We start from the raw sequence: 224,259 nt of genomic DNA on the forward strand, positions 1-224,259 counted from the left end.
GGGTTTTGTACCTGTCTGCTGCTGCCCGGGCCACCCGACTCCAGTATTTCAGAGGATAACGAGCATTGGCATTAATTTAATCCTCACGACCTCCTGATGAGGCACTGGCAAAGAGACATAGGGGAAAAGTTGGGACACACAGAGGTGATGTCTTAACTAAAGCAGCAGCACAGTTCCCCACTCCTGGAGCAGGTGGGAGTGCAGTCCCAAATCCAGTCTCCAACCCTAGCCTCTTCTCTTCCTTTGTCCAAACAAACCTGGTCTCTAAGGCTCTCTTTCTGCCTTCATCTTTCCTTCCTGCCTTGGAAAATCCGTACCTCCCCCGGAGCAGCCGTCCTTTCCCCACCCCCATGAAAACAAGGCCCACCAAAATGTGACCTTGTTGATTAACACTCGGCCAGCTGCACGCTCAGGAAGTGGAAGCGTGAAGACAAAAGCCGCATGAGACAAGAAAACAGAAATAGATAAAATCCCCAGCAGCTAGCTGACGCGCAGAGATCAGAAAGGCAGAGGATGAAAGGGCAGGAAATGGGTTTCCAGTTGCGGGGCAGCAGGTACCAAAGGTAACGAGTCCTCGGAAAGGAAAAAATTCAGCACTGAGCTGCAGCAGGTCATGGACCTGCGTGCCCATGTGCTTTACAGCAGCCACATGACAAAGCTGTCACACAGCACAGCTTTGGCCTAAACGGTCCAAAGGTTTATGACATAATTTTCTCCTTTTCTCCTTTTCATAGAAGGATCCAGCAAAATAAAGTGATTTGGCCAAAATCATTCAAAATAAAAACCTATCATAGAGTTTGACAGTGTCCTAAGACATCCAGACCCTTTGGTGTCCTAGCTCCACCGCTGTCGCAGATCCAAATGCTGATTTGAATCCAGTCTCAGCCACCTGTGACCAAGCATTCCAGGGGGGAATCTAGTTCTTAACTTCTTGTAACCAGGAATCTCAACACAGACACTCAAAGACCTAATCTGGTCCTGATCTGGGAGGCCACAAAGTTGCTTTACCAGCCTGGAAGCAAACAAAACCCACCACCATCCTTTATCCCCAGGCTCACCTCTCGCAGCTGCATTCACATGTCACCCACACGCTGTGTCTGCTGCAACAAACGCAGGTCATCCCCAGTCAGGTACGTCCCTAGGGTTTGGTTTTTTTTTTTGCCACGTGAGAGCACCTGGCAGAGGGGAGCTGGAAGTCCTCGCTTCCTGCGTTCCGGGAGGCCAGCGGTTCCTGTGTCAACAGCTGCTGAGCCAGCGATAGCACGGACACCTGTCACGGAGGGCCCGAGCACGTGCCTCGCACTGCTGCTTTGCTCCGGATGTAAGCTGTAAGCTCATTTATATTCTGAGATCGGGCCGAAAGAAGGACTAACACCACAAGGCTGCTGGGATGGATCAAGGAGACTCACCTCAACTCCCCACTACGTCCTGCTCTATAAAGGTCCTTCCACTTCCCAGAAGATGAGACACTGGATTAATACTGGTGTAAAAGAAAGCCAGGCAGTACAGTAATAACCCTGTTTGATTATCCAAGTGACTTGGAAAGGTAAAAGTGCTCCGGGGCTCATTACCACTCCTGAGTACTTACACAGCTTGCCAGGCAGGCTGAAATCAGACCCTCACCGACACGAGACTAAGACCAGTAGGTAAGCCAGTAGGTTTATAGGTAGGTTAGATACGTACATGCCAGCTGTAGTGTCTCCAGTACAACTAAAATGGTTAGAACCTGGATAAAATCTTCTGGTTCTCTCCTGTGGGCTTTCTGGAAGAATTCGTATCCCTTACTCAGGCCATTGGATCAGTCTGTGGTAACGGCCTGCTGCTGCTTTTCTCTCTAATCACCTTTATCAAAAGAAAACATGAAAAAAGCCCTGGTGTAGCTGTGGTAACTGGACAGAGAGCATGTAGAGAGCATCTGCACTGACACAGTCAGCACAGGCACCAAGCAAAGGATTACTGCCATGAGCTAGAAGGAGCTTTTTGATTGCTGTTAAATAACTGAACTGCAGCCAGGCTCCTCCATGTGGCTGTCTTTGTAGTGCAAGCTCAGGCACAGCGTTCAAGCGATCTGAGCATTTATAGGCCTACAGTAAATCATGCAATTATGTTGGATTAAAATTATAAAAGAAAAGATGTGCGAAAAGCCACCTGGGATACGTTTCACAGCCTGCATGTCGCTTCTGATATCCCCCTGCCCAGGCCTGGAGCACCACGGAGGTAAATCCATCAGGACGAAGCATTCTCTCTTTGTCTCCCTCCCCCTTGCATTAACCACCGTTCCATGTGGTCATTTTCCTTCCTGCTGAGACCTGACTGCAGCTTCCTTTGAGGCCCCCCATCCCAGCTCTGAATCAGCCGGAGCGGCCTCTGCTGCGCGAGGCAGGTCCCTCCCTTCCCCGCCACGCTGGGCTCTTATCTCTGCTGTGGAACCGGAAAGCGGAGCCGAGCCCCCCGCACGGCAACTCCGATGACACAGCCTTTGCCGTGGCGTTCAGCTAAGGACAATAACTCCCTGGGCAGCGCTGCTGAATGCCTCTAGGCCTTGCTACAAGCACTGATATTTGCATGCCAAGATCTCTCGGTGCTGTACCAGAGCCCTCAGAGGCCGCGGCAGCAGCATTTCTTCAAGAAGTTGCTGTGAGGGCCTGAACTCGGGGACCAAAGTGACAAACACGTGCCTGTAAAGGCTTCAGTGTGCCAGTCAGCTCTGCAGGGAGCTGCAGATGAGGACCTCACACGTTGGCAAGGATCCGTGCAAGGATCCGTGCACTGAAGCCTGTTGAAGGTCGGCACTGAGGGTCAGAGGCTGAGCTGCAGGTGAGGAATGGCTTCTCTGTGGCGGCCAAGGACGCTCCAAGCTCCTCAGCAGACATCTCGCTCTACGGCACTGCTAAGACAAGGGCTTGGTAGCACGGCCTGAGCTTGCACAGCACCTGCTTGAGAGAATGGATTCGCCAGTTCTATGAAAATACCAGACAAAATAGCCAAAGAGGAGCCAAGAATGCAAGTGACATACACAAGAGGGGAGGAAACAACTCTGTAAACACCTTGTTCCTGCTTTCTCCTCCAGCGCTGTGCGTGAACTCCCCATGGTCACTCAGGCCTCAAAATAAACCAGGCCCTTTTAAATAGATGCTGGCAACAGAGCTTTCTTTAGAAAATGCAGGTGTGGAATGTGACCTTCTCTCCATCCTACACCAGACCCACATGACCCCCAATCAGCTGGGCTGCTAGCAAGCAGGCTGCTGCGGCTGGCCAACAGAGCTGTTACTTTGAGTAACTGCTGTCAGAAGAATGGCAGCTTTGTGGACTTGGCTACAAAGGTGAAGAAGGAAGTTGCTCTGACTTAACACAGGAACACATTAACACACTCAAAATGGACTACCGATAACAATGTTCAGAACTCTGTTGGATATAACGCTAAATTAGGCATCTCTGAGCAGAAAATCAGGCTTTTACTTCTCTGATGAATCAGAGGTAATTGCTCCACATGCCTAGAGCACAGTGACTCATTACAAAAAGCGAATAAACCAGACCTAGCAATCCATGTTGTCATGATGTACTTGACATTATCAAGTAACTACTCATGCGAGGCGAAGTTGTGTATGATCTTAGCAGAAAAGGCCAGTGCATCATCCTCACATTATTCACGTGTTGACACTAAAATTTCAAGTACCACTCAAGATGAGAGATGTTCTTTGAGGACATATCATAGGAACGATAAAATAGGGTGGAAAGAAAACTGTTCTGTCAGGAGAGGTGTGCAGCTACCAAAACACTGAGCAACCCTCCGGAATTGTGCCAGATAAGCATGCCACGGCAGCTAGTGAAGTGAGACAGAAATACAAAGGGCAAAGCTGCTGCACAGAAGTGAAAGCAGAGATCATTACCAGAAATGACTGGGAAAAATCAGGAGAGGTGAGGAACGTGCTTTTCACCATTGGATCCTGGGGGATAAGGCCTGCTTAAAGCACTGAGTTTAGAGGCTTCAGCTTGCAGTAAAGCTCTGTTGAACATTCGCTCGCTGCAGAGGCACTGCATGACTTCGGCTCTGGCTGACGAGCAGCACTTAATGAGGTTCTGCAACAAACTGCATTAATGAAATCTCATGGCACACATTTGCACAGTACCTGCCAAAAACAATTATGCCTTCCCAGCACTGTTTGCCCTTCTCTCTTCCTTCAGGAGCAAAATGAATCTTCAAATGAACAGCCTTTAAAGAAACAATACTCACCAAAACACAGGAGATGTTGCCCACAACACCAGCTTCATGTGCGTCAACCATTCCTCTGCATTTCATATCATTTGCAGTCTTAATTAGGATGCGCTCCGTCCCATCAGCCGGGTGATTAATGAACATGTTAAACAGCATTGGCCCCCTACAGCCATGGTCAAAGCGAAGGCCTTAGACTCAGCCCTCTCTATTGAGACTTGTCAGAGGAAAACTTCCCTCCAGCTCCCACTCCTGGGGATGTATTTTACTCTGTGCTGTAGCCTGACAAATCACTTCTGCTGTGTATGCAACAGAAGTTTGCAAGAGAAATGGCACCTCCACAAAACAGCTATAGACATGTGGCTAAACAAATTACTGACTTAGGGCACACAGAGTAAATGCAATAAACCATGAAAGACACAAGCTGTTTACTACCCAGTAACGCATAAAGAGTTAGTTAATTTTTGTACGAAAATAAAGAACACCGGGAAGGGCACAAAGATTAAAGCAGGCTGGAAAATATGTGGGTTTGTTTTGATGGAAACTTTACGGCTTGCTCCAGTGCAGGATCAGGTGTGGAAATGACTTCATTGCAATTATAAAGTTACATTAAGAGCCTAAGTAACAATCAAGACAAGAATCTGCATTCCTCGTTTTATTAGACAAAAATGCCAATCTGGTTTCAATTATTTAGTAGCTTGATACAACTTCAGCCCACTGGCCACACTGATAAGATCAGACAGCAAATAAATAGAGAACGGTGAATGGAAATAATAGGAATCACGGTTCCATCCCTGTTTTTCAGGATACATTTCAGGGTATTTCCTGTACATTCCAGCACATTTTACAGTATGAATCAAAAGCAGAATAACCACCCGTTCCAGTGTTTAACTGAAAGATACACACATCTCTGCAACAGTGCAACGGGCCAAGGTTTGCCTCCTTAGCACAGAGCCTGCGTGTCAGTGCAACAAAGCAGTTTTCGCACAGTTTTAACCTTGGCTAACATCTAGTTCTTAATTGTTTAATGAATATCAATAACTCAAACGAAAGACACTAGCAAGGCCAAAGGAATACTTAACCCTTTAATGCTAACAAAGACGGGCATGCGAGTGCAAGAAGTGCAAGATGAAATAAAACAGAGTAGACAGGCTATTGGTGTTGACATTAGGGTTCCTAAAGAGCTGAGTCAATGGAAGTGGCAGGCAAAGTGAAAACTGTTAGAGCAGGCTGTGAACAGAGAAAACTCTGCTCCCACCGAACAGGAATAAACTGAAGGGCTTTGCCCTCTTTCACAATGAAGTTCTCAGAGGAAGAAAAGAGAAATTTACACTACAGAAACTGATTCAGTGAAAAAAGGGATTTGTATGAGCAGACAATACTGATTTAGTTTCTTATTTAAAGTCGTGTTTCCTTGCTCTGACACAGCTGCACAACACAGCCTGGGGGTCTTACCAAAAAAAAAAAGTCACAGAAAAGATGGAAAGAAAAGTTTTTAGCACCACTGAGATCAGAGCAACATATTGTAAAGCAACATAGCTAGAACTCCTGAAGCTCAGTATTTCAAGCTACTTTCAGAAATCAGTGCATGCATGGGAGAAATGAACAGTATCAAGTCAACACTGTTAATGCTGGTTCAGAGAATCACCTGGGGAAGAAGCCTACCCCATCAGCAGTGCAACAAACTTGGTGCAACTCTACCCAGTTACATCAAACCTACACCCCTTCGTGTACCTTTTGCACGAGCTTCTGACAGACGTCATTTGTGAAAATCAATTAACTGTAAAAGTGGAGTTTGTCAAAAGCACTCACAGGAAGATTAGCTTCTTATAACGATGTACAAGTGACTGCAAATTATAGCTTACATTTTTAAGTGACTACCTATTTCAGAGGCTTAAAGATTATAGAAAGTGCTGAAAAATTTAATACCATCAGATTAATGGCTGCATGTAAGATCAGGGAGGCACAGAAGTCTGGGTTTTGTTGTGTTTTATCCATGTTCTTACGGCTTTACAGCAAACCGTACATTTGGCTAAAGCATCGACCTGCAGGTTTTCCATCTGTGTGCCAACCACAATATGTAAAATCACATTCCTGACATTGCTTGATACGCAACACACAACTGCTGCTTACGGCCCAGACCTCTGTCATCCCAGAGTCCACCTCCGGAGCTGCTCCTCTCAGGCTTTTGTCTCACAGCTCATGGGAGTTTGCGTGAGGCTCCGGAAGCTTGTCAATATCACAGTTCTTAATCAGCTGAAAGAGAAACTCGACCTGTTTCTCGTAATTCTCAACCGAGATTCTCTCATTCAACCCATGGATCCTGGTAGAAAGAGAAGAATGTTTTTCATTGCAGTGTGCATTTGTGACCCACCTGCATACATCCAGCATCCTACTTGCCTGTTTCACTTCGTAAATAAATGCACAGCATAAAAATGCAGCTATATACGACAAATACTGCAACTGCTGTGTCTGTTCCTCAGGCTAACCCAAATAACTTACTGATTTTAAGACTCAGAGCACAAAATCTAAGCTAGGGGTATACATGGAAAAAGAATAAACCATTATTTCAAGTCTCTGTCCAGCTCTTGGCCCTTTATGTCACAGTCCTGTACAGCTACCAAAGCACTCCAGTAACATCTGCACCTCAATAAAACGAGGACTCCATTACATAGTAAATAAACAAAGCCTTGCATGTTGGTGTTCTTTCTCTCTTTATCCCAGGTAACTTAATTTCTAACTTTAAAGAGCAAACGAATTCACAGCGCCATGTGTCCAAACATAGGGATAAATCTCTTACACTACATAAAGGATCCAGCCAGCCTCACTGCATCGCCACGCTACTCAGTGGGACACCTGAGTGAGGCCTTGTTCACATTTGAAGTAAAGAAGAGTGAGGGCTAACACTCTCCCAGTGTAATTATCATCCCCTTTTTGTGCAGCACCCAAGCGTGCAGGAAACGAGCGGCCTTACAGAAGGCGTGGCAACAACAACAGATGCCAAGGTATACAAGGCTGGGTTTCCTTCTGCCTAATGCCTATCGATTTTCTCTTTCACTAGTCCCCACCCCTAACAGCTGCCCACATGCAGAAATAATACAGTACCTGGGAAGATCATCTGACTGCAAGATCAGTGGGTTAAATCGATAAATGGCGTTTGTGACGTTAGTGAAATGCCTGCTGTCTGTGTTTCCGATACACGTGCCTGGAAAACAAACCCCAGGTTTACTGGGCATGAGAGCAGCAACTCGATGACACACACTTTTCCCAGGAGAAAGGAAAGGCATCTGATAACTGTTCTATTTGACCCCTAGATACACCAAAAATGGTTTATCGGGACACCCTGGAAGAAAAACGTTCTCTCCTTTACGAACAGGAGGAGCTGAGCATGTGATTTGTTCACGCTAAGAGCAGCTATGATACTCAGCCTCCACAGATTTTAAGCTTCAAACTGCAGCCCAACAAACAGTACAGAAATAGGAAAGAGCCGCGAGCAAGGGAAGGGGCTGGGATCATAAGGAATAATACAGGAAAGCAGGAATGGCTTTGCCAGCTAAGAAAACAATAAAAGAAGAGCTAAAGAAAGACGACCTCCTACTTTCCCTCACAATTCCTTTCTTCTCTAAAGAGATTCCTTTGTATCTGCAGAGAGTTACATTCAAGGCTCATTGTTTCTGTCAGTTTCCTGTTTGCTTTTTTACTTCCACTACTAAAAAACGACATAAAACACTAAAACATAAAGAGCAAACCGAGTAAAGGAGGAAAAAACAACTGTTTCCAGCAGTTAACAGCTGGGGTGGAGAAATACACAGAAAATGGAAACAAGGAGATACTGGGGGGTGGGGGCAGAGAAAAGCAGGGCGGAAGCTGGAGAGGAAACAATAATCATCAGGTGCTTGCTGTTACCTGGGACTACACTGTCAACATTTGGGAAAGTATCCAGAATGGTTCTTTGAAAAACATGGACTCCAAACGTCTGGTCATCCCACGGACTGACGGGAAGCGGGTCAAAGGCCTCTACTACATCAATCTTCACTCTGTCATCAGCAATGGTGTTTCTAACTATCTCTAGCACCTAGGGCAGACCACAGAGATTAACGATAATAAGCAAAAGAAATGAGGGAGCACCCCTTCTAAATATCAGCATAAGTTCCACCTTGCAGAAAATGTTTATAAACTGCCAACTTTGGCTGCAAACACAGATGCATAATTAGAACTGAAACTGTGTGCCAGCCTCTCTTCTTTTTCAGTGGATGGCTGATACTTAATCTAATACTTTTGGTCCAGTGCAATCAGACGCACGTCAGTCTCAAGGTGCTCCTAATCAATCAGTCTCAAGGTGCTCCTGAACTGCTTCAGCCCCCCTGTTCTCACAGATCACAAGCCTTCAGTTTAGATGTATTCCATAATCACAACTGTGCTCTTTGGCACAAGAAAATGTCTGAAATCTACTCAGTGTAACTGCAAGGCACGATTCCAAGTGTGGTCTGCCTCCTGCTCTGCGCCATAGTCAGAAGACACGTGCAATCTATAGAGCATTTCTAAGAAGGCTGTTCTGAGTAAAGTCTATTGCACTTGTAAACAAAAAGTAAGTTATCCTAGATGAGAGGAAAAACCTAAGTAATTGTGCAGGCAGTAGGTACCTCAGTGGCCTTCTCTGCAGAATGGATCCGGAAGTTCGCAGTTGCTTTTGCAGAAGATGGGATGACATTTGGCTAGGCAAAAAAAAAAAAAAGAACAAAACTTAAAAGAAAATTAAAAACAGATTAAAATGCCAACTGCAAACTGAGAAACTGCTCAAACCACTCCAGGCCCCATAGATCAATGCACCACTCTGTTGCCACTAACATAAATGTGACATCTTCCTGTACTCGATATTCAAATACTGCACATCTCATTTATAATGCAGATAACTACAAAAAGAAATATTCCTTGATTCAACAAAAATGAAGTTAGCTGTTATACAGAAGCCTTCCTCTTGAGATGAGACACCTCCCTTCAGAAACCTTATACTGAGAAATTTTAGGATTTTTTTTTTGAAACAATATTTTAGTTTATTGTCCCATTACTTCTCCCCAAACATGAGACACGTAAGACATTTAAGTATGTTACTAAAGACACCTAACTCTTCTTTTCGACAGAAGAATATTTATCCTTTTATCAAATAGTAAAGGTATGATCGTTAAAATAAATAAATAACCCACAGAATCACAGAATAGTCTAGGTTGGAAGAGACCTCCAAGATCACCGAGTCCAACCTCTGACCTAACACTAACAGTCCTCCACTAAACCATATCCCTAGGCTCTACATCTAAACGTCTTTTAAAGACCTCCAGGGATGGTGACTCAACCACTTCCCTGGGCAGCCTATTCCAGTGACTAACAACCCGCTCAGTAAAGAAGTTCTTCCTAATATCAAACCTCCCCTGGCGCAACTTTAGCCCACTCCCCCTCGTCCTGTCACCAGGCACGTGGGAGAACAGACCAACCGCCACCTCGCTACAGCCTCCCTTCAGGTACCCGTAACCCAGGGTGTTACTTCTCTCCCAGCCGCTTAGTGTCACTGTTCAGCCACTGTACCAATGCTTTGAGTAACAGATTTATTCAGGGACACATCCAATAGCCTGTTTATTTTCCAGGGTTATAGTATTTTTGGACAGCTACACCTCTTTACCAGGGCAAGATCTGGCTCTATCAGCCAGAACTTGTTTTCTCTCAGTCCAAGGTGCACGCTAACCCTGCTCAAATGATGGTAAGCCTGACCTGTGCTCACAAAAGCAAGACCCCTTCTAGGCTAGGGAAGTGTTTACGACTGTGACAGTTTCAGCTACTGCCAACAATACTTGGTTTACAATTTAGGATGGACAAAAGCCATATAACCTTAATACTGGTTTACAGAGGTCTCTCTGTGACAGATGTCAGATACTTCAGAAACTACAAAAAAATAATAATAATAATATGAAGCTACCTTGATTCCCGCGTTAAACATCGTGACTGCTGTAGTAGTTCGAATCAAGGCATTGGTGGAAGGTTTCCAGGCAAGAACTCTTACAAAAAGAAAAGAACCATTTTTCAAAGACATTTAATTTCTACACAACATAAGCACCACAGCTACACAGGCAATAAGTTGAATTAAGGCCTACTCTCAATTACCCAATTGGTTATTAACTGCAAAGCACTATCTTTGTCTAAACCATGTGATGATATAACTGTTTTCCTGGGAAGACCAGAAATAGCTGCTGGTCTTTCATCTTTTAAGGGTGAGACTATGGGAATATTCAGCAAGGATACATTTTCTTACCTGCTGACAATAGGTGAGAACAGCCATAGATTGCTCATGACGATATTGAGAGGAAAATTGAACTAAATGGAAGAAACAGAAACTTACTGACTTCTGGTTTTGGTTTCCAAGAAGACAACACAACCATTTTGCTATGGCTGAAACAAAGCCAACGGGAACAATTCTCTTTACGGCATGTCTGCTCCTTTCCAAGAATTACATAACTATGCTCTAAGTTCATATGGGTTACTCTTCACTTATTAATAGGAAAATCTGGGAACGAAATTATAGCTCTTTCCTCACCTCTGATGCAAGGTGCTCCATAGTCATGAGTTCTGGCCCATGGCCAAACAGATTGCGCATAGGATTTTGCTCCAGTCTACGGCAAAGCACATCGACATTTGAAATGTAAAAAACCTTTGGCTGTTACTGCTCCAGAAGGCTGAGGGGAGTTTGATTTCTGAAACGCATCCATGTACTTGAGATGTAACCACACATTCCTCTCCTGGCAAGTACATCTGCGAGTACAGCTCCACTATACATTTCTGAGCATTCCAGTCACACGTAAAGATTTTCTTTCATGATCAGCTGAAAAAATGTAAAGGCCTGACTCTTATAAAGAATACATGGAAATCTAGAAAAAAATGACACCGAATTCTATTCTATCTGTACACACAAGACTTTTCTGAAATATATATTTACTAGCCAGTTTGGTATCTACAGAGACACGTAATGAAAAGATTTAGTCAGCTTCAGGATGCAACATTCTGACATTACATCATATTCATTGGCTTGGATAATTACCAGCTAGAGGCAGGAGGTATATGCAAGAATAAATTCCAGAGAAATTCTGCAACCCAAACAAAGGGATCTGCACAGTTACAGAGTAAATTAGGACAGACATCACGATGTAGCAATGGCCTTAGTTTTAAAGGCTTGAGAGATACTAGGCGCAGCTGAAGTGAAAAGGTACTCCAGACATTTGGCAGTTGTCCCTTTGCCTGGGATTGCATTTCTGCTCTTCAAAGTGAGCCACAAACTTCGGTTTCAAATATACCAGGGGAATTTGTAAAATACTCTAAACACAAACATTACAAAAGCAAGTCAAATATCAGTGCCTTAGGAGCCTACTTGACTGTCTTTGCTGTTAGATGACAGGGAAGCTCTCACCTGGACATTGCTGCCGCAAGAATGCCAATACTTGTCTCCTTAGGAGGAAACGATGAATGTCCTGGCTCTTTATCCACAGTGAAGTTCAGTGTTATTGAACCCTTTTCTGTGATAGCAATTCTGATCAATGATAGATAAACACATGGTTAATGCAACTCCAAATACACATGCACAGACTACAGGTGAAAGCAAACCAGTCTGCAGATTTTTTAGTGTCATATGAAACACTGTAGAAGCAGCCACAAATTCTTAACAGTCTTTAAACATTTGGAGGTCTGATGTCTTGGCTTCTTCTCCAGCAAACAGACTCTACAGCATGTAATTAACACGCTTGCACCAGCTAAGTAGAACATGCTGCTTTTGTCAGCACAGCTGTGGTGGACAGCAAGCAAACTGGAGGTCCTTTGACTGCTGTAGTTCAGGCAATGCCAACACTACCACATGCCTTGAAAACATGTTTTGGTGACATTAGCGAGGTCACTTCTCACAAATTAATTCTTCAAAATGGATCGCTTTCATCATCGTGAATGTTCTCTTTTACTTACAGAGCTACTGGCTTCTTCACTCCTGCAATGATGCCTTCTAGGATAGCACTCCCCTCATCCAGTAAGAAGGAGAGTTTCACTCCCCTGGCTTCCAACAGAGCTGCAATCTTCATTGCTCCCTTCCGACCAAACACCTGCGAGAATCCAGTCAGGGGAAATGGCCAGGTTAAACCACACCACTGGAAAGAATACTGGAAAACATCTTGCTGTTGACAGTGACCAGTGCTACAATGCAAAGAATGCAGGAAAACTCCTAATGAGCAGTTCCAGAGCAATCTGTCAATAAAAGATTCTTACTAGCAAACGTCACTGGTGATTGCCAGCGGCCTAGTAGCAGATGGATTTCTATCCACACTGAGGAACTCTCTCACTCACTAGTTGTTTCATGTTGCTTTGAATCCTATTTGCTCTTGGACACAATGGTATCCCACAGCTATAAACTCCACAGATTTCTTAGAGATACTTGTAATTTTAAAGAGATACTTATTTTAATTATTGACAGTTTTTGGTCTTTATATCACAAAAATTAATAAATGAAGCATCCTCGTCTGTCTCTTCGTATCATTTCCTAGCAGGTACACCCACAACAAAAACTGAGTATTTTTCCTAGCTCTTCCTGATCGTTTAGAACAACCAAGTAAACCTTGGGCCACCTTGCCATGACTTATATACATTCCAAAACGCAGCTCCTGCTCACCTTCCATGCCTGCAATAGAAAAGAGCTTGAAATAACACTCCGCTGTGTTCTTTGCTCATTACCAAATCCTCCATCAATGTCACTTAAAGCCAAACAATCAATATATAACTACAAGCATGTGCCTGACAGTATCTACCCACGTAACAAAGAAAACCAGGAAGGACTTTACAGGTGAACAAGGTTTAAAAAATAAGCCTTGTTATGTACATGACCAATGCAAACAAGCAGTTATTTAGATAAAATGAAAGAAAATACCTCTTCATCATGTCCAATGCCAACATAGAAAGATCTGCGGGGTCTGTAGTTTCTTCTCAGCAAAAACTCTAGAGCTTGCAGAATACCCTGCAGAACAACAAACAAAAAAGCCAACAACCACGGAGTATTTTACTATTCTCTGGTGTCAGTAGGAGAATAAATGTAAAAGAATGTAACATAACAGAAAAGAAATATGATGCATTCCCAGCCCTTAAGGAGACTTTGTCCTGTTCACAATTGAGCGTTTATTTCCACAACTCCTACTGGTAATATTCATATTCTCAAATAACGCTTAAGACAGCGTGCTACACAGTGTCAGCGTGCATACACAACATACAGCACGGGCTTTGTGTTGTGTTGAAGTCAGTGGCAAACTGCACAGGAAGCATGACAGCGTTATAACTACCCAGGGAGCTCACTGTTCCTTTAAGCTGTCTGTCCTACTCAGCCTCGCTCCGACCTGAGCTACGTTCACTTTAATGAGCAGCATGTTTCTTACAACAAGTACCAACACAGAAACAGAAGAATGAGAAACTTACCCTGAAGAATAAGAAATTAAATCTACCGTTTGCTGATTTTTTCTATTTCATCAGTTTTTTTCAACTCAACCTACAGTTATTTTTTTACATTTTAGCAGGGTGTATACATATACTTTATCTTGCCAGCAACCATTTTGCCTTTTTCATTGAAATTGTTGATTTTTATTGTCAGTTTGCAGGGTTACTTGTGCAGTTCACAGTGGAAGGGAGTATCAAAACAAAATTTTAAGTTGTAAGGCCTTGAAATTGATAATTAAACAACTTGAAGGAACCCTAGGAGTATGGCATCATAACAAGCAGCCACAGCATCTGTGACACTCGTTTGCAGAACATCTGATTTAATTCTGTTTTATTCAATAACAAAAGACCACTCCATCTCTAAAAAAAAGTGGGAGAAAATGATAAATTCCTAAGCCCTGCAGTTAACAGCCTGCACTTAAAGAAGGGCAAGAGAGACAGTGTGGTAAATCTCAGGAAAACAGATTCCTCCCATCTGCTTTTTCAGACTTTTTCTCCCTCTGAAATGACATTACCACGATGACGTACTATGGCAGAGTTTTTGTTATCCAGCGTTCCTCGTCCATAGATGAAACCTTCATGCTCTGCAGCTGAGAAAGGAGGGAAATCCCAGCCCTCGGGGGGAGCAGGCACAACATCCATGTGCGCGAGCAGCATGTAAGGCAGCATTTCAGGGTTAGAACCCTGCACAGTAAAGAGATGGCTGTATTCCCCAACAATTTCATGTTGAATGAACTTTGAAGAAAACACAGCTGGGAAGACTGTTAAGAAAAATAAATAAATAAAAACACATGAAAAGGAAAAATTAGCAATAATTTCCAATTTTATCACCATATAGTCCATATAGTAGTTATCCATTTAGCCTCAATGACCACAACAAATTTGTTTCAGGAAGCAGACACACAGCTTCGCTTTCACACCTCTAACTATCTAAGCTCATATTTAAGACTCTCCTGAGCAAAACCAGGAACTGTTGTTCACCAGTGCTGCACCTGTTTTGCAGCAATGATGAGACTGAAAAAAATAGGCTGAAACAGGGGTAGCCTTCCTCTTATTTATTTATTTTTAACGGCAAACCCATTTAACCATCTCAAGGACCAAGAAACAACACTGAAAAAGACGTCTGAACCTTCTCTGTTCTAGCTTTAGCCACTGCTGCACCCAACTACACTGCTGCAGAGGTGACCTATGCCATTTTGCCAGTCCTTTCCAAAATAAAAATCTGCTCCCCTATATTCAAGAACCTCACATATTCTCTTTGATTTCATCACTAAAACAAAGAATTTTGTTGCTAAGAAAGTTTAGTACCTTCCCGAATGTACCTCCCAAACTCTGCCATGGCCGTTGCATTTAAGTCGTCTGGAGACACAGAAACAGTTGGGATTTTAACAGCACCTTCAAGGAAATACAAAACAGAAATCATTTGATGCCGAAATCAGTCAAGCAATACTTGAATTGCATTTCAAAAGGAAAAGCAATATTTACATTCCGGAGCATTTCTGAGGCTTTAAAGATTAGTTCATAGTGTAGTAAGGGTTACCACTATCAAAAAGACTGATATCCTTCAGCTGAGCTGTGGGCATGCTCCACACCGCTATTTCCCTTCAGTTCCAGCCAAGGTACTTGCAGAGATACTTTATCCGCTAAAGTGAAAAATGCTTTAGTTTTTCATCCCAGAGGGCTGAATGATATTATTAGGAATGCTACTGTCCAGGAGCAGCTGTATTTTGTACGGGGAGGTGATCCCTCAGTCATAAATTACCCTGGCAGCTAAAGAAGTAGGTTAGCTGGGAGGTGAAGATTCATTTTGTGTAGTAAGTCAGGTGGTGATGTCGAGATTGTTACAGCACCTGCTTTTACGTGGCTCTGACCCCTTGTGATATATAAACAGAAAAATCTTCTGGTGCTCCCACTAGCCTGCTCCCTCATTTAACCAGGGTCAGACAAGGCTGCTCTCCAGCATCAAGTCACTATCCTACAAAGGGCAGCTCTAACTTTGTTCCAATCACAGCTGCCTTTCGTAAGAGTATCTGTGAAGGGTGGTTACGGATTCTTTTCAAGGCGGCGTTACTCAAGAAGCAGAACAAAAATAATATCCCTCTTGTACTCTTGTGTTTTCTGATTTAAAAAAAAAAAAACAACGTAAACAGAATTTGCTAGGCAATAGATCTTCCAAACCAATAACACACCAGGTTGACAGGGCCCAACCCCTACTTGAGCAACCAACAACTATCCCCTTCAGGCCAGATTGCGGCTTTCTGCAGGCTGGCCAGCTAAATATCCTCAAACTCTTCTGCAGAAGGCAGCGAGGTGGGGAGCACAGACACACCGTGATGTTACGGACAGGCTGTGTGCCGGGAAGGGGTGTGCAAGATTTGAACCATAAATAAATAAATAAATAATACAGGCTATAATTAAAAAGTAAAAGAGAGACTGATTATTCCAGCAGACAAGGAGATGTCCAGCAACCGCCACCACGGGGTGCCTGGAGCAGGCACGAGGGGGAAGTGTGAGATACAAGGTTGTGTTTTTGCAATAGAAAGTGTTTTTTGCAGTGCAAATTTCCGCTAACCTTGCAGGTTCGAAAGTGATTGTGCAGGCATGGCAGTGGCAGGGCAGGGGGGAGGATGTTAAGCAGACAAGGGAAGGTCCCGCTGTGAGAATAAGGTGGAGAGCTAAGAGAAACAGGACAAGCAGTGCGGAATCAGTAAAAACAAAAATCACAGGCCCTCTAGTCAGGAGAAAAGGAAAAAAAAAAAAAAAAAGGTAAAGGCAAAGTTAACTGTTGGTCAAATAGAATTGTACACATATAGTATAGGAATAAGTGTCGAGTAGGTTGTGAACCTGCAGTACTGAGCCAATGAGGCACCAGGGGAGGAATCAAGCGTCAGGAATAGAAGCTTATGATCTACTTTTGCTTTTTATTCGCCACTACAATCGCGAATAAAACAGCTCCACAAAGACCCCGCCTGAGAAAACTGCTGAGGCACCTCTCACAGAAGCACTGCAGGAAACCACCACGGTGACAGAAAGCTGACGTTAGGAGAAGGGCCAGCAGACAGCCCGAGCACGGGCACTGCTTCCCCCCGGCCCCGGGCCGAGCTCGGGACACCGTGGAGCGGCAGCATCGCCACCCCCTGCCCCGGGGCCGGGCCGCGGGGGGCAGCCGGGAGCCGCCGGGGCCCCCTCACCTCGCAGCGCCTCCTTCAGCTCCAGCCGCTCGCCCGCGCTGAAGGCGGCGGGGCCGCTGCCTCCACGCCGCGCCCACAGCCGGGGGAGCGCCGGGGAGGGCCGGAGGTGGGCGCGGAGCAGAACGGCGGCCGCCAGCACCAGCACGGCCCCACACAGCCCCAGCCCCACGGCCCACGCCGCCGCCCGCCGCCTCCTTCGCCCGTCGCCGCCGCCTGCCATCACCGGCGGACTCCGGCCCTGCCACCGCCCGCCTCGCTGAGGGGAGGATGGGCGTGGCCGCGGGCCAATCGGCACGCTCCGGCCCCAGAGGGTGGCCAATGGAAGGGGTTGTCCCGCCCCAAGCTTGCCGCGAGGTGGCTTGGGAGTTGTAGTTTTGCGCCGCGGGGTGTGTGGCATGGCGGCGGGTGGCTGGGGGTGTCTCAGTATTTCTCCCCTCAGTGAAAACTGGTATTTTTTGTGGTGAGGGGATGTTTCGGAGCCGTGGGCAAGGGTGTCTGCCGCCCGCGGGGTGCTGAGAGCACGCAGCAACTAACAATGGGAGGTGACCCCTCATCCAGCCTTGGGCAGTGCCAGGATGCTGCTCCTAAAAAGACAGAATTTTGGGGAAGAAAGGGGTGATTTGAGGAGTAACCCTCACCGAGGCACAGGCCCATTCCTGACAGAGTTTCAAGCCACCTGCTTTCAAAACTCCCGCAACCAGCTCCAGCAACGTGGCCCTGGATTGAGCAATTGTTGTCTGCAGAAGTTCTTCCCTGCCGTTCAGACTCAGCTCGTTGCAGCAACGTCAACACATTACTTCTCACCTGGTTTCACCAAGGAAATTTGTTCCACCCTTCTGTACAATGGCCTTGTACCCAATGTAAAGATTTATTTCATCTTTCCATGGCATAAGGATTCCTGAAGGATTAAATGCCAGCTGGGAGCTGCCACGGAAAGCCAGTGCTGAAATAGCAGAAGAAGCGATTGTTCACACATTCTTTATTATCAAAAAAAGAACAAAACCAATATTAAATTAAATAAATTACAAACATTTTGAGCTGGTTATACATCATGCATTTATCAGGTAAGGCTTCAGAGCCGTTACACATAAACATAACTGTTATTTTAAGAGCAGTACAGGGACACTGGAAATTAAAATTTTCTACCCCAGCATAAATTTGAGCTTCCCTAGTTCTCTTGTCCAGGCACCTGGAAATGAAGACTTGGACCTGGCTATGTTGTGTCTCCAGGAATATCATCTGTCCTCTGATGTTACATTTATTGCCAGAATTGGCTCATGGCTACAGAAACGAGGTATCATTCCTCCCAGGCCATCAGGATTGCAAAGCCTGTAGTCAGTGCTGCTACTTGCAAGCCATCTCTCTTGACATTCCACCCATTACACTTGCAGGAACTTCAGAAAATACAATTTGTTTTTATACATGGTCTGTTGCTCTGAGGCTTTCTGGGTTAGGTCTGGCAGGCCCTGAGAAATCGGTCTCCTATTACTAACCCTGAACGAGGAACAGGAAATTGGAATTTTTCCTCATTTATAGCAATGCTACCTCAGAGATACAGAAATATTGATTACTTACTGTAGAATAACTTCTTCCATTGCATCAATTTCTTTGTTGCCTTTTTTAAATGAGCAGACAAAAGAAGCGCTCAGGCAGTAGCAAAAAGACCATAAGTAGTCACCCTCAGAGATAGTTTAAGATAATTCAGCTCTTGATTTTAACTCGTACAACAAAACACAGTTCTGGAAAAATCAGTGCTGTCTCAGATCAAAATAAGTACTATTAGTAGGCGGGTTTTTCTTTTGGGAAACCAACTTTCTTTGGTTTTATTACTCTCCTGCACCACATAATCAGAAACTGAGGTAGAGAAATGGTGACTTAGTTAATGAGGTGTTACATAAAACTAAACTGGCAGGGTCCTGATGCTATTACCTGTAATGGTTGTCTAGCTATGATGGTTCATGAAGCTCTATTTTCCTTTAAAATGGGATGTCTGGGAGCTGTAGGGAAGCTCCACTTTCTCTCCCCAGAAAGCTTTTCAGCAATGTGTTAATGAATCAGCTCAATAATGTATACCTACTTCAAAATTGTACATTAAAGCTTGTTAAAAATTTTAATATCTTTGAGTAATAAAATAGAAATAACCTTTAAAAATATAATTTACTTTCATTATTAAGGCCACTCTTTATTTTTTTTTGCATCCATGGAAATATAACAGACTGACCAGTTTTACTTCCATTTACTTCGGTTTTGCTTGTTGACTCTTGCATTTTATCCCAGTGCTGGAAATACTTTGCAGGAGGATTTGAAATTTGAACAGAAGAAGTTATTTTCATTGCAATTGAAGACATACTCGTACGTGTCTTTGTCTTCAATTTTTCATAACCTTATTTTCATAAAAGCCACATTTGAGGTTGAAATGCACTGAGGAAGGGTTTCTTTAACCCTTGGCTTCTGCTTATTTTTTTCAGGCTTTATATTGTTATAATTACTGTCACAGCACCAGCACTGGGTAAGAAGGGAAGGCATCAGGAAGGGGAATTAAAATAGCACTTGTTACTAGCATCACTCAAATATAAAAGAATGTCAGAAATGATTAAGATCTCATCTGTCTGTCTCTGGGTTAGTGAGTCAGGCTTGTTTGCCTGAGAGGTAGATGGTCCTGGTAGCATCAGTCTGTGATGAATTTTAATGAAAATTGTCAAACATGCAGTAGAGAATTGTTGTGGAGATATCACACGTGAAAAACTGTTTTCTCTTGCTGCCCGAGTGACCATTTGAGAACTTGTCCTCAGAAGCCCTCTGTAGCACAGGGTGTCACTTGGGCTGTTTCCTAGTTGCCGGCATAAAAAGCACTGACGTTTCAGTTTTACTGCTCTGGATCTAGGACAGCATGAGAAGTGTGCAGAAGGGGCATCCTCCCTGTCCCTGAATTTCCTACTTGTGATCAAAATGATTTGGGAAAAAGCGTATCTCCTGAAACACTCGTCCATGTGGTGGACTGAATTGTTTAGTTACTGCAGTCTATAAGGAGATGGAAAGAGAGACCGAACACCCTTGGAATTAATGCTTTCATGACATTCACATTCTAAGAACCATATGTGAAGCCCTGCTCACTCAGATGCTTTTTTAAGCAGAAAGATGCTTTAAAAACTTCAGAGGGAATTTGAACTGAGCCCTGGGTTTTTTGAATGTGTGCCCAACCTACTGGGCAGGCAGGCACACATCGCACACAGTAGCAAGGAATTCTTACGTCCAATTACAAACTATTCCTACTATTAAGAAAAAAAGTAATCCAGAAAGTAGAACGGAGATAATATACCAAAGTCTTCAGGGTGTGAGAAGTACAGCAGTGGTTTGGGGCAGTGGTTCTGGGATGCTGAGTCTCACAGGGAGCAGAGCAGGGGCATCGCGGGGGCACAGGGAAGGCAGAGGGAGTGCTTCCGAAGCTCAGGGGAACACAAAGGTTTGCACCCGTGGTGGGACACCCCGACGACCAGTGCACATTGTAAAACAACATTACCTGACAAAGCTGCACTTGGCAAGATTTGCTTTTGCTCATGATTCAGAATGGTGAAAGGATCGTAATCATTGCTTAATTTTGCTTCATCGGGAAGACAAAGAGGAAGGCAAAGAAAGAAGGGGGATGCCCAAATTATGTAATGCCTGTGTGGGCCAAAGAGTGCGGTTGTGTGAGAAAGGAGAGCACTTGGCAAAAACAACTAATCATCCCATTATCAAGGCACCTGCCATCAAGTGAACTCGCTTCTCTTCTGCGATCAGGGGGACAGCGTTCCCTGAGTTCCTGCTCCCATAGTGTCCCGTTGCCCACTCCGCTTCTCTGAGCACCAGCAGCAGAGCAGGGGGGAGGAATTTACCAGTTCAAGAGGTGTGATGGCCTCTTGCTTTGCAAGCTTATTGTATCCCTGGGTGGGAGCACAGCTCTTCGTGAAGGGGTGGGAGCAAGGAGGCTGTCCGGGGGGTATGAGGCACTCCGAGGCTCACAGCGCTGTCTGGGTCTCTGAGCGGAACATGCTTCCAAACATCTCCTAAAGGGCACACAAGGCACGCTGCGTTAGGGCTGGAGCCACAGCAGGGCACGAACCCAGCAAACGATTCAGTTGCACAGAGAAACGCCCGCAGGAGCTCCTGCCATTCCCTGCCCTCCTCCGGGGGAGGCTGGTGTGGGGAGGCCGCTTGCTCCCTGCTGGTCAAGGTGGCATGGGGAAGGTCGGCACTGGAGGTGTCTCCTCCCAGGGACCTGCCTTTAGTGAGTACAGCCACTTTTGCTTTAGCAATGTCAGTGCTGAAAGCTTGACTGGTGACCCTTTTTATTGGCCTGAGCTAAACTCAGTTCTCCAAGTTCTCCCCAGTGCATGCAGGCCATGGGACAGACTGTGTCTGAGCTGTGTGGCCTGGAATTAAAGGACTCCCCTGAGGGCCTAGCCTAGTTGTTTGTTCACCAAAGCTCGTGACAACGCTGCTCATGACAGGGATTTTCAATTATTTTTGAAACTAGATTTTCAAAGTATTACTATTGCCAGCAATTTGCCTGGCAGTGCTGCAGGGGATGTCCCATCTGATCCATCCCAGCCACCACTTCTGGCTTCCACCTTATGTCCACAACGGAAGAAGGGACCCCTGGCGCTGGGACTAACCTCCTCCAAGTTCTTGAACTCTGAGCTGCTTTCATCCACAGACTCGTCATAGATGGAGAGCTCTGTCTGGTTCGGCCTCTGTGCAGGAAACAATCAAAATCTCAAATTGGCAGAGTGCAGGGACAAAAGAAATGGAAGAAATGACTAAGCCAGGCTTAGAACCATCACATGTGCCCAGAGGGAAATGCCCAGGCAGAAGGGGCACAGGGAGAATCCCGTTTCTACCCCTTATCTCCTCTGACTGAGCTGGTGCTTACCTATCACTCCGCGGAGATATGAGATACCTTAACTTACTCTGACGAGATAACTGACTAACACTGCCCTGGTTCCAGCTCCAGTTATCGTGCAATAAACTAATCCGTGTTTGGGGAAATAACCTGTCTGACCCTGTGTTGTCAGCATGTGCCACATTCCTTGGCCTTTTCTCCTCCCTCCGCAGGAAGCACTCCTGGATGCTGGGGCTGTTCAAGGTGCACGTGCTTTGCCTCCATTTCCGAAGGCCACATTCTGCCCTTGGTGGAGCTGCATGCTGCAGCCAATGCCAAACAGAGGGCATAGACCTGGCACAGCTCTTTTGGCTTCTACAGGCTGGGACAACGTTTATCTCCCAGCTTGGGCTTTGCAGAAAACATTTACACTTCCAAGTTTCCATTGAAAGCAACTCAGTCAGCAGGGGCTTGGGTCATTTGTGAGAATTAGGATATGAAACGTTGTTGCATTTAAACCTTCGCCACTTGAGATAAACAAGAAACTTGACTATGTGCAATAACGTGTTGTTATTCTTCCTTTGTGCTGGCATGGTGCACGGACCTGATAGTACAGTTCTGTGAGACAGAGAAAGAGCAAACCAGGAGCAAATGTTACCTCTTCTAAGATGGGCGGGTGGACGACTTCTTTGATATTTGCCAGTGCAAACAAAACAGCATCGTGGATTGTCAAAAAGATGTGTTTTTGGTCCAGGCCTCCTTCTTCAAAGACTCCACCTGTGCTGATGTCGTTGTACACCTGGGCTGAAGAAAGGAAGGGTACGTGAACCAGGACAAAACAAAAGAAGGAAGCCTTTGTAAAAGATCTTGGCTGATGATGGTCCTCTGAGCTAAAGCAATGCCAGGATGCAAAGGGAAGAAAGATTTGCAGCAGAAATTATTCTGTTTCTAGTCTTTTTCTATATACTAAATATAGAGGTTTTCCTGTCGTATCACTTCCCAAATGAAAGAACCTATTTCAGAGAACAGCATTTCTCCTTCCTTTCTTCTGTTCTTCCACCTGTTCTTGTTTGGTCCAACAAGGGGATGACAGGTAGTACACTTTGCATAAAGAAAAAAAAACACAAAAGAACAAAATGGGGGAAGGTCACACAGAAATGTGCTCTTCATGGATTCTTACCATGCACGTTGGCCAGGAACACTTTAATCCCAATCTTCTGGTAACTGGAACACAGCTAGAAGAGATGGAAGGGGAGAGAGAGGATTAATAACACTGCAGCTCCAGCTTTGTGTTTATACATAAAGTCTTATCCAAGGCTTTACACGTGTCCTGGGAATGCTGAAGGAGAAACTCACACAAACCTTCTATTGAGGAGGGTAAACACCTTTATCTGCACTGCACAAGGGAGTGGAAGGTACCTGGGTGGTAAGCAGCTTGTCTGTGTTCGCAGCAGAGGACTAACCTTGCCCAGTGCTTTTGTGCCCATGAGGTCAACAAAGCACACCCCGCTCATGTCCAGGATGATGGTGTGGAAGCTGACATAGGGCGGTGCCGTGGCCATAGGGTCAACATCTGCTGTGGGCATGATGCTGAAGGTGCTTCCTTGCAGGCTGGTGGTGCTGCCCAGCTCTCCGGAGCTGTGCACCTGCCCGGCGCCATTGGCAGGCGGGCGGAACGTGACATAAGAGATGCTGGCACCGTTGGCAGTCGTCTGGTTGTTGTTGGTATCTGTTGGAGAGGTGCTTTCAAAGTCTTTCTGGAGCTCTTGCAAAGACAAGGTCTACAGGAAAGCAGAAGCGCATGGTCAGGGAGGATTGCAGCTCTTTGTGTACCAGTGCTGCAAGAAATGCATTTTCTTACACCAAAATACACATGGGAACTTTGCAGATGCTGAGTACAGCTATCAGCACAGGCTGAGATCCAGATACTGAATACACCTGAAGCATTCAGTGGCATGAAGTGTTTTCATCTGGGATAACTCCAGCCTGGTGCTCGACTCAGTGTCCCTTGGGCTTGGAGTGCACCAAGTTAGTTTGAAATGATTCCTGTTCACAAGCTTCAGGATTGCTCAGCAGTGTAAACCCAATGAAGCTGGGATGACTCGGAAATGTGTTCCACAAGGGAAGGGTTCTGAAGCTGGCATAGGTGTATGCTTAGAGAAACAGGTATATCCTTAGACAAACAGGGCAAGCCCGGTTTCCAGTAAATTGTTCACCCTGTTCTCATTCTAGCTATCTCTACAGCTTTCCTGCTCCCAGCCATTTCCAATTCTCCTGCACCTTCAGGTTTGGTGGTTGGGAGGAATGGAGCTGTGGGTGGGAAGGTAAGGATACAGGTGCAAAACCTATGTCAAGAGGAGCTGTTTGATGTGGAGCTGGAGAGCTTGTTCAGCAACATGGAAACCCAAGCGGAGTTACCTTGTTCTGCCTCAGTAAGAATTTTGGCAGCTTTGTTGGTGGCTGCTCTGTCCCCTTCTCCTGCCGCTTCACATATTTCTTCCTGGCTAAGTACACTTTACCTGGATCCACCCCGGTCTGTGGAAAAGAGAGAGTTTTCTTTGAAAAAGCCTGCTCAGCCCTGGAGGCAGGGAGTCTTCCCTGCGCTGTCCCAGCCCCCGGCACGTGGCACAGTTTGGCAGCAGCAGCTCTACACCGGCACGAGGCGATCGTGGTGGCAACCACACAGCAACTGCCCCCGTGGCACAGGGTGCCAGCACGTGCAGGGGGAGGACTCATGCAGCAAGGAGACTCTGCTTTGGCAGAACTCGGAGGAGGAGACATGCCAAGACTCAGGCATAGCCTCTAAAATGAGATCTAAAATCAGAAGATCAGAGAGAAGAGGGCGGAAGAATAGAGCATGGATGTGACAATGCTTCATGATGATCCTCAGCTCAATTATCTCAGCCTGGCAAAGCAGGAGAGAGCAATGGCTATTTGGGATAAGCTGCAAGCAAAAATCTTTCAGGGCATTACTCACCTTGGCTATAATCTTCTCTCGGAATATCTCTGAGTTGGCAAAATACAGTGGCGAGCAGTAGGTCACGATCTTAATCCCGTTAAGCTCATGTACCTGCAACAGAGATGAGAGCTCAAACCTGGCCTGGCCGGGCATGCATGGGGTGCTGGGTGCGTGGGGGTCTGGGCAGCAGGTAACTGGGAGGGCGAGCTGGGGAACAACTCTCCTACAGCCCCCAAACCAGCAGCAAAGAGCCTCGCTGAGGCAAAAACATGGACATGGGCTTCCTGATCGTGTTGGTACCAGAGGCAAAGAAACACATTTTCTTTGAGGATATTTTAGCTTCTGCTTACCTTGTTGTAGGCTTTCGGGTTCTTGTAGATGTCCGTGGAGGTTACTTGGCCCAGGGCAGAACCATTCCGGCTGGGAGAAAAATCCGACCAGAATTAGAGTAGAAGTTGCAGAGGAAGAAAACTGCTTCACTTCATACCCCCCACCAGGATCTGAAATTCTGCTTTATGAAAATACTCAGATTTCAGCCCTGTGGAGGCTACTTGGTTGCTGGCAGAACAGAGCCAGCCCCTGGGACAGCCTCATTCCCCAGGTGAAGCTCCTGGCATGGGGCTGCAGGGCTTCAGCTGGACCCCACAGTTGGCTGCAGGCCTCGCTTCTGGTCCACCCTGGGGCTGGCTGCACCTGAGATCCCAGTCTGGGAGTGTTAATAAAGGGCTTTTATGCATAAAAAATAGTGTGGCTCTGCACAGATATGGGGCTCTTTCTTCTTATAGACAGGATTTTCTGCTGGGAACTATGCAGGTAGCTTTTCTTGCTGAGGTAAATGCCGTCCGACGCCCCCCTGCCTTGGGATGTGCACATCGCTACCCGTGCGCAGGAGTGGGAATGCAGGCAGTAAATTAGCGCCTGCCATTCCTGTTTGCACATTCCAGGGGCCAGGGAGGACACCTGCACTCCCCCAGGCTCCCGCTGCACGTTCCTTCAAAACACGGGCCAGAGGTCGCTTATAAAAATAACCCATCGCTTATTCGGCGTCTAGGTGTTCCTTCCTTTAGGTTTTTGGAGGGCAATACTTACAACTGGGTATGGAAAACCACAACCAACACGGAAAATCCCACGCCCACAGCGACTCCGTAGGGCAGGCTCAGGAAGAAAGCGGACAGGAAGCTCACCAGCCAGACCAGCTGCAGAGAGAGAAGGGCATGGCACGTCCTGCTGGGCCACGGGCTGCAGCACAGCGATGGACGGAGAACGGCTCGTGCCGATATTCAGGACCCAAAGAACCACTCAGATGAGGATCAGATGAATGGGCCCTGAATTCTGCAATTATTCTAATTGTGCAGCTTATTGCATGCTTCGGTGTGAAGCCTCGTTGCTGGGAAGCTTGCCAGAAGCCCCAGTTTTTCAGCTGTAATAGCAGCCGGTGCAATTCTTCATAGCTGCATGACCTCCCGTCACTCATTGGGTTCAAAAAGCATCAAGAAAAGGCTCCTGCAGATCAGACCATCTGCTGCTCTGTAGCTGCTCCCACCCCCTGGAAGGCTCCTGCTGTCAGTCAGAGCATTTCAGAAGGAATGAGCATCTACGTGAAACCATCGGTGCGCCTGCTATAAATGACCTGAACACAGAGCAGATTTGATGACAAAGTATGACAGAGCATACCAAAACCTGCTCCACCTCTCAGCTCAGAGCTCTGTCATTTGTCATTTTTATCTATTAGCACTTGAGCATCTCCCTCCACATGAAATTAGTCCTGCCTGAGTGTATAAACATGCCTTCTGAGAATTATTATCAGGGGATTATAAACCCATTCTCAAGACTATTAACAGCTAACTTTGACCTCGGTCAAATCAGGGTAATTTTGATGACTTCAGCATCTTAATATCAGATTAAGGATGATGCATATAAATGTGAGTAAGGGCTTCTTTCCATCCAAACTTGGCACTGGACAGTGCCTGCGGAGCGGTCCCCACTGTTCGTGCTGAAACACAACTTGAGGTAATGGACACCAATCTCCTGACATCACCCAGAAGCGGTGTCCTCAGTTTGGGACGAGAAGGACGCTGAATCTAGTTCAAATACCAGGCAGATTAAGGTCAGGGGAATGCAGTTCACTCCAATGGCATTTGCCTGGTCCCTGCGCTCTCTACACCTACAGGCAGCTCGTGGTCGCTGCTAGCAAAACCTCCAGCAGTGGGTCCTGGGCACGCCGTGCATCGATGTGCAGCCTTATTGCAAGCTCTGGTGAAGGGCTGTGACTTCCCTGCCTGTGCATAGGGTGCCAGAGCTTCTCTGGAGGAGCCTCCCCGGGGCTTTGCCTGGCTGACACACATCCAGCCTCCTCGCCAGGCATCAGCAAAACCCCTGGTGTTTGACTTGCCAAGCACAGCTCCTGGCAGAGGGCTGGGCACACGATCCTGCCCCAAAACATCTTCCCATCAGCGACTTTCTCTCTGCCGGGCCTGCTCTGCAGTAACGGTGCCAGCGGGGCCCTCGTGCATCCAGCAGGGCCATCGAGCATCCCCGCTCCAGCCCGGCTGCGGCACCTCCTCAGCACCCACCGAATTGCGGCAGCTCGTGTCCTGTGCCAGAGCGTGCCTTCACACCACAGTCACACAGCTCGGCCAGGACTGCTAGCCCATCTCTCCTCCAGCAGCTGATTGAACAGTGTTTTGGGAAAGCTCTTGATGAGTCAGGTCAGCCCCTTTGGACTCCTGATTCCTCCGATAAGGCGGGGTGTCGGGACCTGACAGGATATTGGCTCAGTGTCCACACACACCACTCAGCCGTGGGAGCCCTGTTCAAACACTGTCTTTTTATGTCAGACATTTCCAAATTCCGTTCTCACTCCCCCACACCCCCCGCCTGGGTTTATACATCAACCAGTGCCTGGAGTCCTTATCGCAGCGAAGGGCTCTCCTCGCCCTGGAGGGCTATTGTGTGAGTTTTTAAGTCATGACTCCTAGATATTGAGCAGGGCCGGTTTGGCTAGTTCTGGGCAAACAGGCTCCTGCACTTGATTGGCATTTAAACAGAGCAGGTAATAGTTCAGGCCTCCATGATATGTGCGCCGAGCAGCTCGGCCAGGCGAGGCAGAGTGAGGGGCTGGGGGCACCGGCGCGAAGCCCACCTCCCCCGGCTGGGACCAGGGGTCCCCTGCCCGGCCCTGGGCACTCACACAGTCCAGCTTGCTCTTCTTCCACAGGTAGAAGGGATCGGCCAGCTGCTTGAGGGAGTTCTTCAGGTTCACGGCGATGAGGGCTCCCAGGACAGACTGCGGAGGAGAGGGCACGGTGTCAGCAGTGCGGCCGCCCCACGTTTCGGAGCAGCTTTCCCAGCCATGCAGCACCTCCCGCCCTCGTCCCAGTTGCCACAAGGGAATAGGAAAGGGTGAAGCTCACAGAGATCATGTTTAGAGCATAACGGTTTAGAAGACCTCTGTTTCCTGCAGACAGGACCCCGGCCCACAGAAAACCCCACTGTGCAGAGGTTTGTGTCGTGGGTTTTCTAAGCAAGGCTGAGCTCAGCAGGCTGGGGATGTGATGCTGTGGCCGCGCTGTTTGCACATTTGTTTGTTACCTTTGGAAGGGGTTCAAGGTAGATCCCCAGAGCCAGCATAGTCACCATCACCACCATTGCCACAAAGAAACTTGCCACCTGCAAAAAAAAAAAGAGAGAAAGCACGTCAATAAATCCAGGGTCCTCCAAAACCCCCTCTTGGTCCTTGCTCTCCCGCTGCTTCAGCCAGCACCGGGGCTGGGCACTGCAGCACTGGTTGTGAGCAGGTGTTTGCCTCTGAGAAATAGGCTAGGATTTCACAGATCTGGGAAAGCCCAAGCTTCCCTCACCTGGTAGCTCTGCTCAGTCAGGGAGCCAGACTGGGAATGCAAACTGACAGCCCTACATCTGTGACCAGTCCAACAAACCACTCAGGCAAAACGTGAGGCTGGTAGGAGCACGTTTTGCCTCTGATAACCCCGTGAAGCACTCATACAGGGAGCTTCTCCAGACCTGCAGCAGCGATGTCAGGCCAGCAGCTTGCACCTCTGCCAGGGTTTGTGTTCAAAGCAGGTCATGCAGGGAAGAGAGGAGGGGGAAGAACCAACCTGTGATTTCCCTCCTGCCCCATCCACAGCGAGGGTGACGGAGAGCGCGCAGCAGATGACGTGGATTTTGAAGAAGGATCCGAAGAAGTTGCTGCAGCCCAGGGCCAGCATTTCCTGCGGAGATGGGGGAACACAGTGAAGGTGGCCGAGCTGCCAGGCAGGAGACGATGAACCCGGGCTGGGGTGTGCATGGCAGAAGCTCCCAAGGGGCCCTGCTGGCAGCGCTCTGCCCCCAGGGAGAGGACTGGCTCTCTGCGGAGAGTCCCAGACCCTCTCCTTCCAGGAAGAGCTGGGATGGTGCTGCTATGGCAGGGAAACCTGGAAGCACCATGCCGTATGAACACTTGTCATCTGTTGACATGCTAAGGGCAGGGCTTCATGGCTGTTTCTGAAAGCTACCACCGTGCCAGTGATGACAGGAGAGGATTATTTAACGTCCTGTCTGTCGCAGTATCCGGGTGACACACCAGGAATCCAGGTCTTTCTCTGCTCAGAAAGCAGTACATGTGCCTCGCTGTGCCCCAACATGCTGCAAAAATGCCATCAGGGCCAGCATTCGAGGCTGAAGCCTGAGCTCTGGAGAGAAAACAGAGCAGAGAGCTGAACCTACATCTTCCTACCCTTTGGCAGCCTCTCTCCCACCTGTAGGAAATGGATCCACCACGTCCTTTCGCCCCCTGCCTGGCAAGCCGCCACGTGCACGGGAGCAGCACGTAGGTTTTTACGCAGAGTGCATCTGCAAGCTTCCCGCTCACGCGGGGAGGTCTTTGTTTCATGCCTGAGAGCCAGGGGAACATTCCTCACCCTCATCCCTCCAGAGCAAGCATTACCTGGTTGGGGTCCACGTCATAGCCGTGCTTGGCTGCCAGGGTCCTCCCCATGGCCAGGTTGATCACGTAGCCCACGATGGCGAGCGAGAAGGCTGTGCCGATCATGTCCTTCCACTTGCTCACAATGGGCAGGGTTGGGGCTGGGAACCTGCACGCAGAGCGGAGGCGAGAGGTGGTTGGGACACCAGTGTTGGAGGCAGGTGCAGGGGGTAAGCGTGCGGGTTCAGAACTGGTGTCTAAACACGTCTGAACGTGGCTGGGGTCAGTGGATGGGGGCATTGTGTAACAGGGCCCAGCAGCGCTGCCTGGCAGTCCTGGAAGGGGACTGCCATGCAGCAGGGAGGTGTTTTCCAGGCTGCAGAATGAGGAGGAGGAAGGGAAATTATTTGGTTGGTGAGTCAGAAGTGCACATGCACTTACCCCATGCTGATCTTCCCAACTACTGGCATGTTGTACTTCTCGGGCATCTTAAAGCTGCCAGAGATTGCAGTCGCAACAATTACCTGAACATACAGAGAATAAACAAGCGGTAAGCAGAAAGAGCATGAACTCTCTCAGAAGCACTACACTTACTGTGTTCCTAGGGCTGACACTAGAAAATCAGCACCAAATTCAGGCTGGGACAGGAGGGAACATCCCCAGAAAGGGTTATGTTCCTCATCCTTGGCACCACCAGGATGCAGGTACAGTCTAAGAGGGATGAGCCGGGTGTCGGAGGCATCCTCCACAAAGGTGGCCCAGTTTGTGACCCCAAGCCATGTGGGGGTCACAGCGTACTGAGCAGGCAGGTGCTGTGCAGGGGTGGCTTTTGTGTCCCAAGGGTGGCTCTGGTGTCCCAGGGATGCCTCTGGTGTCCCGGGGCTGAGAGGGGATGGGAACCCCCTGGAGGTCTGAGGGACAGCTCACGCCTCACTTACGATGATGATCTCCATGGGGATGGGCATCCGGATCTTTTTCATGTACTTGAGGTTGAGCTCCTTGACAATGATCAGGAGCACAGCACTGACCAAGGCATAGATCAGGGAGGCCACGTTGGTTTTGGGCAGGCCTTTACAAATATCAATGAACGTCTAAAGGGGAGAGAAGAGAAGCAGGTGTCACGGGGAACCTGAGAGCACAGTGGAGAATGCTCGTTACTTAATCACCTGAAAACACCCTGAGATGTGAGGGCGTGAGGGAAGTGCTAGAAATCCTGCTACTGGGAAATCAGCAGCCAGCTCGGGCTCTGTGCGGTTTGGTTAAATGCAGCTCTAGCTGCGTGCACAGAGGATGCATCTAGGGAAGATGCAGAAAAGCCCAGGAATGGAAAAACCTACCCACAGAAGAAGTCTCTGTTGCTATCAACTGGGCAAACCTTCTGCTGTAAAGCAGCATGGTCCATATTCTGCCCAAACCCCAGGCCCACTTCGTTATCTCTGCTTACACCCTAACAGGCAGGAGCTCAGCTACGACTGCACGTGAGATGCGGGGCAGCAGCGTCGTGTGCAGACAGCCGGGGTCCCCCACCCTCCACCCTCTCCTCCTCTCCCATCCCAGTTTCCCCAGCAGAGGTGGCTGTGGTGCCTGCGGTGTGGTGGTCACGGGGGGAGGAGGTGCAGGGAAGGCCCCTGCCCAGAGCACCCACTTACATAGACGATAGCTAAGGGCCCGGTGTAAGATGGGACCGTCAAGCCGAAGACGTACTTGAGCACGGAGATGAGGATCTGCAGCCCTGCTGCTGTCATGAAGCCCCTGATGAAAGACTCTGAGAGGTAGATAGCAACAAAGCCAAACTGCACGAATCCCAGGCACAGCTAGGGTAGGACAGACAAGGAGTTATTAGACACGTGCCAGCCCGAAAGCACAAGGTGCAGAGCCTGCAGGGCATCCCTGCTGCACCGCCGGGCTGCGCGGGGGGGTGGGGAGGGAGAATTGCTGCAGGACAGTAGGGATGTTGTAGGGATGTTGTCCCTGGCTGTGGCCCTGCCCCAGAGATGGCCAGCCTTTGGATATTCTGCTGGGAGAGTTCACACCGAGACCACAGGTGGGGCAGGATCCCCCCAGGCATCACCCCTGGTGGAGGGGGCCACATCCAGCTCCTGCGCCCACCCCTCGCCTCTGCTCCGGATGAGTCCCTGCGGGTCAGCGTTGGCCAGGGGACACAGCAGGGGTGGTGCAGAGCCCTTACTTGTATGATGGCTGTCAGGCAGGCTAGCGTGGCAGAGATCTCCAGTCTGGCCGCTTCCAGGGCTGTGGTGTTGACGCTGGTCTCATTGTGGGTGAAGTACTGGTAGTCCGACTCCGGAGCCAGCTCGTTGCAGACGTTGCCAACAATAATGCTGATGACTGCAAAAGTACCTTCAGCACAACACAGTGAGGTCAGGGCTTTGCTATGGAGCGTCCTGCCCTGGAAAGCACTCAGACATGTCAGGCTGTCCAGAGCAAGTCATCCAGCCTGTCACCGCAGCACGGGAACCATGAGCCCCGAGGACTGACCCTGCCCGAACATCTCTATTCCAGGGCACACCCACTGTTCCCATCCCATCCGCTGCCCCGTGCAAATAATTGCTCTGCAGCCTCTTACCTGGGACCATCTGATGGATACCGCCAAGGAAGAGGTATGTGAGTAGGGGGAAGAAGGAGGAGTAGAGCCCGTTGACGGGAGGCAGGTTGGCCAGCAGCGCGAAAGCCATCCCTGGGGAGCACAAGGGAAGGGGCAGGTGAGCCAGGTCTGGGCAGGCTGAGGATGCTCACAGCCCCAGAGCTGTGCATCAGCTCCAGGAAGGTGCTGTGACCAGCTCAGGTGCTGCTTTCCAGGCAGAGCATGGGACAGAGAGGGCAAGGGAGGCCTCCACAGAGACATACAGGGACAAGCAGGTGGGAGGCTGAGCTTGGGTTTGTACGTGCCAGCAGTAAAGTAGGTAACCCCCACAAACTGGGGGGTCCATTCCTGCCTGCAATGTGCTATTGTCTCCTGGAGACCCGGAAAGTTGTTGCTGCTCACCTTGTGGCACTTGAATCGTCCCCGCACTGAGCCCACCGAGGACATCAGGCAAAACGTAGTCCTTAATTTTATACTTGGGAAGCCACGTGAGTATTGGGAAAAGGCTGAAGAGGAAGAGCTTCAATCTGGAAGCTGAACATCTAGAGGAGACAAAAAAAAAATGCAAAGTAAAAAAAGAAGCAAGCAATCAGGGAGATGAGCAAGGAAGGAAGGAGGCAAGGAAGGATCTTCCTGGGAATATCTCAACACTTCTCCCACACCAAAGCCCAAGCCACAAGTTTGGGGCACAGCCTTTCCCTGCAAGTACAAGGCTCTTGCAGCTAATTGCTGCCCATGCCACGGAGGATTATCGTGGGGCCACTCCTGACTCACTGGGAAGTCCCCGGTGCTGCCACAGCTCTGAAGGATTTGGCTGCCCAGTTTCTGGAGGCTTTGTTTCCAGTACTCAGGGGTAGAGGAGCTGTGAGCTGAAACAGCTCAGAGATTCTCAGGGCAGCTGCACAGAGCCAAAGATGAAATTTTGCATGTGCTTGGTCAAAAAAAACCCAAGTGTGTCTGAGGAGGAAGATTGCTTCTGAGCCAATGCATGCAGCTTCTCACATCCCTGCCTGCCGACCTGCAGCTCTCCTCTTCCCTGTTCCTCTGCCTTCGTTTTCCAGGGAGTGGAGCTAGATATCCAGGGCAGCTATCAGCAGGATTATCCATCTTTCTTTAAGGAAAGCCAGTACTATTTTTAATCAGAAAGCTGATAAAAGGAAATCCCAGCTGAAAAGATTCAAGAAATAGTCCACACACCCATACCTACATTGCAATTTATACTTTTTTTTCATTATAAATAAAATTTGGAGAAGAGAAGCACAAATCCCCAATGCACGCGGTGCAAAGCGTTCCGCTTCTTTGCCTTACAGCGTAACAGCTGGGGCAGTGAAAAGAGCAACCAGTTTCACTTGCTGCGGCACGATTTGCATTTCTCCTGTGTCTTTCATCCATCAAAGCCCTGCAGACCATGGAGAAGGCTTCCCAGGATAAAAATGGGAACTATGTCCCCAGGTCCAAATTATATCCTATTTCCAGACCCAATCTGGTTTAGTTTTGCCCCAGGAGTAGCTATAGGATTCTACGTTACCTGAAAAGGTTTCTCAACTTTTCCCCAACAGGGTAACTTCTGCTTTTCTTCTCAAACTCTTCATCAAAGAGGCTGACCGAATATGCAGGACGTTCGACGACATAGCGGGGTCTGGTGTGGCTCATCTCTGGATCATTTAATTTTTTTTTTTTTTTTTCCCAGAAAAAAAAAAAAGGAAAAAAGAAAAAAGCAAAGGCAAGAATGTGAGTGGAGCTGGCCCCACCTGCAGAATAACAGACCGGACACCTCCAGCGTCTGGGAGCCCTCCCCGAACATCTCCACCCTAAATAGTTTCCCCGTGGCGCAGAGGCAGGCCCTGGGAGTGGCTTCCCAGCACCGGGGGCTGCTGCTCCTCGGCCCCGCGAGCCCTCACCGGCTGTTTCGGGGTGATGCTAATGAGCGATGCCGCGTGGAGGGGACTGCAGTGCCCTGGATTGTCTGGCAGATGAGCATGGGTGTTAATCCCAGCCCTGCCAGTGACTGCCTTTTTGCCTCGGGCAAGTCACTTGACCTTTCCCGTGCCTCAGTTTCCCCATCCACCAGCAGGCTGTGCCACGCAGGGCAGCCCTGACGCAGTTTTGTGCCAGCAGATACTGGCACTGAGATTAAAGGCAGTTTCCACCCGAGGTGTTCCTGTTTCATTACCCACTGCATTCATTTGCATCCAGCAGCCTTCCCAACTTCTCGCTTGCCATGAAAGGCTGTGGACTAGTGCTGGATCTATTCTAGGAAGTGATGCGGACGAAGATAACCGTTGCTAATCCATTTCAGTGATGATGATGCCAAAGCATCCTGATGGACTGGTCCTGTGCAGTATCTGGGTCTTGCCAAAGAAGTTGAGGAACTTTGGAGAGCCCTCATTTTACCATGACCAGCAACTCCTGGGAAGTGGGAGAATTATTGCAAACCGGAGAGTCTGGGGGTGGAGGGAGGAAGTGGTCAGGCACAGAAGAAGGGTATTGGTAATTATTTGTGGCATGGCATGCGTCTAAGTGGGTCATTGCCCAACACAGGAGCAGAAGAGGGGGTGGAAAAAGCTGGTGATTCAGGCAGGAGAGTGTATCAAGAAATGACATCCAGGTTTCTGAGAGCGTGAACGGGCTGGATCCTTCCCTCTCCTTTTGACACAGCAAGTGCCACCGAGGTCAGGGCACATCCAGGATGGGCGAGCCTTCATCAGCAGCACCAGCACCCTGCTCAGCTCCCTCCGAGGGGCTGGGGGTGTGAGCAGCACAGAGCTGAGCAGCCCTGCAGTGCAGGGCCGGCGGGGAAGCATGATGCACGCAGCCGAAACTTCTTTCGGGGGGAATTTAGGTCAGCAGAATCATTATGGTAATGGGAGCTGATGTTAGGGAAGGGAGGTCATCACCCCCACTGCTGCCGCAGGTGCCTTTGTGATCACAGGGGCACCGAGTGCACTTTGCTGTGAAACAGCTCCAACAATGGTGCGCTTGTGAGCGCAGGCTCTGATCCACGCGGCGCTGATTCGGGAGGGTCCCCAGGGCTTCCAGTCTGGGGCTGGCTTCGAAGGCCCGGCGAGGTGCCAGGCGAGGCCGTGCTCCCCTCCTCCTGCATTAGCAGGAGCTCGGTCCAGTGCCCTCTGCAGGCACACACCCGCTGGCATCCCTGCATCTGCTTCCCGGCCAGGGATGCCCTCACAGAGAGATCACAGCTTTTACCCTTTGGAGGATGGGTGCAGGCTGAGAATAACAGCGTCCGAGGCTCTTTTCCACTCCCTACATTGATTCCAGAAGCCCATCTGCATTTCCCATCTCAGGCTGCACCAGTCCTGTCCCAGCCTTGCTGTCTCAGCCCCCTTGCTCTGTTCCAGGTTTCCATTTTTCCCTCGTGAATATTTTCTAGCCCTGGTCCAGGCCCTGCAGCAGGCTTCTAAGGGTGACAAAACCCAGCAGAGTTTCTGGTGCATGAGGTCCTTCAGCTTTATTTCTGGGCTCCATCACTCGCCGAGCAGCCTGCCTGCCATCAGACAGACTGAACCAGCCAATTGTATCACCGCTCTTTAATGAATTTCTCCTGCTGAGCGAAAGTGCTGGCAATCAGGAAAAATAACAAACAAGGCAAGAATAGAGGGGAAAATACCCCCATGATTAAATTCCATCTTAAACAAACAGGCTGATGATGTCAGCGTCTCGGACAGAGTCAAGTTCTTGACTTGGCTTATCAATGGCCTTGCCCTAGATCAAACAGCAGGTTAAACCTTTGAGATTTCGGAATTAAAGAGAATGAGCCATGTGACTGCTCCCTGAACAAAAGGCAGAACCAGCTGTCCCGGTGTTGATGGGGTAAGACCACAGCAAGCTGCGAGTCTGGGCTAAGTCCTGCAAGCGATGCAGCGAGTGGGAAGGAAAGCAGAGGGCTGCGCTTTGGTCCTTGAGGGAGCAGCCCTCCCAAGAGCTCTGTTCCAGAACGGGCAAGGAAATTAGGGATGGGATGGGTCCCAGAGCAGAGCTCCAAGAGCTGAGCCCCCGTTCCAAGCTGCGATTTCAGGAAACGCAGTCCTCCGTGTGTCAGCGGGGTGGGTGATGCTCAGACGTGAAATCTGGCCTCACTGATAAACCTGCTGAGCCTGGCGTCTTGGAGAAACACCGACAGCGTGACTGCGGTGTGATACTTGGTGTGAGCAGCAGATGAAGGCAGAACCACTTCGCTCCAAGTGTACAATGTGAGTGACAGATGTTGTCCCAGGTCACAGCTGAAGTCCCATCAGGTCACGGTTGCCTGATCCCTGCCCTGCCAGTCTCAAATCGCCCCGCGATTGCCTAGCATGGATTTATTATTATTATTATTATTATTATTATTATTTCCCCAGGGTTCATCTTGCAAGCTTACTGAGCTTTTATCTTCTCTGCCTGGGCTGGCGATAGCTGTGTTTGGGAAAAGTCACATTGAGGTTTCTGGTGAGCGTTGATAGGACCCATTGGCGTAACGCTGCTTTCCTGGGCTGGCACAGGCCCAGCAAAGGGACTTCAGGCCGGGGAGTGGGAATCAAAATTTGGTGGGAAAGCAGTCTGAGCTGGAGCTGTGTTCACAGCTTTGTGAACAACATAAGGACCCAAACTCATCCCAGTGTAAGAGATGGACATTCAGGGAATGCCTCCTGGTGTTTTAGGGAGAAAGATTCAGTATTCTGGAAACAGCATTTCCTCCTTTGCCTGTCCCCTCTCTGTCCCCGTTCTCCTTGCACACGCACACCCAGATCTCCTCACTGCCTGCTCAGCTGGTGGAGTTCAGAGCTCTGCCCCTTCCAAATCCTGGGTGAATCTTCATTGCAAACGTCTCTCTTCCAGCTCCATTGCCCAAGAACAGGTTACAAAAAGCTGCTCTGCCCTGCCAGGAGGCAAGGCCTGCCTGCAGAAGCCAAGCACAGGTGCAAGGCTTTGGTTGCAACACCAGGACAAGGTCTTGACTCCGGCTGCTCTGGATCATGCTCCCAGCACAGTGCACGCCACAGCCCCCGGCCTCCTGCTTGTAGCTCTGGATGCAGGTGCCCCGGGAGCCCTGGGGCTACACGGTGAAAGGGCGCACATCTCACAGGGACAGAAAGGATGTGTCACCTCCTCCCCTGAATCCCTGGGATGCCTGCTGGCTGAGGCAGGGCGTGGGGAAGGACAGGGCGGCTGCGGTGCTGGGTGCTGCAGTGTTGGATGCTGCGGTGTTGGATGCTACGGTGCTGGGTGCTGCAGTGCTCTCCAGGCTGAGCTCTGCCTCACCCTCCCTTTCCCACCCCCTTCCTTCTCACACCTTCTTCCTTCCACCCTTCTGATGTGGAGCTGGGCTCGCCAAGCATGCAGGCAGGAGGAGCAGGAGGTTTCTGCCGTCAGGCAGCTCAGGTGTTGCAGAAGGACGTGGTGTAATTCACCCCACTCTCAGCACCGATCAGCCCCACAGCTCTGCTCCCACATCCTTCACTCTCTCCAGCCTCCTGGCGTCAGGGACAGGCCAGGACAGTCCTGCCGATGGACCTCGCTGGGAGCTTGTCACCAGGGCAGTGCCTTCAGCAGGGCTGTCTGGCCGGGCAGAGCTTTTGCAGTTAAAATCGCTTTGATCTGACTTGGCTTTAGCTCTGAACTGCCCCGGGCTCATCTGCAACTGAACTGATGTGGGAAGAAAGCACCTCACAGCGGTAAAGCCAGAGCAATAGCCTGCTATTGGTGTAACTATAGTGGTAGAAATGTCTCACCTGGTGACACAGCTCGTCTGGGAGGGGAGCAGGCAGATGCAGGCAGCCAGAGGTGGTGTCACAGGGGCTGAGTCGCCAGCAGCATGCAGGGACTTGCGGTGGGTATGGGCTTGTAGCCTTTTCTTAACCCCCCTTTAGAAACAGAAGAGGCAGATGCTAGGGGAACGTGTAGTTCAGTGATGAGAGATCCTACCCCAAAGAGGGCTTGTAGCCTTGGCAATGGCAAAATGCCAGAGTCCGCAAAGTTCAGTGAAGACTTTGTAAAGAAGCTTTCCACGCGGAGCGTGCAGGTAGCGTCGTGATGGCCAGGGGAATAAAACTCAGGGAGAGGGAGAGAGAGAGAGAAGGGGCTGGCCCTGTCCGACTGTGCTGGGGCAGGGACGGAGCCGAACATGCTGGGAAGGAAGGAGGAGGCAGCTTCACTCCCCCCCAGCTCCCACCTCCCCGTCCCGCATTCGCCCCACGCTGCAGCCCCAGCTCTCACGTCCCCCTCCACGCCTGCACTTTTGCCACGGAGCAGCCAGGCATTCGACCAATGTTTTCTTTTTGTTTAGCTTAAATATTTGGAGTACTCGGGAGGTGATTTCCATGAGGCAGATGGCCCTCTTCTTGTTTCGAGCGACCCAGCCCAGCGCAGGCAGCGGGCAGGGGAGCGCTGTGCTCTTGTTCTGCCGGCGCTGGGCCGGTGCCAATGTTTGATGTACCACTTCACATGAGTTTCTAACCAAACTAGCTCTGCACTTGGTAACCAGAATAATAAGATCTGCAGACATCTGCCAGCTACTGAAGGTGAAGCCAAAGTGTTTGGCTCAAAGGGAGTTTATTAAGGAAAACGCCGAGATCCAGCAGGCTGGCTTCTGCTCTTTTTAACGCCACTGTGAACGCAGAAAAATGCTGTGGGCACTGCGATCTGATCCATGCTGGCACCAGGCTAAACGAGCCCAGCTTTGGCCCACTCTTTCTGTGATTTGTTTGCTCTCAGCCCCTCCTTAGCCCTCCACGGCTTCTGCAGTTATGCCCAGCCAATGGAGGCTGGGGGCAGGCAGCAGCTGGGGGCACAAAAAGCCCCCACACCCAGCCCATCCATGGGCAGAGCCTCTGCTGGAAAAGCAACAGCAGCGAGGTGATTTGGAGCAAAGGAAAGGTGCTGGGTGATGGCTCTGGAGGCTCAGAGCATCTCCCATCTACAGCCCCAGCTCTGCCCAGCCCCACAGCAGGGACATCTTCTGTCCTACACTTCACTGCTAGGATGTAATCAAGGGTGCCAGGATGAAGATCGACTTTTGGGATGCATCTTCATCATTTTGGGCTTCATCAGAGTCCTCCAGAAGCTGCCGGCTTCCCAGCACTGCCCAGGTCTGTGGTCCCGGAGGTGTCACCTTGCTGAGGGCAGCACCAGGGTGCTGGGTGGCAACTCCTTGGCAGGTGGAGCGTGGTGCCTGACCTTAACGGCATCTGTGTCCGTCCCCTGGGAAGTGGTGTGCTTCCTCCCTATCCCCTTGCTGCTCCCTCTGCATATGGAGCCCTTGGGATGATGAGGAGGAAAGGTTTGCTGGTGGAATTAGAAGAAGCAGAAGGGAAACTTCAGCGTTCCTCCGCGCCGTGAGTGTCTGCGCACCACATGCCTCTGACACAGACCTTGCCCTCGGCCTTTGAAGAGCAGGTGGGCAATACAAATCCCAAGGAATTAAAAAGTTTGCAGACTGCAGCATTCTTGCACTGCCTGCGAACACTTATCCAGGATGCCTGCTGAGAGTTCTCGCATGCACACGCTCCCCGCCCCTGCGGCTTCGCTCTCGGAGAGGAAAAACAACTCGTGGGTCACCCAGTCCATCCTCCCCCAGGGGTGCAGGGTGGGAGAGAGTTTCTCTGCTAGAAATCTCTGATCCAGGACAGAAATTCTGGGTACAGCCAGCACCAGATGTCACTCCAAGGACCTCTCCCCAAGGGAGAGGACAGGTCCCAGCTTCTATTATCAGCTTGCTCGCAAATAAGGTGTGGACGTTTTGTCAGGGCAGAGTGAAAGCATCCTAGCTTTGTGAGCAGCAGTTTGCAGCCAAGAGGCAGGCTTACAGGGATATTTTCTCATCTGTATCTGAGGGAGCCTGCCCAAACTGGACCTCAACACCCCATGCAATGGTGCTGGGAGGAGCTGGGGGCCCTACACCCCACCTGGCAGGTCTCAGCCTGGGAGCTCTCCTCATTCCCAGCTTTAAAATCCCTCTGGATCTGCCTGCGTGCCCACTGCCATGCATCCATGTGCCAGGTTCCCTGGGCAGCACAGCCCTCCCGCCCAGGTGAGGTTCCTGTGCACAGCGGGTGCTCCTCTCCCCCTGCCTGTGTGCACGGAGCTCCACATCTTCTTGCTACACCTCTATGTGCAAAGTCTAACCCGTGCTGTGACATCCTCGGGGCAGGGACCACGTTACGCAGTCCTATGGACAGAAAGTTCTGCTGATAACCAGGCTCATGAAAACAAGGGGCTCATCAGTACCGATGCCCCTGTAGCAGGCAAATTCCCCCACAGATCTCAGCAGGAGGCAGCCAGGATAAGATGTCAGGATTTATTCTAGCAATAATTAATTCACATATTTGGCTCTTCCAGCCTCTCTTCATAAATCAAGCTCCTGGATCGTTGGTGTTGCTAATTCCTGAGTAAATCTGCTGCCGTAAATCCCCTTTGCAAAAGAAGGGAGAAAAAAAGAGAAAGGGGGAAAAAAAAAAAAAAAAAAAAAAGTACCAGTTCTCCAAATACTGAAACTCACACCCAGTGGCTGTGCAACCAGAGTGTAAATCCCCCACGCCCACCCAGACAAAGAGCACGATTGTTGGCGCTGGGTTACCTGCGCCTCGCCGGGCGAAGAAAGGGCCGATCCTGCGAGGGAGCCGCGGAGGTGGCAGCGGAGGCTGCAGAGCGGAGCTGCCGCCAGCCAAGCAGAGGTCTGTGCTCAAATAAGCCCGTGAGTCATTTATAAATCACCTCAGTCAAGGGGACCGAGGGCTGTGCTTGGCGCCTGATTGGCCTCTCGGAGGTAATTGCCAGCAAGTACACCCGGGCTAAGCCCAGGAGATAGCCGGGGAGATAAGGAGAGATCTGAAGAGGGACGAGGGCTTTTTTGGATGTCCCCCCTCACCCCACCCCTACCCACTCGGTCCTGGGCCGTTTGATCACCTCCGCAGGTCCCCGGTGCTCTGGGCTCCCTGTGACAATAGCTCATATTCACCGGCACCCCGGGCCCCCTCCCTCGCCCCGTCCGCACGCGGCGCGGGAGAAGATGCTTTTTGTTGGGTGGCGTCCCCCGGCCTTCGTGCTCCGAAAAGGACAATGGCCTGCATTGTGCCAGGGCCCGGACCCCGGAGCTGGAGCTTTGAAGGCAGGATTGGCAGGGGACAGCAGTTTCTTTCTACTTTCCAGGTTCAAAGGGATGAGTGGAGTGGGCTGGGGTGGGATGCGGTGGGTGAGGGCAAAGGGCTTGTCCCCTCCTGGCACTGTGTCCCCGGCCCGCGCTGGCACCGCCATGTGGAGCCGTGCCCGGCCCCACGGTCCCCTCTCCTCCCAACGTGCTCATGCGCACAGGAGCCGTCCAGGACATGATGGTGAGGAAATGGCTGGGCAGAGGGGCATCACCAGAAGAACAGCAAGGTAACACTTGCTGCAGGAGGATTTCATCTCCTGCGCTCCCGTTGTCTGCCAGGCACGGTGAGGAAGGGCGAGGGCAGCGGTGTAGCTGTTGCTCACTCCCGGAGGCTGTCGGAGCAAATAGCTCTGGTTCCTTGCACACGAGCTAGGCATCCGCATTTCCTGCCACGAAACCTCATCTTATGGGAATCAATCGCCATATCCCGAGCATGCCAAAGCAACACCCTGCCGCAGGGTGCCGCAAACGGGGCCTGATTCATTGCCGCCTAACAGGCAGGGGTAATAATTGCCAAGCACTTCTCCTGTAAATATCATTAATAACTCATATCAACTGCTTTTTAAAAGGGCAGCCTGATATGCCAGGAGCCCTTTGAAACAGAACCGTGTGACATGGCAGGCACACGGCCAGGCCACCGCTGCACTCGGTGGTCCCCGCTGCCGGGCCAGCCCAGGGCACAGCACCTGAGGGTCCCAGCCGGGGGTCCCGCAGGCACCACACATACAGGGAGAGGAAACGGAGTTTCTGCTGCAGAGGCATTGCTGGCATCACAACACTGCCTGTACGAGCAACCAGTGCTACAGCGGACTTGTCTCATGTCATCGAGGTGGGCACTTTTCCTAGCAGGTACCTGAGAGATTTCTTTTAACTCATGTTCCTAAAAATCAGCATCCCAGTGCGGGGCTGAAGTGGCTGGGGACACAGGGGTAAATGGCTTGTCTGAGGTCACAATGTGAGCTTGGAATTGGACCCCAGAGACCCGAATTTAAGTGTCCACTGATCACAGCCACCTGCCTTTGGAAAGAACAAGCGGCCAAGCAGAGGCCATGCAGCCAGCTTGTGCATCCAGAGCTCCAGCAAGGCTGGCGTGTTTGTGTCCTTATCAAGGCGGGTGTCAGGGAGACAGATCTCATCTCAGGGACCAGCCCAGCTCAGCTTTAAGAACAACGTCAGCTTCATTTAAATCCAGCTGGCAAGGAAAGTGAAACCCCAAAGCCCGTGCAGGGAATCACTGCAGGAGAGACCAGGAGCAGCTCCGGGGCAGGAGCTCCTGGGCTGCTCTAGGCGCCTGGACGCACGTTGTGTAGGACCCAGCACGGTCAGCAGTGGGGATGCGAGGTCCAAGGAAATGTCTGGGGATCCTCAGCAGGCAGACAGTAAAATGCACTTACACTGGGATGCAGAAACAAAGCAGGCAAAGGGCCCCAATGGCACAGTGCTTTGGGGCTGGAGCTGTGAAGCCCCCCCAGCCATGGTTTTTGCTCACCAAGAACTGAGCAGTCCTGGGTGAGGAGACGAGATGCGTGAGACCTTCAGGTTTGCTCTGTCCCCCTCCAACCCACAGCCTCACGCCCGTTTCTGCATGGCAGCGAGCTCAAAGAGAGGTCTGGCGGCTCCCCTTCGCCAGAGCCACCATTCCAAAGTCCCGGTGGGTGTGATCAGGGAGCCGCAAGGCCTTGCACTCCCAGGAGACCAGCCCCGTACAGCCACCGATGGTCCTTTGGCATTTCTTGCAACGGGAGGTGCAGTCCCAGAGTCCTGGGCAAACTCCAGTTTCGTGTAACAATAAATAAATCTCCGATTCGGCCCCTCTCCGCTCCAGCCACACTCGTGCCGCCTCGGCTGCTCTGCCGGAATGCGGCCCCCAGCAGCCTGACCAGGGCCATGTGCGGGGTGCGGGCGAGAATTGGGGAGCAGCGGGGCTGCCACAAAGCGGGGAAGCACCGGAGGGTGTGAAGGCACCGTGGGGTCTTCCCCGAACCCAGCACGGAGCCCTGGGCGCACAACCTGCTGAGCTGCTTATCTCTGGGCCTGATAAGAACATACCAAGCACCAGGATGTGTGGATTTATTTGCAGATGATTAATATTAGCAGATATATTGCATTTAATGAGGGTAATAATTCAGTGATAATTTACTGCTAAGAATGATGGGAAAGCTCCCCTGGAGCCCCGAGTCAGTAGGAGAAAGGCGCCACGGCCCCGGCGCAGGGGGGGGCTCATTCCTGGGGCTGCTGCTGGTGGTGGGACCCTAGGGCAGCCCCCCACCCATCCCTCCCTCCATCCCACCCCCCATCCCTCCGACCTGCTCCCAGGGTTTATTTTTGCTTTCACACAGCCTAGCTAAGGGAACCGGGCCTGTGCAGGGGATGGAGATGCTGCAGGTGGAGCAGGGCAGCCGCTGCGGTCAGCGGGGAGAAGGTGGGGGTTCTCCTGGACCGGGAGGTGCAGAAGGGCTGAAACCTGGCTTCAACTCTGTGCTGGGGACACCTGAATCAGGCAGGGGCAATCCTGCCTCCCCATCTGTCTGACCCTTTAGGAGCTTTTGAAGTCACTGATGTACTTCATCCAGGGAAAAAAACAAACAAACAAACAAACAAACAAAAAAAAAACAGCAGATCTGGGCTGCCAAATTCCTACAAAGGTCAGCAAGGAGTAGAGAAGAAAAAGCTGGGCAAGCTGGAGAACCAGCACCAGGCGTTGTGGTTCCTGCTGCTCAGAACACCAAAGGACGGGTATAAAACGGAGATCTCCAGGTGAAAGAGAAGGCTGCAGGAATGTCTGCAGCGAGGAGCGGGCCAGCCCGGCTGGTCCCGGAGCGGGGCGGTGCGTGGGGCCGGCCGGCTGGGTGCCGCGGGCACACCGTGTCCTCAGCGGTGTCGGAGCGGGCTGCGGCGCCCTGCGGTGCAGCGTTCCGGGCCGTTAGGAAGACGGATGGCTGTTACTGGGATTTTTCATGCTTATCTTTTCCACTGCTGTGGTTATTCTGGTGGCACAGGAGGGCAGAGGCACGGATCCCTGGTTTGCCCCGTGGTGCCGGTGGCCTGCGGTGCTGGCGTGGTGAGTTGTGTCACCCATGGGGCCGGGTGTCACCGCAGGGAGCTGGCTGCAGCAGTGACATCCCAGGGCTGGTTGTCACCATTCCCTGCCGGGCCAGGAATGCAGCGCTGGGGCCTGGCCACGCTTTCTGGTGGAGTTTCCTCGTACGCAGACTTGGCTGAGCCACCCGGCGGCAGCCGCTGGCTCCATGGTGCCAGGCGATGGAGACGTGGGTCTCGCTTGAAAGGCGGCTGCCAGCTTCCAGCCTGTCCCAGGGCTCCCCTTCCCGAAGGCTCAAAGGCTTTATCTGGGGAAGAATGAGGAACACAATGTCCTAGAGGGAGAGAGCAGGATTATTTAGAGCATTTACAGCACCAAAATAAAGAAGGGAATGCAGCGTGGTGCTGGGACACTCGGCGCTGCTTCCGTGGCTCAGCACCACGTAGGATGTTTCGTGCGGTTTATTTCGTGATGTGAACTGTGAGCTGGGGAGAGGCAGAACAGCTTTCTGGTTATCTGGTTATCTACCGTGTCCCATGCACTCGTGGCCTTTACAACCGGCCTCAGCCCTGCATGAACATCTCCAAAGGCAAGGGAAGGAGTGGCCTCCTGATGAGACAATGTCCCCTCTATCGAATCAAGCCCTATCACATGAGCCCTATCACACACAGATGGTGCTGACACCTGTCTTCGAGGCTGGCCTTCTCATGGGACAACCCAGGGCTGGAGCAGCAGGGCAGGCACGGTGTGATCCACACGAGTGCATCCCCAGACTGAAGGTTGGCAGAAAAAGACTTGCTGGCTTGAGGAGCAGAGCACATCCTGCTGGTCGGGGTGAAACCAGTGGGCTCTGCTCTCCCTTGGGAGCTGAGCAGGGGCCTCCCGAGCAAGACTCACCCCATGGAAGGGTCTGGAGATGGCCAGCGGGCAGCACGGCGCTGCACAGAGGCTGGAAGCCACGGTCTCCTGACAGCCCCTGTCCAGCTCTGCCTCAAGTGACCTTGAGCAAGGGCTGTTATCTTATTTGTAAAATAGGCGCAAGATAGCCACTGCCTCCGAGGGAACGCAAACGCGCTCGGCAAGGTCTGCGGGGCGCGAACGTGAGCAGCGCTCAGCAGAAGCGCCGGGAGCGGGGAACAGCCCCGACCCACACCTTCCCTCAAAAATGCATTGCATTTCAGCCACCCCGCGGGCAGTGGGGCTGGGGGGGTTCAGGTGCGGCAGGGTCGGCCCTCGTGGGTGCTTGTGCTGAGGAATTTGGGCTCGGGGCTGGCTCCAGGCTCTGCCTCCCCCGGCTCCCATCGCTGCGCCCCTCTCCCTGCTTGAGGCTCTTTGAATTAGGAGAGCCATCAGGCTTTTTGCACAAACGATTGGATTCCAGCGAAGGGAGGCTTTCCAAACTGAAAAAGAGGAATTTTCCCCCCTAAACATGGAGGGGCAGGGGGGTAGCAGCCCAGCTTCTCCCTCCGTCCCGCAGGCACACTGTGGTGCAAGGCAGTGCAAAGCCTCGGCCACAGCTGGGAGCAGCAGGGGGGATTTGGGGGCGTGCGGGCTGCAGCTGGAAAACCAAGGTGGCTGCAGCAGGGCAGGAGCCACCACGTTTGTACTGCCTGCTACGTGGCCTTGGGCCACTCATTAAGGCCAAAATGCTCAAATCTAAGTGATGGGAGATAAGCAGCGAAATAAAACCTCTTTGTTAAGGGCTCTGAGGTCAATATCTTCAAAAGTACTCAGGTGTTTAACATGAAGAGAGCCGTGATGGAGGTCCTGTCACCCCTGGTTAGGCAGACCAGGATCCCTTCAGCCCTCAGATTAAGGAGCTGGCAGCACACTTTGCCTTTTTCCAAGGCTGCAGACAGGATGTGGCCGTGCCGCAGCCCATGGCCTGGCTCCAGCGGCAGGAGGCCAGGAGCGAGCTGGGGCTGCCGGCCTGCCTCGAGGAGCCAGCAGGCAGCGTGTGCTTAAAGCAGACCAAAACCAAAGCATTTCAGGCCAGAGCGATGCTTTGCCTGCGTGAAATCCACCCTGACAGCCACGGCAGGGGCTTGGTGATGGACGCTTGCAGTCTGGTCTGGTTGCAGCCCTGGGGACGCCGGTGGCCACGTGCTGGCTGCGCTTGGCCACACCTGGCCCGAGGGTGCCCAGCCAGGACGGCGAGAGGAAGCATTTTGTACATCCCCTGTGGTCAGCGTGGGTGGGTTAAATCAAAAGGCGGCAGGTCAGCATCGGTCACATCTGCCCGTGCTCTGCGGAGCTGCTCGGTCATGCAGGACAGAGACTGGTGGCAAGCCAAAGACGAGGGAATTTGGAAGCAGCGAGCACCTCATGTGGCAGCAGAGACACCCCTGCGTGTATATGGATGGATGGATGGATGGATGCGTATGTACATAGCTCATGCCTGGAGCTGCTGCTGCTCCAGGCAACCACAGCACTGAAGCTCCTTAGCAAAGACAGCGACCACCCCGTGCAAAGGGCCCCATTCACCCCGTGGGGGACACGTGGAGCTGGGGACAGGACGCTCCCCGGGGCACGGCAGCCAGCTCACCCTGCAGCCCTGCAACCCCGCAACCCCACGCAGCCCCATGCTGACACACAGCGCATGTGGACACTCGCTGCAGCTGGGACAGAGGAGTGAAAGCCATTGTGGGGGTCCCCTGGGGTGGGTTTGTAAGGGAAGCATCGACGTTTGCTGTAAGTAGATGGGAGATGGAGCAGAGGACCAGAGTATGGCACCCGAGTGTGTTTCAAGCAGGGGCTAATCACAAATCCCTGGCCGTGGTGGGGAGGGCAGCACCGTGCAGGGAAACAAATGCCACTGTCCCGGCGTGCCCAAGGGGCTGCTGCCAGCGGCATGAGAGGGCAGAGGTAAGGCTCTGCCTGGTGCCATCGCTTCAGTTTTCATATCTGAAGCTCTTGAAAGGTTGCCCGTAACTTTGAACCGTGTTTGCTTTTAAAACCAATTGAAACATCTTCAAGTGGCTGAAACTGCTGCGCTGCCGGTGCCTGCTCTCAACCCCAGCTCCGGGCTAACGGGGCTTCTCTTTTGGAACAGGAAAAGTTGTATTTTTAATGAACTTTGCAAGGTTTCCAGCTACTTCCCTGAACCTTTACTCAAACTGTCACGTGTTCAGTAGGAGAACTGAGCTCCCTGCAGCGGCTGGGCCAGTGCCTCGGGGCCGTGCCGGGGCAGCCGCTCGCTGCCGGCCGCGGCGCAGGGACAGGGACAGGGACAGGGACAGGGACAGGCTCCGGCTGGATCCCTGTGCCCGGGACCAGCCCCAGCCCAGCCAGACCGGTAAGCGCGGGGTGGCGCGGAGCTCTCTGTGCCTTCAGAGCACATCGGTGGGAGAGCTGCTGGGGGCAAGCAGCAAAAACTGCAGCTGTGAGTCAGAGACTTAGGGTGGGTGTCAGGACACTGCACAGAGCCCAGCATCAGGACCAGAAAATTTCTGACCCAAGTCAACGTGGGGCTGCAGTGGATGGAGGGTGAGACTTCGGTTTGGTTTGGTTTCTCCACTGCCTCCATGGGCAAGGCATTTCGGTGGGGTGAGCTGCTACCACTGACCGTGCAGGAACTCACTGAGTCACACAAGGCAAATATTTTTCCCTTTGATTTTCACCCTGAGAAAAAATAAAAAAAATAAAAAAAATCTCGAGCTGACCTTGTCAATCCTACGCGTTACCAACCTCCCCCCTCCTTTATCACGTTTCGGCTAGAGGATAGTGTTACCAGCTTAGCACCTCTGGTGGCTCCTGCCAGCATCCTGCCTGGCGCGGTGCCACCCCCTGTAGTCTCTGGGTCTTCCTGGAGGGAGGGAGCCTTCCTGGGCACCCCGACCCTCCTGGGGCACCCTGACCATCCCGGGGCACCCCAACCATCCCAGGGCATCCCGACCATCCCAGGGCACCCTGACCATCCCAGGGCACCCTGACCTTCCTGGGGCACCCTGACCATCCCGGGGCACCCCGACCATCCCAGGGCACCCCAACCCATGCAGGTCAGTGCCGGCACAGGATCAGGGTGTCTGTGGGCAGCTCCGTTGCAGTGCTGCACATCTGCGAGGTGCCTGAGCCGCCCCCGGCGCTGGGAGGCAGCTGCTTGCCCCGACCACCCGGCAGACAGCTTGGGAATGACCCCGCGGCCAGGTCCGGGTGGCTCTGGCTGGCTCAGGGAGGATGGTGATGTGCGTCTCGGGGAATTGGTTCCTGCAGCTACGGACCACACACAAGTGCTTGGAGCCTGCTGTTCTCCATCCCCCTCAGTTTCAGCCCGTCATTCCTGAAATGGCCCCGCTCTCCCTGCTTCTCTGCCTCCAAAACCGCGCTGAATCATGTCCATCCATCTCAAGCTTCACCTGCAAGGTGCCCAGCGCCCGCAGCTGGGGCCTGAACAAGGGTCATGGGGTGAGCTGTACCCACGAAGGGAGGTCTGATCCTGCTCGACTGGGTGCTGTGACACACTCCTGGCCGTGTTATCCTGGACCCCAGGCCAAGCCTGGTTCCAACAATGCCCGTGGCAGCCTGGGGCACGCAGCGGTGCCTGCTCGCCCCTGGGCAAGTGGCTGCGTTTGACCTGCTCAGCACCAGGCATCCAGGTCACCACTCACTGGGATAAAAATGATCGAGCTCCCATCCGCCTCCGACATCGTGAGCCACCGGAGAAAGGGTAAAATCAGGTATCACTGCTGATGTGGGTGGTGATTAACGCTGCCATACAAACAGCCTGGCTGGTGCACAGCCCAGGGCTGGGGGCTGCACCCATGGGTGCTGCTGGGTGCTGGGGGGCTCTGAGCAAACTGCAGAGCCCGGCCGGGGGTTAGCAGCGCAGCCTGCTGCTGTGGGACGGTGCCTTTGTCCGCCTGCCTTGGTCGTAAAGGGGAAAAGGAGTGCAGAGCTCAGGGAGGAAATAGTTAATGCCCCTCTCCTCTGAATATTAAGGGACAAATCCTCTCCCCGGCTTGGTGCCCGAATAAACAGGCTGAGAGCATTGCGTAAAGGGTGGGGGGGATGGGAACACCTCTAACGTGCCTTGCTGGAGACCAGCACGGAGCTGCCCCCCCTGTGCCCCCAGCCGCCCCGCGCCCAGCCCTCGCTCAGGTTTCACCTTGCCCAGCTGCCTCCTGCGCGCAGCGGGTGCTGTCACCAGCTGGTGGCACGGCTGGTGCCGGGGGTCCCTGGGTGGGGGACAGCCCAGGGGGGCTGGTGCAAAGGGAGAGGTGCTGGGCACAGCTCTGGGGGAGCTCTGCGGGGTGCCCGGGTCAGGTCTGGAGGATGCTCGAGGCCCTGGCACCCTCCCCAGGAGGCACAAAGAAGGGTCCCTGCTGGGGAAGGTGGCACGGGGAAGGTGGCACGGGGCAGCTGCGACCACCTGGCCAGCTCCTGTCCCAGCCGTGCCTTGGTGCCGCTGCTCGAAGGTGCTGGAGCAGGAGCTGGGTGCTGCACAAAGAGGGTGCTGGGTGCAGCTCCCTGCGGGCTCCCTCTGCTGACAGCCGCCCCAGCACGGGCAGCCCCAGGCACCTTCCCACATTCTGCCTGAAATTTGCACTGGAAAAAAAAAAATCCAGCCCCCCAAATTATCCTCCTCCCAGCTCCTGGTGCCACACTTTGCAGCCTCAGAGCTCTCCTGCAAGGATAAGACGACCCCTGGGGCAGCATGAGAGCAGGGCTGAGCACCCAGAGCCCATCCTCGCGCTGCCAAAGCACAGGATCAGTTTGCAGCACATACATAGAAATAAAAATGTATTTTTATTTTTTATATATATAAATAAGGAATTACAAAAAAGCCTTACAAAATGCTTTACAGAGGATCCTCACCAGTGAGGCGGGAGGAGGGAGGTATTTAAGAGGATATGTGCATGGGAGCCAGGGAAACTGAGGCACGGAAAGATAACGGCCACACTGGCTGACCCCGGGAGGGGACCTGGTGGTCTCAGACCCGTGCCGTGACCACAGGCCCCACTCCTCCCCCTATATACACTGTGAGCAGGATGCAGGGGGTGCACACAGGGAGGACTGCAGTCCCCCTGTGGCAGAGGAGATGCTCTCAATAATGTCCCAGGAGCACCGCCCAGCTCCCAGCACCGTCACCACAAGGGGACCTCCTGCTCGGGTGCCAGGTGGCCGTGGGTGGCGGGGGACGGAGGTCTCCAGGGGCCACCTCGACTCAGCAGCCGCAGACCTGGGAGAACAGCTCCGGAGACGTGGCCAGCAGCAGGACCTGGGGTGCACTGGAGGTGGCCGTCCCGTGCCCTGTCCTGCAGAGCCCCGCAGCTGGTTGGTGCAGCCGGGGGGCACGGACCCCCCCAGGCAGGCTCCAGCCATGGGCACTGCTCCCCACAGCGTGTGGGGCGCTCGGCCACGCGTGCGGGCGCAGGAGAGCTCAGAGCACGGCTCCACTGCAGGGCTCAGCAGCATCTCGCCTTGGGCTTGTCATCAGGAGTGAGTTTGATGGAGTCGGTTAAATAACTCTCAAAAATCCCTTTATACTGAAAAAAAAAAAAAAAAACAAAGGAGAGAAGGGATGAGTGGAGCTAGCTTGGGGTCAGCCTGAGTGCACGTGGGGTAACGGGACCAAAGGAGGGGACAGCACAGGTTCGCTCCGCTTGGTGCTGAAGGCTCAGACCCAAGACAGGGCCATCCTGCCCAGCCCAGCAGCGAGGCCATCCCGCTCGCTTGGCTTGGGGACACGAAGGTCCCCGTGGGACGGCCGCTAGAGGACAGTGCTGGCGTGCTGTGAGGCACCGCACGCCCCGCTCTGTCCTGACAACCCGCAATCCTTGCTCCTTTCAGAGCTGCTTTACCGCTATTTTAGAAAATCACCCCCCATGCATTTGTGTTCCTGGGGCTATCCTAAACCTTATGAATAGACGTTCTGTGTTGGAGGACGGGCTGTGAGGGGCGGTTGGAGCCGTCTGAGTGGCCGGGTCCTGCTGCCACCCACATCCCCGCGGGACGCGTGTCCCCACCAGAGCGGCTCGGAGCGGGGCGATGCTCACCGTGGTTAAGGCTTGCTTGGCGAGGGTCTCGAAAGCTTGCGCGACGTTGATGTTGTTCTTGGCACTGACTTCAAAATAAGGGATGTCTTTTTCCTTGCACCAGGCTGAGGCAAGCTCCTTGGATACCTAGGAAGGATGGAGTCACGTCAGAGCCATGACGCACATGAGCCATGGGGGCACTACGGTGTCCCCATCCTTGCGCTGTGCTCACCTCTCCACCTTACCTGCCGATCGCAGAGGTCTATTTTATTCCCCAGCACGACCATGGGGAAGTCGTGGTCCCTCGGGATCACCTTCTCCAGGAAGTCATCTCTCCAGTTGTCCAGGGACTCAAAGGACTCCCTGTCCGTCACGTCGAAGGCCAGGACGCAGCCATCAGAGCCTTTGTAGAAGGTCGACACCATGGACCGGAATCGCTCCTGTCCCCCCGTGTCCCAGATCTGGGGCAGAGAAGGGCATGGGTACACCAGCAGGCATCGGGGGACACCGGGAGGTGCTGGCACACAGGGCTATCAGGGGGGCAGGGCGCCTCACCTGCATTTTCAGGGGGGTGTTGTCCACCGCGATCACCTTGGTCAGGATGCTGGCGCCCAGCGTGGTGCGGTAGTCCTCGTAGAACGTCTTGTGCACGTACTGGTGCAGCAGGGAGGTTTTGCCCACGCTGGGGGGACGGAAGGGACACGGGTGAGGGTTTTGCACGGTGAAGTCAGGCTCAAGGAGTCAGTGGCTACCAGCATGGGGGCTGCGCACCCAGGGGATCCCGGGCTGGGGCATGCAGGGGGCTTCCTCCTCCCAGCACCATCCACAAAGGGATGGGACCTCGGGCACTGCCAGCTGCAGGGTGGGTATGGGGGGGTCCAGGTAAGGTGAGCCCCCTCTGCTCCCCTCCATCCCAGCCCAAGGCTTTCAGCAACCTGCAGCCCGAGGGCTGAGGGTTAGGGTCCTGCAGGTCCTGTCGGCCTCTGGGCAGCGTGGGGCTGGGCACGCGATGTTCAGGAGGATTTTGCATCGTTTTGAAGCATAGAGGGACTCAGCAACCTCAGGGCCAGCCCCTTACCCCAGAGCTCCTATGATAATTATCTTCAGATCCACCTTCTTGTTGGCATCCATGGACGGGCCCTGAGGGATGAGAGGGGTCACCGTGGAGAGGCAACAGGGGGCTGCGGGGATGGGAGCCCGGAGAGCCCCAGCGAGGTCTGGGAGCAGCCGCTGGCCTCTGCAGACTCCCTGCACCCCCCAGCACCCCCCTGTGCGACCCAAACCATGTCAGGGTGCTGTGCTCTGGGTACTGTGCTCATGGTGCTGGGCACAGAACCCCCCCCGTGCCAGCCTGGCCCACGTCACCGCCCGGGGACCGGCTCCCCGGGAGCTGCAGCACGCCCGGACACGCTGCAGCAGGGCACGAGCTCATTTCCATGGAAAGCTGCTGTGGGAAACTTCCCCGGCTCTGCTGCCTCCCTCAGAAGTGCAGCCCCTCCCAGGAAACCTGACAAACGGAGGGGGGGGATGCGGTCCTGGGGAGAATTATGAAGGGAAACTCTGGCCATAAATCCTTGTGTGGGTGCCCCAAGCATTTTGGGAGCACCCCAAGAGACCCCCCCGGCCTGCTCGGGGGGGTCCGGCTGCTCAGGAGCCTGGGGGGGGGGGGATATGGCTCCACAGGGAGGGTCCGGGTTAACAAACACTGCCCAAGGCAAAGCCCACGCCAGGGGTTTGTGCCCTTTTTTTTTCTTTTTTTCCTCAGCATCCACAGGAAGGGCCTGAACCCTGCGCTGGGGCTTTGCTTTTGATTTCTGCACATTTCCACCCAAGCAGGGAGCACGGCTCCATGCTCACCGGCTCCTGAGCCCCCCAGCCCCCCAGGACCCCCTCCCCAGGGGGGGCAAAGCCCACCGCAGCCCCCCGCAGCCCCATTTGCATAGCGGCACCAGGCCCTGCCCTGCCAGGAAGCAGCTGGAACCGCTCACCCACCGGCAGCCAAATCCCTGCATTTTTCCCCGATGCGCTGTCGGGCTCCGCGCTGCTCCCCACGCACGGGGTGCGGACGGCAAGTTGCCCCCCCGGGGGTGCACATCGCCCAGCCGGACCCCCGCTCTCCCACCCACCCTCCGGCACCCCATCCTCATTCCTCGCTGATCCCCGGCACGCACAACCCTCCCTTCTTTTTACCAGCCTTCCCAGGGGCTGGGCTCTCCCATCCTGGCTCTCGGCCCAAGGCATCGCTCCCGGGGGGGCCGCGGGGCCGCACACCCACCTGCTGGGGCATCGCCCGCTGGGGTGGCCAAGGCGCTGGGCTCTGCTCGCCGCCGCCCAGGCTGGGAAAAGGCGAAAGGAGAGGATCCAGGAAGCAGCGGCGGCCCCGGAGCTGGTTCCTCCTGCCTGCTGGAAGGCGGCTACGGGCCCCCGCCGTGACATCAGCACCAAGGGGCCGGGAGCCGCCCGGGAGCTGCGGGGCGGGCACGGTGCTGGCTGCTGGAGCCAGCTCTTGGTCCTTCTGCTGGGTGAGCAGCTCCCTGCAGCATCGCCCCCGGCACGGGAGCCAGCATGGACTTTGCTCAGACACCGCCGATAGCACGGGCTGGGCCATGCGGAGGGGCTGGGGTTCGTGGGGGTGGGAGAGGGGTGGGGGTCCCATGCTGGTCTGGCCCCCCTTACAGGGAGGCTGCATCTCCTTTCACAGGGAAGCAGAGAGGGGCAGGGTTTGGAGCAGGAGGGGGCTCAGCCCTGTTCACCGTGCTGTGTCCCTGCAGCCTGCCGGGCACTTGGTGGCTCTCAGGCAGCACCCACGGGTGCTGCTGCCACCCCACGCACACCCCAGAAGAAGGGGACAGCAGCAGGGACCCAATCTGGTGTCAGCCCCTGGACCAGGACCTGTGTGCACGTCACAAGCAAGATTTTGGGGGCTCCTTGCTCAGTCAGAGCTGCCACCAAGGGAGCATCCAAGCATCTCTGCGAGTACTGAGACATCTCCCCACGAGCATCATGCTGGTGGCTGCGACTCCTCAGCATGGGACGTGTCCTATGGGGACATCAGGAGAAACCCCACCATGCCGCAGCTGCAGAGCCCTGCTCGGCGGCTGGGAGGGATGCAGGCGTGCAAGGGCAGGTCCTGAGCACTTGCCAAGTGTGCAACAGGATTCAGGGCTTCTCCACCCTCCTGCGTGAACCCTCCTGGCTCCCTCACCATGAACAGCAGCCACCGGCTCCTGCATTTCTGCCGCCTGACCTCATGTTTTGGCTCTGTTTGCTAGCTGTCTCACGCGGTCAGGGTAAATTCGGGAGGTGTCTCCTGGTCGGGGCTCTGCAGTGATTCACGCTCAGCAGGGCAGAAGCTTCCCACGCGCAGCCTCACAGGGTCTCCATCAGAGGACAGCCCCTAACCTGCTGTCCCCTCTAGCTGCAGGTGCTGCAGATCCCTTATGGCATCTACGAGAAGATCGCTGTGCTCAGCAGGACAAGTCCTCCTCCTCCTCCCCAGGTATAATTCTGGGACCTGTCTGGCCAGAAACTCTGCTTTTCCCCCATGGGGTAGACATGGAGAGGAGCGAGGAGGAGGTGGGAGAAGCAGCTGAGCCAGCCTGTGGGCACTTCTCACTGCTGGTGGATAAAAGGCTGACGTTCCCCTAGAGCAGCTCTCTCCCACCTTCTCCTAATCCCTGTTTTCAGCCTCATTGTTCTGCTTCACCTTTGTCCTTGCAGCAGGGCCTGCAGCGGCCGTTGCCCCAGATCCCTCTGTGTTCCCCTCGCCACGTGCCCGCCCAGCCCAGACTCCCCCGCTGGATGATCCGAGCCCTCCGTGCCGCTGGAGATGGGTTTGGGGTGTGTGGCCCCAGCTGATGCCCTCCTCCACTTCTGCTTTTGGGCAGGAGGGGCAAAATCGGTTGGGGGGCCCAGCCCAGACTCGGTGGCGGCTCCACCTTTTGTTTGATTTCCCATTAAAAAGGGATTTTCCCCAGCTCCTGCTCTCCCCACCGCTCCCCAGAGTGCAACGGGCCCCGCAGCAGAGGTGGTGGCGAACGCCCCGGCAGCTTCCCCAGCTGCTCAGCAGCTCCTGCAGCCAGAGCTGCAGTCCTTCCCTGCTTGCTTCACCCACGGTCAGCAATTCTGAGGGAAAAGCGTGGTTTGTGTGCCCTGTGACGAGGAGGAAAGGCTTGCAGCTAGGAAACGATGAGGCACGGGCTGGGGACTGCTGCATTCAGAGAAAGGGCGCATGTGGGCAAGGAGAGGACAGGTCATCTGCTGATGCCAGCAGAGGCTGGTGAGAGTGAGGGAAGGGGAAGAAACAAGAGGCACCCAAGTGCCCAAGCTGTTCGCTAGAGGCTGTGCAGCCACCCAGCTCTCCAGGGACAGCCCAGTAGCTCCTTACCGGGACGGTCAGTCTTTGCTGGAGCAACATCCCCTGAGCATCGGCCGTGCGTTGGCAGCAGGGCTGGGGAGGACCCCTGTCCACCTCCCCGAAACCCACTGAGAAGACGTGGGATCCTCTGGGATCCCAGGAGCAAATGGCACCGGGGAGGTCCTCCTGATGGAGCCCTGGCTGTGCCACCTTCCAGCCAGCGTTTGGGGACACGGGGCAGTCCCTCGTCATGCTGGGGGACACGGAGGCTCCCCCGCTGCCTACGGCTGTGCCGATGGGCAGGTGTCCACTGGTGCTCGGCACACCTCGGTGTGCTAAGAGTTAAGCTGTTGGGACCTGCAGGAGAGGAGACCTTTGTCCAGCTGCCCCTGCACCTTATCTGTGCGGCACCTGGTTAAAGCACAGCTAAAGGTGAAGTCAATACAGGAAACGGTTACAGAAACCGCACACTGGTCAGTGGCACAATCAATGCTTCTGAGCAAGGCAGATATTTCCTTTAATGACAAGTGACAAGCCTAAGCCACAGTGTTTACAGCCAGGCCTGAGTTTTGCAGCACTTTCAGAGCCAGCCCTGAACTCTGCTCTGCTCCGGGAGCTCTGCAGGGGGACCCCAGGCGCCTCGGCCCCGCTCTGAGCTCAGCCTCCGCCTCTGCGAGGAAAACGGAGAGCGAAGGCGTGGATAAAAATAACCCCTCGCCTCGCTTCCCTTTCTCACTGCCTTCCATGCGTGCCTTGGGATGCATCATGCATGAGCCATTGTGGCTCACGCATCCACCACGTCTCTTGCACCATCAGCAAGTCACATGCGCCGCGGTGACTCCCGGGGGGGAGCAGCCCCCCACAGCCCCCCATGGCTCCCTGCAGCCCTCCACCATCCCCCACAGCCCCTGGCAGCCCCTGGCAGCCCCCCACAGCCCCCCGCAGCCCCCAGCCCCACAGCCCATGCTGCCGGCTGCAGAGTGCCGGCAGTTTTTCTCCCTGCTCTGGCTTCTGTGCTCACAAACCACGTGCCTTTGCGAGCACCCCGGGGGACTGAAGGAAAATTCAGTGGAAATCACCTGTTGTTCAGGGAGTTCTGCGGCACAGAAAGAGCCCCAGGGTCTCTACAGGCTCATAATTATCTCCTGGTTCATTGGCATGGGCTCAGCCTGCTGAAGCCAGGCATGTTCTCCACGAACTCTGTGCACCCACCCGGCTGCTCCCCCAGCCCCTGCCCTGCCCGCAGCCATGGGCTGTGCAGAGCCACCTCCGGGGGCTTTCTGCTCTGCCTGGGCAAATTTCTCACTTCTGCCCCTGCAGAAACCCCAGCTGCAGACCACAAAGTCCAATCTTCCAGACCAAAGGCTTGTGGTGGGACAGCAGCACCTCCTGCACCACCAAGGATCGCCCCAGAGCCAGCATGGCTGTGGGTGCCCCGAGGCTGCAGCTCTCCGGGGAGGAGGGCAGGGGCTGGAGGGGTTTGGCACCCCTGTGATGGGGCTGGCACCAGCACCACTGGCTGGGGTCTGCAGGCTCACTGCTGCACGACTTGCACCACGAGAACAACATGGTTTTTTTTGTTGTTGTTTTTTAATTCAAGCATTTATTGACCCGTGTTTAAAAAAGGAGAATCCGCAAGCAGATTTCGCAGAGCTGCTCAAGACGTCTTTGTATTCGTTATGAAACCGCTCCCTGGCACGGACTGTACTTCTGAGCACTCTGCAGCCGAGGTCCCGGGGTGTCTCCATCCCGGGGTGTCATCCATCCCGGGCTCCCTGCCTGGCCCGAGGCCGTGGCTGTGGCCGCAGCCCAGTGGTGGCTCCGCTTCGCTCCCGTCCCGCGGGGTGCGGCGGCCCTAAGGGGCGGCGGGCGCCAAGCCCACCCTGTTATTCCCACGGTCGAAGACGGAGTAAAACTGTCGGATGAAAACATCACCCAAAATCCAGAGGGGGCCGGCAGGAGGGGTGACGTCCATGCCCTGGAAGCCGCTGGTGCAGAAGGCCATGCCGTTGCTGTACTCCTGTGGGGAGGAGAAGCTGCAGAGCTGAGGCTGGCCCCGAGCCCACCCGATTTGGGGCAGGAACGGGGATTTCTGATCCCGGCACCTGGTGCGTAGGAGCTGGGGGTGGACGTGGGGACGTACCATGAGGGTGTAGGCTCGGGAGGTGAGCGTGTAGGGGAGCCCGTTGATGGTGAAGGTCACGTCGGGCATCACGTTCAGGTTGCTGCAATCCACGGCGTACTGCCAAGCAGCGGGGGCGGCTCTGACCCCACAGCAGGGACAGACACTGCCCTCGAGCCCCGCGACAGCGAGCTGCTGGCACTGGAAGCCAGCACCATCACATGTCCCCTCCCCAGCAGCTGGTACCCTGATGTTATCGCGGGGAAAGCATTGCTCTTGGCAGCAGCAGCGAGCGCTGGAAGCTCTGTGGGGACTGCAGGCATCTCCTCGGGGCTGCCCCAGCCCCGCAGCCTGCACGCCTGCACGAGCAGTGCCAGCTCCCAGGTGTCCCTTGTACTACTTCACCCGTCAGTGCTCCTCAGCGGGGGTCTCTCGCAGAGGGACAGCCATCCCCTGGGCATTGCCCCCTGCCCAACCCACCCTAGCCCTCACCTCTCCATCCACAGCCGTGGCACCGATGTACTTCTGCAGTTTCTTTATGTCCTTGGTAGGGCCTGTGAGGAGCGACGTCCCGGTGTCCACGATGGCCTGGCAGCCGTCCTTGCAGAAAGCCACGGTGCCACCCACCTGCACACTGCAGGAGAAGGCAGGAGAGGTGAGGAGCTCCGTGCAGGACCTGTGCCCTGCCCCGAGAGCCTTTCCAAGCCCTCCTGGCCCCCAGCCCCACTCACTTGTCCAGCTCGATCTGCCAGTAGCCCTGCTGCGTGACCGGCACCCAGTTCAGGGTCCCCAAGAAGCGGGAGGGATCAAAGCCCCCGAAGAGCAGCTCTCCACCCAGGGAGGAGTCCGGGTTCCTGGGGGCAGGAGCAGATGTGAGGGATTTCTTCTTTTTTACTTCCCACATTGCATTTTATACAAACGGATTTATACCTGCTTGCTTCCCACAAAAGCTCAGGGTTATTAGCTTCACTCCTGTAAGGTCTGAGCCCTGCAGCATGCTTAAAAAACCTTCCTTACTATCTCATTGCAGCATCCTTAGCAGCCCCTCCTGCTCCCTAAAAGCGGTCCCCGAGCCACAGCCCTGCCCCGCAGCAACGCCGTGCCCTTACGAGCTCATGTAGACCGAGAACATGGGCAGCTCCACCAGGTTTTGGGCCATCATGTTGTCGAAGACGGGGGTGACCCCGTCCACAGCCAGCGACGGGTAGGCCAGACCCAGGATCCCGTCGAACTCGGCATCCAGGAAGGTTTTGCCCGGCTCGCTGACGCTCTCTGCGAACTGCTGGTTCGTCACGGTCAGGCCCTCCACCTGCGGGAAGGACGAGGCTCGCTGCCGGCTCCCCGGCCCCTGGGGAGTCCCGGGCAAATTACCCAGAGCGGGAGAAACTGAGCGTGACTCACGGTGACTTGGTCAGACCCGATGACCCCCGTCAAACTGCCGGTCCCGTACTGGATGGAGAAGGGGATGCCCATGGGCTCGTACGTGCTCGAGCGCGACGGCTGGAACCTGGAGTGCTCGGCTGGGGGAGGATGGGGCCGTGAGCAGCGTCACCGTGCCACGGCCCCGGGGCAAACCCCAACGCCTGCTTCTTGGGTCCTGCCGCGGGAAAGAGCGGCTCACGAGGAATGTGGATGTGCTGGGGTTGGTTTGGGGAGGGATAAGAGCAAGCTGCCCAGATGGTGGGACCCAATGATCACCACTCCTGTTCCCATCCCACAGACAGCGGCGATTCTCCCAGCCCATCACCGTGGGCACTGCTGCTCCTGGCTTTTTTTCCCCAACCCCCGTATGGCTGTGCTGGGAGCAGGGCACACAGAAGGGATGGCTCCGAGTCGTGCCCCACACCATGCGCCCCAGCTGGGCTCAGCTCGTCCCTGGCAGCCCGAACAAGTGTGGTGCTTGTCACCCACCCGACCCTCGGGCAGCCAGCCCAGAGCTGTGCCATGGCCTGTGTGCCCGCCTTGTTCCTGCACCCAGCTCCTTGCTGACCGTCTGCATTATGCGCTATAATCTCGCCTTGTTTGCTTAAGGGCTCTCCCACAAGAAAGGCCTAAAGAGCACGGCCGATATCTCCCACGGGCTGATGGTACCGGGTCCTGGTGGTGTGATCGCCGCCTGCGCTGGCGAGCAAACAAACCCACGCTGCTCCCGTCCCAGCTGCCTCTCCCCTCCGGCTGCAGCTCCAAACCGAACACAAACGCAGCACCTCTTTTATCCGAGAGTGCCCGGGGGGCTCAGCACAGCCAGGGCCTTCAGGCTTGGTGCGGAGGTGGCCCCGGTGGTGGTCCCTGTGCCCTTGGTGCTGGCCAGACCCCATGGCCTCAGTGAGGCCACTGTGGAGGGGACACCCGGGGTCGCACCGCTGCTGGCAGGTTTGGGGAGCCCCTACTCACTGCAGGCTTTGCTGGTGCAGTAGATGGACGGCACCCAGAGGTTGGAGGAGCCCGTGTCGAAAACCACCGTGAAGTTCTGGGGAGGGGTCCCGATGGAAATCTGCCCGAAGTACTCCATCTAGCAAAGGTAGAGCAGAGACTGAAGGTGGCTGTTGGTGCTGCAAGAGGTCCTGGCAGAGGGGGGCTGTGCCGGGATGCGTGCACAGGACGGATTGGGTTTGGTGCGTGGGATGGCCGGCACCGGGGCAGTGTTTATCTGCCACAGCTGCATCAGGTGAAATAAGGGAGTCAAATATTTTAGGAACAACAAGGCAAGCTGAGAACAAAGGCAGGACAGTGGGTGTGGGTGTGAGTCTCTTCCTGCGGGGTCGGCTGCAGGGCCAGGCCCCAGGAAGACCCTCACCATGGGGACACAAACAGCAGCCAGGGCTCTGGGGGCAGAAACCTCGCTCTGCTGGGGAGTGGGAAGAGCCTGGGGGACCCCCTGTGCCCCTTCCCATGGGTCCCCTGTGGTGAGGCCTTCTTGGATGTGTGCCATGTGTGTTAACCTGGGAGGGAATCTGATCCCCCCAGCCTTGGGAACGGAGCGGGCAGGGAGGGGGCTGGCAGCGCTGCGATGAACGTGTCCCCCTGCCTGTGCTCAGTATCATGGCTGCAGGAGCAAACACCCGGCCAGGAGCAGGCAGACACCAGCCCTGGCACGCTGGTGCAGTCCCCAGGCTTGCTCTGATAGTAGGCGTGGATTTTACGGGATGAATTTGGGTGTTCGGGATGGTTCGTGCAGCACAACGTGCTTTGGGTGTTGGTGGGGCAGCCCTCGGTGCCGCCACCGGCACTGCACTTACGTCCAGGTAGTTGATGAGGGGCTCGTTGGCCTCTGTGAAGGCAGAGCAGTCCTCGCTGTACTGTACCATGTCGAGCTTTTGGGCTTTCCAGAACTGGGAGAGCTGCCCGCGGTCCCGCAGCGTCTTCCGCAGGGAGCGGTGCCGTGTCAGGGTCACCCTTGGGGAGCAAGAGTCCTCGTCACTGGGGATGTCCCCAGGACATGGGCACGGGGCTGGATGTGGGCTGCTGATGCCTTGCTGTCCCCGCATCCACCCCGAGCATCCCAGTGCCATCAGGACGCAGGTCCCCAGCTGCTTCCCTGCCTCTCCCATGGCAGAGGGGGAGTGGAGCACGGTTCATTCACGTTGGTGTTTGCTGCTCCGGCTCCTTGTGCTGCCCCCAACCTGCCCCCGCCCTGCAGCCCTCCTGTGGGTCACCCCCGGGGATGGAGGTGCCCACAGAGGGGCTGATGGCAGCAGCACTGCAAAACCCCAGGTGCCTGCAAGAGGGTGGCTCAGCCCTGCCCGTGAGCCCTTGCCCTGCTAAGTGATGGTGATGAAGCCCCTCCACGAGCACCCCAGTGCCTTGGGGTCCCCCCTTACCTCTTCAAGCCACTGCCCAGGGCGAGGCAGAGTGCGGCGAGGAAGAAGAGGCGCTTCATGGTGGCGGCGGCAGTGCTGGCCTCGGCGGGGCTCTGCGGGTGCGGGCTGCACAGCGGCGTGGCTCTTATACCAACAGGTACACCCTCGCCCCGCGGTATCAGCGATAACACCCCTCTCAATGTCAACACCGGGCTTTTGCTTTAGAAATGAATCACTGGGCACGTTCCGGTCAAGGCAGAGAGAGCGCGCCGGGTGCCAGTTTGTTTTGGAGGGCGAGGGGCTGGCGGTGGCCCACGGGGCTGCGGGACACCTCGGGTGATGGGGTGGCCAAGGGGGGCAGAGGGGACCCCGCTGGGACCCCACGGGCAAACCAAGAGGTTTTTCCTCTCCATCCCAAATCCCCACCTGGGTGAGGATCGGAGCTGCCGCGGGACTGGCGGTGGTGCAGGAACGTGGCCAGAGCGCTGCAGGAAAGGGATGTGCTGGTGGCACCCGGCAGCTGCTGAACTAACCTTAAAAGGCAAAGGGCTAATTAGCCTTGATGAGCTGCTCAGGAATCTGCGCCTTTGCTGTTCACACAGAGCCCTTGTCATCAAAGCCCGGTCCTTGGAAGGAGCTGCTCTGTTAGAGACAGTTACATGTTGCCTTACCGCCCCTAATGGGCTCTTCCTCAGTGGCTGGTTTCTGTTTAACACCGGATAGCCGTCTCATTAAGCCTCTGCGAATGCAAATAAAGAAGGCTAATGAACAAACAGAGCCTTCAGATACCAGGGAGGCGAGCGGGGGAGGCGAGGACTTTCTTGGTGCCGCAATCTCCCCGGCAGGCGGCTGGAGGCTGACGATGATGCTTTGTGCTCCTCGGGGTGGTTTTCCGTGTTAGTGGCACGGCAATAACGATGGTGGATGCCGCAAGGAGAGGTGCTTTACTCAGTAAGTAGTGTTTGTGTACTTAACACTGCTCCTACCCTTAATCAATTTTCCTTTTGTCCTGGTTAGTCCATCTTATTGAATTAATGTCCTCGCCCTGGGAAAGCGACTGGCACTGGGGGGTCCATCAGCCTGGTGAGGCCACCTGAAATGCCTGGCACGCAGTCTAATGGGGTGAAATGTCCCCAAAAGAGCCAAATCACTGTCTCCCCTGGCTGGGATCTCACCCTGCTCCTGCTGTGGGTGTCCCATAGCCGCTGTTGGGCTCCTCCACCCCACGGCCTCGTGGGGAGCTTGGGCTTAAAACATCCCCTCAGAGGCACGCAGGAGCAGGGTTCATGGGTGATGGGGCTGTCCTCCCTAGCACTGGGCTGGATTTCTAAGTCACCTGCAAATTTCCTGTGTCCCTACACCCAGACTCGCCACTGCAGTGTTTCTACCAAGTAGCTTCTACACAAAGTCACTATCCCCTTCACACTCGAGATACAGTTTAGAGTAGCAGCCTCCCTTCTGCTAATAATATATTCATAAAAAGGGATTAAAAAACCTTCCCAAAAGGAAAACAACTGTACCAAATGCCAGATCAGCTGAAAGCCATCTGCAGCTGAGGCGAGATGGCAGCAATTCGATTGCTACAGACATGGCTTATAAACTGAAAATCCCGCAATAAAATCTAGCCCGAAGGGTCCTCGGGTTTCAGAGATAAGTGTGGGTATGAGCGGTAGTGCAGACACGCTGAATACTTCAAGTGAAATAGTTTATTAACTGGAAAAGATCCCCAGCTGGATCAAAATAATCTGCAAACTCATGACAGTAGATTCAGCATTAAAATATGAAAATGAAGGAAATGAAGAGGCCAAACCTTTCAGTTAGAAATGTTTGAAGTTAAACCCATCTACTTCTACTTTTATTTAGCCCTTTTGAAATCCACACTCTTAATATTAAAAATTTTATTTCAAGTTGAAGAAAATGTATTATTTTTTTCTTTCTTTTGGAAGTCAGAGCAAGACTCTGCCATATCTGTGGGCAAAAAGGCCTGGCTTTGTATATGCCTCCAATGGTTTCTCTGCCCGGCCATCCCCACGGGCTGGGAGCCCATGGGTGCTCCCGTGGGATGAGGGATGAGGCTGGGACCTCTGGATCGTGTTGCCAGAAAAACAGCAGAGCAAGTGCTTGTGTTCGGTAGAAATGGAACAAAATGTAGCTGCTGGCTATGGGAGCACCCTGGGTCTCACAAGTAATACCTGGCCCTATAGTCCTACAGTGCTTCCAGGCAGAGGCTCTCGCAAAAAGCCCTGTAGCCCATCCAGCTTTATGTGCTCGCCTTCAGATATGTCACAAATAATCTCTGCACCTTAGGTGGGAAACATGATTCCCATCAGCTCAGCACATGGCACTTTACTCATTTTAAGAAAACTGCTCTTAGGCTAAAAATAGGTTATCTGTGTTCTTTTTTTATATATTTCCTTTAGTTTAGCCACTTCCACTATTAGCTGCGACTGATTCAAATCTCACCCAAGCATCATTTTCTGAAAAGCCTTTTTCCTCTGATTATCAAATACATCTTCTACCTGTTAATCTGCTTGTGTATCAAAGAGCACTTGAAAGGGTGAAATGCTGTAATAGCAGACTCTCTAAAAAAAAAATAGAAACAAGCAAACTTCAGTTAAGTATTTACCCACGCAGCTGTGGATGAAGCAGCAGCCCCATGGCTGATGGGGTGAATCCCAGTGGTGCCAGGCAGCCCAGTGCACCTGGTGATTCCTAAGAGCCCAGCTCATCCTCCACATCCTTGCTTGTAAAAAGTTGGGGGGCTCACAGACATTGCTGGAGCCACCCTCCATCCCCTCCTTCCATCTCATTACAGACCAACGTAATGGTTGCTGCTGCCAGAAATGCATGGCCCTTACCTTCAGTTCCTCTTTTCCTCCAGCAAATCCCTTCCTCCATCCCCTTCTCACACCCCAGCAGGCACAAAACCACAGCAGGTGCTGGGCCCCGCGTCCCTTCTGATTTAAAATGTTTTGCCCATAGAAGGCTGCCAGGTGGAAGCACATGGAGAGCTTTTTGTGCCAGCTGCACAGCTGGGGGCTGAGTCCCTCTGGGGACCAGGGCATCACCAGCTCGGGGGCTGCAACATCCCCAGCCTGGGGGCAGAGGGGGCTGCCCAACAGCAGAGAAACACCCCAAAATATTTAAATGAGCCTGCTCACATGTGGGAAGCGTCATGGAACCCAGTGTGGGCTCCTTTCTGCCATCACCATTAGGGTAAAGCGAGACCGCATCCGGCGCCCAAGCCAGTGAGCGCTTCTGCACGGCGCTGCCGGCGGCTGGGAGACCCCTGCCAAAAATGCTCCCCAAACGCCCCTGAAGTCTGCTCCATCCAGAGCTGTGGAGGACAAAGGCAAGGAAGGCTCTGCTCCCAGGTAAAACATCGTTGGCGCCGGGGGAAGCTCTCAGAGCTGGGCTCAGTGGGGTGGTGCCCCAGCATTGCCAGCCCGAGCTTCTGCGTTAAACCTGGGCACCAAGGCTCGTCCTGAATGGGTTTGAAGTCATTTGAGGCATTCCCATGAGCTCGCCTTACCTTTAGGTTGAGCATAGATGTCTTGAATTCACTACTCAGTCGCCAGCCGAGTATGAGCGCTCTAAGAGCTTTGATTGCAATAGGGCATCTTAATTAAGATAGGGTTAAAATCCTGGGGGCTGGCAGGAGGGAGGCTCACAGCCACCCGATACACCAAAAAAGTACATGTGCTGCCAGCAACTCACTAGCTGTTATCTTCAAAATAGGTATTTCAGTGCACGTGTGTGTGTGTAATCTCCTCCATCTCACTGCACCCCATCGCAGCAAAGACGCTGCCTGCGACTGGTATTTGGATTTGGGTCCTGTTTTGCAATTTCCTTTTGAACAGCTCACTTTTGAGATTGTTATCTGCTGCTGCAGCATCTCCTGCACCACAGTAGGAAATGAGCCACTCAAAAATGACAGCTGCTCGAGAAGGATATTTGAGGACAGATCAGTTCAATAAGGGAGGGGGAAAAATCCAGCAAGAAATGGACTTTTAGCTTGGCGGTTGCCAAAGTGTTTGGGTAAGTGGAATTTCACAGGGGGCTGGCGAGGCTTTCTGAAAACGTCCTGATGCGTTACCCTTGAAATATATCTTAAGGGAAAGCAGAATCTGGTCCATAGGGTGCACAGTGCCTTTGCTTTAGCAATCAATCAATCTATCAGTCTGTCAATCCTGTCCTTAAGGCTCGTCTGCTGTAAGAGCCAGCACCAAACTCGCACCTTCTTTCAGTTATTTTTTTTTCCATCGTGGCACGTATTTTTTTTATTTTTTATTTTATTTTTAGATGATAGCTATCAAATATTTAGATCATAGTTATCAAATATTTTTATGGATTAGAAACAACAACAACAACAACAAACAAGCCATGAGGAGGAATCGCACACACAGTAGCATACTTGTGCAGCGGGAACCTTGGCACATGTATTTTATGTGAGCGCTGTCTGCGGCGTCAGACCCCGATTTCAAACGGCGACTCCGATCTCAGCTGGTGGGGAGCAGCGTGGAGCTCCGTGGGGCGATGTGGGTTGCCAGCAGGCCTGGATATGGTGTCTCAGCACCCACCTGGACCCATGGCCCACCTGCCTCTCTCTGCCCCACAGGAACCTTGGGCGCTGCACTGACGTCCAGGACGCCTCGCAGCGAGGATGGCCAATTGCGAATGGTGAGTACGGAGACAAATGCAGCCTTTTGCAGCCCTGCAGCGAGGTAAATGCTCTAGAACTGGAGGATAACCGCTGCTACAGGGCACCCTTCTGCTAAATTCTCAGCCCTAGCCCGTGTCTGGTCCGTGTGTGCAGGAGCGGCCGTGCACACCGGGATGCTCCGGCCCTGGGGCTGGTGATGCTGTGCCTGGTTCCTGCCTCTGCTGGGGCAGGTCGGTGCTCTCCGCAGGGCCGTGCCGGGCAGAAACGCAGCCCTGAGGCTCGGCGATGACTTGCGATTTCAGCTGAGTGCGTGGTGGAAGCCATGTTTGTGGCTCTGGGTTTCCAGAAAGCACCGTGTGTCCCTCTGTGAGACGTGGGGTTTTCAAAAGCCCTTCTCAAGGTGGGCACCCAAAAATGAATTGCAAGGACCGCTGGTCATTTCTGAAAATGAAGCCCCAGCCTTTTGGGCACATCTCCTTAAAAACAAAAAGCAAACCCAAAAACTGTACCAGCAAACCTTGGTCTGAAGCATGTTTTGAAGCCATGTCAGCCAAACTGTTCCTGACAAATTTAAAATAATTTAGATATTCCTTTAATTTAGGCAAAATATTTTTCTCTTGTTCAGGTGGGTGCCTGTTGCCACCTCGGCTGTAGCCCTGGTCCTATATGCTCTACTCTTACTGCTACTTTACATCATGCTCAGCAGGAAAATAGGTAACTTACTGCCTCATTGCCTTTACTTCTTGCGTCCCTCTTTCCTCCTTGCAATCCTTCAGCTCAGAAAGTGGAAGGGATTTGCCCAAAGCCTTGACACCCCATTTCTAAAGCACACCTGGCTCTGGTTCTTGCTCTCACTCCCACTAGATCCAGTTCCCAGCCTTGGCACTGATATGGGGCTGATCAAGTTATGGCAGGGCTGAGCAACCGTGCCCAGCTTATGCAGCCCAGAACGCCATGCCGTTCCAAAGACATTTTCTTTTATTGCTCTGGTTAGTTATGTGGTGGGAAAACAGCATCAGATTCAATTTGCAAATTCCTAGTCCAGATGGAGCTATGATTTCCAGCAGGAAAACCTTTCTCGCAGAAATGCTGCCCACATTATGCATAATGTGCTCTCTGCCTGGCCCCGTGGGTCAAACCCGTTTTGACCTTGTGTGGGAAGAGTCCTTGATGCAGTGATTTAACTCCAGTGTTCCATCGCAGGAGACCAGGGGAAGCACTCCATCAGCACAGTAATTGAATTGACAGATATTTGCCCATGCCAATACAAAATAATAATTACTGCCGTGCCAGGGCTCGCGGCGCGCTGGCTTTGCTCCAGGGCAGCCCTGGCACCAAGAACAGGGGGGGACGGGGAGAGAATTGGAGAGAGAAAGCACCCATAAGGGGACCAGGGATGGGGGGGACACAGCGGGCACGGGTCTGGAGCACAGAGCTGACCATCCCCTCGTCACAGACAGCCGCTCCTGCAGCAAGGAGGCGAGCAGCCGTCCTGCAGCACAGCCCCAGCAGCCGCCGACTTCTTCGGCCGGAGGGGAAGGGGCGCAACAACCGGCCTATGCAGGTGAGGGGGGGTCTGCGGCGTGGCAGCAGGTCGCCCCGCGTCCATCCAGGGCTGCCCAGCTCAGCAATTCGGGGTGCTGGTGCAGAGGATGGAGCCGGGAGCATGGGGCAGGCACAGCAGCTGCTCAGTTTGGGTTGTCTCCTGCTGCCTCCGGGCTTTCCCTGCATCATTCCCTGGGGATCCAGGGCTGTCCCCGGGCTCGCTGGTGGCATCGCGGGGCAGTGGTGGGAGCCAGCCGTGGGCTGGGGACTGGACGAGTGCCCCCGCTGACAGCAGGAAGCCCCGAGGCGGCAGGAAGGAAGCCTTTTTGCCGCTCACCTGCCGTTCTCTAATTTTTCCCCCCTTGAACCTCCATTAACTGCGGAGGTGGTGACGTGCCCTGTTCGGACGGAAGCAGCGAGACGTCTTCAGAGACCTCGGAGGAGTCGATGAGCAGCCCCTCCGGCCCACAGGTACCGAGCCCCGCACCATGGGCAGGGCATTTTTACCAAAAACATCCACAACCGCCCCATGTCCAGGGGCTCCTGGCCCTGCTCGAGACCGCCCGAGCAGCGAAAGGAGGGCAAATGCATTAAAATAACCGATGGCACCAATGCGGTGGCTGTCACTTGCCCTGCGCAGTGCTCAGAGGGAAATGTCCCCACGGGCAGGGGGGGGCTGGGGCACAGACAGGGCTAAGGCACCTCGGGGATGGGGGGGCAGTGTCTGACCTGGGGGCTGTGCCTGCTTCCCCAGGGCCCTCGGTCGCCTGAAAACCTCAATTACACGTCCCTGCTCTTCTCGGGGAAGGGCCACGGGCCAGGCTCCACCAGGGACTACGAGAACATGAAGACGGGCGCGGACTACGTCAACGTGGACCCAAAGAAGAAGAAAGTGGATTTCTGGGCCTGCTCCAGCCCTGTCGCCTCCAAATCCATCGAGTACACGGAGGTGAAGCTGTGACTCCCGGGACACCCATGGGGGCCGTGGGGGTGCTGTCAGGGTCCCACTGCCTCTGCCCCTCGGTGCCTGCAGCCCCCGGCAGCCAGGGATTTCCCTTCCCACCACCCTGATCAGACCTGGCACGGGCTGAAGCCTGCTGGTTTTTATCCCTTGTGATGCTGCAGCCCACCGAGAGATTTGCTCGGTGCTGTACGTGTCGGCACCACCGCCCCCCAGGGCTGCGGATGTGGGATGGTGCGGGGCTGCCCCACTCCCTGCCGCAGGGAAATGTTCCCTCCCCAGGCCAAAACGTGCCCTGCACTTGTACTTGAAGGCCGGTTTTCTCATCTCCTGAAAGCAAATGAATTCCTGCTCCCCCTTGGGATGTTCAGGGAGGAAAACACATTTATTTCCAGAACATCCATCTGAACTGACCAGCATCTCCTCTGAATCATGCTTCCTTTGCTGATTGCCGTCATAAAATCCTTTTAAATACACTTCCTTCACCGGCTTCACCCTTCCTGCCCAAGCTCCGATCCCTCCTCCTCTGCTGCACCCCATTTTCCTTCGATGTTGAGAACCTCTCCGAGCCTCCGTCCCATGGAGCCGAGTGCAGGGCGGTGCTGGTGTCGCCTCTCCCAGCTGGAAGCCATGAGCATCAGCACAGCGGGCTGGGCTGGGGGCTCCCGGGGTTTTAAATCCCCTCTCCTAGGGCAGAGGCTGGTTGCTGCTCCCTTGGGGCTGTGAGAGGTGCAGGACTGGCCTCACAGGCAAGTCAAATCCCTCTGCCCTGCAGGAACTGTGAGATGAGTGCTTGGTGCTGGTGGTGTTGGGCTCTGGGGTCAGGCACTTCTGTCTGAATGGCCTTGCTGTGCAGAACCAGCCCAGCTCAGAGGATGCGTGGAGAAAGAGGTTCAGATCCCACCCCGTTTCTGGGAAGTGCTGCTGAAGCCCAGCAGAAATGGGTTTATGGAGTCAGGGGTGAGGTCAAAGCCAACCAGTGGGAGCTGCTAGAAAAACTGATACACGTGCTTTATGATTTTGAAATCTGAACACATTTTCTCTATAGCTTACTCTTATTTTTGTAGGTTTAGTGATGACGGAGGGAATGAGGCATCTTTCTTGCAGGGAATTTGGTACCCTGCCCTTGGGGCACCTGTACATCCCCCAGGAGAGCTGCTGAGCCCCAGAGGGAGAGGATGCTCTGTCCAGCCTTGCTCATGCTTTGCTTTTAAACAAAATTTTCTGGGGAGACCCGCAGCAGGCAGGGAGAGGGGCTGGGGCTGTAAGGTCGTGTGGCTCTTCCCAGCCACCCTTCTCTGCCCCCAGCACTGCTGGCGTGCTCTGAGGCTGTCCCCGAGCCCTGGGTGGTTTTGGCACTCTGATCCTGGCTAAACAAGAGAAAAGCAGCAGCAGCGATTTGAGAGCAGCTCTTTAATGAGATGCAGCAGATGTTTAACAGCACAGAGCAGCCCCGCACAATGGCTGGTGATACAGGAAGGATGAACCTGAGGGGAGGGAGCCTGGATCCGCCTGGGCGAGCTGGAGGAGGGCCAGGGCTCCTCCGAGCAGCTCCTAGCGGTGTGCGTGCTGCATCTGGGGCACTTGCACCTGGGTGCAGTGCTGCAGGGGTCAGTGCAATGCAGTGTCTGTGCGTGCTGCAGCCCTGGGGATGCATGCAGGGAGTGGGGAAGCTGTTTGTGTCGGCTGCTCCCCCAGCAAAGCCCTGAGGATGGGAGATGGGCAGGGAGCTCCCAGGCAGCCACAGCTGCATTGCCTTCTGCTGTGCTCAGGCTGCTTTGCTGGCATCTGCTAAGCCCCCAGAGCTCAGGTCTCTCCTAAAAGCTGCGCTGATTCAGCATCCCCCAGGATGCCTGGGCTGGGCAGCAGGAGGCTTCGCGGTGCACAAGGAAGCTGAAGGCTGCTCTGGGGCTCTTGGGGCTCTGTCCGTCCCCTGAGGCACACAGCAGATGCAGCGCATGCAGTAGCGAGCCCACAAGGACGAGAGGTCAGTGATGCTTTCTGGGTTAAGCACACACCTTCCAGCAACACGAACAGCCTAAAGGGTGCCCGACTCGGTCACTGCTTCCTCCTCGGGCAGGTCGAGGTCCCTGGAGCTGCCCCCACGCAGGGGGAGGCTGCCGTGTTGGCTGGGGCTCAGGACGGTGGTTTTCCTGCTGCAGAGGCTCCCGTTGGAGACCTGCCTGCGCACCCGGGACGTGGGGCTGCACCAGCAGGAGAGGCAGCGCCCCACGTCCCGCAGCAGGTGCCTGCTGAAGAACATGTAAATCCAGGGGTTGCAGCAGCTGCTGAGGCTGGCCAGCAGCATGGTGATGGTGAAGGCCACATTGGTGGACTCTGGGAAGGCAAGGGAAAAAGTTCAAACGTCCACCCAAGGGGACATGGTGCGGGCAGGGAGCTCATTGGGCCATGCACGGGACTTTAGGGTCTCTTCCTGGCTCAGATACGTGTCCCTTGTCCCATCCCCAGCCTGCCTACCGGCATCTCTTTGCTCTACCTGGCTGAGCATTGCAGGCAGATGAGCAAGATTGGGATGTGCCAGAGCACATCCTGGGGGCGGGTGCTGGGAATGGCACCCAGCAGCTCCCGGACCTGCTGCTTTCCCTCAGCCCTAGTTGGCCAGAGCATCTCCTGGGGACCTTTTGATCTGGGATAATGCTCCCAGAAAATAATAATAATACAAAAGGTCAACTTATGAAATCAAAATCCACTTTTCAACCCCCTTGCAGCTGGCTGAGCAAAAGCCTTATGGGCCCTGGATGCTACAGGCAGAAGAGCGGCTCCGGCAGCACAGCTGCTCCTGGAGGGAGTCCCACCAGAGGGTGGGAGCAGCAGGCTCAATTAAATCTTCTCTGCCGTCACATGCCAAGCAGCACAGCAGCTCCTGGAGCAAATTCCCACAGGAGGGCAGAGACACGTATGGTTAAGACGTTCGCAGAACACCTTCACGTGTTGCTACAGCTGCTGGTCAGAAGCCATTGCTTTCCAGCAGATTTTCTGGTAAGAAGCAGTGTTCTGGCTCTGCAAGCTGTTTGCTACAAATGCTATCAGGGAGCAAATTGGAAGCTTTCCTTGTAATTTTTATTACAAAAAAAAAAATAAGTCGGATTCTTGCTAAAAGCACAAAGGGCGTGCTCTGCACCTGGGCTGCCCAGACCCCCGGCCCCCCCCCCCCCACACACACTACTCACCATCGTCAGGAGCATCCTCGTCCCACACTGACCACATCTGCATGCTGAAGAAGGGTGCCCAGCAGGCGATGTAGGCCACCACGATGACAAAAGTCATCTTCACCGTGCGGATCTTGGCCCGGGAGATGGTGCGCACGCTGCTCACGCGTGAGGGCTGCCCGCCGGGGCACTGCCCGCACTTCTCAGAGGAGCAGGGAGCTGGGGGGGCTGCTGTGGGCCCCCCAGTGCTGGGGGCACAGCTCTGGGTCTTGCCCTTGAGGTTCTTGCAGATCTCGTAGCAGATGAGGCTGTAGCAGACGGTGAGGATGCCGACGGGCAGGATGAAGATGCACAGTGTGGTCCAGGTGATGTAGGCTCGGGCGCCCCATGGGTACCTGAAGTCCGCCCAGCAGTCCAGCACCCCTGAGCCCTGTCGGACCTCCCGTAAGGAGAAGATGAAGACCTGGGGCAGGCTGAGCAGGCAGCTGAGCAGCCATGTGGCCCCTATCATGGCATAGGCCTGGCGGCTGGGCTGCTGCAGGGTGCGCAGCGGGTGGCACACGGCCACGTAGCGGTCCAGGGTCATGGCGATGAGCATGTAGGTGGAGGCGAACATGCTCAGCACCTGCAGGTACTTGACAGCCCTGCAGAGCGGGTCTGGCCCCAGGAAGCGGTACGTCACCTCCCAGATCATCTGTGGCAGCACCTGGAAGAGCGCGACGCCCAGGTCGGTCAGCCCCAGGTGCAGGATGAAGAGGTGCATGCGGCTCATCTTCCTCCTCAGGCGGTACATCGCCAGCAGCACCCCCGCGTTGCCCACGGTTGCCACCACCAGGATGGTGGCCAGCACCCCGACCTCTGCCTTGGCCAGCTCCTCGTCCCGGCTGTGCAGCAGGGTCACATTGGGGTCCCCCGCCAGGGCCTGGGGGCTCTGCACCCCCTTGTCGTGCCCGGCCCGGCCACGGTGGGAGCTGTTCCATCCCCAGCCCGGCTCCATCCCCACGGGAGGAGCGAAGAGGAGGCTGTGACTGACAGGGTGAATGCTCAGACGCTCGGCTCTGGCAGCTCCTTAACCCCTCCCTGCATCCCTGGGGGCTGCACTCCCCCTGAGCCCTGCTGCACCAGCTCCCGTGGCCGCAGGGGCTGGATGTGGCTCCTCCGGCAGTCCCCTGCCACGGGTGCAGGTTGTCACCTTCTGGGCTGGTTGTCACCCTGTGCTGAGTGGTTGCAGGTCCCCTCTTTGCTGGGTTGCTCTGAGGTTTTCCTATTAAGCAAAGGGGTGCAGGAGCCCGGCTCAGCCTCCGATCCCTCTCTCGGCTGCACTACACGTTCCCAAATCCCTGTTTCTCCCTGGATTGCTCATCTCTCCATTCACCTCTTTCCCTTGTGCTGGTAACAAAGAGAAATCCTCTTTGTGGCTTCTTTTTTAGTGCAGTAAAAGTAATAGAAAATGCATCCCTTTGGCCTTTTCATTCCAGGCGTGGTGAGGAAGGCAGGTGAGCAGTGTCCAAGCGTCCCCAGGGAGCGCAGCAGCCGTGTGCCAGCGGCAGCTGCCGCTGAGCGCTGCCCGTGGTGGGTTTTATAGCCGGGAGCTCCCCGCCCTGGCTGAGAGCTGCAGCCCCAGGCTCTGCTGGGGACCTTCCCCTGCTCCTGTTCTCCCCCTTCCATGCATCAGCAAAGTCCATGGACACACCGGCACCGTGTCCTGAAGCTGCCTCCTTCTGCCCCCTTCTTTGGGCTGCGTAGGCAGGGGATGCAGAATGTCCCTGGGACAGGATAAAAGCTCGAGTCTGCCTGCCTAGTCCTTGCGTAAATGCTGCTGTTTTACTCCATCCAACAGAAGCCACCCCAAACATAGGGAGCAGGGCCCCACTTGACTGCAGAGCACTTCGCTTTGTGCTGTGAATATTTATCCCATGTGTCATACGGACAGAGCACGGGAAAAAAAATCATAAAAGGAGAAGCTGGGGGGGAGAAGTGAGATACAAAGGGCAGGGCAGTTGCAGACTTTGTGCAAAGTGTTGGGTGTAGTTTGAAGCAGTGGAAAGGCAACGGGAGGCTGAGAAACACGACAGCCTCATTTGAAAGACAAATTCACCATAAATTGCATGGTTAAAAATACAGATGGGTCAATAGCTGAAATGCACACGGGTCTTGTCTGCATCAGCTGGGGCCAAGCACAGCACGGGAGACCTGCCCTCCTGCCTCTTCTCCCGATCTTTCCTTCCCACTTCTTCAAGCCTTTGGTGTGTCTTCCCACACAGTGTCTGATTGCAAATTATTTCCATTGCACTCATATATAAACAGACATGTATACATGCACAATTTCACTTTTCTCTTGCAGTATTAGGGCTTTGGTTTTCCCCTACTGGCTATTAATTTATGCCAGTAAGAAGTAAAGGCATGCATCTATTTCCAGTGTTTTTGCCTTTCTTCACTGGGGAAAGACAGCAGCAAACAAAAGAAAAGCCCTGGGACAGGTTTCTTCCTAGCAGTTATCTGCTTGACACCGACTTTGCTGCTCGCAGAGCCTGCTCTGGCTCACTGGGTGTGATATTACAATTAAGTTGCCTGTGAGAGGCTATTATTTGCTGAATAAAGATTTGCAGATCACCTCTAATAACCATAAATGAGCACAGTTTGTGCCTAATTAAAAGACATTCATCCTTATAAGAGACCCTGTGGATATAAACTACCCACCGCAGGAGAGGGCCTCTCTGAGGTGCTGCAGTGATAGGAAGGCAGTTCAGGAATAATGCAATTTTCTATAGTTGTGATCAGACAGCTGATTTTCTGGAAGATTAATAGAGGGCAATGAAAAAAAAAAACACAAGCCCACAGAGCAATAAGAAGCGGAGATGAAGGCAGAGATGGAAGGGCAGGTTCTGCAGAGAGAATGGAGCATTAAAAGCATTTTAGGACAGCCTCGGCCCTCCCTGCCACCAGTTTAATTTGGGAGCAATTCCCTTCGAGTTCGATCTTCTACTCCAGATTTCCCTAAGTTTAGCACGGAGAACACTTCTGCAAAGATGCTTACAGAAAAGGGAAGCTAATTCACGGAAGAAAAAATCTTTCATCCTTGGAAGATAGAAATCCCTTTTCTTCAGAGAAAGATTATCACAGCAAGGCTCTGTCTTGAGCAGATGGATTAAAAAATAAACCCATTTGCTTTCATGGGTTTCCTGCACATTTCTGAACACGCTGCTAGTATTTCCAGGCTGTTGCAGCCAAACCAGAGCTGTTTCTCCTTCGAGGGGTAGCAGTGGAGTGATGCAACGTGGTTCCTCTTACACCAGAGCCGTGAGCCCAGGGCTGCCCCATGCCTCCGGGGCCTCCAAGACCTGGCCGTGCTCCTGCTGCCTCCAGCTCTTCAGCCACTGCATGCATTGGTTGTGGTGAGCTCGGAATAGCCCCAAGCCACCTGTAAGAGCCGAACAGCCCAGAATCACCCACCCAGCACGTTGCTGTCCTGCTCGTGCTGTGGGGGCAACATCCCAGCTGTGCCCCAGTGCGACCAGCCCCAGATGAAGCCTGTTTGGGTCGCTCCCAAAGCTGCTGGGAGCAGCAATTGGAGGTGTTGTGGTGTCAGTGCCGCTTTTGGCCGGTGATGGCTCTTTTTGGGTGATAAAGGGTTGTGTCCCTGCAAAGGGAGGGAGCCTGCATGGTGTTGGGGTGACCCTGCTGCTCGGCGCGCTGCTGCAGGGTGCCTGGAGCCAGGAGGGCTGAGAGCTGCAGCCACAGCGTCTGCATTTCCTCCTTCCTCCTGGGTGTGACACCGAGATATGGGACTGTGTAAGTCAATTCCTAAGCTCTTAGCGTTTGGTTTGTCAAGGTAACACCAAATTACATGGCTCATTTTTGGCAGCTGGTAGCATCAATGCGCCATGAAGCACAGCACGTAGCGCACCACTTCTGTTCCCAGCCTGCGGCCGCTTCTGCAAGGCCCAGGGATGGAGGATTTACAATAGCTAAGTTGTTTGGCTGGTTACTTTGTCTGTGAGTAGCTAATTAATAGGGAAAATAAATAAATAAATAAAATTTGTTGGCTTGGGTTTAAGTACTGATCTGGCTCACTTTTCTAAACAAATCTTTTATTTGTGGTACGCGATGGTGTTAAACTTGTATTGCTGACAGCACAAAGCATACTCGGTCTGTCTTCCGTCTTTAGCATTTAATCACTTACGTGCCTTTTATCGTTCAGGTCAGGAAAAGCAAGATCGGGTCATTTCACGCTGGTCTAACTGCTATAAAATTCATGGTGTTGCAACTGCGTACAGCAGTTTGGGATCATCTTGGAAAGGCTGTCTGGGGCCAGGAAGGAGAGCCAGGGGCTCCTGGTGTCTGATGCTGCTTCTAACGCCAGCTACCTGTCAAAATTAGGCCACAAATGATTTCCTTCCACCTCCTGAAAACATAAGCTGCGGCGGGCTTCCTGTTCTTAAAGACCTGAGGACTTTGAAAAACCCAGCTCAGTCTTCCCATTGACCTAACTCCATATAGGACTGTCCCTTGTTTTTCTCAGGCTCGGGAAGCTGGAAACTGCAAACATGATACAATTTAATTTTTGTTGCTTGCAGTGCTTGTCAGCAGCTTTCAGCAAAGTGACCGCATGGTGCCTTTCTTATCAAACAAGTGCCCGGGCAGTGGGTGTGACTGCACCGTTACCAAGTGCTGAAGAATTGGGCACGGCCCAGCCCGTGCTGGTGCGATGGGAGATGCCCCAAACCCTTAATTGGCCCTAAATGGACACCTGGCTCAGAGCTTACACTGTGACTACCATTACCCTCCAGAGGAAAAAATCTCTTCGGTATAATTGGGCGACATTATCTGTCACACAGCTCCCAGATCTGGAGACAGGAGCTTCTATAATTTTAAGGTAATTATAAGCCAGATGTGTCAGTCTCCTCTTCCCCCCGGGCCCCCCCCCCCCCCCCTCCTCCTCATCCGGTTTTTTTTTTCCTTTTAATTAAAACCTGTGATCCTGCTTAATATTAGAGAGCATGACAGGGTGCATAAATAAATATGCTAAACGCATGGCAAATACCCCAAAGAGAAACCTTGCAGGGACACTGCAAGGCAGAATGAGCTGTTTGGATTATAAAGGAATATCCATGTGATATATATATTTTTTTTTAATTAAAAAACAAACAAACAAAAAGAGTATGGCATTAAGGAACAAAACTTTAAATTGTCAGTGCTTAAAAACATTGTCTTGAATATAAACTTGGAGGGTTGAGCTACTGCCCCTGGAGGAAACACTGTCCAGCACTGCCGTGACCTGGATTTGGTGCCTCCTGGGACTGGGTATGGATGGGTCTGGCACCTGAAGGAGGAGCTGGAGTCAGGCTTGGCCCCATTTTTGGGGTGAGGGGAAGGCTTCGAGCTCCCAGGACAGGTGGTGATGCTGGTGGTAGTGGTAGGAGGGAAGGATGGGAGCTCTGGAAGGGCAAAACCATGCTGCTTTCAGCTGAAATCAATTTCTTACCTTTCGTTGGCACCAAAGCAAAGGCTGAGGGGAGATGCTGAAATGCCTCACAGGCTTGTGAATAGCACCAGGGGATTTCTGCTGGATAAAATAAATCCAGCCCTGGGGGGTTATTGCAGCTGATAACTCTATTACAGTTTACTTTTTCCTGGTTGTTTTGCCGTGTCTTTTAATTTGACCCGTATGTGTGGAAAAAGGCTGCTTAAGTAGAGGCAACTGCCAGAGGAAAAATTGAAGCTACGGGCATCTTCAAGACAGCAAATTACTTGTTTATCATCTTTGCATTCTCCCTGTTGGTTCCCTTGTAGAGCCAGGGATGTTAAAAGGCTTTGGTAGCTGTGAAATGCTTCAATTTCCTTCCCCGCTCCCTCATCTCCTTTTGCTGTTATCATCATTAGCATTTAAAAAACAGACACAGCCAGCGAGTTTACAACCTTAAAATCAATAATAGAAAAATAAAATAAAATTACATTTCAAGGCTGGAAACAAATGGCTTGTTCTTGTCCTCCTGAGGCTGCTATAGGGAAAATCTGTGCCTGGCCAGCTCTGGATGGACACAGAGGGACAGCTGGCAGTGCCAGGACAGTCACTGTGTTGGAAGTCCCACCTGGGCCAGGGGACAGGGACTTTCTTCAGGTCCTGAATTTTGCCTTATCGGTGGATGTTTGATCTGTGCATGTGCTTTTCAGACCCTACAGCCTGTAAAGATAAGATATGTTATTTTAAATAGAAACCTTGTGGCATGGATAATGTTGGGCTCCAGTCCTGATCTGGCTGCGTGGGGATGGGTCCGTGTGGGTCCTGCAGGCAGCTTGTGGCAGGGCTGAAATTGGGGCTGCAAGGGGGTGCAGGAGGCATCCTGTGCTCTGGCATGGGAGGAGAACAGCTCCTCTTGTCCTCCTCCCTCACCTCTCGCAGACAAAGAAGAGCAGAGGCTTTAAGATGTGCTTAATTCAATGAAAGGAGAAGTGACCAAGGACCTTTCCATGACCTCCAATCTGCTTTGTCTACTTGTTCAAATTCTTGCCTGATGAAAGTACAGCAGTTATTCTGAACCCATTGCCTTCCAGGTAAGAGAGGCATCAATCAGGATGATGAAAGGAGAGGAGCAGCTGTTTCTGTTTCAGGTCAATATATTAGAAGATGATGAATAATAGGAAGGATGTCTGCGGTGATCTGCACTCCCCCTGCCAAAGCAAAGTTCAAGGCTCCGTGATTAAAGGTTGTTCTTCCCTATTTGATAGTCAGGCCCAGGTTATGCCAACACGTTGGGGAAATTTGTTTGGGATTATGCAGCTACCCCTGTGAGACCACTTCTTGTTAAGGTGACCAGTCCTGAGGTCAGCTTTTTTCATTCAATTAAAATGGGCAATACTGGGTGTACTTACCTACAATCACTTCATGTTATTACCCAAATGCTCTTGGATTGCCCAGGTATGGGACTTTAGGGTGCTGAGAGAGAAGCTCATGGTGAGGACTTGGCCACTAGAACTGCTGCTGGGCACACTGCATCTCTTCAGCTGTTTGAGCAGTGTGCTCTCCTTTCCTTGCTGTCTTTTTGTGTGTGTGACATGGAGAATAGGACAAAATAAGCCCAATTAAAGTGCACTGCTGTAGTTGCACTCATAGTTTTGCTCAGCATGCTTAAAAGATCAGAAGAGCCAGTGGAATTTCTACTTCCAGCCTGCATGAAATGTCTTTTTTTTTTTTTTTTTTTTTTTTCTTTTTTTTTTTCCCTCCCTCTCCCATCTTAGTGTGTGAAAATCTCCTAGGAAACATAGCCCTAATGGTCTGCCTCCTCCCCTCACTACAGTTCCTGCAAATGAAGCAGAAAGCTGTGCTCTAAATATACTGTCTGGTTCTCCTAATTAAATGGCTGTGGGCAGAGGATGCTTGTGGTGTTGATGGAGTTACAGCATGGGAGCGCTGGCTTTGTTTGGCAGCTTCTTGCTGCAGGTCTGGGTTCCTGAGCATCTGCATTTTGTTATCGTGCTTTGGGTGTCCCCCCTGTCCCAGGACCTGCTGGGCTGGAGACCCAGGCATGAAGGCAAAACAAAAAAGCAAAGCAGACATTGAGATCTCTGGGGCACAGGGGAGCAGCCTTTCCTGGCATGAGCAGGGGGATTCAGCTTTGGCGTGACATCTGTGGTGGGCTTGGGAGCTGTGACTCCCCACTGGGGGGTCCTTCCTCCAGCTGGCCCCACCTGCCCGAGGCTGGGGGCTGCTGGCACCACTGCCACATCTCGTTTAGAAGTGGGCAGCAGCTAACGAGGGCTCACACAAGCGTTGGGAGTCCTTCCCTTTGCCAGCACACAGCCAGCACCTCCTTGTCCTTTGGCTAGAACAAGAGCAGCTAATCCTGAACCGCTCCCTGCTCTCGGTCCCCTGGCAGGCAGAGCAGCAGGACGGGAGCCTCGGGCAGGCAGTTAATGCTGCTTAATCCTCTCCCACCGTGGGGTGTGTGAGGAGAAGGTGACAAAGTACAGCGGCTGCACAGAACGTACCGCCTGCCTGCGAGATGGCCGGGTCACAGCGGGCAGCCGAGGGCAGATACCCGCAGCAGCCTCAGGATGCTGAGAGGGAGGTTGTTGCCGTGGGAATTTAGGGTTATGCCCACTGATGGTGGCATTGTAGCTGGGTATGTTTGTGACCTGACTTGGGTGTGCACCCCCGTGTTCAGGGCATTATCCAAGTCAATGGGAAAGCAGACTTCAGTTCCCAGGGATCTATGGTGAACACTTGAATACTCTTCTGCATCTCTCTGGTTTTCATTTATTTATTTTTTTTAACCTCAATTTCAACCTCTGATTCCTTTTCGGCTCTCGTGAAGAACAGGCAGAAATTGCTATTTTCAGTCTACAAAGTAGGAAATTTGTCCATCTATTTCTGAAGAACTTTTTGTAGTGCAGGACTCCTCTGGAGAGGCAGCAGCAGCTATAGAAGGGTTTGTGGCTTTGATGGTAAAGCCAACAGCCCAGAGCCCTTATAAAAACAACTTACTGGGCAATCACTGTGAAGTGAAACGAGGTACTCAAGCAACATGGATTAGAAATGATTGTGCCCCCTCCTCAGAAAGTGATTCTAGGAAGCCCCTGACTTGGTGCCTCTAAGTACCCGATAGTGGCATGCTAAGCTAGAGGCCACGTGAGCAACAGAACTCGTATTTTTCAGGCAGATCCCAGAACTGAGGGAATATCTCAGCTGAAGGTTGGATTAGTCTGCGGCAGTCTGGTCTGCATGTCTCTGAAGAACACCATTTAACATTACCAGGCAATCTCTTTGTCGCTGACTCTTCCCTGCATGTACAGTGCTAATTGCCAAGGCATCTCCTAAAAGCTATTTTCATATGCATTTGCACAACAGATTTGAAAGGCCATGAGGATGTACTTAGCGCTGCTGTAAATGGGAAATGTTGCCCCATGTCTCACAATAATGACATTCTGGAACCTGCCAAATGCATAGTTTTATCACTTATAATTCAAATGATCTGTGGACCAGTATTCCTGGCTGTAATGGATTATCACTTCATCATGCAAGCAAATCACAGCCTGTAGTGAGAGCCTGCTGGTGGGGAAACCACGGACTGAAATCGATGGATTTCTTCATTGGCCTCTACGTTATCTCCCTGTCTCACTGAGCTGCTGTCGTCTAGAAAATGCACCAAATTAACATGCAGGTCAAGCATCAAGGGGCGATTTTTCTTTAAGGCTTCTGTATGGGCACGAGAATATGGATATTGCTGTAGCAGCAACCAAAGTTGTGTCTGGTCTGTTCCCCCTTCAGGGGAGCTCACACGCCAGAGCTTTCCCCGTCACCTGCAGACGTGTGTGAATGCGGGGAATCAAAGGACGGGACGAAGGTGGCAAGGACAGATGTCTCATTTTTCAGGCTTCGGTTGCCTGAGGTTTTACAGGGTTTTGTTTGACAAAACAAAACCGAGAGGTAGCATGCTCTGATCATGGTCCTGGTGTTTCCAAATTACACAGGGGTTTGTGTGCATGGTTCTGCCCAGGGCTTTTCAAAGCCCTGCATTTGCTCACATTTTGCAGATAGCCTTAACCTGGTTATTTCTAAGGACCTTTTACCTTGCTGTCAAGCACTGAAGAGAGCTCTCTGCTGAGCGTGGCAGGAGTTTGGGGCTGGCATGATCTAGGTCTGTAACCCAGAGAACCGTTGGCTTTCCCTGCACATCATTCATCTCCATTCATCAGGTTCCAGCCCGAAGGCTTAGCAAAGCATCTCGCCTGTCACACAGAGGTGAGAGCAAGCACAGCCTCAGGGCGGGGGGTGGATTTACAGCTACCTGCTGGATTCAGGTGAAATGTGAAAATTGCTGCTAAACCCCTTGTGTAGAGCCAAACAAGGCAGGGGGACTTGGACCTGCCCCACTGGACTGCTAGATTCAGTGGTGAGACTTGGAAATAATTAAATGAGTTTCTAAGTCCTAAAGGTAATTGGGAAAGCTTTATTCTAGAAGGAAACCAGAGATACAGGGGGAAAGGTACTGCTCCCTGATGTGACCTGTGCCTACTGCCTGAGCAAGGGATTAGCCAGACATTTTTTTTCTCCATTGGGTGATTTGTGCGTAACAAAATGTCCGGCTCCTCACCGCAGCCAGCCTGGGGTCTCTGCCCCACCGAACCCCACACTTGGCTGACAGCCTCGCGGGGAACCTGGCCTCAGGCATCCCGCTGGGTGCCTCGGCTGCCCCGGACAGAGAGCGGTGCAGCAGTTTGGGAGGGGATTTATAATGCTGGGTGACTTCTGTGGCAATAACCGGTAACTGGACTACGTCTTGGTCTTGCAAGTGTGTGCTTCTGTGGAAGTGTGGAGCAGGCGCTCTGCGAGCACCGAGCAGCCTTTTGCTCTGCTCGGGGATAATTCTCCTGCTGCTGAACAATGCGCTGCAGGGAGCCACCAGGGCTCTTCTCATCCGCCCCACTTGAAAGACCTCGCTCAGGGTACAAGGGAACGAGGTATTGCTTGGGAAGTTACAAAGGTCCCCAGAGCCCTGGGCAACCCCATTCAGCTAGTATCTCAACTTCTGACAACCAATATCCACTGTCCTGCCCCAAAACTAATTAATTTTATACATGAGTGAATTTAACACCATCATTTAGCTCTGTCTGCTAGAGGAGACTTTGAAGTACAAACTGATTATGCGGGGAACAAGCTGGGAGCTGGTTAATAAGTTCCAACAAAGTGTATACTTCTGGGAGGCCGTGTTAGATTAAACGTAGGATTTTATTGTTGTTTTGTCTTGGACTTCAGCGTAAAGACAAGGCGGGGGCAGCGTTTGTCACCGCAGAGAAAAACCCAGTGACAGCACTGGGAAATGTTTAAAAGCTACAAAAGTGTTAATGATCAGAACCCAACTCTGCCTCCTCTGAAATTCTCATTCCTCACCTCATTTGTTTAGCTTTGCTTCACTTCAGGCAGACCGGTTGTTAACGGGGGAAAACAAAGCGAGCGAGCTCCACAGTCCTGCGTGTTGTGAATGCCACTTCTTAAATCCCAACACCCATCACTACCGCTGCTAAAGGCCTTCCCTCTGGATGACACCTCAGTAGCTGTTTTCTTTTGTTTCAGCAGTCTCGAGTGGGTGAGGAGGTATTTAATTGGATTTAAATGGCACTTCATTACCTACTAGTCACTTGATAATGCTTCTGAGGGAAAACAGCAGGAAGTATGCACTGAAATTCTGCACAGGTTCCCTGAGAACGGGGTTGCCAGAGGGCAGCCAAGTCCCAGTGATTGTATTCTCCTGGGATGACCTTGGTCTGGCCAGGGGTAATGGCAGTTATGGGATTTGAAGCTGGTTGTGGCTGTGGAAAATCTGCCCCTCACCAAAAGGCAAAGCACAGCTGCAAAAAGGTTTGTACAGTCAAATAAAGACTAACCAGAGGAAAATGTCAGCAAAGGCATTAAATGAACCATTTCTGAGACTCTACTGACTTTATTCTTCCCCTCATTTCTTACTTTGCTAATGGAGAAAGACATCAGAAAAAGAAATTTAAAGATGCAAACCATGAATTAGACTGCCTGCCTGGTTTTCTTGAAAGCTCTGCTCTCCCCTCCATCCTGGCGTTGTCAGATATTGGATCTGTGTTTTGTGCAGAAGTGCCATTGAAGCATGCTTGCCCGATCAGTCCATGTCTCTGCTTCACCATCATAGTAAAAGCAGTGGTTAATGGCAAAAAAACACCCGCTTGAAAGCGGTCGTTACAGCATCTTATCCAGGGCTTGGCTGCCTTCACGGGGCAAGGGAATGGAAGTAAATGAATGGAAACTGATCTACTGCCATTCATTTGTCAGTGGGATGAGCAAAGATTTCAAGCCAAGATCTGTTTTCCAGCATAATGCAGTGTAGAAGGTGGCAGAGCAAGAAAATCCAACAGATGAGGAGCTTAAAGCAGCTCACGTCTGGCAGATCAGAAAACCTTTCCTGCGCGGCTGCTGGATGTCGATGTGCAGGGGCAGAGCACGAGGCTGTGCAGCAGCTGGACGGGACGTCCTGTCCTTCCCTTCGGTCTGCTGCTGGCTGCAGGCTCGCCGCCTGTCCTCTGCTTTACTGCGAGCCAGCGTTATCAGATGTGACTCAGGGAGGGTGCTTTGGGAAGCAGGCAGTGCTGGCGGCGTGTCGCAAGGGCCACAGCCTGTCCTTTCCAGTGTGGCACTGTCCTCTAGTGGAAAAGGGGGCTGCCTGGCTCTTTGCTGTGCTGTCCATGCAGATGCAGCTCCAGGGCACGTTTTGGAGGCTGATCATGGAAATGAGGCACGGTGTGGCTCCAGGAGGCCACCAAGCAGGCACGGTGTGGCCCCAAGCTCTGCGCTGCAGTGCCGTGGCAGATACTTGGGAGGGCTCGGGGGCTGCTGCGGCCCCCAGAAAGGTGAGAGAGGGATTTTTTTTTTTTTTTCCTGTTGTCTCCATTAGGATAAAAGAGATGCTGAGCAGTCGTCCTTCCTTCTGTACCCCACTGCCAATTATTGGATTTTAACTGAAAAATTTGTAGGTTTTTTTCCCCACGCTGGGCTGGGCACCGGCAGAGGGCGCCAGGCACCGTGCGCGGGGCCAGGGGGTGCTGGGGGGGCCCTGGGGATGCCCGGTGGGGCCAGGGGGTGTCCCGGGGGTGTCCCGGGGGTGTCCCGGGGGTGCTGGAGGCCGGGGGGTCGGGAGGTGCCGTGCTGCTGGTGGGTGTCTCTGTGATGGAGCCATGCAAACGCCAGGCGTGCCAAAAGCATGCCAGAACCGTGCCAGAAACATGCCAAAAGTGTGCGGGACGTGAAATTGGGCCGAAGCTGGCTAATCATCCTGCTGCCAGGCAGGGAAAAGCCTTTCCAGCTCCGGTGCTGCCCTGGAGCCTCCTCTGGTTTCTGTTACATGGGAATTACCCCGTGGCCTGCTGCTCCCTGTACAGACGTGGCTGCACCCGGTGCTGGATTTGGGGAATTATTTTTGCAGCCTCAGAAAGCACCAGGATCAGGGGAGGGCCTGCGGTGTAACTTTCTCCCCTATTAGCCCCACGTCTTGCAGGGACAAGGTCAGAGCCTGGTGGTGCTGCGGTTCAAGTAGCCGTGCCATTTGTTCTCATCTTTATTTGCGTGTGTGTGAGTACAGTGGTTGTGCTCCGGTACGCTCCGAAATGAGGGGCTGTGGCAGCCAGGGGAGCGGGTACCACGTCTGCACCACGGAGGAGGTCAGTGAGCTGCCAGCCTGTGGCCAGACCAGGTGCAAGCTGCTTTTTAAAGAAGATCTACGTTGCTAAAGTCATTTCATAATGTCTAAGGGGAAGGGTGGCCACTTCTTCCTCTTTTGTGGCCACAGGTAAAGCTGTACGCAGAGCAGATGCTGGCGTTGTTCTCACCTCGATCCCCTGACACTTTTGCCAGAGACGTTTTCTCGCAGTCTGTGGGTCAGTTGTCAGATTGCGTGCCCGCCAAAGTATGTCTGTTGCCACTGGAGGTCAGGGTTTGGGGATGAATGAGACTTGCCAACCAGAGCTGCTGCGGTTTCTTTTGCACTTGTCAATCCCAGACCAAATCCCTTGCAAATGAGACGGAGGTCTGTGCCCCGGGAATGCCTGCCATGACATTCTTTTGGTTACACATAAGCAGCTAGGCATTTTGGAACTGGTTGGGAAATTTTCACCATTTTTCAAAGGGAGATTTGGTTGAGATTGTTTTGTTTTTGCACATATGAAATGTCTGGATTTTTTTGCTTGTGTCTGGCAGCAGAGTTACAGCTAGAGAATATTCATACTGTTATCTTGCTGACTTTTCTCAAGCTGTTTTTATTCCTATCATTTTCTATTTCTATATTGGTGCTTTTTTATTTTTATTTTTATTTTTTCTCCTTTTCAGAATAAGACAAGAATAATCTCTTGCACTTTTGCATGCTTCAAACTGTGAGAAGAGTGGATTGGGTTGTTTCTGTGGCTGATTGGGCACACAATACACAGACATTGTCCTACCTGTGCGTTAGCTGTGCCTACATAATGTCAGCCTGATTTTTGTCTTTTTACCTTTCTTTGAAGCTTCTGATGCAGCTCGTGGCTCCAGGAGGTCTCGGCAATGAGGAACAGTAACGTAAGCAACATTTCTTTTGAGCTTAACAGCAGCATTTCTTACCCCTGCCGCATGCCTCAAGAGTGACTCCAGGCTTGGCCATGCATCTTGCAAAACTGATTTGGCATTCTTAGGAGAGCTGATGTTTTTGGCTAGTTGGAGCTTCTGATAAACGTTGTTGGCACATCTGATTTATTGTCTGACTCTGTTCCCAAGGAGACCACATATGTAGCAGTCTGAGATAAGCAGCTTATAACCTAAAGGTGGATGCCTTAAAATACCAGTGTCCCTTTCTCTGTTTCCATTGATAGTGAGCTCCTGCGTTTTCCCTGCTACCTCTATTTCACTCTATTAGCAGAGAATTAAATACTTAGTGCTTTGCTGAGGAACCTCTCGGCCTTAAGATTTGGATGAAGTTATAAATTCAGTTGGATTTGCCATAATCTCTCTGAATGCAGATTTGTTGAGCATAATGCCAGTGTCTCTTACCGTGCTGAGACCCGGAGCTGGAAGACCCCCGGCTCACCACGGAGCATCCACGTACGTGCATTTGCAGGACTAACACCCCCCCATGCTCCCACCCCTGCTTACTTGTGTGGGTCAGCCTCATGCTGTAGGGACCATGTTGGTTAGATGGAAGAGCAGCTGTCCTGCTCTGGTTGTAGGACTTTACCAGCCGGGGAAGACATTTGATGTGTGGGGCACAATTTATGCTTGCGGTGATCTTAGCAGGATGCTTTTCCAGTAGTAACTTCAGCAGCTTTTTAAGCGATGTGGCCTCAGCAATAGGAGACTGTCACCTTGGGTGTGCATCAGCACCGGGGAGCACGGTACCGTTGGGTGTCTGCAGGGGCTGACAAAGGGGTATCTGGGGGGCAACAGACTAGCAGCAATTTACATCAGCAAAACTATAATGGCAGGGAAAAAAATAATAAAAAAAAACGGTTTGGCAAACATAAAACACATGCTGTTTAACATGAAAAAAATAATGTTTTATTTTTTTAAACGGGAAGAGGAAGGAATCAGATTATCTGCTTTACAAAGGAGTTTGGAAGATATTGGGGGAGGCGGAGGTGTTCCTGTCTGGCTCACAAAAATATCCAAAAACTGTTCCTAGAGCTTTGGAAGCAAAGGATTGTTGTCTGGCATGATACTGGGATATTCACGATACTGGGATATTCACGATACTGGGATATTCCCAGACTGCAGGAACAAAGTTGGCTTTCTCCTGGCGAGCTGGCCAAGGCAGAGGGCCCTATCTGAGCTGGAGGGACCTGCAGTCTGCTCCGGCACAGCAACAGACCCACCTTTGGAGTGGCCCAGATGTGCTCCCTTGCTGAGGTTGGCCAGCCATCACTTGCTACCAGCCTCCCCTTCTTTTGGGCGAGAGGAAGGGTGAGCCTTGTCAGCTCCACACATGCACCTTTTTCCCCTGAGCGCATTCCAGCTGGTTCAGCACCTGGGGTCAGTTTGTGAAGGTGTGCGCAGGCCTTGCAGGCTTCTGATAGATAGATGCACCAGGCTGAGCCTGTACTTTACACTTTCCCTCCCACTGCCTTTGTTACACCCTTTTGGAGGTTGCATCTTGCAAACAGCAACCTCTCTTCTGGGAGCAAAAGAGACGAGGGTGTACTCGGTGTCAGCCTGGTGTCAGCAAAATGAAGATAAGTTTCCTCTTTTTTTTTTTTTTTTTTTTTCTCCAAGCACTGCATCAGCAGTGTGTATGAGGGTAGCAACCAAGTAAAACAGTAATTTTTTGCCTAAATATCTCCCTTTCCACCAGCCCCTTTGCAGTGACCGCTGACCTGATGACTCAGTGAACAGGGAAACTAAAGCTTAAGAAACAAGTCCCTGGCTCCGTGCTGTGGCACCAGAGCCTGTGCTGGTGCTGAGTGTCTGCTCTTCAAAGCGCGCATCTTCCAGCCAAGAAATACTTGGTTCGTGTCTCTTGTCCCTAGGCCATTTGCAATCCAAGCTGGTTTCAGGGAGTAAATCAGGCCAGCGTGAAATTCTGTGGGGGAGAGGTGAGGGGAACGACAAAGAGGGAACGAGTTCTTTTTCTAGCAGAGAAATTTTCAGACCATAATTAACGTGTCTTCTGCATGCGTGTATGTGCTTGCACACACCCAAACATAGCTGTCTTTGATCTCTGCAGGGAGGCTCAGGAGAATAGAGACTGTAAGATCAAACTTATTAGGGATGGAGCCTGGGGATAACTGCCCTGCTCTCCCTTGGGCTTTGGAAAATGTCAGGCGTGGATTCACCTGGTAGCTCTTGCTAGCTCTTCTAGCACAGGAGGAGACGTGACAGATCTAAATAAGTAGCAAGGCACCGAGAGGGGAAAGTGATGCTGCTTCTCCTGTCAGGTCTGGCAGCGTACACTACGATTAGTGCCAAAATCATCTGTGCCCACGTTTTGAACCCCCTGGCAGGAGCTGGAAGAGGCTCAAGTGATCCAGGCTGAGTGGCAGGTTGTTATCAAAGTGCCTGCCACTGTCCAAAAGCTTCTTGTTGTTAAGTCCTGTGATTTTTGTGGCTGGATTACAGCAAGTGCCCTCAGCTCGCTGGGAATCTTCCGTCGGAGTGGCCCAGAGGTAAGGAGCGATTCAGAGGCATGTGAATGTCACTGGCACGTCTGTACCAAATCAGTGGGCACCTAGTAGTTATGGTGAAAGGTTTCTTACAGCAGCCAGGATCTTTTTTTTTTTTTTTTTTTTTTTTTTTTTTTTTAAAGTAGTGTTTGAATAGTGATTCCACATAACGACTGGAGTTAAAAAATGGGCACGTTCTGCTGAGTTTATACCTCCTGACACTTGTGAATGCTGCCTTCTAGTAGCAGGTGAGGGGAAAAAATTATCTTAGTCGTCACTTCTAAGCTACACAATTATTTAGATTTGGGGTAAACTTCACAGAGTAAAATTCACTTCCAACCTGTGTTCCAATAAAGATTTACAAGAGCAGAGCAACGTTGTGGAAAGTCTTGTGATGGACCCTTGCACAAGAACAAATTGCTTCATTTTTTCCAAACATTTTCGGCATTAATATCTGAGTGAATGCTGGGCTGAATCTGTAGTAGCTTTCACAATCATCCCTCAAATGTGACCCCGTATTATTCCATCTGTCTTTTTAACCAAATAATTCTCTGCTGGTGTAGGCCTCACTGGCCACTTTGTGAGGAAACTATTTGGTATTTTGGTGGGCTAAAACTATCTACTCCTTTCTCTATTTCCACTTATGCAGTGATGAAGCAAGAGAGTAAGTGAATCAGTCAAAGGAAGTGGCTTCAAAGTCATTTAAAAAATGTGTAAGGACCTAGATTTTGTGTCTAGCAGTGTGACACACGGTTTTGCTTACATGGTCTCTTAGTCCTGCTTTGGGCACAGATCCTATCGACGCTGGTCTTCACGTGTTTTGGGATTTCTAGCTTCACACGTGCATTAATTCAGGCCGAAGTCCTCTTGTCATGTTCACGCTGAAGACTGGCACTCTTCAAACTCGATGCAGCTTGCTTCGTGCTGGAGCACTGACTGCATGCCACCCTGCGCCTCCCCCATTGTCTGTTGAAAAAGCTGTCTGGGTGTGCTCCGTGAGCTTCACATAGACCACAGGCCAGACTCTGTCAGTCTCAGAGCTAAATGGGTATTTATATTTATTTAAAGTAAGACAAATAATTTTTGATAAAGGAGCAGCTACTGGGAAAAGTTCCCAAAGGTGCAGACAGATTGTGTGTGAGCTTCATATTCCTGGTTTTTTTCTATGTCCTTTGGTCCCCAAACCCCTCTGCTTATCTGGGCAGTCTGTTGCCGGAGCGTGACATCAACTCTGGGAGGCAGACAGATAAGAAGAGGCAAAATCATATGACTTTATTTATTTTAAATTCTTTTTAGTTTGCCTTGTATATAGAACTGTCAGATGTGCCCAGTAGACACAAGGCCTGTTTCCCTTTTGGTTTTATTTTCCCAAATTACTTAGGAAGACGGTCCCCAAACACCTGTATTTCTGGCATTGTCTCCTCTGTTAGTGGAAATTTCCTATCCCAAAACAGGCCATATGCTGGAGTGGGATGAACTAATAAGCTTCTGCTGTAGCACAGCAGGGAAGAATCCTAGTGTGGCTGCAGTTACTTTGGGGCGATACTGGGTTATTTTTAATTAGCACTTTTCTCCAGGAAATAAGCGTAGTCAGAGAAATGCAAAAGATCAAGCCTTTTTTATCAATCTTGCTTTATAACGGCTTGCACAAATTTCTACATACGTTGACATGCAGATGGCAGTGCATAAGAGTGCTATGGTGCTAATTTCCCTTGTGTGGCATTACCCAGAGACATCAAGCTGTCAGCATTCAGATGACATAAGAAGTGAAGCACCAGAGATTTTGTTTGGCTTATATTTGACCGGCTTTGTTCCCTGTTATTTTTTCCCCCTCACTTGTGTCCAAAATGTGAGGCGTGCTTTCTAATGAGAAATCAATAGAGTGCAGACTCACTTTGTTAAGCTTGTGTCACGCATGCAAGATGACAAGACACACTGCAGAAAGCAAAGCAGCTAAAATGTCCCCCTGGCTAATAGCTGCTCGGAAAATACTGATGCTTTTTCAAAGCATAGCACGGTTGATATTTCCTGATGAGAGGAAATTTTGGGTGGTACATCAGCAACTTGGAATTAATTTCACAGGAGATGTCTGAGGCAGGCATCCTGCTTTTCTCTCTTGTCATTCTTGCATACTGCATAATTGGAGAGCACATCTCTTAGGTCTATGAATTCTGAATCTATACAGGTTTGGAATAACCTGTTTTGCATGTATGCTTTTGATGGGTATTTGGCTATAGGGTATATCCTCGTGTGATAGAGCAAGAGAGAAACCTAATAATGCAGTAGAACTCCAAAAAATGCTTGCATAGAGGCAGCTTCTCGCGTGACATATGAGATGATTGAGGACGTGCTGGAAGAGCTGAATATATTCATAAACTTGCAAATGCACGTTGGAATAGGAAGAACTGATCCATAGCTGCCGGAACAGGCCCAGCTCAGGTCTCTGTTGTAGTCTCAGAACAAAGGAGGCTTCTCTTCAGATCTACACAGTTCAGGCTTTACCTCTGATCCCCTCTGACAGAGCCAGTTGTGCCGTGCCCATACCATCCTGTGGCTATTCTGTTTACAGTGTACGTTCTTGGAGACTACAGTCACCGTGCTCGTTCAGGTTCTTGCCCAACAGGTACCCACAGCTGTTATACTATACTAGCCTGTAGACACTCCCTTAATCCAAATAATAGTACACAAAGCTTGTTTACTTGGGATATGCACTGTTCCTTGGGGTATGCTTTCAGAAACCACACAGGCTGCAAACGTAATAAACTATGTAACAATGACCTCTCACGACAAAGTAATTAGGTGATTTATAACAATTGACCATTTTAACTGACTTAAAAGAGAGCGCCAGCTCTTGTATGCCAGGGAAAGGAGCTGGATGACTTTGTTATTTCTGCCTCTTCCTGTAGGTCTCTTCCTCAGATTCAAACCCTGAGACTTTTGGTCCCAGTCCTAGGAGAGGTGACCCATCTGTCATCTGGCTTGAAGTGGATGAACTGCATTCCAGGCTAAGAAGAGAGCGCCTTTCAAGTTGAGCCTCCCTCAATAATCAACGTATCGGTTTGTACTGATAGAGATCACATACTGAATTTCATTACAGAGTGATGCTTACCGTGGTCCTTGCAGCATGCTGTCTACTTGGCAGCTGCTTTGCATCCTGGAGTTGGCTGCAGTTCAATGGTAAAGGAATTCTTAACTGTTTGTCATTGTAAAGCACTTTGGATTGAATGATGTTACATAAATGTAAGATTATGATTAGGCATTAATCTGCACCGAAATAATGAAGAATATTTAAATGTGCTTTTTCTTTCAGTAAGTCTTATTTAATATGAAGGGAAATCAATTTATCACTGTCTTGCTATGACTTTCTCCTACCCCTCTAGCTAGAATTGCAAATTGTGAATTGCAGAGAAGAAAATGGTTGGCTGTCAATGGCAGCACAGCTGCAAATGGCCCCGTGATCCAAACTGAAGCTATCTATCCTCAGCGACTTTTGGAGTTCTACTTTCATATGTTTTCATCCAAACAAGTCAGTGACCCTGAACCTACACAACCATATTACACAACATCTCATAGCTGCAGAGCTGCTGTGCACGGCCTGGTACATCGTGTGACAGATGAGAGCCCTGTGGCAGAGGTAATGCTTCGGGCATTAAGGCTGACTGCATTGATTTCAACCGAGCTGTTAGTGCCAGAAGTATCTGAAGGTCTTACGGTAGCTCTTTGAGTTTAAAATTTAAGAGACTTTGCCTGCATTTAATCTCTTCTGAATAAAACCATATCTGATTAGAGCTCCTCAAGTTCTTCCAGTTACTTGCTGTGTGTACCTTAACAAGCAGAAGAGAAAGGCCTTAGGACTGGGTTCTTGTTTGTCAGCTTTGCGCTCTGCTTTTGACTCCATTGGCTGCGCAGCAGAGATCACGTAAACTTTCATTGTAAAACCCTCAGCAAGGACAACAGCTACCCAGCTTTCCTGTGTTACTGACCATGGATCCAGCGAGAAGCCGAACCCTGCTGATCCATTCATTCTGGAAGTTACCTGCCTTAATGTTCAGCATGATTATACCACGTACCTCACAACCATATCCTTCCAAGTGATTCATGAGATTCCAGGGCTTTGCTGTAACATACATATCTCGTATGTCAACGGGTACAGGGAAAGCAAAAGACTGGCAAAGCAGAGACCTGAGTTGTTTTATTTCAAAGCTTTGGCTGGGTTGAAGTATTTGGGAAGGTATCTATAAGCACCGATCTAGTTTTGTGTCAGTGGTATCTATCAACCTGGAAAGTATTTTCCTAGACAGGGTAAGTCTTGGAACCTTAACCCAAAATATTAGGGCCCTGTGAATGTGGAGTAGTGGCTACACCACAAACTGCTTAGTCAGTTCTTTTCTAGATTTCACACAGAAAGCAGCTCTAGATATGAGTGGTTTGTTTGCCAACATTCATAAAAGGTAGAGCAATAGACGATGTTTGTTTACTTTGCATCTAATACACACAACTTCTTTATCCTCAAAAAAAGGCTGGAACTTCAGCACTGGCTCATTTTTTATTTCAGGCTGATGTCTGGTTGTGAAGAACTAGCTCAAACAGGCCTGTGTAATTAAAGTAGTTCACAGTAGAACTTCCAGTTCTATGTGCAAGAACAGATAGAGAGCAAATTGAGAATTAATGACTTGTTGTGAAGAAATTACAGTCCTCTACTACTCCATGGGTAAAGGGTGAGAACTGCTCTCCAGTCAACCCTGCCATTGACACAGAATTGACTCATTGGCGAAAGGTGAGGTTTTTGGAATGTTGAAAGTGGTGAGCCTGCAACAAAGAATTCTATTATGGGATTTTTTTAAAAAGCTATTATATTCCTTATACAAGAATAAACAGTATCAGATGTATTTTCAGGTCATGAATTGTTGGAAAAATCTTCATGTTTAGTGTCACCTTGCCAGCTTACTACTGTAGTTACGTGATCTAATTCATGCAGCATAGAAAAAAAATCATGCAGCATAGAAAGCCATCAAGAAGTGGGATGTTTGGTTATTACACAAGTTAACTAACCAAACACCCTTTATAACCAAACACCCTTTAGACTGAGAAGCTGACAAGCTTCTCAACCAAGAGAAGGGGATTTTCTTGGTCTCTGAAACAAAACCGTAGTAGGAAGGACTCAATAATTCAACTTAATTCTGATACAAGATACTGTTCCATTGTTTTCATTATCTAACTGATATCATTATATATCCATATTACAGCCCATAGAAAAGTACATAGTCCAAACCTTTTATTTAATGAGCAAACATAATACAGGATATCCAAACAAGACATATCTATACATAGGCGCACGCACACACACATATATACACAAATATACATTTAAACAATGCAGAAGAGGTAGCATCATTAGGAAATATGTACCGTACAGTAAAAATACTAGGACAAGTCAGATCTGTCTTCATTGCACCTCTTTAAAGTATCAGGAGAGGTTATAGAATGATTTATTCAGCATCAATCCAAATTTGAAAGTGTTGCCAGTTCTCTTATGTGACTGTAACTTGAATTTTCCAAAGGTGATCCTTCAGGTGACTAGCTGGAGGGGACAGTATTTAGTTCATAAATACTATGACTGTAACAACTCCAGTAATGAACTTTAAATCCATTACTGCTTAGAGGAATGAGATTGTTTCTATGCTTCAGAATGTAAGGCTAAGCACAAACACTGAATATTTAATTTGATTTTTTTTTCATTCTAGAAAGAGACATGATCAGATGAGTAAATTCTGTTTTAGAAGAATGCCTATCCTGTCAAGTGAAAAAATAACACACAAATCTGGCTAGATTTTATTGCTGATCTTAACTACCCTAGCAGTTAATTGTCTCAAAGTTACAGTAGACATTAACAAACTTCAGTATTTCGACTTTATTGGAGGGAAGGGGAGAGAAAAAGAATGGAACTTGATCTCTGCAGAAACATGATCCTAAAAGTACTGAAAGATGAAGACCAGAAGACTCAGTAAGACAGCTCCCCAGTCCACATTCAGGAGCATCCTAACATGCCGCAGATGCCTAGAGAACAAGCTGCTAAAAGCAAGAGACCAGGATAATAGAGCCAAAGCTGTAACACTTTAAGACACTTGTTTAGTGACGCTGTATACTCAGAATGAAAACTCTGGGCAATGAATGGTCTGTGTGACTACTTAAGCAATGTTGCTTCAGAGCATCATCCATCAACAAAACTGACTATTTTTCAAGATTTTAAAGCTCTGCTTACAGCATGTGAAAGACTTTGCTCCATGAATACTGTTTTAGTAAAGAAGAAAAATACAGTTAAGAAGGCACGTCAACTGTTGAAACTTAAGTGTAAGAACAAACCAGACCTAGACCTCAGCAAGTGCACCTGCCATCTGCATCTCTAATATCTGACATTCAGATCTGTTCAAGGCACATCTCCAGTCAGAATGATACACACAAGGCAGATGCAAGAGTTTAAGGAACACTACAGTGACAGAAGATATCTTACAGAATTCTTTTCCAGATTTCATAGTTCCCTCTATTGTTTAAGCTGTGAGGGGCCAGCAGAAGAGTCCAAAACAAACAGCAATGGAACGTATGTAGGGAAGATACTGCAGTATATTGTAGACAAATGCTATCTGATACACTCCTCCTCAGAGATGCATGATGTATCTTCATCTGTGTTTTCCTCCAAATCTGGCAAGTTGCCCCAGAGCAATACATTCACACCTGGTGGGAAGGAGGTAAGACAAGAGGAAGAAAAAAAAATATATTTTTGGATGGTGTCCTTATTTTTAAGTTGCTCAACTGTCTATTTTCAGTACAAGTAAGTACCCTTATAGCAAAAACTGGTAAGTCACATTCACGTTAAATACATGAAGATTATTTCCTGTTATTCTTCCAAAGTGATCTTGTAAGTGTTGTTGTTTACAGCATGGCTCAAAGAGTAAGTCCCTGTGTACTGATGTATTCATATTGCTAATTCACATAGCTATTGATAATCCCCTCATGGCAGATTTATTTTTAAATGCATTGATCTGAAACACAGGTGACACTGGAAGGTTTAGACAACAGGTTATTCTCGTGTGCGAGGAGGTGAAGTGATTTGTCAGAATGCTATACGCTTCTGAGGACTCAAGGCAAATTATGCTAGACACTTGGCATCCAAAGAAGATCTAGCTGAAGCACAGAGCTAGCATGAGCTGTAATTTCAGCTTGAGCTAATGGGGACTCAGTTATAGAGGGTCAAAGTGACAACATGACTCACCCCAAAAGAGTGCCCATCGGACAGCTGCCTGATAGCACAGTAAAGCTATACGTACAGCTATAAATAGCAGCTGGTGGCTGTGTTGTTTATAGTAGTTATAATATTGCTCCAGAAAATCCTGACTTTCACCCGCAAGAAGGGTAGGTTAAGTTTTCTGATGAAAATTAATTTCTACTAGAAATTTTAACTTACGAAGTAGCAACAACTACCTCCCCCAAAGTAGTTTGCTAGATTAGCAACACAGCAACACTTGCCGTATGCCTCCATATGTTATACGCTCTCCATATGCTTCAACTATATTGAGATGCCTCATTAGAAAGAGGATTTGGAATTCAGGATTTCAGGGAAGAGAAGGAAACATGTGTGTTCCTTACCAGAAGAGTCTAGTCTGTTGATGCCAAAGACTGCTTGGCTATGAAACATCCAGAAGTGGCCATTATTACAGGACAGCAGGCAAGGTTTGCAGGGAGAAATCACATGATAACCAACAACGTTACCGCTAGAAAGACAAGTGAAATAACAAGCAACATAAATGCCTGATGGAAAGATTGATGTTGTTTTTTTCTAGCTCAAATTAACATTAAATAGCCAGGGTACAAGACCATTATGTGATGCTCCTATTTTGATAAAGTTAAGGGAACGTAACTAAACAAGCATCTTAACTGTTTAGAAAACATCTGTCAGGAGTTACAGAATATCTAAGCTTTAGATCTTTGGCACAGAGAACTATTTAGTAACCTGAATTGTGCAATCCAGATTAGTTTACATAACAATGGTATTATATCACTAATGGTGGCGTGTCTTTAGTTTGAAGGCCAGTGATTCCACTGGAATCAAATCCATCATGAACATACAGCCCATCTGCAAAGCAGCACCGTGCATGAGAGTGTGTCAGGAACAGGGAGAGACTAAGAATAATATCTTAGAGAGAGAGACTAAAACTAATATCCTTAAGTCCAAGAATTATGGCAGCTTTATCTGTTCTCCTAGGTCAAAACCTAGAATGACATTTTTCTCCCTTCTCAGTCATGCACTCCTGTGAGATACTTCAACTTCTCTACTTTTGTCATAAAATTTAAAGTGCTGTGTTCCTATCATAACCTGCCCTCCCCCTTTAAATCCAAACAAGGGGAAAGTCTCAGTGAAGAAGCTGAAAGGATACTCTCAAACAACGCTACATGAAATGCATTACCGGAGATGTTTTTAGTCTTAAATATCATGCATTAGTAAAGAGGATAAAAGAACTCCAAGAACTTTAGTGACAGCATCTTCCATCTGCTAGCGACAACGAGATCTGCCAAGAGGATGTTCTATTAATTAGAATATGAGTAAGTACTTCTTACTGTGGCCTTATTCACACAATTATCTCAGTGTTGAAGCAGACATTTAATCAGGCAGGTGGCATGCAAGCTTTCCCATATACTCAGACTGACAAGGTTGTCACATTTCCACTTGGGACTTGCACAGAAATAGACTGGCAGCCAGGCCCAGAAGTAGTGGGCTGAGTTTCTATCAGGCAGCATTAAATCTCAAATAAAGTACGCAATCTGTTCATTCATCCCTTAACTTTCTCACTGCAGTAGGCTACAGCGAGAAGGCTGACCAGCATTGCAGCAGTGCATGCATGCTTGAGAAGGTGCCAGTGTCACCGGGTGACATTCTTACCACTTTAAACACGCGATGTTCTTCAGCTTGCATTTGCAGATTTCAGTAAAATAGCAGCTGCCAATGAAGTCAACAGTACTGGGTGGGAAGAGAGTACAAATATTAAAGTTTAGATGTATCTCTGATTACAACTGTAAGGTTCTGACTGCACAGGCATGAAGTTGCAGCAAAGGGGTGTTAGTGTTGTGCTTTCCCAGAGCACCCAGTGCACTTTACCTGTCAGTTAGCAGCTGTGCTCATGTGGGAACAAGAAAGCGCCCCGAGACGTTACATTAACGCGTCACAAGTCACCTCAACGTAAACCAGAAAGTGCTGGTTCTCTTGAAACTCACTGACACCTACACGCTGGGGCCCTGCCGCTCTCACCGTGACTCCACCAGCCAGAGATCTGATTACAGATGTCACCCTGGCTCCTGGCGGGTCTCACCTAAGCCTCCCGCCCGGAACCTCAAAGGCTGGGACATTTAAAAGCGAGCCTCTGATTTCTTATCTCCTCTTTAACCCCACTCCCTCATCAGCATGCTGCTTTGCAACCTCATTTCCTTGGCATTCAAATGCTGTGATGGGAACGCAGCAGGCAGCCCGCCGGCAGCACGGGGGCAGCGCCGGGGCCGGGCGGTTCCACGGGGGCCAGGAGAGTCCCGATCTTCCTGCTCCTCCTCCTCATCTTTCTCCTCTTCTTCCTCAGCTGCCCTCTCCTCCTCTTCTTCTCCTTCCCCCAGCTTTCTCTTCTTCTTCCTCCCCCCCTTCCTCTTCTTCTATCCCCCTCCTCCTCCTCTTTCTGCCCCACCTCCCCTTCTTCCTCATCCTCTTCTTCCTCCACCCCCTTCCCCCTCTCTTCTTCCTCCTTCTCTTCTTCCTCCAGCCCCCTTCTCCTCCTCTTCCTCCTCCATCTCCATCCTCTTCCCCTTCTTCCATCCTCCTCTTCTTCCTCTCCCTCCATCCTCATCCCCCTCTTCTTTCTGCCCTTCCTCCCCTTCTTCCTCATCCTCCTCTTCCTCCCCCTCCACCCTCCCCCCGCCGGACCCTCACAGCCCCTCCCGGCTCCCCCCTCCCCGCTGACGGTGCCGAGGGGCGGCAGCGGCGGGGCCTCCCCCGGGACTCACCCTGCGGGGGGGATGTCTGTGGAGTACAGGTCGGGGGCGGCGCCGGGGGCTGCCAGCAGCGCGGCCCGCATGCCGCGGGAGCTCAGCACGTGGCGGCAGAAGCGGCAGCACAGCACGGCCACGCAGCGCTCCGCGAAGGCGCCGCCAGGCCCCGACATGGCGGCGTGACGGGGTGGGGAGGGGGGCGCCGGGCCCGGCCCGGTAACGGCCGCGCTCGTGCCTCCCGTTTGAATCCCCAGCCCCGGCCGGCCGTTGGGCGCCGCACGCCCCGCCCCCTGCGCTGATTGGCGGAGCAGCGGGAAAGCTCCGCCCCCTCACCCGTCGCTGTTGGATGAGCCTGGTGGCACCGCCCTCGCCGCTTCTTTATTGGCGGAGAGGCGCGCCCTGCTTTGCTCCCATTGGTTCTTCCATCCGTCTTTCCGCGCGCCTCGCCCCGCCCCTCCGCAGTCCTCGGGGCGGAGACCGCCGCGCTCCTCCATGCCCCGCCCACCCCCCCGTGAGGGGACGGAGCTACCACTACCCACCGGGGGGCGGGGCGGGCGGGGAGGCGGCTCCTTCCCATTGGACGCCACTCCTGTCGCTCGTACCCATCCCCGCGCGGCGATTGGGCGCCGGGACGGAGGGGCGGGGCGGGGCGGTGGGCTGGCGATCAACGGCGGCGGGGGGGGGGCGAAGGGGGGGGGGGGAACCGGGCGGCAGCGGCCGGAGGACGCCGGGCAGGCGGGAGGCGGCTCCGCGGCGCCCAGGTAACCGGCCCCGGGCGAGCCCCTCCCGGTCCCCGAGCCCCCTCCCGATCCCCGGTGGTCCTCGGTAGAGCCCCCCGGTCCTCTCCTGGCCGCAGCCTCCCCGCCGTGCGCCCCCCAGGCGGGGCTCGGGGCGTCGCGGAGGAGCCCCGGCCTCCGTTCGCCTTACTCCCGGAGCCCCCGGGGCTTCCTTTCCCCGCCGGCCGCATTGTTCGTGCCGGGCGGGACGCGGGGCCGCCGGGTGCGGCGCTTCTCGGGTCGTGTCCCGCGGGGGGTGGAGGGGGTGGCTCGGAGCTTCCCTCCCTCCCTCCCTTCCCGTCCTCCGCAGCCCCAACGGGGAAAAACGGAAAAAAAAGGGGGAGAAAAAGGAAAAAGTTGAGCCCTGCCTCCCCTTGCCTGCAGGCTGGAGGATGGGGAGGACGGGATTTGGGGGATGGGGGGACGGGGATGGGGGTGGGGGTGGGGGGCAGGGATGGGGACCGGGGGGACACGGGGATGGGAACGGGGGGATATGGGGTTAGGGATGGGGAGGACAAGGATGGGGGGGACAGGAATATGGGGACAGGGATGGTGATAAGGGGATGGGCGGATTAGGAACGTGGGCATGGCCCCTGCTTCCCCCCACCGCCCCTTCTTCCCTGTGGGGGGGGTCCCCTTTTTTTTTCCTTTTTTTTTGGGGGGGGGGGGGCCGGGTCGTTTTGGGGGTGGCTGCGGGTCCCTAACGTCGCCGTTTGTCGCCCCCCTGCAGGCGGACAGACCCCAGGACGACGGCCGCTGCGTTCTCCCCCTGCCCCAGCGCCCGGCCGGGCTTTGGTTCTCAGCGTCCGCAAGGCGAGAAAAAGCAGAAAAAGGAGAACCCCCCCCCAAAACCCCACCCCGGATCGCTCCGGCCCCGCCATGCGAGCCTCGAGCCCCGCTCCGCCGCCGCGCTGCTAACGCCGGGGGAGCCCCCGGGGGCTGCGGGAGCGCGGATGCTGCTGCGGGGGGCTGCGGTGCGAGCGGCCGCCCCTGGTGCCCGCTGCCGCCTGCCTCTGCCCCCCCACAACGCCCCACTCCCCATGGACTGAGCTTTGTTTTTTTTTTCCTTTTTTTTTTTTTTGGGGGGGGGGGGGAGCCTGGGGGAGAGGGTAAGAGGAAAAGCGAGGCGCTGCGCGGCTCGCCTGCTGCTGGATCCGCTCCTCGGGCGAGCCTTTTTGGGGGAGAAAACATGACGTCGCCAGCCAAATTCAAAAAGGATAAGGAGATCATAGCTGAGTACGACACCCAAGTCAAAGGTAAGGCATCGCTTTCTTTCCTTCTGCTTCCTTGCCGCAGCCGTGGCTGGCGGCTGCGGAGTTTGGGTGGGGAAGGGGGAAACGGGCTGCAGATCGCCTGGAATCCGCAGGGCTTTCTCATAATGCAGCGCCCTGGTGGGTTTGCAGTGTGCTTTTTCGTGGCCCCCACAGGGTAGGTTCCACCCGTGGCGGTGCTATTTTAAGGTATCTCGTTGTTTTTACCGAGTGCAGCGGGTCTCTGAGTGCTGAGAGATCCATGTTTTTCTGCCTGGTGTTCGAAAATAGGGATTTGCGTTGGGAATATGACAGCCGGTTAATTACTTTTTAATCCTCCGATCGTAGGAATCTTTTTAAAATCCGTGCGGTGTCAGAAGAGCATATTGCGGTCGGCAGTAATTGGGACCTTGCTTAGGGTCCCTGTAAAGCTATTTGTGCTAGAAAGTTCCATTATTCGGGATTTTGCTCTTGGTGAGTCCCTCATTGCTGCCTGCTTTTTCATTCTGTGCTCTTGAGTAGAACTCCTCAAGGTTGCAGTGTGGGTATGCACACGTACATTTGCATACATATAGAACTGGATGAAGCGAACACGTCAATGTTATTCCAGGATCGTCACAGGGAAGGGAAGAAAATGTCAGAAGCACGTTTGCAGTGATCATGCAAGTCTTCTGCAGGATTCAGCTGGCTGGGCTTCAGGCTATCATGTGCTCTGGGTTGAAAAAAAAATGGAGAAATGTCTACTTAGCTTCTTATTTTTTGCAAAGTTTTCAATGTAACACTTATTAAAAATAATTATTGCTCATGTATGGCTTGATGTATTGCTGCTAGGAAGTTATGAGGTTTAATGATTTATCTAATTGGTTAAAACTTGCTTGGTATGCTTGTAGCATGCAAGAAAGATGGCCTTCGGGCAGGGTTGATTGAGTTAAATCGATGCGATTTAAAAAAATGTGATTTAAATCTGAGTAGGAAACGTAGATTAAAACTGACAATTAAAATATTATTTTGCCGTTATGTACTTGGCTATTTTTCATGCTGAGGGGTGCTCACTGGTTGCAAATCATTAAAACATCTTGTTCTACAAGATGCATGTCCTACGCTGACCTTAGTGCTGTGTATCTAGAAGTTTTGACATCCTTTTTTTTTTTTTTTTTAATAAAAAGGCAGGTATATATGAGCAAATATAAAGCTGGATAGGGGCTCGTTTTGATTTTTTTTCAATTCTTGAATTCTTAAAGTCAGAAATGGAGAAGAATGGGTTTCTTTTTTACTAGTTTAGTTTCTGTTCCTGTTTTCTCGGCCATTGTTGATGGAAATGGGAATTGAAGCCAGTGTAAAATTAGAGGCTTATATGTTCTTTCATTGTTTACCCCATCTAAATATGCGTGATAGACTGTAGCCACAATATTTGGATTTAAACCAAAGAAACGCTGATTGTAACTGGTGTAATGGACACAATAATGCCAAACGAGGCTTGAGTATTAGTAGGGCTTATCTTATCTCTTGCTTTTTGATGTGTTATAAAAGAAAAACCATCTTTCCTCTTCCAAAAAGAGACCAGTGGGATGCGTACAATGGAGTCGGGCCTTCCTCCCAAGCAGAGACCGCTGCTGCCCACCTCTGAATGTACTCAGCAGAGCTCTGTCAGTTCGGTCTGTAAACGTGGTCCCAAAAACGAGGCGTTTGGCTTTTTGACTTACCAAACCTTCCTGTCTTAACTGAGATGAGGTGAAGACGAGCAGGGCCATGCTGGTTGGTGGTGTGCCCCTCGCGCTCCCTCGATGCCCACCAGCGGCGAGGGGCTGCCTGATGGCGAGCCTGGTGGTGCTTTGAGGCCATGGACAGGGCCAGCAGTGGTGCTGGGCCCTCTCCTGCCCTTCCCATGAGAGGGAGGTGTAGAGTGCTGACCAGCTCGAATCCACGCCCGAAGGTAGGGCTCAAACTTGGTGCGTTGCCTCGTTTGCTTCTGAGTGCAGCGGGGAGCTCCTCTTCTCTGCGGGGCTCCAACACTGGGCAGTGGGCATCTTCAGCACTCGTCCTCTGGGAGTAGGGCTGGGGGAGACTTCATGGTTACAAGCTCTTAGGCTTCGTGAAGCTTGCTGTATGTCTCATAGGTGCTTCGGTTCCAAGTCAGGTACCCATTTGGCAGTAGCAGAGTGGGAAGGCCTCTTGAGCATGTCCTTCAACAGGCGTGCTGGTCTCCACTGAGGTGGTTCGAAACACGCTCAAGTGTGGTGCTGCCTAATCATTAAACACGGCCCTTACGCAAAAACTTTGGTGTCCCAATCCAGTTCTTAACCTAGGTGCAGGAAGAGGCTAGAAGTGGTGCTAACTCTGATTTTGGGTTATTTGGTGTCTTCTCTCTTTGTGTTGCACAGTGATGCCATGGAGCAGTCACCGTGGGAGTGAGATGAATCGGGTGCTGGCATGCTCCATACGCTGTAAGGTGTCATCTGTTTCTCTCAGATGAGAAAATTCTCTGGTATTTTTTACTGGCATTTAGAAACTTGCCACGTTCTTTGCTACGCGCCGCTCCGGGCTGTGTGTTGGAAGCTGTGCTTACAGGCATCGTTTAAAACCATTAATCCACTAGCATACTCAAGCACTTCACGTTATTACTAATACAATGATTGAGCTTTGTTTAAAAATTTAATAGCCTTAAGTTAATCAAGACCACTTAAAGAGTAGTACTGCATCGTGGTTAATGGATCATTTACACAAAACTTTGTTTTTCTGCTGCTGAATTAACTTGGCATCTTTTCTTCTAAAAGGTGCATGGGGGGGACATGGTGTTGGCAAGTGAGACTTTCTGCTCTCTCTTGGCCTTGACCCATGGGTATTTGTTGTCTTCTTCCAGCAGCCAGTTCCCTGGTTTTTGGGATGAAGCTAGCTCTTCATTGTTTGTGCATGCAGCTGGTGAGGGTGGGGAGATCAATGGTAGGTTGAGATGAATTTCTGAAGATGGAGGATTGCTTCTTACGCATAAATCTTCTCGCACAGGGGTTAGTGGGCAGGAGTAGAGTGATATGTATCCTATTTCTGGAGTGGTGTGGCTCAGAAGATGTTTTGCAGTCTGTGGGTATTGGTGTGGTGTCCGTCCTAGGGGTTGGTGGCCCTGTTAGGTCCAGCCTGGAGTTGCTCTGACCGTACGGCTGCACCTCAGCTCCCTTCCTGCCTGATGACCCCTGGTCTCCTGCATCTGGAGGTTCAATTACAAACTTCTGTCTTCTGCAGGAGTCAATTAACCTGTGGAGGTGTCCAGACAGGGTGGCTTTCCTAAACAGCTGCTCTGACTTACTTCTCTTCCTCTGAGCCTCCTTTAATGGTTGCAGCAAAGCCTGGCTGCAGGACTGTGCCGCTCGCCGTTTCACGCCGGTGGGGAAGAGAGGAGAGGCTGCAGGCATGGGCGCGCTCTTCTTGAAAGACTTGCCGCAAACGCTGCTCTTTGAGGGTAAAAAACCTCTGAAATGGCTGTGTCATGCGGTAGGAATTCTCTTGACAAGATGACATGGGGTCAGCAGGGGAGGGAAGTGCTGCTTTGATATGTTTCTGTCCCATGTGCTCGCAAAGATTACGAGTTCTGTGAAGCTGGAAAGTGAGATTCTGTGGTCTCCATATGGAGCCTTTGATAGCTCAAGCTCATCCCCTTGTCTGGATTGTCTCTCCCAATTCCTTTGTGCAAGTTGCGGTAAGGCAGAGATAATTAATTTATGCTGTGCAGTGTGCTCCATGTGCGATTTGGACGCTGCCTATCTGTGCCCGACTGAGGGCTGTCGGGCTGTTTTTCGGGTTAACATATTAAATTGGAGTGTACATTTGCTGAGGAAAGAAGAGCCAGTGATTTATCTCTTAATTCTTCTTTTCTTTCTCCTCATATCCCATGAGAGCATTATATTTAATTAGTTTGTATAAAGCTCCAGTAAATAGCTTCATGGTTTGGGCTCCAGAAATTTAATACTGACATTTTTTACGCAGTGAGGGTTCGTGAGCTGCTTCTGTCCTTGAGCAGGCTCTACCAAAGGTTAAAACACATCCGCAAATCTTGCAGCACAGTTTGAGAATCGCTGGGAATATGAAAAATAGATGAGTTCGTCGCAGCAGGAGCAAGCCCGGCACAGAGGTGGCTGCGTGTTTGTCCAGCTGAGAGCATCTCAAGCTAAGGGGAGAGGCCTGGTAAGGGGAACTTCAGGCAAGCCTCCTCCTAGGTGCTACCAAATCCAGGGTACTGTAACAGCTAAAACTTCCCCCAAATTGCTGGTACATTCCAGCTAAGTCCCCTTTTCCTCTCTGGATTGAACGGCTGGTGGTATATTGGTTCTGACTGTGATCTTTTGCCTTGGGTGCTGCCCACAATCGGCCGGTGTCTCGCTTGTCTGCTCCATCTCCTGGCTGCCCTGCGTGGTGTTAGGCAGCCTTAGCTCTGAGGAGTGGTGCTGAGCTTCTTTATCAAAGGTTACAAAAGCAGCTGTGGCTGGGTCAAGCAGCTGTAATTTGGGGGATAGGAAATATGCCGCTTTTGGTGGCGGTTTCAAACAAGAAAATTGGGATTTCTCTCAACTCTTGTAAGCTTTTTTATTAATGCTTTGGGTAAATCAATTCAAACAACCAATTTCTTTTGTTATGACCTAGGAATTTCCAGTATTGTTGACATTGCATAGGTAAGGTGATTTCTGTTGTGCAGGTCTTCAGTTGAGGCTGTGGAGTTGGTTCCTGCCCACCATGGTTCTGTTTGCAGATCTTAGCGCTGTGTTTGAGTGCTACGGGTGAGCTCCTGGCCACTGCTTCGGCAACGCCTGTTTAAGACCGAGTGTAAATAGGCTTTTCAGCCATGCACCCTGGTGTGGTTTGGTGGAATACTTCTAAATTTTGAGATTGAGAGTTTGTATATATTGCACTACCATTGACATTTGAAATGTAAGACTACCTTTTAAGGTTTTTTTTTTTTTTACAGTTAATCATTACTCTGTGTAAGTGATTCCATTTGTTTGCAACAATGACTTGCTCCAAACTCTGGCTGTGAAAATGCTTCAGAATCATCTGTTTCTCTGCAGTTCTTGATAGTGCAAATCCCTCGAGTTTTGGAGCTGCTCAGATTGGGCCAACTCAGCCGCCTGCTGCCAGGAAGGGGGAAGGGGCTGTTGGGAGATTGGTTTGATGTTACAGCAATAGTTTGTGTTTCTTTGTCTCGTGTATGGCTCCTACTAATGGATTTTTAGTGAGGATTATTAACAAGGCAGCAGAGAGGTGAAAGAATTCAGTTTCTTCCTCCTTTCCTCTCCTGAATTCCCCTTGGGTCTCTTGCAGATCCACCAAGTGTTGCAAGGCGAGAGACCAGAGCTGACCATGAGACCTCCGTGCACTCATGTTTCTTCCAAAAGCAGAAGAAATTGTCAGTTTAACTCCAGGAGGGCTTTCTATAAAAAGTTTACTAGTAGTAGCCAGAGTTTTCCCAAATTTCTAACTGAAAGAGCCCCGCTACATTTTTCCTTAGCTCTAACTGGTTTCCTTTTGTGGTAAGGGTACACATGAGTATCTTTTCCTTTTTCTTTCAGTTACCTCCTGACTTCTCCTTTTTGTTTTTTTAAATGCGTACTATTTTTTTGCCCTTTTTTGGAATTTACTTGGAAGAACCTATTTGCCTGATCAACTTTCAGTTGTCTTTATGAAGAGTGAGAAGTCAAAACCTTTGAGATGAAAAGTATGTCTCCACATGCTCTTTTGAATAGCTTTTGTTGCGCCAAGCACAGTTTAGATTAATTACTTATTACTTTATGCAGTTCATTTTTGTATGACTTTTGCAGATTTCATGGTGTTTTTTTTTTTGAGATTTCTGTGCAGCTGCAGCATCATGGGAGTCCTGCTCTCTGAAGGTTGTCAACAATTTGTAGGTGATGGAGGCAAGTAAAGTTACGATTCGACATGCCAATTGACAAAAAAGTGAGGAAAATGAGAGGAAAGGGTCTTGACTTCACAGAAATTCCATAATTGGAGTCCATTCTTCATTTCCACTTTGTCTTTCTTCTTTTCTTCCAAAATGGCAATGTTATAAAAGACAAAACAGAGCTTTCTTTTTGTGAAATCTCTAGGTAGTGGGCAGTAAAACTCGAATTGAGTGTGTGAAGTCAGTATATGCATGTGCATGCAGAATAACTGCTTTGAGGAAGCTCAGCCTGAATTTTTTTTCCAAGTAGATGCTGCAAGTGGATTTTTACCCATTTTAAATGTTATTTCTTACCATCAAAATAACTATTCACTACTCTTAAACTGTAAAGCTTCTGACCCAGTCATTTTGCTTTGAACTGGTGCTGTGAATGTTGATCGGTGCTTGACCAAAAAAAATCTGAGGGGCTTGGCAATTTGAAAATAAGTAAATAAATCGTTTCCTCTGTGATTCTGGATGTAAACCTGCTGGGTGTTCTGTGCCACTCCTGTGTCATGCTTTGGTGTGGTGTGCACGCTTTTTGTATGCTGCTGTATGTTCCAAAGGATACTGCAGGAAATCCGTAGCGTAAAACACAAGCCGCAAATTAGCAAAATGCTCGCCGGGTTCTCCCCTGTCCTTCAATGGGTGTTTTCTCAAACATTTTCTCTCACGGTGTTGTTCAACGTGGTGCAAAATTTCCTGGGTCCTAAGCGCCTTCAACAAGCCACAAAATGATTTTTGCACAAATTTATTTCTGTGAAACTGGCTGAATGAGGCCGGCAGCTGATTTATCTGGTGGCACATAAGCAGCTCCCGGCTTTTTGGCTCTTGAGAAGGAGCCAAATAAACAGATTAGCTCTAAACCAAGCACTGATTTTTTTTCTTCAGTAGCGAAGAGCTGCAGCAGGGTATTTGGTCAGCCCTACTAATTCAGAAGCTTTTTTATTGTCGGACTTTCCAGGAAGAGCTTTTTGGCCTCCATTCTTTTAAATAGGGGAGGTTTTTTGGGTTTATTTCTGTACCGCTGTCATTGGACGAAGGTTTTCATGCGGGTGTAAGCCATGGAGCAATGCAATTCATAGATGGTGAGTGCTCACAAATTGAATCTACGTAAAATAATGGCAGTAGTTGCCCAGGAATTAGTCCCCAACTTTCTTTGGGTAGCTCTTTGGTCCCACTCGAATGATGTGCTCTTGTTTTTCTTGGAGGAAGGCAGGTTTTGTTTGACGGACCTGTAGCTGACAGAATTGCTGAACTGTCCTCTCTGAACAAGTGGATCAATTGTTTTCTGAGCAAAGATCCTCAGCCTCAGTCAATCAAAATATTTCCGTGTCACCGTCGTGTTTTTGTAAGGCAAACTGTGCGGAGTAATTGAATCCGGCTTTCTTGCCACGGCCCTTAATACATCGCTAGCTGAGGAGGGAGAGGACAATAAGCAGCCAAAAAACTGGCACTTACTCTACAAGCTGATTGTTTAGAAAGATGTTTTTCTATTTTCTTTGGTGTTAGCCTCTGTGCTGAAGCGATCACCCAGGACTGAGGAGGCCGCTGGTGTTTTGGGGCTGGTGCACGGTGCTGTGTGTTCGATCTGTCTGTGCCGGCTCATCCATTCCTGGAGCAGAGCAGCACATGGCTGTAAGCTTTTGTTGTAAGACGGGAAGGTTTTTTTCCCCCTGCATTTGCAGTTTGGGACTTGGTAATGATTAATGGGGCTCCTTTCTGTTGGCCATTTCTCACCCCCCCCGTTTCCCATCCGTGCTGTTGCTCCAGGTCCAGAAGCTGTCGCAGTGGCACCGCAGATAATGTGGCGAATGGTGATCTTTTAATCACCAGCCTGTTCAATTTCGTCCAGAGGGTGTCTGGATATTGCAATAATAAAATATGATGCTGTCTGCTGTGGAGGGAGGCTTAGCAGTGGGAAACCTAGAGGGGAAGAGCAGCTTGTGCTAGCCAGCCCTTCGCAAGCATCGCCCTTCCTTGGCCGAGTGAGCTGGCTGAAATGGGGTAGGGGCTGTCGTTCAGGCATTAGTTGATCCCCTGGTTTCCCTTCTCAGGAGGGATCCATGCAGGGCAGGAGGAAACCGAATTGAAGGACAATTTCAAGGAACTTTCAGGGCTGTGGTGTGTTACATGTGATTATGCCTTTATTTGGGGAATATTTAAGATGCCTACTGGGTGAGGTTTAAATACAGTGGCATAAATTAATGTTGTGTCTTTGAGGATGCTCCTGCGTGTTAGTATTTAATATGCAAAGTTAGATGGTATGGGAAATTCCACAAAATGCTTGTTTCATTAGCACTCCCAAAATAATTAAGTTTGACACAAGGACAGGGTTATGGATCAACGAAGCTCATGCCTCGTAGCATGTGCTGTTCCCTGGTGCTGTGCCCTTCTCCTTGCCCCATCCCAGTCTGCCTGGAGGTTTCTTGGTGGAAATCATGACTGCAGTGACCGAACTTCTGAAGCTGTCGATGGCATTATGAATAGCCATCCGGGAAACTACGATTAATGAACCAAAATGAAGCTTTCTAGAAAACGGATGCTCTTCCACCTTCTTGGAAAGCCTCGGTGATACCATGTGCCTATAAAGCTGGATTTGGACGTGCAGCACAAAGGAAGGGCGGAGTGAAGTTTAATAAAACGTTTGTGTGCCTTCCTTCTTAAAGGGTTTCTCTCCTAATGGCAGCATTTAACACACCCAGTGACAGGTTCATTTTATTTATTTTGTATTCAGTACATGGAAATTCCGGTCTGTGGGCCATAAAACAAAAATATCACTCCTGCATTTTTAAAATGGGAATAGCAACGCTTCCCAGCACCAGCTCTGTTACAGGTCTGCTTTGAAGAGATGTATCTGATGAATGTGAAGTGCTTTGAAAGCTCCGGATAGGAAACATGTCCATAAGCAGCCATTATTACCGTGGAAAAAAAGTCTCCCTTTTTATTAATGCGTGCATTGGATATATTAAGGAACAACAATGACAAGCCATAGCATACTAAATATTTTATGAAGTGCACCAGTACAGAGCTCTGAAGGGAGACGTGGAGGCCTTTCCCCTGTGTTCGATAACCAGTTATTCAGAAACTTAATAAATGAACGTCTCTGTGAAGTGGTTTTGGAAAGGAGCATGCTTTTGCTTTGGTCTCCTTATTGAAAATAACTCTTCCTAACTTTGTGTTCTTTCCATCTGTTGAAAAAAGAGGCTTGCTTCATCCCATTTACCCCTTAAAATCGGTAAACCGCCGATATTTCTGCCTTGCAGTGGGTTTGTTGCACCCATCCCTGCATACCAGCTCACCAGGACCAACTCCCCAGCACTGCGGAAGGATGCTGAGCCACGAACAAAAGGCTGCCAGTAAACGACTTAAAAGTCTGCAGCTGGAAAAGGGAGGGGGAACGAGTTTCTGCTCTCTACAGAGGGAGGAACAAATGCAACATTACAAAGGTCACAGGATATAGTAATGATGTTTGGATGGAAACTTAACTTGCTATGAATGAAAATGTGCTCTTGTGTTTTCCCCCTGGAGCTGAATGTCTGAAAACTCTGGATACTTCTTGTTCTGTTTCGTTTCTATTTTTTTACTCTTTTTTTTGGCTCTCATGAGCTTCCATGAGTTGTGCTATAGAAATGAGAAACATGGAGGGCAGGCAGCACACAGCTGCTGGCAGAGGCTCCAATGCCACATCTCTGTTGCTTTAACCAAAGCTGTGGTGTTGTTAGTTCCTGGCTAATCTAGTGCAACTGTCTGAAAGTCAGAGATCGCTCTGTGTGGAAATGTTGGTGGGGTTGCTTTGCAGTGGGCTTGCTGCACTGCCAGCGGCGTGGTTGTGGCTGCTGGTGCCTGGGAGCTCCAAGCATGGGCTGAGCACCACTCCTTAAGGCAAGTGTGTGTTGTATTGTCTAAATGTCAGTGGAAAAGGTTTTGACACCTCAATTGTAGAACTTTATTTTCTGCAAGAAGCGTGCTGGTTAGTTTCAATGGAGGGTTCTTGGGTTCTGTTTTTCTCTTTCCTCTCCAAACGACAAAGGTGCTGAGCGTGGAGCCGTGCCAAGGGGTTCCTGCAGCCCCCGAGCCAAGCATGGGTTGTGGCTCCTGAGCAGCATGAGGCTCTGGTGCTGAGCGCCAAGCTCCTTCTGCCTTCTCTCCCTCCGTGTGCTCTAATCCTGTCCAGATTGTCTGAGTTTTGTGAGGTTTGGTCCCTTATCAATACACGTGTTGTTGTTACCTTCCATTATGTGATTAACTTCTGCCCATAATGATGAATTGCTTTACTCAGAAGTGTAAAATCCTTTTGTAGCCTGGTTATCTAATGAAAATGCGTTTGCATTCATCGTTCTCATACTTCATAAGGAATTCATCTTTACATAGGCTTTAAATCAAATTATCTCTTCTCCCCTTTATCCATCAGAGTGAACTTAACAGCCGTAAAGAGCTTGTTGCATCCATCTTTTGATGAAATGCCTTTCATCTCCTTCTCCCCAGAAAGCTTGTCTATAAATGCCCCCTGGGTTGAGGTAGCGGGGCTACTTTCAGATTTGAAACAAGGGAATAAATCCCGGAACCGGGCTCTGTGGAAAATACCTACAGGCGGATTCCTCTTCTGCGCCTTGAAAGCAGTGACAGCTGTTGCTACCAAGGGAGAAGGTTTTTGGTTTGGTTTTGGGGGGTTGATTTCTTTCTTCTTTTGAAACATTAGAATTAACACTTCAAGTTGTTTGCTGGTTAACATATCCGAACAGCTGGTCCTTCTTGCTGTGATTCTGCGCTATTAAACTTGAAAATTCGCTTCGCTGCTACTGATGAGCTCCTAGCTGGGTCTGAGGAACACCCATGGTGAGACCATTCCGGTACTATTGTTGGTGAGGACAGAAAGCTCTGTCAGCATTTTGGGAAGGAGCTTTTGACCTGCAGACCCAACATAAGGAGTGGACAAGGACGTGGTGGTGTCCTGCTGCTGCGGGTGGCTCCAGAAAGCAGCGCCTGTAACTGGTGCAGCTCCGTAACAAACTCTTGCTGCAGGCTGGAAGAGCAGCTCTGCTTTCCTCTGTACTCTGTTGCCTTTTCCAGCTCACTAGCATCGTTTCAGTGGTTTTATGATGAGGCTTTGTGCAGGTAGTTCTCATTCATGGCACAGCCTCCACCAAACCCCAAGCAGAAGGACCCGCTGCTGTGGTTGCGATGAAAGCACTGCTCGTTTGCTGTTACCTTGAGCTTAAGGGTTCTGGATCCTGTGAAAGGTTTGTGGTTGTCCTTGCGAAGAAGCCGCATGTGTTGACTCTTCAAACACACTTATCAGCTCTGAAAGAACGATGCCTCTCCTTTCAAGGAGGAGATTACTTTGAGATCTTGCATGGAAAAGTGCAAGCAGAGGATGAAAGCTGCGTGTATGTGTAGGAAGGAGTAAGCTGATTTTATTTCTTTGAATGTGATCAGTTGTCAGCCAGCCCTACCTGGGTTGGCTGTGGTGAAGAGGCTACCTTGTGCCTACAGAGCTGCTTTGAGCCTTTGACATCCAGCTCTGTTCAGGGCTCTCTGATGTACAAGGAGAACAGGTTCCTTTTCCTTGCCTGCCTCCTTTTTTTTTGGCTTCTTGTGTGCCTCAAAGCTTATTTCGTTAACAAAACCACCCCCTCCCTAAAGCCTCACTACACATGCTTTTAGCTTGATGGCAATAATACTAAAATCTCTTGACCATTAACTTTTTAGGGGACTTGAGTGGCTTTTATCAGATATGTCAAAAGCTTTTATTTTATATCTTTCAATATACGGAACATTTACTTATTTGGGGAAGGTGAGTGTTCGTCAGTAACCCAAACAAAATGCCTGTTTTTCAATACTCTAAATACAGCTCTGTCATAAATCTGTTATACCTCACGTTTTATTTCGACATGACTTCCCAACCTCCTCCTTCACCCAACATCTCAGCTCCACGTAGGTTTCAGTCTTTGCGATGTCCCCTTGTCTATCAATGAAAATGAGGACACTCCCATATATTTCTTACTGAGAAGTGAGAATTCTTGCACCTTGGATATTAAAAAAAAAAAGCCCGAATGACAGAGGTTTTTATTTCCTTTTGAGGATTACCCTTGCAGAATTCTGATTCTGAAACTTCCTGTAGTATATTTTAAACATTATAGGTGTTATTCCTCGGTTACTTTGAAGCTAAATAAAGTAAACAATTTGTGGGTATAACTGGCTGTGTATTTATAAAATGTATATAATAATATACTTTCTTTCCTCTTTTAAATGCCATCCATTTTCCTTCTAAATGGATTTATATGTTTATGGTGATTGGAAGAACATCCAGGCTAAATTAGCCTTTTTGCTGATCTTAGAGCTTCCTGGGTGTTGTTTTCCACTTGGTCCTCCTCCAGAGTTTGCTGCTGTTAATTCAGATTTCTTTTGAAGAGTTTCGTTCTTCTTCTGGCTGTTGCATTACGGTCTCTCAGCAGCCCCAGCGCATGGCATTGTGTTCTAAGTAGGCTGAAAGTGGGTAAAAAGATTAAAGGGTAGTGAATTACTTGAAATGACCTTAAAACAGGGTCTCCAATGAGATTTATGGGATTCAGTTACAGATCTTGAAACGTGTTGAGAGAATGTCAAACCTCTTTTTTTCCTTTTTTCTTTTGGTCTGGCAGTGCAGCCTGTGGGGTTGGAAAGGACGTGCCTCTTTTCAAGAAAAGCTACTCAGGCTGAGGCTACTGTTGCCTAGTTGTCTATCTATTTTTGTCCTCTTCTGTATCTTGTTCTTTGTCTTTTCAGAGGTGGTGGTGACAAAGCCAGCACTGTGTAAGTGAGGAGGGTGTTGAATTGAGGTGCTCGCAGGTCTAGGTGGAAGGAGAGGGGGGGATACAGTTCACCACCCAACTGAAACCCTCTGGAGTAAACTACAAAGAGCAGTCAAAAGCAATTCCATGAAATTCCATGAATGAGGCGGTTTGTACCATCCTGAATTGTATTGTGGAGCTGCATTGTGTCTGGATGTCCCCTCTGTTGGCTCTATTTTTTCCCTGTCTCTGTCTTTTCTCTTTGGGAAATGGACTGGGCAACAAATAGGAAATAAACACTCCGCTGAAGTTTCCTAATGCAAATAAACAGGTTTGCTATTTTTAAATGCCATTTTTCTAAATGATTCTTCCAACGTCCTTCTTGCTCCAGTGGGAATGAGTTTGAGTGCTTGCTTTGAGCTTTATTTTTAGGAGTTAAAGGCTTATGGGAAAGTGCAGGCGGAGGTATTAGTTTGACAGTCCGAGATGTCAAATTTGTTTTAAAGCTTTAAAATCTTTAAACTGCCATAAAGATAGATGAGTTGAGAATATAACGAGATGCTCATTCCCTTGCCTCTTGTACCGGGACTGCTCTAGGGGATGCAGGGAGGTGTCAGCAGTGCTCGGTGCCGCAGCAAACCCCACAGACCCTACAAACCCTCCTGGCTCCCACGTGAAGGCTGGGCCCTTGTGCTCCCTGTCTGGGTGCTCACGCAGAGCACAGGGATGCAGGGAAAAGCTTCAGAGCTCGCTCCGCGTTCCTGTTTTGTTGTGTGAGGTATGGTGCGGGCGTTTCCCAGCTTCCGGTCTTCAGTTGCAGGTAATTAAAAATAATAATAATTAAAAAACCCTTGCTGTTTATTTTCCTGTTGATTTTTAGTTCTTGTGGACTTCAATTGTTTCACTTCTGGCTTGGTTTGGTGTCCGTGGCGTGACTGAGCGTTTGCCAAGGTCTGCGTTGGCTTGGGCTTTCTGTGATTTAATAGCTAACTTAATAGTGAATGTAAGGAATTTCATGTGTATATTACTGAGGTGGACAAAGGGAAACGGAAACATGATTTACTTCTGGTGGCAAGCCCTGGGATTCACATCAAAGGTCTGCGATCTGATCAGCGTGCCAGAATTTGCAGGGACAGCCGTGAGGAGTCCGTCTGCTGATGGAGCCCCAAACCCCCGCTCCGAGGGGGCAAGGGGCGAAGCCGACCCAGAGCAAGGCCGGCCGGGGCTGGGAGGCTGGCGAGGCTGCCACGGGGCTGGGAGGCTGGCGAGGCTGCCACGGGGCTGGGAGGCTGGCGAGGCTGCCACGGGGCTGCTCGCCTCCAAAGCTGTGTTTTTAGGAAGCTTTCTCAATGCTCCCAAATGCTGTTAATCCACCCGAACGTGTTAATGCTTTCTGTTTTCCTTGTCAGTTGGGACTAGAACAGACAAAGCTACAAAGCAATTGCGCGTGTTGAAGGAAGGGGAAGAGTGTATCGAGCTCAGAAAAATCCGCTTTGCCTTGTAGGTAATTAGGAGGGACTTAAAATTTTAGTAAGGGCCTGGCTCCTTGGTGATTTTGTTTTCGACGTGCCTTAGCTTGGTTTGAGGTTAGACCGTTCACACTGACACGTTTCATGAAATGGATATTCTCTGTAGCAGTGACAGCGGGTATGTCTATTATTACCGACGGCAAATCGGTTAGTAGTGTGGTTAGGCTAAATAAACTAACAGCGCAGACACTGCTGCTTTCGTTACCCAAGTTAATATTTTTGTATGACTACTGTTAACTTTCTGATGTGGGCTTTTCAGGTTTAATATTAGCTCTTTAGCTCAGCTGGACGCACCTTTCCTGCACGTGGGCGCTGCACACGAGTGCCCGGCTTACAAACACCTTCCCTGCTGCAGGCAGGTGGCTCGAACTCATCACCGAGCCCAGCAAATTGTTGATAGCTCGGTTGGTGTCATTTTGGTTTGAGCAGAGGTCGGTTTCAGTTCTCCGGGTGGCTGGGTTGCTCTAGGTGAGGGGAGAAGACAGTGAGCACAAGCTGCTCTTGGCTCCGGCTGAAGGAGGAATTCCGCCGTGGATTGTTGCAGACGTCTGACCAGCACCGAGGGCCTGGCTGGGCTCCTGGGGCTTAAGAAAATAACTGTTTTTATTAAAGTCTGCTATCAGTGTCAATTCTGAATCATAAAACTGAATGCTTATAGAGGTAATCTGAGCACATTGCTTTATATTGTGAATGCAGTGTCACTTCATAAATAATTACAAAGTCATGCTGAGGCGCGTGCAGTGTCCCTAGGAAATGGCTTTCGTTCCCGGTGTGCGCCTACTGGTTTTGATATGTTTTGAGTTCCTTACAAACGATAGGGTGAGGAGTTTGTGTCGTCTGGTTCTTGGAAAGCATTGGCTGACAATCACACGTGCGAGGATGGTTTTGACTGGTTCATGTAGTGCCTGTCCTTTTTTCATTATAAGAACAATGCTGAATTGAGGAGTGCGGTGGGAGTGTGGTACTTTTACAAATATTTTAGTAAAATTTCAATAGAAAGCTACAGAACTGCTGGCTTCTTGCAGGTGCAGCAGCCAGCAGTGGTTATAATTGTGATGTATCTACACCCATGGAAGCGATTTGCAGTCTCCCCTTGATAGCTTTCCGTGCCTTCACGTAGCACAGGTGCTTTAAAGCCTGCCACAGGTCGGAGGCCGTGGAGGCCGGGAGGCACGCGAGGATTTCCTCCTCTTGAGGCCGACCCCGCGTAGGTGCGGGCGGGCTGGTGGCAGTGCGGCCACTCCAGGGCTGCCTCAGCTCCGACTTCCCATGTCGGGCTGACGTTCAAAGAGAAACTTGCTTGTTTTACACTTTAAATAGCTCTCAGATGGTAACGTGGATAGCGAGCGCGCACAATACGGCGGCGGCTGCTCCATTATGTGGCCTCTGCAGTTCTATTATTAGCTGACAATAGCCGGAATGAAAAGCCATAGACACTGCATCGCCTCCGAGCCATTGTGTGCGCGATGTTTCTAGTTTGCAGAGCCAGAGGTCTTCCAGGATCTCCTTCTCCTGAGCTCCTTGCTGGAGACCTTGTGCTCTTTTTCTTTGCTGGAGACAGCGAAGGTTAGGAAGCAAAATGGCTCTTGAAGCAGACTTGCAAATTCTGCTTGCTTAGGATAATGCTTGTGACCATAATAGGCTGTATATATTTTCCCCATCGAGTGCTTGGAAGGTGACGTTCTTTGCAAAGATGAGTCAACTGTATGTTCAAAACACATCTGTGTTGATTCCTTTTTGTTAAAGTTTCTGTTTTCGAAAGGAGGCTCAAGCATGCAAATAGAAGGTTTTGATCCCGTGTGTGTGACTGCCAGGGCTCTGGGGGAAGTTGGTGTGGCTGAGTGAAGTTTGTCCCGACCTTGACTGATGGCAGAAATGAATAGGGGTTCTTGGCGTTGCGCTGACTCAGCCCATCGCTCCTTGGCAGTAACAAAGGCTGAATTTTTAAGGAGCAGGTTTTTTGACCAAACAGGTGTAACTTCTTTGCAAGAAAGCAGGTTGCTCATCTCAAATCTCTTTGGCACAGGTTACTCTGGTTATGCACTATGTGTTTTATATAAGAGAGAGCATTGGTTTCAGGGGCATGCACCATCTGAAAACTGTATGAATCAGGGAGAGTGCTTTAATATTTATATAGCAACATAAAATCTTATTTGAAGCCATAGAAAACTGCATTGTATTTTTTGCAATATGCTGTCCAAAGTGTGTTTTCCCCTTTCCCTTCCCAAGCTTTAGCACAAAGCCCAGCAGTGATACAAATTGAGCATAACTCTTCCTGGCATTAGCTAGCCCTGACAGGCAAGCTGTCCACTTTTGGGTCAATAAAATCAGTTTTTGTGTATGATGCTATATGGTTGAACATTTTGGGTCTTCTGAAAGGACACATCTGGCACCTAGTGACCGTTCCACACTGTCCCATGGCACTGAATGCAATTTTGGTGTTTGAATATAATTTTAATAGCCCTTTACCTGACTTGTCAAGAGTAAAATCTGTTTTTTCCACCATATTTGTATCCTGTTTTCTTTGTTTTGGTGTGTATTTTTTACGGTTAGTGAAGATTGATCATTGACTTTCAAAAGTATTAAATTGAACCCCAAAGAATAATAAGGTGACTACTGCTTGCTGCTGGAGATCAGGCCACGTCAGACGAGGAACAGCTTTGTCGTGAACAGTTGACGCAGTTTTCGGAAAGAGGGAACCGAAACCTCTTGAGGAAAGAATTTTTTGTTCGTTCTATTTTAAATACATTGTGAAATCAAGGAAAGTACATTCTAATGATAAACTTGAGCTTTAGATAATTGTGTATGCTGCAGCAAGAATTAATGCTTAGGGTGAAATGTGTGGTGAGCGGGAGAAGGTATCTGTCAGACTCTGATGCTAATTCCCCTTTACCTGTGGAGAAATCCCGTTACGGATCTGCCCTTCGAGAGGGCCTCGAACAGAAGTAATGTGGTTTGTGGCATGTTGCAGAGATGTTGGTTTGCTTTGAAAGCCTCCTCTGGGGGGATGGCTGCCCAGACCCCCTCCCAGGCATGGGGCAGAAGCAGTTCCTCCTGCGTTTCATTAAGCACAGGGCTGGCGGTGACAAAGCTGCCGCCACTGTCAGCGTCGGGCCCCAGCAGAAGCAGCCGCTGTCCCCGGACACGTTGGCTTCTTCCTCATCAGGCTCCTCGGTTTGAGGAAGGTGATTTGCATTGCTGAGTGCTGCTGATGCAAGCTGCGAGCGTGGAGCTGTCTGCTTCGGTTCAGTCCTCCTGTGTGTTGTCTGTGGGATGCACGAGTGCGTTGCAGTGTCACAGTGACTAAAAATGAGGCTTTTCAGGTTGGGGTGAGGTGGGTTTATCAGGCTGGCTGCAGATCGATCGGCTTGACAGCCTTCAAATGCAATCACTTGTTAGCTATGTTTTAAAAGGAGATTAAAAGCTGGGCATCCTGTTCTTGAGGAGGTTTCACACTTCTGGCATACAGTGCGAGTCACTTGTAAGTAGGAATGCTGCAACTCTTGATGCCTTGTGCTCATCCCCTGAGCGTGATGGTATTCCCGGTCCAACGCAGCCAACTTCCAGCCACGCAGTGTGCTGGCCAAGCCGAACGTCAGCAGTGTGCTGAGCACCGCTGCGGCTCAGTGCAGGGGTTTTCTGCAGCTCCCTGACCTGCCCCATCTGCAGATGCAGGGTGCGAGGCTGGGGACGGGCACTGTGCCCCACGCAGACGGGGCAGGACAAGGTGGGGGTGTCTGCCTGCTTTACTTTGTGTTGGTGCTGCCCTTACGGTGGTACTGCAGTATCACTTTTTTCCTTTAGCAGCAAAAAATACACTTTGATTTATCCTTTCTCTTTTATTTTTCATCTATGCTGCATGCGTCTGTCTTACCCTACGCTCAGACCCCTTCCCCTGAAAGCAGCATACGAAGCAAGCACTGGAATTTGTCAAACAAGCCCAGGGTTCTTAAAGTAATGAAACACTTCTTGTGAGAACAAGAGCAAGACAGAATATTTATTTTGCTTTTCACAACCTTTATTCTTCTGGAATTGCAGTAGTGTGTGCATTTGAAGAGTTTAGTTTGCTAACTTATGACTTGCTGTTGCTGGAGAGCATCCATACTTGCCCGCTTGCTGTGTACCCATTTTCTTCAGGCAAATAAGCTGACTGCAACCATTTATTTTTAAACTTAATCTTATTCCTTTCTTTTAATTACAGCATCCTCTGCAGATGTTGGAGTGTCATAAAAATGAAATGTAGAAACAAATGCAAAGCTGTCGTGGCTTAATGCAAATTTGAGGCAGTAATTAAGGCGTTGTAGGGGAGTAGTGGAAAGTTCAGCTGACTTTATCTGTGCATCCTTTGGCAAATGATGTGTGGACTTGCTAAGGGGAAGGGCAAATGTGAAATGGACTGGGAAACAGCTCTTAAATATGCAGGAGTTAACCTGTATCTATGCATCTGCTTTGGCCATTTGAAAATAACTTACATGCAGTGACAATGTCAGAATGGCGTTTTATGGGAATCTAAGTTATTTACTTGGATATGAAGGATAAAAAACTATCCTGAGTAATCAAGACTCAGCTTTGTATTTTACTTAGTAGCTGGAGCCATCCCTGATGGTGGCTGGGGAAGGTGAGGAAGAAATAAGCAGGAACATCCCGGTTTAGGTGCTTGTTCGGTTTTGGTCACATTGAGATCGCCGGTTTAACTTGGAAAAGCAGCTGGTAAGGATGGGCTGTGGTCTACCCAGAAGTGCTTCTGTATGGCAATAACTCTACAGGGGAATTGATTCTCAGTGGCAAAGGGTGACTTGATCTATTCAGTGCCTCTGTGGACATTGCTCCTAAATCCCCGGTGCATTACATACACTTGGGTTTCTTATCTGAAAATGTTGAAATGTAAAAAAGAAGGATCCTCAGTTGATGCCAAAGGGATGCAAGTTTCCTATCATCTGTCTACTTTGAAAGAGTTTCTGGCTGTCTCTAACACATTCGACACATCATTTTTGTGTAATTTTTGTCTGGCAGTTTGTTTCAAGATGTTAGGTTTCTTTAAAGCTCTTGTCTGAATGTTTTGTCCAGATGGTCTCGGTGTGAGTCACACGGTAAGGTACAGTGTCTGTCTTTGATAAGGTTACTCATTCTGTTCAGATAGCTGATGACTTTATAACAGCAAAAGAACAGATCTTTCATGTTAATGGGAAATTACCATTCAGTCTCTTGAAAATAGGAGCAGAGTGTCTGAAGCTTTCACTGCTCATTTCCCACTTCAAGTTATTCTGATGTTCCTGTGAAAGTGTTGGATTTTAAATGGTGATAACAGATCCATCTGTCCTGACTCCTCACAGTAGTATCTCTTGATAATAATGGTTCACCAGTATGATAGTCTACTTTTGTGAAGCTTCATTTTTATAAGGTTTTTCTGTTTTTTTTTTTTTGTTGTTGTTGGTGTTTTTTTTTTTCCTCTTCATCATATGCAGGAAAAGGGAAATGATGGGCTGAGTATAAATTCTATGTGCCCACTGAAATGCCTTTAGCATTGCATAGTGGGCATGTGGTGTTAGGAGCAGCCTCGGTAAGTATGGAACTTCAAATAGTAGAACACCATAAAGAATATGGATGCTATCTCCTTCCAAAATGTAATGTGTGAAATCCAGTTTATATATAAATATTTTGTTCTATTGACTTTTTAGAAAGAGAATAAATACTATCTTCCCTTTTCTGTGTTGTCTTTCTCTGCATGCCAGTCATAGCTCTGTCATTAATGATTTAAATGTGTAATGAGCAATAAAATAAAATGCCTTGCATTGATAATTCATAATTCAAGAAAATCAGTTACTGGATTTTATAAGTGAGGTGTTGTCAACATGTAAATCAAATTTGATCAAGTCTTATTGAAAGTTACACATGTGGCTTTATCAACGGAATTCTTACTGCAATGTCTATTTTCTTTCTCCATATTGTTAAAACAGCAAAGGGCTATTATTCATAGCCCTTCCTGGCATGGCTTCTTTTTAAGTATGTGTGTTTAAAAACAAACAAACAAACAAAAAACAACACTAAAATCAGAGCACCATCTCTGGCATTTTAATTGGACTGAAACAAGGGTATCCCTGGGCTGGCTGACATCCCTGGATAACAGGAGAGCCACTGGAGCACTTTATAGTGATGTTTCCTTTCTCTAATGCAGAAGTGTTATTTTCAAAGGGAAGACAGGGAGATGTCTTGAAGTAACTGGAACCTGAATTCACACTGAAATGGAGAATGACAGGCCCATAAAATAGTTGGCACTTAAAGACCTTCTAGCTATTTCTAGTATTTCAGTCCTGGGCTGTTTATTTGGTTGGTTTATTTGGGCGTGTTTTTTTAAGTCCCTGGTAAATGAACCAACATAAACATTCCTTTTAACGAGGCCTGGCAGAAGAGCTGAAGCCGAAGGCTTAGCTCCTGCCTTCCGTGTTGACTTTGGCTTATGCTGTATGGGGCTTTTTCAGCCGTTCATTTTGGCAGATTGCTGGAGCTTCAAATAGCAAGAGTAAATAAGTCACACCCAGGATCTGAACTGCAACAGTGAATGGGTTACGTGTGCTTTGGTTTCCTCCTGTCCAAATGGTTTTAATAAATCTTATTTTTTTGGTGCATTTTCTAGGGACTGAATTGTTTCTGGGGACGCGTTAAGCAAACGCAAAATGGAGCGCGTGGCTAACCAGGCCTCGAGCACAGCGCGAGCCGTGCGGAGGGCACCCAGCGTGGCACTTCCCTGGGTTGCTCCGCGGCGAGCAATGTGAAATGTGACCACATGCAGCAAGGTGTTCTGGGGCTCTGATCCAGAAACAAGGGAGGGGTTGGTTTGCTGAGCAGATTTTGGGGGATTTTGGACAGCCGAAGGCAGCACAGTGCAGTGTGAGGGAGTGGAGGCTGAACCGTGTGGCCTGGCACAGAAGCTGTTTGTGCACAGCACAGTAAACAGGAGCTGTGCCTGTGCTTGTGAGTGTGTGGAGAAGTGAGGGAGTGAAGCAAGAGTCAGAAATGCTTGGCCGAGTGGGTCTTTCCTCTCTTCCAGTGAAACCCCAGGAGGAGATGCTGGTGGTGACAGCCCCACTGCGCTGCCCCCAGCCTTGTGGGGAAGCTGACCATGTTTCACCAGGCACTGAAGGCCTTTCGTCCGCCTGGGTGTCTATGGCAGGTGCTAAAACCCCTCGGACACAGTTCAGAGAGTTAAAACCTCAGGTGTGGGGTCTGAGGCAGGCTGGGGAAGCTGTAGCAGTGCCCTCACTGCTCCGGGTAGGCGAGGAGGGGTGTCTGCTTCTGCACCACTGGGCTTTGTGCCCCCTCTGGGACACATTTGTGGTCGGCTTGGGGCTGGCTGCTGCATGGAGATGTTGGCGGGTGCTGTAGGGCTTTCAGGTTACTCGTGTGTTTCTTCTCATAGTGAGAACTTTAATTCTTTGGATAGTTTGAGGCTGAATTTTTCTGGGGACATCAAATCCTGCAGAGCTTTAACTCGTGTGCAGCTTTATTCAGAGGTTTCAAACAAATGTGTTTTCTCTGCAGTCTGCTGTCCTGTCTTTCAAATGCAGCATAAGAGCAAGATTATTTCCTTCCCTTTGCCCCCCCTTCCGTCTGTTTGATGAAAAGGATCCTTTTGACTTCTCAGGAGTGGCAGGAAGTGACACTGGACAATATTCCACTTCAGTGAGCACGTACTTGGTGCCTGCTGCATGGGATGCTTGATTGCATGAAATAGGCTGATTCTGTAATCCAGTGTTTAGGAATCCAGTGCTAGGAATCAGACCTTATTTCATGTCTTATACTCTGGCTATAATTTACTTCAAAGATATATTTAAAAGTGTGTTTTTTCTCTCTTTTTTTTTTTTTTTTTTTTTTCTTTTCACTCTGTTGCATTTCTGTGTGATCATTTTAATGAATAGCTGCAATTTGTCTGCTGAGTTGCATTTGTGTATCCTTGGAAATGCTTTTTCTGGGAAACAAGTGACTTTTGCCAAGGGGAGCAGGGGGCAGCTGAGAAGAAACAACTTTTCAGATGAAGATTTTAATTTTATTGCACAAATTTGCAAGTGTACAAATAACATAGATAGAACCGTATTCATGTTCCACAAAGTAGATGTGACATGATTTGCTTTTATTGAACTCTGAATAACTTATTAACAACAACAACAAAAAAGAGTTTTGATGCCAGTTTTCTGACAAAGGCAAACGAAGAATAAACACATCCTTATGCCTACCCTGTTCTAAGCTGCACCGATGAATTAGTGTTGCTACAGCTGACAAAGAACTGATAGAAAAACAAGGATTCACCTAATTTGTGCTTTGAGGGTTCTATCAAATATTCATTCCCTATCTTTACAAGAGGTGCTATGGAGTAAAATCTAAGTTCATTTAAAGATGGCAGTCCTTCATGTATGCTGCTGAATATTTATAACGCTAGTGGAATTATGTCCGTGTTTCCTGTGGTGGGTGACATTGAAGAAGCCTGCTTGTGCTACCTTTGCTTTCATTGAGCATTCCTGGCATAAACATCTTATGAATATGAGCAAGAACCAAGCAAGAAAGCAAGAGGGAGGCTGGAGCAAAATTTTTATGTAAACTTTCTTTTTGTGGTTTTAAATAAGGCTTATCTTCTATTATTTTAGCTGTGCTACGGATGAATTAAAAACAATGCTCCAATTTGATTTCTTATGTAACCAGTTAAGATTGATTTATCATAAATGTTCGTGCCAGTTTAAAGATACATTACTTTGATTTTATGTAATGAGTTTGGTTTAATGGCAGGTGTTAGTTACTGCACCCAGGAAAACAAGAGGCGGCTGGAATGGAAACGCACTGTCATTAGTGTCCACTGCTGCCTCGGGCAGATGACTTGGGCCTTTTTCATCCTGTTGAAGTCATCTGTGAGCCATCTGCAAGGATGCTCATTATTCACCTCTCTCGGAATGCTTACGGCTAATTAATAGATCTCAAAAGCAAGGCGCGCGGCAACAGCGTCTGCGCCGGGACCGACCGGGGAGGCAGCGAGGGCCAGCCTGGGTCTCTGGCAGGGATTTGGCTGGTGGCACTGGCTTCTCTGGCCGGCCACCGGCCTCCCCACTGTGCTGAGGCCTCCCGAGGCCGTGGCTGCCCTGGATGGTTCGTCGGCGCGGGTTCCCGGGCTGCTGGCCCGCAGCCGGCTCCGTCACCGCGCCTCTCGGCCACGGGCGCTCAGGTGGGTCTGGAGCCTCTTCTGTTCCGGGTGAAATGGTGATGGTTCTTCAAAATGTCAACTTAAACGCTGTGGAAAGATGAAAAATGCTGATGCGATTACGAAACCAAGCCCTGCCTTCTCTTGCCCCTCGCTGTCGGAGATGACTGTGGACGTTGGCAGTCTACTGGAAGGGATTTGGAAATGGAGCTTACTGTGCTGTGCTTGAGGAGTGTTTACACGTCCCTTTCTGTTCCTCTTCATTTATTTCTTGATCATTTATGCATGTTAATGTGTTAGTTACCAAAGAGGAGAGGGAGGAGAAGAAATCCTGAGGTGAAATTAAATTAGACAGCAGCATTAATCATTCTGTTTGTATGTCTAAATATATGACACAATTCACTGAAGGATTTTCCTTTCATCGAAGAGATTAAAACATGTAACTCATTAATTGCCGCTTTTGTTCTTAGCAATTTTATTGATTTGAAAAATGTGGCTTAACTTTACTTTGCATGAAATATCTGTGTGTAAAAATGTAAATACCTGGTCTTACAAATTGGGAAGGAGTAATAATTTTTCACGTTTGGTTTCTTGCCTCTGAGTATCTTTTAGCACTTCAAAATGTTACCTAACCTTTGGAGTACTCTTGAAAGGCAGAGAAGTAGAAGATTAGCATGTAAAATTATCGAAGTGTTTTGCACAAGGACCAAAGATAAAAGCGAGGATTGGGTCTGGGAAATCTGGTCTGTACCAAAGAAGCGCTTAGCGCTGCAGAGGATTTCATGAGGCTGTGTGTGTCTGTACGTCCCTTTCTCATCTATACATGTTCATGTCTGTGCATGTGAGCACAGTAGTCTAAAGCTGTATAGAGAAATAGCGAGTTTAATTTGGAATTCCTGAAGTGAATTGAGGCAGTAAGAATATATGGCAAATGCCAGAAATAATGATCACATTACACATTTCTGATGAATAATTCAATTCAGTTTAGTACTGTTCCACCATTAAAATAAAAGCCTTGCAATGTTTGACATAATGTAGCTGAAACACTTTAAAAAAAAAAAAAAAGAAAGAAAAAAGAAAAAAACACTTCTGGAAGGTGAAATGGGCAGTTGTTTCGCTTCTGTTGTAATCACCACTGGTAGATGAAATCTTAATGCTTGGTTTGAATGAAGACCTACAAAGGTCTCGTGCTGGAGCATTTCAGTGGCACCCAAATATTTTTGGACTTGTGAAAAAAGTTCTGCAACCTACGTCTGTGGGGACACGTTAGAAGGAGTAGGCGGTGATTGCTCCTGCAGCCCTGGGATGCTTCTTGGGCTTCACTTTAGATTTATAGCTTCCACCAGGTATCCCACAGTAGCTTTATAAATGGATAAAATGAGGTGGAAGCTTAATTATTTGTTAGAGCAGGAGTGTTTGGCATGGAAATTAGTTGTCCTGCTTTGACAATAAGAAGAGACGGTGCCACCGTACATGAATGATGGAGTCCTATAGGGATTCCAAATCCCCTGCTTTATGGGGGGATTTTAAGATAGAGTTGGACACTTTCAGCCATTTTTTGCTTCAGTAAGGCACAGGTTTCCAACAGCAGGCTGTAAAGCACACAGGACAGGAACGAGAGAAGAACCAGACCGGAGTCCCACAGCCCTCCTCGTGCCCAGCTGGGCAGAACCTCAGTCACCGCCTCTGCGGGACCTGTTCTTCTGTTCTCCGGCTGGATTTCCATTCTAGCATAAATAAACGTTTCTGTGTAAAGCAAGTGCCAGCCTCTCCCTTTACGCAGGAATTTAACTTCCTTTGTGCAGCCTAAAACACTGCAGCACAACATTCTTCATTCAAATGGGCTCTCTGTTTTGAAACAAGAGTACCTGGCTCCTCTCCCTCCCTCTCCACGCCCAGCCGGCTCATCGCTCACAAATGAATTAATGTAGTTTCTGAAGTGTATTCCTGTGAATTTCCCACACTTTCTGGCCGGCCTGATTAGTTCTCGCACTCTGATGCTTTCAGGGGGAAGCCCAGGATGGTTGTTGATCCTGAGCCTTCCCTGGACTCGCAGCTTTCTTGAAAATATGCTGTATATAGAGCGTGTCTTGTTTTGTTTCCCCCCTGCAGTGATTATATCAGTAGGCACTGAAATGAAATTCTGGGCTGAGAACTGATATGACCTAAGCTGTACACCACGATGCACGCACAGAAAGCACGCCTGGTTTAAATGGTTGCAAGATGCAGAATAGGGCTTGCTGAAGTAAACCTGTCAAAGCATGAAATCTGTTTTTGATGCTGGACTGAGCACTTGCCAACGTTGTCAAACACGGGATTGTAGACAAAGTTCTTACCACCCCCTTCCCATGCCCTGGGAAGATGCACAGCTTTTAGGCATTATTCTTATTGGGAACAGGGCAGGAGTGGGAGAACTTGTCTTTTGGCGCTGATGTTAGCAGTGTAGGTGTTACAAAATTCTGAGATCATCCCAGGGGTGGCGAAGTGGCATGCTATTGTATTTTGTACAACCTGGGTCGATGCACAATGCTCCCGTGATGGCTTCTGGACTGTGAGATTTTCAGATAAATCGGGCTGTCTTTGGGCTTTGAGACCATCAGCCAACTCTAATTATTTCCAGTGTCGCTCTACCCTGCCCGTGCTTATTGGAAACACATCTTGGAGGAGCAGGGTGCTTTATTGAGCAGATGAAAGGAAGGAAGCTGCCGCGTGCAGCCCCGTGCTCCAGCAGGGTTGCTGCGCTGCTACAGGGGAGCCTGTGCCCTTGGGAGCCCTCTGCCCCTAAGCCACCTTGGTGAAGATCTGAAGTCTCTGATGCAATTATTCTGGTTCCTGCTGACAACTGAGCAAAGCAGAATTTAATTGTGGCTCTGATAGATCTGCGCGAGCTGTTGATAAAAACCTCCGTCACTTTAAAAACATTTGCTCCAGCCCCAGTTCCCTCCGACATCAGACAGCAGGCTGATTTATTGCCCGGCCGTGATCGAGGGCGATTCCTCCAGTGGTGCAGGCTGGTGGCAGGGAGGGCTGAAGGCGGGGACGGGGCTTTGGGAGCCGGGAGCAGCTCAGCATCGCTTCCTCTGCGTCAGCGCCTCGTGCAACGCCCCGTGGAAATCCCCGCCACTGCCCTCTCCCTGGGCAGAACGGGTCCAGGCACTGGCTTTCAGCAGTGCCCAGCCTTGGTTTTGTGAGATGTGGGGAGTATTTTGGGTTGAAATTGTTTTTCAGCGTGCACTTTGTTTTATTCCTTGCTGCCTTTGTTCCCTTTTGCTGACTTGCTGTTTTGGGGAGCACACACCCAAGCTCCTTGCACTGTTAGCTGCCTTTTTGTGTAGTTAATGCACCAGCGTTCGAGGAAGGAATCGCTTCTTTCTGTGATAAATTCTGGGATAAAAGTTTGAGTGGTCAGTAGGAGAATCTGGTGAAAAATATCTGAGAGCACAGTGCTTCAGCAAGACTGGCTTTGCTTGGGCCAGAAAGGGAGGAGAGGGTATTTAATGTAAGGGGTTTTTGTGTGTGCTTTAAAAATGTTCACCCAATCTTTGGCCGTCTACGCAGTGTTGGATTCAGCACAGTGCAGGAGAGGAAGCTGTTCAAATAACTATTAAAAAGTTGTTTGAAGAACGTGTTATTTCAAGCTGCTTCATGGGCCCAAAGCAATTTTTGTTCCTGGAGCACGAGGGCTTGGGATGCTCGGTGCTGGAGGCTACGAGGAATTCGTCAGCGGGAATTATTTTGAGTACCGAGGACGTGAACTGGTGTGCGTGCGAGTGGTGGTTTGCTTCTGCTAATGGTCTACGTGTCAGAATGACCCTTATTTTTTATATTATAAATCCAAGCTGAAAATTAGCAATAAGGAGTAGTTTTGCTATTTGTCTCTAATATTTTATCCAGCATTCAGAAAGTATAAGCAGAGGTTTGTCCGAGGCTTCTTTTGGCTTGATGTCAGGGGGAGACCTTTAACTGAGTACACAGGATCTTAAAATAGCTGTGAAACTTCCTGCAGACAGAAGTCGTGGTAAGGCTCCTGCTCCTTGCAGTCCGCGCTTCTGTTTTGTACTCATTTGAAAAATATTAATTTTTATGTGTTTGGAATAAATGGTTGTAGGACCTGGAAACGTAACAGACCTGATGCATTCAGCCACGTTACGCTTACCGGGGTTTTTATGCACAGCAGGGGTTAGGCACAGGAAGGAGGACTTTGGTCGTGCTTGCCCGCAGGAGGAGATATCCGCGCTCTGTAGTTGAAATCAGGGCAGCAAATCCCTGCCCTGGGTAATTTAATCTGGATCCTGTTCTTAAACATCCTCCCTGCAAAGTCAACAGCGTGCACTATGTTTTGATAACAGCAGAAGAGGCTTTCACAACCATTCCAGTAGACAAAAAATCTAAATATTTAATTTGAATTCTTAATGGATTAAATGTCTTGGTAACTTGGTCAACATGTTCATTGCTTCATTTGGGGCATTTGCTTAAAAAGCTTCGTAGATCTGAAGCCTCGCGTCAGCTTGCAGTCTGTGAATTGCAGATGAGTGGTTCTTTTGTACAGGTATGGAAAACAGATACTCAGGTTTGCTGCGTTCAATGGGCTTCTAGTTGAAGAGAGTTTAAAACTATCAAAGTTCCCAGCCACCGTTGTGGTTGAGGCGTTACACGACTGGACTGAACGCAGCAAGCACCAGCTGCCTCCCTCCCTTCAGTGACTCTTTTGTCGTGCCTAGAAAATCGAGCAGACCCAAGTAATTAGTGATGCAAATGTTAGGATGTAGGTATGCAAATAACAGAGGAGTGTCCTCGGTAGTTCACTGAGACTAGAATAGCCTTACCTTTTGCTTTTTGGCATGTCTTGTACCCTCTTCTTCTCCTTCACAAACGCGAAGCTTCAAGCACTCGTCTTACACCTCAGAGCAATTTTACCACAACCTATATTAGAAGGAATTTCAGTGACTACTGCCTATAATTATGTTTATATCTATTTGACAAGAATCCCTCTACAGTTATAATGTGAATTACCCAGTGTTAATATTTCTCCAATGGGTAATGGGTATCACATTTTTGAAGGAAAATTCACCTTTTCCCAGCGCGTGCAGTTTTTGACAGGATTATGAACCTGAGCCTAAATCTCCCTCCTGGCTCTGGTCTTAAACAAAAGACTGTATTTCCTCCTCTTATCATTCTCACTTCAAAGCCGAGTTCTTAGATTACCAGTGAGACTTTTAAGTCTGTGATGATCAACAGCTCTCTGCTAGCAAAGCAGTTCTTTCCGCGACATTCTCCCTGTTACAGAATAAAGGCTTTTCTAAATCTCTAAGCCTCCTAGCCATAGCCAGGATTGCTCAGGCCATCGTTTGTCACAGTGCTACATATAATCAATTCTTTTTTTTTAAAAAAAAGTAATTGAGACCGTTTTCACAAAGCTATGAAGTTGTTCAGTTTTGGACTGCAACTTTTCTTGTGTATGGTGTAGGGAAAATGTGAACAACCCCTAGCAATGAGTAGTGTTCTGGGAATATTTCAAAATACGTACTCCAAAGCATTTTCTGAACCTTATTTGTGTATTTAGATGGTTATAACTTTTATTCAAAGGTGTGGAGTTGGTTGGGTTTTATTTTTTGAAACCAAGGGGAGGTCTGATTTCAAACTGAGCTGTGCTCTTAGCCTACACCTCTGGTTTCAGGAGACAGGAATTTAAGCAACTTGTCACAGGCGAGGCATCAGGTCTAAAATCACTGCTCCAGTCTTCTGTACAAAGTGGAGATTTTGTTCATTTTGGACTGCTTCGTCTTCCACATGCTGCTGAGGAGCCTGAGATCAGATCTGAGCTGGGGGTTTGATGCTTGGTGACTTTCAGTGCTGTGTAAGTGATGCTTCTGCATGGAGCTGCACCTGCAGGTCCCGAGCCTGCCGCCTCCCACCGTCCTGTTTGTGGCCTGGCTCTGTGCTGTGACGGTGACGTGCCTCCTGCCTGTCCTCCCTTTGCACGAAGCCGGGAGGAGGACGGGTCCTCCAGGGCTGTCCCAGGGCACCACCATGCCGAGACCAGAGCGCAGCAAGGCTGGGAGCTGTGTGGGTGAGAGGATCGCTTCTAAGCTGGGCGGGAGCTGGGGGTGGCTTGTTTGGCTTTGTTGTCATCCCACTCCTTTCCCAGGGCCATCACCTTCTAAGCAGCGGGGTGTTCAGGAGTGGGGTGGGGATGTCCTGAGAAAGCCGCCACATGGATGCTCAGAGACGTGACGAGGTCCTGCGAAGCAGCTCGGGCTTCTCGTGCCATCTCCTGGTACCCGCTGTGGTAAAGGCTCCGATTCACCAGTGAGATCTTTGGTCTTGGTTCCCCCGTTCTCCCTCGTCATCCAGAGCATGCTTATAAGAGAGAAAGAACTAATTCTACCTTCTGCAGACTCTGTAACCATTTTCATCATTTTTAAGGAGCAAAGGAACTGTTGGAAGCTGTTTCCCCGTGTATACAGCACAATAGCAGTGAAGTCTGCATTTTATTCGGTATCAAGTTAAGTTTTTTAACTCTGTTGTTGGCTGTAGCCTTAGCATTGTAAAAGTCCGAAGGAGATGTAGCGTCTGTGATGGAAACTAGCGGCGATGACCTTTGCATGAAAGTATTAGAGGAACCATTTAAGCAATAGTTCCTCTAATTTAAATCGGGGACAATTACCTTAATGATAATGCAGTATCACTTGTGTCTATCAGTACTTCCTAGGCTGTGGCGTTTAAAATGAGGAAAAATAAAAGTGAAATAGATAAAAATAGATAGAAAGAAATATTGAAAATGACAATGTTCCTAAAATACAGAAGGTAGAAGAAATTTCTTACCCTTAAAATTCATTAATAACTAGACATGCCTGTTGAATGCTGCAGGGAATGTTGGAAAGCTAATTGCAAAAAGGATTACAAAAATGAAATTTGCAATTATCTCGGATTATACAATACTCTGTCCTTCCGTGACCTAGGTGACTTTATGATCTGATGCTGGAAGTGAATAAATGGGTTTGTTTTAAGTGGATGGAAAACTTTGCTGCTGCTAGGGATGTCTTAATTATGTGCTTGTCAGGCACGTGGGCTTGCAATAGGATAGCAGGGGCTCTGCGATACAGGGCAAGGCTTACTGTGAGCATAATACCTGATGTTTAATCCCAACTCTTCTGCAGGCTTCTTGGCCTTGCATTGAACGTGCTCGTTAATTCAGCCGCGCAGCCTGAACCACTGCTCCGGGGCTCGAATGGTCGCAGCGGGTAGGATCGAGCGATCCCAAGGCCTGCGAGCTTTGGCAAAAGTGGAAGGCTTTTTGGTGGTTTAAAATGGCTGTTAACCTCACAGCCCAGGTAAATTAAAAGATGGAGAAGCAGTGAATTCAAAATCGGAGTGGTTTTTGTGACTACAGTGTGAGGGGTGACACGCGGCTTGTAGTGCCCGGCCCCGCTCTGCGCCTCGCTGCGTTCCCGGAGCGGGTCTGAAAAAAACATCTTCTGCTTGTGTAAGCAGCGGGAAAACAAGCAGGCACTGTGTACTCCAGAAAGCCCAGTAAGCCTCAGGAAATTCCTGCATTCTTGATTTTATTTTGTGGCAAGGTCCTGCGTGGTGTGTGTGAAAGATGAGCAAGGTTGCCCTTCCCCGTGCGGCTGCGATGCACCGGAGCTGAATCGCGCATTGTTCCCCGGGGAGCCCAATCAGCTGCTGCTGCTTCCCTCAAAAAAAAACCCAACAGTGAGTTTATTTATGATGGGAAAGTGCTGATATCACATTTTTTCCTAAAGGAAAAGGTTACTAGTTCTTGCTGCTCTTTAGCAGCAGAGCTGTGCGTGAAATATTGCGCCCTGAGAGCCGGGGACTTGATTTTAATACTACAGCGCCTGTGCTCTGCTGACCTGTCGGGCTTCGAGAGCTACTGGTGTCTGGGAAGCTGTGCTTTTTCTGCTGGTAGCTGGTTTCTGCGAGGGGAGAGAAGGGTCTGAAGAGGGTTGGTTGTTCTGTTTTGAGTTGGGGCTGGGTCTCCCCGGTGGTCGGGCTTTGGTCCCCTGCCCTGCAGGGCTGGGGGTGGCTGGGGGCCAGCAGCAGCCAGAGGGGTGGCGTGGCCGTGGTCGTGTGTCTGTTTGTATACGGTGTATGTTCAGCATCAAGCAGCAAGCTTTTTAAGTAAGTGCTAGCAGATCTAATGCGCGTAAGCCTTTGTTCTTTCCCCGTGCCCCTCCCAGCCCCTGTTAGTCCCGAATTACTTCTGCTAACCAGAACTGGGTGACAAACCCGCCGGGTCCTGCAGCCTTTCCCCCCGACACTCCCAAGCAGGTTCCTCACACACCACTGGGATCAAGCACCGGGGGGCCGAGGATCCCCCCCTGGCTCCAGGAGCGAGCCCGCGTCCCCGTGTCGCAGCCGCCTGCGCAGGAGGGGGAAGTGGCGCTGGCGCTTCCCTTCCCCGGGAGAAATGAATGTGCCGAAGTGGTTTTCATTAAAGAAGTATGCGGACAGCTCGGGCTTGTGTGTTCGCCCGTAGTTGTATTTCCTGGTGGAGGGACAGAAGTTTCCTATTCTCTAAAATTCTCTCCCGAGAAAGGAATCGAGGTTGGCGAGCTCTGCCCACCCGTGGCGGTTTTGACTGCTCGGCTTTGTTGTCGAGGCTTTGCCACCTGTGCTTGCTCCGTGCTGTGAGAGCTGCATGTGGCCGCACGTAGGGCGCTAAAGGAGAATGGTCTGCACGGGTTGAAGTGCTAAGGAAGATCATCTTCAGGCTTGAGAAACCCACGTTCCTGTAGATAGTTTTTGTTGGTCAGCCTGTAGGAGCCATCTTTGTATACATGAGGTAGGGGTTTTTGAGTCCCTAAAATAAAGACGCACGCTTCCTGCCTTAAAGATCCGTGACCCCCTGAAGCTGTCTGGTCCTGCAGATGTGAGCACGATTCAAGGAAAAGAGGAAAGTGCTCAGAGGTCAGCGTGGTTTTAGCTGGGCAAAGGGACGGGCATCCCGAGGACGCCAAGCTGCCTCTGTCATTACGTGTTTCAGGGATTAGCAATGGAGTCGTTGATTAAAAAGTTGTGTTTGGAAAATGATACTTCCTCATCTTCAGTTGTGGTGATGGTCAAAGCCGGGCGTGCAGTTGGGATGCATGGCCATGGACAGAGCTGTGCACCCGAGTGCCACGAGCTCCGGTTTCTTCCCTGCTGACCAAATTCTGCTTGGAGCAGCACAGCCGGGAGACGCCTTGGGCAGAGCAGCAGTAGCTCTCTAGCAATAGTGGGTGTTTCTAGCTGCTCAAAGATCTTGAGATGAAAGTGCATACCTTATTATTTTCCTGTTGAGTTTATTGCCTATTAAATAACCTCTCCTAGCTGCAACGCGGAACATTTCCATGCATTTCGGCTGTGTTTTGTTGCCCTGTTTGACCATGAGGAAATGGTTTCACTGTTGTCCCTCAATCCCAAATCAGTGAGATAAATAAGGGAACCAACAGCCTGTCCTAAATGGCCAACGTGAGAAACCTCCGTGGTTGGAAAATGTTTCCAAAACAGTTGATAAATTACTGTGCAAATACAAAAGCACTCTTCTGTAACAATTCCGTATAATGGTATTAACACTTGGATCTGTTTCTGCTCCGTGGGTCCTTTAGCCATAAATGTGTTACCTGGGGATCTTTTAAAGGCAAAATAGCCTTCCTGGCGGTAACTCCCCAGGGGGAAGTGCTGTCGCGTTGGCTCTCCAAAGGGGTGTCTGTCTGTTTTCATGGCCCGGCTTACGATGAGAGCTGCGCAGCTGGAGACTCGGTAACTAACTGAATAATCCCAAACCGGTGCCTTCGGGGAGTGCCCCAGTGCGCGCAGCATCTTGTTTCTGCATCAAGAGGAGTCTGCAAAGGAATTTGATAGAAATTCCCTGAAGTGATTTTCTGGGCTGACGTGGGGGATTGCAGCATGCGGTCCTTCTTCCAGACTGAGATTCAGTACATTTTTAGGCAGTGACCACTTCTTCTTAATGCCAAAAATGCACTTGACACTTGTAACCGATGCGCTCTTCAGCAGTAAAGCTCTGCTCCAAGATCGGCGTGCCGCAGTGCAGGTTGCTGGATGGCTTTCCTGTGACCGGTGCATCCTAGCTGCATTTGCAATCATTTTCTGTCTGTGGATATAGTTAATCGTAACCGAGCTTTGCTGACATACTACTAAAAAGGGAGCATATTTTTAATCGTGTTTTACTGGAGAATTTGAATACTGGAGAATTTTTATGGTGTTTAATGGGATTTTGTTTAATCTGTAGTGCTTTTGTTTGTTACAGAGATCCGTGCCCAATTGGTAGAGCAGCTGAAATGCCTTGACCAACAGTGTGAGCTTCGGGTCCAGTTACTGCAGGACTTGCAGGATTTCTTCCGCAAGAAGGCAGAGATTGAGATGGATTACTCAAGGAATTTGGAGAAGTTGGCTGAGAGATTCCTGGCTAAAACTAGGAGCACCAAAGACCAGCAATTCAAGTAGAGTATTTGCCTTCTGTTTTTGTCCTTTTTTTTTTCTTGCATATGTGGTTGCTGGTGTAGGAATGCAAAAAGAGAGCTGATACAGCAAATGGAGGTATTGGCACCATTGTGAATGTCAGAAGAAATGTTTCCCAAGTTCGTTATAAACACACAACCCATTTCACATTTCTGCTTAGCCTGGTCGCAAGGTTCATTTCAGTCATTCCTAGTAGGTCATGTATGTGCATAGGGGACAGAATGGTAAATATTGGTACAATCTAAAAGGAGTAATTTTCTTGGGAAGGTGGGCAAAGCTGTACACCAAATTTGATGGACAAAACCAGGATTTCCGTCAGAGTCAGTGGCTCTGTTCTGATTTTCAAGTTTTTGTGATCTGTTACGTGTTGCGATTCGCCATGGCAGCACTCTGTTTTTAATATCCTGCACATATTTAGTGTAGGATTTAAAAGAATGTCACTTTAAAACAGTAGAGAAATAAGGCCAATAATGCTTTCAAATAAAGCTGTGCCATTTGGGGAGGTGGGAAGAGGATGCCTGGATGGGACTCGATCACAATCTGAAGATACCTTCCTTGGCAATGAGTTGTCTCACCTGCTGGAAACATTATTTACAGGTAGGTCTGGCAGTATTGCTTTGGTTGTTCCCCATGTAGCTATTTGGGCTGGGGTGAGTAATGCCCATCGGATGTGGTTCCACGGAATCAGGTCTCCTGTTCTAGCACAGACTCGTGCCTGTCCTGGTGAATGGGGTTCAGGGCTGCGGGATGCTACAGGGCAGCAGCGAGCCACCAGCTTTGGGGCTTGCTGGGTTCCCTTGTTGAGTAGCAGCTGGGGAATGGTGCGAGCAGCCCTGGGGTGTGAATCAGCTCAGCTCCAGGCAGATGGGTCTGTCCTCTGGCAGGATCCATCTCATCTGCCTCCACCCAGAGCACAGCGTCCCGTTGGGGACGTGCCTTTATCTCTGCAGTGCTGTCTGGAGGGCTGTGATGTTTGGTGGGGCAGGGAAGATCAGATCTGCCTTTCAGCTAAACACCTTCTTGAGAAAACCATTGAGTAGGCACCATTTTAGTTTCCTTGCTGTACAGCTTTGATGCTGTTTACTTTAGTTCTCATTTAAAATGCACATTGTGCTAAGCTGCCTGGAAAGCATGACTCCTAAGTGCAGCTCTCTGAGAAGCGGAGCGGAGTTGTTCTGCATACCCACAGAAAGTAATTGTCTGAGATATTTGTCTCTTTCTTTACAGTGAAACCATTCTTACAACTATAAGCTGTGCATACTCTGCACAAACTTTTAGGATGGCACTAAATAATGTCTTGAACTGTGATTTTCCACCACATTATCCCTTCCAGTTTATTTTGCTGTGGTGGTTTCGTTTATATTACACGATATGAAACATCCCAGCAGAAACGCTTTTGTATTCAGTTCTTAGTGTTGGGAAAGGCGTATGACGTTTACTTCCTATTTTGAGATTGAGACTGAATTTCTAATATGGAAGCTGTTACCATCGTGGAGCAGAATGCTACATGGTGTCATGCTTCGTGTTAATTAAATATGCTGGCAGTGGTACTGAAGATTTTTTCTAATGCAGTTTCCTCACTGAACCCTGGCCCTTTGTCCTCAAATATTCTGGCTATTGGGTGCAGTCTGAATTGGACAGGTCATTTTATTATCACCATGTAAAGCTTTCAGCTGATTTTCTGAATTAGATGTTCATGCTGTCCCGGTCAAGCCCAGGGCATTGTCCAAAATGTCCTGGAACCTGTTTCTGAGCATCGTTCCGCTTTGCTTTGCATGGGACTGGCAGGGCTCGCTCTTCTGATTTTGTTTGCATTAGCAGCAGATGGCTCCTAGCAGAAAGGCGGCTCACTTGGGGAATACGTTACCCTGCAAAGTTTGAGTCCCAGTTCTCCAATATGTTCATTTGGTTCAGAGCTGGAAGGAGGGGAAGAAAACCCAGCTTTGTATGGCCGATGGGTCTGCGGGCAGAGTTTGTCACAGCAGTGGAGCAGTTGTAAAAGTGCCCCGAGCAGCTCCATCCAGCTTGCTTAGTCACTTCCTTCTGAGGGCTTCAACATTCAGAAATATGTCAAAATACATCAGTAAGGAAGCAATTCCAATGATAATTATCCATCCCAAACACTGCCCTGTCTGAGCAGCGAGGAGTAACTTGGCCGGTATCTGTTCTATAGATGCTGAAGCTGTAATCTAATCTGGAACCCCCTAAAAGACAATTTGATCAAAGCCAGCCATCAGATCTCTCCACCTAGGGATCTGGTATTATATGACTTTGAGATGTGCACAGGCTGGTGGCTACTCTGTAATTGCATGGCTGCAACCCTATAAATACACGGTAATAGCATGTTCTTTCGGTAACGTGATAATTATGTCGGAAAGTACCATATCATTCAGGGACTGCTTACCATGTCACTTGCAGTTTTTAGATCTCATAACACACTGTCAAGGAGGAAACTTGTCAGGCAGTAACCCTGTAATTTGCGTGTGCTTTCATACTCGATAGCTATTATGTAATTGCCGAGCTGCTGCGAATGCGCTCGTTTGAGGGAGTGCTGTCAGGGGCGCGAGGCTTCAGCCCGACCCTGCAAAGGGGATCCTGCAGCATGCATGGGTAAAAGCACACACGTAAAGGAAGGAGCAGTGTGAGGAGTAACAAATGCATGGCACGGGTTTTACTTTTCTTACATGTGACCGCATCACAGGGCAAGCTGCTCAGGTGGCTATTTTCCACGTCAGTTTAGAAATCTGGGTGGTTGGGTCTCAGAAGCAGGCTGCACACAGGCAGCGGTGGGCTTAAAGGGTGCTTGCACGTTGCACGGTTTGAAGCTAGTCTCACTGAAGCATCTTACCGTGATTTACAGAGGTAGGTGTATGTTTTTCTCATTTTATGTCCTCGAAGAGGGGGAACAGATTGGTTTAGCCAAGGTGACACACGAGTTGATGACAGTTGGATATGTCCCAGGTTTGACTTGCTTTTAACTACTCTACCATGGTTGTTAGACCTCGCTTCGCCTATTCCTTCTTAAAAATGGTTTTTCAATTAGAACAGACTTAAAGAGAATAAAACATTTATTTGGTAAGGCTTCTTCAGTACCCCTTGGAAAATATTCTCACACAAGATGTAAGGACTAGAGGGGAAAAATGCATATCACAGCCCGATTCCTATTGTTACAAGAGCTCGTTGGTTAAAAAATTGGCATAGTCATCGCTCCTTAGCTATCTGATGAACTGAAGGCCTCTTCCAGAGCAGTTAAATGAGAGCATCCGTGTTGGCAGACAGCATCTCCCTGCTGGACCTGGGGGTCCCTGCCAGCAGCGAGCCCCTGCCACCTGCCCCTCCAGGCTCTTCCTCAGGTCATTTTGTTCTAAAGGCACTCCTCTGAAGCATCAGTTAACGTAACAACCCCAGCAAATCCTCAGTGAGTCCTTCTGAGGGTGAAATGTAAAGAGGGTGGGGGAAGAAGATGCTATTTTAAGGCCATGTTTTAAATCAGAGTAGCAATTGTCAGCTGGAGAGCAGAGTGTCCAGGATATCCCAGCGTGAAACTCAGATGGCTTTCTGGCAGCCTTTGCCTTGAAGTCGAAGATGCAGAATAAGTCTGGCAACCTTCAGGCTGAGCGCTTGTAAACAACAGATGTTCATAACTGGAATCTTTGGGAAGAGAAGGGCAGGGAGCAGCGTGTATGTCCATGCTTCAGATTCTCATTACGGTTAACACTGCGCAGTGTCAGGACGACTTGAAGGGGAAATCAAACATCGGTTCAGATCAGCACTTTGCAGAGAAGTTCAGCTCCAGAAGTGAAATGGTTTCTTTAAAGGAGAGATTATGCAGGCTGCGAGGGAGCTATCAGCAAAAGCACTTGGATCAGGAGGACTTCATTTGCAATATTATTAGAGTTGTAATAGATAAATGCCCTCATCAGCTGTTTTGGCCTGTGATTCCTTTTGATGGAATGAAGTCTGGAACATTTATTCTGAGTCTTTCGAATAACATCATTTGGAAGATTTTTCTGAGCGTGAAGAATTATTCATTCAGTGACCTCGCTGAACTGGAGAGCACAAAACTGCAGCGAGCCCAGGGCAGGACCGTGGTGGTGTTTGTCACAGCAAGGACTGGAGCAGTGGGCTGGAAAGCCCGACGGCTTTCTAAGGAGGTGACATCTCCGCCTTTATCTCCATTGCAGTGTTTAAAATTTCACTTTGGGGCAGAGGTTGTTGGTGGCCCTGGGTTGTGAGCAGCCTTTTTGGAGTCATGCTGCTGCCGAGAGGCACTTGTCAGTAGTGCTGCGATGGAAATGTCAGGAGAAGGACAGCTTACCGATGTCTTCTACCCTGCTTGGGGACTTCTGGTGCCTCGTCTGACTGTAAAACCCTGCACACTGCTGTTTGTCCACTGCTGGAGCATGCTAGCACCCAGCGACCCCATGAAACTTGCCGAAAAAAACTCAATTGGAAGGAAGAACAGCTGGAGAAGTTTCCTTTTCACACACACGATGTTAATTTCAGCATTTCTCTCTATTTGTAATTTCTTCATTTGCCTGTGACTCATCCCTTCATCCTGCGCTCCTCGTGGAAACGCAGCATTCCCATTCCCGGTCTGTGGGCGTGGGTTTTTTCTTCTCTATCTCGTATGGGAAGAGGAGGAGGCTGTTTCTTAAGACAGATTTTGTGCTGTAGCCTTGAATGGGGTTTACCTTGCAGTACACAATTACACGTCCCTGGCTTTTGTCGCTCTGTCCTGCCTGCCTTAGAGCAGATAAATCTCTGCTTGTCTCCGAGTTCCTTGTATGAATGAGTAATTTAATTAAGACGTTTCAGATACTTGGACTCAGTCTTCCCTTCTGATCTTTTGAGATCAACTGAAGCCTTTGAAGTGGAAGCTGCGCAGGACTCGATCAAGATAACACTCGAAAAACCACAGCGCTTCATACTTTGTGGTTCCTTAAAAATCTGCGCACAACTTCCTCTTCCTGTTCCCAAACACCCCCAATTGCTGTGATCTGGTGTAATTTAGGCTAACCTAAATAAACTCTCGAGATTCGCTATCATCGCACGATCTTTAAACTATATAAATAGTGCTTGAAATAAACCTGCAGCTTGGCATTTTCCCTCTCCTCCTCTTGGAGGGGAGCTCGGAGTCGAACAGTTGCTCTGCATGTGAAATCCCCGGCGTTTTGGGAAAGTTCAGAGCCAGCTCCTGAAGTCTCGGGGTATCTCCCTGAATTCACTACGTCAGCGAGAATACCGACTCCCGACGTTCTGCAGGATCTGTGGAAATCCAGCTTGCTCTCAATTACACCCAGCCCTCACTGCTGCATTTTTTTTTTCCCTTTTTCATTCCTCCTCTGTGGCGATGTGAAACTGGAACAGAATCTATTTGCCAGCTCCTCTGAGAATTGAAATGGTTAATGAAAATCACAATTTGCTTCTCTGCCATCTGCTTGTGGTTATGATAGAAAATGGTCTGTTGTAAACAGTTGTATAACTTCTGCTCTGTGTTGTGAAAACTGTTGCCATGTTCCACCCCAGAAAATGCTGCGTTTTGGAGGTGGTTTAACAGTTAATGTATGTGCAGTCTTAAAGGCTATTTGGAAGCTCGGAAGCAAGTATCTGCCTCTTTCCTCTTCTGTTTTGTTTCTGTGCAGCTTGTCTTAAGGCCTTCCTTTGTCTTTTTTTTCACCAGGGCTGAGAAAATGGTCACTGGCCATTAAACAAGGGGAGTTTTTTCTCGCTTTCTGTTAAAACCAAGCAATAACAATAGAAAACCCGTACAAAAGCGAGGCGGACTGTTTTAACAACGTACCGAAGGGGTTAGCGAAACCAAGAGACACTAAGAAATTAAAGGAATTTAAAAGAAAAAAAACTTAAGAGAGCACAGAACTGTGGTTGCATGAGGTTGAGATTAGGGTGCGGCACTGACTGCGCAGACCTTAAGGTGACAATCCCAGTCGCAAATTAGAATCATGTGGGCTTTGGGATCGGTCTTTCCTGCAAGATGGCCTTTCATGTCTAACCACATGGAGTGTGTCAACAACCTATCTGGCGCCATTAGACACCAGCAATTTTACTCACCATACTTTTTCATGGGCTCTTGGTATTCGTGCTATGCGCTGCCCTAGAATAGCTTCGGGTGTTGCGGTGCGGCAGCTCGGACAGCTGGGAATTGTCCGGTTAACTATTGCATCTCTTCTGTTTCCCATTTTGTGCTTTGCTTTTCTTTGCAAAGCAGGGCACTCTCACCAGGCTGCTCACTTGCAAGCCTTTCTTGCCTGCTCTTACTGTGCTTAGAGCCCTTGCTCCGTGTGCTCAGGGCTCCAAACTGCTCAAGGCAAGGCTCTGTGAGTGGAAGCATCCAGGGTTGTTCAGGTGCTTTTGGTGTCATGGGCAGCAAAAATGCATAATGAGACAGAAAACATCACAGGGGATATTTGGGATCAAAGCAGCCAGCTGCTTCTGGGATGGCATTTGGCAAGAAGGGGTGCAGAGGCGAGCTGGGGGCTGCGCTGCTCTTAGGAAGTGGTGGGGCAGCAAGAGGCTGCTCGGGGATTGCAATAGGATTTCCAACAGCTACAGCAAGACCAGCTAGCCAGGAGTCACAGCTTTGTGTGCTGAAGGTCCGTTCCCAACCTTTCATACGGTAGGTGCATCACTGGCATTGGTTATGGCCCTTCCAGCTTCGAGGGTAAAAAGTCAGTGTGCAAGGTACTTGTACAGCATTGGTGCAAAGGAGCAAACCAAGCAGCTTTTAACATCTCTTCGTACTGCCCTTTATACACTTCTCTTCAAATGCTATCTTAGCTCGCTTCCCGTCTCCTGCCGGAATCTGTTCCTCTGCTGGCAGAGGTGGTGGCTCTGCGGATGGCACGCGATGGAGCTGCTCCTCGGAGGAGCTCATCCTGGGGATGCCTTTCCTCCTTCGGCACCCTTTTTGTTGGAACAAAGTCAGGTGCTGCTTCTGATCTCGCCTAAATTGAAAAAAATAAATTATAATAAAAAACCAACACAACTTAAGTGCACGTTACCGTCTGCTGTGGCAGCTTTTGCCCTGGGTGCCAGCAGGAGTCGGACCCTCCCGCTCCATGCGTGTGCCCTTTGGGGGCCGGCTGCAGCCTGGTGGGTGCTGGAAGATTCACAGCTCTCTTAGCCTGGTCTTCAATTACTAATTAGCTCTCTGGCATATTAACAAAACAAACAGTATGCTGCAAACACTGATTGCAGGAGATCTGGGGGCAAGTGCTTGATTTATAGAGCTTAACATCTGGCGGTTTCAGCCTTGTGCAGTTCTGCATTTTGCTCGTTCCATCTGGTTTTGCCTGTGTCAGCAGTATCCACAATATGGGACACTGGAGTACAAAGGCAAATATTGTCTAAATAAAATCTATGCCTTCTCACATTTTATTTTCCATGTTTTTATTCAAAACGCCAGAACCAAATGCCCAGAATCCTTCCTGTACCGTCTCCCACTACCCATATATATACACACACATACACGTGCTCACTCCAAACCTTGACAATGTCCAGACGACAAGCTGCAGTTGTTTCCTGAGCTTTTCATTGATTGATTTATTTATTTTCAAGGAAAAGAAACAAAGCATCAAGATCAGCTGTTTTGAAACTGTTCTTTCTCTAAAATTATCCATATTGCACTACAGCTCCAAACATTGATGTCACGAGAAAAGCCGTGGCAAACATTCATTGCCAGATTTTTCAGGTTTTTGCCATGTCAGACGTTTCTTCCAGCAGAGATTGCTGTCCTGTCAAGTGCAGAATATGCCATTTTTTTGAATGGAAATTGAACCTCCTTTCTTTTAAGGGGAAAGAAATCTGGTACAATGTCATACAGTAATCAAGATGAGCCTTGGCTTCCCACCAGCGGTTTGACTTCTTTAGAGATCAGCATCGCTGTACTGTAACCTGATGATGAGCAGATCTGGAGAGAATTGCACGTTACAGTCAGCGCTCCCAGACTTGCCAGCTCCAAGCTGCTGCGGGAGGACCACGTGCGCTCACTGCCAACGTCCTTGCTTTCATCTGGTAGGAAATGGTGGCTGAAGAAACAGCTCACTCCTTCCAGGAGATAAAATGATTTACCGTGTTTGTTTGGCTGATCCGAATAAGCCGAGGGTCCTCTCGTCTCCCCTTTTGCCCTTTGTGGAGCCTGTTTGCAGGGTGCAGAGGGGAATCAGCCGTAATAAGGTTGGGAAAGTTCAAAGGTGAGAGCATAAAGCTTGCTGTACGAGTGGTGCTTTCTCTTTGCTCAGGACAGATACAGCTGCTTGCGCAGAATTGGTTTTATGTGAGATATACGTTTTGTTTCCTAAGCAGATGCTGTTTAGCTAACTGGATGCTTGAAATCTTTTTGCTTGTGGTTAAGGCACAAACACCTGAGACAGCGCCGCGTGACCTATTGTCAGGCCCTGCAATTGGTGCTCAAATCCTTGGATTCTAAAGAAAAAAATAGTCTACATTTGGCATCCTGTAGCTTGCACTTGCCCCATCTGTTTGTTGGGGGATAAAAGCCTGTGGCCGTGTCTGATTGAGGGCATATTTTGTGTATGTGCAATGCCGTTTTAGAGCCTTCCTCTGCTCCCATCTCCCCATCCGATCCATGTGCACTGCAGCTTTGTTCCTGGTGTGGGTAGGTACAGAACATCATTAACGGGATCATTTTGTCTGCTTGAGATGAAGTGCCATCCGATTCTTGTTTCTGTTTTATGTCCTCTGTAGGAAGGACCAGAACGTGCTATCACCAGTGAACTGCTGGAACCTCCTGTTAAACCAAGTGAAGCGGGAGAGCAGGGACCACACGACCCTGAGCGATATCTATCTCAACAACATCATCCCGCGCTTTGTCCAGGTCAGCGAGGATTCTGGGCGCCTCTTCAAGAAGGTAACTGATGTGCTTTTTGTTTGGCTCTTCCAAAATGCAAAGTTCTAGATATTACTTCTGGCAGATGGCTTTATTGTTATCTGTACCTAACGTGTTTTTTCCTCTTTGTGGATAACTGTGCTCGACTTATCTTTGATTAACTGTTTTCTTGTCCTAGTGTTTCTTCTCCTACTTCTCCTACTTCTCCTAGGTTTTTCCTGAAGGTGATCAATTGAGATTAGTCTGAATTCAGGCAATGTTTTTCCTTTTAGCCTGCTCACAGTTTTGTGCGCACTTTGAGACTTTCTTTAAACAGAAATCTTCCAGGTTTTCAACTCTGTGATCCATAACAACCTTCCAAAGACAAATTTGTATCCAAAGTGAAGGAGAAAGTACTATTAAAAGAAAAAATAGGGAGAATTTCTACTATGCCAGACAATAAAAGGAAGTCCTTCTCTGGAAGAAGGCGAAAATGCAACTGAGGTATTTTTTGTTAGCATTTCCCCTTTTCTCTCCCCTTGATTTCCACCTGGAAAAAAAAAGAAAGGTGGGACAGTGTGGGCGGGTATTTTTCTATTCAGAGTCTGTTCTTCCAGTTGAAGAAACCAGATATGGAAGCTTTGAAACTCCCATTAAACAGTAATGCCTGGTCTCTGTAGAGATTTGTCAATGGCTGTAACATCTGCTGGTTAACATGTTAAAAACGTTGCGATTCAAACTTGGAAAGCCATTTCTCTTCCCCCACTGCCCACCCCCTTGCGATGTGTCATGATCTCGGAGAGTTCCTTCTGCAGTAGTGCTGCTTAAGGAAAGGGCTTGCAAAATGACTCCAGCTTCCTAAGGAGCGCTGCTGTGGGACTCAGCCTAAATCACACGGCCTCTGAGAGACGTGGGTGAGGAACACTCCTGATTAAAATTTCCGAGGCTGCTTTCATGTGTGTCTGTCTGCCTTTGGTGGTTGTTCTCTATTGCTGTTGCATTAAGAACTGGTCACACGAGTAGTGTGTGTGACTTCAAAAACCCTTTAGGTGCAGCCTTGACAGTACTTGGAGGCCTCGTTGGCTTTTTTCTCCGGGCTTTGACAGTCTTTTGAAATGTGTTGAGGAAGAAGCATTCAGATTTTTTAACATCTCCGTGTTGCTTTGACTGATAGATTCTACATATTGCAGTCGGATTAGACTGCTGGAAAAGGAATGATGCCTGGGACTGCACACGGAATTTCATGTCAAGGTGCACTTGAAGGAGCAGCATTGCGTTGTGTGGTACCCGGAGGACAGCGTGTGTTTGCTCTTTTACAGCAGGTGTTTGTGCGTGTCGGCAAATGATTTATGTAGGAGAATGAAAATAAGTGCAGTGTTGCGTTCCTTGTCATTGCTGTGCCTGCTTCTTGAGTTTTTAATGGATAGCAACATTTTGAAGAGTACACTGAAATGCTGCATTCTATTTTTTTTCTCCATTGCCCAAGTAGAGGAGGAACCTTCTCTTTTTCAAGTAACATCATACTAAGGCCTTTTCGACCTTTTAAAACTTTCCGGTAATTACATTACGGTTGATTAGATACTTACATGGGATTATTGAATGGCAGCTACTCTTCAATTCCACTAATCCTTCCAAAGGAGAAGTAATCTCTCCTCTGAATTTCAACAAGGGCTGTGTTTGAGCAAGGGGGCTCAGAAAATGCCTCAGCAAATGGAAATGGATACCATTCCTGTTGGGCTGGAAACTCGCATCTTAATTTTCAGCCCATTGTATAAGCACGGTCTTACCTTGGTTTGTTTTGTGTTGGCCACTAGGACAGCTAACAGGAGGGGAAAAAAAAAAAAAGGGAAAACCAAGGAATAACCAGCCACCACCACCAACCCTTGGGTTTCTTTCTCGGAGACCAAATGGGATCTCCTTATGAATTTGTGCTAGCAGGAGGCACTGGATGCTAAATCCAGCTGCTTGTCTGACGCTATGCCAGGCATACCAAACTGGCTGAAGGCCAGAACAGCTATTAGGTTACTCTTCCACTTGTGCTGTGGTTAAAAACCAAACCTGCATCCTGTCTTATCTAGAGTCGTGTAGTTGAATGAGATAGCAGCTGATAAACAGAGAAAGTTGGCACGTGTTTTGGGTCTTGAACCATAGGCTAGAAGCCAGGCTAGCCTGAATGAAAGGTATAAGCCTATTGATGAGAAACTCTAGAAGAACATTTTCCTCCTGCTCTCCCATCCTCTCTTAAGCGAACGAGCTCTGGATAGCATGGTTGAATCAGAGCGATGCTGCGTGTTGGCAAATTGAGGCAGCTTCTCAACAGACCTAGCGAGCCAGGCTGCATCAGTGCACTAAGTAGCTGGCTTTATTGCTTTGAAGGCCCGAGTTTCCTGCCTCTGATGTGCCACGCTGTCGTTTCAGCATTTCTCTGCGCTACCTCCTGTCTGGTCCAGTGCACGTGGTAGTACCAGCAGCTTGGAGCAGGAGCCGTACCTGCGGTGCTCTCAGGGCATCCAGGCCTGGCGCAGCACAAGAGCTCTGTTTTTGCTGTTTACTGAGGGAAATTGTAGCTGGTGGCACAGCACTGCCAGCCTCGCTGCCTAGCTGGGAGCAATCTGTCCTTGTCTCGGGTAACAGAATCCGTGTTACAAAGAAGGACAGTTTATCGTTAAAGGGTAATACGAAATTTTGGCACCACCTCTTTTCTAAATGCCATTTGCTCCCGTAAGAGTAATGAGAGCCCTCCCTGTTTTCATTAAAGGACTCATTTCTGCCCCATTCTTGTGTCGAGACTCTTTCAGAGCTAGGAGCAGGTTACGACTGCCCGTGCTTGCAGCCAGCCCTGTGTCCTGAACCCTCTCCAGCTGGACCAAAGGGTTTTCCTGCTGGCAAAGCTGGTTGTGAAGTACAGCCTGATTTCCTAGTATGGCTGGTGAAAGATCTTTGTTGTTATTCATTCTGCTGCGTATGCCATACTGGTAGTAAACCTGCAAATTTTATTTTATGTAACAAACTTAACGCAAACCTTATTTTTATAACCTTGTGTGAAAAATTGCCCAGCTAGGTCTGGGAATGTTCTGATTTAATGCCTGTCATTTGAAAGTCCGGGGAAAATGATTTTTTACATTTGTTTGGAAAATACTTTTTTTTAGTTATTCAGGTATCAGGCTGCCTGCAGGTGGGTACAGTAACTTATATTGAGGAACTACGCACCGGCTGGGTTGTAAATAATCCTATGAAATACAGAAAATACAGTGATATAGAGATCCTCCTTTGCTGAGGGTGCTGGAAATAAAGTCCTGAAGCATGGGATCTTTTTCATGAGCCGTTTGTGATTTAAGGCTTTCCAGAGTCAGTGCTTTGTATCATGCTGGGATTAAACAGGTGAGCGAGGAGGGACAGGCAGGGTAAGTGGATGTGCTCGAGATCCCTTTGGTTGCCGGACTTGAGCTGCTGTGTTTTGTACTGTTGGAAGTGGTGAGCTTTTTCAAGAGGGAGATCTAAGTATAGCATGCAGCCCTAATCCAGCCTGGAAGGCTACAGAGGGCCTGGATGGGCGAGATAAGGACCACACTGGAGGGACCCCGCGGACGATGCAGGGTGGGAGCTGTCTGTGTCACCGCTGGAGCAGCACCGAGCCCCCGGTGGGAAATCCGGGGCTGTCTTTGGATGTTGTGTAAGAGAGAGCATCTGCAGTGTTAGAGATGTGGGATTTTGTCCCTTCCAGCAGCTGTGGTGGAAGATGTTCAGGCTGGGACAGATTCCCACATGAAGGTGCTGCACGAGGACGCAGCTGTGCCAGGACATCTTCCTGGGAATGGGCAAACTGCTGCAGCCCCGGGGCCGTCCTGCATCGCAGACGGGTTTTCAGGCTGCTCCTGTCTGCGGTGGTTGGGCTCGCAGTGCTGTGGGAGAGCCGCGTGGTCTGACACTGTCAGTTCTCCTGCCCGTGCCTTGTGATGAAGAGATCCCTCTGCAGGGCTGTGTCACGACGTGAAGGGGCTTATTTGTTTGAGTGTTGGCTGGAGAACTGCCAGCCACTTGAAAGCTATCTCTGCTGATAAGAGAAGCTGTGCGTGCTGCCAAAGGCAGCTCCGAAGTGGTGGTGGATGTACCGTGCGTGGCGGTCGCCATTCCTGCCGAAGTCACAGGTCTCCTTCCAACGCTTCCATGAACTTTTTGCTTCCTTTTTTTTTTTATTGAAGAATCACTTCTGTGTTGCACCAAAAGATGTTGTTGCTAAAGGGCTCGCTGGCTGTAGCAGCGTTGCAGATGAGTCCCGTTGGCACCAGCGGGAACCTGACGCTTGGCTTCAGCGGCGCTGCTGGCAGAGCCACGAGGTCGGAGCAGTCTGCGCTGGGACAAAGGAAAAGGAAGATAAATGGAGAAATAAACAACCAGTCTCTTGTGCAAACAGAACCAGGGGGAACTGGTGGAAATGCCTTAGCAACAAACTGTTACGCTTTGGGAAGGGGGTGACGAGCTTTTCTTTGTCCAGCAGTTAACAATTTGGCCCTGGGTTTTGTACCAGGCTGGAGTTTAGCCAGTGGGTGCGCAGCCCAGCTTTGCAGTCCCGGTCACCTCTCCTCTTGGCAGCCTGCAGCACTTTGATGTCAGCTCCTCTTCTTGTGCACACTGCTTTTGATTCCTCAATCTGCTTTTGTAGAGAGCGCTCCTTCGATTTCTTTCTGCTTATCCGTCTTAAGCATGGCCCTTTTATTTATATATTTATATAAACCTGTTCAAAATTTTCTTCCCTTTGAGCTGATTCCCCTTTTGATTTCCCCTTTTCTCCCTTTTCACTCTACGCTTCCTGTCACCCTGTTTTTTTGTTGTTTAACGTGACCCTTGATTTCTCTGCGTGGTGCAGCCTTTCTAGAACCTCCTCAGCGTCCGTGTTCCTGGCTGTGATATGAACCTTCCACACCGTGTTGGTGCTCCTGCATTGAAAGCATTTATCTTCTGCTCTATGTTTAACTTTGGGCTGCCTCCAGCAGCGCTCGCTGCAGATGCTCAGAGCGGTGACACCAGTGGATGCGTCCTCCGTGCACCTTGGTGCGGCAAGAAGGGCTGCGTGCCCCGCAGATGGGTCTAGCTTTGGCAGCATAGCATTGGTGTACACCGTTTCGAGATCCTTAATGGTGTTTGAGGGGAGAAAGCCCTGTAAGAAGGAATGAAGAAAGCAAAATTACTATTTGAAATTTGCTTCCTCATTAATACCTTCGATTGTGGAAAAGATCAGTTTATCTATAGTACGCTGCGCAGTGTTTGATGTGAAATGAGAAATCGACAATGAGTTCGTTAAAAGCCTGGCAGTAATCAAGGAAAAAGAATTATGAATTCTCGTAAGGGGTCCTCGCTTACGATGACCTACTTTACAGCTGCAGTATGTCTCGTTTGCCACATTCATACCAGAATATGAAAAATTTTAAAATATACCTCACATGGAAAAACTAAGCTTAGAAAAATGTACTGGTCGTAATGCTGGGCATCTGTAAGACCAGTGTAAACAGGTAAATACACAAATGCCATAAATAAAATGTCACTGAGGAGTAGGGTTTTTATTTGCCCCGAGGGAAAGCAAGTGCAATTTTATGCATTTATTAGTAGCAAGGATAATCTAATTCTGTGCCTCCCCCCAAAAAAGAGGGCAATGTTATCGTGCGAATCCTCACCGGTATCAGGTGTTGCGGTGAATGTTTTCTGATAAGGAAATCCTAATGTTGAGTTCTTACCTTTTTTTCCGGAAGCTAAAGGACACAAAAGCCTGTTTGTGAAACGATGCTCTCTGGTTTCTCGTCGGTGAAATTAAATCTCCGCTTCCCTACCTGCGTATTTTTAGAACAAATGGCAGGGGGGAAGGGAGCTGGAGCGAGACCACGTAGTGCTGGGTACGTGAGCAGCCCGCTTGTGCCTGGCAGCGTGCGTGTCCGTGGGGCTGCCACTCCCTGCGCCCGTAGCAGCCGCAGTGGCTGCTGGCACCTGGTGCCGGGCGATGTAAGGTGGCATCAGAGCCTATTGCCCAGCGAGATGGACTGAATGCCAGCGGTGCAGCTGGAGTAATTTCCTTACCTGGGTTGCAGGCTGAAAACACCACTTCTGCATATGGGTTGGACAAGGAATGTGCTGCTTTTGGCATTCTGTAATGTGTGAAAATTGTCCATCCTTACTGCATTTGGGTTCTGATTTCCTAGGCACTTATGCTGTCTTGTTACAGCAGCACACCCGTCCATGTGTTGCCCCAGACTGAATTCAGCTCAGGCAGGAAGAAGAGACCAGCACCTGTTAAACTCTGGGTCATCCCTCCGGCATCCATCCAGCGCCACGGCGCTTTGCGAGAGGGCACTGGAGAAAGCAGGCAGCAGAGAGCTGCCGGTGGAGCGATAACGCTGTGAGCAGAATTGCAGGACATTGCATCTGGTGTTTGACAGGGCTTTGTCGCTCGCTGGTGGGCTCGCTGGTGGCTTGCCACCTTGGAAGCCCATTTTCATGTACGGCCTGTTCAATGAGTGAGCACATAGCTGGCTTCACAGCAAAAAGGAATGCTCTCAGCCATAAAATCACATGGTTTGCTGGAAGTGAGTGCCTGAAGCTCAAAATTCAATAACATTGGCTCAGAATACTGAAAAAAAAGGGAGAGAAAAGGGCTGGGGGCTGTTGGGAAGCAAGTGTTTAAACCCAGAGTACGGGAGGCAGCAGTGCGACAGGGCTTGATGTAGGAATGGCTTTTTCCCAGTACAATATTCTGCTGTGTGGAGAAAATTCCTTATTACTGACATAGTGGTGAAACAAATCACTAGTGAAATGGTGGAGAAAACTAGATAATGCAACTGTAATTTAAATGCGACTGACCAGTGCATAATGGATCATTAAGCTAGAAACTGATGATCTGTTGCCCAAAATATGCATGTATACTGAATCACATAGATCTCATTTTCCAAGCTTTTCTTTAAATTCCTGAGTGTTTGCCGCTTCAGAAGAAGTCTCTACACAAGTCCTGTTCGGTAGGGCCACGTGAGTCATGGCTGAGCACTTTATCCATAAAAGTTGTGGGAGAAACTTGGATAAAACTCGCGTTGGCTTCGTGTAGGTTCTGAGCTTCACCGAGAGGATGCCCTTGTGAAAGAAGTGTGACGTTCGTAACAAATGGACTGGGCCGGTGGTGATGGAGTGCTTCTGTACAGGGCAGCTGCTGGATCGTTTAGATGAGAACACGAGGATGATAAATCATATTTGTTACCGCATGTGAATGAATTCAAGGCCTGCCTGTGTAAAAAGAAAAAAAAAAAAAAAAGTACATTATTGAGAATCTACCTGTAAAGAATTGTAAGCTTTTATTAGCAAATTTTATTTAAGTGCCACATGCATGATCTTGGAAAATTGTACCTGGCAAGCCTTCTCTTTCACAAACTTTGTAAGGAGATGTTAACTAATGCATAATAAATGTGCTGTGCTGTAATGGCAATCTAGACAGGAGCAAAAAGGATCCTATGTTTCTGCAAATTTCATCACTGGTCTCAGCAAGAACTCAATCCGCTTGCCTCCCTACTCCCACTGTTAATTTAAAAAACATTAGAGCATTTAATGCTAGTTTTCTACCAATGTAAATTTAATTAATCCTTTTTAAGAGATGTAGAGAAATGGCCTCGTTAGAGAACGGCTCTGAGGCAGGCTCGGGTTAGTTTCAGCCCTGTCAGACTGACGTAATTTTGGGCAGTTTTAGATAAAATCTCACCGCCGTGTTTTGTGTTCACCCCCACCAGTTGTGGAGCCCTTCCTTGCTGCTGTTGGGTCTCCAAGGAAAGCTCTCTGTGAGCTTTGGGGTCTGTTCTGAGGCCGTCCCATCCTTCTGTCCAGCTTGGAGATCTGTTGGCAAGGCCTGAGGCCCGGGGCATAAAATATTGACAGCATTCCTGTGCTCCCTTATTTATTATCCACCCCCCCCCCCCCGAATATTTTGAAGCTGAAGTCTCTAATGTTGGGTGGAATGTGGAACAGCCAGGCGAGTGCTGCAGTAGATCCCAAAAACATCTTGATTAAATTAGAGGGGAGGTGGAGGGGAGGAGGGATGGACAAAGAGGCCGTTGAGAGGCTGGCACGGCGCTGGGGAGCTGTGTTCAGCTCGGGGTGGCAGCAGCCCACGGCTCGGCACTCGGGGCACACGCAGCCCTGACAAAAGAGCGTGTGTGCACGCGTGCAGGCACGTTTAGGGCAGCTTCTGACTTTCAGGGCTGAAGGAAAGGCTTGAGAAAAGGCAGCTTGCAAGAAAAATCCCGGTGTTGGAAGGTAACGCTGCTGGGCAGCGGTTGCTGTTGTCACCTTGCTGAAATAACTCTGGTTCTCTTGGGTGCTGCTGGTAATTTTGCTGATTTGGGCACAAAAGGAAGCCTGTGTGTTGCCCTCCTCGTCGCCTGCCCCTGCAGTTTTGTGGGGATGCCCCTTCCCCACATGGTTATTATTGGAGCCGACCAGATAAGCCTTGGGTTGCTCAAGCCCTTCCTTAGGGTTTTTGAGGGCGGTACAGATACATTGCAGGTAGAGCCAGGCATAGATAATAACAGAATTCATCAGATTTTCTTTTGCTCTCGTTTATTGCTCTTTCCTAGAAGACTGGTTACAAAATTAATCATTCTAATCTCTCTGCCTTTGAGAAAAGTGATACAGGAATTGGTGCATGGAGGGAGATGTTTGCAACTGCACAGGCTGCGGTGGTGGTTTCCCTCGGTGCACATTTTGTTCTTTGTTCATGATGCACACCACTTCTAGCATGGTCTTAAAATCTCTCGCCCCTGCATGGCTGGGGTTAAGATCAGGTGCCTTTAATCAGGGTGCAGTTCTGTGATTCTACGAGCTCTTGGTGCATCAATCCACCGTCCTCCAACGCACTCAATCTTTTTTTTTTTTTTTTTCTGCTAACATCTAAGCCATTTCTTTTGGCTTTCCCAAGCTAACAGCGCTGCTTCCTCCAGTAAGTTCATATTTACCAGCCTCTGCTAGCTCGACTTTTCTTCTAAACCTTTTTTGGTGAAATCTGTACTGGGGAGCAACATCAAATTAACAGTGTTGATTGCTTAGCTCTTGTTTTCATGACACCTGTGATCTGTTTTAGGTTCATCTTAATCTAAGCTCTTTCCAGTCCAGGAATCTGGCAGCTTCCTTCTTGAGAGCTCATTTGGAAACACAAAGAATTTGGTGTTTTGGCAGTTTGGCACTTACACGTCTTCCTTTCTTCCTCAACCTGAATATGCATTAAAATATTCATTTTAATCTATCTCACATAATTGATGCTTCAGCAGTTTGTACAATGAATGAGCAATTTTATGTAAGAAATAAGCAAATGGGCTGAAAAGAGCTGGGTGAAAGGAAGATGATTGGTCCAGTCCGGGCAGCTCGAGCAGCACCGTGAAGCAGATTGCTGAAAAGCTCCTTCTGTGTGAAAAGCTCAGCACTCGGGGCGTTTCAAACAGACCTCGCCAGTCACTTCCATTAATCATCCAGTGTTGAGAAAAAGGCAGTCACAAAATCTTTGCGACCCAGATCGTGGTAATGATGAGCAGCAACTTCAGCTGTTGCCTGCTTTCAGTGGTGGAAGCAGTGCAGGAATGGTTCCTGCGGTGTCTGTTGGGATTGGGAAGATTGGGAGCGATCCGCTTTCCTTTTTCTTTTTTTCTTCTCTAAATTAGAGACTCAGAAGAAGGAGGATGCTCCCCTTTGCCAGAGCTTGTATCAGACTCCTGTTTTTCCAGTAGGCCATCTGGCCGCCTGGGGAGCAGGTTTAATGGACGAGGCTGGAGCACAGGAAAATGCAAAGCACGCGAGCTCCTGGCCGGGATGCTCCTGCTTGTGCATCTCGACCATGCTGCCGGAGCCCCGCGGGGGCTGGAGCAAAGTGCCTGCAATCTCAGAAACCTCCCTGCAGTGCTGAGCTGGGAGGCATTCAAGCAAGGATCGTTTAATTTTTTAATTATATAATCTTTCTCTTTTTGTTTTTTAATTTATCATTGAGGCATGTGGAAAAAAAATACTGGTATCTCGACATCTTAGCCAGAAATACTGGTTAAGTGTGGGTTTGTCTGTTTGCATTGCCTTTTTTATCTTTTTCTGTTCTTGGGTTTGCAGGCATAAATAATCTGGAACCTATCAAATTTTGTTAACTCAGTAGCTATTGTGTACGCCTAACCTGCAGAGCGTGAGGGTTCAATCAGGCAGGTACTGCGTTAGGAGGCAGCAATAACGGGGGGGAAGTGATTCTTGCTGCACGTAGCAGTAGATGAATTTGGGCTTTTCTAATCAGTGGGAAAACAGGGATAAAATTTAGTTATTGGAAACAGCGTTTGAGCCTACCTGTTGGTTTTTTTTTTTGTGAATAGAAACATTGGTATAAAAAGACAGCCATCTGTTCTCTTCCCTGCTTTCTCCAATTACTGATCTGGATGTCTTTCATAAATAAAACCTGGGAAAAGGGGGGAATTCAGTGTGCTTTATCTCTTCCCTGCACCTCCGAATCATTAGAAATATTAAATGACAGACAAGGGCGGGGGGGCATAAAATGTTAAAGATCGCACTGCCAGGGCTAAGACTGCATTTCTGAGATGTCTGTCATGAAACACTAGCAACTGCTGCAGTTTTTGCTGGTTAAACACTTTGCAGGAGCAAGGCTGTCGCAGTGGGCTGGCTCCTGCAGCCCACGCAGGGCCATGGTACGCAGATGTCACTTGCAGTTGGGTCCGTCCTTGTCCTTCCCCTCCTTTCCCTCGGGGTATTGCGTGCCATTGGATTTTGACAAGGTAACATGTACAGATGTGTTGGGATACTCTGGTTTTTTCCATTCCTTGTGGTGGATGTTACAAAATCTATGGACAGACTTCACCCCAGGAACTCCTCCCCGGCAGTACCTGGAGCCGTTCAGGTGTCTCATTCCCCTCCGCCAAACTGAGAGAAGCGTTCTGTCTGACGGCTGACAAGGAACTGAAAGATGTGTACCCCCCATAGAGGTCTGTGCCGTGCTTCAGGTACCAAATAATTGCCTGTTATCCTTAAAGGCTTCTTTGAGGGAGCTTCTCGTTGCATTTGTCTTTGTCGCCCAATGCTTTACAAGCAACAGCTAGAAGCTGTTGATGGTTGGTCTCTCTCTCTTCCCCCCTATTCCTTTTTTCACCTTAAAGGCTGTATTGTACAACCCTGAATCCAAAAGCCCTAGTGTTTTTACAAGACGTGGCCACATTGGCTGATCGCTACAAGGCAGCGATTGCTGACCAGCTCGGTGTCGGCGTGGCTTTGGATTTCCCTGGAAGGGAAAGTGATTGTCAATCCCAGTATGTGCACTGTAGAACAGGGTTAAAGCAGTAAGTTAAAATAATTTCAGCAGCGTGTTAGAATAAACAGGATAATGGTTGGGCCATCTCTTCTTGGACTCCTCAACAGCAGGGAAAGGAAACATCTGTCTGGGTCTAACTGTAACTTCATTGGCTTTAATCCCTTTCAATAACTGGAGGCTAAGAGGTGTAAATCGTATTAGAAATACAGAGATTTTTCTTGATCATTGACGCTCCTGCTACAGAAGAGGGAGGATTTGTAGAGCTCTGTGGGGGAGCAGCATGTGCAGGGCAGCGCTCCGTAGCGGGGCTGGGGAGGGCAGGGCTGGAGCGTGGCGCTCGCCTCTTCATGCCTTGCAAGGTGTGTCGTTGCTCAATGTGCCTTTTGATGTGCCTGAACATCTCAAATGTTCTCATGGAAGCTCTTTAGAATGTGAATAGAAACAGTTTTAGTGTGAAATCCTGTCTCTGATGAAGAGAAGATGAATGGTGCCACTGAGCTCACAAGGAAGCTGCTTCGCCCTTCTTTGCATGCAAGCTCTTCAAAGAGGGCTTTGCATACAGAGGTGCCATCCTCCAGTAATTAGGGATGTGACTCTTCGGGCATTTCAGTCGTCTTTATTAGAAAACCAGAAGCTTATCTGTTCCTTGTTTGTGGATTTAGCTGAAGCCAAATGTTTGCCAGCGCCAGCTCTCCATCCACTTGTGTCCAGCTGCGATGCAGAGGTGTTGCTGCTCGCTACCTAGCAGGGAGTTTAAAAAAGTGAATATATTTTTAAAATCTGACACTTGGTTGCAAGCTAGTTCAGGTATCAGCCAGCTTTGACAGCCAGTCACGTCCGTCTGCAAGTTTTTTTTGTTTGTTTGTTTTTTTTCCTAATGTTTTAGCAAACAAGTTTGTATCATATTGCCTGAGGTTTAACTGCACATCTCACTAATGCGAGTGTCCCCTGGGACAGAGTCATTTCTATTGACATGGTTAAATTGTTTTCTGTTGTAGTCCTTGTCATTTAAAATAACTAAACACGTATTAACACTGCGCTCAAATACAGACTGGGGGCTCTGAGCTGGTGGACACTGCAACAAGATCTCCCTCCTGGATGCATCTCTAAATATTTTGATGCTTGCCAGCCCCCATCTGAGAACCCCCATTTCGTAGAGAGCCAGTTTTGTGCAGGGTTGGCACTGCCAGCTCGTGATGAGCGTGGGGCTGAGGGACAAGGGGTAAGGACCCGAGGGACAGCAGGGCCGTGAGTGAGGTGCAAGGTCAGAGGACAGCAGCAGTGCTGGAGATGTGAGTGTAAAGGTGGCTGCCTTGTCCTCGCAGCCCCATGGAGTCTGGCTTTGTCAAGGAATCACCTTACGCCAGCAAAGTTGAAGTATTGCCTCTTTTGTGATGATAAGTAAAGGGTGTTCGTTCCTGATGGCTTCCTTATTCTGCATTTCTTCACCTTTCATATTCTAGCGCGTACAAGCTGTCCTACATGCAGTATTACTCAATCCTGCCTAGATCAGAAATTCTAGGTGTTTCCAGGCTTCTGGTGACAAAAATCTCACGTTCTTTGGAAATTTCCCTGCCTCCATACTGTAAGGCTTTTCTGGCTGTGCGCATACAGCATTTAAATTTATTAATATTGTTTGTGCAATTTGGCCGTAAGTGGCTCTGGGCTGAGCAGTTAGTGGATTTGCTAGCATAAATAGTGATGCTTAATTGAGCCTAGATTATTTGTGGATGCAGAGCATGTTCACTTCCTCCGCCTTTTTGCCATCTTCCCCAATTAACTTTCATTTCTCTGTTTTTGTTGCAGAGTAAGGAAGTGGGATTGCAGCTCCAGGAAGACTTGATGAAGGTCCTGAATGAACTCTACACGGTAAATCAAACTGACTTCTTGGCATCGTTTCAGACAGAAGGGAGAAGTGTTTGACTTCTCCCAGCCTGCTGTTACAGCACAGGCAAAGCGTCACGACTGATAAATGCCTGCAGCCTTTGCGATTTGAGGCAGCCTGTGTACACCAGTCTATATAGCACCATAAATCTCACTTTCTCACTCTGCCTTTATATTGTTTCAGCTCTATAGGTGTTGGCTTCACTTCCCAAAGATCTCACCTTAACGCACACATGCTACTAGCTGCAGCGTTGGTTTAAAAAAGAGTAAGAGATACTTAGAATTATTTCCTAATGCACTAAGAATCTTTGGTCAGGTTTCCCCATGCCTGAATTGGATAAGCGTAGTGGTTTCATGTGGTCCATTTCTGGAAACGAGCATGCAGAAGACAGCAAACAACTTCAGCAGCAGGGAGCCCACTGTGTTTATTTGTTCCTCAACTCTTTGAGCAAAACAGCTCCCTTTAGAGTGATAGTCCTCCATCTGTGCTTTTTGCTTCTCGGTGTATCCAATGGAGACCTCAAGAAAGAGGCATTGCCTTGGGACGGAGAGGAATGTGTTCATAAAAGTTCATTTGCTCCTTGGGGATTTTTCTTCTCGCATAGATGAATGGAAGAGCCTGTTGTTTGATTAAATTTTTCCTTTCAGCAGCTGTTACTGAGCTGGCTAGTTGTGTTTTAGAAGCAGAACCTACTCCTGGTTTTGTTGCTCAGAATGTCTTGTCTTTTACCCGTCCTTAATGGCACGCTGAGTCGTTACACGGAGGTACATGGTCTTTCCTTCGCTCCTTCAAAAGACAATCCAGGGATGTTTCTCAAATCACTTTAGGCCATCAAAGTGAGATTATGAGTCCGGTTTAGTCTTGCTGACCCTCCTCTGGGGGCAAAGAGTGTTTGTGTTGCTTGGCAGGGAAGCCAAGGAAGACTGGGAAGCAGCAGCATGGTGGAAGCTGGAGGCACTTCAAAGCTGAGCTGTGGTTCCATGTGCTGTCACTGCAGTTGTTTTACAGCAGTGTGGGCAATGTGCACTGTACTCAAGTTCCTGAAAGGCAGACGAATTACCTAGGGTATGAAGGTGGCTTTGTAAACGTATCGGTACCTGTCATCAGCTCTGCCTACTCCAGAAATTATTCTTTATTGGAGGGCACAATCTGATTCAACTTCTGAGTCATGAGTTTGGATGGGATCCTAAGGGAGAATGTAGAGCTGTCTCTAAAGACAGACTTTCAGGAACTGAGATGTATTTGTAGTCCAGGTTCACATGGCACTGCAGTTGCTGAGGTGACTGAGTAGTGGACATGTGTAATCATTTCCGTATGCCCAGTTCTGAGAGATCATCGAGCCAAATACTGAGTCACGATAATTTCTCTATCCTTGGAAAATCTTCTAGAATTCAGCCTTAGATAAACAAAAGGACATGGGATATGCACTTTTCTCTTGCGTCAGAGCTAGGAACTTGAAATTTATTAATTCCTTCTGCTGTAAAATCTTAAATCGTCCCTTCACCAAAAGTTTCCTTTTCATTTGGAAAAGCCACTTCTATCATTCATATCAAAAGTAATTCCTGCTGGAATCTATCACCGGCGGCTTGTGCAACAGCTTTTATTGGTACTTTTAGAAACACTTCCACAAACCAGTCTTGCTCTGTTGGCATCATCTCTGTTTTCAGGCAAAATGGATGTCCATGAAATCAGTGAGCCCTTGCCTGTGCTCTCGACCCCAGCAGGGACCCCACTGCCAAGCGTGGGGCAAGCACTGGTTGTGGCTGCCCGTGTGGCACTGTTAGCAGGATGAAATCATTAAAATTGGGATTTCTCTTCCTGCTTCTCTTGCCTTCCGCCAGTTCTGCTTTCAGTGACAGAGGAAAAGAAAGTACTTTGCATCTATTATTATAAATGCCTGCTTTATAGTCTAAGCATATGCAGTAGCTGCAAGTGTGTGTGTAAATTATTCAGGAAGTCTCTTTAATACTGGCTGCATTCACATTCTCTTTCATGTTTAAATACAACGTCTCTTTGTATCTGAGAACCTCTCCTGATCGCTGCATGGAGAGAGAGCATGCGTCCTACTTACGTAAAATTATGGCACAGTTCAGGCTAAGGTGGAAGAGGTATAAATGGGTTTTCATCTAAAATAAATTATTTGTAAGTGACGTCTTTAGTGAAGCTGAAACTTTGGGGTGTCTTTATGTAACTGTGCAGTTCTTGGCACTCTATCAGAATGACATCAGAAACGCTTCCTTTGGTGTCCATATGTGAAGTGAATTGCCTTGTAACTGTCGATAAAAATGTCACTTCATATGCTGTGCCCTTTCCTTCTTGTTCTGTTTTCCTAACACAAAACCAGACGCGAATATCCTCTCAGACAAATGCATTTTGGTTTTGTCTTAGGGAATCTTTATCTAGAGCTATTTATTTACTAAATAAGAGCTGTAAAAAAAACGTTGTCCATGTAGTATAAGATCCAGGTCTCCTTGAGCAGAAGGAGACACAAAAAAAATATCTAACAAAAATAGATAAAAATGAGAAGTGCTTTTTCATATCAAATTTGATTTAAACAAATTGAACCAGAGTTGCTTTGGCAGCAATTATGTTCAGACTTGATTTGCATACAGTTCCTCGAGTCTTGTGATGTTTAAATGACTGATTCATCTGGAGGAAAGACTGATAGCATCCCTTCTGAAACTGTACCTGGTGATGAAAAGCTATCATTTTCGAGCCTTGGCATGTAATTCTCTTTGAATAGTAAGGAGGCTGAATTTAGTCTCTCTTTTTGGGTTTTATGACTCCTTTATTGGACTGTACAAGAAGGCGCATGCCAAAACTAAACAAAGAAGCAGCTGCAAAATAATCCACTTTGATTTCAGATTTGTGTTGAGAGACTTTCATGTCTTTTGTCGTGCTTTTTTTGACATGTGAATTTTCCCTGAGTATTTTGCCAGTTTAAATGCTTCTAACTCCCAACCAGCGACGGGATCTGACTTGCAAAGACCCTTGGACAGTGACCAGCTACTTAGTATGACACCTTGCATTTAACATAAACATGATGGACAGCCATTATTAAATAGTTAAAGAGACTTAATTTGGGGCAGTTTATTGGCCCAATTCAAAAAATGTTCTTTTCTTGTAGCATGTGACTTCTTTCTTAGGATTTTTTCCTCCTTCCCAGCTTGTGAGCTTTCCAGACACAGCTATAACAGTTCTGCCCTGAGACTTGGCAATGCAGATAACATGGGAAGGAAAAAATTCTGTATGCCTGATTAGTTCTACAGGTTAGGTAAGCTCATTTCTCCCTCAGCAAATCAAATGTGATGCTCTACAACTCTTGTGTATCATCTTTTGCAGGTTATGAAAACCTACCATATGTACAACGCTGACAGCATCAGTGCCCAGAGCAAACTGAAAGAGGCAGAGAAGCAGGAAGAAAAGCAGATTGGGAAGTCGGTGAAACAAGAGGACAAGCAGACGCCACGCTCCCCTGACTCGACTTCCAACGTCAAGTTTGAAGAAAAACACGTTCGACGAAGCTCTGTCAAGAAAATAGAGAAAATGAAGGAGAAGGTACTTCCACAGTCCTGCTGCTGCTTGTGTAGAGTGCTTGAGTGGGAGCCCTTTGTAGTAGCTCAGTACACAAACCAACAAGTTCCATCCTTTGTGACATTCAAACACGAGTCTCATTTTTTGTGCAAGTTTTTAATATTCAGATTTAGGAAAGGCAAAAGCTAGCAGCAGGTTTGTTTAAGGATAATTGAATATCCATTTATATTGTCCTAGGTTTTGCAGTCACATCACGAAAACTAAAACAAGGTTAGGGTGTGAAAGTAACAATTGCTTTCTTGGAAGTCATGATTAACATGTTTTTTTCTGGTACAGAGTACAAGATCTGGGGCCAGATCTTTTGTTTAATGTTTCATGCCAGCTTAATGTCTGACCTCCCTGTGGTACAGCGAGGCGTGCAGTCCCAGACTGGCTTCATAGGCAGGACCGGTTGCCTTGCAATTGGTCAGTCAGGTGGGTAGCTCAGTGCTAAGGTTCAAGCCAACAGAAGGTGCACTGTTGGTTTTGGATTGATTCGGGCTCTGAAGAGGTGGGGTGCCTGTGGAAGCCCACGCTACCGATCGGCTTCCAGCAGCTGCTCTCTAGTGTTGGAGCTGGGCCATAATGAAGAGTCAAGCCAGCAGGAAGAGCTGAGCTATGGGTAGAGCTGGTATGGACTGTGGGCTGCGTGGTCAGGTCTCGCTTTGGGACCTACTAGCACAGTTGGGCTAAGGTTTGTGCTGTGACTTAGGTGAGTTTGAGCAGCAGACACTGCTCAGAGGTATGGTTACTGCTGAAGGTGTGGAGGTTATCCAGAGCTGTGCGTTTTAAAGGCACCTTGCGACCTGATAAACCCACTTTGTTCCTTCATTCTTCCCCAACCCCAGAGTCTGTTTTCAGATAAGACTTTAAATGCAAAGCTGTCTTGTATAGCAATGCTTAATTACTTCTAAATAATTGATCTAAATTCTAAGTTTCTGAGTCCTGGTGAAACCAGAGTCCAAGTGAACTAGGACTGTGTGAGCAGGGTGAGGTTCGTTCAGCGTACTCTGTTTGGTGTTACTAAAAATGCTGTTTTTGCTGCTGCGCCTCTTCTTAAAACATACTCTGGTTTTGGTTTCTCTTTTAGCGCCAAGCGAAATACACAGAAAATAGACTGAAGGCTATTAAGGCAAGAAACGAGTATCTGCTTGCTCTGGAAGCCACCAACGCGTCTGTATTCAAGTATTACATTCACGACCTGTCTGATCTCATTGATGTAAGTGCTGCTGCTGCTCAGGTGCTCGCAATGAATGTCATTGCCATTAACCCTCACACCTGCCTTTCCTTCTCCAACATCTTACATACCAGCACAACTGGCAACATCTCTACAGCTGTGCAGTGATGGCAGCCTAGAGAGTAACAACAGCACGATGATCTCATTAATCTGCTAAGTGAGCTTTTCTTTGATGTCACGCTCAGTCTGTTACACAGATAGAAGCTTGCACAATAAACCTGGCATTGGAACATGTAGGAGGAAGAGTTGCTTAGTTAAAATGAAACGGTTTCAATATCACGCTGTTGTTTGACATTTTCTATTTACTATTTTAAGCAAACCCTCAACTCAAAAGCACATTTCAAAAAAGGAGAATGTTAACTGTGAATTCAGTATACCAGCTGGTTAAAGAAGGCAAGGACAGAAGTGTTTTCTTAGATGCTTTCAACTGGTTTAAAAAAAAAAATCCATGCATTTCAAGGTTAATGTTTCTGGTAGCATATTTTACAGGAGGGATGGATCCCCCTGCTTTTCAGGCCTTCCATTCTCTGATATCCCCACCCACCAGCTCTACAGTAACGTGATGCATTTCTTCTGTCATTGGGACTGCAGAGCATTTTGTCAGGCCAGTTCTGAAAGGTGTCAGAAGAGTGTCAAAAATGATGGAAGTTCTGCTGCTAGCCACTCTGCAGTTTGCCTGTCCCTCTCTGCAGAGGAACAAAGAAATAAACTGTCTATAGAAATTAGCCCCCCTTTCCTTAGAATGCTCTCTGCAGAAGCAGGGGACAGAGCAGAAGGCAGAGGGAGCTTGTTCCCCAGCTGCCTACAAACTCTGTTTTGTAGCTGAATGAAAGACCCCAGTATTCCAGGGACCTCAATTCTACTCTTGGTAAAATGCAAAGAAAAAAAAAAAAAAAAAAGAATCTCCCCTCTTTGAAAACTCTTGAAAAAGCCTGCTAGGAGTCCCAGCATTTCTGACAAATACATAACTATTCCACTTCAGTGTGCAGAACTAGAGCACCAAATGCAGTGAACATGTTGTGTCTGGGTCACTGACTGCTGCTTGATCTCATTCTGTTTGCCAAGGAAAGCCCACTGCAGTCACTATTAAAAACACTCGGTTGTAAAGCCTGAAGGGAACTTTCTTTGTAGGCGGGCAAGTAGCTACCAGAAGTGTGTCTAGTCACAGGCAATAAAGATCACTTGGATCACTGTTAATCAGTCAGCCATTGCATTACCTAATGTTATATATAATACATTTATTCTGCTGATCATAAAATCACATGCAGTACACCTAGGTGCTTATTAGGTATTTAGGTATTTGTTTAAAATCTGTCCTTTGGAGGTCAGGATTGCCTGCGTCAGATGGCTCGCAAAATGCTGTTATTTCAAAATGTCATCTTAGGCAGTACCAAAGAGACCCGTTTCCTTTATACCTGCCCCCCCCCCCTTAGAAGAACTTTCTTGGTTAACATTGGCTCAGCTGGAATTGTGTCTGTCGTCTTGTTTTGTTTTGGTGGTGGGTTTTTATTGCTTTTGTTCTTTTTTAACCAATGATAACTTTATATTCTTCATACAAACACATACAAGGTGGGGATTCATCTCCCTGACATCAGTGGAATTTGTCTCAATGTTTTTCTTGAAAATCCTATGCATAGTTCCTCCCCCAAATACTGCAAATGTGCGTGTTTCAGTTGTCTGCTAACAGACTCTTCTTAGTACAGATTTGTGACTCATAGAGCAAAAAATCCGTTTAGATTCATAAACCCCAAACAATTTCAATACAGGCCTGAGATCTTTTAAGTAGTGCATTGACAAATGGAGGTTATCCAGCTTCGAAGGAAGTGTGAAGTGCTCTTCACTAAGTGCTCTCAGCTGTCTGGGGCAGTGATGCAGGCAGTGGTGCAGGACCAGAAGCCAAGCCTCTGCAGTACGTTGATTTGTCATTGCCCCTTGAGAGTGGCCGTCATGACTGTGTCCATCAACCCCCTTGCGTTCCCTGAAGCATTCGATTTATCTGAATGTTGCAAATTCTCAAAATCTTTAAAAGAAAAGCGTTATTTGCTCTGTTTACAGAAGGCAAGGAAAGATACGGAACTTACCTGGGAGCACCATAGATGTAATTCAGCTATCTCCTCGTTAGACACAGTGAATATAGATCTACTAATGCCTTTGATCTGAAGGATTGAAAATTAACAATGATAACCATTGACGGTTATCTGAACCATCTGATTAAAATAAAAATGCAATTTTTAAGTCGGATCTTAATTCTTTTCCTTGATCTAGTCGTTTGATATTACAGCCTGAAATATAATATAAAAGCAATCTTCAGAGTTATTTACAAATCCTGTTAGGCCAAACGCCTTTAAACTGGTCAGATTTGTACAGCACGTTGTGTCCCGGTGTCTGTGGAAGGATAACAGTGAGTTAAATCTTCACTGCGTGTTAAGAGCAATCAACTGACATAGCCCAGTAGTTTTGAATTCCCTGACTTTGGGGACAGAGGCAGTTCTTTGATGCTAATGCAATAGTACAGTAATGGGGAAGCTTGTGTAAACGGGTATCTCGTATTTATGGAAGGGTCACTGGGACAGATCTTTTTTTAAAAATGCATGGGTAAGTACGAGTCCTAGAGCTCACTTTACTCTTCCAGGAATGAATGTATTATTGCTGTTTTCTCCAGGACCTCATACTTCCCTTTCCAAATGTAAATCTCGTGCCTGTTTGAAAACCTCTAACTGGCAAAGGGTTAATCAGCTGTCATGTTGGGAAGTGAATTTGAATGAGTTATCATTAAATTCTTATAAAAAATTGATTTCCTTGGAGAGCGATTCCATCAAACATTTATATAACCCAGAAAAGGGACGGCAAGACTGATAGGTTTATAAATGGGTATGCTGGACTTTTAAAAATGTTCAAGTGGGGGAGTGGGCTGAAAAACGTTTTCTGTCACTAGCTTCAATAAAATAAAGCTAAAATACTTTGGCATCTTAATGCAGCCCTGCTGCTCGGTGAGGTGGGCTATGAAATATTGAGGCTTGTTTGACTTTCCAGCCCCACCAGTGAACTCCTCGTGCAGCAGAGCCGCTCTCCTTCCCGATGCGAGCGAGAGCAGGGAGGAAAGCTTGCCTTGTGTGGGTCTACCCTTGTGTGGGTATACGACAATTTGGCTCACAGCAGCAGGGAGAAACGGGAGGCTGCTCCTCTTCAATCTGAGCTGATTCCAACCATGGCTGGCCTGTTGGCCCAACTTGGACTGGCTTTCTTTGATTATTGCGGAGGGTGGCATTATCCCGTGCATGCCAAAACCAGTAGCTTTGAAAGGCTGTTTATCCAAGGCTGCCTCCACACGTGCAAATTCTCAATCAACTCTCTTTTGTGTTTTTGGCTGCCGTTTGTTCTTTCTGATTGAATGCAGTGTCCTTTAATTCTCTGCCTCCAGTCTAACCAGCAAGCGCTGCTCTTTTTACAAGGCTCCACACCTGCCACAGCACGTTGGCACAGGAGCCGGGCATCTAGCAGTGCTTGGAGACAAATTCAGGGAGAGCAGGGGATGGTCCGCTAGTCAGGCGCTCTCTTCCCTCTCCCTCCACCCCTCCTTTTTCTCCTTTTTCTCTTCTTTTTTTTTTACCCCGCGTTTACACACAATGACAGTGATGAGACCCAAATGATGGGTGAGGAGGAGATTTCATGTGAATTTTGCTTACAGAGCAGCACAGCAATCAAGCAGATGGTTTCTTTCTTTCTTTTTGGATAGTCTCCTAGCATATGTAATCTTGTTTGTAATTCCAAGAAGGTGGGCTCCTTTCTCGCTCACTTTATTAGATGCCTGAAAAATTCAGGCTGTTTCTGATCAGCTAATGAAAAGCGCCTTTCTCCCTTCTGGTACATTAATACTTGGCTGTGCAGCCACGGTGGAGATGAAGCTGCCTGATTGTCTTGCAGTGACATCATCCTCATGTCAGTAGTAGCCAGGAAATTCTTGACCGTGACCACTTTCTGCTTGAAAGTTTTTGCTCTTCTGTTTCACCCCAGCAATGAAGTCACCCCAGCCAGTCGCTGCTAGCTTTTTGGATGACTGTTCTTTATGTCTGTGATTGTACAAGTCGTGTTCTTGCTTCCTGAAGTACACTGAATTAAGCAGTTTTCTCTATTTTTACAGAAAACTGAGTGGAATAATTCAGATGCAGATTAATCTTCGCAGATGATCCAAATCCTGTGGCTTGTTTCTCCCGATAATACTTCAGTGCATTGTTTTACTTAGAATAATTTTATTGAAAGGATTTTGGAGTGCTTTCAATGGGAATCAATGCCCCTGAAAGAATGATTAGAATTTAAAGAAATACACTGTCATACCATCGAACATGCCTGCTTTTAAGGTGCTTTTTCTTTTTGTAAACAGAATGAAAGGAGGTCTCTGGTACTCCATGAGAACTCCCCAAACTGTTATGGTACTTTCAAGTTGTGCTTTTCTTGGAGGCAAATTGTAACATGATGTAGAAATTTGCCTGGGATTATAGGCTGAGTTCTGCTTAGGGACAACTCCAGGGATCCCTTATCAAGATGTCTCTGCAATCAATGAGATGCGAGACTGCACTGGTACCTAGAAGAAAAAGCAACCATCACTTATATAACCTCTAGCCTTCTAGAAACATTTTAACTTTCATTTCAGAATGTCTTCACTTATTCATATGGAATTGTGTGTGTTTTTCCAGCAGTGTTGTGACCTGGGGTACCACGCTAGCCTCAACAGAGCTCTCAGGACATTCTTGTCTGCTGAGCTAAACCTGGAGCAGTCGAAGCACGAGGGTCTGGATGCCATCGAAAATGCTGTTGAGAACCTGGATGCCAACAGTGATAAGCAGCGCCTGATGGAGATGTACAACAATGTCTTCTGTCCGCCCATGAAGTTCGAGTTTCAGCCGCATATGGGTGATATGGTCAGTTTACGGCCGTCCTCTGGCTCTAGCTCTGTAAACACTTGCAGCTTCCCCTCTGCACTTCCTTCGTCTTTGATAGATGGACCCACTAAAAGGCCACCTGTTGGGCTCTATTTTGGGGAGGTAGAAGGGAGCCTTAGAAAAGGGAGCTGATAGCAAGAGTAAGCAGTGGCTCATGGTGTGGATGTCTGAATACAAGTGACCCTCACTTCTTGATGAGCAAAGCTACTGAAGATAGAAATGCTTAATTAGGCGTAATACTAAATGTAGATAGGGAACGGTGTTTTAGCCTCTTGTTCAAGCCACTGTTAACTCCTGTACCCCGAGACAGACTCTGAAGTTACAGATGTGAAGTGTGATCTGAAAGATACTCATTCCACACTTCAGAAACTAGCTTTTGTTGGTCTCATCTGTGTCAATGCATTGAGCTGTTTTGTTTTTCTAATACTATTGTCACAAAGATGAAGGAAAACAGATAAATTGGGTTAAAACATTAAAATAATGGGAGCAGTTTGAATCACGTAAGTTGAAACCAGTTCACAAATCTGAATAGGGATGCACGTACAGTGTACTAGTTTGGGTCAATTGGTTGGATTTCTATATTCTTCTCCCAAAAATTCAAGAAAAACTGCAAGGATTGTCTCTTGCAGCTGGCCCATTCTTTTGTTCTACGAGTTACAGTCACTGCTTAAGGCTCCTCTTTGTCCTGGCATTCTTAAGTGAATCCCTCAGACTGCAAATGACATTTTTTGTTTTTTTTCTGCGCAGTGGTAGTATCCCGTAAGGTAGTAGGAAGAAAAAATTACCTGCAGACTGTCATTCAGTTAACAGCTCACGTTCGCTGAGTCATTTATCTTGTTTCTTCTCAAGGCCAAATTAATGTTTATAAATGCAGGCTCGTAGACTTGTTGAAATGGTCCTGCTTATACCAGATTGAATATACGATTGTATATGTGCATGATAAAACTGCAGCAATGTCTGTCTTTAAAAGTAGCCTTACACAATGAAATCAATGTTTTCCTTTAAAAAATACTGTAAGGAAAGCTACCCCGTGCTGTGTAGGACAGCTAATTATTAACAGCACAGGGCAACCCGCTGTTCTGGCATTTTCGACAAATACCTAACCTCTTCTTTTCTATTTAAATTCCCCTGATTTCATTAAATAGTGAGTTCTACCTGTTCCTCTAGGTACAGGTAGTTCTGCTAAACATGCTGAGCTTGCTGTGCCCCAGGATGCTTGGCTGATAGCAGCAACTTCTTCTTGATGTGATACAAGCACACTTGCTTCTCCTTGGGGTTTTAGAGTGTGATTTAGCCTAATCACTGTGATCATGCACCCTCAGACTTCCAGAAGATATGACTACCTTGCATCAGTAAAAGCAGCTCGTTTGTTCCAGATCTTTTGAGATGTACACATTCTCTCTCTTTCGTTCACTTTTAAAGAAAATCAAGAAATGGACTGGAATTTGGTCAAATACATTCCTTTTCACTGATTGAAATCCAGAGTTAGTAAAGATTTAAAATGAGGCATTTTAGATGATGTTTGCTTATAATAATAATGAAGTAATTAAACTGTTCTTGATTACAATTTTTCCTAAAAATGGTGCTGTTTTTTCTTTTCCAGGAGTCCCAGCTGTGTGCCCAACAGCCAGTGCAGAGCGAGTTAGTGCAGAGGTGCCAGCAGCTGCAGTCCAGGTTATCTACACTAAAGATTGAAAATGAAGAGGTGAGCTAATCAACCCAAATCAACAAGCCTTTTACTGCTTCCACAGGGCAGTGGACTAATTAAGAAAGAATATAGTTGCTGTGATCTTCTTTTATGAAGACTTGTGATAAAATTTGAGAATAAGGCAGCTGAGGCCAGTAGGATGTTAGGTTGTGATTTTGCATGAAAGCTGAGTGCACGCAGAGGAGCCCCTGAAAGACGTGCACGTTTCTCTTTTCCCCATCCTTAAATTGCTAGGACTGGCTTTGTTGCAAAAGTTGTATTTGGATAGTTACGAAAAAGAGGTGAATTTAATGTTTTAAAGTGAAGATGAATTTGCATAACCAAAGGCAAGAGAGATTTTTTGTTTAATTGGTCATCTAGGGTGAGAAGAGCAGATCAATGGCGTTTGTTTATGAACATGTCAAAATGCCTCATCTGCACTTCTGTTCGAGAATTTTTAATCCTTGGGCAAAACTTGCAAACTCTTAATGTCTAGTAAGTTGATCCTGACCTTCAGAAAACAATTGCAGTGCAACAAAGCCTTTCTGTAATCTAACATTTCTTTTATACCCAGTAGATGTAATCAGAGAAGTAAGATGTTTACATCTTTCCTCCAGCACTCTTTGCTTTGAGGTTAAATTTCCCTACTTCTTTCTCACCCCAGCCTGTGGGATTCTAGCTTTTTTTCACACTGCTGGCACGGTCAGTGTGCTACCAACCCTTTGTTCATACAAACGGTCTTCTGTTAGTGACCAGAACTAGTACCTCTTTTATGGCCCGCAGGATATGAAATGAGTAATACTTGTTTATTAGTAAACCACTCTGGGGTACCATTAACTATTTTTTTCCTCCATTTGCCACATACCTTCTTTTTTTTCATGCACTCTTGTTCTTGCTGGACAGGTTAAGAAGACCATGGAAGCTACGCTCCAGACAATCCAGGATATAGTCACAATAGAGGACTTCGATGTCTCAGACTGCTTTCAGTACAGCAACTCTATGGAATCTGTTAAATCCACAGTCTCAGAAACGTTCATGAGCAAACCAAGCATTGCCAAGAGACGGGCCAACCAGCAAGAGACAGAGCAGTTCTATTTCACAGTAAGGAGTTAATTCGTGGTGTGAGCACGTGTGATGTTTTTAGAATTATACTCACAGGAGAGAGCAAAATAATGCTATCATCTTACAAAAATGCTTCTGTAATTGATTTTGGCTGAGCAGAGTTAGCATATCAGGTTTTCAAAACAGGTGCTTTGAATTCTTTACAAATACATCGGGATACATTTGTCTGTTGCTGCAAACTTAGGATGGATAAATTGTGTAAAATTTGATTTCTCCTCCATCTAAAAAAGAATTATCTGAGAGAAAACTTAATAGCTTGTAAATATCAATTTCAAACAATATAAACGAAAAGAATTCTTTCTTTATTACCCTCTTACAATTTCTGAAGTTCAAATAAGCTTTTAATTGAGCCAATGCATTTGTACAAAACGCTAAGAGCTTTTTATATCAAATTTCATACCAGACTGTATGTTTGTTTTTCCTAATATAGATTTATGTTAAACTGTTGAATTCTCTTCCATTTTAAAAATCTTTCCAAAAGAAGATGAAAATCATACCTCTTGTCTTGGTTTGGGCATCTTTTGCTATAGTTGGGCAGTATATATTACCCTCTACATTTCCATTTCTAAATTCGTGTTGCTTACTACCAATTCTGAAGTTTCTGTGCAAATTAAACCTGTCAGCTAGTGTATGTCAGGCCTTGATTTAAAAAAAATAAATCAAAAAGCCTCCCTAGAAGGTGAACCTGGTAATTGAGAATAGTAGGTGGAGAAACCAATTCAATTAAGAAGGGATTGACCAGCCTGCCCATGGTTATGAAACTAGAAAAATGATTTTTTAATTGAACTCTAATTGATCCCTCCCTAGAGAGGGGCTGTTATGTGTTCAGGCAGGAGACAAGCCCAGGGCTGTATCTGGCCGTGGCTTTGGCATCTCCTCGTGTTAGCGCCCTGCTCCCCGAGGGCTGGGCGCTGGAGCCGCAGCGGGGCTGCAGGGAGCGGGAAAAGAGCCGTCAGCAGGGCGAAGCTGTTCCACCCAAGGCTGCTTTAGCCAGCCTAGTCAGGCACCTGATTCCTCTGCTGTTGGGCAGACTTGCAAATACCCCTTTTATGGGTTTCAGGCCTTGGATCTGTAGGGAGCAGTTACTGCAGCGTGTGAGAAGATGCTCGGACGAGTATAAACGAGAGCGGAGGCAGAGCTGAGCAGCGACAGGGGCGAGGCTTTCTTTGTGCAGTGAGAAAACCACAGAGCACGAGCAGTGCATGCATGCTATGCTACCTGCTGGGGAGCATGAAGTGAAAGGAAAATCCTGGTTTGAAAGGACGCTCCATGCTGTGCCGTAGCCCCAGGTGGAAGTGCCCCGTGCTGTACTGCTGGTTAGGCAGGGCTCCTAGGCGAACGCAGTGATGCCATGGTGGGCACTGGATCGAAGCACAGACTGCAGCGTCTGCGTGCTAGAGGCTCATCATTGTGCACTTGTGCTGAGACAGCTCTGTTGTCAGAGCTCTGAAGGAAGATTTGTATGCAGAACAGACGCCTAAACCTCCCTGTGCTGGTGGAAAGCAGGAAGGATGGCTGGCTGCGTGCTGAGCTATCACAGGTAGCCACAGTGGGGACGCAGCAGGGAGCTGGAAGCCAGGGGAGCATCCTCAGCTCCTGGCAGCTGCCCTGGCTGCAGCCCCGCTGCCTCCCGCGGCAGCACCAGGATGCTCGGTGGGGCTGCTGCCCTGGCTGCGATGTCGCCGGCTCCCTGCCCTACCCAGGAGGTGAACAGGAGGATGAAAGGTTTGATTCTCCTTACCTCCGAAGCCAGGGATGATTTTAGTTCTCAGCTGAGGTGTTGGCTTTTTCCTCTAGAAAGATTAAAACCTGGTACAATGCTCGTTCTGTGAAGTGCCATAAAAATGAATGTAAATTTATTACCAAACCCTTAAGACGTGAGGAAGTATTATACAAAATTCCCCTGCTAGTCAGTCTGACAGAAATGTCACCCTGCTTCTGTCACCGTGCCACTGCTCCCACGTTCAGCCGCTGGCTCCGATTCCCCCACACCCTGAGCCGAGCACCTGGGCTGGGCCGAGGGAGCCGCGCAGATTTTGGGGCTGGAGGCAGGCAGGGACGTGGGACAGCGACAGAAACTGATTTTCTGTATAGCCCCCAAAGCGCGACATCTCGTTTCCTGCAAGGATGACGAGGCCTAGTTTGCGTGTGGCTTCGTTCTGTATTCCACCTGCCCACTGGGTCGTGCTGGAGAAATCCTGGAATGAGTTTGGGCTTGGAAGGGGTGGCAGCTGCACGCTTCTGAGGAGGTGGCGGGTGCAAAGCGCTCACCATCTCCAGCTAGCAGCACATCTTCACCTCTTTCTTCTTTACAATGTGGAAATAATGTGACTTCAGGGTGCTTTTCCTGCCTTATCTGATCGTACTTCGTCGACTCCAGCAGTACTGTCAGAAATGAAATCCTGAGGAGTTCTTCAGTGCTTTGATTTCTTTTGACTTTTTTTTTTTTAAGCCATGAACTGAATGCCAGTGGATCTTCGTAATTCATTTGACAAAAAGCCTGAAGCCTTATTTTGAAATTACTTATTTTTTTCATCAGTGTACTGCTAGCTGGCAGGATACAGAATGTTAGGCATGAGGAAGTATAAAGAACAGAGGAAATATGTGTTCCTAATTGTAAGGAACCCTCCCTTTTTCCCTTGAAAACCAATCCCTGCTGCTCCTCCGTAGGCAGGCAATGTTCTCAATGCGACCGCCGCAAATGCGTCAGAACCCAAGCACTCGGAGGAGCCTCCGCACGTGCCAGAGGTCGCTGAGCCCGGGCAGGGAATCCAAACCTGCTCTCTCTGGCCCAAACCATGGCCCTTGGGCAGCAGAAGGCAGTCCCAGGTTTTATATCTGTTTCAAAGGGAAGCTCAGCTCGTCTCCAAATCAAGTTGCTTTGCAGATCTTTAAGCATCTGTTGGAGCTATTTTGAGAAGAGCCTCCCAGTGCTTCCATCTCTTCGCCCGAGCTTGGCTTTGAGACAGGGCGCTCGGCACCTTCCACAGTCACATTTATCCTCAAATCCCTGCTTCAAATTCTCAGGTTCTTTTTTGCAGCTTATTCTCGTCACGTTTTCTTAAGTCAAAATTGACATAAAAAATTAACCGGTTAAGAAAAAACACATAGGGCTTGGCAAACAGGTTCTACAGAGAAATTCCAAAGAGTGATTTTTTTCCACAGTGATCACGCTTCCTGTGTTCTTCTAGAACAACAACAACAAAAAAGTTGAAGTTTTAGAGTATGAAGCAGGAAGTGCTGAGACTCCCCAAAGGGACTTAATTCTTGTGAAATTTGTGTTCCAATTTTATCAACCAAGGGGACGTAAACCACGGGCTTCAGCTGTTAATTAAAGCCCCAGCTCAGTCATTTTCGTCTTTCTTGTCGGTACACATGACTGCTGGGGAGCCCACGATGGAAACTAGACTAGCCCCTGGAAGGTTCCCCCCATCAATATTTCTCAGTATCTGTTCCTATTGCTCCTTGATTCTTTCTGCCCTACACGTAGGCTGCCATTCTCATGGCCTGCATAGGATAAACATGGTCCAGGGCACTCTCATAGGTAAAATGCCATTTTTTACCTTAAGGATTTGCAGCCCAGTTTGGCAATACCGGGCCAGAACTGGGAGGAACTGAATAGAATAGGGAAAGCATAAGGCAGGAACAGAATCTTGCGTTATTAAATGAAAATCCTTTCTCTGTGTTTGTTTTCCTAGCTTGATTTTTAAAAATATCTCATGTTTCTGAAGAATGGTCTGTGGTATTTGCAGAATTCTGTGCTATTCATGTATTTTTGAGTGTAAACACATCCTAATTATAATGTGGCCGGCTACTGTGCAACAGAGTATTTCATGTGCTGCAGCACAGTGAAGATAAATAATGCTGTTCTGAGCTGCAAAAGAGATGAAAGAGCTGTAAAAATAGCATTTGCAGAGCTGTGAAAAATCAGAAACAAGTGGGAAAAATGACTGTATGATTGTATAATATTTCACCGAGAGAACAAATCTGAACGTAAATAATATCTTTATTTGTTGTGTCCCATTTCCCCCACCCAGCCCTGTGTATCATCCAGAGTGGAGGCAGACGCAGTATTTGACAAGTAAAGTGGGGTGAGAGAGGTTAAGTGAGAGAATAAGCACAGTAGCAGCCTTTTAGTTTGTTAAAACAGATTGCTCATTCAGCTGGCTGTGACGCGGGAGGGAAGTGCATTTCCACTGCGCCCTGTCTGAAGAAGAGATGCTTGACAGCTTCTCAGATGTCTGAGAGATGCCAAACATGCAGCTGATTGCACAGTGCAACAATAGAAATTATGCTGCAGATATGTATGGACCGAGCTTCACATTTGCAAGGTGTATAAACCAGGGGGTTCAGTGCTTCCTTTGTGCTGTAAATTCTGATGCAATTCGGTATTTGGCATTACATTCAGAATCCAGTAACCTAAAGATGCTATCAAAGAAATCCACTGTCCTCTCCTGATCTTGCTTTTTTTCCACTTTCACAGAAAATGAAAGAATATCTGGAGGGCAGGAACCTGATAACGAAGCTCCAGGCCAAGCACGACCTTCTTCAGAAGACCCTGGGAGAAAGTGAGTCTGGGACCTTCTTGCCCCTGCTAGCCAGGCTGGTGTGCTTGCTGCATTAGTCAGCTGAGCACAACTGCCTTGGATTACTGGTGCAAAGTGGACACGCTCATGTTTTATGAATATATTTTTTTCCAATCTGCATGATGGAGAAGCCAAATGACCTACATGGCTTCTTGATGAATGGCGAACGGAAAATGCTTAATGAGTCACTAATGCACATGGCTTGTTTGTTAACATGAAGTGGATGCCTGCTCGTTCATCCTGTCCCCTCCCCATACACCTGATAGTCTGTATTGGGGTGAACCTTGTGATTTACAGGTTACTGAGTAGTTTAGAAGCATTGCCTCACCAGGCTGGTTAGAAGTTTCATTTGCATGGCAGATGAGCTGCGTCTTGCCTCTGTGGTTCAGTCCAGACCAAGGTAACGTGTGTGAGCATGGGCTTTTGCAGGGAGCATAACAAATATCTTACATGCTCTGAAATTTGTTGCCTATCTGCAGGGAATGAGGCAAGGGGCAGCGGCCAGACCTGAATATGCATTTGCTATTAGTGTCAGAACAAAGGAAGATTTCTTTCCCTTCATGGTATGGGCAAATCCTGTTGGCCAAACAAGCTTAAACTATGCATCCAAGTTTCCATAGAAACCTGTCTGCCTTGTATTTGCAGAGGAGGTTTAACAGCCTAAATGTCAGGTCAAAAAATGGCTCAACTCGTTCCTGGGTTTATAGACCAGAGCAAGGGCTCGTGTTTTGTTGTGTAACTTAACTGGACTCCCCACAGTTTATGGTGTGTAAATCTTTGGAATGAAAACTTAAACAGCATGTGGTCTTTTAAGAGCTTTCCTTTCAGTTAAAAAATGTACTATAAAAATAAAATAGTTATTGCTGCAGTAATTAAGAGCTTCGTGTTTATCGGACCTGAACCGCTACAAGGTAAGGACGAATGTTGTCAGTGCATCGTGCGTTGTTGGTTCAGGTTCCTCATCTCCATCTGCCCTGTAAAGAGGGTGGATGAAGGCAGAGATCTGTGCCCTTAGGGTATTTTTCTTCTGCCTCTGAATATCTCCAAATGACACCCGTGCTGCCCCTGTGACTAATCACATTCCTGGATCATAGCTGACCTCTGCATACCGAGGCCTATTTCCTCTTAACCTGCCTGCCCCTTGAACTGAGCTCATGCTGTGGTGGGGGGAAAAGAGGAGGAAATTAAATGTGATTCCTGTATTGCTGTGGAGGTTTAAAGGCTGCCTCTGTTTTTGTGGGGTTGCTTTGCAATACCAGGGCTTTCTTAGCCACCCTGTGAAGGGACCCAGTGTATGTCAGGCTGAGCTCCAGCAGTTTCTGAAAAATTCACCCCCGTCATCTGGGAGATGAAAAGGAGCTGAGCGAGCGAGGTACATTTCGTCTCCAAAATCAAGCGAGCAGGTTAATGGTATGAACTGGGACCATGCCTAGGCTTATTCATAAAATGTCACTTAAATGGGAAATGGGCAAATAAAATTCCTTTCACAAGTCCCAGGAGCATGTTTAGAAGCTTTGCTGAAAAACGTGCATAGAGCTGCATGTCTTCGTTCCTGGAAGGTTTGCGGGTTTGTTAAGATTTTTATTCTTCTTTGCCCCATTCTCAGGTGACATTTATAAGCCCTCTTGCAAATTACCTTAATCTAAAAATGACAAGTTCCAGTAATAAAAATAGCAGCAAGTCTTCCCATCTACAAGTAATTATGTCCCTGCCTACTGTACACATTTGTCACTGTAATGTAGGAGCCCCTTGATGTTGCCTCAGCCATGTAATTTATATATATGAATATTCTATGATGGAGATGGGACAGATGGCTGGAAATTCTGCTTCAGAATAACATTTTCATGTAAATTATGCACTGTTTTGGCTTTACGTGCGGAGAGGAAAGTAGCTTTCAAGATGCGTTCAACTAATTGTCAGCCGTCAGCAATTAGACATTTCCCTCCTTCATTCTTCCATCTCCCCAGGAGCAGGAAGACATTGTAGGGAAGGTGGATTTTCAGCTATTGTAAAATCAGTGTGGTTTCACTGATGGTGATTTGGCCGGTACAATTCCCAAAAGCACACACTAGTTTTCTGTCTCTTACTCCTCGCTGGGCTATTTTAAAACGCTGCCTGCGTTAGCGGTAGTTGTTAGCTTGGCTGCTTCCTCACAAACCCAATGCAAGTTAATGGAACGTTTTTATAAATATGTTTGTGGAAAATATCATTAAACGTCTGCCTCCCAAAATAGCCTAATGCTAGCACGTTCATCTGTGGGCTAACAAATCTGTGAATGTTTCCAATCTTGCTGAGTGGCTTTATAAAGTATAATCTCTCTCCCTACCAATTCCCCTGGGAAGGGGGGAGGCAGGGAGAGGTTGACAAGCCCAGTTTTTTGGCATGAGAACTCAACAATTAGAGTGTGCAGGGAACCAATTTTCATAAACAATACTTTCCAAAGAGTCCTCGGGCAGCCCGAGCTGCTTTCTGTGTTTCCTGGGCAGCTGCGGAGGAGGACGGGCTCCGGTGGTCCCCTGGGCAGGGGACAGCCACGTCCAGCCCCCCGCCTCTGGCTGTTCTCCTTCCCCTCCTTCCCAAACTGTCTTTAGAAAGCAGCCAAAGGTATTTTCCGGTTCCTCTCCCTAATGCTGTATTATTTTTTTTTGTCTTCCCCACAGGTCAAAGGACCGACTGCTCCCTTGCCAGGTAGGTGTGGCTCAAGGAATCACATTTTAAGGAAAATCTGCTGCAAATTCATTGCTGCTGTAGATCGGTGGCCAGCCCAGGATATGCATGTGTTCAAAAAAGACATTCGTATAGCTAATATATAACCAAATTCGTGCTAGTTCACAATACTTCTTCTCACCCTGGTGCATCCAATCCACACCAGGAAGGAGATGGGCACAAGTGAGAAACTGTTAAATTTGGCACCGTCACCCAGAGTATTCTTTGAACTAAGATTTTAACAGACACGTTGCTGTTCTGTAGGAGCAGTGGGCCCAGGGACTGCAGGGTGTGCAGGGCTGAGTACCGTTGTGAGCCAGGGAGGAGAAGGAGATGCCCTGGGCCTTTTTGCTCCGTCCTGGTGATATTCTCTGCTCTGCCCTGGAACTGGATTGCAGCAGTGCAGAGGCCCTGGAGAATTAACTTCTCATTTATAATTAGGACCAATCACAGAGCAATAACTAACCTTCTCTTGATGGGGTTTTTATAAAACATAACAAATCTCCATCTCCAAATTGATGGATTCAAGCAGCTCCGCTGGGCACGAGGAGCTGGAGCAGGGGCTGTGCATCATCCTGCCGGTTTAACAAAAGGAAGGTGATTACTGCTGATCCAGAGTCATTACTACTTTTCAAATTCCTTACAGCAAAGCAAAGCTGACAGGTCCTAATTAGAGCCTGACATCTGTAATAATAAAATATTATTCATCATGAAACAATTTTAAATATCAAAGAATCATTACTGCTAATAGTTTAAAATAGACCATATTGTCTCTGACAGCCCGTGGAATCTGATTTTTTTTTTCATTCAGTGTTTTTGATTTTTTTTAAAAGGAATTTCCCCTGAATTAACACATTGCACACTCTTTTTAAAAATCACAGTTCTAATCACCTTATTTATAATTCAGCAGCCATCTGCCCTTGCAGGGAATTGGCTTGAATGAGAGACATTAGGGTCTTTCTACCATTATCTCTCATGCTTCATTTTTACCAGAAACTATAGGAATTTTAAACCTCATTAATAAATTTTGCGGGGGAAATCCTGGCAAAGGAAGGCCTTTTTTTTTTTTTTTTTTTTTCTACAGTTCCTGTCTATCAGCGTGGCTGAATGAGACCATCATGGTTGAAACTGAAATGGCTTAGCCCGGCTGGTGCGTGCTGGAGTTTGAGGGGTTTTATTTATTTATTTATTTGAAGTCTCTCACGAGCTGTAACAAGGGATCCGCAGTGACAGTTGTTAGCAGCACAGCAGGGAGGCAGCCTGCTCCCACCTGCTTCCCCCCCTCCGCAGCGTGGCTCTTCTCGAGAAGTGCTCTGAGCAATTTATAACAAACTTCATCGCCAGCGAGGAGCCGCACAGAACAGGTTTCCATATGGTTGGAATTAAAATGTCAAGGGTAATCTTTTGTCAAAGCAGTGGACTCCCTCATGTCTGTTTCAGGTTTTTAGTGATTTAAAGTTGCTTCAAAATCTTCTGAAGTTCCAGAAATTGAATGAGACTAAGTCATGATGATTGACTTGTGTGTCTGACTCCTTCCCTCCTCCAAAATCAGCATGGTTTGGAATAGCAAACGAGCAAGAACTGCAGTAGTAGAGGATTGTCTTGACTTTTTCTCTTCTCTGTTTTTCCTCCTGCACCGACTGTTCTGATCTCATCAGCGGCAGACGCAGCTCCACGATAAGAAAGCAGGTAATAAACATTTGCTTAGGTAATGAGGCAGGGGTGCGTATGTGTGTGCGTGCAGATGAATACAGCTGGAAAATAGGAGTATTTTTATCCTTCCCTCCTTTCCTTACATCAGCCATTTGGTTCTTGTTTAACTGGAACTAGTGTCTGCTAATTCAGTAACTGAAATCAATAAACATGGATCCGCAGCCTTGATTCGTTGTCTTTGACAAAATTTTAAGACGATTTTATTCTGTCAGTGGTTTGGAGAGATCTGCAACCAAAAAAGCCAAACAGCCTTGAGCTGTCTGGACAGTCATGGTTTATGGGCTTCATGCTGTTGTATTTCTTTGTCCCCTTTCCCTTTATTTTCTGTCTGGAATGCTGTTAAAGCAGCACCTGCTTGCTTGTGCCTTCTTGGAACAAAGACTTAAAACAGCAACGCCTTGGGTTCCTGGCTGTAGTGGATAATCTATTACTTTTTAGTAATGTGCTTCTTTGAAATAAGGGAAAAAATCTAACATAGTAGTTTGGGAATCCCAGTCTTCCTGTTGTCTTTGGGCTGTTTTTTTTTTCCTTTTTTTTTTTTTTTTTTTTCTTTTTTTTTTTTTCTTTTTCTGGTAAGCTGGCCAGGCTTGCAGTCTTGGAGCACATTCTGCTCTGGGTTTTTGGAGGCTTTGAGGTTTGCATTCATCACCAGTCATTGCAGTGAGTCCAGATGAGAATTTCTAGTCCTGTTTCTGTAAGATGGTCTTCTACTGGGTGTAATTCTGTCTATTTCTACATGGTTTGGGATGGGTAAGATAGGTAAGGGTGCTTCCCTCCTCCCTGTAGGGGCAGGAACCGAACAGTGCAGCTGTGCACATCAAGTGAACCCACCATCCCATCCCACCTTCTGTTTGAAGGTGTTGCTCCTCTGTAATGGTTGAATTAGTATTTCAAAGCTGTGTGTTCTGATCTTTTTTGCCATCACTCTGCATTCTGACGGCTCTCTTTTTTTCTGCGCATGCAGGATTCCACGCAAGCCATTCCCCTGGTCGTGGAGAGCTGCATACGATTCATTAGTAGACACGGTGAGTTTATGGACAAAAAGTATCCTGTTTTATATCACCATTCATTTCATAGAAACAGAAGCTTTCTGAAATGCTCTGAGTAGCTTGGCACACGATACTTACACAGAATAAACTAGAGACTGCAAGATAAAAATCCTGCACTGACTTTTTGGCCATATTCTTGGTATTGTGTGTGATTTTTGCAAATGGTTACTGCAAATAACCGACCCTGTAGGTATGGAGCAGCAAGCTGTCATTCCAACAATATCACTTCTGTTTCCTCTGAAGTAAGGTTCCCATCCTTAAGTACCACTCATGCCTCACCTCCTATCACCTGCTTTGAGGCCTGAAATGTGGCCTTTACCAATAATAATTACGCTTTTCCTAGAGGAGGAGGAATGCTCCATGTGATTGAACGTAGGAGGTCAAGTAGTCAATTTATTGCTTGCTTATTGGCACAATGAGATGATTTATCCCTGTTTGAGTTTGACTTCATAGCCTGGAAAGCTGTGAAAGATTCTATAGGTTTATTTTAATTTGTTTTCGTTTTTAATCAATATCATCTGTTAGTAGCATGTGAAACAGCTGTTAATTAACATATGTAGAAAGAGGTTGAATGTATCTTCATTAACCAAGACATAGAGCCAGATAGCAGGTCCTGTATCATTTTCCTTCTCTAATTACCGTTTCACTTTAGAAACTATGATCTAGAGTCCCATTCTCATCATCACCTGGAAGAACCAACTGCTGCAATCCTTTACGGAGCTTGTAATTGAACATTTGCTAGAGAAATCATTGAAACCGTGTTGCAATGGGAACCAAAGCATGATAAATCAGTGCCATCAGGAGATTGTATTTTTAGAAGCATATTGCTGGTCAGCTGGTTTGGCTTAGATCATCGACAGAAAGATTTTCCAACACACTCAACTGATGTCTGCACCAAATGTCATGGCATGGTCTAAAAGCGTAATTTGGAATTAGAAAGAAAGTGCTTTTAAATGACAAATACACCTAGACAGAAGAAATCGTAAAACTGACTGCCTGACACTATTACATTGTAGGAATTAATTTTGTTGGAGGCAGCCTGAGTGACGTTTGGCCATGTTTCACTGTGTAGGTGTGGGCTGCGTGTCGTTCTGCTCCTTGCTTCTGTGTGCTTGGGATTTGCTTTTCCCTGTTGTGTAGCTGCATGTCACAGCTGCTAGATGCAGCCGTATACTACAGAGGTTTCATGGCATTGTGATTAAAACAGTAGCAGAAATTGAGAGGAATAGCAGGGCACAGATGCATTCAAGAGAGCTTATTGGTTTATAGCCATCGTTATAAATAAAGCAGAGACATTGCAACATTCCCTGTTTCAGAAAGCACACAATTAAAAGGCTTGAATGAATACAAGTTGATTTTCCAGCTGTGAAGACTACTTTGCTCATTATTTGAGCTGTGGCAGTTGTTGCTCATCCTACACATAGCAACAGAATTGTGGCGATGGCAGCACGTTGGGACGTCTCGCCTACTTGATAATTGGTTTTCCTGACTTTGCTAATACCAGCATTTTAGCAGGAGTGTCTCAAAGACTGTCCTGGAGCCCTCTATATCGGGTCATGCTGGAGGAATTAAATGTTTCCGTTTCAATTGGCTGATTTGCCCTGGGCCTTTGTGGCATCGCTCTTGAAAAGTAAACTGCTTCATTGTGCAGTTGGCCATATTTTACTTCTGGCTGATGTATTGTTAGCTTATGGCTTTCTCTGGCTTGTAAAATCCTTTGGGATCCTTCGGGGTAAAAGATGACAGGCACGACTGCTACATCTAAGTTATTCTGTCAATTCACTAGGAAGGGCTAATATGTTTTCTCATTGGTGCCAAGCTGTTTTTACATACTATGTATGTGCATGGACATGTAAGAGAAGATGGCTTTTCAAAGAGCATGCTTTTGTCTGGGTTTGTTTCCTTTATCATATATAATGAGGGTGCCAGCTGATTTTATGCCTCTTACTGTCTCCCAGGTTTGCAGCATGAAGGAATATTCAGGGTGTCTGGGTCACAAGTCGAAGTGAACGACATTAAAAATGCATTTGAGAGAGGTAAGGAGGATCTATTCCACTATGTCAGAAATTATTGCCAAACGTATTAATTCGTGGAAGCATTCCGAAACGGCATGTTTTGAATGCAACTTGAGTTTTGTTCCTTCAGATTTTGTTTCCTAAGTGGCTGTAGCCCAAACACTTCTCTAGTGCTCATTAACCTTGAACGCTCAATGTTGTTTGGCATTATGCTTTATATCTTGTAGGCTGTCTGTATAATAAATATTCTGAGCTCAGTCCTCTCCCACGTCCGATAATTTATTGATTATTTGCAGCACTACAGAGAAATTCATTACTGGATGTTACTGTGTTTTTCTACCTGTTTCCCTGTACCCTCTGCAAGCTCTTTGTAAATAGACCGGCTCCTGGAGAAGGAAATTTTGTGTATTCCATATTCTGGTGGCTTGGCCACATTTATTTTAAATATCAGCAAGGCAGAGAATAAATTTCAAGATGCTATAAACTTGATGTAGCTTTTAATAGATTTGATTTTCTATGTAAAGAACCATTCCATACAAAGGCAAAGAATGGCTGGGAGCCTCCTGACTCATCAGCTTCTAGCTGAGCTGTTTGCCCTAGCAGAGCAGGTTCAGGAGAGCTTGCTCTTTAGGTAATCCTGAAGCCCCTCTCCCCACTTGTACTTGGGTCACTGACAACGACAGGGCTCATGTTAATTCTCTGAGTACATCCCTCTAAAAAATACGGTTGGTATGTTTCTGTGCTTGCTGTTGGGAGGAGAGATGAGCAGTAATTAATTAAGCATAGCAAGGTTATTTTGCTTTTGGGTAGAGAGGAGTTTACTGGGTAACGTGGCATCTTATTTCATCTGCCTTTGTCTCTATCTATTTGAGAATTAAAACCTTCAAGAACAGAGCAGGCAGAAATGTGTATGGTAGTCTGCGAGTAGAGCCGCGATATCAGACTGAAAGACCCCTTTTTAAATGAAGAAAATGCTCATTGTGGGAAAATAGCCACTTGTTCCAGCACTAACATACAGAAATAGAGGTGTTTTTTTTTTTGCTTCATCTCACTTGTCTTTGGAAAGCGTATGATATACAGAACTGACAAAGTTAACAATAATGTCTCTGCAGTTTATTACCTCGCCCAGAACCCTTGGTGGCAGTTAATATCAAGGATAATGCTCCAGTTTATAGTGGCCCATTTATTATCCAGTGTGTTATTAAGATAATAGGCAAGCTTTGGTAATTCCAGTCACATAATGGATATATATAGCTTCAATTTGAGGTTTGCCCTATCATTAAATCTAATTATATCTGATAGGGAGTTTTCCATAGGGAACAACTCCTTAAGTGGGCACCTTTTTTTGGCGATACAGGCAAACAGTGGCATACCTACAGTGACAAATTATTTGTCCCAGAAACACCCCCTGCAATTCAGCGTGAGGTGTCTGTCCTGCTGAGCCCATAGAAGATGCTCGTTGCCCTCTTACACGTGCAGTGAATCAGCTGAGCTCCACTTGTGAGTGTGCATGAAGACATACAGGCTCCTGGACCCACGCTGCGTTCCCCTTGGTGATGGCTCTGTGCAGCTCACACCCTACTGAAATATCTGGAGCACCTCTGTGGGGCCGTGAGCCCGTGTCAGACCGAGCTGGCTGGTGGAAAGCTGCCCCAGGTCTCCAGGGATGCTGTCAGAGGCTTCCCTTCCTGCTGCTGTCTGCAGGGGAGCTCTGCCTCAGCTGATTTTAGTTGGAGTAGGTGGGATCGGCATCATGCTGCATAAATCTTTTTCTCCAGCTGAGTTGCATCCTTGCAGTCTGATTCCTTTCTCCAGCATTCTGATTTTTCTTACCTGTTTTTTTTGCTTGGCACCAAGGTGAAGATCCGTTGGCTGGGGACCAGAACGACCATGACATGGATTCGATAGCAGGAGTTCTGAAGCTCTATTTCCGTGGGTTGGAGCACCCTCTCTTCCCCAAGGATATCTTCCATGATCTGATTGCCTGTGTCAGTAAGTATATGAAGATCTGAAAAGAAATGAGATTTTTCCCAATCTCATCTTTTTTTTTCCACTCCCCCTACTCTTCTTCCTGACTCCAAAGTAAGTCTTTATGGCTTCTGAGGTGGGCTTTGTGCTGCACAGGTATCACTAGCCAGAGGCTGGGCGGTTATCTGCTTACAGGCATCCTTATTCTGATAGGATTTTTTTAATAGAAATGAACAGATTTTAAGGGCTGTCTTGTGGATTATTCTGAGACTGTGCTTTGTGACGGGGTAATTTAAAAAAGGAGTAAAACAGAAACCTCTGCTTCTGGAAAAATAATCTTTTAAGACCTTTCATCAGGAGATGTCAGAAATGTATTCTTGGAAATGGGAAGCATTTCCAAGAGGGTTTCTGCCCTGTCCTTTCCCTAGCGTTAATGGATACCCTGGCTATGTGTCTCCTGCCATGCTCCTGCATGCTCTGTTTAGCTAGCAAGGCAGTAGTTGTTTCAGCTTTTAGCTTCGTGACCACGAGGGTCCATCTATTGACTCTTGTTAAAGAACTTCAATCATGAGGGTGGTCACAGTCCAGTTGTTAACATTTTTTATTGTTTTTTAAAGCGGTTATGGTGGGCAGGGGGTTGTTTGTGTTTTTGTACTTGAGCAACCTCATTTTAAATGGCCTGACTATTGCCATGTTGCTGAGAAAGAATGAATGATTTCATTGTCCCAGTCATGAAATGGCCTTTGCGGTAGCAGCCTTTGAAGCAAAGCAGAAGATAACTGCTTCTAAAATGACTCGTGGTTTTCTTCTCCTGATAAATGCATTTACAGAGTTGAATTCACATTATATAAAAAGAAAAATCTGCTTCCAAATAAGTTCTCCTTTCTGAGATGATTTATGCTGCCCACTTATTTCTCAGTAGGCTGCTGCACACAGAGCTTTTTGCCTCACTCCTTAACTATGTTAATTTTCCATTGAGTGTTGTACAATTTCTTTTTTAAACACCCACCTTTCTAAGCTAACTTGAATGAGCTATTGTGTCAGAGCTATTGAAAGAGATGACATCCAGTTCTCCCACGCTAGGAAGGAGCTTGCAGTGAGGCTTCACGTGTTCAGGGACCTTCATTGTCAAAGGCATCATGAGCAGGTTCTGCAGCCTTTGTGTTCCCATGCCAGGCAGCTGGTGAATCCAGGAAATGGGCAGACCCTTCCTTGCTGTGCTGCTGCGTTGGCTTCCACTTTATATATATATATATAAATATATTTTGCCCAGGACCTATCGTATTTTACTGGCTGCATTCAGAGTCAGTGGAAAGTTGTGGGTATGCTGATGTTGTAACTCTGTGGTGCTCTTTTTTCTTTTCAGCAATGGATAATTTACAAGAGAGAGCGCTCCACATCCGGAAGGTGCTTCTGAACCTGCCTAAGACCACTCTGATCGTAATGAGATACCTCTTTGCATTCCTCAATCAGTGAGTATCCTTGAGAGCCCCACGGCCCTGCTGTATGTAGTGCTGGGTATAAAAGGATAGATGGCAGAACCAGCCCCGATGTTGCTGTGTGCAGTCTGAGCAACGGTTCAAGGTGCAGATGTCATTAGCTTGCTATTGCATCTGTCTTCCTGGGCTTTTGATACTTGCTGAAATTTATCCTGATATTAATGCAGTCTCAAAGGAGCTCCAGAAATGAAAGTCAATAATGTGCTGGTAAACTAATCAAAAAGTGATACAAAGGAATCAGAAGTTGGGTCCCACACCAGCAAGGAGCAGTGTTTACTAAGTGTTGTGAGTGATGGAGAGTGAGCTTATTTTTTTAAACTGTCCATCACATCTGGCTGGTTCATTGGACAGCTTGACAGCAAGAAATCAGTAGCTTCCTCCAGTACCATGGTCTTGACACCTGAGGTAGCATTAAAGGAAAAATGTCCTAACTGCAAGTTGGCAGATTTAAATGTTCTTTCTTTCCTGTTGAGATTGGTGGTGTTGAATCTAAATGCAATGCTGCTGTTCTTCATCATGCTCATCTTCAGAGCGAGAACAAAAGAAAAGAGATTGCATTAGGAAGTATTCTAAATCTCCATAAGGGGGTTAAGCTATAAACAGGGATTTGAGCAGTGCTGGGATCAAATCAATAAGGCTTTTAAAGTCCCTTTGGGGTTTCTCTTTTATTTCTTTGTAAATGCCACCAGTCTGTCATGTTTTCATATGAACTTAAAACATTCACATCCCAGCAAATCAGCTTTAACAGCAGAAAGCCCAAAACAAACCTTCCCCTCTCAGCTGTGTTCTCCAGCAGTTGATGGTGATGACTGATAATGTTGTTTTCTGTTGTTAACCATCCTCCCCACTTCTGTCTTCTGCAGTTTATCTCAGTTCAGTGAAGAGAATATGATGGATCCCTACAATTTAGCCATCTGCTTTGGGCCAACATTGATGTCTGTGCCTGAAGGTCATGATCAAGTCTCTTGCCAAGCTCATGTCAATGAACTGATCAAAACCATCATCATCCAACATGAGAACATCTTCCCAGGACCAAGGGAGCTGGAGGGTCCAGTCTACAGCAGAAGTGGAAACACTGAGGATTATTGGTATGATAGATATCACTGAGGAGAAAAGGAATGGGTGCATATTTTCTTACTGGTTAGCATGCTCCAGTCATGAGTTCTGCATTATCTTAAGTCAGTATTCAAGCATCTAGCCTCTCAAATCTGTATCATGCAAGAGAAGATGGCTCTGGTATCCCTGGAGAGTCATCAACTTGAAAAGAAATAAGCTGTTAGTAAGTAGCTATTGACTTCTCCAACCTGTGCCCACTTATCTTGAAGGACAAGGTTGTGCAAGGATTTTCTTGGATATTCTGGTTCTTCTTTTTTTTTATTTTTTTTTTATTTCCCTCTTGCTTTTGCATTTGCTCCGTGTCTCAAGTGGCTTTTCTTCAGAGGTAGGGTCACTTGCAGCTGAACCTAGAGAACCGTGGCACCGTTTAATTTTCAGGACAGTGCTGGTGATGGGGGGAGGGGGGAGGGAGGAATGCGAAATCACCATTTCCATCCAGCTTAAAGCTCTGGAGGCCTGGCCGCGTGCTCAGTCTGAGAGCAACATCTGGAAACAATTCAGCCAGCGCGGCTCCTGTCATCTGGGGTGGAAGGTGGGGGAAGGAAAGGAGGTGTTTTCTTTCCTACTGGCCAGGCTGATCTCTCCCACTGAAAACGAGGAATGTTAAATTTTGTCCTGCTTCTCCCCCCCCAAGATCCCTCCTCCACTGTCCCAGGAATGCAAATGATTATTTTCATACACTAAAACAAATAAGTTTTAAAATGAAGTCACTCTGGTGACAGAGCTAGCCTTGTTCCCCAGCTTGTTTCAGAGGAGCTCTAACTATCAGCTCACTCCGTGTACGTGCAGCAAGGAGCAGCTACTTTCTGCTAACTGCTGTGTGCAGAAAACTTGCCATGCCTCTTTTGGAAAACTTCTATTTGATTTTACCTTTTGTGCTGATATTTTTTGTTGATGTTATATATAAATGAATTGTATAGGAAAAAAAAGAACTTAAGAATTTTTGAAACCATCAAGAAACACATCAACAGGAGTGTTCGTCACGTAAGGTGAAGAGAATAAAACCATGGAATGTGCAGCACAGCTTCTAGCATGTGTAACACTTGTGCATACACAACCTCTGGTGTGTGTGTAGCATCAGTACGTAGGACGCAAAATGTCCTGGAAGGTAATACCACTTTTCTCAGGGCACTTGTTTTTTTTTCATTGCCCTTCCTAACCACTCTGACCTGAGACCCATTAAGCAGAGAAGGGTAGAAGCGAGCAAGGCAGGCTGCTTAATAAAGCCAGGAAGAAGCATCTGGTTCCCATTCGAGCCTTCTCACAGCCCTGGTATTTAGATAGCTGCTAGCGATTGCCCACAGGGCTCCTTGCTGCAGAGCGTGCGAGAAGCAGAGTGAATCTGTTTAGTTTAGCTGATTCATCAGGGAATGAAGTCTGCCGCGTTTGTAATTGCATTGTGCCACTTCGCTGCTCTGAGCCACCTTTTTGCCTAGGAGCTCGCAAGCGATGCTTTGGCACTCGGGCTGCCGGGGCTCGGAGCCATGGCTCGCGTGCCCAGGCTCTTGCAGCATGGGTCAGCAGCTGCCCAGGAGGTTTGGAGCAGCTTGCCTTGGGCAGAGAAGGACAGGGCAAGGTTCAGACTGAAATTCAGGGCTGTGATGCAGGCATCTTTGAAACACTGCCTTTAATTCGAGCCTGGCACTGGGCTGCATCTGCCTGTCCATCTGACAGTGCAGGAGACAGCTCGGCGTAAGCAGCATGCTCAGCGTGGGAGCCTGCGTCCCAGCAAGCCAGACCGTGGGCGTGCAGGGGAGATGGTGGCGTGGAGACGCTCAGATGGCATTGCCTTCCTCTGGCAGCGACACTGTTTTCACACCGAGCTCTTGGGGTGAAGGCCAGCAGCCTGGTGCTTTTCCTTGTGGTGCTCTGGGGCTCGCATGCCACAGGCTGAGTTGCTGCACAACGCGGGGCTGTTGGTGGGAAGTGCTGTGGGAGGCACGGACAGAAAGAGGCATGAATAGAAGGAGGCACTCGATCCACCTCTCTGCAGCATTTGGGTCTTCAGCGTTGGCTGTGCGCGACATTACTTCACAGTCTGTGTGAAACTTTAGCCCTCGGTGCTGTATTCCTCTTGGGAGTCCCTTTTGGCTTTAAGTTCTTCTGTAAACTTTATTAAGTAGCATGAAGGCTTTGCTAAGGATGAGAGGCTGATTCCTGAGGCACTGACTCAGAAGATGGTGGCGGAGCTGCACGCCGTGGATTGAGCATAAAGAGACGCCAGAATTATTCAAACATTTTACCCCTTTTTTTTTCTTTTTTTCTCCCTCTTTTAAAAGAGTAGGCGATGATGTGGTTTTTAAAAGGGAGAGCGCTGTACATCAGTGATCACTTTTACCATTGTAAGGCCAAACCAACAGATAAAGTTATCATTGTGTGAAGAGAAGTCAACATTGCCTTGAATAGGAGCAGGGGTTGGCTCGGTCTGGCACACAGGGGCTGTAGCCTTGTCTCCAGGGACCAGCTGGTCTATGCTTTATTTTTATTTATTTATTTATTCCAAGAACGTGACCTCCCTGTGCCACTTGGTGCCTGCTGAGAGCTTTTCTTCATGCAAAACGTAAACGAGGACTCTTGGTGTTCAGGTGCTCTGTAAATAAAGGTCCCAGGCTGTGGGAGCCGTTCAGTGGAATGGGTTGGACAATTCAGTTGTGATAAAAGGAGAGGAGGGAGATGACAAACTCAGACCTGGAAATATCACTCTGAATTTAGAAATAATTTCCCCCAGGAAGTGGCAGCTATCTCATCAGTCATGTAATGAGCTAATTAGAGCAATGGAGAATACATCTGGGGGAATAATTCTGGCATGGCAGAGAGAAGCTAGACCCAACATGCCACTGCTGTCTGACTTCTAAACACCTCCAGAGGGCTGGGTTGTAAGATCTGAAGTTAGGCGTTCCTGATAGCATACAGAAGGTTGACAAAGATGTTTGGTTTATTTAAGCAAGAAAGGGCTTAGCTTGATTGATTTTTACATGCTGACTTGAGTAGGTGCAAATGCATCCATGGAGTTTCTGTCACAGTGGAACCTGGATATTGACCTCCTAAATGGGTGTTCCTGATTGCCTTTGATTTCTGTAAATGAGGAAACTCGCTTTCCACCAGTGTAAAGCACCGTCTGTTTTCCTTCTGCTGTAGTGAAAGTCCTCACGGAGAGAGAGCCTCGACAGAAGACTCGGTTCAGGACGTCACGGCTGAGCACCACACCAGTGATGATGGTAGGCAGTGCCCAGTAACTCTCTGGTTAGCTGGTGTAACCTGCTTTGGGGGAGGCAGGGAAGGTGGTACCTTGCAGTTAAATCCAAAGTGGAGTTTAAATCGTAACCATCATTTGAAACATCACATGCAGCATTTGATGCCAAAGAGTAAAAATAGGTAAATTCTAAAAATTCCCATTGATCCCACATCCTTTTAAAGTATCTGTTTTTCCAAGGGTACGTCATTGTAGCAGCAGGCCTGGGCACACTCCATGCTGTTTGAGCTCCTCTGTACCTTAGAAGGGTTTTGGAGTTGGAAGACACAAGGGAAGCACAGAGCCAAAGGCTGGATGTGCTTCAGCGTGCTCTCCCACTCCCTTCTGCGTGTGCCAGGCAATTCCCCGTTCAGTAGCTTTGGCAGGGGAGCTGTGAGTGCCCTAAGCTCCTATGGTTCTGCTTCAAGGAAGCAAACAAACCAAAATCAGAACCTGCTTGGCTTGCCTTCCCCTGGGAGGCAGGTTTTAGGGTAGAGAGTTCTGGGGTGTCTGGCTTGATAATTTGTTGGTCTTCCTGGGGAAACTCCCTTCCCGTTTTTGTGGTCTTTTTTAGTAAAAAGGAGTGCCAACCCTGAGAATTCCCTGGTATTTCCTAAGGAGAGGGCGACACCACCCTAGTCTTGGAGTGTCTGTTGTTAATACTTTCCAAAGCTGCTTTCTGCAATGGGGACAGCTGCATGTGAGCCCCATGCAGAGCAGAGGAAAACATTACAGTGAAACAGCAGAGTGCTGAACAACATGGAAGGACAACTGACCAAAACAGGACAAAAGAGATTTTTCTTCTTGCTTTTTGACCATTTGCAATTGTCTTAAAGTTCTGTGTTGGTTCTACTTGGGGTGGTCTCAGCTGTAAAGGTGGGAGGAAGGTGACGTTCCCTTCAAACGAGGTAGTGTCATTTCTGAGCTGGTCTGCGGTAATTTACTCATAGCCGTCATCCTCCTGTGCTGCTTTTTGCTCTCTCTGCTCCAGCAGTCTCCTAACAAACCTTTCCCATGGCATTGCTGTGCTCCTGCTGGCTTAATGGTGTTCACACACCAGTAACAAAGTAAATGCCATTTGAGCACTGCTAGAAATGCTGGAAAATGAGTTCTTCCGCAGCAAGGTCAATCACTGTCACAGCGACTCCTCACCAAGGTTGTTGGGAAAAAACACAAAGAATACAAGAATGAAACATGAGTTTGCTATCTGTGTCGAACAGGGTGTTCTTTCTGAAAAGCTTTAGTTTCTAAAAAATGCACAAAAACATGTCCTTTTCAAGTTTGTACCTAAAGGAGGAGTAATTTCGTGGCTGTAATTAAGGAAACTGGGGCTGCAACTGCTGGGGCTAAAATCTGCAGGCTGAAACACCGCTGGGTGTGCTCTCGTTATTTCTGTCGGGGGGTTTTAGGTCACGTAGGTAGTCAAGAGGACACAGCAATGGGAAAATGAGCAGCCAGAGATTAGAGAGGGACACTGTTTTACAGCCTCTGGAACCGGATCGCGTGGGGCCCCTGTGCAAGGTAAAACTGGGAGGCGTTTTGGATGGAGTTCTGCAACCTCCACGGAATATTCCATAGGAAGCAGTTGGGAGGGAGAGCTTGGCACTGAAGCAGAGGAGAGCGCGGGGCCTCCGTCCCTTCTGCGGGAACAGCGAGGCCTTGTTCCGTGAGGACCCTCCCGTCGTTCTCCTGGGGTTCCGCCGTGTCGCACCTCAGGCTGCGTGTCAGCAGTTCTGACAGTGCCTCGGGTCACTCTCAGGGTTGAGTTTTTTCTCTCTCGTTCAGCTTCTGGTTGAGACCTTTTGTGAGGCTGGGCCTAGTCCTGCCGAGGTGAGGCCTCACCCCAGCAACATCCGCTGGCATGGCGGGGCTGGCAGGCCGCAGAAGGGGGATGCGAGCCCCTTCACAATCTGCAGATGGGTTTTGGACACCAAGGACATGCAGGACTGCTAAACAGAGGGAAATGAACCCAACTTTGGAAGAATTGTTTTATAAAGGCTTTCTTAGCTGCCTTGCTGATTCTGAGTAGAACTGTGGCTGCCAAGAGAAGCAAATATCTTGGTAATTCCTTGGTGGGGTCCAAGGGCTCAAACCCCCTTGTTGGCTTCAGCCCTTGGGACCTGGTGGCCGAGGGGCTCTGCGGAGCTGCTGTGCTCAGCACAGAGTCCGGAGATGGCCACGAGAGGTCAGAAATGCTGAAAGATGAGCATGTCGCATGCTCGTTTCGCTGGATGCATGAGTGGAAAGATTTTTGACTACTGCTTTTGTGCACAGGTTCTCAGACTGGCAGGGTTAATTGTTGGGCTTAGCCTTCCCGGTCTTTATTCTCACAGCTTTCTGCTCTGGGCATGAGCGTAGTAGGAAAAAGCTACTGGAAATTAGAGTCTAAAATCACTTCTCTGGATGAAAGCCAGAGTCCTAAAAGGCAAATTGGAAACATAAGAAACCTGAGTGCCGCGCTCATCTGGAACAATAAACACTTCTTAATGAAACAGACGGAATTTGCAAAACCGCAGCCCCATCGCCTTTGTAAATGGAGGGGGACACCAAAAACCAGCATTATCGTTTTTTTGAATGTTGTGAAGAAGCTGGCTCCAGAGGCAAAGCAAACAAGAGGGAAGCGGAGCCAAAACCAGATAAGCGTGTGCTTTGGGGAGTCTGGAGCAGGGCGGCTATCGCAAGCTGAAAATATGGCCGGGCTTTTTTCCCCCTTGCTGGTGGCTGAGAGCTGATAATGGGATTTGGGTGAGGCTCACCACAGACTTACCTGAAACGTGTGATTTGATAGAATTCAGCATGCCTGGTTTAGTGATGAAGAAGTTCATTACTGGGGGTCAGCCTGGTAGACCCTGTGGCCAACTGCTCTCATCTCGCTTTGTAACTCGAGTTGTTGATCGGGGCTCCTCAGGCAGCGCTCAGATGGATTTACACTATTTAATTTATTTTTTTCTAGCCCAGCTGCTACCTGGGTCAGCATTGGAAGACCTAATTCTTGAGCGAATGCCCTCCCAAGGAATAGTTTTAAAAGCTGTGGCTCGTGTTTGGTTTTCCAGTCCTTTTTGGCTGGCTGTTGCACTGTAGAAGCTTCCCATAATGCTAGTCAAGATCTCAGGACGAAATGGCTTATCTTGCCTTCCCCAGGAAGAGGAACCACGAGTCTGTTCCCCTGAGAAAGAGCTCTGTTTCCATGGCTGTGGTAGAAAGCTCCTTTAAAGTAATTAGCAGCTGAAGTCCACTGGGGCCATGTGGTTGAGCTCATCTCCATTCCCCTGATTCCAGAATAGAATTGGGAGCTGCTAGAATCTATATTTGGACTCATCCAATAGCAGATATTTTTTTAAAGTCTTAAAAATAATCCATGTGAATTTCATATTGATTTTCCTGAGCATATAAATGCCTATATTCTTCCTCTGCATAATGTCAGAGGCCTACAGGGACCCAGATCAGTGCCCGGCTGCAAACACAGTGTGGCTTTAATTCTTCCGTGAGCTTTATCAAGGAGGAGCCATCGGATTTGGAGCACGTGGTGCAGCTCTGAGCACAGCCTAGCTGCACGCAGTGGCAGGCTTGTGGTGGCTGCTCAGGCTGCTGGGTGCCTTCGGTAGCTTCCACAACAGCTTGATGGATAGGGCAGGGGTCCGGTCTCCTGGGTCAGGCAAACCTCACAGGCAGCAGAAACTTCCTTCTGAACAGACACTTAATTTCTGAAGGCAACAATTTCTGAAGCAGCTTGGAATCAGAGGAGGTTTCTCTTCTTAAACGCTGATAACAGATCCTGCTTGCCAGCCCAGGGAGTTTCATTTAGCTGCCCTTAAAAAGGCAGATTTTTGCCTGGGACACGTTACTGCTACCCAGTTTTGATTTATTTATTTTTAATAAGGTGCTAATTTTGTCATTGTCATTTCCATCTTTGTACACTTGAATGGGTGTACACTTGAATGGGTGTACTTGAATGGGTCAGTGGGTTTATGACTTAAAAAATGTGAATGTATCTATCACACACAGGTCAGGTAAATGCTGAAATTGCAACATCCTTAAATATAAATATAAGGATCCCTTAATATAGGGATTCCCCTCTGAATCTTACTGCTCCCACCCTCTGCTACCTAAAGAAGCAACACTTTATTCTACATCCCATGCTCTCTTCATAAACTGTTTTGTGGTAGGTGTAAACTGTTGACTACTTATCTGAGCCCAGGTGTTTAGTGAATTGTTGTTTATTCCCTTCTATCTCCTAGAGTGTGAGCCCATAGAAGCAATAGCGAAGTTCGACTACATTGGCAGGACTGCACGAGAGCTGTCCTTTAAAAAAGGAGCTTCTCTCTTACTCTATCAGCGGGCCTCAGATGACTGGTGGGAGGGACGCCACAATGGAATTGACGGCCTTATTCCTCATCAGTATATCGTCGTTCAAGACACGTATGTTACACTTTAAGTCCATCTGCAAGATGGGCTTGCCTAAAATCAGGTGTGGAATGGAGTATTTGTGTCAAGGTGTTGACACCACATGGGGAGAGTTCGTCCTTCAGCCTTCCCTGCAAGGAGGGGATCCTACTGAAACAAGCAGAGCCCCGCACAGGCGTAGGTGTCCACTTACGTTGGAGGTCTTCAGCTTCAGTGTGACATAAAAACTGATCTGGGGCTGCCAGCCTGCTAAAGCTGCAGAGCTGAGATCTCCTAGTTGCTTAAAGACATCAGGCTCTCTCCTTTGAAAGATGTGTAATGATTCTTAAGAGAAGGACGTTAGCACAGTGCTGTAGTCTTGTATGTATGTTACACACGCAGTGCTGTATTCGAAGTTCGGTGCTGTTGGTCCTGTTTTGGTTGTGATTTCCTTCCCTCCTCCTTCCTAGTGAGGATGGTATCTCTGAAAGATCCAGTCCGAAGTCTGAAATAGAAATAAATTCTGAGCCACCGGAAGAAAAAGTGACTGCTAGAGCTGGTGCCAGTTGCCCAAGTGGGGGTCACGTCGCAGATATTTACCTTGCAAACATCAACAAGTAAGAACAGCCTTGCGTTATTTTACTTAATTGTAAAGATCTTGGTGATGAGTCCAGTAAAATATTTCCTTCCCTGAAAAACGTTAATGAGCTTCCACCATTTTTCTGTGCTTTTGCCTCCTCTAACTCGCTCATGTTTTGCTGTCCTCGTCTCTCTTTCACTGATGTGGCCAGTGCTTATTTAGAATCCCACTGGCTTCTCTTCCCCATCCCCAAGTGCCATCTGTTCCTGTTTTCCCAAATGTGTTCTCTTTTATAAGCTAAAGATACCAAGAAACAGAGGGCAATAGTAGAATAAGTCCTTGTAATCGTGTGTTGCCATTCCTTGTTGTGTTCCTGTGGGTTTGTTATGTCTCGTTTACTCTTAACACGCTTTTTTATGGGGTAGGGGGGACAGCCTTTCAGAAACTAGCACCACATTTTGTGCTAAATGACATACCTCAAGTCCCACCATCTGGCGTTGCCTGTGACATTCTGTTTCTCCAGCACTTCTCACCTTGGGTTACTAACCATATGCTTGCAGTGAAACAGCACGTCTCCCTGTTGCTCCAACTTCACCTGCTCAACGAGAAATTGTTACCTTAGCCAACAGTCAACTTACCAGCTTAATTTCCCAGATTCTTATTAAGAGACTAAATTTCTTGATCATTATTTTAGGTTAGGTTATTCCCCAGTTCTTTGATTATTTAATTTCTATTTAAAAAGCCTCCCCTCTGTATATTGTGCAGTGAAGGTATTCATATGATAGTTACAGTTCTATGGGAGCGGATATTTTTAACCTTCAGTTAGTTTAACAGACTCTAGCAGGTCCAAACCATTAAAGAGGATGTATTTCTGTTAATGCTTTCATGAGCTAATGTCCTACACAGAGCCTGGCCCTTAGTTTATGGGAGTCAGCAGAGCTCTGTTGATATCACTAAAGCTATACTAGCCTGCCTCAGCTTGGGATCTGTGCTTTCTTTGATACTTATTGTATGAGCCATGAAGTATGCCATGCTGTCAGTTATGGAAAGATTTATATAATGAGCAGACCTTTGCAGCTTCACCATCTGCTGATTTTTGGTAGCATTAAATGTAGTGTTTGTAAGAAGCCTGGGTAATGTCCACTCCAGTATTTTTCCCTTTACTAGGGAAACTGATATTTAGCAATAGTAGCATAAGACTCATTTTGTTGTTTTTTCTTTAGGAATGAATCTTCTGACCTATGTGTGAACAGACTTGGGCAAAATTAAATCAGATGGTTTCGCAATGACAGTTGTGCCACCCACTGAATTATTATTTGGATGCCAAAATCCTACTGGAGTTAACACTTTCTTGCAGTTATTCATGGGGCTGGTGCTATATATAAATGGATCCTTCCCTGTATAATGGATGCCAAGCTTCAGACCTATGGCATAAAGTATTCTGCTGCGATGGCCTTTGTATAATTTCAATGGAATCATGTTGTCAGACCTCATGGTGCTGCGGTAGAAACTAAATTGTTTGGACCAGCTTTATCCAATTGACATCTTTTGGTTTGTCTGTAGCCCTGTATCGATAATACCTCATGGTCCTGCTAAAGCAATGCAAAAGAAATCTCTGTTACCACCAGCACATACTGGAAACGATCGTTAACCCCAAACTATGGGGTTCTTTGCTTGCCAATCTCTGAAAATAATAACTTGATGCCTTGGGCCAGGAGCTTAGTAGACTTATACTGTGTCCTCCAGTCAAAAATTGTAGCTCTGCTCTTCAAATGTAATAAAAACACATCATCAAAACCTGTTGATGGCACAGAGGGTTTTTTTTGTTCAAATATAAAAGATTTACTTCATGACCAAGTTAATTACATTCCATCCAAGCTTTCTGTTTTTGGTATGAATGTGCACAGCTGCCAGACTCGTGTTATTAGACGTGTTAAATGGAATGGTTTATAACTTTACTGTTTCACAGTGACTCCTAAGAACCTGGGTGTATTTGTAATCTGGGCATCTTTATGTCTCTTCCCATTGTCCTCTGTGTTGTTTTGGGGGGATATCTTCAAACTGCAGCCCGTTACGTGTTTCTGCTTGTATTGACTTGTTTTGCTTTTGTGACTGAAGGCAAAGAAAGAAACCAGAGTCAGGCAGCATCAGAAGAGCCTTCCGTCAAAGTGACAGCCATGGACTAGGTAGCTCAATGGCAGAACCAGCCTCCCCAGGAGCCATAGCCGGTTCCAGACCCTCATCTCAGCCCATAATGAGCCAAAGTCTTCCCAAGGAGGTTCCAGACAAATGCTCCATCAGTGGCCACGGCAGCCTCAATTCTATCAGCCGACACTCATCTCTGAAGAACAGGATAGACAGCCCGCAGATCCGGAAAACTGTGACAGCAGGGAGGTCAAAGAGCTTCAACAACCACCGGCCCATGGACCCTGAAGTGATTGCACAGGTAAATGGGAGAGCTTTGCCTTCAACACTTTTCTTTTATGGATTTAAAGGATGGTGGTGGATACAACTTAAATGTTACAATGCAAGGTCCAAACTGATTTCCTGTCCCTTCCCTTCTAGCAATGCAATATTAACTTACTGCACTCAAGTTTAATTTTTCAGCCTTGTGTTAGCTGCTGAGACTCCTTTCATGAGTGAAGATAAACAGGCAGGTCCTTGCTCCAGAAAAACTTGGCCCTGGTCATTACTCAGAATTTAATTTCAACAATAAAAATGTCCACTTCAGAAAGTTACACAGATTCCAAAGCTGTCAGCAAAAAATTAAACAATCATAACTTCAAGACATGAGAAAAGTAAAGTATTTAGTGTCAATTTAAAATTCTCCTGTCAGTTGTGCAAACTTGCCTGTGGTTAGACATTGGAAGCATATGTTGTAGTACAGTCAAAATAACAGCAGGCTGCTGAGCTGTACGGTGCTCACAGTGCCATCTTTATATGCTTGCAGGGTCTGGGGTGATTAGAAACCAATTCTGAACATAATACTCTCCTAGATTCCGTTAGCTGTATATTTAGACAAGTGCCTTGAAATGAGGGCAGGCTACCAAGGCATATACAGCTGCACTTCCACATCACAGCTCTGCTTTGGGACTAACTCCACATACTGACCATACAACAAGGAAACAGTCTTCTCAAATTCTTCCTGTGCAGCTTAAAGGGAAAGCTGTGCTTATTATTTTTCTTAGTCTTTGCTAGTTTTAACACAGGCTGCTCTATTACACATCCTTCCCCTCTGGGCAATGCACATCTCTGCACAGAACCTGTTGCGTCCCTGAGTTTGTGACCGTAGGCTGCCACAGCAGCGACTTGTTAACAGAAACACAAGTGGAGTCTTTGCATCTGCACCTCTGTGACTTCACAAGTAGAGCAGAAAACAAGAGTCAGACGTATTTGTAGAAATGACAGCTACTAAAGGGGGGAATTATGTAAATGTTGCAGATTCCCATTTTTTTCTGAAGGATCTTCCCTTTCTCCCGTTCCCAAGAGTGAGATGTGCCTGCACATGTATGCTTGCTATACCAACTGTTTTCAGTATGTGATGGATCTATCTAAAGCCAAGAATTCCTGGGTCTCAGATTACAAAGTCAGCTCGGGGGGGACCTGACTTCTTCGCCTCTTTTCATTCAGCAGCCTGTAGATTTCTAAAGATGTGGAGAGGAGATGTGGAAAAATTAAACTACGTTTTTATTCACAAGACAGCAACATCAAGTAGTAAATAAGGTCCAAATAAAAATCTGCACCATTCTGATAAAGAGATGTATTTTGGCCTCCTGAATATCTTTACCCCATATGTTCCAGTGGAATCATAGTATGCAGTTCTTGTTGTCTTCATATTTCATTATCCTTCCAAGGCTTCGGTTGACATGAATCAGTTCTTGTTTTTTAAATCAAGCTCTAACTGAAGTTGCTCTGTCTCTTCTTCCTGCCAGGACGTTAAGTCCATTGTTTTCACTGGAGAAGTCTGGGGAGGAAAAAAGAAGGGGGAAGGGGGCAGGGGAGACCTGTGTTAAATTAGTTTTTCTTAGCCCTGCAGTATCTGTGCTAGCACCATCTAACACTGATCATGCATTTTACATATTTTTCCCTAACTTCATAAGTAAAATCTGCCTGGCCTCAAGATAGACTTGGAGGTGTCGGATTTCTGTCTCTGGTTTCTTCCACCATTCCTTGACTGATTTACCTTCCCCACCCCCTGAAAAACCTCTAAGGAAGCTAAAAAGCTGCAGCCAAACTGTGAGTCACAGAAAGGCTAAGCTCCTCTGCTCTCCAGTGAGTTCTGTGCACCACTGGGCTCTGCAGGCAGGCTCCGGCAGGCATGTAGGTCCTCATGGAGCCGAGAACGAAAACGCCTGGTTTTTGAAATAACAAAGGTGCTTTTTTTTTCATTTGTTGTTAACTGTAATATTTTATAAGAGGACAGAGAAGAGTCAACTTGAACTTCTGTGTGTGTTTCTGATATTTCTGTGTTTTTTAAAACATTAAAGTTTTGCGTCCTGTGTAATACTGTTCCGGGAAGGTAAGACTACTTCTACTCATAGGGAAACCGATGGGGCAAGAGCATCACACGAGGATTTCAGCACTCAGTGTGGCACATTAGACCGTGTCAAAATCATCAGGCCCTTGTTTTCCATTCTTTAAGAGTTTGCTCTCCTGAAACTCACCTACCAGATAAACTACAGGAGTGGATCCCAGCATTTTAACAGCGTGCTTTTGTGTTCGTTGCTGCACTTTGGGCTTAGAGTCAGCTTTGAATTCCAAGCAGCATGTGGATACCCTGGGATCAGTAAGGGACTAGATGAGCATCAAAAAAGTGTTAGCAATTCTGTTTTGTTCTCTGCTTTTTAACTTTGGTATATAATGGTATGTAGCAAGCATAGTTTGTCATGAGTTTCACTATGCCACCGGAAGGCCATCAACATGCTAACTGATTTGAGTGTTGGTGTTTACAGGCCAAAAACAAATATGTAGTTCTCCGAGACTGACTTTTATCTCCCTGTTTATGTGTCTGGGTTCTGTGACTGACTCGGTTTCTCTTTTGTGTTTGCAGGACATTGAAGCTACTATGAACTCTGCTCTGAACGAGCTGCGGGAGCTGGAGAGGCAAAGCAGCGTCAAGCACGCACCAGATGTCGTCCTCGACACCCTGGAGCCTTTGAAAACCTCTCCAGTGGTGGCCCCCACCTCCGAACCTTCCAGCCCTCTGCACACTCAGATCCTCAAGGACACTGAACCAGCTTTCCAGCGTAGCGCTAGCACCGCTGGCGACATACCCTGCACCTTCAGGCCAGTGAAGTCGGTCAAAATGGCCACCCAGGTGAAACCTCCAGCAACTCGGCCCAAGCCCACAGTTTTCCCCAAATCAAACACCACAAGCCCTGGCGTTGCCTCCTCTGCATCTCAGCAGCCTACTGACAAGTCCTGTACTGTCTGACAAACTTGATGCTGCACTGTGGATATAGCTGTATTGTTTCGGATGAAGAGACTGTGCTAGAGACATCACAATTCCTATTTAACTAATTTTTGAACTTCTGCTGAAGGTTAGTTGTGAACTGCTACTTAACGCTGGGAGCTCTTCCTGGGAGTGAATTAAGTGGTAGCAACCTCGTCCCATGTACCCGCATCAGTGATGTTTGTCAGGCAAAACGCTTCGTGCCACGCTTAGGAAATCCACTATCGGGTCACTGTGAAGCTGAGGAGGAAAACACAAAATAGCGATGAGTTGGATCTTGGTTTCTTGTTGATGCCTTGTTCAAAGTGTTTGGCCACTGAAAGAAGTATTTGGTGGCATCCTGTTCTGAATACTGGTGTAGTGACTTATATATTCTGTGTTTCATTTATCACAGAGAAACAATAGGATAGATTTTAGTCTATTGCATGTTTTGGTGCCACTAGTTACGTGGAGCTTGGACATGCCTGTTTCTTGTGCATTATTATTACGTCGCCCGCTGGTGCCACTGTGGTTAAGGGTCTGTCTCAACTTCCATTACATCCTTGGGTTTTGTTTGTTTGCTGCCCCGTTCCTCCCCGCAGGGCCAAGGCTCTTGGCCGTCCGGCCTCGTCCTTTAGATGACACTTGTCATGAAAAATAGTTTACTCTGGAACGCTCTTAGATTTTGTGGAGTTATATGTAATATGTGTCTGTGCAAATATAAACAAATATGTTCCTGAGGCTTAGGAGCATAAGAGAGAGCCCAGTGGTTGCTTATGGACAATCTAGCTGTTTTCCCCCTTTTTGCTCTCCCCTATTTAAAAACAGCTTTATTGTTTTCCAGTGTAATTTTTGGCCCGTAGGCTATGATGTGGTGTGTGGTCTCAGGAGCCTGAATGTAAAAACAAGTTAACTTCTGAAATCTAGCATACTCTCATGGGAGTTCATTTACTAACGCACACGTTCTTGTTTTGATCATATATCAAGATGGATCCTTACCAAAATCCCAATTACAAGCACTGTAAAACTTCAATCAGAAGTTCTCAAGCTTTGTATCTTCTCCCTGTTTCTGGCTGTAAATGCTCGGGTCAGTGGCCCTGACCGCTGTGAACTGCTTTAGGGGTCTCTGCTCTTATAGAGTGGTGTAAGAAACGCTGCTTGGGACGGTGACGTGACAGCATGCAGCTTCTGCAGTGGCTTCCCTGCGTGTTCTTTGGTAGATGGCATGCCTTCGTAGGACTCTGCAGACATGTGAATGAGTCTTGGTGTATGTATTTATATGGTAGACAGCAAATGCTTCAGCCGCCAGCAGGCTGCATGAACTCTTTTTGTACTCTACTGAGAATTTTCCACAATGCAAATGTTTATTTAATTAAAAAAAAAAAAGAAGGCGTGTGCCACTTACAACGGTGAAGAAGATCTCGTGGTCCCACGAGTGAGGAGACTCTCACCCTTAGTTCACCTTGTTGCCAAGGTTTTTTGGGATTTAAAAAGTAGCTGCACATACTACGTTTTCATCAAAAAAATTCAGGCAAGGACAAGATAAGAGAAGTTATTTTCCTCTTCCATTTATCTTTTTCTTTTAAATTTATGGGTTTCTTACACTTTAGCTTCCTTGTGACTGCAATGTCGTTATAATTGGCACTTAGTAATTTAAAAACAAGCAAAACTTAACTAAGAACAATTTCTTAAATGTACTTTTTCTGATCGATTGAAGGATATTGCTTGGAGAAATGAGCAGGGTTTTTACTGTGTCCCCATCCCTCCCCCACACACATACCCATCTCTACAGCAGTAATATACCCATATTAGCGGCGTTTATTTAAAAGACCAACTTTCTTTGTGCTCTTAATTAAGAACCTATGCCAACTTGGGGACACCAGACAGATTTCAGTGAGAACACTTCTGCGATTCGTTTTTCTGTAGCTGATCTGTAGCGGCGGTTCTCCCTGGGAAGCACTGCGGTACGCGCGCGACTGTCACTGGACCGTGCCCTGATCACCTCGCAGGGAAGGATCCCCAACAGCGACCAGCGAACTTTGCTCTCAGGTTCTGATGGACTTCTACCACCAAGGAATCACTTGGTCTTTTGGGGAAAAAGAACTAAACTTGCAATTTTTCGCTCAGGCAGAACTTTCTGGCATTTACTTTACGTAGGGAATTTTTGCTTTTGTTTTGTTTGGTCATGAACGACCAAAGTTAATCTGTGTCAAGAGCAGGATCTCTGTGAAATTTACTTTGACTCATTTGTAATGCCTTATTTTCTTTATATTTTTATGCCTAGCATTCACGTTTCTAAGAGTAAGTGTCCAGCCACACACAGCACATTTGGAGGAGATGCTCTTTTCTGTCTTCGAGGTCTGAAGTATGAATGGAAATCGAGAGATAAAGACTTCAGGTTACTGTAACAGCAACTGTCTGTATGTGAATTACTATGCTTATCTCTAGCATCCACAGCTCTGGGACAATCCTACTGTCAAGGGGAATATGCTTAGCAGCATAAACTGTATATTGAGCAACTCAACTGGAATTTTGGTGTGCACTGTGATTGACACTTAAAACTTACAGCAAGCAATATGGCAGCGTGAAGAACTTTTCCTCTTCCACCTGACCTGGGCCTGTCCAGCCAGCAGGACATGCACACACATGCGCACACATAGGAGAGAGAACACAAAAAGGAAACTTTAGCTTGCCTGCTTCACTCTGTGAATGTACCAGGCTGAGAGGACATTGCCGTGAGTGTTTTGCTACCGTTCATTGCAGGAGAGGTGGGAGAGAAAAACTGGAAATAGCAACACCGCCCTGCAAAACCAGTGGGCATCTTGTAGAAGAGACCAACGTAGTGTGGACAAATGAGACACAGTGGTTTGCTTGGGGAGGTATCACTGTTGATTCATATCTTCATATTCAGAAGAAATATTAGCTCTTCCATGGAAATTCTTTCATGACTTTTATGTAATGTATGTGTCAAATATAAAGACAAGAAGTGTTTGATAACTGGAATAACGTATGTCTGTTTGATAGTGCTTTGTATGAACAAAGAGTTCTTGTTCATCAAATGTTGGATTGAAATAATCCAAAGCAAAACTTTTAAAATAAAATACAATTTTAGGTGATCAATCTTAATAGTTTCTGAAGCTCTAACCTTTTATGTTTTACTTCCCTTGTTGGGAATTGAGCAGTGTGCTTTAATGATTGCTAAATTTCTGCCTCTCTAGGGTAATCCAAAGGCTCACAGTTGATAAATTGTAAATTCATTCTTCATGTCAAAGCAATGGGACATGAGCGAGCTTCTCTCATTTTATCTGTACTGGATATTTTGTTGCAATGAAAATGATTAAATAATTAGAGTGCACTGTGACAGCAGGAAGAAACACGTTGTATATGTATGTACTTTGATACCTGTTTAAAAGGAGTCTTTGGGTTTCCTGTGATGAATACCTCATATGTTTGATTTCCGGGGGTTTTGTTGGATTTTTTTTTTTTTTAAGGCAAGATTGTTCTTGCACAAAAGTAGGTTAAGATAACCAAGTTCTCATAAATTTCTTTACAGAATCAAAACACTTCAGAGTTTGTCAAGAAATTCCATCTGTTACAATTCTCACCTTGCACTGGGTGCAGGGCGAGCAGTGGCTCGGCTGTTGGCACGTTTGGGATCCCTCCAGCGATGTTCAGACAGAAGAGGTCACTGCAGATGGAGTTTGCTGCCTCATTTCTTTTCCTTTGTGTGTCAGAACCTCTAATTCAGTGACCATTGTATAGGTTTTGGGTTTCGTTAAGCGTTTGAGAGAGTTTCTTCAAGAGAAATAAATGTCTCTAGTTAGCACTTCAGATCCTTTGCATGCATTTCCCTGCTGGACTGGAATGCTCCGTCGCTTCATGAGGTGCGTGCGGAGGGGTACTCAAGGTCGATGATGTTCTCAGCTGGGCCCAGCTTGCTCATAAAGATGGGGAAATGCCCATTGAGGCGATGTGTCTAGCAGGCTGGGTGAAAAGCCGACCTCCTTGGCTCCTGCGTAGCACAGCAGCAGGCCCCTGCCTTGCGGAAGGCAGCGCTGAGGCTTGTTCAGTGGACCGGGTATGGGGTGCCCACGCTTGGCAGGATCAAGCCCTAAGTGTACAGGAATGTGCTGCAAAGTGCAAATGCATTTACTCGTTCACAAGCTAGGAAAACTTTTTTTTTTTAAAAAAAAAAAAAAAGGTAAAAAGAAAATGGAAGCTTTTGGGCACTCCCATCACTAGTGAGGCTGTACAGAACAGGCAAAATGAGCTTAACAAGCTGGGGATTTATTTATTTTGAAATTTTCAGTTTTCTCAAAGATATTAAGCCTTTTTGTGGGCTTAACTGGCATTGGCAAACATCCCACAACCACCATCACCAACGTGAAGCTGTTCTGTAGCGGACTGGTAGCACCAGAGGCCTTGGCAGAAGGGAGCGATGCTCCCTCGTGCCAAAACTGGTGGGCTGGACTGAACTTTTGGGTTTGAGTTTACACGTCCCTTTCTAAGAATCCTCTCTCTGGATCAGCTTTTCTGCTCGTCTCTTATGTGTGCAACAACCTGGTACTTGAAATGAATACTTGACCCGCTGCCCTGCGCCCGCATAAAGCCCGAGGCGAGGCGCCGGGAGGCAGAGCGAGTGCTTTCCAGGCTTGGCTCTCCGAGTCTATTTTGGTGGACAAAGAGATGCCAAAGCAGCAATTCGAGGCCTGGAAAATGTAAGATTTATTTTTTTTTTTTCTGTTCTATTTTGTGCTTCCTATAATGTAGTTAGAGACAAGAGTGTCATTTTTCGAATATGGGCCAAAAAGAGGCGAAGGCGGAAAGGGAGGGCAGCTCCCAACTGCGCTGATACTTGATATACCACGCTTCGTACAGGGTAAATACTGAGCAGTTTGCAATGCGAATAATAGACGGACCCTTCATTTTAAAGGCACTGTTGTAACTTTACTTTCGAAGTGGACTTCACCAGCCTTTCTCTCCAGGCAGAGCCCTGTAGTTCGAATAAATGAAGTCCGATGGAATTGGACTCGTGAGTGTGCCAAACTGCTGGAGCAATACTTGTAAGCAGCAGGTTCTCTACAAGACCAGCTCTATGTAGCCAAAACAGGGCAATCGTTGAAACCACCTCTGATGCATTTTCAAGAATAGCAGCGATGTCATGGTTCTACTATAATGTAAGAAAGTTCGATTGCAAAGTCTGGAAACCTTGTTCTCTGTTGGTCTGAAACCTCAGTCCTGCAATAGTGGGCTCAGGCTCGTGTGGTGCGTTGGCTTTTTGGTTTTTATTAACAGCAGTTGTTTGGTGGGATGGAATGTTCTTGCTAAAACAGTTTCCATTGTTTCATGTCTTCTACACCAATATATATATGGTGTATATATTAAACTGTGTAAAATTGTACTTTGTATATATAACTGTACAATATGGAGGTACATCCTTTTTTTTTTTTCCTTTTGGTACAGTATTGTACAGTATTAGGAGTATACGTGTTGGAAATGTTAAATCCATACTGGGGCTACAAAATGTATCCATTGTCATTAGCAATAGTTTTGGAGAAATAAATGTTTTGGGTATGGTGGAAATACTGACCGATGGGCGCCAGTAAATGATGTACAGCGTGCGTGCGTGCGAGCGAGCGTGAGTGGGAGCAGGGATGAGCATCGCCTGCGTGCGCCTTCCAGGCAGCCCCCCCAGCCTCGGGCCTTGCACGGTGTTTGAATTATCGCTGGCTCTGGTAAGTGAGGAAGACTCTGCAGGATCCAGCAGTCCACGTCACCATTCATAGCACCAAGGCACTTGAATAAAGTGGGCAAGGAACGTGATCCAGCCTTGCCTTATCCGGAGCCCAAAGCGCTCCCCAGTAACACCAGTGGCGGGGATGCTGGGTGCAGTTTTGCAGCCGAGCGGGGCTCCCCTCCTGCACAAGGGATGGGTATGGGTGGTGTCTGCAGCCCCTGGCTCCCAAGGCTCCTTCCTTCCCCAGTGGTGGGCACCTCTGCCAGGAAACGTTTGTGTGCTTCCAGCCCCACTCCTCTTCGGCCCCCACACACCTCCTAACAGGATTCAGCAGAGCATGAACTTGCCTTGCAATGACCTGATTGCAAAACGCTTAATCTTCCTCATTTTCCTGGAGAGGACGGGCCTCAAACCCTCTCTGGGAAAGAGGATTTAAGATTGAGATTAGGGCTTGGGTCACCGACATTATTACCATTTTTTCCCCCATCTCCGCTTTTCAGTGTGCCTTTTTCAGAATGCGGCCCAGAAACTGTGTCAGGGGCTTGTAATTTTGGATTCCCTTTGTTTAGGTTTGAGGGGATTAATTAATTACAGCCTGGCTGATGCTGAATCCAGATGTGCTGTGCTGGAGGTGGGCTGGGGCTGGCCGAGACCCCCACTCCCAGGGTGCCTCAGTGGGGCTGGGGGCAGCCGCTTGCCCCGTGCCCCCCACCTGGACACCTCCAGCCGCAGGCCCCCAGTTTTTGGGGCTGTTCTGGGCCACCCGCAAAGCTCCAGGACTCAGTCCCCTGGGTGAATATATCATCGGGGGGGAGGGGGGAGGGAACCCCCTCCCTGAGCCCCCTTTGACTCCCAGGGGGCAGGCTGAGGGGTGCTTTTTTTGCTTTTTTTTTAATAACCACAAGCCGGGAAGTGGAGCTGCAGCAGCGACAAATGACTGTGGTTTTCCAACAGCACAGAGGAGGATGCTGTAACCCCTTGCCCCCTTCCCACCGTCTCCTTTCCCCCCACCTTTAGCGCGAATAAGCGGGAGCGGGGTCGGGGCTGCGGCCCCGGGGAGGGCGCGGCTCCCCCCGACCCCCCCTGCCGCGGGGCCGGGTCCCTGCGGGAGCTTCAGCATCGGTGGGGCTCTGCTGCCCCCGCCTGGAGCAGGCGCTGATGGCTCAAATCCCTTCCTCCTGAGCTCCCTCCCTGCTCAAATCCTTCCTTCCCAGCTCCCTTCCTGGTACTGCGAGGAGCCTCGCTGCACAACCGACAATAATCCTTTTGGGGCGTTATGAAGTATTTTAGTTATTTCCTGCCTGCCTTTGCCCACCATCAGCCCAGCTCGGCTCATGGACGGTGAAAGCTGAAGCCACGCGCACGGGTCAGAACCCCGAGAGCACCCCTGGGGGGGTGATGGCCTTAAAGCCTTCCTTTCTGTTTCTTTTTGAGCCCCATGAGGGGCAGCAGCGGGGTGGGAGCAGGCGAGGGGCGCGGGGTGCCTGTGGGCAGCTCGGGAAGAAATTTCGGCGTTTCCCCTGTCGGGTTTCACTTCGCTTCTTCCTGGCCTTAACGGCTCTCATCGGTGTGGTTTTGATGCAGGCCTGAGATGAGAAACGAGCTGCGCTTTTTTTTTTTTCAGCGTGGGGAAAGGTTTCTGAAGTGTCCCCAGCCCATCACAAACAAGACTGGAAATGACTTTGAGAAGTCGTCCGTCCCTTTCTCTTCCTGTCAGCGGAGCCGCAGCGAGGTGGCTTTGATCTCGGCGATGAGGCGTTTCGATCGGCCGGCCTCGTGGGGCTTCACTTCCGCGGCTGCCACAACCACCGCTGGGCCCCGCCGGCTCAGCACCGCGCCGTGGTCTGTCGGGCAGCCTCTCACGGGGCTGGGAAACGAAGCTCGGCCGTAATTAGCAAGCAAGTTAGGCACAGAGATTGTGTGCAGAGCAGTGAAGCACTACATCCCTTCTTTGCATGCATCTCGTGCTCACAGATTCAAACACTGATGCAGGCTTCGCTCCGTCCAGGAGAGCTCCTGGACACATCCCTGGGAGCCTAAAGAAATTCCTGACAGGGCCCCGGGCTGTTGGTGCTGAGGCTGGGCAAGGTGAGGTGGGGGCACCTGGAAGCCAGAAAGCGAGAAGGGAAAGTGAGCTGGGTGTGCAGGCAGCAGGAGGCTGCACTGAGCACCCCACATCCTGCATCCTGCACTCCCATCCATCAGCTCCAAGTCTGGGCTGTGACCCCCATTGCCTTCTTCCCCAGCAGGGCCGGGATCTGAGCATCTGGAGCCGCTTCTGGCCCCTCTCTGGGGACACCCCACAGAGGCACCGCTGCAGCTGGGTGCTGCTGCTGCGTGGCCCAGCCCGTGTGCATGTGGGGACGGTGACGCTGAGCCCTGCCACGGCCTCCCTTGGTTTTCCCAGCTGAGATGAGAAGTCCTCGATCTCCTTGATCGCTGAAATACGGTGAGAGCGATGCTGGAGGTGCAGCTTGGGAGCAGCCAGGGTTGGGGAATGCCCCGAAATCTCCTCTCTGCCCTTTGCTCACTGCCGAAAGCCGCTGGCAGTGTTTGCAGGCACTGGGGCTGGGCCGGATCTGGTGCTTCACACACATGGGGGAAGGGTTTGCGGCCGGGGAGGGAGGCTGCCTTGCTTGCTCTGTCTGCACCTGCTTCCTCTCACCTCCTCTGCACTTCTTTGGGGCAGCTTTACCTGGGGCAGGCTCAAAGGCTGGGGAGAGGGAGCTGCTGAGCTCTGCGGTGCTGGCACAGCCGGGAGTGAGCTGGACCGGGGGTCTGCAGGATCACCCCCAGGGAACAGGAGGGGCTGGGGTGAATGAGCGTGGTTGCACGGATAATTCTGTGCTCCCAGGGTGCGTGGGCACCACTGGAGCCGTGCAGCAGCCGCGGTGTGGCTCAGCTGCCAGGAGCACACTGGGCTTGCACAGGCAGAGCGGCTTTGGGGCATGGCTGGAGGAGCTGAGCCGTCCTTGCAGCTGGCGGTGGGAAGCCTTTGGGACCTGTAACTTCTGCAAAGCAGCTCCTGGAGATGGACAGGTCACGATAAATCCATCTCCTCACGGAGCTATGGAGAAGACTTGGAAAAAGCCCGACTGCTGCAGGCTTCTCTGCTCTGGAGAAGCCCCTGGTGGGGCTTTGAGCACCCACCCGGAGCACCCGGTGGCTCCATAAGCAGCACAGTGCCAGCAGCCCGCCCTGAGCGCATCCCCACGTGCAGTACTGAATCCTGCACCGGGGCAGCCAGGGCCAGCACCGACCCCACAGCGCCAAGCGGGCACAGCAGGACTGTGCCTGGGAGCCTGGCACCGCTGACGGAGGCTGAACACAGCCCCTGGGCACGCATCCTGCTCTGCCTTTGCCTCCCGTCTGCCTGCCCCAGGCAGGGCTGGGTGCTGGCCGGTGCCCAGCGCTGTTTGCCTTCAACAGAGGCTGTCCCAGCCCCTGCCTGGGGATGGCTGCAACTCCGGGATTTTTTTTTTCTCGAGCAGGAAGCTGAAGCATTTCCTCCTCCAGCCGCAGCTGATTCTCGTAGAGCGAGTTTTGCAATCCCATAGGTTTCTATTCTCGCGGCGGGGAGGTGCCTCCCTCCACCTTGCAGTTCTGTTTGCTTGTGGTTTTTTGTTTTGTTTTTGTGTGTGTGTGTGTGTGTTTTTTTTTCTTTCATCTGTTTTGCTGCCGGCCCCGACAGGTCCCAGCGGCCGGGTGGTTTTGGGCAGAACCAACGGCGTCGTCCCTGCCTCTCATGCGCAGCCCTTCGCGCAGAGCGGCGCCGGCGAGGTAGGAGGCTGGGAGCTGCCTGCCAGGGCCATGCTGTGCCGTCGGCGTCCCTGTGCACTGCCAGGAGCCGACGGACGGACGGACAAACGGCCGGGCGTGGTGGTGGGGCCAGGCAGGGGGATGTGAGCAGCCGCCGGGGTGACCTCTGTGCTTCCCCGCAGCGGCGGTGCAGGCGATGCAGAGCACCCCCAACTACCTCTGGAGCACGGACGACCTGCTGGGCCAGGGCGCCACGGCCTCCGTCTACAAAGCTCGCAACAAGGTGAGGGGTTGCTGAGGGGGGGGCTATAGGAGGGTGGCGGACACCCCATGGCCACGGTTCCCCTGAGCCCAAGCCCTCCTGCCCCGCAGCGCGGGGATGCTCCACTCGCCCTTGCCCTCCCGTGAGCCGCAGCTGCCAGCAGTTTGGGTTTTATTTTCATTTTCTCCCTTGGCTGCTTCCCCCAGCAGAGCCCTGTGGGGTTAGAGCTGCTTTTAGGGCTCGCTGGGGCTCACAGTGCGGGTGCTGCTGGCCCGTCTCTCCCCTGCACCGCGCGGTGTGAGCTGCTCTGGGGAATGCCCAGAGGTTTTGAAAACCCCATCCGTGGCGATTTGCATACATCAAGCAAACACTTGCCAGGGCTGGAACAGAGACTTTCAGCCCCACTGGCCTTTGAAGTTTATTAAGCAAGCTGCCTCTGCAGGGCTCGGGGCTGGGAGGATGCTTTCAAAACAGCCCTGTCCTGCAGGGAGCAGGCAGGAGCTGGCTGCCTCCAGCCCCGCCGTAAGCCTGTGACAACAGCATGAACACGCTCCCACCAAGCACGTGGGCTTCAGAGGCAGGAAGCAAACAGAACTGAGCAGCATCTCTGGCTTTTGCAACGTAGACAGCAAAGGCTGAGGAAGCCTGTTAAGAAAGCAAGCTCTATTGTGAGCATGGTTTGCATCCAGATCGGGCTGCGAGAGCAGTGCTGGAGCTAATGCTGTTGTTTGTGGCACAGGCAGGGTGACTCTCCATTTCCCTTTTCTCCTTTTCCTCTTTTCCCAGAAATCAGGGGAGCTGGTTGCTGTGAAGGTCTTCAAGAATGCCAGTTACCTCCGCCCGCAGGAGGTGCAGATGAGGGAGTTCGAGATGCTGAGGAAGCTGAACCATAAAAACATCGTCAAGTTATTTGCCGTGGAGGAGACGGTAAGTGGGGCCGCGGCTCGGAAACCACGGTGCCGGCAGCGCCGGGACAGGGGCAGCTGCCCGTGCCCTCACTGCTGCTCCCCGGTGCAGGGCAGCAGCAAGCAGAAGGTGCTGGTGATGGAGTACTGCTCGAGCGGCAGCTTGCTCAACGTCCTCGAGGACCCAGTGAACGCCTTCGGCTTGGCCGAGCCTGAGTTCCTCGTTGTGCTGCAGTGCGTGGGTGAGCGGGGGCTGCGCGCTTCCCTGTTTCCGTCCCTATCCCCATCCCCGTCCCTGTCCCCATCCCCATCCCCATCCCCCTCCCCGTCCCTGTCCCCATCCCCGTCCCCATCCCCATCCCATCCCCATCCCATCCCCATCCCTGTCCCCATCCCCATTCCTGTCCCCGTCCCTGTCCCCATCCCCATCCCCGTCCCCATCCCCATTCCTGTCCCCGTCCCTGTCCCCATCCCCATCCCCGTCCCCATCCCCATCTCCGTCCCCGTCCCATCCCCATCTCCGTCCCCGTCCCATCCCCATCCCCGTCCCATCCCCATCCCCATCCCCGTCCCCGTCCCCATCCCCATCCCCATCCCCGTTCCTGTCCCCGTCCCCATCCCTGTCCCCGTCTCATCCCCATCCCCATCCCCGTCCCCATCTGCGTCCCCATCCCCTTCCCCATCCCCGTCCCCGTCCCCATTCCTGGGGCTCTGGGACAGGCTGGGACCACACAGTACTGGTGTTGTGGGCATTTAGGGCAGCCTGTATGGTCAGAGATAGCACCTGGGGCAGGTTGGGTTGGCGAGCACTGCTCTGGCAGAAACCTGAGGGTCTCCCTGCCCAACAGCAATGGGGCTGGGCTGTGCTTCCCCATGTGCTCACTCCTCCTCTGCATTTCCCCAAAGTCACGCTGGTTCCCATTAATGCACAGCCAGCCCTGGGGCCTGTCCCCACTCTGGTCCTTCTTTAACGCCTGCGTTCACCCAAAGCCTGCTCAAGCAAAGAGCTCCAAGCCCACGCTTCCCTCCTCGCTCGCAGTAGCAGGGATGAACCACCTCCGCGAGAACGGCGTGGTGCACAGGGACATCAAACCAGGCAACATCATGCGGCTGGTGGGCGAAGATGGGCAGAGCATCTACAAGCTGACGGATTTTGGGGCTGCCCGAGAGCTGGAAGACGACGAAAAGTTTGTGTCCGTCTATGGGACAGAGGAGTATCTCGTGAGTACGGCACGGGGCTGGCCTGGTGGCCGCGGGGTGTCCTGGGGGAACCCAGTCCCCATCCCTCCAACAGCCGGGTGACACGGGGAGAAGCAGGGACCTGCAGAGCCCGAAGTAAAAGGGGCCACGAGTTTTGAAGAGAGAGGGTTCAGCATTTTGCTCGCAGCATCCTGGGCCACGTTTTGTTTTGGGGTCGCAGCAGAAGAGGCCCAAAGGGGCAGTTTGAAATGCCCCAGGGCAGCGCCGCTCTCTTCTTCGCCCCTCCAGCACCCGGACATGTACGAGCGAGCCGTCCTGCGCAAGCCGCAGCACAAGGCTTACGGCGTCACCGTTGACCTGTGGAGCATCGGCGTCACCTTCTACCACGCTGCCACCGGCAGCCTGCCCTTCGTCCCCTTCGGGGGACCCCGCAGGAACAAGGAGACCATGTAGGTACCGGGGGGGCTCGGCGCTGCGCCCCGGGGAGGGGGCACCATGGCTGGGGGCTGCAGGATGAGCTGGCTGTGGCTTGGTACCTGCCAGACAGTGGTCTGACTGCAGGGTAGCTCAATCCCATAAAACCCAGAGAGCCTGGAAACGTAGCTCGTGGCTGGCCATGTGCTCTCTGCCGTGTGGGGAGCATACACAGCATGGCAGGGGTCTGTGTCCATCTGTCCTGCTTGCCCTCCAAATGCTTCCTTGGGGGCTAAACAGTTGAAAGAGAAGTTAGGGTTAATGTTCCTCTGAATCTTTTTGACTATTTCTTGAGCTATTCGCTATCTCTGATTTCTTTTTGTAACTTGTGCCCTCCCCAGCCCACTCATGCTCTCTCCTTTCCCACTTTGCTGCACCCGAGGGCCGTGGTGCCCAGTCAGACGTCTCCTGGCTCCTTTCACAAGGACAAACCGAGCCATTTCCTCCCCCCAGGTACAAAATCACCACCGAGAAGCCCCCCGGGGCCATCGCAGGGGTGCAGAGGCAGGAAAACGGGAGCATCGAGTGGAGCTACGAGCTGCCCGTCACCTGCCAGCTCTCGGCGTGAGTCCCATGTCCTGGCCCTGTCCCCGTGGGGCTGCAGCTGCACCCTGCTGCTGCTGACCCCCCCCACAGCTTGTGGTTACTCCGATAGGCACAAAACCTCTCCTCGTTCTCCTCTTGCTGCCGCAGGGGGCTGAAGGACCAGCTCATACCCATCCTGGCCAATATCCTGGAGGCGGATCAGGAGAAATGCTGGGGCTTCGATCAGTTCTTTGCGGAAACCAATGACATTCTGCACAGGATCGTGGTCGACGTCTTCTCCCTGCAGCAGGCTTCCTCGCATCGCATCTACATCCACTCCTACAACACGTAAGGACCCCCCCAGGAGAGGCCGGGTGAATTTGGGAATTGAGCTCCAGAGAGGCCCCTTGGCCTCTGCGCTGTTTTGCCACGAGGAGATGCTTGCAGTCAGCTAAAGTGATGGAAACCTGAACACAAACCTCACGGCTCATTCCCCACCCTTTCATTTTTTTTTGCATTTTCAGTACCAGCAAATTTTTAGACGCTGTCTTCAAACAAACGAGCATAGCTCCCCACCATCAAGAATATTTTTATGAAGGTCACCCGTACGAGCTGGATCCTAACCTGCAGGCCCACAGCTTCTGCAGAACCGCGCAGCACAACCCGCTGACCCTGCTGAGCTCCGCCGAGCAGCCAGAAGAGGTGGCAGGAGTGAGATACAGAGACCGTGAGTACCCTCAGTGGGGATGGGGTGGGCAATGTCAGAGGGATTTGCTTAAAGGATCGTCCTGATGGAGTCGAATGCACAGCAGGAGGTGGCAGGGCAGTGGTGCTGGGGCAGGATAAGAAGGTTTCAGGGTCAGTTCCCCCCTAGACGTTCCCGTGTGTGCTCTGTGGCTGCCCGCTTTGCAGGCGGCTCGTGCCTTCACCCACATTTCCAAAATACCTCGGAGAGCTGCACTAAGCCTCGAGCATCTCAGCTGCTCCCGTTCCTGACATCCTGAGCAGCTCGGGGGCTTGTAGGGCTGGCAGGAGCCGTCCCTGCCCATCTTCCCCGAAGCCCCCTGGCTGACTGCTCTCCATCTCTCCAGCGGCGCTTGACTTTCCAAAGTTTGTCCCCAAGGTGGACGTCGTGGCCGACTGCAGCACCGCCAAGGTAGGTGGGGATGGCCACAGGGAGCCTGGCAGCGGGGACACAGCCACTGGTACCGTCCCTTTCACAGAATCACAGAATTGTAGGGGTTGGAAGGGACCTTGAGAGCTCATCGGGTCCAACCCCTTTGCCTTGCAGAGCGCGGTGGGCGCCGTGCACCAGACGCTGCGGATCGCCCAGGCGCTGCGGCGCTGCCAGGAGCTGGTGGCCAGGGGCCTGCGCTGGGTGATGTGAGTGCCGGGACCACCCGTCCCTCCCCGTTACAGCAGGAGTTTTGTGTTAGGGGTTGAAATGCTTGGGGTTTTCCAGCCTCTGGCAGGCAGTGGGGGCACTGGGAGGGAGCACAGCGTCCCCAGGCTAGGGACACAGGTGCCAGGCTGGGAGGGGACTGCACCCGGCTGGGGGCTCAGTGTTTGAGGATGTTCCTGCCCCCATTTGCTACTTTTGCGTCATTTTTTTCAGGCTGAGGAAAATATCATCATCATCATCTTCATTACTAAAATCTTCATTGTGCATTTTCTCCATCTTATGCATTCCCCTGGGGCAGGAGCTCCTTGAGCCGTGCCTGCGCAGTGCCCACCGACCAGCACCCTCCCAGCACCCTCCCCCCCATCCCTGCGCCCCTTCCAGTGCCCCCAGCCCCTCGCTTTCCTACGAGCAGCTGGGGGGGGGGGGGGGGGGGACACAAGCCGAGCCCTGGCACTGCTGGGACAGGGGCACACGGTGGACGGGCTGCTTTCTCTTGTGGCAGCGGGAACCTGAAATCGGAGTGCTCGAGGGTTTTGGAGCAGAGGAGAGGGGTGAACACGGTGCTCACCAGCCTGCAGCTGATGGAGGTGAAGACCCGCGGGCTGTAAGTGCAGGGGTGGCTCTGTTGGCACGGGTGCTGGGTGCTGGGTGCTGGGAGCAGGGGCAGGCAGGACCCACAGAGGCACCAGTGCAGCAGCCTGGGGAGGCCCCGATGCTGCTGCCGTCATCCCCATATCGCAGCTCAGATATGGGGCTCTCGAAGGTGCCTGAATAATCAGAAATAAATTCCAGGAGTGAGCTGGCAGCTGGAGCGCAAGAGGTTTTTCTTTGCTCCTTGTGCAGGCTGCGTGGGAAGTGAGCCGCCCTGGCTGCTTCTCCGTCTTCGCTCCAGTTTTTAATTATCCGGCTCTGGTTTTGTGTGAGCCCAGGAGGAGTCCTTGGGCTCTGGCTCCTGCTTGGGGTTTTTGGGCTGTTGCAGCCTGTGACCGCAAAATAAGCGCGAGGAGGAGGCAGGGGGAGCTGTGCCCGGGTGCTGTGCTCCCCCTCCAACCAGCATGAGGCCAGCTCATATAAAATCAGCAATTTTGGAACAAATGGGACACCACGGGGCGAGTTTTTACCTATCAGCACTTTGCCTCTCTTGGCTCTGAACTGGGACTTACTGCCTGAGCTGACCACAGCCCAGCTCCCCCAGGGACGTGTTTCTGTGCCCAGGTGATGGTTTATTCATTTTCACCCCTGAATATTCAGAAATATTCCTTTTCCTCAGGTACGAGGCTGTTCCCGGAGGCAGTGGGCTGCCAGCTCTGAAGGACTTGGCGGTGGTGAAGACCCGGCTGCAGAGGGTGAGCACCAAGGCAGGGGCTGGGAGCACCCATGGGTGCAGGCGGCGCTGGCAGGAGCCGGCCCCCACCTCCCTTCCCCACCTGCAGGTCGTGGAGGAGCTTTCCCAGTGTTCCCACAGCATCTACGACTTCCAGGGGGCACTGGATGGCATTTTGTCCGAGCTGGTGCAGCACGGGCAACAAGCGCATGAAGACAAAAGGTTTGCAGAGCACCTTTACCAAAATCCCCGTGAAGGTTTTGCTGTTTTCGGTGTGATTTCGGGGTCGAGCTGGGTAGCCAGGGGAGGGTACCCCAACCTCCTAGCCTTCCTCCTGTGGCCTCACGCCTCCTTCCCTGTCCCTGTTCCGCAGCATCCAGCAGATCGAGTGCTGCCTGGAGAAGATGCAGCTCATACACAAGCAGTTCAGGAAGGCCAGGAATTGTCCGCGTGAGTTCCGGGGCGCACCTGGGGGGCTGCCCAGCCAAGCTGCCTGCAGCAGCGGCGTCCCTGCACTGACCTGGGGGGGAAAACAAATGATTACACTGCTGGTTTCTGTACCGTGACAGTCATCCTGGGGAATGAACCCCCCCAAAGTGATCTGGGCATGGTGAAATTGCCCATTTATTGGGTTATGAACACAAAAACGCGTGGAGCTTGCTCTGGCAGGTGACCCGTGTCTTTCCTCCCCCAGGGCTGGGCTACAACGAGGAGCAAATACACAAGCTGGACAAGTAAGCAGCACCCCCTCCCCTTCTGGCCCCAAACTGTTGCCAGCCGGACATTTGGCATTTCTGAGAGCATCTCAAGGGGATGCAAAATGTTCCCGGGTCATTCATCTTGAGAAAGACCTAAGCACCCATGGCAGGTGGCTTGTGTGCTGGTTCCTCTGTGCCGGACCTTCCTGCACCGTGCAAAAACCTCTGTGGAGCTGGGCCAGGGAGCTGCCAGGGGGCAAAGAGCCCTGGGGGGAATGAGCACGGTTCAGGCCGGCTGCTCCCACGGTGCTCGCTCAGTCTGGGGCTCGTTTATTCACTGACATGATCACTTCGGATGTGTCCATTTCTGGGAAAGTGCTTCCGTACCTGCCTGACTTTGCGTGGCGGCACAGTGCCCCTGGGGCTTTTCTGTCTTCAAAAATTCTCCTTTCATTTTCCATTGAAAGAGGGGAATTGAAATCTCTTCTTTGTCACGCTTTGGTTTCATTTTCTTGGCACCACCGCTTGCCCAGTCCCTCTTCCCCCCTTCGGGTGCCAGCTTCAGTTCTACTGATATTTAACCTGGGCTTTTCATTTTCGTGCCTTTCAGGAAATAACTTCTGCTCCCTTCCCCCTCGTCTCTCCTGCTTTCAGGGTGAATTTGGGGCATTTGGCCAGGAAGGTTCTCCTGGTTTTCCAGGACGAGTGTGTGCGGCAATACCAGGACGTCCTGGCCCTGCACGGCAGCAGGATGAGGTACCGAGACAAGGGGTTTGGGGCTCCCGTCCCACCACAGCCCCGTGGGACACCGGGCGGGCGAGGGGGGCTTCCCATAACCCTCCCGTGAGGGCTTCAGACCTCATAGAAGCTCTGTGTGCCTGTTAGCAAACCTTTTGTGTATTCACTTTTTATCCTGTACCAGGCTCTTCTAAGGCTGAAACCAGCCCTGTCCAACACGAACTTGCAGCTCCCCTTGATGCAGCTGGATTCCCTCCTTGGTGGTTATTTTATCAGGACAAAATTCCTACAGAGACAAAGGGATCTGCCTGCTAGGGGAGATTTTATATTAAGTGGTGTTTGGGGAATAACGCAAAGAGCAAATTAACCTGCAGGGACTGAGCACAATCCACTGCCTATTACAGCGAGAAAGGAGCGGGCTGAGGGGGAGGCGTTTAGAAGAGGAGGATGTCGCAGAAATTGGCTTTTTACTGCAAGGTTGCCGGTAGAGCAGATCGTCCATTCCCACGGGCCGTCCGTGTGGGTGGGAGAACAATTTTCTGCAGTGCCTTAGGATCGAACCCGGCTTCTGACCCGGTCCCGATTTGTGGCATGGAGCATTGCGCTGGATTCAGTGCTGGGGGAGGGATTTTTAGGCCGGGGATTTCTCTGAGATGCCCAGAACGTCCCCAGGGGCAGCGGGCAGTGCCGGCACTGCCGTTCCCCTGCGCCCTCCCCTCTCGAGCCTCAGCGGGTGAAGCTGGGGGTTTCTCTCTGCAAACCACGGTGAGGTTTCATTTTGGGGACAGAAATTGTTGCTTGCCTCCTGCCACATCCCTTCACGCTGCTCTTAAATCTTTCCTTGGCTCTGGGGGGAGCTTTGTCCCAGGATGAAATCCGTCCCCGCAGCGATGAGCCCCGTCCGTGCTCAAGCAGGGCTTCTGCTTTGACTCAGAGGAGGGAGAAAAGCTGCTGCTTATTGTCCTGGGGTATTTTTGCATCTGTTTTTCTGTCCTTAGGCAGGACGCATTGTGAGTCACAACTGGATAGTTAAAAATTGTTTTTGCTTCAGTTGTAATTGCCTTGTTTTGAGTTTCTTCCTGCTGGCAGCGAGGGTTTGCGGTGCGGTGGCTCTTTTCTGGGGACCAGAGGTGGACCATTCACCTTAAATATTCTTCCTTTTTTTTTTTTAAGGCCAAACCAAACCTTTTTTTATACAACAGCCGTGCCATTCCTGGGGCACCTGCTGGCTCTGTGGCCCCGTTGCCCCGAAGCTGGCAGGATCGGGGGGGTCAGCCCCAAACCCTAAGGGGGTTCCTGTGGGCTGGAGCCTGGGCAGGGTGGGCTGAGGGGGGATTTTTCTGGCCTTCACGGGCTTCAGGTGTGAAAGGAGAGCCCAGCAGTGGGGTGCAAAGCCCAGCACCCACCTTGAGTAGGAGTTCGGTCCTCTGTGGGGGTCAGAGGAGCTGCACCTGAGGCAGAAGCGATGCTCTGGAGCTGCCCCCGTCTAAGCCACACTTCCCCTAATTACTTTGCTGTTGGTGCTGTGTGGACAGCCTCACCTGTGGTGGCTGCCGTTACCACACCGCTGTGACTCGTTTGCTTCCCCTCAGGATTTTAACTCCAATCCGGCATGGTTTGCAGAAAGCGATGCAAAATTAAAACAACAACAAAAAAATCTGATAACCCCCATCGCTGACAAACACTGACCGGAGTTTTTAACCATCATTTTCCTTTCTAGGAAGGTGTGTGAGACAAAGAAGCACCTGAAGAGGCTCAGCAACCGCATCAGCACCTGCGGCGTGGAGGCGATGGAGTGCCAGGAGTGCCTGCAGCACGTAGGTCCCCGCGCTGCCGCCCTGCTCGGGAGGGAGGCACCGGGTGCGTTTAAACAACTTGCTGCGGATTTTTGGAGTTATGCTTGGAGTTTCCTGGAGTTTGCTTTGCTGCACTGAGCAGAACAAGGGTTGGGCAAACCTTTGGCTGTGGCACTCTGAGTCCAAAAATGCCTGTGTGGCGCTGGGGAGTTAGTTTGTACTCAGCAGGCAGGAAATTGCAGCGGTAGAAGAGACGATGTGTCGCCTCCAGTTGTCACGATGGATTATCTGACACCTTGGACCACAGCCACGGGTCGATGCCCTTTGGTTAGGTCATTCTCCTTCTCCTGAAGAGGTGGTGTGCTGGCTGTGACCATACACATACATCATTTCCCCAAGCCTTTGGTCACCCTCTGGTCCCTCGGCAGGGTGCCCACGGAGAGGCTGCACGCCCCCAGCACCCATGGGTGAGACCACAGCGAGCAGCTCGCTGGGTGCCGGAGCTACCAAGTGTCTCCATCTCTGCAGGCGTTGGACACCTTTCCCCAGATAGCCTTGACGGAGAAACGGAGCCCGGCCCTGGTCCCCCCGGTGCCTTCACCTGTCCCCCTGAGCCAGGCCCGCCGGGAGATGGCTTTCCAGTGAGTGTTTGGAAGAGGGTTTTCAGACATCCTGGTGCTATGGGGACAGCACCACCGCCTGCTGCCCATCCTCTGTGGGGCAGTGTGGGGGTTCCAGCTCTGCGGGGCTGGTGTGGGGCTGGGGCATCCTGCATGCAGCCCCTCAGTGCTGTGCTGCCTCGTGCTGCCGGGTGTCATCTCAGCTCCCTGACCATGGTTTGGGGCATCCCTGCTGGTCACCCACCGCTTCTGCTTCTCCAGCGGGCAGGAGTGGCTGGGCTGCCCCCGTGTAAGTCCCTCGCTGTGTGTCCGGCAGGATGCAGGAGCTCCTGGAGCAGATGAAGTCAGTGACGTGCGACCTCCAGTTCAACAACAGCATCATCGAGCGGTGAGTGGGGTGGATCCTGCCCGGAGGGTGAGGACGGGCGGTGATGGGTGCTGAGGGTGCTGCCTGTGGGCTGGGGGACGAGCGCCCCGGTGCCGCGGTGGGGACAGCTGAGCCCCGCGCTGAGCCCAACCACAGCCACTGGCACGGCTCCTCCAGCAGCACCACGTCTGCATCATCATCATCTGGCAGCAGGAGAGGGTTTATCTTTCTTGGAATTGAAGCATGACCTACTGCAAATGCTATGCAATGCCTACCGCCCTCCTTCCAGCCCTTCCCCGTGCTGCTCAGTGCTGTCAGCTGCTGGCTGCCGTGCAGAAGCCGATGCTTTCTGCTTCTGGACAAAACTCCCTGCAAAATCCCACTGCTGCAGCCCCCCCTTGGGTTTCTTCCTCTTTAACCTTCTCTTGAGGCTCTCAGTGCAAACCAACACTATGGATATCCATACCAAAACCTCAAAGAGCTTTGGATCGTATTTTGGAAGAAAAAAGGAAACCAGTGTTTCACCCCAGCTTGGCTTCTATAGGACCAAGCGTGCTGTTGCAGCACATCCACCGTGGATAAAAAAAAAGGCACAAGGGGAGGTCTGGCCTGGTTCTGCACGATGAACTCACAGCAGCAGACACAGGAACAAGCCCAGCCACCGGTGCCCAGCCCGCGCCGCGGTTTGGGACTGCACGAGCCCAGCCCAGCCCTCCCCAGCCGAATCCTTTGATTTTGTTCCCGCAGGCTGAGCGGGGCTGCCCCCACTCCCGGCCTCTGAGGACGCGGCGGATTTGCAGGTGCTGAAGCAAAGCGCTGCTGGCAGCAGGGAGCACCCACAGCACCTCGGGTCCAGAGCTGCGCACGAGCTGGGCGTTCTTGCCTGGTCCTACCTCTGCGCTCTGGCACTTTGCACAGTTCTCCAGTGAAAACTTGACGGGAAAGTTGGCGCAGCACGAGGGCTTATCCTTCTGAAAAGTGCTTGAAGGACTTGGTGGTTTTCTAGCTCCTCTGAATCACGATGTTGGATGATAAAGAGGCTAGAAATTATCTCTTGTCCGTTTAGGGACTGATGCCCCCAGTAACATTCCTGTGCTCACTGATGCCTCACGGGCTGGGGCAGAGCCCAGGGCAGGGGGACGCTGCACCCGACGGAGGAGAGGCCGGATCTGGCCCAGGACGGCTCCACCACTGCCCATGGGGGGCTCGGGGTGCCGCCACCGTCCCTGCCCGCTCTCCTCCTGCCTCCCGGCCTTGTCCCCAGCTCAGCCCTGTCCCGGGCTGCTGATGGCAGCAGGTGCAGGAAGCTGGGGGAGGTTTCTCTGTTTTGGTGCCTTTCTATAAATGTAACTGAGATCGGTGTTTATGGACACGTCTGTGTGTGTGCCTTCTCCAAACAGCCCTCACTGAAACGTCTCCATCCTCAGCTTTGGGGGTTAGTAAACGCTGAGGCAAGATGACTCCCCTGAGAGAAAGCAGGCACATTTCTTTTGGGTGAAAGACAAAAAGAAATCCTAAGCATTTACCTCATTAAATAAATTCAGGGTGAAAATGTTTGTTCATCTGAGGAGGCAACAGCCTGGGTGGCTGGGCTGCAGCAGGGATGGGGACAGGGGGGAGATGGGGACCAGGGGACCAAAGCAGGCAACCTCTGGGCTTGCTGGTGTTGTCTGAAGCTGCCCTGGGAAGGATGCAAGCAGGAAGCACTCCTCTTACACCCCAGAGGAATAGCAGGGATGGGAATCGTGTTATTCCCACCTCATTACCAGCCAGGAAGCACCCGGCACGGTGCAGATGGGTCCTGCTGCTCTGCATCAGGGCTGCACCCAGCCCTTTGTTGGGGAATGCATTATGCTCCGAATTTCCTACTGTTTTCTGACCTTGGGTGTTACGAGAAGCCGTAATCCTCTGGTTATCGGCTGAGTCAGCTGCTTGCCTGCAGCTCAGTGATACGGGAAGCCCAGGTTTTCGGACTGCGAGCGTGCGATGGTATCAAGGAGCCCTTTGTGGGAAGCATCGGGTGTGCCACCCCTTTGTCCACCTCTTCCTGCCCATCCCCGGGGTGATTTATGGCTTGTGACAGGTCCCACAGCCCGGGCTGGGTGACAGCAAAGCTCCTGGGCTGCAGGGAAGCCAGGCAGGGTGGCACCCGTGTCCCAGCACAGGGGATGGGGCCGGCCAGGGTCCAAGGCAGCTTTTACACCCAGGGGGCTCCTGGCAGACAGCAGGCAGAGTTCCCTGGCTCTCCCCACCCCTTGCAGACATGCCGAGGGCATGCACACGCACATCAGTGTCCAGGACCCTGCTCCTCACCCTGGGAAGCACTAACAGGGTGTGGGGTGGCAGCCGGTGGCCCCTGTGCTCCTGTGGTCTGTGAGCTGGTGGCTGTGCTGGTGAAAGGGGATTTAGGACATGTTTGTATTCATTCCTGTCCCTGCACAAAGTCCATGGCCGTGTGTTTGCCTTGTCACTAGCAGCACGGCTGGCTGCTGGTGCCTGGGGGTGTCGGAGCCAGGGCTTGGGCAGCACCCGCAGAGCCCGGGGCGGCTCCGTGCAGCTCCCGGTGGTGCCGCTGGAAGCAGAGGCTGAGCCATTGCCTGGGCAAGCAAACGCGTCTGACTCAGCCACGGCGGGGATGCTCAGCGTGCCTGCCCGAACCTGTCCCTCGGCAGAGAACGAAACACCCAGATCTTCCCTTCACCCTTCCTCCAGTTCCCTTCCCAGCACGTTTTCTGGAGGTGACACGCGTTGGCTCAGCCGAAAGCCTTCAGCCAAGTCCGGGCCTGCCGGGCTGCTCTGGTCCCTGAGCTCCTGCGAGCCCAGGGCTTGTCCCCAGCCCCGGGACCACAGAACTCAGCCAGTGCCCGGGGACAGAGCGGCACTGTGGAGAGGCAGGGGTCTGCCTGTTGTGGGTCAATCCTTGGATTGACCATGGCAAAAATTTCCAGCCCCCACTGGGACATGTATGGTGGCACAAGGAAAAAACAGCCTGCCCCTGGAGCTGACCGTCCTGCTGCAGCTCTGCCCAGGTCTCAGCAGGGATGTGAATTTTGCAGGGGGACCTCAGGCTTCAAGGTGCGCACCATGGCTTCAAGGAGCAAGGAGCAGCAGCTCCGGGACTGTGTCTGGCTTTGCTTTCTTGTAGGAACAGGCTGAGAGAGCCAGGAGCTGCCCCTGCACAGGAAACTGCTTCTGAGTGGTATTTGGCACTGAGTCTGAACATTCCCATTCGTTTTAATTGTAAAAACCAACATCCTGACTGTCAAACCCAAGGGCTTACTGTACAAGTGGTGGAACTCAGCCATCACTTTAAAACTTTTCTCCTGCAAATTATTTTCTGGGATTCTCCTAGTTTTATAACTAATGTTATCTTTAATCCACCCGGATTCACTGACATCCCCCTTCGGAGCAGGGCAGGGAGCCCGGGCACTTGCTCAGGTTCAGTGGAGCTGGGCTGATTTGGACCAGCTGAGTGTCTGACCTGGAACAAGTTTGGCTCTAGGAAGAAGGGATTTATGTCTAGGCACAGGAAATAATAATAATAATATAAAATCAAAAAGTTTTTACTAACAGCCCTTGTCATCCTTAAAGTGCCCTAACACAGCAGCTGCAAAGGGGACTCCCAGAATCAAGGCCAGGTCAGGGAAGGGCACGGGATGAAATACCAACTCTGGGGAAAACACTTGCCCAGGAATAAATCTGCTGCTGTTCTCAAGCAGAAGCAGAGGATGCATGAAAGTGAATCAGGATCTCTAACAGGGAAGAAAAGGCCCTTCCAGATATTAATCGTGCTACCTAACACAGAACAAAACTCGAATTTTGCGCCTTTAGTTTTAAGCACTTACTAGTGACTGCTTATGGCACTAGACTTTTGTAACTTGGAGCCAGTGTTTCAATCCTTCTTCAGATCAAAATCTTTCAAAAAGACTCCAATATCTTTGGCTCTTCTTGTCCTCGGGAATTCATGAAGATGTCAAATTCAGCTTCCTGAGCACAGCCCAGCACCGCGCTCACTGCAGCCGTCTCTTCACCTGACTGCCCGCACACAAACCAGAGGAGCACAGGCGTGATTCTGCCCCGGCTTCGTGTTTCAAACCAATGCGACTGAGCACCGCTCAGGGATGTGCTGGTGGTTCGACAGCTAGCCCAGAGCCTGGGCAATGCGTGTCCTGCATGGCCCAGGGTGTCCAGGGGGCTTGGCAAACCAGACACGGCTGTCCTTGGCACCGCAGTGCTGGAGCCTGCTCTCATCCACTCCAGAAATTGGCCATAATATTTTCCTTTTCACTTCTCCCACAACCACAAAAGCCTCAGCTGGGAGAGATAATTGCTTCGGCTCGCAGCCCTCAGCGGCGCTCCAGAGCCCTGCTGGCATTTCAGTGGGGAAAGGGAATTCGCTCCCGCTGCCCTTGCAGCCGGGTCTGTGCATTCATTCTGAGCGAGGAGAGGGTTTGCAGCAGCCTGTGTGGCTGCACCCGGGTTTTAGTGACTGTATATAAAGCAGTACCTCACACGTGCTCCTATTGCTCCTGGGGGGGCAGACCTGGGGATGGGGATGGGGATGGGATGGGGGTGGGATGGGGATGGGATGGGATGGGATGCTGCCACCCCCACCGGCTCTGTGCTGAGAGCTGCCTGCCCCATCTGCAGCACCAGGACCGGGGGTGCTGTGTGCTGCCCCCAGCCAGCATCGGCCCCACGGGGAGCCGCGTCCGTGGGGAGGGGTCTCGGGAGAGCTTGGGGGGGGGGGGCCCCCGGGGGAAGGTTCCCGCGGGGGGACCCCCCCCCCCCAGGGGAAGGGGGAGCCCTTTCCGTTGGTGGCGCAAGGGCGAGGGGAGGGGTCCGGAGGTTGGCTTTGGGGGCAGCCTTCCCGGGGGGGGGTTCCCCGTGGGAATCCCACGGCGGCCGCTCCCACGCCCCCCCCCCCCCCCCCCCCCCCCCCCC

At 49.3% G+C, this 224,259-nt stretch overlaps 10 protein-coding genes and 3 long non-coding RNA genes across 27 annotated transcripts; 5 read left to right on the forward strand and 8 right to left on the reverse strand.

Moving 5' to 3' along the window:
- Nucleotides 1-5,693: 5,693 nt before the first annotated feature.
- Nucleotides 5,694-17,160, reverse strand: PM20D1 (peptidase M20 domain containing 1). 2 transcript variants are annotated; one of them, XM_035347012.1, is made up of 13 exons: nucleotides 16,909-17,160; nucleotides 15,026-15,112; nucleotides 14,246-14,478; nucleotides 13,161-13,247; nucleotides 12,209-12,342; nucleotides 11,664-11,783; nucleotides 10,797-10,872; nucleotides 10,515-10,576; nucleotides 10,182-10,260; nucleotides 8,857-8,928; nucleotides 8,120-8,288; nucleotides 7,319-7,418; nucleotides 5,694-6,536 (listed from the first exon to the last, which is right to left on the reverse strand). In XM_035347012.1, exons 1-13 carry the CDS (start codon nucleotides 17,126-17,128, stop codon nucleotides 6,407-6,409), a joined length of 1,569 nt encoding a protein of 522 aa, XP_035202903.1. In that variant the 5' UTR covers nucleotides 17,129-17,160; the 3' UTR covers nucleotides 5,694-6,406. The 2 variants fall into 2 exon arrangements, with proteins under 2 accessions (XP_035202903.1, XP_035202904.1); XM_035347013.1 differs by lacking the exon at nucleotides 16,909-17,160 and adding an exon at nucleotides 16,562-16,665.
- A 2,933-nt stretch (nucleotides 17,161-20,093) lies between these two features.
- SLC26A9 (solute carrier family 26 member 9) lies at nucleotides 20,094-35,729 on the reverse strand. The gene is made up of 21 exons (XM_035346955.1): nucleotides 34,159-35,729; nucleotides 33,786-33,912; nucleotides 32,660-32,799; nucleotides 32,240-32,350; nucleotides 31,844-32,013; nucleotides 31,305-31,469; nucleotides 30,594-30,746; nucleotides 30,097-30,179; nucleotides 29,677-29,824; nucleotides 28,847-28,960; nucleotides 28,320-28,397; nucleotides 27,919-28,014; nucleotides 25,818-25,924; nucleotides 25,079-25,148; nucleotides 24,747-24,839; nucleotides 24,188-24,304; nucleotides 23,233-23,550; nucleotides 22,950-23,004; nucleotides 22,428-22,573; nucleotides 21,564-21,641; nucleotides 20,094-20,954 (listed from the first exon to the last, which is right to left on the reverse strand). Exons 2-21 carry the CDS (start codon nucleotides 33,908-33,910, stop codon nucleotides 20,907-20,909), a joined length of 2,415 nt encoding a protein of 804 aa, XP_035202846.1. The 5' UTR covers nucleotides 33,911-33,912; nucleotides 34,159-35,729; the 3' UTR covers nucleotides 20,094-20,906.
- Nucleotides 35,730-50,201: 14,472 nt separating this feature from the next.
- On the reverse strand, nucleotides 50,202-53,981 carry RAB7B (RAB7B, member RAS oncogene family). Its single transcript, XM_035347041.1, has 6 exons — nucleotides 53,692-53,981; nucleotides 52,495-52,556; nucleotides 51,972-52,098; nucleotides 51,662-51,877; nucleotides 51,438-51,563; nucleotides 50,202-50,927 (listed from the first exon to the last, which is right to left on the reverse strand). Exons 1-6 carry the CDS (start codon nucleotides 53,701-53,703, stop codon nucleotides 50,847-50,849), a joined length of 624 nt encoding a protein of 207 aa, XP_035202932.1. The 5' UTR covers nucleotides 53,704-53,981; the 3' UTR covers nucleotides 50,202-50,846.
- A 3,586-nt stretch (nucleotides 53,982-57,567) lies between these two features.
- CTSE (cathepsin E) lies at nucleotides 57,568-62,348 on the reverse strand. The gene is made up of 9 exons (XM_035347030.1): nucleotides 61,717-62,348; nucleotides 61,135-61,291; nucleotides 60,290-60,407; nucleotides 59,297-59,415; nucleotides 59,005-59,204; nucleotides 58,627-58,749; nucleotides 58,388-58,529; nucleotides 57,917-58,015; nucleotides 57,568-57,793 (listed from the first exon to the last, which is right to left on the reverse strand). The coding sequence occupies exons 1-9, from the start codon at nucleotides 61,773-61,775 to the stop codon at nucleotides 57,629-57,631; spliced, it is 1,182 nt and encodes a 393-aa protein (XP_035202921.1). The 5' UTR covers nucleotides 61,776-62,348; the 3' UTR covers nucleotides 57,568-57,628.
- Nucleotides 62,349-65,559: 3,211 nt separating this feature from the next.
- Nucleotides 65,560-69,384, forward strand: RHEX (regulator of hemoglobinization and erythroid cell expansion). The gene is made up of 6 exons (XM_035347060.1): nucleotides 65,560-65,733; nucleotides 66,315-66,375; nucleotides 66,984-67,072; nucleotides 67,815-67,932; nucleotides 68,317-68,374; nucleotides 68,658-69,384. Exons 2-6 carry the CDS (start codon nucleotides 66,359-66,361, stop codon nucleotides 68,862-68,864), a joined length of 489 nt encoding a protein of 162 aa, XP_035202951.1. The 5' UTR covers nucleotides 65,560-65,733; nucleotides 66,315-66,358; the 3' UTR covers nucleotides 68,865-69,384.
- A 230-nt stretch (nucleotides 69,385-69,614) lies between these two features.
- Nucleotides 69,615-73,737, reverse strand: AVPR1B (arginine vasopressin receptor 1B). Its single transcript, XM_035347024.1, has 2 exons — nucleotides 72,056-73,737; nucleotides 69,615-71,201 (listed from the first exon to the last, which is right to left on the reverse strand). The coding sequence occupies exons 1-2, from the start codon at nucleotides 73,029-73,031 to the stop codon at nucleotides 70,903-70,905; spliced, it is 1,275 nt and encodes a 424-aa protein (XP_035202915.1). The 5' UTR covers nucleotides 73,032-73,737; the 3' UTR covers nucleotides 69,615-70,902.
- A 1,887-nt stretch (nucleotides 73,738-75,624) lies between these two features.
- On the forward strand, nucleotides 75,625-94,771 carry LOC118178463. 7 transcript variants are annotated; one of them, XM_035347044.1, is made up of 5 exons: nucleotides 75,625-75,826; nucleotides 91,595-91,702; nucleotides 91,799-91,852; nucleotides 92,056-92,309; nucleotides 92,549-93,070. In XM_035347044.1, exons 1-5 carry the CDS (start codon nucleotides 75,817-75,819, stop codon nucleotides 92,609-92,611), a joined length of 489 nt encoding a protein of 162 aa, XP_035202935.1. In that variant the 5' UTR covers nucleotides 75,625-75,816; the 3' UTR covers nucleotides 92,612-93,070. The 7 variants fall into 7 exon arrangements, 1 of the variants encoding a protein (XP_035202935.1); XR_004756152.1 differs by lacking the exons at nucleotides 75,625-75,826; nucleotides 91,799-91,852; nucleotides 92,549-93,070 and adding exons at nucleotides 81,959-84,409; nucleotides 86,054-86,105; nucleotides 94,635-94,757 and having other exon boundaries at nucleotides 91,595-91,732; XR_004756149.1 differs by lacking the exons at nucleotides 75,625-75,826; nucleotides 92,549-93,070 and adding exons at nucleotides 81,963-84,409; nucleotides 86,054-86,105; nucleotides 94,635-94,757 and having other exon boundaries at nucleotides 91,595-91,852.
- FAM72A (family with sequence similarity 72 member A) lies at nucleotides 93,928-99,289 on the reverse strand. The gene is made up of 5 exons (XM_035347051.1): nucleotides 99,136-99,289; nucleotides 98,717-99,009; nucleotides 97,611-97,688; nucleotides 96,320-96,444; nucleotides 93,928-95,407 (listed from the first exon to the last, which is right to left on the reverse strand). Exons 1-5 carry the CDS (start codon nucleotides 99,193-99,195, stop codon nucleotides 95,313-95,315), a joined length of 651 nt encoding a protein of 216 aa, XP_035202942.1. The 5' UTR covers nucleotides 99,196-99,289; the 3' UTR covers nucleotides 93,928-95,312.
- A 76-nt stretch (nucleotides 99,290-99,365) lies between these two features.
- On the forward strand, nucleotides 99,366-100,328 carry LOC118178478. The gene is made up of 2 exons (XR_004756156.1): nucleotides 99,366-99,462; nucleotides 100,208-100,328. It is a non-coding gene; the product is annotated as an uncharacterized LOC118178478 (long non-coding RNA).
- A 213-nt stretch (nucleotides 100,329-100,541) lies between these two features.
- On the forward strand, nucleotides 100,542-205,097 carry SRGAP2 (SLIT-ROBO Rho GTPase activating protein 2). Of its 4 annotated transcripts, none has more exons than XM_035346947.1 (22): nucleotides 100,542-100,733; nucleotides 134,413-134,605; nucleotides 143,352-143,514; nucleotides 156,593-156,655; nucleotides 160,014-160,229; nucleotides 161,335-161,463; nucleotides 166,176-166,400; nucleotides 168,025-168,126; nucleotides 169,012-169,209; nucleotides 173,714-173,798; nucleotides 176,477-176,504; nucleotides 178,181-178,211; nucleotides 179,200-179,260; nucleotides 181,243-181,320; nucleotides 183,157-183,291; nucleotides 184,634-184,739; nucleotides 185,630-185,854; nucleotides 189,021-189,100; nucleotides 193,353-193,533; nucleotides 193,968-194,114; nucleotides 196,196-196,523; nucleotides 199,128-205,097. In XM_035346947.1, exons 1-22 carry the CDS (start codon nucleotides 100,667-100,669, stop codon nucleotides 199,509-199,511), a joined length of 3,225 nt encoding a protein of 1,074 aa, XP_035202838.1. In that variant the 5' UTR covers nucleotides 100,542-100,666; the 3' UTR covers nucleotides 199,512-205,097. The 4 variants fall into 4 exon arrangements, with proteins under 4 accessions (XP_035202838.1, XP_035202839.1, XP_035202840.1 ...); XM_035346948.1 differs by having other exon boundaries at nucleotides 166,179-166,400; XM_035346949.1 differs by lacking the exons at nucleotides 196,196-196,523; nucleotides 199,128-205,097 and adding an exon at nucleotides 195,301-195,877.
- Nucleotides 203,833-219,881, reverse strand: LOC118178479. Its single transcript, XR_004756157.1, has 3 exons — nucleotides 219,682-219,881; nucleotides 206,239-206,241; nucleotides 203,833-203,965 (listed from the first exon to the last, which is right to left on the reverse strand). It is a non-coding gene; the product is annotated as an uncharacterized LOC118178479 (long non-coding RNA).
- On the forward strand, nucleotides 207,333-220,679 carry IKBKE (inhibitor of nuclear factor kappa B kinase subunit epsilon). 5 transcript variants are annotated; one of them, XM_035346963.1, is made up of 22 exons: nucleotides 207,333-207,694; nucleotides 208,937-209,025; nucleotides 209,187-209,287; nucleotides 210,053-210,193; nucleotides 210,284-210,413; nucleotides 211,211-211,392; nucleotides 211,660-211,820; nucleotides 212,299-212,409; nucleotides 212,539-212,718; nucleotides 212,895-213,097; nucleotides 213,462-213,526; nucleotides 213,662-213,753; nucleotides 214,275-214,376; nucleotides 215,043-215,118; nucleotides 215,206-215,318; nucleotides 215,470-215,546; nucleotides 215,791-215,830; nucleotides 216,449-216,550; nucleotides 218,253-218,349; nucleotides 218,857-218,969; nucleotides 219,265-219,336; nucleotides 220,063-220,679. In XM_035346963.1, exons 3-22 carry the CDS (start codon nucleotides 209,201-209,203, stop codon nucleotides 220,094-220,096), a joined length of 2,178 nt encoding a protein of 725 aa, XP_035202854.1. In that variant the 5' UTR covers nucleotides 207,333-207,694; nucleotides 208,937-209,025; nucleotides 209,187-209,200; the 3' UTR covers nucleotides 220,097-220,679. The 5 variants fall into 5 exon arrangements, 4 of the variants coding, with proteins under 4 accessions (XP_035202854.1, XP_035202855.1, XP_035202856.1 ...); XM_035346964.1 differs by lacking the exon at nucleotides 208,937-209,025; XM_035346962.1 differs by lacking the exon at nucleotides 207,333-207,694 and having other exon boundaries at nucleotides 207,785-209,025.
- On the reverse strand, nucleotides 212,887-213,462 carry LOC118178485. Its single transcript, XR_004756163.1, has 2 exons — nucleotides 213,317-213,462; nucleotides 212,887-213,106 (listed from the first exon to the last, which is right to left on the reverse strand). It is a non-coding gene; the product is annotated as an uncharacterized LOC118178485 (long non-coding RNA).
- Nucleotides 220,680-224,259: the final 3,580 nt, after the last annotated feature.

Source organism: Oxyura jamaicensis, chromosome 26, assembly GCF_011077185.1.
Source record: "Oxyura jamaicensis isolate SHBP4307 breed ruddy duck chromosome 26, BPBGC_Ojam_1.0, whole genome shotgun sequence".
NCBI lineage: Eukaryota > Metazoa > Chordata > Aves > Anseriformes > Anatidae > Oxyura > Oxyura jamaicensis.

Coding starts and splice junctions, on each gene's coding strand:
- PM20D1 (XM_035347012.1), bottom strand. CDS start 17,128: ATGGCAGGCGGCGGCGACGGGCGAAGGAGGCGGCGGGCGGCGGCGTGG. Junction 13,248..14,245: donor ATAACAAAAACTCTGCCATA/GTACGTCATCGT, acceptor GTTGTTCTGCAG/GGTATTCTGCAAGCTCTAGA. Junction 10,261..10,514: donor TTCTCACCTATTGTCAGCAG/GTAAGAAAATGT, acceptor TCTTTTTGTAAG/AGTTCTTGCCTGGAAACCTT.
- SLC26A9 (XM_035346955.1), bottom strand. CDS start 33,910: ATGAGCCACACCAGACCCCGCTATGTCGTCGAACGTCCTGCATATTCG. Junction 32,014..32,239: donor TATCCATCAGATGGTCCCAG/GTAAGAGGCTGC, acceptor GTTGTGCTGAAG/GTACTTTTGCAGTCATCAGC. Junction 25,149..25,817: donor GTGGTTTTCCATACCCAGTT/GTAAGTATTGCC, acceptor TTTTTCTCCCAG/CCGGAATGGTTCTGCCCTGG.
- RAB7B (XM_035347041.1), bottom strand. Junction 52,099..52,494: donor ATTATCATAGGAGCTCTGGG/GTAAGGGGCTGG, acceptor CCGTCCCCCCAG/CGTGGGCAAAACCTCCCTGC. Junction 50,928..51,437: donor CCAAGCAAGCCTTAACCACG/GTGAGCATCGCC, acceptor TTTTTTTTTCAG/TATAAAGGGATTTTTGAGAG.
- CTSE (XM_035347030.1), bottom strand. CDS start 61,775: ATGAAGCGCCTCTTCTTCCTCGCCGCACTCTGCCTCGCCCTGGGCAGT. Junction 59,416..60,289: donor CTGCACCAGCAAAGCCTGCA/GTGAGTAGGGGC, acceptor ATCCTCCCCCAG/CCGAGCACTCCAGGTTCCAG. Junction 58,016..58,387: donor CCACGGCTGTGGATGGAGAG/GTGAGGGCTAGG, acceptor GCTGCTTGGCAG/TACGCCGTGGATTGCAGCAA.
- RHEX (XM_035347060.1), top strand. Junction 67,933..68,316: donor GCCTATGCAGGTGAGGGGGG/GTCTGCGGCGTG, acceptor TTCGGACGGAAG/CAGCGAGACGTCTTCAGAGA. Junction 68,375..68,657: donor GCAGCCCCTCCGGCCCACAG/GTACCGAGCCCC, acceptor CTGCTTCCCCAG/GGCCCTCGGTCGCCTGAAAA.
- AVPR1B (XM_035347024.1), bottom strand. CDS start 73,031: ATGGAGCCGGGCTGGGGATGGAACAGCTCCCACCGTGGCCGGGCCGGG. Junction 71,202..72,055: donor CGAGGATGCTCCTGACGATG/GTGAGTAGTGTG, acceptor TTGCCTTCCCAG/AGTCCACCAATGTGGCCTTC.
- LOC118178463 (XM_035347044.1), top strand. Junction 91,853..92,055: donor GAGTTGGCTGCAGTTCAATG/GTAAAGGAATTC, acceptor CTACCCCTCTAG/CTAGAATTGCAAATTGTGAA. Junction 92,310..92,548: donor ATGAGAGCCCTGTGGCAGAG/GTAATGCTTCGG, acceptor CTTGTTTGTCAG/CTTTGCGCTCTGCTTTTGAC.
- FAM72A (XM_035347051.1), bottom strand. CDS start 99,195: ATGGAGGAGCGCGGCGGTCTCCGCCCCGAGGACTGCGGAGGGGCGGGG. Junction 99,010..99,135: donor GGGCGGGGCGAGGCGCGCGG/AAAGACGGATGG, acceptor GCTTTCCCGCTG/CTCCGCCAATCAGCGCAGGG. Junction 97,689..98,716: donor ACAGACATCCCCCCCGCAGG/GTGAGTCCCGGG, acceptor CTTCCCACCCAG/TACTGTTGACTTCATTGGCA.
- SRGAP2 (XM_035346947.1), top strand. CDS start 100,667: ATGACGTCGCCAGCCAAATTCAAAAAGGATAAGGAGATCATAGCTGAG. Junction 134,606..143,351: donor ACCAAAGACCAGCAATTCAA/GTAGAGTATTTG, acceptor TGTCCTCTGTAG/GAAGGACCAGAACGTGCTAT. Junction 184,740..185,629: donor CTCTTTGCATTCCTCAATCA/GTGAGTATCCTT, acceptor TGTCTTCTGCAG/TTTATCTCAGTTCAGTGAAG.
- IKBKE (XM_035346963.1), top strand. CDS start 209,201: ATGCAGAGCACCCCCAACTACCTCTGGAGCACGGACGACCTGCTGGGC. Junction 211,821..212,298: donor CGCAGGAACAAGGAGACCAT/GTAGGTACCGGG, acceptor TCCTCCCCCCAG/GTACAAAATCACCACCGAGA. Junction 216,551..218,252: donor CTGCACGGCAGCAGGATGAG/GTACCGAGACAA, acceptor TTTCCTTTCTAG/GAAGGTGTGTGAGACAAAGA.